Raw genomic sequence first — 288,358 nt, 5'->3', positions numbered from 1 at the left:
AATTCCATCCACGTTGCCGTTGAATATCTGTAATTTTTATTGTAAATCAAATTATAGATCTAATACATACATTGAATGCTTTTATCTGCTGGTTGTTGTGTTGTCCCATAGAGAATAACCTGGAAAGCAAACTGGCGCAAAATGGCACACATGACTACAAGAGTCAAAAATAATTTAAGCCAAGTAGAAAAATAGTATATATGACTAAGCCATCCAGTATTTGATGAATATTTCGGCGGTTTGTCTGTTGGTTGATCTGTTGTTTAAAAGAAAATTACTTTGAGGATGCAAATCAGCGCAGGCCAGCGGAACTGAAAAAACGCTTTTTTTAATTTCTAAACCTTTAATTTCCGGTGGGGCGATGAGACGCAATACGCCTTTGGGCAAAACAAATTTTTAACAATGTTGAAAAAAAGGTTTGCATTTACGTAGGTAAATTCATAGCAATGCACCAACTTGACTAGAGAAAACATTAGAAAGAGGTAAATAAAAGTCGAATTGATAAAAGCGAACAGACTATATAGCAAATAAAAAGAAAAAAGCAACCTTCTGTGTGGAGCCTTCTTTAATAGATTGAAAGTTTGTCCCATCGGTGCTGTACTGTATCTTGTACTTGGTCACACAATATTTAGGTAATCCACGACCCTAGAATGGAAACACATACTAAGGCCTATATATGAAGAAGCTTATTTTGCCTCATCTGATGATCAGTGCAATGCTCTTGCAAAACAGTAAATCACGTCAGCGTATTAGGAGAATGAACTGCCTTGAACCACTAGTGGTTATATGCAAAGATACCCTTCTATTCTACATTATACCACAATAATAAGACCTGCGACATAATAAAGCCATATACGCAGTATTATCCACGACAAAATAAGATCTCAAAATCGTTGGAATAAGTCCGTAGCCTGTAGAAATGAGATCTAAATGGCCTACACACCGAAAACTGCAGGAAAGTGGGTTTTGGACAATTGTGCACCGTCGTTATTGGCCGTTGTGGCATCGACGTTTGGGAGCCGCTGTATTTTGACTATGTGTCCTTATTCGGGACCAGGGGTGGGTAACAAGTGGGGTTAGAATTTCGGTTAGGTGAAATGGAGACAATTTTAATTAAGATGGAGACGTGACGCAGTAAGCACGCTTAAAAGAGATTCGCACACTGCTTGTTATACTGAGAATTTTCAATCGACTTTAGCGATTAAGTTATTAAAATCATTGACCGATTAGCTGTATGGATGAACAGAAGCCAAGTAAAAAGTTGAAGTTATAGATTTGTACGAGTGCGAAAAATGGGGATTAATCAGATTAATTTTGCATATAAGACAATTTGGATATAGTATGAGTTCAAAGTGCCGCTAGACACAATTTTAAAACTTGAAAAAATTATAAGTCCTTTCGTCTTTAGCTGCTTTGATACTTTGTTTGAAAGTATATGTTTGAATTTGTGCCGCCAAATTGTTTTAAAACAAGTGTGTCGCAAGTGGAAAAAGGTTGCCGGATTTGCAACAGGGCTTCGTAACCTTTTTTATTTTTGGACAACAAGGTTTATAATTTCGACAAAGCAATTATAAAAATATATTTCTCTTTTAACACAATTTTTTTATTTTTGTTTGCAATAATCTTCAGTTCTGGCAATAGCAAGCTTTAAAGTTAAATGCTACAATAACTTCAACAAAAAATGAGGTCTTAATAACATAAGTTAGTAACGCTGTGACGTCAGGAAATGACGTAAATTTGTGACGTAACAATATGATATAACTTTTGGTATAGTATGGTGCTACTAACTTTGCGTGACCTATTGTTGGGCATACCGCAGTTTTAAGATAGGTTACTAGTGTTGTTTGTCAGAAAAGTTCTTTAAAATGCAAATAGTGTTTGACGCTTTAGAACTTTTAATACTATATTATTTTCTTCAGAAAGAGTATTCTATAAATAAAATCGACAACATTCCAAGGCTCATAATACGATACCTGGGTTACAACTCCATAGATTTTTTTGTTTTTAAGAAAATCCACTTGAAGCCAATCTCCAACTTGGTTATCTAAAAATCGCAAAAGGTTTAAATGAAGTGAGGAAATGTTAGAACCTAAATGTGAAAGGATACGTACGGTTTGTTGTCCAGCAGTTAGAACCGTCAAGTCTTCCATGGCTTGGCGGGCCAGTAATGTGAAAGGTTGAAGCTGTCATCTGTGAGTCTTTAACACTTCTATCTTTAACTCCCGCGTAACAAGCTTAAGAAAACTTGGTGAATATATGTTTACTGTAACATAACAGCAGTATGGTCCAGCAAAGCTACTAATTCACGCCCGACACTATTTGTAGATGTTGAAATATATATATATTTCGCCGGCAAAGGCATCGTCAGTATATTTCGAATTAAGATACACTAAAAATACCTTAACGATTTTTAGGTCTTTTCGACCATATTTTTTATTTAAATTTGCTACCTTGGCGCATAATTGGGCGATTATTGAAATAAAAAACGGCCAAAAATCATAAATTTACCCCAATCTAAGTCAATATTTTCAATGGGTTGTATAATTTAGAACAAGCTAAATGAAACTAAAGGTTTATTTTATTCAGCCAGACGACCAGAGAACTCTTACCAGTGCAAACTTCGCCATTGCCGCTATAACCAGTATTGCAATTACAGGTAAAGGATCCTTGCGTGTTGTAACAAGCTGCATTCGCATGACACGAACCAGCCAGGCCACACTCGTTAATATCTGAACAAACATAGGTTAAACGTTTATAGCATCAGAAAAACAAATCTTACGAAGATAAAGACAGTTAGACAGTCTTGGTTTGTAAAGTCTTAACATTCTAAAATTAAAGCTAACTTGATTACAAAAAACCTAATAATAGTCGATTAAAGTTGTACCTGTGCAATTGAACGATGCTGGTGTCCATGTGTTTGCCGCACTGCATTCAGACGTTTTGGAGCCGGAAGTTGACTCGAATCCGTTGGCACACGATGATGTCACCACGGTGTTGCCATTGTAACCAGGAGAGGCGGGAAGAGTGGGGGTGACAGAACCTCCTTTGCTCACAGTCGGAGCAAAGTCGCAATAAAACGCTATCAAGATGCAAGACAATAGATTACACTGGCCAACAAAAAAATTTGGCATTGAGGGTAAGACGAATCGAATATATCAGGGGCGCTGAGCTCGAAAAGGCCATTAGTTTTTGCCAATTGGCTCTAGTTTTTAAGATATTATCGAATTTAGGTATTTTGGTATCTGTAAATGGGGGGGGGGGGGCTGGCACAATAATGAGCAAAACATGAAGACACAATGTGATTAGCTAGAAGAAGAAGTGCTACATAAATCTATTCTTTTCCACATATTCAACACAAACACTGCTCCATTCATTCCTATTTTCATCAGACTCTCCTAACATGTTGCAATTTGTAAGACTAATCTTCCTATACCACCAGTATGCCTAAGCCTACACAAGAAAGACGACAATTTGTGAAATTAACAGTTCTCCATGCACAAGCTATTCACATATATAGGCCATTCCTTTTTAATCCAGTGTTAAACAGCGACCGACTATCCCAGTAACAAATAAAGCAGGGATACTTGGTGTAGCCGCCTTGATGTCCTAAGAGAAAGTTGACCATTTTCAAATCTACGCATATCTTCCAGTTATGCTCACTATAAGAAATTCTTTAGGAGCATCTTTACACTTTGGTAGATTGATAGTGCTCCTTTAAAGCGATTAAGTGGCGAATTGGAACACAGGCAAACTTATTTCCGTTGTGAAGTACCACACATTTAAAACTTGTTTTAGGAGCTGTCAATGAATAACCTTTATTCTTCTGGTTTATATTCAAGTAGACCCATAGATAAACGAAGTACTTTGATGTTATTACAATACAGAAAAAATCTTCTTAGAATAAAAATGGCATTAACATTTCTTCTGTGATCCGGTAAAGCGTTATGTTTGTTGCGGAATCAAGAATGTTACGGAGACGAGAAGACAGGACTTCAGACACTTCTTTAGATAAACCTAAATCACGAACTAGGTCGTTTAGCCGATCTTGAGTAAAAGGCTGCAGTTTACTTTGCATTTATGAAGATTTTGAAGAGTCAGTGTCACTGCAGTTGCTAGTATTGCCATCTTCGTCTTCCACTACATCCAACATCGCAGCTTTATCCGAAATCAAATCTGGCAGGGACATAAAAACGGGAACAGGAATTTGAGGGCAGTATGCAACTGACCGTAAAGAAGAGTCAATGTTGGGGTAGTGGCATGACTTCTTCTTGTTTCGGTTCCAACCTGACTTGTCATTCATGCAAAAATATCAATCATCATGGTGATTCTTAGGCTCACGTATGCTACTGCTTTATGGAAGAGAGAGAGTAATCTAAGGCCAGTTTTACCTCCCAAGCAAGACATTTGTACCAGACATCTCAACATTAAGGCAAACTTAAATAGCTGCTTCACATGGCTTCAGCTTTTATTAACTCGTTGCTCACTAGCATACATTTTTCATGGCATATAGGTAGAAAGCCATATCTCAAAAACTAGAGCCAACTCAGAAAAAGTAATGGCATTTTCGGACTCAGAGCCCCTGTTAGACCCCTAAATCGATCTAATATATCATGCCTTTTGAAATTTTTTTTTTGTTGGCCTGTGATATCATAAGGTATTATCATACACTTATTAACTAGCAATGAAGTTGAGAAGAAGCTTTTAAGATGCAAATCAAGGGATTATCATACAACGGCTAACTAATATCCACGAACCTTAACAGTCTCCTAAATTGAGGTACGCTAATACATGGGTATGCGACCTTTTTACCAACGGATAAAATTTGTCTATATGGATTAGACCACTGACTAAACGCATTTTACATTGACCAGAATGGCCTTTATTTAAGTGCTGACAAAAGTCCATTACCGAGGTAGTTGTTAGTCTGTACTGATTGATTGGGGCTTAGGCAAAGGTATCTGAACGGACAATTTTAACAGCCACGTTAGTTGCAGATACTAACGCATTAAGAAAGAAAGCAACATATTAAAAATACTGTGTTTAGTGTTCTTATTTCCTGGCAGTTTAGTGTTCTTATTTTAAAAATAAAACGCTTGATAAATTGAGTGAAACATTTTATTTAAATTGGCTACAAAACTGCTCGACAGAGTAAAGGTGTCACAGGTCTAAAACTAACAAAACTCTAAACTTATTGAGCAGCTATTCAAAAACACGAGAGCTAAAGTCGCAAACTGTCCACAACTTACGAACGCAATTATTTCCATCTCCGCTATAACCAGCATTGCAAGTACAGATGAAAGAACCTTTCGTGTTGTTGCAAGTTGCATTCGCATGACACGAACCAGCCAGTCCACACTCGTCAATATCTGAACAAAGATGACGTTAAGCAATATATTAAAGTAAGTATGTTCGTCGTGCTACGTCGTGCCTATATTTTATGATTTGGCGCCTTCTCTGATAAATAGTAATGTCCATTGTGATAATTGGTAACATTTAATTAAAATGTTCGTATTTTAACTGAAATCTTAGAACCCCTGTTCAGCAACATAAGGGGTGATCGAGAATTTTGTTTAAGAGGGTTAAAGAAATTAAACAAGACGACACAAAATTACGTCATAAAATGATATGTTCCTTTCTGGTCGAGAAACATCAAAACATATTTGTTCGGACAAATTTTTGATTTAGCTTAAATTAAAAACCTTAACTTGGAATGTTTTTGAAAGAGCTTATGTTTTGCAACTTAATAAAACGTAAAACAACAAGAAAGGTAACTAAGTTTCGTGGGACATATCGGCAAATTTTAGACTGGAAATGGAACTCTAACATTTAATGAGTTTATTTTTTAAAAATGTGAATCGATTTTAACAGAGGATTGCTGAGCGGCGCAGAAAGCGCAAATCGAATTTAGAATTTACAAAAAGATCTGAAAGTAGAATTTTCAGTTGTTTTTGAGCGATTTCCAAACTTTTTTAGATTTGTTTGCTTTTGTTAAAACAATACTTTCATGAATGTCTGACTCCGATTTGAGAAACAATTCAACCTAACACCTTTCCAAAAAAAGCGAAGTTTTATATAAGTGAAAACAGTTGTGTTAGAGAACCAGATAGTGTGACATCCGCACTTAACAGGGTAAAAAATTATTACAGCGTTTTGAATAGTTGGTTTCAGTTTTTAATAGCAAAATGCTTGTAACAAATCGTAACTTTGAATTACGAAGCCCGTAGTTTAAAATAATGTTGCAAATTGCAGTTGTTTTTGCCTCTTGTTATCAAACGCAACTGTAGATTTTTTAATTAACCCAAAGCCCAGAACGCTAAACTTACCACTACAATTCTTTCCATCGCCGCTATACCCAGCATTGCAATTGCAGGTAAATGAACCTTTCGTGTTGTTGCAAGCTGCATTCGCATGACACGAACCAGCCAGACCACACTCGTCAATATCTAAACAAAAATTGTTTGAAACTTTATAGAAATTATAGGCCCTAATAATGTCACAACAAACTATTTTTATAATAGAAATCGCTGGCAATTATTTGGTTAATTCGTATGTAATAATCTGTCTGTAGGAATAGTAATATTTGGGTTCAACAGATTATTCGCGAGTAAAAGGCAATAAATTAAATCGCGACTAAAAATCATATATTTTTTCAAAAGGTTTTGTAATATTGGTTTTAAGGATAAAGAAAAGCGGTAAAAGTATTTTAGGCAAAACTATTTTACAGCAAAAAACGAATCAGTGTGATTAGCCCGTCATTCTTAAACTGAGTGACTCGCAAGTAGGGCTGCGGAGTTGGACTCGGGACTTGAGTAAAAAACGAGTTCCGATTCCGACTTGCGCATGCGCAGAATCAAACTTACCAGCGGTAAGTAAGATTCGCCATTGTTGCAGGTTTTAAAATTTTAAGCTAGTTATAATGCAAAACTTACCGACACAATTTTTGCCATCGCCGCTATAACCAGTATTGCAAGTACAAATAAATGATCCTTTCGTGTTGTAGCAAACTGCATTCGCATCACACGAACCAGCGTGGCTACACTCGTTAATATCTAAACAAACATAGGTTAAACTGACGTTGGATTAACCATTAATTGTATTTTCTTTTACTCGTAATTGTGTCACCAATTGACTTGCCTTAAATCGATAGAAAAAATAACTTTTTGGTAATATGAAATTACAGGAAAATACCGCACAGAAAACTTAACGTGCAGTCATTATGTCACGCCCATTTATTGATGTGATAAGTATTGACTTTACGTTCTCGAGCAAGACGTTTATTGGACAGTACGACAATCAGTATAATAAGGTAAACACACATGTACACCAAGTGCTCGCATAAGGCTATTGCTTGTCTCTAACCACGACATTGCAAATTGTCTTCAAATTGCGTCTAAATCTCTTGGTATCCACCCGACGAATACTGATGAAACAAAATAAATAAGGCAGCGCTGAGAATACGGAGGCTGTAAGTTCACCCAAAGTATCTCATCAGAGAAGCGAGAGGGTGGGTAACCGATTCGAACGGAGGTTTCCGCGGCCAAACGCATTAGTTCCACACAAAAGGGTTTGAATAATTTATTTTTTGAAATAAAGCTTGTGATATTTTTCTAGTTAAACCCGCCCCACAAGGTTTTTCAGGCGATTTCTTTAACAAACAATTCGGATTGTGTAACCTTACCTGTGTCACATATTCTTCCTTCGAAGCCAGGCGTGCAGCTGCAGCCGAATCCGTATTTGAAATCATAACATGTAGCGTTGTTCTGACAGACTGGGGTTGGAAGTTTACATTCGTTGAAAACTGAAAACAGGTTATTTGCAAATTTGAAGACTAGGCCTACAAAGTAGTTCTCAACCGGAATGCCACGGTACCCTGGGGTGCCGGTTGTAATGCTCAAGGTTGCCCACCCACAGATATTTGAGAGTCTTTACGAATGTGATTTTCGTCCAATTGTAAGCCTCTTGGTACAAGTGTGAGATTAAAGCTCAATAATTTGAGAGGCTTTTCCTACATGTGCAGAGTAGTTGATTGAATTGGAAGTTCTGTTTATAGTGACAACACCGCTAAACCAATTATCAAAATTGATGGTAGGGGTGCCGCAATCCATTTTATTTTTTACGGGGGAGAAGCCATATGAGGTTGGGAACAACTAGGCGAGCAATACGGAAACAAGCAAAAAACACGGCGGAATGTTTTCATCGCACGACTGCCTGGTTTAAAGTTAGAAACATATCTACTTAACTCACATCCGAATGTAAAGATGTTAACAGATGACCTCGAAGAACCAACACTCTTCACTCCGTTCCTCACTGATCCATTTAAGTTTGATCTCACGTCCTGTAATTTGAAGAAGGTCACTTCTCCTCCACGTTCTGAAGATTTAACAACACTTTACGCTGAGGGAAAACATACGATTATATTTGAGTGATCGTTAGAACCGAGCCTAATAACCGAGCCCAGCCAAAGCCCAGCCAAAGCCCAGCCAAAGCCCAGCCAAAGCCCAGCCAAAGCCCAGCCAAAGCCCAGCCAAAGCCCAGCCAAAGCCCAGCCAAAGCCCAGCCAAAGCCCAGCCAAAGCCCAGCCAAAGCCCAGCCAAAGCCCAGCCAAAGCCCAGCCAAAGCCCAGCCAAAGCCCAGCCAAAGCCCAGCCAAAGCCCAGCCAAAGCCCAGCCAAAGCCCAGCCAAAGCTCAGCCAAAGCCCAGCCAAAGCCCAGCCAAAGCCCAGCCAAAGCCCAGCCAAAGCCCAGCCAAAGCCCAGCCAAAGCCCAGCCAAAGCCCAGCCAAAGCCCAGCCAAAGCCCAGCCAAAGCCCAGCCAAAGCCCAGCCAAAGCCCAGCCAAAGCCCAGCCAAAGCCCAGCCAAAGCCCAGCCAAAGCCCAGCCAAAGCCCAGCCAAAGCCCAGCCAAAGCCCAGCCAAAGCCCAGCCAAAGCCCAGCCAAAGCCCAGCCAAAGCCCAGCCAAAGCCCAGCCAAAGCCCAGCCAAAGCCCAGCCAAAGCCCAGCCAAAGCCCAGCCAAAGCCCAGCCAAAGCCCAGCCAAAGCCCAGCCAAAGCCCAGCCAAAGCCCAGCCAAAGCCCAGCCAAAGCCCAGCCAAAGCCCAGCCAAAGCCCAGCCAAAGCCCAGCCAAAGCCCAGCCAAAGCCCAGCCAAAGCCCAGCCAAAGCCCAGCCAAAGCCCAGCCAAAGCCCAGCCAAAGCCCAGCCAAAGCCCAGCCAAAGCCCAGCCAAAGCCCAGCCAAAGCCCAGCCAAAGCCCAGCCAAAGCCCAGCCAAAGCCCAGCCAAAGCCCAGCCAAAGCCCAGCCAAAGCCCAGCCAAAGCCCAGCCAAAGCCCAGCCAAAGCCCAGCCAAAGCCCAGCCAAAGCCCAGCCAAAGCCCAGCCAAAGCCCAGCCAAAGCCCAGCCAAAGCCCAGCCAAAGCCCAGCCAAAGCCCAGCCAAAGCCCAGCCAAAGCCCAGCCAAAGCCCAGCCAAAGCCCAGCCAAAGCCCAGCCAAAGCCCAGCCAAAGCCCAGCCAAAGCCCAGCCAAAGCCCAGCCAAAGCCCAGCCAAAGCCCAGCCAAAGCCCAGCCAAAGCCCAGCCTTTAACTCATACCAGCTTAATTTAAGCATTCAATCAAACTTCACCTTTGGTCACTTTCCCGGCGTGCACAGCAGCGCTGCAAACCGACGAATTAATGTGGTAGGGGTCGCTTCCTAGCACCAAACCACCCCCGCATCCAGGGGGGCATAAAGCCTTGTTCAGAGCCTGCTTCGCATTCCCGTTCGTATCACAGGTTACTGCATAAAAAAACTTTACATCAAAACAAACTTTGGTTTATTTCTTGCCAGAGGAAACACCAAAAACCAAACAAAAGACTAGTTAATTGATTCATTCAACAATTAGCTTAACTAACCCATGTTTTAAGTATATTTAATAGTCCTTGACATACGAAACAAAAATAATTAGAACTGCTTTATACACCGAGTCTGAAGCTAGACATATCAGACGCATTGCTCAAAACACAAAGACGCTTACTGTCGAATGTGTAGCTGACTTTAGAGCGTGGGCAGTTGTGGGATGTCACCCCGTATCTTGAGCCGCCCACGGGTTTGAAAGAAACGTTCATGTTTCTGTAGACCACAACAAAGCCACCAAAGTCTGTAAATTAAACACATACATTTTTGTACAGCTACAAAAAGCAAACGTTGTTGTACAACCACTCAAAAAAGTTTTCGTCACACACATAAACGTTCTCCTACAAGCACACAAACAACGTTTTTTGTCACAATCAACAGTTTTTCAGGCTGGTTTTAGTTTCTTTACATCTGAAGTGAAAACATGCAGCTTATAACATTATCCAGCATACACTTGTTGTAGTTACAGTAGATAGGTTAACTCACAAGATGAAAACCTAGGGCAATACTTGATTGCAAAAGTTGAGGCGTGTAATGCAAATATTATTCCATTCAATTGATTTAAAAAAAAACAAAAAAAAAAACAGACCTACATACCGTCAACTAGGCCGAGCTGCATGGCGGCAAGGCAAATTGATCCGCCCGAATACTTGTCAAGTCCGCAAAGTTGATTTCGATCAGATTGTCTCCAGCATTCGCCAGGGCAGATCATAGGACTTATCGAGTAGGTCAAGTCAGTGAAATCAGTGTCGCAAGTGACTGAGAATAAATATAATGTCTGTTGAGTAAAAGTGTAATTATTGCAGTTTTTAACGGAAATAAAAAACTTAAACTTTGATAAAATTATATTTAAAAACAGTTTTAAAAGTGTGTAAAAGCGATTCCAAAACCTAAACTTGTACATCTGTCGCTTGGGGCGCTAAAGGTGGTATATTGACAACAGCTAGGTGACGCTAAAGAGTAAGTATACGTTCTCATGAAAAAACGTTTCACGTGTGTCGCGGTTTCACAATAAAAGTATCGAATTGTTTGCGATGTTTTCGTAACATCCACCAAAACTCAAGGAGTTTGGGGTTTCCTAAAAATATAGAAGGACCAAATGTAATCACCACGATGAAAAGAATGTATTTTATTTTAAGTTAAAAATATTTTTCAACAATTACCTTCAGGAGACTTTTTCAACTTTTTATTTAAAGAGAATTTTTTAAATTTTAATTTAGTTTAATTTTTAATTTTAGCACAGATTTGGAGAAATGACCAGGTTAAGTCCCTTGGGTGCTCCTACATGAATGACAAGCGCATATTCTTGTTTATTAAAAAAATACACATTTCTATTCTTGTTTAATAAAAAAATACACTTTTCTTAAAACGACTTTACAAAGATTGTGTAAAATTTACTAAACCTGACAAAAATCGCTCTTCTGGTATAAACGAAGTTATTAACCAACGTTTTGGCAGCAGATACCAGCTGAGCTTATCAGGGTAAATACTCAGCACGACAAAACGTTAGGTGACGTTGCCGAAACGTCGTCTTATAACTTTGTTTACACCACAAGAGCAATGTGTTGATACTTTGGCCTATTTAGCAAATTTTATTTTAAAATGCCTAACCGCTGTAAAACACCAAGTGTTGCTTTTAATTTTGCATCCTATCTTTATAAGAAAGGCGATTATTTTTTAACTCATTAAAAAAAGACAAAATTCTATCAAAATTTACATGTTGGTCAACATTTATCAAATTATTTCAAGTCAAAATCGATGAAAATGCCCATAAATCGTTTACAAAAATAAAAAAAACTATAGTATTTAAACTGTTTACAAAACATTTTCCTAAAATAAACAGCGTTTTGTTTGTTTGTTTTTAAAATCACGATTAAAAGACGCTACTAATGCAGTAATTCAAACACAACTATGTTGTTGTTTAATTCAATGTAATTCTAATAGGTCAAAATTTTGTCAAAAAATATACTTTTAGGTCAAAATTTATCAAATTTTAAATTTTTCACAAATGCGTATTTATTTTTTTAAAATAATCGCCCTACTTATTAGATATACGCTTTTATTTTAACATTACAAACCACCAACAGTCGTCAAATAATAATAATATTTTTTAATACAACTTGAACGTTTTTTAAATAAAAGGTAAATCAAACATGATTTAGTTTCAATATATTTTTTTGGGGGGTCTATTACATTTTTGTTTCGTCATCACATGTTTTTTTTTCTCGTCGTGCAGTGATGACACCCTTTTATTTTTCTCCGTTTGTACACGACAAATTTGGATGGCTTCAAGCCGAACAGTTGATAGCTGCTAATCCACTGGTAGATAATAGCATATGGCTTAAAGCAGGGGTCGGCAACCTTTTTTGCACTGCGGACCGGTTTAAAACTAAAATTTTGTCGCGGACCGGCCTTGAATAAACAACAAATGTTCAGGAAAGGAAATTTAATTACAACTTTCAATGCGAACTTTATGCTTGTTTTGCCGCAAAGAGATGCTCCCATCTAAGAATTATTGAACTTACTGAAACCCGCGAGCGGCATCCGGCCAGCCAAACAATTTAGTTTAACCCAGCCCGCGGCTCATTTCAATAAAACTTTTAGGCCTTTACGTTTTTTTCTTAAATTACACTGGCATAACATAATTACCAATTCCTATATTCTTACCAGCTTCTCAAAATAAGGATATTTAAGTATGTTTTTCAACAAAATTTTAATCTTACAACCCTGCTACGGACCGGTAACCAACTCCTCGCGGACCGGTACTGGTCCGCGGAACGGCGTTTGCCGACCACGGGCTTAAAGCTTCGTTTTACTTGCGCTTATTATTTGTACGATCAAGGTTATTTCACTCAGTCGTGGATTGAAGTGATGATAGTTTCGATGTTTGATACCCAGTAAAAATAACTTTTCATGTGATATATTTTATACATTGCTTTTAGATGTTCCTCTTGAAAATCTATTTTTAAGCAAAAAGTCATTCCTTCATTGGTTTCAAGATAGTAATTTCTAAAAATTTTGAAAAACATCGCAAATGTTTTGGGATGGAGCGTTGCCAGAGTTAATGGTATCAAATTCCCCAGTTTTTCTATTTTATTTATCATGTGGACATCAGCGCCCCCACGAGGGGGCAAGGGGGCGCACTTGCCCCCCCCTGGAATTTCAAAATGCGATTATTACTATTATTTTTAAGTGTAATATGTATTATTTATAAAGGTTACAAATACTATACATTATCCATTGCCCCCAGTGGCGTATCCAGGTGGGCGGGAGTTCTTACCCCCCTTTTGTAAGTGATATTATCGTTTTTGGTCGTTTTTGTCATGGTTTAACAAACTGTTCGAAGCGGCGTGCTTTTTAAGTAATTGGGTCACGTTTCTTAATCTAATGCGAAACCAAAATCGAGCGCAAAACGCCGTTTTTCGTCTTTTGTTTGGTCGACCGTAAACTCTGGATAGTTTTTCTTTTTCGTGGCCCATTTACGTTGCAAAAAATATCTGTGGCCCAATAGAGTTTTTATAAAAGAAAAAACTTTCAAATAGGTTTAGAACAAAACACAGCAGAACATATTTCAAAACAGATTATTTAATCAACGTGCATTAGTGAGATACTTGCGGCTGAACAATAAATTTACATTCCTTTTTAATTTCTCCCCAAGCCATTATTCCTGTAAAATTAAATTAAATGACACAAATGAAACTAAAAATAGCTTTTTAAATTGGTCTATGGCCCACCAGTGAGCCATGGCCCACTACTGGTTGAGAACCTGTGGTTTAGGTTGACTGATAAGCAAGTGTGTATTCGACAATTGTCAAACCTTCTTTCTTTTTGTCTCGCTAAAAACGTCGAGTTATACGCAGTATGTTCCTCGCTGTTCGGTCTATTCGCTAAAATCCGATGTTGGTGTAACATCGACATTTGTTTAACTGAAGCAGATTCTCAAACGGAGGTATACTTGTGACTATCGTGCGCGTTTCAAAGTACATTTTTAGGTAATGATAGTTAACGCAAAATTATGCTCTTTAAGCATATTCTAAGACAGGGATGTCCAACCTGCGGCCCGCGGGCCGCATTGCGGCCCGCCTGATATTTACGTGCGGCCCACCACTAATTCTCACTTTCAGTAACCTTTATTAAAAACAGTTGTTTCGAATATCATTAAAACGTGAAGATCGCGCAGTATTTGATGTAGGCATAATCTTGTGTTTCTTATAATCGAGTCTAATGTCGCATTTCAACATCCATCGAGCACTTTGTGCACCCATCATTGCTAAGTAAGATGTTTGTTTTTCTGAATGTGTGTTTTTCCGGACCGTTTTAAGGAAATATGTCAGCCCAAGCACGTGAAAACTTAAATTTTCGCATATTTGCGCATAAGTTCACTCTCGAAGAACGGGTGTTTATAAGTTAGGTTGTTTTATGACGTCATGATATGACGCAACTTATGACGTCACCCCTTTAATTTGAGAGATTTTGCGGCCCATCGAAATTTTTAAAGTGGCAATGCGGCCCATTCTGCTAAAAGGTTGGACATCCCTGCTCTAAGACCACGTGCTAAGTGTGCAATCGACACAACTCATTTCCTCTCAACCGCAGCTTGTAATTTAGCTGACTTGGCACACAGCTCGGCGCAGATGTTGCGCTCGTCGTGGCATAATAACACCCGGGAAAAACGATTTTCGTTTAGTAATGCAGGTGGTGAAAGACGTGCTTGGAATTTAGCGCTAGTTCCGTTCATGGAACTTGAAAACTGCGCTGCTGATAGTCGAATTATGTATGATTCTACCTCAATTAATCACACATATTGCACGGTCTTGGTTTATTTTTTCGCCTGAAGTTAACGATTGCACACTGTGATTTCGCAGCTGGCGCCTGACAGGATTGTCGACGACGCACCTAGTCGCTTTTGCTGGACGTATTTGGCGGTTTCTGATTAGTTTTTTTATTAAGTCTTGCAATCACAATTATATGACGTCATACTGTCACTGTTTTATGGCGTCATTATTCATTAACATCAGACGACAAATAGGGGAATTCCCTAAGTTGAAAATTAATTTTGATTTTTTTGGTTACTCCCCTGATTGCCCCCCCCCCCCCCCCCTGGAAAATTTTAGCATGTGGGCTATGCTTTTTTTTGGCTGGTCGAGACCCTCTTAACTCATATCTTCGGTGTACAACGCAGTTCATAAGAAACACATTGTGCATTCAGTGCTACGAATTTCCGACATGAATATTTATCAGTGTACCTCTCCTTTGTATGTGTTTGTCGCTAAATGGGAGAATAACCAATCTGCCGTATTAAACAGCAAAAAACAACAGGAAAATGTTTGTGTGGTTTAAACAGTTTATTGTGTTCCGTTAAGGTTTAACCAAATAATGTTTCCTTTAGCAATATAAGGATACACAAAAGCGATAAAATAAAACGCATGTAAAACACTTTGCATTTGATATCAAACTAACAATTGTTATAACACAAATGTTCAGGTTTTTTACTACTCATAAAGACATAACCAACGCTATTGTACATACCAGCGGAAGATGAAAGAGTGCCTGGAATTGCAATCATCAGTCCCAGGAAAAGAACTGAAACAGATATCGGCGTCATGTCGGAAAATTAACAGAAAATAGAATAATAACTCTATTCTCTATATAATAAAGTCACAGTTAAAATAATGCATCAGGTCGCGTTTGCAAAACTGTTCACATATGAGGCGATAACTTACCTTTACGAAAGTGTCAAAATCAACTTCATAAGAAAAAACGCTGCCTTTGCCAAATGAATATCAAATTATATTTGATCATTTAATTTCTTACCTCGAACGAATTTAACGCTTTTACCGATTTCCTTGATCTAAAAGCTAAAGTAATGCGTTACCGTATGTTTCATTGTGAACAAAAACTATCACCGAGAACTAATAGCAGGTTGCAGGCGAGTAAAAGCATTTAGTAAAGCAGCAAACCAGCAATCGTGCATCTTGTCATTTCCTTGCGCCGCGCCTCTAAGAACTAAAACGGAAGACTGCGCACTTGTGACGAGCATTTCCCGCCTAAAGCCACTTCATCTCTTCGTAATATAGACACGAAGTTTAGGTGGTTGAGTTGAGCTGGCGCGTGTATTTCGTGCCTTGTCGTGGCAACATCGACTCGGCAGTAAAAAGGCTGGCAGAAAGCAACGTGACGTCACACGATTTGTGCCCCTGTGGTGAACACAGTTTTAGGGAATTGTATTTAGCCTAAAGGCGCCATACACAGTATGACATGCTGGTCCTTGTGAGCTAATAAACTATACAAAGTTCAGTTAAAACTATTATTTAATATTAAGCAATGTTCGAATATGTTTTATGAGCCCAATGCGTGACATATCTCTTTTTGAATTAAAAATTTAGTCAATTTGAACCGAACAAATTCATGCAAAAAATGGTTCAGCTTTGGCTACGGTTCGGTAATAAAATGAACTAATCCGTGTTATAAATTTCGTTTCGGGTTCGGTTCTACTACCTAGTTTAAATCTGTCAAATAAATTTGGTGTTACTTTTGCTGTATACACGCATAATTGCCCTCAAAAGAGGTAATAAATTATAAACAAAAACCTCATTCGAATTGTACTTAAGTCCTCCTTTTGAGAGAAACAAATAAGGCCTTTATTATACCATCATTAATACCAAAGCACAAATCATTTTTCACACGACCGCTTGAACCATGGTGAAGATACGCGAAATCCAAACAATCTTGCACGTGTTTCGCATTTTGCAAACTGCTTGGATCAGAAAAGGTATTTTTGTTTTGTTAAATATTCTAACGCTGAATAAATCAGTTTAATGTACGAATTACTGTAAATTGGCATTTATTTTGTAATACAAATAATTTGAAAACCTTATCATTACATTTTTTGGCGATAAACAGTTGCATATCTTACAAAACTAAGTTTGTTGGGCGCTGGTCTAGAATCCTACCACAACGCACATTATTTGGGTTAGGGTGCGGGTTAGCGTTTTGGTCTGGGTGGTTCAAGTATCATTATTAAATAATGAATATAACAACACCTGACCCACCTCCCACCGCTAACTCTCACCCTAACCCAAATTTGGGCGCTCTTTTACTTATGTACGTGAAAAGTTATACAAAAAACAAAACACAATAATACCGCATACCCTAACGCATATTGTTAGGGTGTTTTATGTTTAGTTGAATTATTGTTTATTTTTAAACTACTGAATGGACTTGAAGTTGACTTGGTTGTGATAAAATCGCCTAACTAGGATTGACAACTGATAACTGTGACTATAGGGATGTCTGATAAAATTTGGTTGGAGGCGATACCCGATCCCTAGCCGTTGTGTCGATTCTTGTGTGATGCTAAGTGGTATCTTTGGTGATCCGATAACAAATTAATACAGGAATTTGAGTCGTGATTGTTTTATTTAACATACCAATTTCTGCCTTAAAAAGGAAAAAAAAAACTTAGGTTAACAACATGAGGCAACTAAGGATCATAAAATAGTGAAACATTTGGCCTAAACCTAAAAACATTCCTTTTGATTGGTTCTAATTTCATCTATTTTACTTAAGCATAGTAATAAGGTCTGAATACAAAGAATTCTGATACTTAGACAAATTTCTTATTTTTTGCTAAAAAATAATTTGAGCATAATTGCAATGTAAATATACAAGACTAAATAAACTGAAATGCTATTTCGATTTTTAACCTTATAATTTAATTTATTACCATATCCCAGGTATAGGGTTGGCAAGCCGGTCGGTCAATTGACCGCACTTTATTTAACTGGTCAAATACTCATATTGGATTCAAATGTTGTAAATTTTTGTTTTTGTGATTTGAGTTTCAATAATCTTGATTGTAACTTTTTTAAAGAATTCAAATATAAAATGGTAGGGTTTACCTGATGCAAACACATGTTCTGTGCTAATAACAAGTGTTTGTAATAGCAAGTAGATTTATTTTGTTTAGAATAAATCCAGGTAAATATGATGAATTGCATTTGTCATAAAAGGAAAGACTAGTAGGGGTATACCACAATCTTGCGCTACTTAGAAATTTAGAAGAACCAAATCCCTTATCTCCAGTGGACCCTGGTGATGATTTAGAAAATTCAGATAGTGACAAAGTTGGGATGAGGAGTAAAAATATTTTTTTACTAATGCATTTACTTGTTAAATTTCGTTAATGAACTTGTCGACTTAACTTGGTGGTTGTGCTTTGTAAGATGGGCATGATCTTATTGATTGTCATAAAATAATTGTTTTTGTTTTACAAACCATTGTACTTGAATCAAAACGTTCATATATTTATTTAAAGTTAAAATCAAGGTTTATTTTTAACTTCAATTACATTTTGATAATGTGTATAGTATTTGACCGGCCAAATTCCCAACCCTATCCAGATATATAAATAATGGTATCGGGTATTGCTTGGCAAAAACATAAATTCGGTTTCGGTCTGAAAAAGTGATTACGGTTGATCTCTACCCACTATTGTAGCGACAGGGAAATAGGTGCAATAATTTTTATCTGTACTTTGCACATAGGCCAATCACTTGTTAGCAACACAAAACAATTACATCTATTTTGCAGATCCTCTTAATCAGCTGTGAAGTTATAGTTACACTTGTGCCTTCATTTTTTGTATGTGAGGATTGAAGTGATAATACCTCAGTGACGCAGTGATCGCCTTGTGAGCTGAGAGGAAGTTGAAATTTATAAACATGGCAAGTTTTTGTTTGTGGTTTTATAGTAAAAAAAATTAAAACTAAACAACTTTTATTTAAATGGACACTCTATTACATAACTGTTAATTTTTTTAGTGTGCTTGGTTTAAAAAAAAAATATATATATATACCAAAACAAAAACAACATTACATCATTAAAAAATTTGCAACAATTGTACATGGAAATTTTCGCCTAATGCTGATAAACTATTTTGTCACACAATTATGATTTTTAACAAAATATATTTTGCTCGGACTATCCAAATTCTACTTTTATTTCCATTTTTGCTGGGTTATATTTTTCTGCCAAAATGTAAACTCTGCCCGATTGCATTCCAGTGCCTTCTTGCAAATTTTTTTTGACTTTAAATGCTTGCACAAAACTTGTTGGTGTTATTATTTGGCGTAAAATATGTTAGACCTTTTAAATTTACAAAATAATATCCTTATTTAGATAATATATGGCTTAGTTATGGTGTAAGATTTTGTTTTTTTCCTGCTTAACATCTTCACAGGAAAAAAGTAGAATGATCTTGAGTTGTATCAAAATCTTTACATTTTTTTATATAACTGTACAAGATAGGGATGTTTAAAGTAGAATATTGAATCCTTGGATTTGAATCCAGATGGGATTCAAATTCAATTCTGCTGTTTATTTCGGGTAATTTAAACCGATATAATTGTTTTTACCGCGGATTGTTGCGCCTAATTGCACAAACGCGGGTGGTAAGTTGGCCTGTCGCTGCGGCAACCAATTTACAGTGCTTTAAATGTAACCTGGTAGTGCAGTTTCAGCGTTTTTTCGGGCGACCAATTAACGTGTCTCTTTTGTCTATTAATTAAGTGTCAATCAAGCGGGCGAGTGATCAAGTGTAATGTCTGGTGTGGAGTTCGCAATTTCCCTAAATGCGTGAAGTTGCTAAAGTAACATGTAATTGTCAAGAATTCGTTAAGTCAATAGTAACTTTGTATTCTTTGCAGTACATTATTTGACTGCATAACAGATCACATTAGTAACAAAATATGCCCTAAGACCCAACAATGCTTGAAAAAAATTGCTTAAAACTTCTGTGAGTGTTGCCTTCTACTCACTATTGGCAAAAAAAATAAGTTTTGGCAACAACCTGGACAGTTGACATATTACAGTTTACACTGCTTCAAATGACAGTTGTTATGAGTGTTAAACATATGGAAGATTTTTTTTTATTATAATGTACACATGTTAGAAAATTGTTTGGGCAATTTATTGCTGTGATTGTGGGCCCTGTAGGGTAGATAAAGATTAATCCCTTTCCCAAACAAAACCGAGGTTGAATAATTTAATAAAAATATACTAGGATTCGCTATTCTGGATTTGTTATTCTAGATTCGAAACCTATTATTCTAGAATACCTTGGGATTCTACTTTGAACATCCCTATGTACAACTAAAAAATATATTATTAATGTTATGTATTGCTGTAGAAACTTTACCATTTTTTAACTTGTTTGTTTTTAGGATGAGACCTGTGAGGTGAACCCTAAAGCTTATCCGCTGGCTGACTCTTGTTTGAGTAAAACGATCGTGGAGTTGGTGCAGCAGGCAGCCAACTACAAACAACTGAGGAAAGGAGCAAATGAAGGTATGACTGTGTTTCTGACAAGAGTCTTGAGGCTTCAAGCGAGCAACTAGTAACTAACAAGTAACTAATTAATTACTCGAATGAGTTTTGCTGAAGTAATTTTACATTACTTATTTTTTCAAGTAATTTTGATTCAACCAAGCCAGTGGTTCGTAACATTTTTGTTTCGGCATCTTTTTTTATTCAGTTTTAAAAAATTTGCTTTTGTAGCATTTGTCAATCTTAATACATGAAATCTCTTGAAAAAGAGGGCAACTATTTATTATAATTTATGTAATCTAATAAACAATTAATAAGAGTAAATGTTGTTTTAGCAGTTACATACTATTTTACGCTGTGCAAAGCATTATTTTATTTCCTAATTTTGTTTATGGTAGAAGTTATTATTTAAAAATTTTACCGTTAAAGGTTTCTAAGATTGTCTATCTAAATGTGTTTCTTAAATTCTGGAATGTTTTTTTAGCCACAAAAACCCTGAACCGTGGTATTTCCGAGCTGATTGTTTTGTCTGCTGATGCTGAACCGTTGGAAATTTTACTGCATCTTCCATTACTGTGCGAGGACAAAAATGTGCCTTACGTTTTTGTAAGATCTAAACAAGGTAAATATAAAAACATTTAGCAAGCCGCTAAAATCAGGGCTGGGCATCCATAGTAAAACAACATTGGCTGTGGATTCAACTACGGACCAATTAAACAATTTAACCAATGGCCTCCGCTCGAGCTTCACAAACACATAAAACTAGCTCCAGCACTGTACTGAGGAAAAAAATGGGTCTTTTCTGTCACCTTTGCTAAAAAATTATTCTGCCTTTTGTTAAGCCCACCTGGGACAGGATATGTCAATTTAATAGTAAAATCGCCGGTATATATCTTGTCTTAAGTTCTGACAGCCTCTCTATGCTGAAGCATAATGGCTGGAGGTTGTACTTGTACTTTAGATAGCATTTTGTAAACGTTTACATGATTTAAACATTATTGAAAACGAACAAAGAATCATTAGAAACGTTCAAGATACTCAAAAGATGCTGTTTACTTCTGTAAGGATTTCGATATTCATTCTACGTTCCTCTATCCCAGCGGTTTCCAAACTTTTCTAAAAATTTTGCCTGCTGGACTCTTTGCATGCAATTATTTTGATATTTCCAGCTCCATGTTTTTTGTTGACACGATTGTTTTTAATGTAACATTTTTTCAACTAATGCGAACGATTCGCAGATAGCAGGTAGTACAGCATAACATGTTTGTTATCATAAAACAAAGACTAATAATGATGACAGATAATGTTTAAAACATAGACTAATGTTTAGAAACTTTTGCGTTTTAGACTAATTCTCATTGCGGACCCTCTGAAATTGCTGTACGGACAGGACACCCCAGTTAGGGAACCGCTGCTCTATCCTGTTTTTGTACGATTTTCTTGAGGTGCATGAATACATCAGCGCCATAATTTTGTTCACGTTTTTCCATAGCACTGGGTCGCGCTGCCGGAGTTTCGCGACCTGTGATAGCAGCCTCAATAACTGTCAAGGAAGGGTCGCAGCTCAAATCTCAGATCGATTCTTTGGTGAGAGAAATCGAGAAACTTCTGGTGTGAACGCCTTTGCTTCTTTACTGTCGATTGGCGTTAATAAACAGCCACTGCCGTTTCTTGATGTTTGCTCACTTCAGGTAGTTTGTCCTTCCAACGAAGTTGCGTTTAAAATCGCGGCCGTTGAGTTTTCTTGCGCCATTTCTGCGACTTGAAATGGAACGATGTCTAAAAAATTTGAAAGTTTGATTAAACAGTTGTTAAAACGCCTATTTGTGTATCTTGAGTTGAATAGTATGGTACTGTAGATCCCCCCTAGAAACGGGGTTACCACTCCATGAGCCACCATTTTTTTATTAGGAGGCGGATTATTCGCGGGCCGACTATTGAACTTTGTGTTGATGTTGATTTTCATTATATAGCGAGTTTCATTCATTTTTTTTAGTTTAAAATATCGTTTAGATAACTGTTCAGTAGCTAATAATGCAACTTTGCTTGTGAATATGTAACGGACCAAAATTATTAAACCGATGAGCCGATTTTGGATCTCGGGTCATAGTTTGGTGACCTGTGTTCTGGAACAGTTTGTTTTAACCCCTGGGGCGCGACTCTAGCTATTGTGTTGTCGTTTGGTCGCCGGACTACAGCAGGTCACAAGGTTAAATTAATCAAGATTATAATTTTGATCAATATTTCTCCAAAATTTAAGAAAACTGTAGGAACAAATAGTAAGAAATGTTACATAGTAATTAGATTCGATTTTATTTAATGTATTATTGTTTGTTCTAAAAAAAAAAGCCAAAAGCTTCGCTGTTGGACTGGAGTTTGCTAAGTACTCGGTGGCCACGAAAAACAGGTTGATAAACACTGCCCCCCCCCCCCCCCCCCCAAAAAAAAATACAGGTAGGAAATAACTAAACCAACCTGCTGCAAATAAAATCAGCACAAGAACAAGACAAGTGATCGCTAATGTTGGGATGGCGAGCCATAGAAGGTGACTTAAAGCTGACTTCTTGGAACAGTCCAGCAGGTCGTACACAGGACGACATCTGGCGGTAGAAGAATAGTGTTTAGCGTAGACACGCGGAGGCACTGTTGGTCGTTTAAAACAGATGGTAGTAATAGGCTTTACCAGGGAGTCGAACCGTTTGACTTTTCAGGTTCGGTTCGGGTTTAAAAATTTTTTCGGAATCTGGTTCAGTTTCGGTTCGGAGCAATTTAAAAGTTCCGGTTTAGCTCCGGTTCGACCATCGCTATTTCAAAACCGATTCAGATACAATATAATTTGCGCTAAATCTCAAAATGTGGTTCGATAAATGTAGAGAATAATCTTTGCATTGTAAGTCATTTAATCTAAGTTCCGTGACTTATAAAAAAAAACAGCAACTCAATACTGAAATATCTAAAAAATAAAAATAAAAAATTTAAACTCAAAATTCTTATTTTTTTCATAAAATTTCGAACATGGCGTAACTTGACTCGGTAAAATAGAAGTTGTGACGTCATGCTGGAGCGAACCGCTTTTGTTTACAGGTTCGGTTAAGGCTCAGGTACTTCCAAATTATTCGGTTCAGTTCCGGTTCGGCTCCTTAAATTCTTATAAAAACCGGTTCAGGTTCGGTTACGCTTCGGAAAAAATTGACCCAAAACCGGTTCATAAAGTTCCGGTTCGGTTCCGGTTCGACTCCCTGGGTTTTACCTTTTTATGTGTAGGGTGTATGTTAAATTTAGAACATAAGATGTTATGCATCAAAAATATAGAGGTTTAAGATGATACTGTACCTACTTAAGAAAGTTAAATAAGCAAAAAAGTATTTCCACCGGAGGGCCGCTATTGAGGTCTGAGTCGTCTGAGCAACTCGAATAGTTTCATTAAACACTGAGTCACCTTTGATAACTCGGCTATTAAAATTTATTTGGCTCCCCCTTCCTCTGGTGCCCTAAGCACGTGCTTATTTTGCTTAATGGTTAACCCACCCCTTAATACAGGGGCGGGCAACTTCTCCAGTCGGCGGGCCTGATATGGTATAATTAAGTAGCCTACTGAGCGGGCCGGATTACTGAATTGATACAATAACCGTACTGCCATAGCTTGCATGTTTTGTCGCATAATGGCGGCTAATGTTGTAAAAAGTATACTTGGTCATCCAATCCTTGTTAAATTTGCGGCACTCCTTGTCAACTTTACGTTTATTGGTAAAATTGAAGGAAAAATATTGATGTAAATTCTAAATTTAATTTGGGAACACACAAGAAGACCTAAAAAGCAACAATACCTAAAGCAGAAAAATCAATAATACCATAGTATTAAAGCCAAATATGCAGTAATACTCACGACAGAGTAAGAACTTAATCGTCCGAATAAGAAATAAATCTGTCGAAATAAGGCCTAACCTGAAACTGTAGGAAGTAGGTAGGCCTATGGGACCTGGGACGATCGGCCGTTTTGATGTCGAATTTTAGGCGCACTAGTTTGAATTGCGCCGCTGTTTTGGCACCTGACTTTTTGGCCCTTCGGGGTTATTGGTGGGTAATAGGTAAGGTTAGAAATTGTGTTTGGGTTGAAATTTTTAGGGGAGTTAGTGATGTATTTAGCTAGAGGTGGGGTTTAGGGTTAGGTGAAATGTTTTATAGATTTGATTACGGTCATTTAGGTCTTAATCCGACGGGTTTTGACTTATTCAAATTTAGACGGTATTACGACTATTAGGTCCTATTTGTGTCTTATTCCAACGTTGATGTTGTTCTTAGTTCGATCGTATGGGGCTACAGTTCTCTAGTTTTAACCCAAAATAATGAACTAAAGAATATCTAACAATCTCTATTATTTGACGTATTAGTGGGGGATTGCGGCAGACTGTTGCCGCGGGCCACATTATCATGTAAGACCGGAATCTGTCTGCGGGTCGCTCAAAATCCCGCCGCGGGCCGTATGTTGCCCGCCCCTGCCTTAATACCTGGTTCTGCAGCAAGCACAAGTGCCAGCCATATCAGCTTCTTGCTCCACGGTTCCACTTCGATAGTTTTCAGGGTTCTTTCGAGATTTTGTTCGATCCCGGTTCGCGTATGATGTTTCGAAAAACTGTTTACAAATATGGGGTTTTAAAATTTTAAAGGTTACCTCACAACAGCGTTGTACTGACTTGATTTATGTCGCTGTTTTTAAATGACTTGACTTAAGGTATTTGCGTAAAATCATTTGTTATGACTTAGTTTTTTTACCAAAATTACTTGCTTGACTTAAGTTTTTGACTTTACTTCTTTTCGTTAAAAAGACTTGACTTGACAAGTCTTTTGGCCAAAAACTTAACTTGAACGTAAGTCAACGAGTCAAATGACTTGATTGAATGAACATTTCAATATAAAATTTAAAAAAACATTTTAATATAAAAAAAGTCACTTAATTTGATATTTGCACCTAAAACAATTGTCTTGCTAAATATGGGGGACTTGACTTGGGCAGCTGATGACTATTGACTTAGACTGGGACTTGACTTGTTATTTTTTTTAGAAAACTTAGACTAAAGTTATTTTCTGAATTTCTTGGCTGGGACCAGTTGTTTTAGTTTATCATTTTTTTGACATCGGTGATTAGACTTGGAGTAGACTTGTTCTAATAATGACTCAACTGGGACTTGACTTGGGCAGCTAATTTAGATTGGGACTTTGACGGTATTTTTTAAAATACTTGTCTTGGACTCAAGTTATTTAACAAATAACTTAATTGGGACTTGGGTTAATTTACATACGACTTGACTTACACTTAGGTTAGTTTAGAAATGACTTGATTGGGACTTGGGTCTTTTCAAAATGACTTGTTTATTTATTACTTAAAATTAAAACGTTGAAAATAAATGGAAAATAAAACCTTATCGACTCGTCCCCTCCATTGTCTTCTTGTGTAGCCCCCAGCTCTGGGTTCGATTGGGATAATCATGGGGCCGAACGCCATCCCCATTTTCTGGGGCTTTCCCGGGGGCGGGCGGGGACGGCGCCTAGAGAAGAAAAAGTTTTTAAAAACTATGTACCCCAGGGGTTATTAACCGTTTTGCAACAGGGACTCAAATAAATTTATTTGGGTTTACGTGGACCAGGGTTGACTTGAAGGTTTTTGTTCATATGACGTCATCATAAAGAGATGACGTCATAGTTAAGCAGCCTTGAAACACCCGGTGTCTCCGTTCCAAAGATTTTAACCTTAACCTCTATAATTTTCATTGTTTGATTTGGGTATTAGCGTTTGCCGAATTTTCTCACGGTCTTAGCTATAGATTTAATATCGATGCTTATAATATTAAAATGCAACTGCTTCCCTACACATTGTGTGTTGCTGCAACGGAAGTTATTAACTGTATACTAAAAAACTCGATTTAAACGTATTTTTAATTAGGCAAAAGCATTTTCTCACTCTTTTTTGCTCGGCTCCTCCTGAAGTGCACTCACTCTTCTCCTATCCCTCTTTCTCCGCTCCTCTCTGCTCCCTTGTCGCTCGTGCCTAAAAAAACATGTATTAGAGCAGTGTTTTCCAGTGTTCTAAACAAGTCATTTTAAAGTGACTCAAGTCCAAGTCAAGTCATTTTTTAAATAATTTAAGTCCAAGTCAAGTATTTCAAGTCATCAGTTGCCCAAGTCAAGTCCTAGTCATTATTAGCGCAAGTCATCTCTAAGTCAAATCACCAATTTAATAATAAAACAATAAGCAAATCAAGTACCAGTCCAAGCCAAAGTCAAGATAATAACATCAAAAATCAATCTTAAACTTTTAAGATTTATATAACAGTTAATAAATGGCTCAAATTACCCAATTTATGAAGGTCTTTTATGTGGGCTTATTCAAGTAATTTGCTAAAAATAAGTCTCAGTCAAGTCATTTTACCGAAAAGACTTAGGTCAAGTCAAGATATTTGAAAACAGTGACTTAAGTGGAGACAAATTTAACACAGCAAATAATATTTTCACACCCCTTTCAATTCACCTCATAGCATCGAACAGGTGCATTGGTCTTTCTTGGTAAGCCTCCATGTAATCTTCAACCAGTCGGTTTGGCTGCAGACGTTGAAGTGGAAGGTGGAGGCTGGATCGAGTTACTCGTGACATACTTGAGCGAGTTCGTTTCGAGTCCCGCGAGTCGATTTCTCTGCGAGTTTTGGTGAAATAAGTCCCTTTTTACATTTTGTTGCCACGAGTCTTAGCGTTTATGAAATGAATAATGAAATGTGCGTGCTGGGACCATGGAACAACTTACGTTTTATATGCATAGAATACCAACATATCCCAACGGCTGTAAAAAATTCGTGGTTTGTTTACAGTCACTAACAATGCTGCCATGCTTTGAAAAAACCTATTATGTCATTAGGTGCAGGAATGGGAGGGATCGATACCTCTAGAACGGGTATTCTTAAACGTTTTATACCGCGCCCCCTAAATCATTTTTTTGGTCCGAGTGGGGTAGGGTAAGCATGAAACTTTTAAAAATGACGTCATAAAACAAATTTAAGGAACCTGTTGTTTTCAGTCCAAAACTGAAATGAAGTTTAAATATACATTTCGAAAGAAGGCCCCTGAGGGTTTTTTTTCAAGAAAACTATTTTCTTTAAAATTATTTATTTCATTTATTAAAGTATACACTAAGATTTTTTTTCATCAAAACTAGGCCACGTACCCTCAATAAGTCCGTGGAACCCATCCTATAAGATAAGCACCCAACCTGTTTGTACCCTCTGGGTATGCGTCTTGTCTCGATGGAGTCAAGTTGTCCAGCTCGTCGTACAACCGGTGGAGGGCACTACCGCGCAACGAAGACTCTCCATCGCTCATAGAAATAGCTGAACAAAAAAGAGTAGAACTTTTTGCTAAATACCGCAAGATAACGCTTTGCTATTATAATACGGGCAACTATGTAGTCCAGTGTTTCTTAACCTTTTTTTGCGTGGGCAAAACACAATTAATACAGTAGCATAATAAAAGTTCAAATCGAAATAAAATTGGTTATCTCTTTGGCTACCGCAATTTTTTATATTTTATAGAACTTTGCTCAGAATCAATCAAAAAATATTTTAGCATGCGAAACTACAGAAGTCGGTTATAAAAAACAAATTAAACGTTCGCCAATTTTCAGTCGCGACTTACAGGCTGAAAAACACTGATTTAGTTATATATACTGGGGTTCGTAAACTGGGTCCTGTGGACTCCTAGGGGTATGTGGACTAATTTTGGGGGTTCTTGAAAGCTTAGTTAAAGTTTTACTGAATTATTTAAAAAAGGAATGATTTGTGTTATTTAAAGAAGATTAATTACAAAATATTTGGCGCCTTGAATCTACAAATTGCTTCAGTTCAACCTGATGTACTTTAACCTCTAGGAAACAGACGAAAAGTAATAGATTGATTATTTTAAAGTGGATTGTCTGGCTTAATCTGGTAACAAGACACTAAACAGCCCACATCAAAATAAATATGGTATGTTTCAAGCTTTGCTCGTTTAAAATAAAATTTGCTGCTAAGTCACAAAGACGTTTTTTAGATGCCTAGTTTAATGGCAACTTTATTCCTATTTATGTGACGTTATCCGTTAACCCTAGATTAGATACATGGAAACCGAAATGCAACGAGCAATATTCTTAACAAGGCATCTCACAATCGTTTGGTGAATCGTTGTAGGTTGTTGTGCTGAAAGTGGATGAGCCGGAGGAAATAACCGAGCTCTCATCCAGATCCGAGTAGGTCAGTCCGCTGTTTGGCATGTTGCTATGACAACAGAGAGGCAGCGTTATTAGATTGTTTTTAATTTAACAACCTTTTGGGACAAAATGGCTGAAGGTTGTAGTAAGACCAACGGTTCGAATATCTCTTTATTCATTGGCAACATAGTGACTATTTTTCAAGAGCCAGCATTCCCTAATATTTTGTTATCCCAAGGCTAGGCTACATGATTTTTTGAGTTGACTTTATAAATAACTCTGAGGTTTTGGAATGAATTCATGGTACAGTTTTACAAGGTGTGTAAAATACACCGAATTAAAACACAAATCGGAATAAACTTAAAACCATTAAAAATAGGATTCTTTAACCATTCAAATTAGGCTTGGGAAAAAGAGAACAGTAAGTAGGCCTATTATTAAAACTGGTTGGATACCTTGAAATCAAACTTAATTGAGTTCGATATAAAAGATAAAAAGATATGAAAAGTTTCGATTAACAAACTATAAAACCATTACTAAATTTTTGGTAACCGGTGTGAGAAACTTGTAGGGCGTTTTAACTATATCAATGTAACGACGTGGTTGTATATTCTTATTCAGAATAGAATTTGAAAAATACGCCACACGTGACTTTTTTTGCTTTTGGAAATCTTACAGAAGCAAGTGAAAAAATATTTTTTTAGCACATTGAAGCACAACATTCTACCGCGGCATGTATCCACCTTCGATGATTACCATTTTATCTTAAAACCCTATTACTGTATATCCAATTAAAGCGATGAAGACCAGTTAACCCACCTGTCTATAGAGTCCAATTCCACGTCAGTATATTCCTCATAATCGAACTCTGGATCCCGGATGCGTACTGATGCTCTCATCTTACCACCTCCAGGACTCGGAGCGTTCATCTTACCGTTCTGGCAAAAACTGAAGAAGTTAGCTGATCCTTGATGGGAAAACAATTTTTTTTCGCCGTTTTTTTTGGTTTGAAAATACCCTCACAGTCAGGTGATACAAATAGGGCATTTCTTAAAGTAACTTTAAAGGGAAATATTCTTGAAGTTTAACTTAGTCATTCAGTTTCGACCAAATCAACCGATATTTTCGCTGAGGAAACTTTTCAGTTCGTTTCCACAAGTTTTTGTCCATGAACAAACTAAAGGGGCAGATTTTCTAGGTCGGGAATTTATATAAGTGTAACTCCGCAGAATAAAAATTGTTTAATATTTAACGAAATCAGCTACTATTGTCAATATAATGACAAGATTTAGTTTACCTTTCATTAAAACAATTGCCATTGGAAACGGTACTAAGACCCAAAAGTCTTTAAAATGCACGTATATACTTTGGACAGTGTTTGGTTTTTTATTTTGTCAAGGGGGGCGTGACGTTTTTTTCCACTTAAAATGACAACTTTATTTTATGTGGGCAAAAATGTGCACGCGGAAATATACGCACGTTCGTTTAGAATGGGCAAAATGTGCAACTTTTTTTGGAAGTACTTTTATCAAATGTGGACACATTGTGTAATCAGCTCGCCGTCTCCCTTTTGCAATAAAAGTACCTCACTGTCACGAGGTGGTGTGGCTGGCTTGAGGGAGCTTTTAAGCGGCACCATTTTCTGTTCAGCGTCATAAGGCCCGTTCTTGGAGATTGCTGCTGGACTTTCAGATTTCATCCTGAGCTTTGGAAACTGTAAACGAAAAGAGAATCCCGTAAAGTTTCAAAAGATTACCAAAAATGCGCGTTTTTAATAGATTTTCTGTTAACGCCTTGTGCCGACAAAATGGAAACAAAAGAAAAATGAACTATTAAAAATAAAGGGGTTCAATTAATAAGCTAAATAACAGGAATGATTGTCTTAGACTACATTTGTAACCAACAAAACTAAAACTGTTTGGAATCCTAATAGGTTCCAGCGATCTCTTTTAAAAAGTAATCTAGTTATGTTACTGTGCATGTTTTGCGGTGGTTATAACTTTACCAATGGAAAATAAGTGGAGAATGGCGTAAGTCGTAAGATAATGATTTTGCGTAAGTGCACCTAAATAAATAACTTGACTTGGCTTGAGTCAAATGACTGGATTGAAACTTGATTGAAAAAGTACCTTTATTTATAATTTTTTATAAAATTGTTTTTTTACCTAATTGACGCACGTAAAACAATAAGCTTACTTTATAGAGTTGTCTTGTTTTTTATTAGAGTTATTGGTTCAAAAAAGAACAATTTTACCAATTTTAATGGTTTAAGTTTGATTTTTATACCAATATCTTGACTCAGACTTGACTGGGACTTAAAGTCACCTGAAAATGATTTGTTTGCAACACGTGAAAATAATTTCCTTAACACACGCTTTAAAACACACAATCATATGATACAGCATTATCAGTATTTATAAATTCCCACCCTTGAACCAAACACAGCTCTCTTCTTCTCCCTTTCCCTCTCAGCTTTCGCTTGTAACCTCCTGATTTCAAACGACTTGTTCGTTTTAAATCCCTCCTTCTTCTCGAGTTTGTCTGATAAAATCTGCCGAAACAATGATCAGCAATTTTCGTTACATTAACGTAAAAATATATCCTTGAGCTGCCATTACATCGATGGAATTTAAGCAAACTTAGATGTCATCAGTCGTAGAACGATTTTAATATCTGCTTACAAGAGAAGTTTTATTTAAAATAATTTTTCAAGATTCCTTTTCCATTTTGTTCTATTTTCGTTTCAGCTATTGAAGTTCAGTATACACTAAAATATTTATCCACCAGCACTATATTTGTGGATGGTTTAAATTCAATTTTTATGTCTTGGAAATTCCAAAGAAATGTTTTTTTAATTAAAAAAAAATCAATTATGTTATTCCGGTTGTGGTACCTACTGTGAAAGTACTTTGGGTATTGACCCTGAACTTTCCTTTAATAGAAGTCTTACCTCAGTTTGGTCGTCTGCTATGAATCCGTCTTTATCATCAAGATCGTCGTAAACAGTTGAATCCTCGTTAATCGCTGAAACAGTTATTTGTTGAAATTTAATTATGATTTATGTGCAACACCTAAATGTTTAGAGACCCTGCTGTGAAATCCTAAATATTAGTCGTTCAAAAAATTTTTTTTACATTCTATTGGTATGCATTACGGCCGCTACCTAACAATCTAAAGGCCAAGATATTAGCAACGTGTGTTTTGTTATATTGGATTTTCTGATACAACATTTAACTTGTTATTAGTACAACGCATTTAATTTTTAGAATAAATCAGTAATATTTCAATTAGGCCATGGGCCCACTAAAACTTGTACCCCAAGGAGTTAAGGACCCCAGTTTACAAACCATACTGCATTACAGCCTTTTTGAAATAAAATACATAGTTTCAAACACAGAACAATAATGATAAACTTACTGATTGTGTCGTCTTCTGCAATGCTTACACTTGGTTCATCGATAAGTTGACTAGGTGGTAGAACTATAATCCCCTTCTGTGCTAAATCCCTCTTTAAATCAGCAACCGCGTCAGGCTCAAGAACACCAAGGGATTCCTCAGCTTCAACCTCAACTCCTGTGGATAAAATAAGCTTCGGGTTCATTTTGTATGGAATAAACCAAAGGTGTTTATTCGTTAATGTAACTAACCGCTTCTGAATTCAACCTAAAACTCTGACCAGGGCTGCGGAGTCGATTTACAATAAACCGCGTCCGACTTCGGCCCAAAACGATTAAGCCGAATGCGAATCCGACTAAATTTGCGATTTTGTCGAGTCTGCGCATGCGTACGTTGGACTCGTCACTCGGGTAATTTTATAAAGTGCACTGAAACTTAGTTTAAATACATTTAGGGAGATGGTTATTGCCTGGTGAAAAAAGAACAAGAGGCAACAGTGATGGTGAAAATGAATAAATAGATTTTAAACGTTTTCGTATTATCCCCGTTTAGAAGTCCTACAATAAATCAATCATTTTGAAAAACGCCTTTCTAATGTAAGAAATTATGACCTGCATTTAATAAGTAAGAAAACTACACAAAAACGATGCAATAACCTGAATGTCTATCAAAAATGTAAACATTTGGGAAACTAATAATAACTTAATAATGAACTGCAAAGCCGAAAAGCTTGAAGAGACGGACATGATTTTTATTAGGACGTTTCGATACGAACTTGTATCACCAGTTGATGAAATGTGTTTTGTTTGGATTTGCAGTTCATTAAATGATCAAGCTACATTACAGATCCTCGCATAGTGTACTTTAAGTTTGTTATCAAAGATATTTTACTAGCATACTTTGCGCGTATCCAGCAAGGTCGAGTGGTTTTATGATGATCGATTTCGGGACTTCCTCGTCTTCCCTCTCTGGCGCCTCTAGCGACTCGTGTTCGCTCTCCACGCTCTCCGGCACCTCCAGTGGTTGCTTTTCAACGGATTGTTCGGACTCGCTTACTTTCTGTGAGATGCTTGTATCTACATGATGCGGGAAATTGTTGAATGAAATATCATTTGCTACTTGCACGCCAAGGGAAATGCACATTGTAGATTGAACAGTCTTCTCTTTACGTGTCTGAAGTATGTAATCAACTAAAATAAACCGTCTTCCTGTAGAGTTACTATAGTTATGTTTTCGATCATGTCAAGTGGCTAACGTTATCTATTGTGAGTTTTTGCTAATACACTTGCGATAATTGCTCTAATCGTGCACAAAGAGTTGTACAAGGCTTGTCAATTATAAAAAAAATGATTTTTAAAGATTCCCAAATATCTTCCGGCACCCTTGAGCATTACGAATGGCACCCAGTTTGGGAAGCACTGTGCTACATGATGGAATTATAAAAATACATACTTATTTTGAATTATAAAAGTGCACACTTAAGTAAATTTGTGGTTACCAAAAAACAGTAAGATTTTCGTGACCTATAACAAGATTTTTTTTTTAAAGCAAAAATGTTTAAAAGAGTACCCCGGTTGGGATCCACTGTGCTTCATGATAGAGTTTTAAAACAAGACATAAAAAAGAAAATTGTCCAAAGTGAAATTAATGTAAACAAAACAGTAAGTCTTCCGTGACACCCAATACCTTTATTTCGCAAGCATTCCAAATGATAAACAAGAATTTATTATAAGCGAAAAAGTCGAAAAAGCATTTCGAGTAACAAAACCAACCCAACGCAAAACATTATTGGGTCTGTGTCGTTACTTTAATAGCATTTTTTAAGACAGCAAAGATAAATTTGATACTAAAACCAGTTTCTGTAGTGTAGAACTAAATCCACTGACCTTTAACCTTTACAGCCGTTTCTTGCTCAGCCTCAACTTCAACTCTCTCGCTTTGCCTTTTTTCTTTTCCGTCCTCGCTTCTCTCTTCCTCGATCGGCTCGCCTTCTTCCTTTTCCTCTTTCGCTGCTTTTTCGCTCACAGAAGCCGCTGATGAAGCAGAAGTAGGTCGGCTTCCCCCTTTGGTTTTAAGGGTTGCCGTTCGATTTTTGAGCGGAAAATTAATCTGCCGCGGAGGCAGGTTGCGACGCGCGGGGATTTGAAGTCGCTTTTTCCGCGCAAACTTGCTCGATTCCCCGGGTTCGGTCTCTTCTCGGGGTGAAGTAGGTACAGCGGAGGCTGTTGGGGTCTGAACAACGTAGCCTATATTTAGAAAACCTTTACCTACACGGGCGCTATTATAAATAATGTATCCTAGGCTTGCAGTTTAATGTTTTATATACAAAAATTTCGATACTTACACATCCAAAACACGATACACATCCAAAACGAGATAAGAAATGCAGGAAAATTCATTATGGCTATTTGCCCGGCTCGCTAGGGTACGCATATAATCATTAGTGATAAATGATTTTTTATCGATTTAATATACAAATAAAATACATAAAATATCTACAAAATATACAAAATTAAGTAGGTTAATATATATGCGTATATAGAAAGTTTCTTTAGGAAAATACTAGTGTTATCTAAACTTAACAATTTTGTCACTGAAGAAAAGTTCGAGTAATTTACTAATGGCTCGGATTGGACTAGTTTCATTCGAAAGTGAACATTACCAAACATATGTTCTTCTACTAATTGTTTAAAACAGGGCTGCGGAGTCGGTTAAAAATAACCCGAGTCCGGCTCCCGAGTCCGAGTCCGACTCCGGCCAAATGTAATTTTGTCGAGTCCTGAGTCCAGCTCTGACTCTACAGCCTGTATTTTACCCAATTATGCAACTAAATTAAACTGGATTTTCTGCAATCCACTAATTGATCCACCCGCATTACATGGTTTAAAAATGTTCCACCAATTGCTATTACACTTTTACAATTTAAATTTTGCCGCCTTAACAGTTTTAAAATTTGATACTGTGCATGCGCATGTCGGACTCGGGACTCGGGTAGTTTTACGCGGTCTTACTCGAGCCCCGAGTCCCGAGTCCGACTCCGACTCCGCAGCCTTGAAACCAAAAGAGGCCATTTAAAAAACTTAAAGTAAACGACATAAATTATTTCCATGGGGTCAAAGAGGACCAAAAAACTTAAAATCCCGTGGCGTCGAACAAATATTTTATAATAAAACAGCATAAAGAAAAATTTATGGAAATGGCCTAAAAAAAATATTTATATTTTATGCTTTTATTAAGCAATGACCGAAAAACGCTTTCCTCACTTTTAACATAGTGAGAAGGCACTGATCAAATCACCTGTTCTTCTTCTTTACTGAGCTCCGGACTCGGAGTGAAGAATGCTTTTGCCGCCGGACCCTTCTTCGGTTTAGGAGCAGGAGCAAGAGGGGCTTCTGTTTTCTTCCAGATCACCTTGAGGTCTTCCTCTCTCACCACTTTTATTCCTCCCTCGTCTTCCGCGTACGTCAGAGTTTTCTGCGAGACCTTCACCGCCTCGCTACCGCCCTCTGACGGCAGTTCGCCACCCTTGCCGATTTCGTCATTTTTCCTGCGCGAACAAAAACAGTGTTGTAATGATGCTTGAGTGCTCTTAAGTCACTGTTTTCCAATGACTTGACTCGTCTTAAGTTATTTGGAGAAACGATTTGATTTGACTTTTGGACAAACGAATTAATTTGAAGCAACTTGGGTTTAAATTAAGTAAAAACTACACCAAAGCAGCTAAAAAGATTACCTCCACCTATTGGAATAACCTGAACTGTTATTATGACTTAAGTCACTGTTTTCAAATGCTTTGACTTGACTTCAGGTTTTTGTGTAAAATGACTTGACTTGACTTGACTGAGACTTTACTTTAAAGATTTGTACAAAAACATTGCAATGCAACAAAATAGTATTAAACTTTGTTAAGACCACCAAAAAAACGTCAGTTAAAAAAACACAGATTGGTTACAGGAAACTGATGATGCCACTTGGCGAAATATATTTTCCTTTTAAACAAAACGTCTGATCCTGTTTCTACTCATGTTTTTAACTATGAGTTTTACTTGTTTAATTGAATAAATTACACTTGTAAGGCATCCTACCTATTTCTACTCTTACCAGCTTGTAAAGCAATGATATTTAAAGATTATTTTAAAATAAATTACACGTTTTATTTATGGCGGCGCTTATACGTAATGACAGAAATTCACAACACATAACGTTTGCCACTCAACATGATCTAAAACACATCTCTTTAAAGAAATCAACTTTCCTTTAAAAAGGATTAAACTTTAAATAATTTGAATTTCAAATCAACTTTTTACCCGGCCGTTTAAGACATTTTTTATTAAACATAAATGCCCGTCCCTGCAATATTGCGCATACAATAAATAATTCGTGTTAGCGAAATTATTTATTGTATGCGCTTTTTCACAGCAAATAATACTCACGGCCCAGCTGTAGCTTGACTGGTAGGGTTTGTGCTTTCAGATACGACGGGCACTACAGCGTGTTTGAACTCACCAACGAACAAAGAACGGCCGTAGGTCTTTTTAGGGTATAAAGTTCCAGGCAGCATTATGATCGTCCTACACCTCTAACAACTAATATGTTTCCTGTAAACAAAGCACCTTTCATGTGAGTTGATTTTGGGCGATGTACCGTAAACATTGAAACACACGACTGAGACATTACATCCTTTTAAATTATGGCGGGATTGTTATTTGGATTACTTGGGTTAGGCGAGCGTTCAGCTTTCAGGAAGTTATTTATTTATTAGGTTGCAATATGTGAAAAACCTGTTTGGGGTGCTACGACTATTGACCGTTTGGAATAAGTAGTGAAAATTACAAGTTCTATGTTTAATGTTACTCCAAAGAAAGCCGTTTTAAAACAAAACTTAAAGATTAAAAAAACGTCCAATCTAAAAACATTCTAAAATAATTTCCAAATCTCAAACAACATTACGTTGCGGAGAAAAAAATACAATATTATTGTTATTGTCCGAAGGGTTATTTCATCCAGTTCGCGACATTTTTTTCGTAATCATGTCACCAAGATAAAACACACTTATCCATAATTTATTAAATCGTTATTTTTTTTGGGATCCCAATTTAAACAGAGTTTTGATGTAACTTGAAAAAGAATCTCAAACCCAGAAAGGTCGATTAAATGAACGTTATCTTAATTAAGACGCTTTGATACGTATTTGGATCACCATCAGTCAAGCACTTGAACTGTTGACGATACAAGTACGTTATATCTAATTCTGTAGATACAGCTTCACTGTATATGGCCTGAAATTAAAGTTTAAAAAGGTATTTATCTCAAACTACTTTTTATCTCCAACAAATAAAAAATTACGTAAGTACAAAGTTTACACATTTCCCACTTTAACCAACAAGTTTTATCTCAGTAAAGACCTCTACAAACCACCAACTTCACATGTTTACCTCTTAACCAATACAAACCAACTCCGCCGTATTGTTGCCGCATTTTGTTTCGACGACGCCGCAGTCTCATATCACGTGACAGCTAGCGCGCCTTTCAGGTTTTCTCATCCAGTAATTTTCAATTGATCAGTGATTCAATACACAGGGCAGACAGGTTAAAGTAATCTCTTGTTCAGGCCTATGATTAACGTCACGCTATGCGCACGTGTATGGTTGATATCCATTTGATACCTCGAAAATTGAGACAATGCAATTTCGAAAAACTGGAGGCTAAACTTTGGTTTCATCATTTCTGTAAATATATACAGGGTGGGCCAAAAGTAGGCTTACAGTTATTTGGCATTGAAGAAGATGTAGCATTGAATGGCCACCACGCTCACCTCACCGCACACCAATGGATTTCTTTTTGGGGGTGTTGTGAAGAACAATATGTATGGGAAGAACCCCAAAACAATAAATTTTACTTTTAGAAACCCTACTTTTTAAAACTGCAAGCCTACTTTTGGCCCACTCTGTAGTGTATATACAACAGGGGTAGGCTAGACGCAGGGCTGCGGAGTCGGACTCGGGACTCGAGTAAGACCACGTAAAACTACCCGAGTCCCGAGTCCGACATGCGCATAAACAAATTTTGAAACTGATAAGGCTCCAATTGTAAAGGCGAAATAGCAAATGGTGGAATAATTTCCAACCATGTATTGCGAGTGAGTAAATGAATTATACAACACCTCTATAAGTGGATTGCTGAATATCCACATTATTTTGGTTACCTAAATTGTTGAATACAGGCTGTAGAGTCAGGGCCGGAGTCGGGTTTATTTTTTTGGCCGGAGACGGACTCGGGTTATTTTTAACCGACTCCGCAGCCTTGCCTAGAAGTCTGACAAACCACATGTGAACCGCAAACAGCCACACGGACAGAAATATGTACACCCTTTCGTCCTAATTTTTACCAATATACATTTGCTCTGCACAGGTAGATTTATTGTAAATATTGATCACTAACAATATTAACGGGCCGTATCAATAGTTATAGGGCTACATTTGGTCGGAGGCACGAGGTAACATTTGAAAAGATACTGGATGGAAATAGCAATGAGTGACATCTTGTTGTTGTTTTTACTTCGCATGTGAACAAAGTAACTTTTTAAAGCCCTTATTTCGTTTAATTTCAATTTTTTAATATTTTGTTAAAAACAAACCATTATACTTAACACTCAAATTTACTATCACAACACGGGGTGATTGCTGGAAAGTTTATTGCATAGTGCACACTTTTGGGCAACAACGGTCACTAGGGATGTCAGATACTTGACATTTAATCCGGTACCCGAAGTTTTCGCGATTTAACATGAATGACGTCATTCTTACGTTTAAAGTATAAAGGAACAAAATAAAATGTTCAAAGATATTTTTTTTCCCAGGGGTGTTGGATGACACATCTTACCTAAAAAATCATATGTTTATTTAGTATTTGATGGCCACCGATAGTACCCTAGTAATGTATCGGACGAGTACCGATATTATCACTTGGTATCGGGTATCGGCTCCGATCTGAAATTAACGGACATGTCTGAAGGTTACAAATATATCTTGATTTTAACTGTCTTTCGACGAAATAGGGTAACACAAATTGTTGTGGAATAATTGCTGAACAATAAAGTGCAAAAATCTGTTTTTCAAAAACGGCACACAAATTGGAAAATAACGTTTGCAACACTAAAAACACATTTGGACAAATTGTAAAAAGATATTGCTGAGTAGATGCATTACGCCATATTATAGACTGTAAACATTTGATTAATATAATAATCTCGCGGTAACACAGAGTACTATACGCGATACAGTTAAATGTTGAACACTTTGTGTGTGGTTACTGCATATTATACAGCCCACAATAACTGGCGGAAACCACAGAATATCCCAAAAGCAGTTTAAAGAGGCGTAATTAAAAAGTCAAATTAGCAGACTGTTATGGGTAACATAATTTTGTAGAACTCATTTTTAGTAAAGCGCATAGTACACACGAAAAACCTTGAAAATCTATACAACCTACGAAAAACATCAGTACATGTAATTCTTATATTAGAGGTATGTCAGTACTCATATGTTACCCCCAACTTGATGAATATAATCAAAAAAACAAAAAAATTAAAATTAGATCACTATAGACATGTTTGGAATATAATTAAAAAATAAAACATTATAAATGCAATTATTAACACAATAACAAAAGGTGGAAAAAAAATGTTTTTTTTGACGGCACTTAAAAAACACACAATTTAGCTGCACAATTCAAGTGAAAGGCTAGTCAAAGATTTTTTAAAAAAACGTAGGGTTTTCAAAGACTTTATAAATCGCAAATCAATTAAAAGACGTTTGAGCAAATCCTGTAGGAGTGTAGGTGCAATCACTACTATTCTATTTTATGAATTTTACTAACGCAATGGTAACCCCGAGTTAAGTTCTTATTCGTTTTGAAACATAGTAAAAAAATAATTTCATATGGAAGCCAAATTTTGAAAAAAAATACCTTCATACGGAGCCAAATTTTTGGAAAAAAATCATTTCATATGGGAGGCAAATTAAAAAAAAATTAACTTCATACGAAGCCATTTTTTTTGGACATTTTTTACTTAAACCCCGCATGTGGTAGTTAAAGCTGCGGGTCCATTACAATCTTGCAAGCTTTTCCCGACAAAAGTGCGCCGAATGCCTCCTCGTATTTCGACATTGCTACGTCATGGGACACCACCAGCTGGGGAAACACCTAAAAATAATATATCGCTATTTTTTTTATTTTTATAGGGTTGGGTAGTTTTTCAAATGGATAGCAATCAACCCGTGAAGCCTTGGGTTATAAATTTACACATGCGCACATAAATGATATATAGTTTATTTTTTGGTTTTACACTCCGCGCCACAATGAAAGAAGGCAAAAAAATAAATCGAAAGTAAATGTTGGCCAAATAACAAAAAATATATGGAAAAAATACCCTTTAAACGTTTTAATGTCATCAGTGGTGCTGCTAAACCAGGTGAGGGGCGTTTTGTTTGTAAAAACCAAAGTTGTTTGTGACATTGTTATTTTTTTTACTAATAAGAAATTACTTAGATGTTTTTGTTTTTTGAGGTTTTGCAATGCGCATTTTACTTAAAATTATATTTGCAATGCGCGTTTTAATTAAAATTATATTTGCAATGCGCGTTTTAATTAAAATAACGTTTTACTTTAATAGCAATAACAGTATTTGGCAAATCGGATAATATTACTTTTTCTTCAAAATACAGCAAGGTCTTTTTGCTGTTCAAGTGCTTAATTATGTTCATTTCAGTAATGTATTTGCTACGTCTCTAAACATCGCACAAAAAAGTCTCGAAGTCCATAAAGAAGTATTGATTCAAGCAAAACCACAAAGGTTGTAAAAGAGATCCAAAAACAACTTTATTCAACAAAAGCAGAATACTATAGTTACGCAAAAAGCATCGTCAGTTCTGCTAATATACTACAAACACAACGAAACACCAAAATTATATGTAAATAAAATAAAATAAAACTATTCAAAAGTTTAAAAAGCCAATAACAGAATCCATAAAGAAGTAGTAACACTTTAACCTTTCAAATATCCCTTTAAAAAAAGTATCGTGATCTTATTCGATGCCAAACATTTATAAAATCATGTGAAAATCAATGGAAAGATATATTCGAAAAGTTTAAAATGCTGCCTACTATTTTATGGGCTTTCATATTTTTACTACGTCTAAGTAAAACCTCATAGAATTATGCCCCAAAATGAATCTCAATCTGGGACATGAAAGATTAAAAACAACAGGTTTTGGTCCGAGGTTCAAAGGCCTTTTATTTAGAAAAAAAACAAAACAAAGAAAACCGACCTTTTTCTCAGCGATGAGCCTCTCGCATTCCTGCCAAGTGTGGAATATCCTTCTCCCGTGCACAGTGCAGATGGTGAGCGACTTAAAGACGATGTTCTGCAAAACGTTATCCACGTGCAGCGGCTGTTTGGGAAGCCCCAGAATCGATACCCGGCCGCCCTTTGCGAAAAAATAAACTCTTTTTTTGAGAACATTTTTGTTTACTGTTTGGATATGATAAGATTAAAAAGGCGACATTATTTAATATTAAATACCTGCTTTGCAAGACTATTGTGCTGTTAGAAAAATCATTGTTTCATTAGGTATACTACCACTTGGCATCGGGTATCGGCTCCGATCCGATATTATCGGACGAGTACCGATACTACCACTTGGCATCGGGTATCGGCTCCGATCCGATATTATCGGACGAGTACCGATACTACCACTTGGCATCGGGTATCGGCTCCGATCCGATATTATCGGACGAGTACCGATACTGCCACTTGGCATCGGGTATCGGCTCCGATCCGATATTATCGGACGAGTACCGATACTACCACTTGGCATCGGGTATCGGCTCCGATCCGATATTATCGGACGAGTACCGATACTACCACTTGGTATCGGGTATCGGCTCCGATCCGATATTATCGGACGAGTACCGATACTACCACTTGGCATCGGGTATCGGCTCCGATCCGATATTATCGGACGAGTACCGATACTACCACTTGGTATCGGGTATCGGCTCCGATCCGATATTATCGGACATCCTCATTTTCAGAGGTAACGTGGAAACGTGTTTTTTAATTAATATGAGTTTTCTTGAAAAAATCACCCCGTTAATATAGTTACACGAAGATTTCAATAAAGTCTCATGGACAATTGAACACCTACAGTACGTAGCCACGCAGACTCGTAATACATATGACCTGAACTTTATACAGAAACACATAGCCGTACATTGAATTTTTAAATATCTCAAAATATACACTGAGAGTCCAGTGTTTCTTAATCAGGTAAATGGTTCACCCCAGGGGAATAAAAATTTTGCAGGGGTGAACCAACCAAAGGGGTTGAATAAGGGTGAACCGTCATAAATGGATGGTAGCTTGCAAAACAACCTAAGTCATTTTGTGCTGTTATATATAGACGAGATAGTTTTATCATATCATGAGACAAGGGTGAATGAAATCTGGAAATAGATGCTAGGGGGGAACTAAACTAAAAAGTTTAAGAAGCACTGCTCTAGTCTATAACAGTCGCTACCTTTCTGAGATACGTGAAGCATCCGTTCAACATCACCGAAGCCCCACTCGCTTCACAAATCCTACCGATTCCGTCACCCCCAGTTCGTGACATCACTTCCGCTTTCACCCCCTCGTTGCCCCCGGCCCCAGAGTCGATCACGTGATCAGCCCCCATTTTCTTGGCGAGCTCGAGACGCGAGGGAAGAATGTCGGCGGCCATAACTTCAGTGGCTCCTGTGGGGATAAATATCAGGAAATTAGAAGATCAACCTATCAATGGAACATGTACACACATATCCACTGTGATCTAGCCCTTCTGAAGCTGTTTTTTGACCAACGATTACGTCTAACGTATAATAAGAAAGCCATTGCAGACTCACCGAATCTGTTGATCTATGATGCAAGCAGGGCAAGCTAGAAAAACAACTAGCCTGCAGTGAGGTTCGAAGTTCGAACCGGTGAGTCTGCCATGGCTTTCGGTATATTAACCAATCCATTGAGATATTTAAACCATAGACCATAATGGCTGGAAAGTGTAGTTAGGGATAGAAACAATATCAAGGCCCTTACAGGAGTGTAGGGACGCCGATACTCCACATTATATTCCGATACCAATACCCGATATTTTGGACAAAAAGTATCGCGATCCGATCTACTACTTGGTATCGGCTCCAAATCGATATTATCGTACATTCCCAGAGGTACCGGAAGCATTTTAATGGTTTCGAATAAATCTTAAGATAATGGCTGGAGGTTGCAGTTAGTCGTAGAACGAATATTAAAGCCCATACAGAAATAGGTACTATTTGGAACGTTTTAAATAACTCTTATTCATTTTTAACATCTGACGAGTGAGCTACGTAGTATGGTATTACCTGTTGGACCAAAACAAGTCAACAACTGCATTCTGATTGTTAAATTGACCTCCTTCTTATTTTATCCAGTTGAACCTTTCATACTATATGAATGTGTAAGTGCGTGTAAGTTGTTCAAAATGTGTGATTGATATAAAGAGAAGGCATAGTACGTTTCGATACGCACTTGTAGTTTCAATTGTACTTCATTTACTGATGGTTATAAAAGTACTTATTGAAACGTCTTTATCAAGATGATGCCAATTAACTCGACCTTTATATTTGAGATACATTATCAAGCTACATTACAGATCCGTGCATAGCGTACCTTTACGTATATAAAAAATGCTGTTTACCCAATGCCTTTGCACATGCGATGGCGAACAGTCCGACCGGTCCGCAACCAATCACAAGCACGTTCTCTCCTCTGACCTCTAACCTTTCAATTGCATTGTGGGCAACTCCCATTGGTTCGAGTAAAACTGCTTCGTTGTCGGAAATGTTGTGTTGCAATTTGTAGCAATATCTGGTTTAAAGATTGTAAGTAAAATCTCTAAAGAATTTTTTTTTTGAAAGATTGTATAGGTAAAATAATTGTATTACTTTTTTTTAATTAGAATTTTTCCAAAAAAATAATATGCCTGAATCCAAATGGCGAAAAACAAACGATTCTGGTTGCACATCAATGATGAGTTCTGTACTTAGTTTAATCTTGACAGAATCTTGTTTTGGCAAACAAAATTTACGCCTCATTTTGACTGAGTTGCTTTCACTAAAAGCATACAAATTTTAAATAAAATATATTTAAACAGCCAAAATTAAAAAATTATATTTTAAGGTTAATATTTTTATATAATAACGATGGGTAAAAGTGTTTATGAAAAAACATTTTGGCACATACTGGAATTTAACAAAGTACTTTTGCTAAAAGTACAATAAAAAAAGCGTATTAATTGAATAAATAAATACATATAAAAACTTCAAGAACGTTTACTTTACTAAAAAGCATAACAACTGTATTAAAGAGAAATTTTAAACCACTATGACTAAAAATTAAAATAAAACTAAAAAAATATTAAAAAACTAAAATCACAAAATGTTTTAGTTATTTAAAAACAAAAACCTTTGTATGTTCAGAGTACATTGTCATTTTCATTGTAGCTTACTTTTCTGAAACGATAGAGAATTCCGAACAACCTCCATGAACTGTGCCTTTGCCGTGTCCATACTGGCTGAGGTTGTTACATATATCGCCTCTTTCATGCTAAATTGGTGGATTGAAATGTAATTTAATCAGTAAAAATGTATTCTTTTAGTAACTGTTAAGTTTATATAAGTGTGGTATAATACCGACAAAACTTTTTTATTTGCTTTTTTTAATTTTACTGTTGTAGGTTGTAGCAGAACTGACAAAATCATGTCTAATTTTTAGACAAATTATGCAGGTCCTAATAGGAATATGCTCCATGCTGTTTCAATTAAGTGTTTTCCTAAATAAATATATAGTAGGCATTACATTTTTTGTTAAAACTTCCTTTTTAACCATGTAGGAGTGGTAAGGTTAGTTATTTGATTTTTGTTTATACCAACAGTTTACAGAGTACTACATTTAGCAGCCATTACATTTTCGGTTTGCTTTACCTCGCACTGATAGCATTTTCCACAGTAAAAATGATTCTCAACAGCAACTCTGTCCCCAACCTTCAAACGATTCACAGCTGGTCCCAATGCTGCAACCACACCAGTTGCTTCATGACCTGCCAATATAAATTGTACATAAATTTTTTGATTGAATTTTGAGTAAAGGGTAAAACTTCTGAATATTATATATTTTTGCCAAAAGAAAACAACACAGCATTACTTTTTTATATAACAAAATAAAACAGCATTTTAACTACAAAATACCTGTTGCATTGTGGCCTAGCAATATAAATTGTACATTTTTAACTAGAATTTTGAGTAAAAGGTAGTGTAAAGTGAACAATTTATATTTCAGCAAAACAACATAAAACAGCATGTATTTAACAGGAATTTCAAATAAAGTTCCTTATAAAGCTTACAAACAAAAAATTGGTAGCAGCATTTCAAAGCAATGATAAAATTGAACTGAAATGGACTAATACAAAACGCAAATTATAGATCTGCAAGAATAAACTTAAAAGTTAAGGTTTCTATTTTAAACTACTTGGCATTCACAACAAAAATAGCTTCATTTTTTGTTCAACAATTAAACATATATACCAGAAAACATACCAGGTGTGAAAGGAAGACTGGCTATCACCTTCGCAGTTTCGTTCCATTTGTACAAGTTGATGTCGGAACCACAAATAGAAACCTAAAAATAAACCGTTGTAGTTTTGTTTAAAACGTTTCCGACGTGTGCTTGATTTATAACTCCGGAACACAACCAGCACTTAGCATCGATATGTTCAAATTACCATTAAAACTGTTTTACTATTAAAACTAGGGGTGTTCGATAATATCTAGGGTGGTATCGATGTCGATTTGGTACCAATTAATATAGCAATTTCAGCCATGATTTGCGATCCAACGCAGCAATTTTTACTTTTAATGGTAAACTTATTGAAACATAGTAAGTTAACAACTGAACTGTATTTCTTAATTTTAAAGCAGTTTTAAATTTTGCTTTACTACATGAAAAAAATATTAACGTTTTAATTTAATTATTTTGCTTGTTAAAGCGTAATGTGGCACCAGATCAGATTGTGATGCTTTTTATCGGAAATACTGGGTATCGGTATCAGGATAATATGTCAATTATTGCATTCCTTAATTAAATTGTTTACTTGGTAATAATTGCAAATATAAAAAATAAAATATTTAAAAAAATAAACGTGATATACTTATGCTAAATATTTGCAAGTGCTGGAGAACTAAAACTACCACACATTTTTCGGGCGCCGGGCTAGAATCCTACTACAGTTATGAAATCAACGCACAAAATTTGAGTTAGGGTGCGAGTTAGCGTTTGGGTGTGGGTGGTTCAAGTATTATTATTTTCTTTATTCAATAATAATACTTGACCCACCCTAACCCAAAAACGCTAACCCGCAACCCAACGCAAATAATGTTTGTTGTTGTAGGATTCTAGACCAGCGCCTTTTTTCGACCTATAGAAGGTATACCAAGTTTCATTAAAAAATATGCACAAATATAGACATATCATTGCATATCTTTCAAATCATTGAGACATATCATTGCATATCTTCAAAATCATAAATATAGACATATCATTGCATATCTTTCAAATCACCCAAATCATTGCATATCTTCTTAGGAAAATTACCGGCGCTGGTCTAGAATCCTACCACAGATCTAAAATCAACGCACAAAATGGTTAGCGTTTGGGTGTGGGTGGGTCAAGTATTATTATATTCCAAATTTAATAATAATACTTGACCTACCTTAACCCAAACGCTAACCTGTACCCTAACCCAAATGGTGTTTCGTTGTGGTAGGATTCTAGACCAGCGCCAAATTACCTTCGTGATTTTAATGAGTACTTCGTCAGAGCAAGGCTTGGGGATCGGCAAAGTAACACTTTCATAACCTTCCTCTTCTGTTCGTTTCACCAGAGCTTTCATCTCTTTTGCCATTTTATAATTAGTTCACTTATTCTTGCAAATAAATTTTCCAGAGCAATAAAAACAAACAAATGTATTTGGGCAATCCCCCTAATACGAGATTAGATTTCAATCAATCATGCGAAACGATTAAAAAAAAAAACAACAAAAAAAAAAAACAAAGCGATTTGTTTAGAGTTTTGCTAAAGTATCCCTTGATTCAGCCATCCAAAAAAAGTTTTTTTTGTGTGCTGCGTAGTTTTTACAAAAACAATAAAAAACTGTTAAATGTGTCAGCTGGCTCCCAAAAAAAGTGTACTGACTAAATGTAACATAATTTCTGTTTCTGTCTACCTGACAAATGCAAATTTTTTGAATTGCGCAGTCCTTAAAAAGTAGCATAATTATCAGCTAATAATAAAATATTTTATTTTATGTAGAGGTCTTCTGTAGACAATAATATATATAAGAAAAAATGTGCATCAAATCATATTAAAACATACTTATGTTTACTAATCATAAGAAATAAGCCCTGCTCTTTTATCGTATTGAATAGTCAAAATATTCTTACTACTGTACACAAACTAGAACGTTAAGAAAGATTTTCCACTGTTTAAATATCAAACAGCAAGGCTAAACATTATAATATCACCACTCACCCAAACAGACCGACAAAAGTATGACAGTACTCGAGTAATCGAGCTTAAAACACAACGCAACGTCTGCGCGAATATCAGCGTTGTCGTGCAAAGGAATAAAGAAACGTGCTTTATTATGAATTATGTAAAATACGCCAAACAAAATATTGTAGTAATTGCTCCAAATCGTGTGTCGTTATAAAACAAGAAGCGTGATTTTGTTTGAATGTCAAAAAGACAAGCAACTATAAAATATCATCCCAACAAAAACAAGACATTGGTTATTTTAGAAAATTGTTGAGAAAACGGTTTGGTTGAAATACGAGGTAAAAAGGAATCGCAAAAGATCTATAGTTTGTTAATTAAAAATAGGAAATAATTGCAAATTTAAACCGATAAATCTGCCATCGGCTGGTTTGGTGTCGACGCTTGGACGCCCTAAATTCGACCGGCACCGTTAGGGCGACACTGTTTGGCACCGGATTTTGTTCCTATTTGGTGTTATTGGAGGGTAATAGGTGAGGTTAGAAAATGGGTTAGGGTTGAAATTACCAGAGGAGTTATTTTTCTACTTAGAGCTGGGGTTTGGGGTTAGTTAAGGTGTTGTTTAGGCCTGATTCTGACCATTTTAGGTCTTATTCCGATGTGTTTAGGCTTTATGCCGATTTAGACGTGATTGCCACTATTAGCTACTGTGTTTTATCTTTTATCTCAACGTCAATGTGTTCTTATCTCGGTCTTATGGCTGGAGTCCACAAAATAAACGCCCTATAGTAAATACAGATTATTTTGTGGTAGGTGTTGTCGATTTGAAGGTCTCACTGTGCTTTTCCGTTTCTACTTTGCTTGAATGAGACTTCTAACTAATACATTAACAACTAGATAGTGGTAGAAAAAATAATTTTCCCTAAGAGTGAATCCATACCAGGACGAAAAGCGGAATATAAAGTTAATCACCACACGAGGTCATAAACATTGCAACTCAGACTTTTTCAAATACATTTAAAACTGGTATGGGATAAATTTGAGTAAGTATACCTGTGTTTTTCAAACTGTATGCATCGGAAAACCAGAGTGCGTGGAGATTTTCTCAATTATTAGGGATGCTTTTTCAACTTGATATTCTTACTATACGTATTACTATAATACCATTTTGATATTTACGTAGTACGTTGCTGCGTAGTGATTGTGATTGTCAATTTTGTTTTGTATGACATTTGCCGTTTTTTTTTTCTTAGTAGTGTGCTATAGGCCTAAAAAGTTTGAGAAAAACTGATGTTTAGACACTACATTTTGTGGCCTGCCACGAAATATATCATTTAATTACTCAGACAAACGGCCCACCGGAAAACTTTACGAATTCCCGCTGGGATAATTCGGCTATAGTTACAACACGGCATCAAAACAGGCAGAAAAGGTCATTTCAGTAGACCGTCTCTAATGGTGCCTAACTTTCTAGCCATCAGTCAACAATGGCCCAGCCAAGTAGCAATGAACTTGTGGTTTTGTATCTTGGCATTAAATCAAGGCCAAATTACAAAGATGTAGCTCTTAGAGGGCCTTGATTTGAAGTGTTGGATTTACAGGAAAGCTTACATTCAGGCAGAATTACCACGATCTATGTTTGCTCGAGCCTAAATTAGCTCTGCAACATAGCAAGTCTTGATTCTATTCAGCTAACCACAGTTTAAAAATTAACCAGTCTTTGTCGCGACACAATGGCCTTTATCGCGATTACAAACGATCAAAACGTAAAACACGAGACACCAGCAGTCGACTCAGCCAGTTTAGGGTGATAAAACTTAAACAAGTGTTTGCACGTATCCAAGTCTTAGATAGCGTGAAAATTGATAAGTTCTTTGAGTATTGGCGGCCTTATGAAACTCCGATGAAGTTTCTCGGAATGTTTTGGGAGTGAATTATTTATCGCCATGTTATTGGAATTTGCTTGGCTGCTGAATTCCGTTTAGTCGGCACAGGTGGATTTGCTTAATACAATAATAAAGCTGACTTTGAGTTCTTAGTGTGAGACAGCGTATGATTTAAGGATATAATAATATAACAGTTAAATTTATTTTATGTAAATACTTGAGTCGCTAATGAAACCATTAATTTAAATGTTTTATAAAACATGAATGGAATCCACTTTTTTGTAAGTACTTTTTCTCGTGACATAGTCACTAATGAGACTAGTACTTTCAGGCTTTTAATTAAGCTATTACTTAAGTCTGCGTTTTTTATGTAGTTTGTATTAAAACAGTTTTATAGGCTTGCCACAAAATTTAGTGAAAACCTGAAGTATTACTTAGATTTGTGATTTGCTTAATTATGATTTTGTACCGTATGTTTTAATTCACTTTCTAATGTACCTGAAATCAGCCTCAAAATGTTGTAAAAATACTTTTAATGTGTACCATGGATGGTTTGTTTCTATTTAAAACGATTGCCTTCAGTAAGGCAACGAAGTGCATTATTTGACCATACATTATGCTTTATTACGTCACTTGTTGTTATTGTTTCGCTTGAACGACAGTAAACGCCACCACTGCATTTACTTTATAAATAACTTAACATTCCAAAGAGGTAGTACTTTCAATTTTCTAATTACCAGATAGAGTTGGGCTTTATGAAGGTTATTTCTTCAGTGAAAACATTGAAATACATCTCGCAGTTAGGCATTAGCAATGCGTTTCGTAACTCTTTTTAATGTAGTAAGTAAATAAGTTTTATAAAGGCAAATTTTCTTTAAAAGTTATCCAAAAAGGAACCAGTTTGATACGATGTTATGGCCACTGTAGTAGCCTGCTAATTTCGTCAGCTATTGTCGCCTATTTATACAGTGACAGTAGAGAACTTTATAGTGTCTAACACCCCCGTCGTTTCACATAAAGTTCATTAATTTTTAACATGGCTTACTGTCTGTTTTTAGTGATGACTATGACCTTGTTAATTTGATCGCGATGACGTCAAGGCTAAACAATAAAGACAACGCAATGAAAAAAAAGGGGTTACAAAACTTTTGAATAATTGTAAGGATTGACGTTCGCGAGTCGTATATACATTTTTGTTCGAACTTTATAAACTTCTTCTTCGTTAATTTGTAGTGAGCTTAAAAAAATCTTCGTTTAGTTTAGAATTTCATCAAAAGGTAGTTTGGAATTGCACCCGACAACATTTAAACTGAACTTTATATTAATTTCAAAAATGTGCCGCGGGCCGTGGTTTGGTGAATATGTCTAAAGTCCATTGATCAAAATAATATGTAAATAAATAGGATAATGGTATTGGTATATGTAATTGTGAATTTCTATTTTTTTAAATTCAGAAACAAAACTGCTTTAAACACCGAAGAGAGAAAAAAACAATAATTCTCGACGATTTTAACCTTTTTCGGCTGACCTACTGGCCTTTCGAAATTTAGATAAAAATTCTGGCCGGTCTAATCACTGCAATTATGCACGACTTCAAAATGTAAATCAATCAGTCTACATTTCCCCTTTTTCAGTATTTTTTTTTTTTTAAATTGCAGATTAGTTTCGTTCAACATATTTCGCTGTTCTTTTGCGATCAAGCACACAGCATCTTGCTTGGGACAATAAAAGCTTCGCCAATGACGTCACCGGGATCTAATGACGTCACAGTCGGTGACGATGACGTATTCGCGTCGGGCGAGGGTGGTTTCCCCTTGCTTCAACCTCTCCAGAAGATAATCGCTCATTTTGAGCAGAAAGTCGCGAAGAGGGCTGCCGCTAAGTCTAAGCTCAGAAAAAGAAGCAAGTCGCACCACAGCGCCTCCAGTGTTGAGAAGCCGGCAACTTCCGCCGGTAGGTTTAAGCGCAAGGTGGCGTACGAGTGCGGCACGTATAGCTTTGACTTGCGCTTGGCTCGCTGGTCGATTGTCGCAGACTTTCAAACCGATAAAGTTAAAGTAAAAAATGAAACATAAATAGAATATTCAGTAAATTTCTCCCAGTATTTTGGCAAACTGACAAAATTGTCGATCTCTCTTTAAAGGCACCGAAGTTGTACTTCTGCTTTATTTTTTAGCTTACAAACAGCAAGAAATTAAGCGGCGTCATTCTTCAAAGAGAGCTCGACAACGTAACGAGGTCAATCGACTCTCTGTTCTGCCAGAAGACGAAATTAAGATGACGCACAGGTTGGGTTCGCTTACTATATTGCTTGAACAAATGAACAACCGTTAGCGTTAGTGCTGTAATGACTCAAGTAAGAGATGTCCGATTATATCGGATCGGAGCCGATACCCGATACCAAGTGGCAGTATCGGTACTCGTCCGATACTTGTGTGTTATTGGTACCGATCTGCTACCTAATTGATATTTAAAATTTTAAAAGACAATTTTTTTCAGAGATTACGTCACAGAGTTGCGTCATAATCATAACATAAGGTCACAAAATTACGTCAAAATGCGACGTAACAAAGATACATCTAAAAGTTGCGTCATTAATTAACACTACATGGTTTGCACACCACACATTATAAAAGTTACATTTCAAAGATGTTATCTGTTCGCAAAAACGCCTTTATACAGTTTGGTCTGCCCAAACTTTCATTTTCCATGGTGCTATGAGGCGTACAGTGCCTCTGATATATAGTTGAAACATAATTGAGATAAAAGTTTTATTTATATATAATTTTGGTGTTTCGTTGTATTGTAGAATCTTAGCAGAACTGACGATGCTATTTGCGTAACTATATAGTATTCTTCTCTTGTTTAATAAAGTTGTTCTGGATCTTTTTTTACAACCTTTGTGGCTTTGCTTGGATCATATTTGAGATTATTTTGCATTACCTACTTAAATAGGCAAAAAATACAGTTTTCGGTTGTGCGTGTTGATGTTAAAATGCAATTTGACAGCTAAAAGTAAGATATTTACAATATTTAAGTTGGGCCATTCATGACGATCAATACCTTTTGGAAGTCAATGATATTATCTTAAATGCAAGACGAAATAATTGTAAAATTTTAATATTGTAAGACCGAGTCACCGACATACTTAGGTAACACTGTGCACGGTTCTTTAATGTAGCTTAATAATGAATTTCAGCGCCAAACGGGCCATCATCATCATATTAACTTGAATATGATACGAGTTCGTAGAAAAACGTCTTAATCAAGATGATGTCGAGTTACTTGATCTTTTTGGCTTTGACAATTAATATTAAGACGGTAAAATACGTTTGTATTTTTGTAAAATTCTGAACAATGTTGAGAAAATCATTAAAACAAAAACGTAGGGTTTAAATGGCGGACATAGGCTCCAATCACTCAACAAGCTTTTATTTTGTATTTTTTTGAAGGTCGCGGGCTTGGGGGAGTTCAGATCGCGGCTCATTGTCTCCGGACGCGATCTCATTGTCGTCGGAGCCTCCCCTGAGGGAAGTCAACCAATCAAACTTGGACACGTCATCGCTGCACAACATGGGATTCAATTCTGGTAGAAGCTCGTCATGTTTTACGGTTTCCTACAATATGGATATATACGCGTGTCATTATGTGTTTGGACTAGGTTACACATTTTTACCTGTCGATTTAAGCTAGGAGTAACTTTTGTGAATATTTAGACTGTTTAATAAAAAAACAGGGCAAAGCATGAATCATTTCATAAAGTTAACAGTTTATTTTAAGTAATATTTTATTATGAGTGAGTTTTAACTATGGAAGTAGTTTCGACGTAAGAATTGTTTTCATATTGTATTTTTTAAACAGCAAGGTTTTTCACACTTAAAATTGTTTTAGCTTATCCTGTTTTGTCGTGAGTTTATTTAAACTGTGTCAAAAATATGTTAGGCCTGGCGGTTAATTCACTTAACTGAAAATTGATTTTTAGAGAGGTGCCGCAAAGTTTAAGAAAGTTTTTTTTAAGTAAAAATAAAAAGTAATTTTTTTCGATTATTTGTGATATCTTGGTGAAAAAATGCGTTTAAATCCGTAAAATGAGTTACTGAAATTCACGAAAAAATCACTGTTTTCAACCGCACTTTGTCTGTAACGCATCCCGGTAAAAAATTCGCTTTAGTGCACCAAGAACATTTCTCCCGTCCGAACCTTGACCAAACACTCCAAACAAAAGGCGCCGGCAAACACAAACATCCTCCCCAAATTTCTAGCGCGTGCCCTCATTTCACGCCAAACCCTCCAAAAAAAAAAAATTTTTTTTGGTTTAAATATTTGTGATATTTGGTGAAGAAACTGGTTTAGGTCGTAGAATGAGTGATTTGAATTTACTTAAATTACCGCCCATATTGGCCGTAACGCATTTCAGCAAAAAATTCGCTTTGGAGCACCAAGAACATTTCTCCCGTCCGAACCTTGAAAAAAATTTTTTTGGTTTTAAATATTTTTGATATATTGGTGAAAAAACGGGTTTAGGTTGCAAAATAAGTGATCGAAATTCACGGCAAAAATCACTGGTTCCAACCGCGCATTGGCCGTAACGCATTAAAAAAAATCCATTTAAGCGCAGAGAAAAAAAATCGTTCCAAAACACTCCAAACAAAAGGCAGACAACAAAACACAAACAATCTCTCCCCAAGTTGCCCTCATTTCACGCCAAACCCTGAAAAAAACTCAACAAACCTCGTGCTGGTTTAAAGATCAGCTCAGAGCGAACGTGCGCGCTCGGCCGTGACCACGCGTTGCGCCTCGATGCGCTCGAGTGACCACGCCTGACCCAGGGCTTTCTCCTCTGAAACTGGAGCTGGACGAGTGAGTGTGATTTTGAGCTTGGAGTAAACGTTTCTTAGCTCGTTTTTTTGTCGCTTGTCAGCTGGGCTGCCCTTGGGAAGACAGCAGGGTTGAATTTCGCGCAAATTGCCCACCCGAATTGCGCTATTTTGTAGATGATTCGGCGCTGTTTTTTGAGACTTCTGTGAGTGTTTTTTTTTTACTTTTTTTGTTACCGGGTTGTTTGCAGGCCAGGTGCGCAGTTTAACTGTTGTCAAGCATTTGAGGTGTTTGTTTGAGTAAATAATTGTAACTAAATTTATAGAAAGGGTAGCTTGATATTAAATTGCAAAGCCCAAAAGGACGTAAATCAAAGCAATTGCGTCCCACATTTTTATAAGCGAGGCATTGATTTACTTCTCAGTCACTTTACCTGAATATGATACAAGTTCGTATCGAAACGTCTTAATCAAGATGATGTCGATCTACTCAACCTTTTTAGCTTTGCGATTTATCATTAAGCTGTATTACAGATCCGCGCGTAGTGTACTTAAATATAGAAAGGGTTGTGTTTTGTTCTAGACCCGAAATATAGGATAAGTTAGCAATAAATTAGTCTTAAGACCAGGCCCTGATTCGTTTATATCGCCCAGACATTACATCGCGTTGATTTGCTATTAGTAGACCCACGGCGTGGTACAAAGTAACATGTTTAATCAGGCTTTAGCATTACAACTGTACTAAAGAGAGTTCGTTGTTTCGCTAATCACGTTTCAACAAACAGTAATACAGGACGTATAACTTTAGAGCAGGGGTGTCCAACATGAGGCACGCTTGGCAACTTGGCACGCGACCTAATAAAAAATGGCACGCAAGCCCCCCAAAAATACACCAATTGCCCAAAAAGCTAAATTTGTTATACAGCCAATTGTCATTGTTTATTCACAATACAAAACATCCCAGCAATTACGACAACAAACAATTACTTCTGATATTATATCATTATACTGTTTTATTTTTTGTATAGAAAGCGTTTTTAGTATTAGAAAACAATAGTTGCTAAACTTTGGCACGGAAAGAAGTTATAAGATAAAAATTGGCACGCCGGTATGTTTGAGTTGGACACCCCTGCTTTAGAGAAAGGTTGAGCACTCCCAATTTCTTTGCTTCGTCAGGAGTTTGTGTCTTGGCTACGATTTTGCAGAGTCGCTGTGTTCGGAAATATATTAATTTAATCTTTAGGAAAACATTTTATTACGCCTATAGCATTTGGATACTAGCACAAACCCAAGCGTATTACAGAAACCTATTTCGTACGCGAAACGTATTTTCCATCCTTACGTTAATTTATTGGACATTTAAAATGTTGCAATTTCTTGCCAGGATTTTTTCGGGTTGGTAACAGATTTTCATCCAGGGATTCATGTCGTTGCTAAATGTGCCACTTGTTAAATATATATATATGTTTTAGTTCTGAATGTGATCTGATAAGTTCTTAAAAACAATGATCTACTGCTATGAGTGCTATAATATGAACAGAACTGCTATTGAACCTGTAACATTGTGAACACATTTTAACGTGGGCGTTAAGGTTTTTATCATTTCCCTGAAAGCCTTAAATCTGTACACGTGGACGAAATGATAAACTCGCGTACAGCCTGCCAGTTACGCTATATTCAGCTGTACAGCAGCAGCGCTATGGCCAAATCTCTTATACTGTGTGTGTAATACGCGCCCATAAGCGACTGTAAACATACCAGGGCGTGTGCCGAGACTAAAGCGATAAGATAAGACCAAGGGGCACAAAATATCGGCTCTCCGGGAAGTCAAGAATAGCGAAATATACGAAAAGCAAGGTTTTTTGAGGATAATGGTTCGAGGTTGTAGAAAGACGTAGTAAGAATATCAGAGCCCATACAGAAGTAGGTATCATTTTGAACGTTATGAATATCTCTTTATTAAAGTGCTTCCTACTTCTGTATGGGCTTTGATATTCTCACTAGATTTTAACTTAATTATTTAACAAAAGAGTTAACGACACAAAAATTATCACAACCCCTGGTTTAAAATCTTTATTCTCCTATGTGAAGCTTGCAACGACCTTTAGTGTAGTTGTAAAATATGCTAAAGGTTTTTACCAAAGCGAGTGTCCTTCCACTATGTTGACTATGAAATATTTCCACTATGAAGATTTATTCGAAACGTTCAAAATGCTACCTTCTTCTGCATGGGCTCTGATATTCTTACAAGGTCTTTATTGGTTCGCGCGAACGGCCATTGATTAAACGGGCGATTATCGCCTGCTAGCCTTAGGCACAAAAGGCGGTTTCAATTTATCTCGCGTCCCGTTTTATTTCGCTTCGAAACTTTTACGAGTCCGCAATTCTGAAGTTGTCAAAACACGATTTGCAGGAATGCACCAGAGAGATTTGCTTGTAGATTGATTTTGGTCACAAGCGGAGACCATTCTACGGGATTTAAATGTTGTGTATTTAAACTGAAAGGCTAGTTTTTGCGCCTAGTTTCACAGTTGAAGAGTTTAGTTTATGTGTATTGCTGGTAACAGTGAAACGTTTATACTTTGTTGTACAATAACTCTGTTCTGGCTCTTTAGAAATCATTCTTTTGGTCAACGATAACGGCACACGTATCATAGTACTATCAACGCTGGTAAAGTTAGAAAGCCAGTGAAACAGGCGTTTGCTTCAAGTTAAAAACAGTCTTTAGTTTAGATATAGAAGGAATGCTAAAGCCCATTAGTAGTAGGTAGCATATTGTGAACGAATAAATCATAAGATAATGTATGGGGGTTTACTTAGATGTACAATGTATATCAAAGCCCAAACAGAAGTAGGTAGAGCATTTTTTGAACGTTACAAATAATACTTTAACTACAACATCCGGCCATTATATTCCAAAGTATTTAGATTTAAATAGTTTAAATATGAGTGTTAACCAGGGTAACGCCGTTTCTATGGTACACACCACTGTGTAAACGGCATAGAGCAAGTGTGGCCTACTCCACTGGCCAACGACATTCGCCCAGTCAGCGACTGAAATAGATCAATCGTCTGTCAGTGCTGTCTCGGCCCTGACAGCTTGCTTTACCCGAATACGCGAACTGCGAACTTGTCACCAGAATGGAATTTAGAAACAGACAGCCCCCAACTCAGCACTTTATCTGCGCTCTGCAATGTTATGTGTTGTGTTTACTTTGAATTTGAGCTGCTCTCTTTTTGCCAAAGTCAGAGAAGGGCTGCATGAAATGTTGAAGATAAATACGCCTGTTTAGCATTACAGAAAAAAATTAAAATGTGCTGTAAGCTAAAATAAGCCTGAAACCCTTTCTTGTTACATATAACCAACGGATTAAACGGTCTTTGAGAATTAATTTACAACTTTTATTCACCAGCCGTTACATGTTTTTCGCAACTCGTTAAAAAATGAAATTGTGTCCCTTGAGCCGTATACGACTCGGTCATCGTTTGTTTAAAGGAAAAGGGCGCTAAAATGACGTTAATAATGACGTCACCACACAATCAGACAGGGCGTGAGTCGTAAATATTTGAGAAATGAAAGTTCATTTTCTTGGGCGCAATGTAGGTGTCTAGTCATGTAATAACCTTACAGTTTTAAACATGGCGGCTCGATACCAAAGAAATTTTATTCATTGCTTGCGATATAACTTAAAATCTGCCACTCTGAAAAGTATTTTTTTTATTTAATGCCATATTTACATTTAAAGCAGCTAACCAACCCTAAAGCAGCATTTTTACATTTAAAACCTGGAAATTTAATTTGATAACCATTTGACTTTATCGGATCGGGTCGCGATATATTTTGCCTAAAATATCGATATCGGAACAAAATGTCAAGTATATGACGTCACTAGTTACGCGGTTACACCATTTATCAACAGGATTTTACCGAGGCTAACATTTTTAACCAAGGCTAACATTTCACCCAATAATATAGAAACTTCGACCTTGGTTCTTTAATTAGAGCAGCGGTTCTCAACCAGTTGGCCATGGCTCACTGGTGGGCCATAAGAACATTTGAGGTGGGCCACCGACCAATTTAAAAAAGCTAGATTTAGTTTCATTTGTATCACTATGTTTAATTTTACTGGAATAATGGCTTGGGGAGGAATTAAAAAGGAATGTAAATTTATTGTTCAGCCGCAAGTATCTTATTAAGCAAACAATCTGTTTTAAAATATGTTCTGCTGTGTTTTGTTCTAAACCTATTTTATGTTTTTTTTCCTTCATAAAAATTTATTGGGCCACAGAATTTTTTTGCAACGTAAATGGGGCCACGAAAGAAAAAATGTTGAGAACCACTGAATTAAAGCAAGCGAAAGTTTCATGTGTGCTTTGTAGTGACGTCATTTGGTATCGGATCTGATCCGACTTTTTCCTAAATATCAAGTGTCAATATCGCAACAAAATTCCATCATAGCACACCCCTAATTATAGGGTTTCAGCCCTATATAGCAGTGTTTCTTAAAAAGGTTAATGGTTCACACCAGGGTGAATAAAATTTTTGCAGGGGTGAACCAACCAAAAGGGGTGAATAAGGGTGAACCGTCAGAAATCAAAGATAATTTGCGAGCAGGACGGATATTCCGGGTGCTGTTATATGTAGACGAGATAGTTTTATCATATCACGAGACAAGGGTGAATGAAATTTGGAGATCGATGCTAGGGGTGAACAAAACTAAAAAAGTTTAAGAAGCACCCCTAATTACGTGGTTACACCATTTATCAACAGAATTTTACCAAGAAATAGTATAGAAACTTCGACCTTGGTTCCTTAACTATAGCAAGCGAAGTTTCAGGTGTGCTTTCCAGTCTTTGCTTAATCCGCTCGTAAGCTGTTGCGGTGTAAACAGCAACACGCGTTTTGCTTGTTACCGACAACTTACTGTTTGACGATAAACGTCGACTTGCGGTTTGTGAAGGCCTGAGGAGAATTGTGTACTGTGATGATTTTTTGTGATTTTTTTTTAAAGCCCTACTGGTTCCATGTTTAGTCTGTTAAAATTTAGTTGTTTTAAATTAAGGTGATTTTTCAGGCAAGTTATTCAGTAACCTTATATGCCATTGCTAAATTAACAAGAATGTAACTGTTTTATATAAGATTCTCTTTAATAGATTTTTTAAAGATTTCTTTGAATAATTCGCAGTTTCTTGCATGCAAACTATGCCACATCGTATACATTTTTTTGTAGAAAATATTTTTTTTTCAAAAAAATACTGTTGATATATGATTGCGTATTAAATAAACCTTTTCTTTTTTTTCTTTTCTGTGCTAATTTAAGTCCCATTATTCTTTTTCAAGGTGTTTTTAAGGCTAAAGTGCTACTGCGTATCTAAACTTTTACAAATAATTGTCCTTTGTATCGGTAACTGTTTTTATTGTTTATTCTTCTTCATTAAGGAATATAATTATAGTTTGTCTTTATTTTGATCGTTATCTATTCCAAAATGTGGTAACAGTTCAACTATTAGTTGTTATTCTGTGCTTCAAATTTGGCGCGCCAAAACGCCCTTGTTCTCGAGTATTTACTTTGTCCGGCAACAATGGCTATTATTTGCTATCTATGGTGCGTAGGTCGCCCAGATGTGCTGTGTAGGTTAGTAACTTTGGGGAGAATAACAAAATGTATGCTGCTTTGAAACAACTTTTGTGTGGATACTGAAACAGCTAAAGTGAAGACATCAGTGATTTTCAGGTTTGTTTAAGCCTTAATGCTTAAAACTATGGTTGTTTCCAATATGTCATGTAATGACTTAAGTCAATGAGTTTAGTGGACTTAAGGACGCTGGTTTAGAATTCTACCGCATTTTAGTCCGGACGGTTGTATTGCTAACATAATTTGGGTTAGGGATCGAGTTAGCGTTTAGGCTTGGGTGGGTAAAGTAGTAATAATATATATTTATTTTTGCATACTTCTTTCTTTCTTGCAAATTCAATTTTGACAACTCATTTCATAGCTGCAAAAAAGTGCTAGGATTCTAGTCCAGCGCCTAATATGTCAGTATTGAATGGTTCAACTAAGTGGTTTCAACTAGGGCGCCGTTTCTAACGCTCAAGGGTGTCAATATATATTTAAAATTATTGTTAATTGAATATTTGCTATCGTAAAGCTTCTTGATACACTTTATTTAGACTTAGAGCATAATGGTTGGAAGTTGTGGCAAGACGTAATAAGAATATCAAAGCCCATACAGAAGTAGTTAGCATTTTGAACGTTTCGAATACCTCTTTATTCATTTTCAACATCTGTTAATTCAAATGCTACCTACTTCTGTATGGGCTTTGATATTCTTACTAGATCTTAACTTAATAATTTTAAAAAAGAGTGAACGACACAAAAAATATCACGAACCCTGGTTTAAAATCTTTATTCTCTTATGTGGAGCTTGCAAAGACCTTTAGCGTGGTTGTATTGAGCGTAAGAATGTGTCAATTGTCGCACGATTTTATCACGAATTGAACCAATTTAGGCAATTGCCCGTAACTTGCTTGACTTGGGCGCTATTACAAGCAACCTACAATTTCCCAGGCCATTCCGTCAGCCATACGGAAGTACGACTCTATTGTACCCGTACAGCAACTACGCGGGAAGAAAGTTACACTGTTTATCAAAAAATCCATATTTGACAAAAAAATATCTCTTCACGATGGCATAAGCTACTGTCGAAAAATTTTGAAAACAGCGAAATTTGACTGTTTTTTAAATGTAAAAAAATTTGCCTTTTAGAATCAATAGATTAAATGGGTATAGCATTTAAAGACAAAAAAAAATGAATTGGCCTCTCTAAAGGATGAAAAACGACCGTTATTTGGGCGTAAAATATCACACGTGCACCAATCAAGATAAGAAGTGTCATTTTATAGGATTTTAGCCCTTACTTTAAGAAATTCTATTTTTTTAACCTGTTGTCACCAGAATCCTTAGCCCAGCTTGAGTTAGGTTAGCTGACGAGAAGGTAATTTCTATTACAGAGGTTATCATCGCAAACCAGCTGTTATAGAGGGCAGGAAATCACGCTTGAATTATTTAAGCGTTGCTTGATATTAAATTATATGAGAACGTCGCTGCCGTCGCGTATTGCTTTATTCATCAAATTTCGTCTCTAAATAGGCCTGGTTCCTTATTAAAATTTAATCGTACACGACACTTCCCACCTGTTTTCATACACCTTATATTGCAACCCAAAAATAAAAGTACCAAATACGTTAATATGGTACGAAGAAACGAAATTTTCTATTAACTTGCTGTAAAGTTTTTTTTTTGTGTTCACATATTTTTATTTAATTTAGTCCAGGGGTTATAGAAATTGGATCGTTCCAATCTTAACAATTGTACGTACTGACTAACATTTTTTTCGAGAAAAATAAACATTCTTACAACATCAATGTGCACCTTTGTTTCGAATATTAGATGGACAGCATACCTCTGTTTTCTGAATTATCAATTTAACGCCTACAATAAAGTATGGATGCAAACCGTTATTTTTTAACTACCAAATGTTGATATAGATTTAGGACCTCTAAAACACGGCCGTGTACATTGCACACGTTTATGGGAAATAGAATATTTTGCATTCTCATTCGCAGCAAACGGGAAACAAGGTTTTGTAGGGGCCAAACAGCCGACCCTGACCCCCCTAAACAGTTTCTTTCAAAATTGAAGTTCGTAAGTTTTACCTGCCAACCGTAAAAAGAAAAAAAAAAGTCGCCAGATGGTTTTAAATCAAATACTTCAAAAGAATTATGAATTCTGCTTTTAAATTTGCCTTCTTTGAATATTTAAATATCTAAAGCTAAGGAGCACAATGGCCGGAACTTGTTGTAAGACGTAAAATGAATATCAAATCCACTACAGAGGTGGGCAGCATTTCCTCACGTTTCAAACAAATGTTTATTCATTTTCAACATTGTGCGAAAGCACTCACTTTGGTAAATATCTTAGCATTGGCCAAGTCAAAACCTCGCATAAACATAATAAATTTAAAATAGGTTCCTCTGGCATATATTTCTTCAACCAACGTTTCGGCTTACTATCCGGCAAGCCTTCGTCAGGGACTGACAAACAAAGCCAGCAGGACGCAAAGTGATATGTTTGATCAGTTTTTCCTAATCTTTTAGATTTTGACACCGATTCGCTCTGCTCCACCGTAACAATGACGTCAGACAACTACGATGACGTCACTTTCCACTCGCTGCAGCGAACTGGGAGTCTGCAACCACGTCATCGACGTCATCACACCCTCACAGGGGGGCAAGAACCCCCCAAGGTTGGTTTGATTCGTAGTATTTCTGGGTGTCCGATAATATAGGATCGGATCCGATACCCGATTCCAAGTATGGGACTTGTTCGATAAGTTAGTGTCCTTCCAATACTAAATGATTTAAGGATTTTAATCATGGCTTAAGACAGTGCTTCTTAAACTTTTTTAGTTTTGTTCACCCCTAGCACCTATCTCCAGATTTCATTCACCCTTCTCTCATGATATGATAAAACTATCTCGTCTATATATAACAGCACATAATGACTTAGGTTGTTTCGATTTTTGTTAAGATTAGCTAAGTTTTACCATTGCAAATCGACAATTTCTCGAGTTCAGAGATATAAAGCAACAAAAGCACAAGACACAGTTACCAAATTTTTGTACTTATACACTCAGTGCAAACCAACTTCACTAATAAAATAAGCAAAAAAAAAACATTTCTGACGGTTCACCCTTATTCACCCCTTTTGATTGGTCCAACCCTGCAAAAGTTTATTCACCCTGGGGTGAACCATTCACCTGATTAAAAAAACACTGACTTAAGATACAATGCAACGATTTCTATCTTAAAACGTATTTTTTTAAGTTATCAAACAACTTAAATAAGCTTTCAAATGCTTAGTGGTTAGTAGTGAAATACCAAAAAAGTCGAAATTAGGATTGACGATATTTAATACTCGTTCGACGGCCTAATTTTTTCCTGAAAAGTCTTGCATCTGAATCTCATCAAAAGCACCGGACATCCCTATTTGCAATATTAGCTTTTGACCTCATTTTTTGTGTATTCTGGTTTGTGTATGTTTGTTTGTTGTTTCGTGCAGTATAGTTTTAGAAATGTTTAGAATCTCTTTAATGAACACAAAATGATACGGAAATCAGGTTGTCTTAGACATTTCTAAATCTTTGTGCTTCGTTTAATATCGTTTGTTTTGAATAATGATTGACAGCATCCAACAGACGTAGATTCCTGAACAAATGTAATTGTAATTTTCGCCAATTCTTTTGTTGTTATTGTTGTTATTTAATCTTTTTTATTATAGCCAAAGTGCACAAAACGCAACTCAAACTCTACTAGGTTCAAAAAATTAACCAATTTGACCATGATTGTTTACATAAGCAGTTAGAAACTTGAAAGACTACACTAAAAAAACAAGATTACTTTATACCGGCGGTCACAAAATGTCTGCCCTTTTCTAACGTATCGAAATTCAAACTAAATTTTAAACGGCAATTTTGTAGAAAGTATTTAAGATTTTAAGTCAACGAAACTCGATCTAAGGTTTTACATCTAGTCCACTACTGCCTGTTTAACGGAATTTTGCCACCATTGCTTCATCTGCTATAGTTTGTATCTTGACCAGTTCATTTCGGGTTTTTTTTAAGTTATAATTGGTGTGTAATCCTAACTGTATAAGACCAATGGATGACTTCACGACCTAATGGAAATGCTTTTACTGCTACCAAATTACTTCCACACACTTTTTAAATGTTACGAAGGATTTCAATAAGAAGCCGAGCCTTACTTCAGCAGCTTGTTGATCTTATGATTGATTTGCTTTTAGCTTCAAGCCAAGAGGATTAATAAGTGTTGATGTGTTAACCATTAACTGCATTATGACGTCACACTCTCCAATGTCACGTTTTGTCACGATGTTTTTGTTTGAACTAAAATCAAACTTAGGTCGAAAGCGTGATTTTTATTGCAGACTTTCGGATTAGGCTTTACTGTTTTTCCGTTTATATCTGTTGGGAGCAGCAAAACAATTTATTCGCTTTCTTTTCAATGTTAATATTAATGAATAACGGGAATAAATATTTTTGATGTCAATTATTGCTGTCTAATACTTTGTGTATTATTCTGATAGTGATATTTGATACTTTAGGAAAAATGTGGCTTTCCGATACCAAATGACGTCATTATTCTATTCTAATAAGCGCAAAAAAAAATCAAACTTGTAAACTGATGTTTTTCGCATTTTTAAGCAAAATTGGTTTAGCGAAAAAAACTTAGACGCCTATACTGTTAATTAATAGTATATTTTCTAAAAACTACTTGTTAGTGAAAATAGTTATATAGCAAACCATGGCTGAAATGCTGAAATCAGATCGGCACCAATACTGCTCTTACTAATATCGACCAGTAACTGATAAACGTTGAATACACAGACTCGCTGAAGCAACGGCCAAATAATGCAGCCACCCATGCAAGGTTAACAATGGCGGTTTTTATTGGTTAGATTTAGGGATGTGTGATGATACGTGTGATGATACGCAAATAATTTTTTACTTATATCGGACCAGTAACGATACTACCACTTCTTATCGTCTCTGATCCGATATTATTAGACATCTCTACTTTTAAGTTGTAAGCTAAGGTAAAATATCTCACAAGAGTCCAAATGGCACCATTTCATGTTCTGAAAAAATTACTAATTATTAAACATATATTTTTTTAAATATTAAAAAAAGTCTTATTAAACCAGTTCTCTCTTAACCATGTTGAAAATAAATAAAGAACTATTCGGAACGTTCAAGAACTATTTCAGAACGCCTTAAATCTTCGTTTGTTCAGTTTTTCAACGAGCAAGATTTCGCCGCCGGTTCGTCTTTAGCGCCATCTAGCGCCGACTGTTACGAGGACCGACAGCCGCAAGAGGGCGTGATGTCTCCAACGGAGGCTGACAACAAGCGAGCTGCCTTCTTCAACTTTCTCCAGCATCGATATCCACAGCACGCTGACAAGATTGCTGGAAAAAGTAAAACGGTAAATAAAATATCTGATCTTGAATGTTAATGATATTGATCGAAAGGCAAAAATTTCGGACAGAATTCGCCTTCACTTCATACCCTACTATAAAGGGGAAACTCACAACAAGACCTACTAAGTAAGAATATCTAAAGCAGAATAATCTATAACAGTGCTTCTTAAACTTTTTAGTTTCGTTCACCCCTAGCATCTATCTCCAGATTGCATTCACCCTTGTCTCATGATATGATAAAACTATATCGTCTATCTCTCTATATATAACAGCACAAAATTACTTAGGTTGTTTTCGATTTTTTGTTTAAATCAACTGAAGCTAAGTTTTACCATTGCAAATCTACAAATTCTCGAGGTCAGAAATACAAAGCTACAAAAGCACAAAACACAGTCACCAAATATTTGTACTTGAACACTCAGTACAAACCAACTTCACTATTACAATAAGCAAAAAAAAACACCAAAACAAAACAGTTTAGTAGTCGATTTATTGCAGAGCTATCTATTTCTGACGGTTCACCCTTATTCACCCCTTTTGGTTGGTTCACCCCTGCAAACATTTTGTTCACCCTGGGGTGAACCATTCACCAGTTTGGGAAACACTGATCTATAATACCATATTATTAAGGCCAACGACATAGGGTTTAGAAATTGAATTAGGGTTTTAATTATTAGGGGAGTTGGTGATGTACTTTTGGGCGAGGCTTGGGGTTAGGTAAAGTGTTGTATAGGCCTGATTCTGCCATTTAGTTCCTATTTTGACAGATTCCTATTTATACGGTATTACGACTATTAGGTATTAGCCCTATTTTGTTCTTATTCCGAACTGTGTTTTATTCCGACGTTGACGTTGTTCTTATCTCGGTCTTATGGCTGGAGTCAAGGCTTGTGCTTTCTTTAGTTTGTTGATGTTTGTCAGAAAACGTTTTAACTCAGATAAATAAAGAAAACAACTGGAAGCTATAAAGGAAATCATTATTAGTTCCTAAATGCTTTCCTATTTGCATAAAATAAAGAAGACACATTGCTATTACATCAAGGTACCTGTTAAAAAGAGTTTTATGGAAATATTTTATTGCTCACAAAATAGAGGTAAAATGAAAATTTTAAAATATAATAGAAAAAGTTAGCCATGGGATTTCTACGGTTTTGTTTTCCAATTATATTAAATAAAATTGATTGATCAAACTAAGGGTCTTGCAAAAACCCACCAATTTTTTTTAAAGTCTTTAAATATATTTTTTTGTGGTAAACCTGCCAACCCTTCAGTATACGTCGGACTTTCCACTGAACCCAGTTTCTATATTTACCCCCACCCATAGAGATCAAGCGGCTTTGCTAGCTTATCTCCATCTAAGCAGGTGATTAGCCCATCCTTGGGGCAGAGCTGGGCTATTTTTATCTCGCCGTTAAACCCAAGCTTGCGCTAAATTTTACGCTTGACATTTTTCGGCTTTGGTCTTGCCAAAGACTTAAAAAGTTGTGTTTAGACTAGAGATAGTTCCCTAAAATGATCCTAAGTACTGTTATTAATACTTCATTACCGGACATGTTTGTCGGATGCAAAACGAGGCTAAATTTTCATAAAACTTCAAACTATTTCTTTATGCTGTCTTCGTTTTATAATTAAGTCGATTACGCTCAACGCAAACCACTAAATCGGCCCGCGATCTTCAATCTTCAAAGTTATCCGGCTCGTGATCGTTAGTTCTTCAGTTACCCGTTTATGAAAAAGTTTCTTCACCTCTGGCATAAGGCAACAAGGTCTGAGTGCTTTGTGTCCACTTAAACCATTCGGCGGCGTCTTTTGTGTTAAGTTCACAAGCGTGGGATCCAGAGAGGTACCGGACGTAATTTTCTGCTTCGCCAATCACGCCTAAACGCTCGAGCGACCCACGTGACCACATCAGGGGCCTTGTGACGTAACAATGGCACAACAAACTGAGATTGTGTCCCATCTTGTGGCGCCGGGGGGTTATTGCCCCCCTTGTGTTTGCTGCCAAGACTCCAGGTTTTCTGTTTTGAGTCCTGTAGTCTGCTTGTTTTGGTTTGAAACGTATGTCTCTGTGACGCAATAGTGCCATATAAAAACAAGCGTTTTAACTAATTGTTTGCCAAAATCAAGTGCAGATTTTCTCAAGGTTAAGTAAAAACTACGTTCAATTGGTAATTTTATTTTTTGTTTGTCTCTTGTGAACATACGAGACAACCGTCTAGATGGGCGACACAGCATGTTTTTTAAGATTTAAAAAATTTACATTAAAAATGATGTGACTTCCAATATTCTGTATTGCTCATATCCATGTGAAACAATCCCATTTTATTTAGTTAATTTAGTATTAAGTTCAGATGGCGGGAAGTATTTCTGCTCCAAGCTGTGCATAGGAAATGAAAATAATATTTGAACGAATGAAATATGGTTTTGTGTGCCTTGTTAATATTTCAAGTTTGCCGCTCACTGGCGATAAATCAGGCTGAAACCTTGAAACTATCACGAACAATCCATTTTCACGAGAGTGACTCAATATGCGACACAACGTATCTTTATTGATATCTCTGGGTCATACAGTGCGTACAATAGTTTGTCAAGCAGCGTCAGATTTCAAAAGGCGACTTGTTCACTCTTTACAATGGATGGGGAAAACCGGTCATTTTTTTAATATAAGTGTTTACAATTTTTTACAAGTTTCACATTCACAATGGTGGCTCGTCTGAGCTATGCAAACAAAAACTGGTCCATTAATTTATACCAGGGGTTCTTAAACTGGGGTCCATGGACCCCCTGGGGGTCCATGAACTAGTTTTAGGGGTCCATGAAGGCCTAGTTAAAAAAACTAGTGTATACTTAAAGAAATTATTTTTTTAAAGAAAACACTTTAATTAAAAATTGAACGGTTTCGGACTAAATGTATAGTTACACTCCATTTAACTTTTACATTTTTCGGACCGAAATATCAGAGTCATGAAGTCTATTTGTTTTGTGACGTCATTTTGGAGCATTTCTTGTCTACCGGGGTCCATGCAAAGCAAAACAAAATTTTAGGGGTCCGCGGTAAAAAAAGTTTAAGAACCCCTGTTTTATACGTTGGCAAACGTAGGTTTTAAAAGAGGTTTTTGGGATTTTGATAACTTTACAAATTGCACTGTAAATTGTTGTTATAATTTTTAAGTGGTATGCATCAAATTGTAAAATATGCTCTGTTTTGCTATTTCGTGATTTGACTAAAGCGACTAAATCAGTGTTCCTTAACCTATGGGCCACGACTTAAAATAGACGTTTAATTAGTTTTGCGCCGACTGTAGTAGTTATCATGCTTAGATTTATTGAGTTTGGTACTGAAAAAAATTTCTTTAAAATTTACCGAAATTGCGGATATAATAGGAATTATTCTACCGTCTTGTTTCTTCTTTGCCGCAAATTTTAGGCTGGCAAACGTTTAGCGAAGGGCATTGGATCACCAAAGCTTCACTTGTTCTACTTGCGCTTAGTATTTGGGTCTATTTTGGGTCTCCGCTAAAAAAGGTTGATGAACGCTAAACTAATTGGTCCAATGTTTAACAACTGCTGTAGCTAGACAAAGATACCTTTTCAAGATTCACTTTAAGTAAATTCCTTAAGAAAAAGAAAAAAATGAGTTTTTATCATAAGACGAATTTTTTGGCCGCGATCTTTCACCTAATAAGATCACTCTTTGGAATTTATTGCTTCATCTGCCCTCAAGGCCATTTAAGAACTAATCCCAGCAATGACTTGATGTTCTGCCACCCACCAACAACCCACATGTTGTTGACAAATTTGAAAATCCCAACTCCCTTGAGAACACCATGAATACCAGTGACGTAATCATCCTTGCGTATCTACTGTGCTGTCGAGAACTAACCTTTGATGACGTAATAGGAGGGATTGTTGTTTTGAATCATCACAAATGGCTCCTGGTTGGGAAAAACAATGCACATCATTTTGTTAGCTTGTTTTAAAAGTGTTCTATCGGCTGAAATCAGTTGTAATTTTGGTGCAACCCTGTTACAGTACTCTGCTATTATAAGAACGTTTGATAATTAGACTTTGAGATATACCATGATTAATACCACAAGGTATAAATACAAAATGATGATATTACCTGTGACTGGCGTAAAACTTTGCTATTTTCTCGTGTGATTCCATGCGTTACTCATGTTGTGTTGCCGCCCACTATCTACAGACGGTGTCTCTTTGCTTAGAACATGTGTAAGACACGTATCGTGTTCCTCACATCGCTAAAGGGGGCTACTATAGGCCAAAATGGTAAAATGACCATTCAGAATGGAGCCAAGCCTAGTTTCACAACTGGAGCCAAGCCTAGTTTCACCCCCAACAATTATATATTTTTTATTTGGCTACTTGAAAACAATTTAGCTCTATTGTTGAACCTTTTTCGAAGGTGTTCTTATTTTTGGCAAGTCTCCTTTTCCAATATACTTGCCACTTCAAAGTAACGAGCCTTTTTTTGGCCTGTTTTCATTTATGTTTTAAAAAGCCAAATTAATGCGGTATCGAATAAATGCAAGAAATTTAGCCATGATTTGCGATCCAACGAAGCGATTGTAAACTGGAAGGTAGCCTTTTCAAATACGTGGGTTAGCAACTGTATATAACTATCTAGAGATCGACCGATACCGATAACCGATTTTCTACAATTTTTCGACCGATACCCGATACCGACTTTTTTATATACCTGGGAAATGTTTAAAACTTGAATTAATTGAAAATAAAATCCTAATAATGTTTTAGTTTTTATAGCTTTATTAACTATTGAACTATTATTTTGCATAACTTGGTGTGCTAAAACCAAAATTTTTTGGATAAAAACATTGCTAAGTTGTTTGTTGTACAGGAAAAATTATATCATATTTTTGTACTTTGATGATTGTGAAAATTATCTTAAAAGTATTGCTTTGAAGTCCAAGCGATTTCCCTTTTGAGACGTTTTAATTTCCTGTCAGCAACTGTAGCAATTGAAAGAAGCACACCTTGGTTATACATAGAAAGTTGTTTGGGAAAGTACAACAACTAATAAGCACCAAGTCAAGCCAATCGTACAGTAAACACGTGGTTAACCAAATGGCGGTAACAGGACAAATATTTAGCCAAAGTATCGGCCTACATTTACCGATACCGATATATCGGTAGAAGCCAAATATCGGTCGATATATCGGTTTACGGTCATCTCTATAAGTATCTTCTTAACGCTAAAGCAGGTTTTGGCCGATAAAATATCAAATAAACTTTTGACGTTTTAGTTTTGACTATCTTGATTATTTGAACATAATAATAACTTCATTTGATATCAGATCGGAACACGATATTGTTTTGTCCAAAATATCGGGTATTGGAATCAAAATGAAATCTCAAGCATCGGACATTCCTAGTTAGCATTTGTAAGTGTGGTCTAAAAAGCCGAGATGTTTTAAAGCTATGGAAAGGCTAGTGGGAGGCAAAAGCCTTCGGACTGTTCTGTTCAAGGCACTGTTAACCGGTTATGGGTGGCTTGAACTCAAACCAGTTCACACTTGCTGAGGAACTTAACACCAAACCCATTCAGAGTTAATCGCGCTGGGTTTCTTTGAAAAAACGCAAAAAAAAAGTTTGTCGGCTTTCGAGACAAGTGTTCGAAGGGCTTAACACGAAGTTGAAAACGTTGTAATGGTATTCGTTAATTTGAAAATCGTTTTTTTTTTTACTTTAAGAACTTGTGGTAATTCATAAAACTGTTTCAAGTTTGTCTTTCCGGTAAAATATTTTTCCTTAGTGTTTTGGTTTGGCGCGGTGCCTGAGAATTGTTTTTAGAGGTCGGCCTAACTTGGAAAAGCAAAGGATATAAGTATTACCTGGCAGGTTATGATGTAGGCATGGTTAAAAAACACACCACTTTAATTTAGAGCTAGAGTGTTTTTTAGCAACACAGGCAATGTGATAGTTCACAAATCATTTGCTTGTTAAGCGAATATAACATACAAAAGAAATTTTCATTAATAAATACAAGTGCGTAAAAATTTGGAAAATACTCTTTATTTCCTTGTGCAAAAACAAGCGTATTCCAACATCGGACATATTTTCAAAACTGCTTTTGAAAATATAACTCTCTCCGAATTGATTAAGTCGAGCGCGAAAAAAAGTTGAAAAGGTTCTTGTTTGTCGAGATAAGTGAGTTCCTGCTGTTTGATCTCGTCTGTCGCTTGCGTCTGTGTGTGTGTGTGGAGGGGGAGGGGGGGGGGGCATTTCCAGGCGACGACTGACTAATCCAAACATTGCGGTTTTCCAGCTTTCCTGGCCGTTTATTCCGTCCAAGTTGGAGGTCGTTATAACTTCTAGCGCTCTTCGCGCTCTTTTGACTTTGCATTGGGAGCGAAAGTACTGAAAGGAGAAACTCCCTTTGAGCGAAAATAAACCTCAATTTGGCCGCTCACTCTAATTTTACATTTATTGTGATACTGTCTGGAGATGCGTTGTTGGCAAAATGTGTGGATCTAAATTGTTAAAAAAACATCCTAAATGGTGGTGTACTCTGTAAAATCCCCCAAAAAATTTGCATAACTTGTTTCTTTGCAAGACAATACGGCTTAAGTTTTTTGGTCAATTGGCTTGACTTGACTTGACTTTATTCTTTTGGACAAATGTCTTGTGTTGAAATGAAGTCAATTAAATTCAGTAATATATCTTAAATTTTGCACACTAAACACTTTTCTTGTAATACGGTAGTCTATGTTGCTTATTGCTTATCATCGGACGAGTTTCCAATTTTAACGGTTAACGCTTTATTTTTTTAACAAGGACTTGACCTAAAGTTAACTTGCTTCAGTTATTACTTAGACCGGGACTTGAAATTGACTTGCTGTAATATTGACTTGGACTGGGACTTGACTTTGTTGATATAGATACTTGTTTACAACGCTGTTCCTATTGTTGACACGTTAAGTTGTACAGGTTGTTCAACTAGCAACTGTACACCATGAGACAGCAACTGTTGTCTCAGTCCATTAAACTTGACGGTGTAATTTCCACGGCGGTCCTCGTCCGCGCCTATTATATTTGACCTCTGCGGTTTTCAAGGTCGCCGCTGCCCGAGCAATAAGGGCACGTGTTTGTTTACTGTCTGCTTCTCGCGTCCCCATTGTTTCGACGCGATGCACAATTGACTTTATTACCTTTTCGCGCCACTTTAATGGGGATGACTGTTTTCGAAAATTGAATTGTTGAGAGTCGCTCAAGACTCACCGGCCACAAACTTGAACATGGCAATAAACTATAGGCGCCAAAGTTGTTTAATGATTGGTGAATAGATTGAAAATGATGAATGTGGTAGACATGTTGTTTTAACTAACGCTTCGTTTGTTATATTGAGCTTTTTCTGTCAGAGAAAAACATTAGGCTGTTCGTACCTTGGTTAAAGCAGGATCCATTGCGTCCGCTAGTCTTATATTCAAGCCTAAAAAGCCAAGTTTTGTTTAATTTTTTTACAATTTTACTTATGTATGGCGCATTTTTTATCGTTATGAAAAACATTGTGTTAAGAAGTCGTTGTGGCAATGGAAAAGTTTTCAAAGATATACCCAATACAATTGGATATACTGGTGTTCGCCCTTTGCTTATTATGCAAAATATGTTGGCTTTAAAGCTACGAAACGAGTGCATGAGTAAATTTGTTAAGTCGCAAATATCAGATCATCAGATAAAAGAACTCATTTTAAGTGTTGCCTTGGATGAATTTAAGAAGTCACAAAGCCTTTTATAAACATCTCAGAACGGTAAACAATAAAGTATCACGTAGGAAAGAATATCAAAGCCCATACAGAAGTAAGTAGCATTTTGTCAACAGACTATGTTGAAAATGAATAAAGGATTTTTCGAAACGTTCAAAATGCTACCTACTTCTGTATGGGCTTTGATATTATTATACGTCTTACTACAACCTCAACCATTATGCTCCAAAATAAAGTACGATGTGAGAGTGTTTAGAAAAATCATATATGTCTCTTTGAAGGAATTGAACCAAATTCCATTGGAATATTTTTTTTCTAATCTCCTTCGGGAATTCCGCTTTTAAAAATCTATCCGATGTCCAACAGCGTGTGTGCACCGAACCGTGACGGGCCTAAAAAAAGACGAAAAAAGAAAAAAAAACGCGACAACAAAATTTCGCGGCTGGTGAGTCAGTTTCAAGAGGTCAAGATAACGAAGCATCCGCTACTACTGCTGCTGCTGCTTCTGCTGGTAATATTAGACAGTGAGAGACAGCTGGTATTACATTGCATTGTTTGCGTGTTTAGCGATCCGACTTGAAAACCAGACACTTGGGGTTTGAGACCTTTGCTGGAAAGATTAAGGCTCGAAATACGAGAGAGATCTTCGACTTGGATTTCCGCGTCTGTTTGAGAGTTGCAAACTGACTGAATATTATAAAAGATATCTCCTCGCCCTTACAGGTAAATTTCCGACAATGATTTCAAATTAAAGCATTTATTGTTAAGATTTTTCTGTCACAATCAAAGCCTGTCCTTTTATCAGACGAAAGATACACACACAAATGTGTTCGGCAACTGTGATCTAGCCCTTCTGAAGCTGCTTTTTGGCCAATGATTACGGCTTACGTATCATTAATACACCCCATCGCAGAGCCATCATACCTCACCAGAGGCTATAGTTGTTTTTCTAGCCTGCCTTGCTTGCATCATATTGATGGACAGATTCTATTAGTCTGCAATGGAATTCGTTATATTTTATAAGATGTTAACAGAAATACGTGAGAGAAAGTAGAAAACACAAGAAAATACGAATAATACGAGAAAGTTCAGAAATACGAATACATTTTCCTTTTACATCTCCTTTTTCACTTTTACATAAATTGACTGACTTTGATTCCGCCGAAAAAGTCTCAAGAATGTCTTCTTGAGAAGTGGATAGGTTCGGATTTTTTTTCGCAGCTTTTTGGTTCATCTGGTTTCGGATTAAAGTAGCTGTGACGAAACAAACAAGCCAATTGACGTTGGTTGCGGCATTTCATGGATGTCTGAAATTGTTGAGGGGGCTTGTGGGTCAAATTGCATGCATAGCGAAGCTAAACCGTAAAGCTTTCCGCCAATTAAAAACAGCAGCGCCTTTTATGCTAGGAATATTAGTAAATTTACATTTTGTAAACGATTTTCTTGTTTGTAATTTTGCCTAACATACTAATCTTTGAGTATAGTTTAATTAAAATGCTTAACTATATTCAAATTAAAATAACTATCAGTCAAAATTAATCTGTGTTCGTTATTTTTCAATCTTTACCGTATCATCTGAAACACAAATTGATTTTATATTTTATACCTGTTTTTATAAACAGTCTTCATTTTTACTATTATGCAAATAGTCGAACTCAATTTTATTGAAATCCCAATATATATCGGGAAGGTCGTACCGTACACGCAATTTAACCCTAAACTCCCAAATGCAGTGCATCATGAACAATTTTCCCGCAAATTTCAAGGACATACTGAAATTTTTGCTTCTCAAATGCCTTTATCATTCGACAAGATAGCATAACAGTAGCAACATGGCGCCACCCACTACCCATTCGACCATTTAACATTCCTAACTGTAGGAGAATCGTATTCTAAAGAGCAGCCAAAAGCAACGTCATTAAACACAGAAATACCAGAAGAACTTATTTTCAGTATATACTATGCCTTATGGCAACAGCATATTTAAAGTGTGGCAGTTCTTTTCGGAAATCTAACATATTTGGAACTACACTGAAAGCCATTGCAGATTTCAGTTGTTAACACACATATGTGTGTACAAATGTTTCATATTTGGAACTAGGTTGTACAATTTGATTGTTTTATTTCGACGTCCGGCCGTTTTCATGGCTTCTTTACGCGATTTTTACGTGCTTGTTGCTGCAATAGAGACCCCCTGTGAGACGGTTTACCGGCAAAATACGCGCTTTTTACGATCGCCATGCAAATTTTGAGTCACCTGGGCTTCGTCTTATAATTGTCCGACCTCCTTGTTTGCATTCCAGTTGACTAAGATCGGTAAACACTATTGGGAGGTAATGAGTACAGTAGTAAAAACAGTTGTTGGGCCCATGCAGTTGTATAGTGGCGTGAAGCGTACCGAAAATGAAATTCCTACATAGAGTAGATCGACCCAAAAGATCGAGTTGGTCAACCTTATCTTGATCAAGACGTTTCGATACGAGCTTGTATCATCTTCAGTAATTGTGATACAAGCTCGTATCGAAACTTTTATATTAAGATTATGTCGATCTACTCGACCTTTTTGGCTTTGCAATTCATTATTATCAAGCTACATTACAGATCCGTGCATAGTCTACTCAACTATCTAGAATCTAGATAGATATGTTGTTATTCGGAACATCCAAAATAACTAATCGACGAAATCTGAATGTTTTGCAATATTTGACATTTCCAGTAGACAGCGAAAGACCGTAAGGTTCACCGAGTCAGCTGTCTCCTGGTTTAGATTCAGTTCAAGAAATGCACTGAAAATCATAACGCTAAATCCGGATTTACATTTACATTCATAAAATTTACATTTAGGAACACACACAGTTGCAATAAAGTAAATATATTAAAAATGGAACGACAAGAAATTGTCTGATGTTTTTACCACGTAAAATCAAGCTGAAAAAACAGAGGTTCTATTTCGCTTATATTCATATTTATGTCGCTTGGATTGTAATACAACTGTTTGGGTTGATGCTTAAAGCTTTTAAAGCATAGCCTAGTGGTTAAAGTTGTGCAGAATAATCGTTTGTTTTTGGCAGCTATTTAAATTAAATTTGCAGGAAACAATTGCATTCTATCAAAAAATCTTGAAAAATAGCTTTTTCTCTAATAAAACGGGTGTGGGCTAATATACATGCTTTGCCCTCTGGTATAGGTCATCGAAATCTCCTAACTTGCCTATAATGGTTTTAAGTGAGCGCAAAACTGTTGGATTTGGTATGCTTAGTTGAAAATTATTGTACGAACTCTTGCGGAATCATTTGCAAGGCTATTTTTTCAAGGATGTTTTTTTGGACTGATGTTGAAAAAGAATAAAGAGTTATTCGAAACGTTCAAAATGATACCTACTTCTGTATGGACTTAGATATTCTTATTACGTCTTACTACAAACTCCAACCATTATGCTCCCAAATTTTTTTTGGACTGGCCTACTAGTTCATCTCACCCTGTCAGTAGCGAAAACCGCAAAGCCAGACTTTAACAGCATCTCGCAAGCCCAGTTATCAGTTCTACATATCGCACAAACTTTTTTTTTAACTGCGTGGGCCGAAAATAGCCTTGTACAAATCTTTACAGGGTCCATGGGGCGTTTACGCAAGCCCCCCAACCCCACTAGCAAAAGAAGAAGAGCGCGCGCGTGCTTTGTGAGTGGACAATGGTGGTTTGTTGGTGGACAATGCAATCAAACGCTTGTCCACTTGCTTCCGCTTTCGTGCTAAGCAAACAAATGCGAGGCGAGTCGATGGAGATGTTTACTTTGTGGTTTTGCGGCCAGCGCTTGAAAACTTGCTTCGTGAATATTGTGTGTTTCTTTACTAAAGTGCTTAAACGAAATATCCGAAACCATACGAAATCAGCACTATGCTTAAGATGCAAAATTGACTAGATTGAAACTTTTAACAATATATTTTCCTAATTATTTCCACAAAAGTTGCTCAAGTGTCAAGAAGTTTTACTTTAAAGAAAGGTGGGTGAAGTTATCAGCCTACTATTTAAAAAAATATACTATCTTTTTCTGTTTACTTTGCGATTTTGCGGCCAGCGCTTGATAACTATTCTCGTGAATTTTTTGCGTATCTTTACAAGAAGCCTACAACAAAACGAAACCTCTGTTAATTCGAGCTCTTTTTTCGCCACTTTTTGTGTTTCTTTACAACGGTGCTATACCCGATATTTAGGACAAAAGCATCGCGATTCGATACCATACCAAATGACGTCATTACTATTCTCAAGCATGCAAAATATATTCAATTGAAAAGTTCAATAAAAAAATTTCGCTTTTGTGTAACAAAAATTAAGTTATTACCCTACTATTTCCAAAAAAAACCTACAATCTTACTTTGCGGTTTAGCGGCTAGCGCTTTCATATAACTTTTTGTGTTTGTCTTTACAACGAAACATCGTAAAAATGTTGGCGAATGTGCTTTGAACTGATTTTGAAAGGGCCAACCTATCGTCTATAAAAGCATCGGCACCTTTCTTGTACCAATATTAGGCTTGCCCGATAATATCGGATCGACAATTTCAATATTGGAGTTTTAGCCATGATTCGGTATTCAGCGCAATGATTCAAACTTGAAAAGTATTTTTATCGTTTCAAGTTTTTAAATAGTAGATTTATAGTTGGAGGTAACTAGAATCCTAAATGCTAAAGCAAATTTTGGCCTAACAACCTTAAAAAATTACGCTTGAACATTTCAATTATATCTAGTTTGTTTGTTTGATCATAGTAATGACGTCATTTTTTATCGGAACGGGCCGCGATACTTTCTGTCCGGGTATCGGAATAAAGTGTCAAGCGCCGGACATCCCTACTCAATGAAAATCAAATTTTTTTTTTTGCCCGGCTGTTTTCGCCGCTAGCATACTTCGAGCCAATTACATTCCGAAGTCGGATCGTAAAGGTAATTGTCGGGCAATATAACCTCGCAAACTTGACCTGGCCAGTAATTTCAACGAGGCGAGTAATTGGATTTGCGCTTCTCACAACTCACAACGTTTGTATATGTACTTATTTCGCAACAAATCGGCTTACGCGGCTGATTCTATTTTTAGCCCTGTATCCAGTCTTGAAATGTATTTGGCCTTTGAAAACTGAAGGTTCTATTTTTTGAAAACAGCAGGTTCCTTCGAAAACTGTAGGTTCTATGTTTAGCAACATAGCAATTTCAGGCATTATTTCAACCTTTCTAGGCATTTTATACTGCTTTGTTAAATTGACGCTTTTAAACATGCATTTATAATAATTTTGCATGTTTACCAATGTACATGGACGCTTAAAAAAGATATGACTTCTCTTTTACATCCTAATTCACTGCAATGGCAAGAAATTGTGTTTGAAAAGATAATTCGGCTGTTTAAAGCTACCATGACTCATTTTAGTAGATATTTTGCTTGTTAACATTACTCATTTTTTGTTGTAAAGTTTGTAGTTCCTTGGCTGTTTTATTATAAGCCCTTCAATTTTTTTTGTTTTGCGCTAATTTTTGGCAAATTTAGATTGCCACTTGTCAGTGAAAAGTTCTCCGTGAAATTTTTAAACGATTGGTTTTCGATGCATTGGGATGTGCGGTTAAGCCTTTGGACTTTTTACAGTTTATTGAGAGTTAGCATTGTGGTCATTTTTAAAACAATATGGTAACTCGATTTTGAAGGTAAATAAAGAGTTATTAAAACATTTCAAAAAAATGGGATTTGATATTCTTACTACATCGGGATTTGATATTCTTACTACATCTTAAAAAACCGCCAACCAATTATGCTCCAAAACATGTTAGCTGCCTTTACTACTTCGCGTCATTTTCTGACTTTTTAGGATTTAAAAAAAATGGGTCAAAACATAGGCGGACCTAAATTAAATAGACCACTAACACCAACTCTGTTTTGACGCCCGCCTTAATTTTGCCGGAATTCCTGTAAGCTTAAATACCAGGCGATTAAAGGCCTGTGATTAGCGGTCTCGTCAGAGCGGCCTTTAAGTCGGCCAAGCTCGTTAGCAATTCGGTTAAGTCGCTTTCTTCACAACAAACAGTGGTAATGTTGTGAATTTTCGTGGCTCCATGACGTTCCTGAATAATCAATTCCCTGTTAAGTGCCGCCACCTGTAAGGCATTAGCCGCACATTTCTTTGAAATAGTTTTAACTGCAACCTGAATTTTTATAAAGTAGATTTGTTTGTGGCTGTTTCCGGACGTAAACTGATATTGGATTTGTGCAAAAAAATGATAAACAATTTATCGCATACTTGTAATTAATTACAACTCGAGACGCCGCAAAGTTTAGTTGTTTATCTGTATAATGGGGCTGGTTTATTGCAAAATTAAAGGCCCATTTGTAAACAGCAGAGGTTAGGTTAAAACATTATTGGGACCCAAATAGTGCGAGAAGACATTTTATATCAATCAATGTTTCTCTTTTTCTTAAAAATTAACACAAAAGGCATTTCTTAAAAATTAATAGAAATTTATATTACTACTTGTTTAGAATTTAACGTTTTTTATTGTGGTTGTTAAATTACCATGAAAAATAAAAAACGCTCTTTAAAAAATCCGATCCGCTGTGTCAAGAAATCTTGGTGTTTATTGTAAAAAGTTGATTTAAAATAACTGACTCGTTTAATATTCAAGCAAACTACATGCGTATGTACACGTCTTAAGTCCGGGTATACCTTTATTTAGCTTTTAAAATCACTTATATTTAATACTTCCACCCACACACACTTCACCATACTTGAATCCTTTTCAATATTTTTCGCTCATTTCTCTTTAATTTTCCGCGTAACTTCTGTCAAAACGTTGTCCGGACCTGCAGAGTCCATCTGGTCAAACTGACCACAAAGAAGCTGCCGTTTTTAAGGGCGGTCAGCAAACGTGGGCCGCAGCCCTACATCTCCATTGACAATCTCTTTCCTTGCATCTGAGCAAACAAAAACAGTGCTTTGGTTTGACCGGTATTTTTTTTTATTGAAACACGTGTTGGGGCACGCTTAGTAAATATTTTAAACTAGGTTAACTGTATTAATTTCATTACGACGCCTCGTAGATTGATAGTGTTTAAAGAACCTGTCAAAACTTTTACATAAACAATTATGTTTTATCCATGTGATAAAAGAGTTGAAATTGAATTGGTTGTAATTCCAGTTGAAATTGTTTGAGGAATTCGGTATTTTTAGTTATAATCTAACTTGAGAAAACAAAATCTAATTTTAATTCTAATCTAATTTGAAAAAGCTAAAATAAATAATATATCTCTATACTCAATGGTAACCTTCTAACGCTCCTATAATCTAATTTTAGAAAACAGTAATGATCTTATTCTAATTTAATTGGGAAAAACTTAAATAAACCTAGTTGTCCCAGTCTGACTGCAAGAGTACTTTTGATAGATCGCTCAGCAATAGAAAGTTCGCTACTCCAAGAAACAGAAAAACACTGATTAATCGCGTTTTCGTATAAACCCAACTTTCCAGTTGATCGATTACACGCTTGTTGCCAAAACCGCCGGCGCCCGGCACAATGGCACGTTTTGTGTTGTGACGTCATTGGTGCGATGACGTCACGCGTGGCTAATCTCTTCGTTCCCCACCTGGAGGTAATTAGTTCCGCTCGGTTGGGTTTGGTTCGAGTTCAGTGTTTACGTTAGCGATTTGAACGAATTTTGTGGAAGAACTGTTTTTTTTGCGTTGATTGATGAGGTAAGAGGAAACATGTGTTTTTTGTGCCGTTTCCTTCTTTTATTTTAATAGCTTTTTAAGCTAGTCAAATTATATTTGGGTGATTGTCGTTTTGTACGGATTTTTTGGAAATTTATTTATGCGTTGGTTGATGAGAGAAAGAATCACGTGTTTTTTGTAATCTTAGTGTTTGCAATGTTTTTTTTGGTACTATTTAATCGAATCTTGCTGCACAGATTTAGGCGAATAAGGTAAAAATGTTGTTTATGCAAGTCTATTGACGAGATAAGACAATGCTGTACTGTACAAACAAAAAATATACTAGTTTTATATTGCATGCATGATGCATCATTTTTGAGTTTTGATCACTCTTCTGTTAAAACTGGGATTTGTAGTTTGAAATGGTAGAACTGTTGCTTTTTGTTGCAAATAGATGCTATAAAAAAACAAATTTGCCAAACCTACAGCTCTAAACAGCAACATCGGCCTAAACCCAGTAGCAGGCGGCATTTTCAAAGGCCGTCGCTGTTTTCCAAACATCGGTCAAAAAAGTCAACAACGCCATTCACAAGAAACCCACTGTTTCCACAGTTGTCATTGGCTTCACACAACAGAGTGCCAACCCCGCTCACAAAGCTCGCTTTATTCGGGATCTTTTTGATCGCTCACCAGACCTCGCCTACAAGGGCCCATCTACGATTTTGTTTGGGGGGTATTAAAATTGTCGGGCATGACGTCACGAAGTTACGTCATAACCGGTCGCTATGAAATAGCTAACCTTGGCTAGCGTATAGTCACACATACAATGGTCAAAACACAATCCTGGAAAAGTGTTAAATTTCATTGCTTATCTAGATTTAGTTGTCAAAGATTCTGCGACGTTCTACCCTTTTTTCTTTATACAAGAGTAAAAACAGTTAAAAGTTGCGAAAAATTAAAGACATTTTAAATTGGTACTCCAACTAGAAGCTATCAAAAAAAAAATTACCCCAAAAAATAAAATGCAAACAAGGCTTGTGGTCGCATTAAACAAAAAAAACAGTAAAAAATATCGCAAAGCGCAAAAAAATGCAGTCATGTTAAAAATAACCCTCCTAACAAGGTAAAACAAGACCATTGCGTCGTGCCCCCCTTGGAAGCTTCCCTAGCTCACAGGCCACAATAACTGACGTCATCGGCCTAAAATAACACCCCTTCTCCCTGCTGTGGGGCCCGGCTTTCGTGGAAATATGGGTCATTGAACTTGTAAGAAAATATCACGGCTTCGTTGCTTTGTCGACCGCAATTTTTTGCAGGTCGGTGTGAAAAGTGAAAAGTAATGCGATTTCTATTGTGTATGTTTGGTTTGCGGTCAACCGATGCTATTTTTGGGTTTTGCGCGTAGTGTAATAGCCTCCCATCATGTTTATGACTAATTTTGGGGGGTACTTCGGCGATTTTTTCCCACCCTTATGTTTGTCAACTTCCTGGGTTTGCGTTTGACGGCTGAACGCTCAATTTAAATTGAAACAACTGTATTTTCCTGTTATGGAGCCTGGTTCTACTGGTATACTCTCAAGAACAGCTGAATGATTGAAGCCACTCATATTTATTTGCCACAGTTTGTTTTCGTTTCCTGAAAGGGATATAAAGGTTATGAAAAACGCAGCTTTTGTGTTAAGTTCACCACCTTTAATGTTGTAGACTGTTTTGGCGGCCGACACTGTTTAATGTCATCTATAGAACGTGCGTGAAAAATATTTAATTTTGCGTAATATTTGTTACACGTCCGGGTTCTTTCACACTGTTATTGAAACATTCTTCGATTATTTTAATAAAATATTAAACTGCAAATTGTTATAATCTTTCCCTTAAAACAAATTCCATCTTTATAACTCTCATTTTTTCTCCAGAAGCAACACTTCGCATTCACTCCCCTTCACCAACGCGCTCGCAGCCGTGCCAGCTATGCCGCCGAGTATTGCGTCACCAGCACACCAGTGACGTCATCGCCCACTGACGTCACCGCCCAGGGCGTGACGTACCACCACAGTTTGTCCAGAGGAGGTCGCCTTAGATCGAGTCTCCCCATCGTCAGAAGCCAGAGCCGAAGTCGAGAAAGACCCTTAGGTGAGGAGTTGTTTATGACGTCATTAAGCCTTCTTAAATTTGGTCCTTGTTTTGTGACGTCATAAAGCCTTCTTAACTTGGCCCGTGTTTTGTGACGTCAGGACACGGCTTTTTTAAGGCATTTTTTAGGCTTTGTTTTGTTTCAAAGTGTGATGTTTTTTAAAGTATTTGTTGGCCAATTTGTAATATTTAAACTCTTCTTGACATTTTGTGACGTCGTCTAGGACCGATGTTACGTCATCTTTATATCTTGGGCGCCATTTAAAGGAGTTTGTTAAAATTTTTGGTATTCGTTTGACTAACTTTTGTAAAATTTAAACTGCTGATGAATTTTGAATAAGTTTTATCAAAAACTTAAGCTTGATATTATTTTGCATTTTAGTTCATCCAACTAGTATTTTTTAAAACTTGCGGCTTTGAGCTCAATTATTATATAAATTGGACAGTTTCCGTTTGACGAGCCAAGTGGATTAGGCTTTTGATCAATTAGAATTTTACCAATTTTTATACACCATACCCAACTTAACTACTGTTCGTAGCTCAAAGTCAAGTCGGTGGTGTTTTGCATACCAAAAAAGGCCGCAGGGTTTTTTTAAGGTTTGATTTGGGTGACCGCTAAGTAGTTTTAAGAGACCGCAAGTGTTTCATTTAAATACCAAAAAGTTGCAAGTCCAAAGTTTGGGAAACCGCTGGAGAAATTTGGGGGACCTTTTCGGAAAACACCTTAAAAAAAATCTTTTAAAAAAAAGGCCGAACTATTTTTCTCTAAAAAAACTTTGAAAGGGTTATTAGCGAACGAGCTAACCTTTTAATGCAAGAAAAGGTCTCAGAGTGCGGCTCAAATGACCGTTAATGCCTTGACACTTTGCCAAAAGAAGTTGCTACGCCTTTGCTTTTTCCTAGAGTTTCAGCAAAGCTGTTAAAAAACGTTTTCGTCTAGTGTCTGGCAGGTGTTTGAGATTTAATCTTCAGCCGCTAAGAAGGCAACCTTGTAGCAATTTTTTTCATTGTTTGTCTTAAAGACGCCAGCCTTTCGCTTTTCTCCTGTGTTATCAGCTAAGTACACAACACTCTGATTATGGAAGGAATTCGCTCCAAATAGACAACAGTTATTTGAGAAGGGGTCGCCAAAACTTAACGCAGTTCACTCGAAAATTTCGAAAAACAAGGGCTGTCTTACTTGTTTATTTTGTGACCGCATGTCAGTGGTTTTTAACCTTTTATGACTCTTCTAGAAATAGTAAATACACCCCTCCTAGAAATTTTGTTAACTGATTTACTGGAATATCTCTAAAAATAAGACTGAAATAACGCAACTTAACTCCAAACAATGTAGAAGAATATATTTTAAGTTATTGTACTCTAGTCGCACACAAAGAGTTTATAAAGAGGTTTATCACTAGTGAAAAAAAAGATTCTTTAAGATTCCCAAATACTTCTCGGTTGAGCATTAGAAAATGGCACCCATAAGTACTAAACTTCCTTGAAATGAAATATTCATAATTTTATTTTCCTTGAAATAATCATATTTTCTATTCGTATTTCTATTTTTACAACTTTTTACTAAATAAGCTGGCTAACGCATTCTCGTTTTTATTGACCCTCACGAGGTCACCTTGTAACTGTTGCGGTTTCTATCTATCGATAAGTTGCATGGTGAAGCAAATTCTATATTTAAAAGCTCGTTTGAAAGTGAGCCATATGCTTTTAGAATATCCTTATAAACTAATTTTTGGTTGAAAAAGTGCACAGAAAAATGCCTATGCGTAACATATTTTGCAAGCAGCTATATTGACAAACTGATAAGTTGTAAACCAAGCCGAAAATTATTTTTGTAATAGGCATATGCTTGTTAAAGTAGCCATATGGCAAGGCACATACCCTGGTAAAAATTGAATTCTACGCAGTCTAGCCAACCCAATTATCCGGGAATTTGGGCGAAATTGCCCCAACATGACAGGGTTGTATTACGAAAGTTTGACAGCTCTTTTAAAAGTGTTTTTTCTCCTCAAAAACGCTCAATTTAGGTTCATTTGACGTACGTAGAATGCTAAAGTTTATTTGTATCCGCAGAATAAACACTTTTCGTCTTCAAAAATTCACTCCATCGCGTGATATAAAAACGTTATTGGGAGCCTAGATAAACAGTTTGAAATCTCCATCCCGCAATGTAGCTTTTAACAATGCACTTTATATGTTGCTTCACAAACAATTCTGTTTAAAACGTACTTTTTTAAATGTCAAAAAGCAACTTCAAAAGCGCTAGATCACATTTGTTAACACACATATGTGTGTTTATCCTTTGTTCAAAAGGTTAACGATTTGACGTTTCATTCTTAACCATTGTCGAAACGCTGTGTACGAGTCCGTTTATGATTTTGCGTGTGGTCAAAATTTCAAGCAATAAAAGTCTTTAAATGTTAATATAAAGCAAAGAACTAGAGAAAAGTAGTGCAAACAAATCTTAGTTTTATTTTTTCACCCGAATTTTCGGAAACGTTTTTTAAAAGCCTTTATTTTCACATGTACTTTATTAAAATTAACAAAAAAACAGTGCCTTTCGTTGCACTGCCCAAAATTGTCACGACATGGTTTAATTACGTATTAAGTCACAGCTTAGGCTTTGAATCAATTTCTAAACGGTGCGGGTAAAAGCGGCCAATAAGCGGGGGCTAAAATGAAAGATGGTATAGGCACCAAGCGCCAGTTTAGGTTCTTAACCCATATATTACCAGTTTGAAAAATGGCCCTGAAACAGAACCAGAAAAGGGTGCCGGTCGTCTTTGGAAGGGACCACGCTTTTTAGCCATAAAATCGATGACGTATTGTCTATCTCTATGTTTTACCAGCATATATATCCTTCAAATAGTTTTTAAACCTATTTATTATATTGAGCTTCGGCAAAAAAAAGTCCCCAAACAGGCCAAAAAATTGTAAAAAAGGTGCCGGCCGTCCTTTAAATTGGTCGCGTTTCGCCGAGGTCGCGTATCGAATAACACCCACGGCCTGTCGACCTCACAACAGGCACAAAAGGTGTCATAACCGCGCCGTAATATCAACGCTCCTGTGTAGTATAGGTTGTACACAAGTGGTTGGGAGTGTGCCTTCTGTGTGGTCGTGACACCTTGCTGCTTCGTCATGCAATTAACCAGGCAGCTTGCTTCTTGGGAATATTAGACTGGTGGGTTCATTGTCGACCGTGGGCTGTTGCAAAGGCGTAAATGCGTGAAGGAAGTTATGCTTTTTGGGTCTCTGTAATTCTGTATCAAGAACTGTAAGAGTTTTCCTAACAATACTTTGCTCAGCTTGCGTTTAATTTATCAAGTTTCAATTAAAATTTGTTTGGCAAACAGTTTAATATGTGGTCTTGGTTATTTCTGTTCTATACCTTCCTCATGACTTAGACATACAAAGCTCAATTTTATTTTGTAAAATAGTCATGTATTTGGTAATTGCATTTCGTGTGCAAAATGGCAATAATTGGGTGCTGATGTTATTTTGACAGATTTTGAACTACGAACTACTGTTTGTAAAGCAAGGCTTGGCCAGATTTGTTGGTTTAATTTTTAGTGGAATGCTCGTAAATAAGAAGCTTTTTTGTTTTCTTAGCGGCTGTTTGTGGCGTATAATGACATTTAACTCAACTCCATATTAGAGATTTATTTTGTAAAAGAAAGAATAATATAATTTGTCGCAACCAGTTTTAATTTGTATAATATTTAGATACTGAAGAAGGCCTTTCTCTGTCAAAACGGCAATCATTAATGGAAAATATCAAAATATGGTTGAAAACGATTTATATTTACAACCAACCGTTTGAATGTAAAATACCCATTTGTCCGTGAACAAATTGACGCGTGCTTAAGCTATTATCGTTCGCCGATTTAATCCGGGTCCGGCAAATGCGAAGCAATCCGCGATTAAAGAGAGCCTTGAGCGGTGCTGATCCGGATTAAAACCACTTCAAAGGATGAAAATGGCTTCTCACAATTTCGTTGGTGTTTTGCTGTGTGTTGTGTATTGTGGTTGGATAGTGATCAATCAATGTAGCTGTCAATGCGAACCAGTTGCTGTCAGATTGGTTGCGCATTGATGATTGATTAGCAGTCATTTATTGTCTGATGTCTATTCGCAATTGTATATGAGTTAAGACAACGTGGAATTGAGTATTCGTATTTTCTAGTTTATGCAGAGTCTATGAACAAATATTTGTTGTTTTTAATTTTAACTAATTTTTAATTTTAACTAATGGTCTTTTGCGAAAAAGCAATCCAGTCGACTTTTATCAACTTTACCCCTGAATATTTGAATGTTAAGATTACCACTTTTTTTGGAATTTAGAAAAATTAGAACAAGTAAAAGAAACATTTGGCGTGTTTATTGTGTTTCAAAGCGAAAACATTCTGCAGTTTTACTTTAAAGCGATAACTTTTAATTGACCTGGGTTTTGTGGTTTTCTAAATTCATTTCTGTTAAATATATTATCAATATTTTGTTCTTTATTTATTAAAATTAGCATCAAAGTTGAGTAATAATCTGTATCTAGACATTTTTGCAATTTTACATTCATTAAAGGCCAAAATGCCTTGTTGACTTGTGTTGTCTATTCATGATATCAACATCTTATTGTTCAACTTCCAACCACACGGAAGCTTTTGTGTATTTTTTTTGTCAACACGCTTTGCGTGTGTACGGAAAACAACCAACAACATTGCCACAAAGTCCTACTTGCATGTCCGCTGCCTGCCTTTGGTTTGAAAGATGCGTCGCGTTGTGACGTCGATAAGGCGGCATTGTGACGTACGCCCTCCCGCGGGGACGAGCCTACTATTCCATCAAGGCCGACTTAATGGAAAGTGTATTTATTGGCCTTGCGGGTTGGCGATCTTAGCAGCTGTCCCCATGCCCTAGATTTGTGCCAGCTAGGAATTGAAGTTTTTGACAGTTTGAGTTGATTAAATGAGAAACGTGTGTTTTGGAAGATTGTGGTTGGACTGCTTTCTTTGTCAAAAAGGTTTTAAAAAGTGTATTTTTCGCGAATTTGGCTACGGTTTGATTATTATGAGTATATAGTTCGTTTTTTAATGTTTCAGCACTGCTTCTTTTTTTATTGTAATTGCTAAAAGTTTAAAAGTAATTTTTGCCAAACTTTGATTGCTATGCTAAGATGTGTAGTTTCCCGACACTGTAAGTTCTTTTGTACGTTTTAGAAGTAGTTAGATTGCTGGACGAGATAGTTTGGAAAGTAATATATTTTTGCAAATCTGGCGACTGTTTAGTGTTTAATTCCCGTTTAGTTTTCCAATGCAGCAATCAGTGCGCTTATGCAATATTTAGTAAAACGTGGTGTAATGGCTAAAAATTAGACAGTATGTTTTTTTATTTGATGTCAATGTATATATAGACTAGGTTTTACCAACAGAACAAGTAACATTTTAATATTCGACCTCAAATTAACTGGAAATTGCAAAGCTGTCCAAAAGTAGACTGATTGTGAGGTCTTCGTAAAAATCGTAGTTTCCAACTAAAACATTAAACATGCCCTTGAATTGATTTTTGTTAAAAAAAGTCTTTGAAAAACCCTTAGGTATTTTCGAAAGTCTTTATTTAGTATTTAAGTTTTACGTGCAGCTTCAATTTATGTGTTTAGTCGGTCCGGGTAAAAAACATGTTTTAACTATTTTTTTATTGTGTTAATCATGACATTCATAATGTTTCGTTTCGACATATATTAACAAAAAACGTCCAGCACTCTACTGTTAGGTGAATGAATGAATGAATGAAACTGTTAGGTCTTTGAAAGGCTATAAATTTTCTTTAGCAAGTTTTGATACGTTCTTAAATTTTTTCATAACAGTGTGTAGCAACCCTGTTGGAGTGCGCATACCATGTCATTCAGTTCTGCGTAGCGTCAAACAGCGATCGCTTTGCAGCAAACACCTTCTGGCCAGCAGCAAATAAAGTGTCTTATCTCGATTTGTGAAGTGGCCTTATCCGTAAGCTCGCGAGCGCAGTATCTGTCTTATGCCCAGGCCTGTTTAATTGTGGAACGGCGGTTTCTGGAGCTGGGTATAGTCGGCAATAAAGGCTTCTGTGGAGTATCTGTGGTATCCATAATTAGATAACATGGCGCTTAAAACGTGTTTGAGTTGGAACTGCTTTAGCAAAGTGGAAACGACCACTTAAAGGGGATTTGCGTTCGCCGGGTTGCTTTTTCTCAAACCTTTTATGTCCGCATATCATACAGTGGCTTTTTTGTCGTTATTTCACATCTAACATGATTTCAAATGAAATCATTTTGCTTTGTTTTTTTAATAGAATATATTCTTTGTTTAATAGAAGCAAACATACTTCTCGCATAACATTGGAGATTTGGTGGCGATTTATTGTGGCAAAGAGCGAACATGAAAAAAGCCACAATAATATTGAAACCTGCGTTGATTTCCCTAAAACTACAAGTATAACAACAGATTTGGAACTACATATTTAAAGTCTACGGCGGTTCAAAATTAGGTAGTTTGGCACAGAAGATTTTTTCAAAGGTTGCAATATTTGTAAAAAATTAACTGCTCACCCTAAATGCGTGACGTATAAATTACATATAAACAGAAAATCATTGATTTAACAGTCCAAGAACTAGTAAGAATATCAAAGCTCATACAGAACTAGGTAGCATTTTGACCGTTTCGAATATCCCTTTATACATTAATCTACTTCTGTGTAGGCTTTGGCTTTGACTTACTACGTCTTAACTACAACCCAAATCATTATGCTCAAAATTCAAACATTTTTATTCGTAAAATTTTTTTATAAGAAAAAGTAAAAATTTCGCTAGGCGTGTAGTCCACGTTTCCTTATAAAGTTTTACATTTTCAAAGCCTCGTTGGAAGTTTGATGTTCGGTAGTTCGTCTTTATAAGTACAGGCTCGTTGGAGGCGGCTTACTGAGGTATCTTGTAGCGACAACGCCCACCAATTTGTTTCACGGTGGTCGTTAGCATTGCAGGCCTCAAACCTCTTCTACAACTGCTGTCTTTTAAACGAGCAACTTTCTAATGTAAAACCAACGGTGGCCAAGATAATGTAAATTATTTTTTACAGAATTATATGTAAGATGTTAAAAATGAATAAATAGTTATTTCAAACGTTAAAAATGCTACCAATTCTGTTGGGCTTTGCAGTAAGAATATCAGAGTCCAACCAGGAGTAGGTATCATTTTGTTTCGAATATATCTTTGCTCATTTTTAACATAGTCAGACTATAGACTAAGACAATGTTAAAAATGAATAAGAGATATTCGAAACGTTCAAAATGCTACCTAATTCTGTATGGCATTTTGCTCAAGAGTTTAAATTTAATTTTCTCTGCAATTTAATTTGTCGTTCGTTTTCGAAAAGGATGGTTTATTGTCGTGTGAAGTTGGACAAAGGCCAGCCAATATACAAATCCGTTTTTGATCGATTGAAATGAAAGATATTCTTACTAGAACGGCAGTTTATATATTCACGTCACTTGGGATTTACGTCAAACATGCCATTGCGTCGCCAAATATCGAGTTTTATTAAATTTTTTGTAAACCGCACTCCTAATAACATAATGGCGGTTGCAACTTTTCGTGGGATAGTTTGACATATTGCCTTTTCTATAGGCCTTTTATTAAAGAAGATGCAATAACACCCCCGATACTAACTTAATTACAATCGACCAGTTTGACATGCGTACCAGATATTTCCTTTAGCTATAGATTTTAGATATAGCGTATAAATAAGACCAGTGGTTCACAAACTGGGGAGTTTTAAGGAAATCGTCCAACATCCTTCAAGTTCATTGACTTTTTAATGTCACACAAACCTGGACACACCTTTTTATTGGGTTTTAGTGATAATAAAATTACTTGACAAGATGTGTACAGGAAGCAGTTTGAATGAGAACTGATTTAAATGTGACATAAAACAAGACAAATTTTACCTAAATTTTTATTGTACCATTTAATACCATTTAATGGGTCCTCGACTCCTCGATTATTTTTACGAAGCAAAAGGCAGCCGTCAGGTGAAAAAAAAGGCAGCCGTCAAAGAATTCTATATACACTGGTATATAGGATTGCAAGACTAAAAATCAGCAAAGTAATTGGAAGACGTGACCAATATTAAATCGAACTTATTATTGCTAATGTCCATGGTATGTTTCCTTACAACATGTTGAATAAAGAAAGGGGTTCGTCAAACAAGCTGTTATAATTACGCCAAATATTAAGGTCGCCGTTGAGAAAACACTGATATAAGGTGCAGAGGTTTGCAAGACTGGTCCTTGCCATTTAAACAGACTTAAATTAACTTTAAGTTCAAGTCATGTTTGTTTATTTGCTCGCGGTCTTGTTTACAAGCTGGCTTATCACAGCACCCGCATATCCAGGTCAACAGCGTCTTGTCCCATATGCGTTTAATTGCTCCAGCAAACGGCGCCAGCGACACTGTGCAGGCGCAGATTATCACCATTTACGTCATCTCACTTCGTCTAACCCCGAACCTGGCCGCTACGGATTTACAACTCTCTGTAAAGCTTGTGCTTTAAAGATAAAGGTCAAACTGTTTAAAAGGGTTCATCTCTTTTTGTTAGCATTGCCTTGAGTTTGTAGCAGTTATTACAGTGCCAATTATGCCATAACGATTCTGTTTATGTTACATTGTCTGGTAACTTTATTGAAAGGTGCAGGCTAAACTCATTGAGTCAAGACGGGTGTTAAACTCCTTAAGATGTTTGTGTTTTACTTTGGTGTAGTGTTGTGTTATATTAAGTTGATAAAGTGTGCTGAAAAGTATATTTTTTAATTTTTTTTAGAAAATCTTGCAAAATTTGAGCACATTTAAACTAGTAGCTGCTATTTTCGCAAATTCTATCTCAACTTGATCTTTTTAATCCGTGTCATTCACACGGGAGCCACTGCTTGTGTGTTATACAGAGACAACGCCCACAAACAGTTTGTTCGCCTTTATGACGTCACCTATAGGCCCTTGTCTTTGCGCGGCGTCCGCGCGTCGTAGCGGAAATGGTCGAGTTACCAGATAGTTGGAAAATGTCGTAGTGTAGTGCTTCCCAACTGGGCTTGGTGTGCTGTTTCTAATGCCCAAGGGTGCTAAAAAGTCGTTTAATCTTTAACGGTTTTGTCACTATGATTGTCTTTGATTGTTTTGTGTATTAAAATATTTTTTTAGCAACCCTTTATTTGTCCAAAAGTCTTTACATGGTCTTTTAATTTATGTCATTGGCAGTTTAGGGCTATGGATTAAGAGAGTGTCGTTGTAAAACTGAATTTTTAACCACTTGCCATAACCTTGGCATTTATACTGTTTTGTTTTTAAATGGCGTTCAAATCATGTCGGATGGTACAATTTTACGTCTTCGAAAACCTTTAAATGTTTTGTCAAGTCTTTTAAAGTCTTGATATTTCGTGTGGTTTAACATTACTTTATTCTCATTATTAAGTTATTGTAAACTTAATTTGTTGAAGTCAGTTTACTTTCAAAAGTTATTTTAATCAGGTTATCTAGTCGTTTACTTTTACGCTCGGCTGCTTAGCTGTAGTTACACGTACTAGTAATATCAAAGCCCATAGAGCAGTAGGAATCATTTAAAACGTTTCCAATAAATCTTAAGATAATGGCTGTAGGTTCTAGCTAGACGTAGAATAAATATCAAAGCTCATACAAAAGTGGGTAGCATTTTAAACGTTTTAATTTTATTGTGATGTTGGAAATATATAAAGTATTATTCTACAAGTCCAAGATATTATCTACCTCTATCTGGGCATAATATTCCTACATTAGGTCATTTTTTGCAAATATATTTCCACAACTGTAACCGATTCCGAAACGCGTATTGCCGCACAATCGAAAAACACGCTCGCATGACGTCACAATGGTGTGCGCGCGCGGTCCACGCTTCACCGCTCTCGCGTCTCATCGAATGATATCATGGCGGACTCGAGCCCACACAAAACACACACCAACTCCCCTTGCAACTTGCGTGCGATCAACTGCTTTGAAATTCCAAAGCCGCCGGCCCCGTGGGAGCCTTAGGGGGGTTTTATGGCCTGTTCCCACGGCCCACGCCCTTTTCAAGATGAATCGTTGGCCTTACTGGCGGTCACGGTCAAAGTTTTTATGTTTGTGCGCCGCGTTAAACGTTTTTGATGAGTTTTGTTGATGGACGATTGTGGGATATGGAATTATGAGTTTGTGGAATAAGCGTTGATGCGTCTTACTGCAACCTCCAACCATTATGCTTCAAAATCTTTGTTTATTTTTGACATTTTCAATGGTTTGTATCCAATTTAATGTTTTCAGCTCAGTATTAGCTCATAAACAACCACTCTGAAAAGTTTCAAAAAGCAGTTGTATTATAAGTAAACTAACGATCGTGCAAAATCGATTAGGAACCAGGAAAAGTAAATACAACAACACATCCTCTCAAAACAGTAAATGGACAAACTCACAGCAGCTGAATCAACTAAGCCAGCCTTGAAATAAAACAAACGATCGAAACAATATCGATTCCCTCGTTTTTTTGCAGCTGTCTATCGACTTAACCTCTGACCCCGCGTGTTTACTACGGAACCTCGCTTTGTCAAGTCCCATGTGTGCCAGAGGTCAAAAGTTCGACCTTGTCGCATCCGTTTTAATGGCGCAACCCACACCTTTGTGACGTAATAACAAGGCCGCTTCCCACCTTAACGCCCAATTAGCGTCGATGAAACATTACAAGCCACTCGTGCTATGACTGTGACTGTACCTTAGGTCAGGGTTTCTTAAACTGGGGCCCAGGGTTTCTTAAACTGGGGGCTCGATTAACGTTTATTATTTGCACACAAGTACGACTGGAAACAGCAGGCTTCTTAAGTCTACTTATACTATGAATAGGATTTAAAAAGTCTAATAACCCATGCCTCAGATGAACAGGTTGGACTATCTTTAAATGAGCTCTAAGGCAATTTCTAACTTTTTTGGCTTTGATTTGCTTCTTTGAAACCCTTTTTAAAATAGAATAAATGCCGAAAATCAATGTACGTAATTAGTCAACATTTAAATTAGTAATAATAGCAGAAAATTCAAACAAACTAATTCTGCACACCAGCTGGAAAACATTTATTATTATCATTTATGTTCAATGAAAAGGATATGCGTGGGAGTGAAAAAATGAATAGCGCTGAAATGACATAAAAATATATTAAAATAAATAACTTTCAAATTATTATTAAACGTTTAAAACCAAATTAAAAGCTGGGTACTAACTTTTGCTTTTGAGTTGGCAAAGGTAGTACTTTATATCAGTGTACAATTACACCATTGAAATGTCAAAGTAATTACCTAGTTGGGGTAAATGTCCTCAGGTTAAGAACCTTTGATCTGCAGTATGGGGCTGCCATGTTTATAAAATTCCTGTATTTTGCTGCCTTAGTAAGCGTCCGTCAAAAAGAAAACTTTTACTGTTAGTGTTCCACCTCAGTTGCACGTTTTTTTAATGTATCTTTCTAAGCTGTCCGAATGCATTGTGGGCTTTCGTAATTGTAAAAAAATGTCCAAGGATTTTATCTGTTGAGCATTGCTGCAAACAGTCGAACAGTGTTGGTTTTCGAACTCATTCGATATTTCAAGTGGGCCTCAGAGGTAGAGCCAAATATTTATTTTGTGGATTCTGTTAAACGTTAATGAAATATTTAGTGGATGAAATTTTAGTTATTTGAAATCTCAATTATTTTCCCTTTTTGAAATGTAAAAAAAAACTAGTTATGTCTATTTTGGATAAAATTTTGCAGTGACCTTATAATTCCTTGAAAAAGGTGATAAGTCCAGGACTTCATAGATCAGGAGATACAAATAAGGCATGTGATGAAAATACGAAAAGCCACTGTGAGTGTCATTTTATACCAAGGAATTTTGACATTGACGCCATAGTAAGCTGAGACCTGCCTACTTTGGCACGTTTATAAACGTATTACAAAACCACGATCGTTTTTTTCAGAAAAAAACCTCTCCTATATATTGCCTCTATCTCAAAACAATCTTACACCGTTTCTTACATGAATACACAGTGACTCAATAAAACGTATCCGCCTTCCGAAAAAAAAATACCCTTTGAAGCTAAACAACTGTGTGGCACTTAACAATGGAAGTGGGACATTCTGGAAACACCCGTCACCGTTATACATTGTTACCTCACAAACCACTGTTTCCACTTAATAGAGCTTCGCGAAATTGGATGCAAATAGCCGCTGCTGTTTCTCAATACAGAACTCAGAGCCGATTTAACATGCAAATTTGGATTAATCCACTTTATAGGTCGCTGCAATACCCCCCTGCTTTAAGATTTGCCCACAATTTAAAGAAAGTTTAGTTATTTTTACACAACAGTTAATTTTTAGCTGTTTTTTAATTTTCATAGTGTAAAGGTCACTTTTTTAGTATATTTACCCATGTGCTATTTAATTTCCCGAAAGGATAATTGTGTAAAAGCAGTCCTGCTACATATTACTTGTTAAAAAGGTATTTACAAACCCTGCTTGTGAATTTACAATTAACATATTAGTTTCGCCTAAATTGGCATGCTTCTCAAAAACATAACTTTGGTAAATAACCGTTTCATAGATAGGCCAATTTAAATATCATTGCGTTATTTGCATCTGCAAGCTGAAGTAGGTAGCATACGTTGAACGCTTCAGATAAACTCAATCCATTTTTAACATCGAATTGGACTGTGATATTCATTCTACGTCCAACGACAAACTCTATATAACAATATAACTCAAAGTTTAAAAACCCAAATAAAACCAATATTAGACCTTTTCGAAGCAATATATGTTTCGCCTATACTGGCATTGTCAGTTCCTTTATACCAGTGGTTCTCAACCTTTTTGTCACCGCGTACTACCTCGAGCTTCATGATCTTGTTGCGTACCAACAAATTGTCGACAAACTCAACTTTACTCAAAATGTATATAGGATTGTTAAAATGCTTAACATTTTGGTAAAACTGTAATTTTACTTAAAAACATACTGCGTACAGCGTACCACCCAAAATGACTTCGCGTACCACTAGTGGTACGCGTACCACAGGTTGAGAACCACTGCTTTATACAGACTCCAGATATTACGCCCAAGTGTGTATCACCCACTTTAATCTTCACTCCTCGTGTTGTGTAACTCAAACCCAGCCGAAATGAATTTTCCTCGAATGATTTTAGTCTCTCCTTGTGGTTTTATTTCACGTGTTTCGCTTCTCGACATTTCAATTCAATCGGCGACAAATAAAATTCGCCACCTCCATTCAGGCGTGACGCAGCCCGATATGTGGGTGCGCAATGGGGCGTGACGAGCCGCGGCAATTTCTGTTCTAAATAAAACTTTCGACTTCAAAGCGATTCGGCCGAAAGAAAAACCAAGTTTAAAACTGGTTCCCTTTTGATTTGATTTTTGTAAGGGGAGTTCTCTAAGATTGTTCTGTTTTTTTTGGAAAGTCGGATAAATAAATGCATCTTTTTGAAACTTTTAAATGCTGGAATACGAAAAAGATCTTTATAATAAAAAAATTGATGTTTCACGGGATAAGTTATAATTCCGTTTTATTTAAAAAAATGTCGTATTTTGCTGAAATATATTTTTTTAAATTATTTTCACATTAAATTTTGCAAGGGTATCAACCGCATAAAGCCAGAAAAAGTATATCTTGAAAATTCATCTGCGATCTTCCTCTAATTCTTTGTTTAACGCATCGAAAGACTATATTCGCAAATGAAAATACACCAAAACTATATTTGTTTTCAAGTTAATTATTTTTCGGTATTAAATATGGCGATTATTGTTGACTTGTCAAAAAAGACAAAATTAAAAAATACACCAGAAATTTATTTTTCCAATTCCGACCTCGTTTTCAAAAGGCTGAAAACCGCGGGTCTTATCATTTGACCGATTTATGTGGAATGTGCTAATAGATTGAAGTCTGGGTTGGGTCGCTACGACCGGTCGTCACTTCAAAGCATCTTCAAAGCCTAACCTCGCTACGCCTTGAGGCCCATTTAACAAGCTCTCGCCCCCAAATGCGTTCTGCTGTGAGACTGCATCGTGCTTTTTGCTGTGAAGGCTTAGGATTTGTCGTTCCCTGAAACGGATTTTTGTACAGTTTTGACGGTCTTTGTTTATCGGGCGTTAGACTTACGTTGAGCGTGTCTAATGTCCGCTGCGTGTTGATTTTTTTTCGATTGGATAAGTTCCGCTTTAGAATTTTTAAAGTTTTGAGCTTTATCGTTCGTAATATTTTTCACTTTGTTGAAATGCGTTGAATGTAGCAATGTTAAACAAACAACAGAAATCATATTGGGAGTTTTTAACGTCTATTTAGTTGGGTTCAAAACTCGTCTCAAACTTTGAGCTCAAATGTTCATAGCTATGTAAGCTCGTTTTAAGACAGTTAAAATAAAAAAAGATAAAAAATGAAATGCACTTTTTAATTATACTTAAGCTTAACCGTTAAAACTATCAGTACTTTGTACACCGTATTTTTAGAAGGCTCAACTGTAGCGAAAAAATCTACAATCGCAGTATATATGCCCTTTTAAAATGTTAGTTTAATATTGGCCTTAAAAATACGCGTACCCCTTTCTTAAAAATACGCGTACCCGCTAAAGAAGCCCACCATTTTACATCTACTAAAACAATCAACCTACATGTTTACAATTGCTGCTGCAATAAAATTAAAGCTGCATTGCCCAAACTCTACAGGACAGCATTATTGTTAAAAATAACAGGCTCGACTTTACAGCCAATTACTCTTGATTGTTCGCACTTCGAACAGCCAACAATCGCCTCTGTTCGCTCACAATACGAGCCGTTCTCGCTACGCCTGACTGCCTTTTAACGTCACGCATGAACGCGCAAGAGCCGTCACAAGGTTTTTGACGAAAAGAAGAAGATAGCTTGTAAGTTGTCGGCGTCGGCGTTTCGCCAACGGCTAGCGCCGTTTAGTTTACTTTGGCTGGCTGTGCTAGTTTGTACACTTGAGCAGTTATCGCAGATATATTTTTTTGAGGAAGTCAGTGGCACTCTTTAACGACAAATTTTACTAAAACCTTGACAAGATTCTCATGATCGTGCTTAATCTAGTCAAAATAGAAAAAGGTTTATTCTTATTTTGGCCAGATGAAGCACCTAATTTGCGAATTTGGAATTAGAGAAATACGACTACAAACAAAAAGTATTTTAAGGTATAGCTTCGTAAACCGCTAAGGAACTGAAACTTCAACTCGGTGCGTTGGATGTGAAAAATAGATCAAAACATTTATGAGGGAACTTTTTAAAAGTATGTTTCTGTTCCATAAAACGCATTAAAAAATATTGTATGTAAGTGATAGACTGAGGTATTTTCTGAGGTCTGTAAATTACAGAGGTGTTTCCAGTTTAAATCAGTTTGTTGTTGAATGTTTTATTAATTTCACGAAATTGTTTTCGTTGTTTTTTGGAAACGGAACTAAAAGTTTTTGGTTTCAGTTGTGTTTTCAACAGTTTTTTAAGATGTTTTTTTTTGGCAAATTATAATCGACGTCCTTTGTAAGAATTAAGTTTATAGAAACAAGTGGAAGACAAATTAAACATATCAACAAAGTTGATATGGGGGCCGATTTACATTAAAATCAAGTAAAAAACACAAATTTGGCAGCAATGTAGAAAAGGAATAACATTGGAAAAATACCAAATAAAAAAAACTGTTTCTGAAACTCTGAAAATCGGAAATATTTTGTGAAATATCTTTGGAGTATTTTAAAGCGTCTACGAGTTAGGAGTCAATTGCTAGCCCGGCGATACTCTGACGTCAGAAGGTTTCAGTTAAAGAAAGCGAGAAATAGACAAAACAACGCTCGAAGTTATCCTTAGAAAGCGGCGGTTTTGCTAAAGCAACAATCCCAGTGACTAGCAAGCCTACTACAGTGGTAACTTAACACGCAGCTAGTGCCTTTGGGCTGGCTTCCAAACCCCGTTTCTTCTGTTCTATCCGGCCGGCAAAACATAGAGCTATATCCGTGACAGAAACACCGTTCGGGATTAATTTTCGCGCTCAGAACTCAAGTTTTTTGGCTGGGGCGCAGTTATGGTTCAATTCCTGAGCTCCACAAAAGTCGCGCTGAGTAAAGTCTGGCATAGAAATACGCGGAAAAGTGTTTAACTTTTTTGGTGTTTTAAAGAGAGTGCGGCTGTTGGTTACTCAGGAACCTATTACACTACCATGGGTTGATATTTGTAGAGTTTTTCTCTACCACAACACATTTTAAAGATATCAATACATGTTAAAACAAAATAGGCGCAGATCAGTGCGCGAAGTATTTTTAAACTGTGATAGTTGTGCTAAAAACCTATAATTTCCTAATTACCCTTTGTCTGATATTTTACTATCGCTTGTTTCACCAAAATGTAATACTGCAACAGCGCCCAATACCAATTCTTTTTTTTTTGCCTAAGATCTGACGTCAAAGGTATGCTATATAAATTACAATTACAAATAACAGAAAGTAAGATATCTCGTTGTAAATGTTGTTAGTCAGATCGCCACAATACATCGCCGTCGCGGGGTTTAAGGCATGCGTTGCCCGCCAAAGATCTCAAGTTGAAATTTCCCTAGACTACTGGTGATGTCTGGGCAATGTAAAGTAATTGCCGTTGCGATACCAGTGCTTCTCAACCTTTTTTCGCGGCGACCCAAATATTAAACGTAAGCATGACATTAAGCTTTGGCGACCCAATTGTTTTTTTCTTGTAAGCGAACAAAAAATAGGCATTATTAAGAATTTAGAATTTTAAAAATTACTATAAGGCATTATTTGCATTGCTTCCTTAATTTTCCAAATTTCTTTCTCAGAACCAATCTCAATTAGTTTAAACATGTGAGCTACTGCGGTCGGCGACACAACCAAACCAAATAGCGACCCAATTTTAGGTCGCGACCCATAGGTTGAGAAGCACTGCAATACGCGATGTTTTTCGTGGCTAAACAAAATCTAAGAAGCCATAAAGATGTGGGCTTTTCGTTACTATTACATGACTTGTTGTTCCATTTTTAATTGACTTCTAAAGGTGAAAATATAAACCAGGGTTCCCAACCGTTTACCGAACTAGAATTCAATTTTAATGCTAACGCCATGACTGGGCTTGGACGGACTTGGACAACCAGATTTATGTTGACGTTTTAAAATGAGATAAAAACTCGATCTTTTAGTGTTTTTTTAAACTCAATTCGAATTAGAATTACTGAATTCTTGAAACCAACTAGAATTTGAACTAGAATTACACTTAAATATTCCGAATCTAGTTAGTTTAAATCGCAAATTATTCTCACAAGAATTTGAAGGAAAATGTTCCTCTCCTACTTTATTTACTCCCTCTCCTACTTTTATTAAAGCTTATGCTTTTAAGGATATAAAAAAATTCTTAAAATGTCGTTGGACAAATAAGTATTTTTGGTAAATCTAAATGAGAACTGAAATTAGAGCACACAAGCAATCAACAAACTAGATTAGAATTAGAATTAGAATTAGCCGCATTTTGCTCTTATTCATTGAATTCGAAAACTAGTTTATTTAGGAGTATAATGTTTGGAGGTTGTAGTAAGACGTAGTAGAAATAGCCCATGCAGAAGTAGGCAGTATACTTTGTTATTCGAAACGTTCAAAATGCTACCTATACTTTGTATAGGCGTAATTATTCGTTCTACGTCTAACTACGACCTCTAGCCATTATCTTAAGATTTATTTGAAACGTTAAAATGCTACTTACTTCGTTAAAAATGTATTCTTACTAGAATTATTTAGTTGTCGGAGTCTGGGCCTCAAGTTGGGGTCTAGGGTTGGTACTGGGGCTACAGCTTGGGGCTAGGGTTCAGGCTGGGGCTACAGCTTGGGGTTTATCGGGAAGTAAACAGGAAATAGTTGGAGGGTCACTTGATGTGGTCGGTGGTAATGTGATTCACCCAGCCTCGCCACTTCCATACTCCAACACTGACGCTTGTTGTTGTAAGAAGTGCTTGACTGGAACTTGTGGCTTAGACAACCGCTGGATACTGCTGTGTTGTAGGTTTCAGTTTATTTTAGACGTTCTTTCATTCACTACATTTAGTACAACATCGAGTTTTATCGGCACTGTATAGTGTTCTGGTTTTGATTGAAAAGAACCACATAGGTTAAGAATGTCTAAAACAAATTTTATTAAAAGATAGAATACTGCAGTTAAGCCATGAGCGGCATCATCAGTTCCGCTAAAAACTTATTCAAATAGATTCTGGTTTTGTTTGAAAATTTGTATTTTTATAAAGTAGAGTTGTTTTGTATTTTCTTTGTGTTCGCAGTTTTTTGCTGTTCTGAATCTTTTTTTACGTCTGTGGTTATTGGTTGAAAATGTGCTAGTTTGTAGATATCCTGGAAAAGTGGAGTTATGACTGATGGTGTTTGGTTGTTTTTGAAGTTGAAGGTTTGTTAAGTAGCGGACTTTTAGGAAAAGCTTCGGTAAAACAACTGAAACTGAAATATGGTGGGAGTGCAGTTTGTTGAGATCTATATATTTTTTCGCTTGAACAGAAAAGTTATTGTTAAAGTGAGGATTTTTTTTATTCAAGATAAGCGAAAAGAAAGACGTTCTATTTAAACAGCACTCGAAAATTATCTTCTGGTGTAAAGCAGTTTTTCCATTTGACAAAACTTTTCAGATACTTAAAACAACTCTAGTTATTATAAGGCGTTTTCTTCAACAAGATAGATTTGCTTTGTGAATTTGAAATGCTTTCAGTTGTTCTGTTTGATAGTGATTGTTATTAATATCTCCATAAAATGTATTCGCATATTACCTGTGGAAAGCCACAAAACACATAAGGGGACAGCAGAGATTTTAACTGGTAACTAACCGAAGTGCACTTGACGTCATAGCTACATGACGTCACAGTAACCAAGGTGAGAACACACTCAAAACACCATGGGCTTGATCCAAACCCAAATGCCAACCTGCTGCCAAAAGGCAGAGCGCCAAGCCAAGGCCATTTCGAGTTGAAGTCAATCGACGGCTGTGGCGGCATATCAAGTGGCTGGAGTCAGGTGCTCGTAGTTGCTAGTTCCTCACATCGCTAAAATGTCAACGCAATTAGTCAGAATGACGCCATTCCGCTATTCGGTTCTACTGAGGCGGCGCAGGTTAAAATAGCGCCAATCTAGAGCAGGTTGTTTGTAATGTTATAACGTAGCCGCTGGTTCTAAATCATAGTATGTTTTTTACTAGTTTTGGAAGAGATTTTTTGGCTTTTGCAATTGTGTTTTGTCAATATCCACGATACAGGGTTGGTACAGGGTCTTTGAATATCTTTGAATTGCTTTGTAAATCCCTATGTATTGCCCAAATATTTGGTCTTATTGTATAAAAATCTGTGACAACCCTGCTATAGGTTACAAAACGTTTTGTCTTTAGCTCTAGTTCAGTTTGTACATTCAGCTTACTTTTTTGACTTTACTGTGTTATCCAACGTTGTACAGTCATTCACACAAAAAAGGCGACTTGAATAGGTTGCCAAAACGTTGGTTAACAATTACAATTACCAGAGGAGCTGTTTTTAATTAATACTATGCCTGGTAGCAACAGTTTCTATTTTAGTAATTGTAGTTTTCGCTGACGAAATCTACACAACATCTTCCATACGTCTTGTGTATTGACAAGCAAGGTTGTCAGCAAGTTTGCGATTCTCCAGGGATTCTGCGGTGATTGGGGATTCAAAAGCCCGCAGATTGTCGAATTGCTTCCGATGCTCGATGCCACCGTGAGAATATCAGGCTTGTTTGGCAGATAGCGTTGAACTTCGCGGTCTGAGAGAGCGACTTATAAAGGGCAAGGCCGTCTCGGTCGCAGCCAGTCGCATCCAAGTGACTTTTCATGTTCGTTTAGCGACTGATTTGTGAGTTTTAGAGGGCTATAAGTGCGCCATAGACAGTTTTGCGAACTATTTCGCCGAAATTCACGCCCTATATGAAATGTCATACCGATTTTGCTGAGTGGAAAAGCTTTCCGCAGTTGGAGTGTAATGTTAGATCTGACTAGTGTGTTTTGTTGAGAAAACACTCAGGATTCTCCATGCTATAGTGTGATAAAAGCAAGGCCAGGCGTTGTACATTTTATTGCAAAAGTTTGGAGTATAAGTTATCAATTGTAAACTTGTTCTTCCACCAAATATTTTAAAATATTAAAATTAATGCAATGCCAGTACTGAAAATAGTATTAGGATTCGCTAGGTGCCAGAAATCAAAAACTGATTTTTTTAACTTAAATTATTTTCTTGAAAGAAATTCTTTTTCATTGCATTTTTATTAGTAGGCGGACCCCAGTTTAAGAACCTCTGCTCTAAAGGTTTAAACATAACAAATTATCCACTAAGGTTTTAATTAGGCCTTCATGGACCCCCTCCCTAAAACTAGTCAACGCACCCCTAGAGAACATAACCCCCTAGGGAACATGTTGAAGGTGGTAGTAAGATGTAACAAGAATATCAAATCCAATACAGAAGTAGTACCTAAAGTTGTACCTACTTCTATATGGGCTTTAATATTCTTATTACCCCTAAGGGGCCCACGGAACCCAGTTTAAGAAGCTCTCCGCATAGTTGTGGCACAAGGTTGAAACCCCGATTTTTTCCAACACCTGTGTCGGCCGCAGAATCGAGCTCATTTTCCGCCCTTGAAACGAAATCACTTAATCGAGTTGGCCATCGATTTTGTCGAGAGCTTACAAGTCGTAGATACTTTGCATCCAAGAATGCGCACCTGGGCACGAAGTGGCTAAAAATGCAACAAGCTTGCTGTTGTTTTCGTGAGGCTGTTTTTGTCATGTTGGTATATTTTTTGGAGATTTTGTTCTTATTTGAAGGGTCCTGCAAACTTTTAGGTTTTTCTAAGGGAACTAAATATATTTATCAACTAGTTTTTTTACTTTAAACGTAAACTTGTGTTTACCTTTTTGTTAAAAAAAAGCAATTCTAATTTACCTTAAAAAAAAAATTGTGATAATATAAGTTCAAGAAAAGATCATATTTTGTTGATTTCTTAAGTCTTTTTGGCAAATAACTTGACATAGACTGAATCCATTGTGTCGGATAACTTGGGTTAAACTAAAATTGAGCGTTTTGCTCAAATGTTTTTTTAAAAACTGGGTCATTTGTTCAATTCTTACACGTAAAACAATCTGTTGCTATGTGTTGCTTTTATGTGATTTTTAGTTGAATAGTTGCTAATCACGGACATTTTTTACCATTTTGAATAGTTTAACGATTTGTTTTTAACCAATGACTTGACTTAAAGTTGACTTGCTCTAACAACGAATTGAATGGGTCTTGACTTGTAATTTTTGCAAAATAGTGGACTTGGACTTGAGTTATTTTATGAATGACTGGACGGGGACTTAAGTGATTTCAAAACGACTGGTTGACTAGTCTAGTCTGTTCACGCTTTTTTGCGGTTCGCGCTTCACACGCGTTGGCATTTAAATGTCGAACATAGAACTCGAAGGTTGTAATTTGCTTCCACCGAGGTGTGACGTATTTATCGGGCGTAAATTTTGTCGTGGAGAAAGTTTCAGGAGATATCTTCCAATTTCAAGTGCTTGGAAAGTTGTTGCGGGCAGTATAGGCTTGGCTACTTTGTCTCCATAAACCAGTTGAAATAGTCTATTAATAGCAGCCAGGCCATTTAAACTCTGTTTTCGTGTATTTTACACATTTAAGGTAGGAGAAGTAGGCTCATGTATTTAAATGTTCCTTATCAATATGCAGTTGACGTGGACCGTATATATCAAAGCCCATACAGAAATAGATAGCATTTTGTGAACGTTTTGAATATAACGGAGTTTTGCTCTTCCAGCAGAATATATAATAGATCGACGTTTCGACGTGCTATACAGAACGTATCAGGATACTGACGTTTTGAATATCTCCTTAGATAATGGTTGGAGGTTGGAGTTAAACGTAGAATTAATATCAAAGTCGATTTAAAAGTAGGAAACATTTTGTTCTGGCTAAAATAATTATATATGCTGGCTTTTAAAAAAACGGTTCAAATATCTACAATGTTCGGGTAAAAAAGCAAGTGCAAAAATGACCATTTATTAAGCCTATAAAAAGCGATCTGACAAATCCAACTGGTGACTCGCTATTTTCACCCAAGATAAAGAATTCTGGTTTTGGTTTAAAGTGGCAGACCTCACGTCTGGCAACTGGCGGCGTTTCGGTTGCTGAAATGCCAGAAAAAGAAGAACTCGTTCAAGGTTGCGCGTGACTTACAGCTCTATAATGTCAGTTCTCGTTGCTCACTTTTGGGTTTTGTAAATGGTCCGTTCCATTATGCAAATAAATAATGGAATTTTGCAAAACTTGCATTTTTTTTAGAAGCCCAGTCATCTCGGCGACCTGACGTTTTTTTCGTTGCACAAATATTCTGTGGCTCAATAAAAGTTTATGAAAGAAAAAAAAATGAACAAAAAATAGCAGAACATATTTTAAAACAGAATGTTATTCAACAGTGCACTAGTGAGATACTTGTTGTGGTAACATAGGGGTATGTTTAAACTTAAACTTGTAAAAGCGGTTTATTTAGTTAAAGGGAGCTTACACCTTTATGCTATCTGTCATAAATGTTTTCATTTCGCCGATAATATTTATTTAATATAATAACAGTACTTGAAAAAACGAAAAACACTATTTAGAAGAAGTAATAAGAATATCAAAGCCCGTACAGAAGTGGGTATCATTTTGAACGTTCCGAATAAGTCTTTATTTAATTTTCAACATAGCTGCCTACTTCTGTATGGGTTTTGATATTCTTATTACGTCTTACCACAACCTACAACCATTATGCTCCAAAGTATTTAGATGATTTACCCAGTTACCAACCCCGCATACCCCTGCTTCGCACCTATCCCCACGTTTGGGGCCGTTAACCCCCTCACCCCCTCTTTACACCCCCAGTTGTGACAGGTGACAGTCAATGGTCCGTGTCTCCGCCCCAGTCGGCCTCAGGGTCGCGTTTCGTTTGTTACGACACAATCATCGCGACGCGGTGCGAAGTGAGCTGCTTTAAAGGGGGGCCACAAAAGTTGGCCGGCCCTCTTTTGTTTAAGCCCTGTGTTTGTGACTAGGGCTGATTTTAAGAACTGTGATCACATGTAGCAACTGTTGTGATGCAGTGCTTCTTTTGCACTATTATTTCAATTTACTAATATTTCAATTTAACGCATTTAATAAGTTTTGTTGGTGTGTATTTCTACAAAAAAAAATGTTTTATGTTTTTGAATATTGTCTGTTAATGTCTTACAATAACCAATTTCTTGCACATTTTTTCTGTTTTAAAAGCAATTGTTTAAAAGCGGCTATATCTCTAATTCGGTGATTCGAAACTTTTTCGTATTGTTTTTGCGTCCAGAAACAAAAATATTTCTTTTGCCTTTTTTTCAAAAAGTAGCACAGTAGCAAACTATGGCCTGCATGTCTTATTAATAAAACAACGTAATCTGGGTTCAATAAAATAACTTTTCTTGTAGACTTTTAAAGAATTTACCCACTTTTAGAAGCCAGTGCATTATTTTTTAGTGTTTAACTAAAACAGGTTTACAAAATTACTTTACATTTATGAAAAAAAAACTATTTGAAAATTATTTTCAAAATTTACTGTATGAAAAATTTTGCTATATGGATGTTCGGTGTAAAAATGTCACTTTACCAAAAATAAAACGTGAGCGTGGGCCTTTGGAAAAAATTGCCATCTTACTGGCCAAACTTGAGAAATGGGGTCAAACTTGACCTTGTTTTGCGTTCAAGGGCGTTTACTGGGCTTTGACCTTCAGCCAAGGCCGGATATGACCTTGGTTGACTTGGCTTGTTTTTTGTCGTAGTCGCTGGTATTTTGTGATCTTAGGCGTCGCCGGAAAAGTGCTTGTAATCATGTCCAGTTAGGCCCAATAGTATTACGTTTTAGAGAAAAGCGTAAAGTAGAACATGCTCCTAAATATTAAAGAAAATTATAAGGAAAAATGTTACTACCAAATACCATTGGAAAATTCACAAGCTAATAATAAGAACCAGCTACAAAGCTAACGCCAATTAGTTCTTTAGTAAGTTCGTTTTATTAAGCAGTCTAAAAAAGTTTAATTTATCTTTAAGGCAAGGGCCTTCGTTTAAATTATATGACAGGCGCAATATTCCTTATACAAAACTGTTTATCTCCAATCTTTCATTGTACCCAAAAATCCAAATGTTTCGCTATTTCGTAGTAACTATAGAACGCGGCATATTTATGACCCCCCCACCATTTGGTCAGCTTTGGTGTTGACCGTTTGAAGAGTTGCCTCGTATACTTTTGACGACTTTATGGTTTAACCACTGCCCTAGGGTCGACTTACTGCTTGTTTAAGTAACTTTTCTTGTTTAAGTAACGTTGAAGTAAAGCCGGGTTCAAGATCGTAAACGCGGATAATCTGAAAAGCCTAATTGCTTGTTTTTTATTTTCGCGTACTATGAGGCATAATGGCTGGGGCAGATGTAGGATGAGTATCAAAGCCCATTCAGAAGTACGAAGCATTTTGTAACGGTTTCAAATAATAAGGTTTCATTTTGTGACCAATTTGAAAGATGATTTATAATAAATATCGCCGTTAAAAATACAGATATCGCTTCTTGTTGTTTTTTCAAACATGGATTAGCTGTTTGAAATGTCAAGTAATTTAGATTGTTTCCACATGTTATTGTTAGTACTTTGTGAACGTTTCAAATAAATCTTTAGACGTAAAATGAATATCAAAGCCCATACAGAAGTAAGTAGCATTTCGTGAACTATAACTTTTTATTTTTAATAAATTTTCGTAAACTCTGTTATCTTCTAATAAGTTGAAAATGAATAAAAAATTACCAGAAACGTTCAAAATGCTCCCTACTTCTCTATGAACTTGGATATTCCCACTACGCCTAGCATCGTTAGAATCTACAGTTTTCGAAGAGCTCGAATTTTAATGCACTTCATACCTCGCTCACCCCGGCTGCATCTCGCACGCGAACAATCGGCGCCTTATGACGTCACAAACACGCGCATTGTGACGTCAACAGTTGCAAAGTGCGAAAAGCGAGAGCTCGTTAAGCAAATGTTTCCTCATTTGAAGCGAGGTCGCGTGCCAGTCGCTAAAGACACTTTCGCTTTTGCGCCGTTTTCAAGTTCCGGTGTGGGTCGCTAACTGGCTTAGGGGTAAACACGACCCCCTCCCCCCGCCTCGCTTGCTTTGGGGCTCTGTGGGGTGGGGGTGGGGGGTAGGGACGCGAGAAACGTGCCGCCCCCGTGTTTTGGGGCCACAGCATCACCCCGGTGGAGTCCCTAATTTGGAAAAATCTGCGGCGCGAAGTTGAGACATTTTCGAAGACTTGGGTCACAGATTGACAGCGTTTTGATGATTCAGCGGTTGTTTTGTTGAAAATTTAAGTGATTTGGCCTTTAAAAGCTTTTCTGAGGGGTAAAATAGTTGTTTTGCTGATCGCAATGGTAAGTCGACTGTGTCTTTGGTAAAAAATCCAATTTGTTATCATGCGAGGTATTCTTCACAAAATAAAAAACAAACAAAATTTGTTGCTTAATGGCTGAAGGTTGTAGGCAATCGAAGCCCAGAAGTAGGAAGCATTTTGTGAACGTTATACCTATATAACCTCTTCCAGCCATTATCTTGAGATTTGTTAGAATCGAACACAAAACTTTACTTACTTCAGTATGGGCTTGTTATTTTTTTATTTGGTTGGTGAACTGTATAGATACCATTTGTAAGTGGTAACAATAATTTCGCCAAAGCCTAACTTACTATAAGCACATCAACGTAGCGTAACTGGGTCTAATTAATATCACGGCTTGCCACCAGCGTACAATAAGCCCAGGCTGGCAACGTCCCGACAGTTTACCATTCCCAGCATTCCAAAGGGGGCCTTAGCGACCCATAACAGAACTGTAAGTTGGTGATTTGCGTTTGGGAATAGGCTTTCATTTCACAGCTGTTTTTAAATTGAAGAAATTCCATCCGCACGTCCATAAAGCAAGGTCTTGCTGAAGGTGTAAATTACCTTTCTACGAAGTTATACAGGAACCGGTAATTTATGCCGTAAGACTCCAAGGCAGAACCCAGGGTTAGGATGATTGTAGTGCCTCTCTATTTGTGTGTCTCTGGAGAAAAATTGTTGCCCATTTTTGAACCGTGGATAGTCGTTGAAGCGACAACACATTTTTGAGGATTGCACAACTGGCCGTGTTATGCTGTTTTTTGTAGTGTTTTTTTAACGAAATAAAGTTTTGTTCAGACTATGACCACTGTGTGGTATTTTTTATTTTTTTCTAAATTTCTACAAAAACTTGCAATTTACACATTTCAAAGAAGTTAGAATTCGAAAAGTATCATTTTTTTATTATATTTTAACCATATTTAGTTTTATTCAATTATTTAGAAATTGCACCCGCGCCAAAAATATGGTCTTAATTCACGGGCATTTCTACTTTTCTGACACAGCTTTTATTTTATCATTCATCCCCTTATATTTTACTTTAATTTAAAACAAACTGCTAAATGATAACTTTCCATAATACGAAAGCAATCTACGAACAAACTAACCTTTTGTGATAAAGCTTTGAAACGCAAACACTGACACAAGATGTTGAAGATAATTATGGTGATATTCAAAACGTATAACATGCGACCTATTTTGTATGGGCTTTGATATTCATTCTACGTCCAACTACAACTCCAACCATTATATTAATATTTATTCCAAACGTTCAAAATGCTGCTTGTTTCTGTGGGAGCTTTTATATTCTTACTTCGACTGACGCAATTTGTTAAAACGACAAAGCATCCACGATCACGGCAATTCCTTTATCCCACGTGTTTGACGTCAAACCTAGCAGTTTTAACCCAAATCATGGGTTTAGGGATTAGTGTTTACCCCTGGTCGTCTAACACCTGAGAATGCGACTTGAGTTACTATCAGGTCGCTGCGATTCAAGAAACGACAATGGTCGCTCTTGTTGTCAACCAAAACTGTTTTGAAGGGTTTGCGATTCGGAATGTCGCATTTAAATGCCCGGAAAAATATTTTTTCTCGCGTTTTTTTTGTTGAGGTTTGGTACGTTTGAAGTGTTCCTGTATAAGGTGGTTTCTGTTGTGTTTTTTTTTAACTGAAATTTTGTTTGACAAATATGTGCAGGTAACTACGTGTATCCGTTTCTTCAAGTATGAAATAAATGGCATGCTATTTCAATTTTCTATAACAAAAACTTTCAGTTTGCACGTATGTTTTCGGCACAATTTATTTCATTGCCTGTGCAAAGTTTGCACTTGTATTTTTTTTGGTGTTTTCGTTTTAACGTGTCTGTTTTAATGCGGATTGCTATACATATGGCTTAAAAATCAGTGTCTAAAATCCCTAGGACACATAGCGTCCACATATAACACATAGCGTTCACATGAGTGTTTCAGGCTCTTGGTGTATTGCTTTAGTGTAGAAGAAAATAGTTTTCTAAGGAAATTCTTTTCGCATTTTGTTCCGTATGCAACAATAGCTTAGTGAGCAGTAATATGAGCTTGTGACTGATTTTATCTTATTCACCACCCGCTTGTAAAAATTACCTCGTTTTGACTAATATATTTTTGGCTTAAAATGTCCGAACCATATATTTTCTTGGCCTAAGAAAATATATTTATTGTTTTTCGCTTAAAATGAGAAGAATTTTTTTTGGCTTACAATGAGCGAACTTTAAAATTGTTGTCGAGATTTCAAAGCTTGTGTCAAATAGCAGTTGCTATTCGAAGTTAAGCAAAGCTAGCCACCCTAGTTTACGGGCGCCAGCATCTCACTACAACTTGCCTTAAATACCTCAACCTTGTCTTACAAGCCTCCCGACAACATCCCAGCCTTTAGCTGTAAGTTTTTGAAACACATCGCAGCCAAGCCAAGCCGTGTGACTGCCTCCCTACACAACACGCGCTATTTGTTTCAAATGTTTTCAAACTCGCTAGTTCCCAACTGCCTTCGAAGGGCGTAAGTTGCCAGGTTGCCTGGTATTTACTTAACTCGTGAAATAAGTTTGCTAAAAATGTTTTTTCGGTCCATAATTTTCTTATACCTAAAAATTCATTTCGGGACTAGTCATGTTTCCATACTGCGCACCAGGAGAAATATTTCGGTATAGAATAACTTGCTAGCGTCGTTTGTAGATTTAAATTGTTAAGGTATCAACACAACCCTAAAAAAATTGCAAACGATTTTTTGTAAAACGGACGTTTTTTCCTGCAACCTGAAGCAATTCCATCTGCAGTTTGTTACACTGCTAAGCTGCCTCTCCTTAATTATTTGCCCAAAGTAGCAATGAAGATTAATTACAGCGCCGGGTTAAGGATATATTCGCCCTTGACCTCAAAAAGTGAAGCAACGGTTGTTGACCCGAGGTCTTGCGCGAGACTAGACACGTCGATTATGCTGTCATGAATCACTTTTGGCGCGCAATCCATCACAAGGCCACGTGCTAAGCCTCTCGTTTCGAGTGGAAAACTGTTACAAGAAGCGACAGCCCTTGAGATAAATATTTGTTCTGAGCGCAAACAGAAAGCCTGTCATTTAAGATATTCTTGCACAATTTGTTTTTGTCGAAATCTCCACTGCCTTTAAACGTGTGTGAAATTATGCCTTTGGTTTTAATTGGTATTTTTTCGCAGAAATCTCCACTGGCTCGATGTATACCTATTTTTTGTTAAATAGAAACTGTTTGAATTCGTTTTTTAGGTATTATTTCGTGTATATGTTATTCTTTCGAGTCTTGAATTTGTTGAAAGTTGCTTGAAATTGTTGAAAGTTGCTGAAAAGTTTGCTAGGCATAGTACATATAAAAATATTATTTTCAGTTGAAGGTATTGTTTGTCAATCCAAAATAATTCTCATTATTCATGCTTTCATAGTTTAACATGTGAATTAAGATATGGCGTCCATCTTACTCATTGCAGTCATAGTTGCAATTATTGATAAACGTTTAACACCGCGGCATTCCTACATGCTTTTCAGCCCAAGCACGTAATACTCCGTGTATACGTTTTTCAATAAAGTTTTAAAAAGTAATTTTATAAACTATTGTTTATTGAATTAAAGTACCATTGGGTATAATTTATAACCTATAAAAACATTTTGAGCGACAGATTTAATATCCCATGTACGCTTTATTTATTACCAGTCGAAAAATGGTTAAACGGTTATAAATGCCTTTACATTAAAACTTTTATAATTCTGGCAAAGTCGTGTTGCAATTCAGTTTAAAGCACGAATTACATGTGACCCCGTAAAAAGTCAAGTGCTGTCTTTGCCTCGGGGTTTGGGATCTTGTCATTCACCGATTTATCTAACAGACGTGTCCAATTAAACCCGAATTAAATATTTGTCTTGGGACGTTTGTGCACCTGCTTTGGGTTACGCGTTAATTTGAGTAATGACTTGAACTTTGTGTGACTTGTGGAGAGCTCTGTTGTTGGTATTTAAGGTTGTACCGCTGGTTGGCAAATGTTTTTTATTACACTGTTTTAAGCTGTTGGAGTGCCTTAAATTTATCTGGGTGCAACTTCACAAATTCTTGTAAATGTTGGAAAATAAATTGTTTAGTAAAGCCTAATTTTTCTCGGACTGAAAGAATTTTTAAGGCGGTAAAATTAAAAAAAGTAATGAGACATTACCCATTAACAATTGTTTAAAGCTATAGTTATCATTTTATATGCTTTGCTTACGTAGCGTGAAAGTTTCGTTCAAGACTTAGTCCTGCTTTGTCAGTTTTAAGTCGTAATTGTGACGAACGGTTAAACCTAAGATTTCTGTTTATCTTTAAAACAGTTTAGCATTTTATAAAAACTCTACTTTTTAGAAAGAGTTTATTAGTTTGTATTTATTTCCGCAGCTCGAACAAAGAGGAGTTTCAAAATGTTTTGTTAATCCTTGATATTTCTTGCTTTTATCTTTAAACCAATCTCGCGTTACAACGCGGTTGACATCCAACAAAACGCAAATAGATACGCGCAGTTATATAAAAAAAAAACAACATATTTTTCCGTCACTTCAAAGAAATCCGCTCGGGCAAATTACGTTATCACTTGCCATTACGGGTTCGAATTGACGAAAATTGTTTGATTTTATCGAAGAGTCGCCTGTGATACTTTCGTACTTGGTTGGCCTGTGGCATCTGGCGTTTTGTGCTCCACTGAAATCAGTGAAATTCGAGCTTTCGCGGTGTCATTGAGGGACGGGTGCTTATTGTTTCAAGCATACACTTGGACTAAGGTTACCTCAATATTTTTCTACTGCTGCTGGACGTATCGAAAAAACGTTTTTAACCAGATCATGTCGATCTACTCGTCCTTTTTGGTAGACTTTTGCGTTTGAAAACGCTACAAAACAAAACGTTGATTAAATATACTAAAACCTTCATTCTTATGTGTATAACTGTCACAAAAAAGGCGGATATAGTAGGAATAAATAGGTGAATGTTTTTACGTATACTATTAGCAACAGTTGTTCACTGTTTGATAAATGTGGAGATCTTTGTAAATGTCTGCATTTTTCCAATTCTTAATAGGTTAATCAGGTGACACTATATGAAGACAATATGTACTCGACAAGCTTTTGCACAGCCGTGTTTCATTAGGTCAAAGTAAAAGGACTTTTGTTTTTTTAATACTTTAACCTGATGAAGCACGGTTGTGCGAAAGCTTGTCGACAACTCAATACAATTTGTCTTATATAGTGCCACCAATATGGTTGTCAGTTAAATCTTTAAATGCTTGACAATCAGCTAAAAATAGGTTTTAGATGTCGTCACACCGACAGCTGCAGGTTGTATAACAAGAACGAAATGCGATAACTGATTAAATTCCTCACCGTAAATTGACCCTCGATTTTCCCTGGCCAAAGTGCTTGGGTAATTCACTTGCGGTTTAAATGCCTTGTTCACTTGTTGAATTGCGAACAGGTGCCTGTGGCTGCCTTGAATTCTTGTGCTAATTTTTGTAATTTAATCAAAGCGCTTTGCCGTGCTTTTTAGAAGGCTAGAACTGCCCCATGAAACTGGTTAAATGGCAAACTTGGATTTCTTATTAAGCAGACTAATATAATGCTAAAATCAGGCCCCGTCCGTTTTTTTTTTGATACCTACTTCTGCATGGGCTTTGTTGTTCTTACCAAGTCTTACTACAACCCCAGACACTATGCTCCAAAGATGTCAAAAATCATTTAATTTTTGTTTGAAAAGCATCGCAATTTTACGATTCAAGGCGTAGCCAAGCGAGCACCTCAGCTTCCGTTTACCCCTCACCCTTTTTACCCCTAACCCTTTTACCCCTCCCCAACCCTCTAAGCTGCCAAGCCCGATCATTTCCTGTGTGAACTTACACCTCGCGTGCGTGCAAGAACCCTTGTGCCAAACCGTTTTACCTTTAACTGAAACCTGATTCACCCTATGGAGTGCCGGGCCGGGTCTGGCCATTGTAGTGCCGTTTTGGGGGTGCATTGTTTTGGGGGTGGGATGCCCGTGATGACGTCAGTCTTTTGCGTAAGGGTTAAAATTCGTGCGGGGATAGATTGTGGCAATTGTGAGAAACGTCAGTGGTATTTTTAAAACTATTTGTTCTTTGCATTCGAAAAGCGTGTTTTAATGATTTGTAATTCTAACTAATAGTTTTTTTTAGGTGAAGCTTTTTTGCGGCGAAACGAGAAGTGTTGGGATTTTTGTATCCAAAGTTTTTTTGTCTGTATATTTGGTTACGTTGAGAAGTTGTTGGTTAGAAAATCCGCAGTTTTAAAAACGTGTCGGTGAAAAGATTGCTGGCGATCTGAAAATTTGCGTTTGATTTCTTTTATTCTTTCGTAAGTCTTTTCATTGTTATTTTTTACCATTTTTAAAAGTACGTTTATCTTTTGACTCGTCTTTTAAGTTTCACTGAATAACAAAATGCAATAGAAAACCGAACTAGATTATAAGTTTGGTAAGATTACCTCACAGTCAGATGAAAGGCTTGGAAAAAATTATTCTTCATCAACGTACAATTTTTTTTTTCATCAGAATAATATATGACATTATGTATGTTATACGCTATCGTTGTGTGTGAGACAAGTGAGTTGCAATTCAATACTCATTTATTCAATTTTCCTTTCACAGAATAACAGTGCAATAATAACCAACTAGACAAAACAATGTTAGCAATATTTATAAGTGTGACATGAACATCATTACCTCTCAGTCAGATGCAAATGCTTATTTTAAAAAATATTCTTTTATCATCTTACAAATTTTCCTTCCACAGAATAACAATAGTGCAATAAAAAACAAAACCCAGCGCGATTTCTGCTGTCATTATGTGTGTGACATGATTGTCCAGGCCTCATTTACTTGGAATACAGCGGTGAGAGTCGTCCAGCCTTGCTTCCAAACGAGCTGACCAGCCTTGACACGATACGAGCCCTCTTCGTCCAAGCTTACCAAGGTCTACTCACGATGCCGATGCTCGACCCACAACGACACTCCATTCTGCTCAAGCACAAGAAAACAGGAAGCTACGATCAAATCGAGAACGTCAGGTGGTGAAATAAAATTATAGCGGTTTTTGTGTTTGGAAATGAGTTTTTTGACTTGTTTAGCTCCTTCCTTAGGTGCCTTTAAATAGTACTATGTGTATGTATCCCAATTCTGCTGGATATGTTCTGAATTTTAGCGTTCAAACATAATCCATAGTAATGACAAAAGGTCTTTTAAGAAATCTGGAAGTTTTTTTACTATTAATGGGCATGCAATTCGAATCTAAATTGACATAACACACACTCCTCAACCAATAATACCTTGTACTATGAAAGAAGCTCTTCTGGTACTTTTTTTCCGACGTTCCTAAACCTTCCTCAGGGAATACAACAACAACACTACGTTTAACACTTTCCTGATGAAGGCATCCTGCATAGGTAGCTGAATTGTCGGATATCATCAACAAATACCGGAAGAGCTTATTTTTAATAGGCCTACACTGTGCCTGGTAGCACATATTGGTTAATATCACATTAGCATAACTATTATTTCTTATATACCTCACATATGTGGTCATCACGCGATTTACAGTACAAAAAAGCGGTTAATGTCAATCTAAAATTTATTTTTTGGTGAAAAGCGGTTTGCAGTTTAGGCAAAAAATAACAGCTATACACAACTTAGGGAAGATTTCGAACTGGAAATATATATATTGGCGGAAAGTTTAGGCAGAGAACTATTCAATGCATGACATATTTCACTAAAATTAGGATATAAAGTAGTAGCCAAAGAATTTCCTTGCATAAATGCATCACTTACTTATGTTAATAAAATCCTTATAACTATTTTATTTATTTAATTAAAAAATATAAGTATAGGTTATAGTAACCAAAGCTTTACTTATTTTAAAAGCCAATAAAACCCTAAATAAACGAAAACTTTTGCAGCCGCATCAAAGACCGATCTGTGATCCGAGCTCGTCCCAACGGACTTTCGGGGATTCCCCTCCCCGGCGCCAAGAAGCCGCCAGCCAATCAGAAGCCGGCGCCAGTCAACCGGAACAACAACAACAGCACGAGGCTGCAGCCACTCAACCATGACGACGAGGTTGCTGAGAAGAATCAGAAAAACCAGCAGAAGAGCGCCCTAAAGCCCCCGGCCAAACTGGGGCTCACCAGGCAGTACCAGACCACCCCTGGGGCCAAAAAGACCCCCCAGCCGGTGGGTGACAAGCCCCTGAGCCGCCTGCCGCAAAAACTGGGCGCGAAAGCCCCAAAAGGGAAAGCACCGTCGCCCCCACCGAGATCCGCCAAACCCACAGTGCTGGAATCGTCGGTCAAAGAAGGGCATTCCCCCAATGGGACTCTCTCAGGGAACGGGCTGGGTGGGGGCAGCGTGCCCCAAAAGGGGTTTTCCTACATCCGGAGTGGGTCCGAGTCCAACGACAGCCCTCCACCTGGGGCTAACCTCACCGAATCCGGGGCTTTCCCTTACGAGGAGGAACGCCCAACGGCCCCAGCTGTTGCCCCCAAACCAATCGGGGAAACCCCTATGCGCCCAAAGACCCCGGTGCACGACACCGAAGCCAAGTCGCCCCAGAGCGGGGTAAAGCCCCCGGCCCCAAGGACCCTGGCCCCCAAACCCCAGTTACCGCGCCCCTTAAAGGCGGAAACGGAAATCGAAGACGACAACGCTTCTCCCGTTTCTCCGTTTTCCAATATTAAGCGTTCCCGCTCCCCGGAACGTCGGGCCACCATAAACGGCGCCGGGGGGTCAAGGGTCGGCCGTTCCTTCCGGGGCCAACAGCCCAAGGCGGTCAGCATCCCCCAGGTGCCCGTTACGTCAACGCATGACGTCATCAAAAAGGAAGTGGCTACCGTGAAACCGCCGCTGGTGGCGCCCAAGCCCAAGCACGTGACGTCATTGCCGGCGCCGCGTGTGACGTCAGAAGACGCGGAAACTTCCCCGGTGGTGACGTCATCAGTTGATGACGTGTCCGAGGAGAAGGTGAAAGCGAAGAAGGGTTTGTTCGGGTTGAAGAGGTTGGTTTCGAGTCGATCGAGTGGAAGGTCAAATCAGTCGAGGTCAAGGTCGAAAAGTGAGGAACGTCCAAAGTCCGCGATTTCGCCCGAAAAACCGAAAGCGCTCAGCCCTCCAGTCGTCAGACCCACCCCGGCCCCTCAGGAACCGCCCCGAACCGAGGGTGCTTCACCTCTGCCCGGTCGCAAGCCGGCCCTGCCTAAAACTGACCTGCTGTCCTCGTTGCTTAGCAACAACGCGCGGCAAGCGGACGAGGCTAAAAGGCGGATCGGTGCTGAATCCGCGGACTCGGTGTCGATTCCGTCGGACGACGACGCTCCACGTGTTCCGCATCTCACCGGCGTCCTCAAGCACAGCAACTTGGTGAAGAGCACCTCGGCAAGTTCGATCCAGTCCGACTCTTGCTGCAGCAATCTCTCCAATACTCCATCGCTCAAAACCAAGAAGGTTTCCTTCCAAGATGACGTCACTGTTTGCGACTCCAACGGCATCAGCACCTACAGCAACGGACTGCGTCACTCTGACGTCACGTTTGACCAGTCGCTCTCGCTCGACGTCAACGAGCGCGATGACGTCAGTCCGATGCGCGCCTGGCGTCATGGCAACCGACCGTCGACGCCTTTCGACGAATCGCAGCACGCCTACTCGCCACGCCCACTTTCGCACCAATCAGCGGTCGAGGCGGCGATCCAGAGCATCAGCGCATGCTCCCCGGTCCTCTCGACGAACACCCCCAGGTCGGGGGGGCATTTCGCGGTCACGTGCGCCTCCCCGATGCCTGTTACGTCATCAAAGCCGGAGCGATACGAAATCCCGCATAAAGAGGAGTGGAGCCCTCTGCGGCGCCCCCTGGCGGCCGAGTGCGGCGGGATTTCTTGTGACGTCACAGTGACGCAACAAAGGCTCGCTCCCCTGCCCACCATGAGCCACAAGGAGGCGATCGCAAGCAATGATTCTGGGCCTTCGTACTTCCAGACCGGGGGAACTCCCCACGGTGACACGCCCCCCTACTACGAGTGCTGCGAACCTGCCACGCCCCCCGCTCAACCAATCACGCCCAACGAGCTGCGCAATGCACTGATGCAGGGAAATTCACAGGTTGGGAAAAATATTAATTTATCGATGAGGTTGTTCATGTATTGAATAGCTAGTGTTTACGTATCAAAAACTGTAATTTAGCCATTGATTTCCGCTTGGTTTGGTTATTTAAAAATACTAAATATACTTTGTTCTAAGCCTAATTTCTTCAGTAGTTTTTTTTCTATACTCGAAAAAAAACACCAGAATCAGTCATTATTAAAAACAATTATGTTTTCTGGAACACTGCTAATTTTTCATGGTCTTTTTATTGTGTTTTCCAAATCTGATTAAACTTGAAAAATATTAAAATCCCTTGATCAAGTAAATTGCATTATTTCCTTTGATTCATGTTAAACACATTAATAAAATAAATATATACATGCCTTGTAAATGAAATCTACATTTTTAGCAGTATGTACCTTAAAACTGAAAGTAGTTTCGCACAAGGTAGAATTACCAAAGTCCATACATAAGTGGTAACATTTTGAACGTTTCTAATAACTCTATTCATTTTTCAGTCTTTAATCATTGTTGAAAATGAATAAAGATATATTTGAAACTTCCAAAATGCTCCAAAATTTCACACACTTTGTTTGAACCTAGTTTGTCTTCTCTTCACCAATTTGTAAAATTAATTTTTAGTCTGAGGGGCGCCCACCCGCCGTGACGTCACTGCCCCTTGGGGGTCCGGTCGGTTCCGAGGGAAACCCCCCTCTGAAGGGCCAGAAACCGGGGTCTGACGACACGACCAAGAAGCGAGTGATCGCGATGGAGAGACAACTGGCGAGTCTTACCGGGATGGTCGAGTCGATTATAACCAGTGTAAGTAGATGTTTATATCTTTTGGTATCTAGGACAGAGTTGTCTATTCTATAAACAAGCAAAGTGTAACAATTGCTTGTTCGTATTTAAAACCGGTCTGTAAAACTACCCCAGTCCCGAGTCCGACGTGCCCATGCGCAGTATCAAATTTTAAAACCGATATGGTTGCCAAATAGAAATTGTATAGGTGCAATATTATATGGTGAAACCGGGGTGTCGTAATCACTAGAGCAGTATCTTCACTGCGATTTGTTGAGAGTAAGCCTCAAGATCTATCTATATGGTGGAATCTTTTCCAACTATGTATTGATGGTGGACGAGTTGTATGACACCCCTATATGTGAATTGCTGAATATCAATCTATTTTAGTTTCGTAAATGGATTAAATACAGACTGTAGAGTCGAAGCCGGACTCGGGACTCGGCGAAATCGCACATTTGTCCGGAATCGGACTCGGGACTCGGACTCTACTTTAATTTTTCGGCCTGAGTCGGACTCGGGTTATTTTTAACCGACTCCACAGCCCAGGTTTAAACTACGAAAAAAAAGCAAAATTGTATTAATATAGCTTGTTTATAATTTCAAACCGGTATTTTTTCTTTTTTTCTTATTTTTATGATGTATTTCGATTGTGACAATAACATCATCAGTGTGAGAATGAAATGAAAACAAATTAACAGTGATGTTAGAACAAGCTATTGTCGTTTGAAAAAGTGAGATATGACGCCTTTATCGAATATTATGTTTTTTATATTTAATCAACTAAATCCAATAATTATATCGAGATTAACATGACTCGATTTAAATTTCCAGACTGACAATCGCTCTCCCACCAAACAACGAGACGACGTTGATCACCAGCCACTAGATGTCGCCAGCAAGCAGCCCGTCGTCACTGCTGTCACGTCACAGCCGAGGCATGACCAACCTATGACGTCATCCGAGATGAAGGGCCAGCTTCTTCAGTTGCGAGAAACTGCGCATAATCTCAAGGAACAGATGAACGAGCTGAAACGGTTTCAGGTGAGTTTGGATTTTTCATGATATTTTTGGGTTTTGACGGGTTTGGATTTTATTTTGTTTTTTAAATATTGTTAAAAGAAAATAAATAAAAATGAAATTATTTTCGTGTTTTACTCTAAATTAAACTAAAAGAAAGTTTAATGTTTCCCGTAAGACGTTTCGGTACGTACTTATCATCTTCAGTTGATCATCAGTTAATGTTCAAAACGTCCTTATCAAGGTATTTGTCGATCCTTTCCCCAAATTCATCCGATTCCCCCAAATTCCAAATTATTTCACCCAAATTTGTTACAGTTTTTTTTTTTTTTTTTTTGCATTACTCTACAAATGTACCCGATTCCGCCAAATTTGGCATATCTTTCCGTAAATTTATTAAATTTTTGCCAATTTTTGCACTACTCCGCTATAAATTCACTGGATTCCGCAAAACTTCGAATAATTTCAACCAAATTTAATATGTTTTTTCCATTTTCGCATTATTTAGCTAAAAATTTAATCGACTCTACAAAATTACGCATAATTTCAACGAAATTAATTATATTTTCACAATTTTCGCTTAACGCCGCTAAAAAATTCACCCAAATACGCTTTAATTCCACCAAAATTCCGCTTAACTCCAGCGAATTCCGTCTTTCAGCGCAACAACATGGAGCACATCCAGGAACTGCTTAGCGAGAAGTCACGTGACCTAGCCCAGCTGATCGCCACCACCGCTGGGGCGCAGCAGAGACCCCTGCGCATGCGCAGACTCAAGCTGGACCAGGATCGCCATAGTTACGGAGCGAACGCGGCGCGAACTGAGAAGCAACTTGTCGATGTGGAAGCGGCGGTTGAGGAATTGCGGAACGAGGTGGTGGAGAGAAGGTGCGGAACAAATTGCGGAATTCGCGGATAGAACTGTTGTTTGTCGGTTTTGCGGGGCGTTTGATGCTTTCTTTGGTTTAGATTGGGGGGTATTTTTTTAATTTGTTAAAAAATGTCGAAATAATAAATCCTTTATGAATAAAGTTTGCAAAAAAATTGCAGCTTTTCTGGATAAAGTTTCATTTAAAAAGTTTTATTTAAAAAAATTAAGGCTAGGTTTTTTGGAAGCAAGTTTCAACTTAACGAAAAAATTGTGAGATTTGCAGATAAAGTGTCTTTTAAACTGACTATTTACGCCTAAGTGAGTCTATTTTTGTACTATACGTTTATCGTGTGTGTAAATCACGATATATTTTCGATATTTTTTGAAGTAAATTTCGAGCTAGCAAAAAGCTACAGAACTGGTCGATTGTCACCACCGTACGAAAAATAATTAATATTTGTATTTCCGCTAGATGTCGTGTGAACGCGCGTGAGGTCGAAGCTTTGGTTTTGCAGCTGAGTCAAGCTGGAAGGACCGTGGCCCAACTGAAGGGTGAGTCACTATTGTATGAATTTCTGCTAAATAAAAATATATTTTTTTTACAAAAGGAAAGTTGCAGAAACAGACTGTTTGAAGTTTTCCAATGTTTACTCCGATTTTATTATAAAAAAAACTTACAAGACATAAAGATCTTAGTAAAGTGATCCATAAAGCCGTATTAGTGGCTCAACTCAATATTTTAAGTTTTGCAAAGATGCAGAAACGGGCTGTTTGGTGTTTGCCTGTATTTACTCCGAAATGTTTTTTTAAAATAACGGAAAACCTAAAAGATTATATTAATCTTCTGAATAAAGCAGTAGTAGTGGCCCAACTGAATTCAATGATTAAGTGTTGCATAAAATAAAATAAGCTTTTTTGCTAGTTGGGCCACTAGGCACGTTTTCGGAAATTTGAAACCACTGACTTTTGCCAGGATGTTCGAAATATTAAAATATATTATAATTAAACTGTTTAACAAGTAGTTCGTAGAGCAACGTTAAAAGATAATTGCATTTGTAAAATGGACAATTTATTACACAAAAGTTCTTGTTCAGTTTAAAGTAAGAAGTAAGCAAGCATTATTTAAAAAAAAATTCTGATAAGTTAAAAAATTATTTCAAACAACATTTCAGTTTTGTTGTTGTCCCACAGTTTAGGGCGGTGGTTCTTAACTCGCAGTTAAATACGTACAACACAAAGCGATAAACTACGGGGGCCGTTTTACAATGATAAAATATGCTTTAACCCATAAAAAGCAAATGCAATTATAGACTTTTGAATGTTCACCTTTTTTATGTTTATATGAATGCAAATTCAAGTGTTCGTTGTTTATCAATTGATTACTGGTCTTAACTTTCATTCGAATTAAGACAAACTGATGATGCCATTTATAGGCGAAATGCATATTTGTATTAAAAGTTTTACACCTTGCTGACTGATTTTTGTTCGGAGCGGTGCGCTTCTCAAGCTTTTATTAATAAATTTTAGAACTGTTATCGTCGGCATTATGTGTTCTGTTGGAGGGCCAGATTCTGTTGTTAATACACATACACTGGTCTTAACTTTATATTTTTTTCTAAGTTGAATAATTTAAATCTGTTTCGTTATCTTCTTCTTATTGATAACGACATTCAAAGAGTTAGAACTATTGGTTTAGATATTTAGTTATTGTATTGCAGCGCAGTCCGCAAGCAATAGTGGAACTCCACAATGTGGCTCCATAAATCGTCGCATTCGTGTAACGAACGTTTCCTTCTGTATTGTGGGGGTGTATCGTGGGCGTTTTCCGATACAGCATTACGTGAATGATGGGAAATGTTGTCTGCTGTTCGTATAAACAAATGTTGGGAAGCAAGGCGTGGCGTGGTCCGAAAACACATGTAAGAGTGAAGCGTAGAATTGTTGGGCAAAAGTCTGTACAGACCTCAAGTAGTGTTGTATGTGGACGTTTGGTATACACTTTTATGTACTGTTAATATCTGGTAAGCAGCCTCGTTTTTTCGCATTGCGTCATCGGGTGATTATGTCGTTTTTTCTCGCCTCATGTTGTAGAACGTGGTTCATTTTTCCTTTATTTTTTTGTCTAGTTTATATATATGCTTTCGCCCATAGTTGCAATAATATTGCCCTGAAGAAGATTGCCCGAATAGGTGGTCGAAACGTTTGCACTTTGATCAAATTTTGCCGGAAGAACTATTTTAGAATTGAACAACTGGTGGGTTGTTCTCCGTACTAAGGCTGTTGTATAAGCAATGCGTTTTACTAAATGACGTTGGTTCGACGTGTCTTTAAGCTAGCTAATTGTAAGCCATTACTTGATGCATCTTATAGGCAAAAGTATGGTGCAACTTAAGCACCATCGTTTCATTTCTTGCATTTTACTTTTTTTCAGTCGAGTATTTCGTTTCCCTTGTATTTTTCTGCACTTTAGCAAAGCGACAAATACGCAAAGGTAAAATGCAGCCGACTTCCCTATATTTTAGCCCATCAGTCGATATCGGGTATCGCCTCGATCCGATATTATCGGACATCCCTAGATCAGACCCTTTAAAACAGTGGTTCCCAAACTGTGGTACGCGTACCACCGGTGGTACGCGAGAGTCTTTTAGGTGGTACGCGACTAACTTCAGCATACGTATCAATTTCGAAAACGTTCAACTTTTAAAACTTTCAGATTGGGTAATTTGCCGTGCTGCGTTTTAGTTACCTTTTACTTGAGGTTTCGAACGTTTATGACGTAACACTTATCTTGTTCAAGATAATAAAACGCTAATTATTAGCTGGTTTAATATATATGTAGTAATAAACTAATAGTGAGCGGTGTAGTATTGTAGTATGTATCGACCAGCTGGTGAAGAAAAAACAACTATCGCATTGTACCTTGGGTTTTGTTTAATTTATGGCTTCTTTGTCTTCCTGGTATGGCGTTTGGTAAAGTTTTATTCTGCTTACATGCTCATTTTCTTTTGTATAATATGCTAAAATATTTAAAGTTTAAGATATTCTAGTAAGGTGTAACTTAGGTGGTACATCAACACTGTACAAAAGCTCAAAATGGTACGCGAGAAAAAAAGTTTGGGAATCACTGCTTTAAAAGCATCGCAGATGTAATACAGCTTTCATATTCGAGACACAGCGACAACGGATCACCAGTGAACCAACCATTCAAGATTATGTAAAAGGCATTGTTACGTGTTTATCAACACGTTAAACACCCAAACTAATTAATTGCCATTAGCCAAATCTTAGAGTTCATATTAACATTAAGTCATATTACGAATTGATAAATAGGGTTTTAGATTACCTGTTTCAGCTTTCGTTTGCCAAATATTTTCTTCAGTTACATAATATCATATTAGATGATGTAAAGTTTTCCGTATTGTTGTCTGTAAAATTCCTGAGTTTTCCTGCTTCAGTTCGCCTCGTTTCAAACTTGACAGGCATGAACCTTCCAATTACGGCTGCGGTCAAGTTACCGCTAAAAACAACGTTGCTTAAATCTAGTGCGGCGAAATTTCGCGATGTGCGTTTAAATTATTTATTCCGGCTTTTTCCGATTGCAACGCACAAAGCCAATTTTTTTCCTGGCATGTCAAACCAGTGCAAAACGAATTTGAGCCCACAGCGGAAAAGTGCTGACGAGGTGTTTACGAAACGCTTGCCTGACTATACTCTGTAGCTCAGGTGCGGTCCCCTATTGTGTGACACCAATTATGAATATCAAAGCCCATACTGAGTAGGTAGCTTTTTGAACGTTTCAAATAACTTTTTATTCATTTTTAACATCTGTTTTATTAATATTTATTCATTAAAATTAATGTTAACAATTTTTAAATATTTTTTGCTAAAATTGTAATCGCTGGTTTGCTAAAGCCAATACAAGGACTGTATATAAAAATCAGCTTATTAGCTGCCTAACTTTCGGAGATATTGGCCTATAAAAAATCCTAGCGCGCCAAGTTCGCCCTGCTAATAGCTGAACGACTAAAAGCCTTTCTAAGTCCAGCAGGGCGCTAAGATAAAGGCACAAAAAATCAAAAAAAATGTTTGCATTAGATTACATTTCCAAGCACATAAGCGCCTTGTTTTACAAAACGAGCGAACATAACACATCCAAACAGCTAAACGTCGGTTTAAAACCTTTGAAACAACCACGCTTTGCCATCGAAAAGCCTCTCTACGCACGACTTCCTTTGTTACGGCATTGTCGCTTTGCGTCGTGCACCCCCAAGGCTAAGTGTTCAACCCCCCTGAATTTGGCTGACGTCACAAACGCGGTGGTGCGTGCGAAAAGTTTGGTAGACGGTTTTGCGCGCTGCAAATGTGAAGGTTTTGTAGTTAGGGCGTGTTTTGCTGTTGTGCTGCCAAAACAAAAGGTGAAATCCTTGTTTAGTTGTAGTTCCTAACTTGTTTTCTAGCTTTAAATGGAAAGGTTTAATTATGTGACTATATTAATACAGCGCTTTTGACAAAAAAATTGTTTATTTAGACTTGTTGCGTGAATGACACCTCTTATTTTCGGTAAAATACAAATACCGGTTAAGATTAATTACCGGTACATGGTCATCAACCAGTAAGATTTGTACACTTTATTAGTTCTAGGTTGAAAGACTTTAGTTTTGCATTTGGTATTCGTTTTGTTTCTGGGATTTAAGTGTCAAAAAAGTTAGTGTCAAAACGGCAATATTCATAGCTCTAGATGTTTCTAGATGTTGTTTACCGTAGACTTTATTAGTATAACAAATTACACGCCCAACTGTTTTAATTCGTTTTAAATTGGCTTTAATATACGCTTTGTACGAAAAACAATGCAGGTTTTCTAACCCACGTAGTTTGCAAGGTAATCTCGCAGCATGCTGTATCCTATAAACCTCGTAATGATGCCGAAACAAATCAAAGTAGCTTACAGAAGTAAAATTGATCAAACAACATAAATGCCCTGATCTTTCTTAATAAGGGGAAGTCAGTCTATGAAGCCCAGTTTCGATTTCAGTGACTTCACAATCCCACATAGTTCATGGAACTGTTGAGAAGCTAATTATAGTAACAAGAGCGACTGCTTTCCTTGTATAACAATACAGGCTTTTAAGTTACCAAAAGTATTTTCTACGCAGCATTGTACTTTAATGGCTAAAAGTACTTGGCTCTCACTACGCGGTCAGTTTTTTAAAGCTGCTTTGAAAGTGAACAGATGGCAGATTATTCAATTGCTTCTTTTTAGTAACAATTTTTTGTTTTTGAAATCGAAGTCTATTGACAAGTTTAGTCTAAATACATCTGAATTTAAGATGCAGGTAAATCAGGTCTGACAAAGAAATTTATTTTAATAAAGGTAATTATTACAAATAAACGGTTTAAAATAATTCGGAGAAAAGTCATATAAGCTTGTTTGAGAAATGAAGCTGTTTTAAGCATTTTTGAAACTAGTCTAACATTATTAAGGTCCTGGTGCTCCTTAGTAAGGTGAAGTCTGCTAATGAACTCCAGTTTCGCTTTCAGTGACCTAACATAGTTCACATAACTCCGCCCAAGCTAATTATAGTAACACAAGTTCTTAGCTACTGCTGCCCTGATGTAATAATACAGGCATTTGTAATCTCTGTATATAACGATGCCAGGGTTGGGCCACAAGGCCAATAAACACCTAAAATAGCCCTTTGGTGAACCTCAATATAGGTTCAAGGTCTAATTATGTTGCAAGGAGGTTTGTTTGCTTATCAGTTGATGGTGACATACAGCTAGAAAGAAGTAATTGGTGATATGCAGCTAGAAAGAAGTAATTACTCATTACGAAAGCTTATATTCTCAGTTATAAATGCAGACCAGATTGCTATCGGTTGTCAGTTTGCTGCCATTCAAGAGGGAAGTTGTGCACATGTCGGCGTTTTGATGGCTGAATTGTTACATAAGTGTTAGAATCCATAATTAGATTGCCTGTAAAAATGGAGTGCCATTATTTTGGTGCTAGGTTAGCTTTGTATTAACACAAATCTAGTTAGGAAACTAAAACAAACCGCATTTTGTGAATTGCGCCAAGTCATTTTTCGAGAAGCGTTTATTTGGTTTAATGTAAGGCTTTAACCAGTTACTTTTCAAAAACATATGTCTGTTGCATTTAAATTACAAATATCATATGTGCCAACGCATAGTCTTGTACGATTGTACGTCTTATCGCCACAATTACCCAAAATTAGGTCTCACGAATCTTAAAACTGTGCTACGTACCGTTATGAACCTGTGCTGCAATTGATTTTGCTCTAATTCTTACTGGTTTACCGAACTCGCATAGTTAGTCATACCTGTGTGTCGTCACAAGCCCTATTGTCAACAACTATTGCGTCACTGTGCATCGGGCCAAATAGAGAATGTGCAGAACAATTGGAAAGTTAATAAGCTTGCAAACGTGCAGTTATTCGCTGTATAAAGAAGTTTACTCGATATTTATAAACTTATAAGGATTAATTTTTTTAGAATTACGTAGGTTTTTGTTGAACGTTTTTTCCAAAAGTTAAACTTATTAGGCATTGAAAAAAATATTTTAGATGTAGGTGACTTTTTCAGTTTCCAGTAATTTAAAAACAACGTGGTTTATTGTTTTAGAAACTTTGTACGGAATCGTAAAGCAGTTTTATAAACAAAAATGCATTAAAAACTGCGTAAATGTACTTACGCCCGTTCGAATTGGCCTTGTTTTTATTACGCACAAATCTTGTTCTCAAAATTGAATTTTTACTGCGCCTCCTTTAGTTTTTTTATTGCGGTTTCATTTTGCTTTTCTCTTTTCACGATTTGATTGTCCAAACATTCGAACATTCCAAACCGGCGTTCGGCTTCCAAGACACGGTTTGGCTGAAATTGGGGGTTAAAATGAATCATACAACGCACTGGCTGTAACCTTGTTTTCCGCTCCTTAATTCCGCCTTTGCTGTTGACATTAGGGTGATTGACAGGCAACATTGTCAGTTCAAGGACTTTCCATTTCGAGTGCCACAATAGCGACCCTACACAGCATAGTATTTTAAAGGGCTACTAAGTACTCGGCTATATCTGAGCCAGGGGTGTCCAACACAACCATGCCGGCTTGCCAATTTTTATCTTATAACTTCTTCCCGTGCCAAAGTTTCGTAACCGAACCAATTCTTTTTAATCATAAAAGCGCTTTTTTACCAAAAATAAGAACGTTTATTTAAACTTGAAAAAAAAAACTGTCTAGTAGAAATGCGCATCACTACATCAAAGTGTCTCTCGGTGAGCTGACTTTTGTTTGTTCACACCAAGCTATATAATATTATGTGAATGCTAGCCTCCATACAGTATAATGTTACTATATCAAAAGTAATTGTTGGTTGTCGTGATTACCGCGATTGTTTTATATTGTGAACAAACAATGGCAATTGGCTGTATAACAAACTTAGTATTTTCTGACAATTGGCTGAATAACAAATTGAGCTTTTTTGACAATTGCCTGAATAACAATTTTTTGGGGGAGGGCTTGCGTGCCATTTTTTATTAGGTCGCGTGCCACATTTAGCACGCGTGTCGCTTGTTGGACACCCCTGATCTAAGCGGTCATTTTTTTCGGACAGATGTTAGATATTAGAATAGCAAATTCCTCTTTTTTCTTTTTTAGCGCAAAAAGGGCTAGCTTACAGGGAGACAATAGTACTGTGCACACATTATAGTACTTTTAAGCGCTAAAAAGTACTCGGTCCTTACTGAGCGGTCAGTTTTTAAAGCTACTTTGAATCGAGCAAGTGTTAGAATAACAAATTTCTTATTTTTTCAGTTGGACCTTTGCGTTTTTTAGCGCAATTGCCAATTTCCAGGTTGTGAAACATTAGTCTTTTCTACACTAAGGTGTATCTTTATAGAATCCAAACCATCGGCGGCAGGTTTTAGTTCTACACAGTATATTACTTTAAAGGGCTATATAGTACTCGACCTATGCTAAGCGATCAGTTTTTTTCGAACAGATGCTAGAATAGCAAATTCCACATTTTTTTAAGTAGACTTCTGTTTTATTTCGCGCAATGGTTGGTTTAGTGTTCAGAGAGAAAAAAATTGCCAATAAAACTTTCCACATAGTGTAGTACGATAAAGGGCGAAAAAGTAAACGGTCAGCTTTTTAAAGCTACTTTGAATTTTTTTAGGGATGACTCAAAAACTGTCAAATCGTGACGTCATCACATAATTAATCCTAATAAGACGTTTTGTTGTCTATAACGAACTCGTGGGAAAATATGGAACCGAAGTGCAGATTGATCGCGCGAGGCGCGAAAAAAGCACTGCGTATATTAGGTTTAGATTTGGTAAAACTTACAGTGGGGAATGCTAGTTATTTAATAACTTTTTGTACGTTTACAAGTCGGTTGGCAAGTTTAGAGGAAGACAAAAAGGGCCATTTTCAGTAACTACCTGCATTAAAAAACATAAGAGTATAAATGCAGCCGAAAAATGAAGCTATTTTAAAAAAGGATTTGTTTTACATCGGCCATTAAAGTAAGTCGGAGAAAAGTCATAAAAGCTTGTTTGAAAAAGGATCTGTTTTGAGCATTTTCAAGTAAAAGGGACTTTTGCATCTCGCGTTATATATTGACGAACAGAGTTGTTTATTCATAGTGAGGTGCGCTCGCTCATAATAGAACGACTGCGGTCTAAAGTTCGTTTGCCCAGTTCCATTAGCGTCGTCAGCAGTTAGGGGAAGTTAAGATTTAGCTAACTGTGCTTTTATTCAAGGTATGAAGACAACGAAATTTTTGTTTGGTCAGGCAAACTAGATGAGCCGTTAAGTCCAGGGTCATGCTTGGCAAACGTGCCGAATTAACGGAGTAATTTTGGTTCTATATCACATTACACACCATTAAAAACAAAAGTGTCTGTTGGCTTGTGGTTATTGTGACTTTTAAAATACCTCCTTAATTTTTGGAATTTGCGATGATCATTTAAGGTTATTGTACTTCAGAGGTGACAAAACGTTTTTCTGAAAGGGCCGAATAACTGGTGGCGATCGTGGACAGTTATTAAAAGTTCGTATTAACCTAATTTGACTTAAATGAAGTAAATATGAAACAATGTATAACAAAATATATAGTAAGCTTTATGAAATTGTAGTTTTGTTTAAAATTACGTCATAATTTAGCTTAGTTTCGCATTTTTGTTATTAAACTATAATAAACATTGTTTTACAAAACATGCAAGAATAAAACAACAGGTGTAGTTCGGCGATCCCTGTTCTAAAAAAGGGGTTTTAAATGTTGTGTTCGGCCATCTACATTTGTAACGACCTTAAAGTATTATTTTACCTTGAAAATTGTGTTAGTGATGTCGTGTTCACACCACACAGGCCATGTGGCACACGACGCTACCGGGTATAATTAAGTTTCGCTCCAAGAAACCACTGTATTGCTCATATTTCATGTACAATGCTAAATAAATCACCCCCAGCCCCTCCCCTAATGTTCAGATTGTTTTACAAAACATAGAACAGATAAAAAGCTTGGTAATATTTAAGGGTAAATATTGGAAAAGATGATGGGTTTCAAACTACAGTTCTTATCAGACAGCTCAATTACGAAGCGCCAGCTTTTCTTATTTAAACATGTTTTTCGCCTTTTTCATCCATTGCGGCTTTAAAAACCCACGTATCCCTAGATTTAATCACCACTTTTTCACTGCTTGTCATTAGATATATCCCTAAATACCAGTTCCTTTTGAAACTAAATGTTTAGCTTTTTTCTAAAATGTTGCGACGCCTAGTTCTTTTGAAGTAAAAGTTGGCCTAATAAAGTCTGATTGCTATTCCACGAATTGCAAAGGTGGTGCGTCAGTGATATGCAAGTGCTGGATGGGCGACATATACGGTCGTACTTTGGTCTTGCATCGCTGCTTTGTTCCCTTCTTGCTGGACTTTGTTTGACTTATTTTGCGTGGCCGATAGGAACTGTTAGAGCAGTGATCCTCAAACAGTGTGCTGCGGTAGCAGTGTGTGCCATGAAATATTCTCAAGTGTGACGTGGAACTTTTTGTTAACGACTATAACCTATTTGTATTGCAAATTGACATGCAGCCAAGCATGAGACTTGAATGTGCACTATTTCCATGAGATAACTGATAAGATAATGGTATTTACTTACTACTTTGCAGTTAGGGTGATTCTGAGGTTATGATTGCACGGTTTTGTTAAAAGTTCGCCGTCGAGCTTGACTTTTGTATTGTGTGGCTTGGGTGTATTCATAGTTGGGCCGTTAAGGTCAATTGTTGAGAGGCATAAAGGTCCTTTTACGCCGGTTGAAATTAAAGCAGTTGTTATCAAGCTGTGGTGCACGTAGCACATATAGGTATAGCACTAGCTTAGTACGCGATCAGCTTTTAGGTCTTATGCGGAGTTTATAAAAAAAATGCATGATTGCGACTTTGAACTATACTTTAAAATATATGCGGATATCGCTGGAAATAAGTTTTTGTCATTTTCGTATTCTATAAACAAGATAAAATTTAGGCAAAATGGCTAATTTTCAGTGTTACGCTACTGGAAAAAGGTTCAGAATTAGAACCACTCAATTAGAGTCACTTTTGACTTACAAGTTAAATAAGTTAAAGAACCGTAAACAAGTCGCTCACTGTGTAAACATTTGCAATCAATCTTTCTTTATTTCAAAACAAAAATGATTTACATAAACTGACATAAACTGGTACGTTGACAATGTTTCCATAAGACGTTGCGATTTGTACGTTTTCATTTTAGATAGCTGAAACAACACACTAGAAACTCTAATTTAAGCAGTTTTTTAATTTACACATGAGATCAATGCGCACGCCGCCCTTATGAAACATACATCGGTACATAATGTAAAAATCTACTCAAACTGCAATATTTTTCTAAGACACCGTTACGTACGGTTTGTCATTTCAGAACGCTACAATAACACACTAGAAATTCGAATTTCGAGCAGCTTTTGATTTCGACATTAGATCAAAGCGTACACCGCGTCCAATAAAACCTACATCCGTTTGTCTTCGAGTCGTAAAGTTAAGGCGACGCTACGCTAGGAGATCTTAATTAGCGTTGGCAAACAGAGAAGTTTCTTGGGACGTTGCTTGTTGACAGCAGCTTTACAATGCGGTCTTTGGTTTGAAGACTGAGCTCAACTTGTCATTTTGTCAGAAGTAATACTTGAATGGCTGAATACTCAACAAAGCTAGCAATTCAGGTCAGACACTATTAAAAGACCTTTAAAGATGTATATGTATTTCGCTAGCAAAGGCATTGTCAGTATATCGTAAATCGAATGAATAATATGGGAACGTGTGTTGCTTAACCTTTTTCGCGATGTCCCAAAATAAGAGTATAATTATAACAGCAAGGCTTAACCTGTCCCATTCTTTTCAGTGAAGTTTTGTGAGCGAACATAACATAAGACATCAGTCAAGTTCGAATTTTAATTAATATTAACCAGGGTTTTACTATTACCTCCTAAATTTTTCTCAGGTATTGCATAAATCAGGCTCAGACCAATCAAAACATAAATTAGTTTTGAGTAAACTTAATTTTCCTAAAACCATGTATTTCACAGCTACAGTAAAAAGGCACTGGGTAGTAACGCTTTCGGAAAAATAGTTGGAAATCGCTAATAAAAAGGGAAAAAGGCTCATGTGACAAAGCAGTTCTAATGCACTTGAAAGTAGCATGTTAAACGACGTAATACCGACTGTTCAGTGAGGTCACTCAGTGTAGTTTGGTGGCTATGGCTTTATCGATTTCGATCGCTGTGGACAATTTGTCTACAAGGTTAGAATCCGGGTGTAATGGAGTATCCTCGTTTGCGAGATTGCCTTTATATGGATTTTGTAATAATAGATGGTGGGCTGGATTATAGGTTAGGATTTTTATGAAGACTGTTTAAAGCACAAAAAATGACCTATAAGTATCTCGTTGTTTTAGGTGAGAAGCAAAATATCTGTTCAGATAAAAAAGCTGTATTCAAGATTCAATTTATTTTTTTGCACCTTTGTAAAGATTGAAAAATAAATAGCCTAAAGAGTAAGACAAGGACTGCGAAAGGACTTTGCGGTCATCGAGTCGACCTGTCCATCAATCTGTCGCTGAGCAAAATTAGTCGTAATATTTCGTTGCAAATAGCCTTAATATTTCGCCGCCTATAAAATAATACAGGATGTAGTTATTTTCAGCAAACTTAAGTACAACTTGAAGTACACCAGGCTTTGCTTAACGCACAAAACAAGTACAAATCGGTTGTAATATGTGGGAATAACAGCTCTTTGGGCAATAAGGGTTGCTCACACACCCACTTGTAATTTGATAGCCTTATAAACCGACATTACAATATTACGTTTCACGCTGGCAAGACAATAACAATCAGTTGCCGATTTGGAGTGAAATAGTTGCTGGAGATATTTTAGGTTTGGACTTTCTGGTGTAAACAAGGTTGTTTAAGTCGCAAGTTGGTGGTTTGTTTTGAAAATATTAAAACATTTAGCTTAGATACGAGAAAACAGCTAGGATTTTCTTACTAAAATAAGACCTAAGTTCTAAGTTCGTATGTAGTCGCAGTTGGTATAAGCCTTATACCTTGGCTTATACTATAAGGTGACACTGTTAACAGGTTATATCGTTTTGTATTGTCAATGACGTAGAAAGCAAGATTTTGTGAATAACCTTGAAGTAAGTTTTTCCTTTTGATTTAGCCAACGACTCATAATTCGGGATTTTTATTTTAGATTTTGTTTATAACCCTTAAATTTGACTGTACCCATATTTTTCCTATAGACACCTTAAATTCAAAATCTTCAGCTAACACACGAATCAAAGTTTTGGAGTCATTTTTTGCCCTAAAAAGACAGAAGTCGAGAGCAAAACTGCTTGTTTCGACACCAAGTCGTACGTTATTGCAGTAAAAATTCACTTCGTGGTTGGCGACCTTAAAAGGCTTACTGCGTAGAATGACTATTTCCAAAACCGCCTTCACAAAATCGTTAAGCTTAAGGTGTTATCTGCGGTTAAACAACTTAAGAAGAGTTAAACTTCAAACCGTTATAAATTGTGCCCTTTTAAGGTTAAGAACCACTGTTCTAAACCTTCACAAAAACTAAATAGCTTTAGGTGTAAGTTAAACTTTAAACCGACACGCTGAGTTCAGAATTGTGCCCTGGTAAGGTAGAACAAGCAACCACGTTAATAATTGGAATGTTGGTTTTGGCACACGTGCAAACCGCACAAGTGCCACACTACTTGCTTTGTGTTTTTAGTGGCCGGAATCGCGACAAGCATCTGCGGTCTGTTTCTACCACTTTGAAATTCAAGTCTCTTGTCGATTTCCTGCTTTTGTTGTGGCAGTAGAGAAAGAGTTGATTTTTATCTGTAACTGGGAATGCCCTGCTTTAACCTGGGTTGCCACTAAGTCTTTGAAATTTGAAAAGTATTTGAACTTCGGTATTTAGAGCTAGAAGCAGCGTTCTTAAGGATAAGGTTCATTGAATCAGTATATTAAACGAAATCAAATTAGTTTTTTCTGTATAGGTTATTTTTTAGCGGCATGTCGCCTGCTTTTGTTGAGATAAATTGAACCAAGCTGCTTCCAGACTGTCCAATTTACTAAATGGCTTAGATCAGCAAAATCGAGAAATATTAAACTCCGAAGAGGCAGGCGGACTTTGGAATAAGGTTCAGTCGATCAAGAATCCTACATCAACTTGTTAGTTTTTGTTCTCTAGGTTTTGTTTTTTCAGCGGCTTTTCTTACAGCCGCTTTAGTTGAGATAAATTATTACAAGCTGTTTTCAGAACAAAATTTTACCATAATGCATTCAGACCAACTTAGTGAATAGCTTAGCCCCGCAAAACACAAAAAATAACTCTAGAAATAACTATTAGCGACGGACTTTGTAAAAGGTTCAGTTAATCAAGGATACAAAAAATCAATAACCTCGCTCTGTTTAGTTTTCTACGCGTAATTACGGCGCGCTTAGGAACCGTAAAGCCAAATTAGCTTCCAACTTATCTGATTACCCGGAACCGACTACGTCATCACTTATGGCGTCACCCCGAGAAGGCAAGCACTCGCTGCTTCACCGCATTCGGGGAACCCCCCGTTCGTTGCGCCGCAAGCTGGGCCTTTCTTCGTCGGACAACAGCTCGGAATCGTCACAAAGCGTCCATGGTGACGTCATAAATCACGACCACTCGTCGGCGGTGACGTCACGCGGGAACTGCGAGGAGTTTAATTGCAGGTTTGTGAGCGAACAATGGATTGTTCTTGTTTTGTTAATTGTAGCCTAGCCTTGGTAAAATTATAATGTACAGTCCTTGCGGTAAATGTAAGGTTTGGGAGCATAAAGGTTGTAGCTTGTATTAAGAATATCAAAGCCCATTCAGAAGTAGATTGCATTTTTGAACGTTTTTTCAACATCTTGAAAATGAATAAAGAGTTATTCGAAACCTTCAAAATGCTACTTCTGCATGCGCTTTGATATTTTCACTGAGTCAAATTATAATTTGCGTTACTTAATTTCAGCGTAATTTACGTTTTAACGACGACATTGTTGTACTTCTGATTCCATTTTCTTTAATTTGTATAATTGTAGCTTATTTTAAAATTGAAAGGTTAGGTATTTCGTTAAAATTTTAAACGTTCAAAAGTCTTCTAAGCCCCTTTCCCTTGTTTTAAAGGTCATTATAATGCATCTTGTCTCTGCTAATTGTAGACTTCTGCTTTGTATTCGTCGTGGCAATAAATACAGGTTTGGGACTTAATTATGTTTTCACTTCTTAATTGAAACTCAATGAGCTTTTTAACGTCCACGTCGCGTAATTTCATGCAATTTTGCTAATTGTGGCTTTAAGAATACACTTAATTTCAAAGGTAATTGCATCTTTGTTGCAATTTTAACTGGGACTCGCCAAAATAATACCAATTAAAAAAGAAAAAAACCCACATTTCCATATTAAAATTGTTGTATGTTTAAATAAAAAATGAATACGTAGTAAGAATATCAAAGTCCATACAGAAGTAGTAGCACTTTAATAAAGAGATATTCAAAACGTTTAAAATGATACCTACTTCTGTTATGGCTTTGATATTCTTATTACGTCTTACTATAAACTCCAGTTATTATGTTCCAAACAAAAAACAATGCCAGCTAAAAATTAAAGACTTGAACACAAAAACATTCGCACCACCCTTATACTAAACGTAGAAAATTGTTACCACCAACTATTCTCGTTGTATCCACAGGTTACTGGGCGAACGCACAGTTTACACTCTCAAGCCCGAGGATTGTTTCCAATTCGCCCTTGACCTTTCCAGCAAGTGCCAGGAAAAGTCGCTCGACAAAATAACCGTAAAACTTGAGGGTAAATGGGTGGGTATTTCCCGTCAACCCCCTTCACCCACCCTGCTCAAACACAAGTCGAAAAGCGTGGCGCGCTTTACGCCACCCAGCGGCTCGCCACGCTTCATGAGAAAACCCGGAAGTCTCAACTCGAAACCCGGAAGTCAAAATTCCCACAAACCCGGAAGTCAGAATTCCCACAAACCCGTAAGCGTTTCTTCTTCGAGTCGAAATTCAAGCGAAAGCAGCTGCAACATCTCCCCGCCGGTCACCACCATTTTCGACACGCCCTACTACCGGCGCGTGACGTCACTCGACGACTCGAACCCGATGATGTCACTCGACGACTCGAGCCTCATGACGTCATCCACCTCGGAGCTGAACAATAACCACGGCGAGGATCAGAACTTCTTCCATTTCGATCAACCTCGCAGGAGGAGCAACACTTTTAACGGGAGTTTAGGAGGAGTTTGGAGCAAAAGTGAGAGTGAGAGCCTCCCGCTCCACGACATCGCTTATTGCGTCACACTGCCTACTCGGCCTCGCATTTTTTTACTGACCACTCGCGGCCGGGAGGCGCTAACCTGCCGCGCCTTGCTGTTCGCGCGCCGTGAAAAAGCGCGAGCGTTAAAACTTGCGCTGGCCGAGAGCTTCCAGCATTCGTACAATGAGTGGCGCGCGCGATTTCAACGACGCAGAAGTTCACAGTTTTCTGACTTGGGGTCGCGACGACCCTCCACGCCCAACAGCGTCTTCGAGAGCGGCGACGAGCCGATTATGACGTCAGAATTGGACGAGGCCATGCATCGCGAGTTTTCGCGTCGCGCCTCGTGCCTCGCTAATCCGGACCAGCTGAGTGTTGGGTCGATGGAAGGGGTGGAGGGACTTTCCCTGAATGGGTACGCGGAACCGTATGGAGTGGCCGGGTGACGTTTTAAAATCAATGAAAGAAAACCGATAACAAGTATTTTCCGACTGAATTCGGCCTAACTGCGTCTCCGTGGGTTAACAGATTTCCGAAAATGTTTAAATCTAGTGCGCGATAAAAATTGTGACTCTCGAAATTTTTGAATCAACTGAGTAAAACAGATAATTATGACGTATTCTGCGAATGGTTCGTTGTAGAAAGTTTTTATTTTAACCTCTTAAATTTGAGAGTTCCGCAAAGCGTTGAACGTCTTTTCTAAAAAGGAGTCGTCGAAAAACATTAAAACGGCAATAAGTTGTTTTTAAAGAGTGTTTAGTGCGTCTTCAATTGTATATTTGGGACCTGACAATTTTTTTTAAAAAGGTGGCATTCGCAAAGATTGTATAATAATGTTTGTGTTGTACATAGGTTTGTAACTTTACCATTGCCTTGTCTGATATTACTTGTGCAAGATTTTGATGTCTTCACTGGAACCGAAGAAATGTAACTGAATAACCTTTGATTTTGAAGCACAATGGTTGGAGGCTGTAGTAAGACGTAGTAAGAATATCAAAGACCATACAGAAGTAGAAACACATGTTGAAAATGAATTAAAAATAATTCAAAACGTTCAAAATGTTATCTACTTCTGTATACGCTTTGATATCCATTATACGTCTAACTACAACCTCCAACCATTATCTTACGATTTATTCGAAACGTTCAAAATGATACCTACATATGTACAGGCGTTGATAAACCTTTGTTTTGTTGTTGTGCATAAAAATGGCAAATGTATTACTGTTTTGCGTATATCTTCCTTCTGTATATTCCTGTTGAGTGTACATGAACCCGTTTACCTACTACAGTATGTCGCCTTTCCCGCTCGTATTAAATCGCGGGCGCAAATCATATTTCTGTTTCGTGTTCACGCCAATAAACAAAGACCATAATGTAGCCGCGAAAGACTACTTTAATCAAGATTCAAGCAAAGCAGATATGAATTTAAGTGGAACCTTATTAACTATAACTATCACCTTTGCAAGGAAAACTGCGACAGATTTGAAAATAAATTGTAAAAGGTTTGTATTTTGTCTGGCGCGAAACCTTCAATCAGTCTGGTTCTGTAGCTTATTGTAAATTTGTGATAAAATTTCTGTTTTTGTTCTGTTTAATTTGTAATTTTTTTTTATATTTTGTTGGGCACGAAAACTTCAAAAATTCTGTTTTCATTAGCTTATAGTAAATTTTTCATATTTTTTTTTGTTTCTGTTCCGTTTAATTTGAAATTTATATTTTGTTGGACAAGAAAACTTCAATCAGTCTGTTTTCTGTAGTTTATTGTAAATTTGTGATAAAATTAGTGTTTTTGTTCAGTTAAGTTTGTAATTTACTATACTATTACTATAAGGTTCGCTGAAATCCAAATGGCGGACAGCAGGGCTCGAAAAAGTGCTTTTCACCAATTTTCGTCATTTCGAGCCCTGTTGCTTCCATTGTAAGCGGTGAAAAAAATCAAAACCTAAAAATGCATTTTTTTTCTTGATATAGGGAGTTTCCCGCGCCTGTGCGAAGAGCTCCACCTAGTGTCAGCGGCGGAGAGCGAAGTTATCTACGCCGAGGAGAAGTTCGTCGAAGCGGAACCGAAACGTCTGGATGAGCAGCTGAAGCGATGCAAGCAACTGACTGCCACTCTGTTCACGCTAAAAAAGTGCGCTCAAGTTTCCTAATAAAATCTTGTTTTTAGGCCTTTTATATATTTTTGTCTTTATTTTGCTTAAACGATAACTGTTCACGTCTACTCTGAAATTCCAATGTATTTTTCAGGTAAAAATAGGTTAGAATTAAATAAAAAGTCTAATGTAAAAAATATCTAAAAATTATAAAAATATTGACGTTGGAAATGAATAAGGGTTTATTGGAAACGTTCATAAAATGATACCTACTTCTGTATGAGCTTATATTATGGGCTTCCTATTATACGTCTTACCACATTAGGCTCAAAAATCTAATCATTTTTGTAATGGCCGCTTGTTATTTTAAATGTATTCTCAAACTTAAGTTCCAATTAAATATTTTTGAGTGTTCCACCCCCAATAATTTATCAAATTTTGTATTGATATTTGAACCGTTTTAAAACTTATTCGAGTATTAAGAAGTTTCACGTGAATGTTTTCAACCATAAAATGGCAATCCAGGTCATTTTCAATTACCGTAAAACGATTTGAGAAAAAAATTGATTCAAAAAAATAAAATAAAAAATAGTGCACGGCACCCAAGGGTCCCTCGTACTCAATTTTAAGAACCCCACACTAGATCCAAATAGAAAAGTTTATTTAATTAAGCATGAACATTTCGCCAAACCAACTCCGTAAGCGGAAATGTCGTCAAAGAGGTCATTTTGAAGGGGCAATTACGAAATTGAGTTGTTTTTTGTAAACAAAACTTAGTTCTAATTCCTGTAAACTGTTTTTGTTCAAAATGTAAAAAAAATCGTCATTTAATTAAATAAGGTTATTCAAATTAATACCGTTTAAAGTACAACAAATCAAAGTTTGACGACAATTACGAATTTGAGGTGTTTATTGTGGATTCTTGTGTTTTAGATTAGATTCAAAACATAGTCCGGAATTAACAAGATTTATTATTATTGAAGGTTGTTTCTAATTACGGTAAAACAATTTTTGCCCAAATGTGCCGCTAGGCTGTAGTTTTTAACTTAACAAAAATAATTCAAATAAATGGATTTATTTAATTAATAACGATTGAAATACAACAATTATGGGAAAATTTTGCCAAAACGACATTTATGAATTTTAGATGTTTATTGTAGATTCCTGTGTTTTCAGATTGGCTTCTGTCCAAGAAGCTCGCTCCAAAACCCCGGTTCCTTTCGCCAACATGCGTCCCATGACCCCTAACCCCATGGGGCTCGTGAATGACCCCGCGGTCAACATGGGTAAAATCCTGGATGACGTCAGGCATGTGAGGGTCGATCACAGCAGAAGAATGGAAAGTATTCGGGTGAGGAAACCGTTTTTTTTTGCAGAAATAACGTTTTTCAACTCAAATCGAGCTATTTGTTTAACGTTAGTGTTTAGAAAATATATACGTTTTTTTTTAATTTCAAAAAGTGTGTTAATTGTAGTTTTTTAAACAAACTACGGTGAATTATTTGTTCAAATTCACCGAGGCTAGTTGTTTACCGATCAAGTCCGGTCTATTAATTTATTCTTAAGTAATTTTTAATCGTAGTTTTTTCACATCAGATGCCAGTCATGTTTCGCAATATAAAAATATGTACTTTAAAATGTTCGTGGGTAAAAGAACTGGCTTCATGGTTGGTTGAAGTTTTTTCCTTTTTTCTCCCGGTCAAATGTAGTATTCTACACTTATACATGTTTCTATTTTAAAAACCTTCGTTCATGATTATGTTTTTAGTTTCTAATCATCAAAGTTTTGAAATATGCAATTTTAACTTGGCACTAATTTAACAATTTTGCGAATGAAGGCATGGCCTCTTGAAATTATTAAATAAAATTACTTTATTTGCACTTTATACGCATTTTCAGCATCTTCACTTTTTAATTTCACCTTTTTTGTCGTTTAAAAGAAATCTAAGCGCTGTAAATTTGTTATTGTCTACTGTCCGACCCGGTGTCGCCCTCAAACGGTCAACATCCATTTTTCGCACAACCGCACGTTGGCGCTACGGCGCACATTTTTAACTTTAACCATTACTGACGTCACAATTGACCACAGGACGCGGAAGTGAGTTGGACGCGGCGCCGGAAATTCATCCGCGAGTATGACGCCAAAAAATTCGAAAAGGTGACTGGGCAGATTTGCTCGCGGGAGGTTTTTTTTCGCTGACTAATCTTTTTGTCGCAACCTTTTTTCTGCGATCGAATAGCCGACTAACTAACTTCTTTCTGTTATGTTTCTTGCATGTTTTTTTTCTGCGGCGACTAACAAAATGTTGAATGGAAATTTTAGGTGGAATCAACTAATTATTAACAAGTTTCTGGAGATTTTTATTTCAAACAAACCAAATCCTGCCATTGGATGCCTCGATTAAATTATTATAAAATGAAAAAACTCAGAAAGACTAAAATTAAATGAAAATTTGAAACCTATTATTAAACTCAGAAAGACTAAAACTAAATAAAAATTTGAAACCTATTAACCCAGTGAAATGCGAAATTCATCAGTGAAAATATATTTCGTTAAAAAACTAAAAAGAGTATTTTTCCGCGCAAAAAGCCCATACAAAGCAGCTAACTTGTAATCGTCCTTAAGTTACAACCACAATGTTCGAAAGCTCTTTGTGGAAGCGAATAACTTTCTAACACTGGAACAGGTTGATAAAAAATAAAGAAATACACATCTCAAGTACTTAACATATAGCGTAGATATTAAGGTGGTTTGACGGGTTAAAAAACTATATAATTTTATTAGCTGGTCCATAAAACTCCCCCAAATGGGACCGCGGACCTCATTTTAAGAAAAAAATCCTTGGGTTGAATAAAACACATACTTAAGTCTAACGCAGTTTACATTTATTTGACGACTTAGGATAAGACTAGCTCATTTTATTTCTGCATGCTTTAATTGGCAGAAATGTTTTGTTTTTTACTGTTGTCTGTACTTGTTTCGTCTGTGCTTTGATTGTTACTGATTTCTGTGTTACTTGTCTGTAACTGGTTCTAACAATCGAATAATGGAATGTACAGGTGCAGATCTAACTTTTGTTGTCTTGGCTGACATTTCGGTGCTACAAATTTATTTATTTATACCTGTACAATTGTACCTTTAAGTATACATGTCTTTCTCTACATCTTTTGACACTTTAAAGTTTATTTTGCAGCCCTATCATGAAACTTTTCCGCTAATGTTTAAGGCCATTCCCATAGATATCTGATATAAATGCTTGCAATATTTAGCATATTAGAAGCGTTTTATTTTAAAATATTGGCAACCACTTTTCATGAATAATGATATATATATATTGTTGTTGTCCGCATTCAACAATCAATTTTCCATCTTCCGTTTTTCAAAAAAACAATAAATTCGCCATTTTTTCTATATTAACAACGGTTCATCCAGTGGTTATTTTGCAAATAACCATTAACACACAATTAAATTATTTTGTCGTTGTTAAACAAATAAGTACCCATACAAAAAAGTGATCACTTTTAGCCGTTTATTTCCCAAACATTTTTGTACAAGAAACGTTCCGTATTTTGGTGCGTCAACCCATAACTAACGTTCCGTTTATTTTCAGTCGCTCGAAAAAAAAAGGATATAAAATTTTGCACAAAAAATTTCCGCAAAATTTTTCAAAATTTCGTAACGCCTTTTCCACAAAAGTAGAGCGCATTTGTCGTCTATATCAAAGTTAATGAAAATAAAATAATTTTTTTTTTTTTTTTTTTTTCCAGTCGCTGGAACTTGCCGAAAAGGCGCTGAACCGAACCGACTACATCGCTCACAACGACCAGCGGCGCCAGGCCCTTCTGGCCCATCTTTACAAGCATCGTGACGTCATTGAAAGGCCGCACGAGAGCAACCTGACCAGTGAGTGACGTAGTTTAACATGGCGTCAGAAAGATGTTTATTTATTAGTTTTGTCCGAACTATACAGTTTTGCGTTTTTTTGGTTTTGATCTCTGTTTAAAGATATATTTGTTTGATTCGGAAAAAGTGTGTTTTTTTTAAGTCAAATTCACTTTGTTAAGCCAACTTAAAAACTTAGGAACTTTATTTTGTGTTTTTAAACAAATTTTGTGTCTAGTAAAACCTAAATTTTATACAATGTAAGTTGTAAATAGCTTTTAGACTGCAATTTAGAAATTTTTGAATTACTGAATTTTACGTTAGACTTTCCCAATTTTACTGCGGTAAAACTGAACATAAGGAGTTTACACTCGAATAAGCACTTATCATATCCGCCCGTTTTTTCGATTTTTTGTTTGAAATATTTGTTTTTGAATTTTTTGGATTTTCATTCCTTTATTACTCAACCCCCCAGTTTACTATTCTCTTATTCACAATTTGCCTTTTTTCCCAGATTCCGATTCCAGTTCTCTCGAGTCCCTCCCCCCTCCGCCTCCACCAATCGAAGCCGCCTATCCCAAGGGCGTGGCACCCGTATCGACCAATCAGAGCGCCGCTCCATCCATGCTCCCGCCTCCGCCCACAAGCCTCGTGTTACGTCACAATGCACACCCCGACGGCTACGTGGTAATTTCCCCGGATGGGGGCTACACGAGTCTAGGGGGTTCCCCGGAAAAACAGCGGCCCCACACGGGGTCCCTGCCCCGCTACCATGACCCCCAAACACGAGGGGTTAATTATGGGGGTCATGGGGGCAGGGCGTACGTCAACTACTCGGGTATTCCCCCTGGGGCCGGAGTGGGGTCAGGAAGACAGACCCCTATTCATATGGTGGAGCGATCGAGGTCGGTTACCCCCCAACATTGGACCCAGAGGCCCCACACCCCGAGCCAATTTATGGGTGAGTTTCCCTTTAAACAATTTGAAACGTAGCAGAAATTTCTAAGTAGCTTAAAGAGAATAAAAACACATATCAAGTTTTGAGCATAATGGTTAAAATATAAAAGCCCATACTTACGTAGGCAGCATTTTGAACGAGATATTGAAAATAAAAAAGAGATATTCAAAATGCTCTCTACTTCTATATGGGCTTTGATATTCATGTGCTTTGATATTCTAACCATTATGCTTAAAACTTAATATGTGTTTTTATTCTCTTAAAGCTACTTAGAGTCAACAACAGTATTTTTAAAGTTTTGGGGATTTTATCAGGAAGATTTTTCGTATGGTTATGTCCGTTTAAAAAAAAAAGTTAAACCTTAAACAATAATATTTTATTTGGGTAGTATTTTTCGTTTTTTTTAATTTAAGATTCGTGGAGGGTCACACTTTTCTTTAGTCTTTAGCCGATCTGATACCAGATTAATTTGTCCATTACAGCCATGTTTTGCTATCCAACCAAAACGTTGTTTTCCTCCTTTAATGAAATATCGAGTATCGGGTGATTCTGCTCGTACTCTGGGTATATTTTAAAAAATCATGACCTTTCAGTTTAAACAAATTTGCTTATTTGACCACAGTAATGTCGTCATTTAGTATCGGACCGCGAAGTTTATTGAATATAATATCGAATATCGGGTGTTTCTACTCGTAGAAGCTAACTTCTTTTACTCTTGCAGCCGACAGCAGCGCCCATTCTTCGGACTCGGATGGTGACCGACAACGATACTTGGAACAACAACACGCGATGCAAGTGGAGAAAAGCCAGCGACTAAAGGAACAATACTCCAAGCTGCAGATGCTACAACGCAAGCAGAGAATGGTGGGGAAAAAACATGATTTAAAAAACAGGATTTTGAAGTCACAGTAGAAATAGACCTTATAAATCTGCTGATTTTGGTCCAAAAATGCGAAAGTGAAATGGAGTCTTAAATACATTCAGTTCAAAACCGTTTTATTTCTAATCAAACTGTTTTCTTTAAAAAAAGATAACTTCTAAATATACACCAATATTTCAAGTAGGGCTTAATGGACCCCCTAAACTAGTTCACGGACCCCCCAAAAAATAAAAATAAAAATAATGAACCGAAAAAACCTATTAGAGTTTTTATTAATAGAAATTAAAACTTTTTTTCTGTTTGTCGCAGTAGGATTACATATTTTTAAATAAGTTAAACTATCATTACTTTTTTTCACGTCTAAACCAATTGATTTTCTCAGGTCGAGAAAAAGCATTATCCGCAAGCACGACCAAGGGGAATTCCCTCTTACCAAGCTGCACCTGCGGCCAAGTCGTCCGATGTGTGACTTCACAATAAACATGTTGCTGCTGCCAGCGTTGTTTTGAGCGGGAATTGGCCGCGCGTTGATTGGACAAGAAAGAATCACGTGATAGCGTCGATTAAAAATTAAGTTTATTTCGATTCCGTGCGTACTTTAGAAATTTTGGTTTTATCGCAAAAAATCAAGTTTTTTTATTTTGTCTTTAGCTTTATTTTATCAACAACATTTTTTTTTCTCCTTTTTTGCTCTAAATTGTCAAAAACGTTCGTTTTTACCTTTTTTGTTCAATTTTATATCGGGCGTTTGCTTTTTGCCAAGTTTGCGAATTATTTTTTGTTAGAATGTGACGAGATCGTTGTTTGAAGGCTGGTTTGAGACTGTAGTTAGCTGCGAAGGTCGTTTGAAGGTCGAAAAAGAACGTCTTGATGGAGAACTGAAAATTGCTGGAGGTGAATTGCGAAAATGTACGCTTGAAAGAGAGTTGCTCTTAAAATGTCGATGGTCATTTGTACTTTTTTGTTCACAAGTTCTACATTTCTACAACACTCAGTTGTGATCGGAACAGCGGTTCTTAAGCTTTCATGAGTTCTCAGCATTTTTTGTTCCCGAAAAATCACCTTTTAAAAAACAGTGGCTGAACGTCACTCTGGTTTTCTTTAAAGTCATAATGAAAAGAACAAATTCGAGTTTAACTGACGAATGATTGAAATATAATATACTGGAGTAACCCTGGATTAAACCCTAAAAAAATAATTTTTGTTAGTTGATTTTTAAATAAAACAATTTAATCATTGTCGAGCCAAACTTGACTTTTCGATATTTTGTTTGCTGATTGTGATTTTGCCTGCAGAGCGTATTTCACAGAAATCGAGAGTTTATCGCAATTTTGTCTCGTGGAGTTGTGTACTTTAAGCGCGCGAAAAAAACACGCTTTAAGCCCTGATGCAGTAATTCTGTGCATTTTTTCGCTTCTTTGTTTCCACCGCAATGCACTGTATTCTTCACCCGCGCTGTTGTCGTTACACTTCGCTGTAAAAAGATTCTCTCTTTAAAACGAACTTGTTTTTCAATTTCGAAGGCCGGTTTGCCATTTTGTCCAATTCATTCGAGACAATAAACTATTCTATTCATTCGAAGTTGTGTTTGAATATGTTGCTCCCAAAACTGGATGTTACTCACATCCTTTCGTAGACTACAGTTCTGTATAAGGATGTCAAAAAACAAGTATATATAAAATGCCACTGACGTTTTTTTTATACTTGGTACCAGACATGGACAACTTCTCGATTTAAATGAAATTGATTGTGGATAATCAAATGTAATTCTAGTTCTGTTTCAAATAGTTTTTTTTAAGAGTTCGGTAATTCTAATCTAATTTAAAAAAACTCAAAATGATCTAATTCTAATCTAATTTGGAAAAATTGAAATGCTCTAATTTTAATTCTAATCTAATTTTCAAAAGCTAAAATAAATCTAGTTGTCCAAGTCTGCTTGGTACCCTCATCTAATACCAAGTGGCGTTGTTATTACTATGCTCAAATGGGCAAATTAATCAAAATTGAAAGTGCACTAGCAAAGGCTTTCAGGTAATTAGGCCTAAATTTGCTTTTTCTTTAGGAATAATCGTCTTGAATTGATTGTAGTAATTAAAAATTAAAAAAAAAAAATTAAAACGTAAAAATTAAAAAAAAAACGTAAAATAACACTTGGATATGCACTGATACCGCCCTAGACCAGTGCTTTTCAACCTTTAAAATTTCCATCCGCACTTTTTTATTTCGGAAATTTTTCATCCGCACGAAACAAGCACAGTAAGTTTGCAACCTTTAGTTTTACATTGTCCTAAACCACTATACGAGACTATATTACTGTACCTGTAACGCATAAGTGGGTGCACCAGATTTTTTGATTACTCTGTTACAAAGAATAAAAAATAAAAATATGCATTCATTTCATCCGCACTACAATTTTTTTTCATCCGCACAAGTGCGTACCATCCCACGGGTTGAAAAGCACTGCTCTGGACTAACCGCTTAGGGATGCGGAGTCGTTCAAAAACAACCCGATCGGACTCCGGCTCTACATGTGTATTTCATCCATCTATGCTCAAAACGAAAAAAGGTGGATGTTCAGCAAACCACTCATAGGTGTGTCATATAGCTTATGCACCGCAAAATACAGGGTTGAAAAACATCCCACCTTTAGAATTCACACTAGGCCTATGCAGCCTCAACAGTTTCAAAATTTGGTAAAGCGCATATCGGACTCGGGACTCGGATAGTCTCATCTAAGTCCGACAAAATAAACCGACTCAGTCGAGTCCCCATACTACTATTTAGTAAGTTTCAGTTGCCAAAGGCATTTTTACTGTAATATTGCAAGTATTATTTCCTAATATTAACGCATTTTCAAGTATGTCGTCATAATGCACGTGACCGGTGTTCACTAACGTGTGACCAGTATCAAAAGCGATTTCGCAATCCATTCTATTCTATGCCATTCTACTTAATTTAGCTTTATACTAGCGATTGAATAACCGCGTTACATTTTAGTGTGAACTATGATTTAACTGTCAACGTATTCAACAATCAATGTCAACTGAGTGAAGTGACTCTGTCTAGATTTCCAAGAAGTTAAAGGCAGGTATTTTTAGCGGCTTTTTCTTAGAAGTCAGGTGTATATAGGAAGCGTGTTTAAAAGACTTTGTCAGCCGTCGGTTCTAGCCTTAATGACCAGCGCCTTACACCTCTACTGCATTAAATTATTATCCAACCAATCATTATATTTTTAGCTAACAAGCTTATTGTTACTAGCCACCCCATCCGTCAGAAATCAGTGCAGTTCTAAGCAAAAAGGTCTACGACAATCAGTGCATTAATTTTTTTTTTTTTTTTTTTTTCGATATTCCTAAAATATAGACCTGTATTAGTGTGGTTGTAAAATATTTTTTTCCTAGGTGCTGAATAAATATGTTTATTTTGCCTTTGAAATTGTAGGATGAGATAGGGCGAGATTTTGTAGGTTGGCTAGCTCTTGGTCATTCAAAGGATCAAAAAGTCCGACTTTTAGACTTTGAGGTCTTGGACAATGCACTAATTTGCTTTAACAAATGTGCATAAGAAGATTAAGTTTAACAATACTTGACCCAACCAAACCCAAACGCTAACCAGCGCCCTAACCCAAATAACGGAACGGGTGTACTAGCAACTTATAAAAGAAAAAGGTTATTGTATTTAAGAAAAGCATTCATGTGAATAATTTGGGGAAGCCCCTAGCTAGAAAGCCTAGTTCGTTCAGAAGTAGCCTACGTCAGAGAAACATCAACAAGAAAGTAAAAGCGGAACTGTTGCACCATTTGCTCTTTTTATACAAGGTTGTTTAGTTTGTAACCGGCTATTTAGATGTTACCTGCACTGTATTTGTTGCCATTTATGTTTTAAAGAATTGCTATTGATTTAAATAAGTATGAACTGTGAAATATGCACAGCTTGCAGTTTAAAATGAAAAATAAAACCACATTGGGCGCTGGTCTAGAATCCTACCACATTTTATTATTATTATTTGGTTTAGAGTGCGAGTTAGCGTTTGGGTATTTATGGTTCTCGTTTTATTATATTATTTATTTTGCCATATTTGTTTCTTCTTTGCAGTGCAGTTTTAATTTAAATACCAACTCGTTTTGTTGCAGGAGAAAAGGTGGTAGGCCTAATATTGTTTTGTTTTTCATGAAAAAATTCGTTATTTTAAGGCATTTTTAAGATGAAACTGTAAGGATGAAATAAATATTATAATAATAATACTTGACCCACCTAAACTTAAACGCTAACCCACACCCTAACCCAAATAATGGGAGTTTTGTTTATCATTTAAACGCCGTGATAAGATTTTAGACCATCTTTGTTTTTTACTGCAGTTTTAACACTCTAACAAACTACAATGCTGTTGTAAAATAAGTAATCTATTTAGCAAGTTCTTTTATACCTAATTTAGACTCTTTATTAAGCAATTTAGATTAAATCTACTTCTATCCCAGTTTGCATTACTTGTGGCAGGTACACGCCCAAGATTTTTTAGTTAGCAGTGTACAAACTCGAAAATAGTGACTTGAACACCTAAATTCCAAAAAGTTTGAGTTATCCTAGATTTCCAAGCAATCAGATGTGCAACACCTTGATTGCACACCTGCACACCACAAAATTTGGCGATGAACACCCGAGGTTTTGTCGTAAAGGGCCACAAAATGCAGATTGGCTCACATTTAACATTGTATAGTATATTTTTATGAAGCTAATTAGAAGAACAACATATAACAAAATCTTGTGTTAGAGTTTTAGGAAAACCTTTTTGCTCAATAAAATTTGAATAATATTGCCACATCAAATCATAGTTCAAAAACTATATCTGCCAGTCAAGATATACTATGTACTAAAGAATATCAAAGTTAATTGAAACAAATTCATCGAAAATGTACATTATTTTTCATGTAATGTAATAGTATCTTCCTTTTAATCAAACAAATCCATGTTCATCAGTGCCTTTTTTGTTAAGCTAGGTCAGAATTAGACTTTTTTTTAGAATAAATGATTCAACCTAAATACGATTGTGGTAAAACAGTTGCACATTAATTGATAAGGATTAAACTAAAAAAAATTAAATAATTTGTTTTTATGCTATTTGATAAATATATTTCACTTCCATGAACATTATCACTCACTAAATCACTCACTTTTTTGTAATTTTTTTTTTAAATAGGTTTTTGTGGCACACATAGCCGTATAGTTAGCCTAAACGTTGGTTGAAGAAATATATGCCAGACGAACCTATTTTAAATATACTATGCCTGGTAGCAACAGCATATTTATTGTATTTTTTTTACAGTATGTTTTGCAATTATTTTAGATGTCGAAAAACTTGTGGATACCAAACTGATTTTGGTGAAGTTCAACGACAAACCTGAAGTTCTGGTTATGACAGACACAATGCCCATTGTGGAAACACAGAGTGACCATTGTGACGAAAGGGAGACAGCTGGTTGGTATTTTGTTACTGATTGACAAAGTTTTATCTCGCTAAAGTTTTGCCAATATTGAAACGCAAATTGTCCCTGTTTGAAATGTAATTAGGTCAGATCACCTTTGATAACCCTTTATGGCCTTTTGCTAAATTATATCCCCTGTCATGTTTCATTCTTACATCTATGAGATGTTTCAACAACATTCCAGAAAGGATTTAGTTAATAATATTAAAGTTTTGATTACTTCTGTCCCGATTTTGCTAAAAAATATATTACAGGATAGAAGAGGCAAATATTTTACTTTTTTGAAAAGGTTTAGCACAAACAACTTTGTATAGTCAACATTTTTCTGGCAAAAAAGCAAACTGTTTTTCTCTCATACACAGGATACCGACAAAAAAACATGCACCTTTCTAAGTTTTCATTAATATTTTGGAAAGTTGATGATAGAAATTTATGTGTTCTGTTTTCAATCTGAAATATAATAAGCTTATTTACACCAGGCTCGCAGAATCTTGCCAGCCTTCTGGTGACAAGCATTTTTGGCGTAAATTCTTCGGTTTTTGATCGCCCCTCTGAAGTTAAATAATGTGTTCGTCTAAGGCAGGGGTGTCCAACAAGCGCTAGCATTTTGTGGAGGCTAGCATTCACATAACTATAAAGTTTGGTGTAAAGAAACAAAAGGCAAAAGTCAGCTCACCGACGGACACTGAGATGCAGTAATGCGCACTGCTAACTACACAATTTTATTATTTGTAAAAAACGCTTTTATTATTAGAAAGAATTATATTAAGTTATAGGATAAAAATTGGCATGGCGGCATGTTTGAGTTGGGCACCTCAGGTCTAAGGAATGTACCATCTTTCCATGTTTGGGCGATAAACAAGAATATTAACAAGTATATGAAATTTGAAATATGTGTAAAAATAAGCACAACTTTTTTTTTGTAAAATGGATCTTTCAAAAAAAAAATTATAGAAAAAAATTTTAAAATCTTTTTTTTTAGACTAATTTCTTCGGTTTTCTGGCTGATTCTTCGGCCGACAAAGTCTCCAGCATTCTGCAATACTAATTTACACTAACAAACCTCTATAGGAGTAAATGCACTCAATATTTAGAATTCATTTTCCAAAATAAATTAAAAATGCAATGTCTGAAATACACGAAAGGTGTTTTTAATAACTCAATTTTTTAACTTAAGAAAGAATTTTAAAAGCTATATCACGGTTTACTTGGAAGCCATGTTTGGATTGCTTAGGGTGCCCTGAGAACTCCTAGTAAAACTTTGACCGCACAAACTAATGTAAAATCTTTCTGTAAATCTTTACATTTCGTTTGATGCTTGTGATCGGACAGTTAGTCAAACAGCTAACTATTTCAATGCAATACCAATGTGTACAGTTATAATAACAAAGACCATGGTTCGTTCAAACAAAACCGATTGGACCATCAAGGGGCATTCCCTAGAATGTAAACACATTTTATTTCGCTTTTATTAGCAAAGGAAGAATAAAATACAAAAAGTTATATATATTTTACTCCACATAATTTTATAAACTCATCTTTTTAGCGACATTTAAGAAGTTTTAAGGGCATCTTTGAAAAACAAAAAGTCGGCATTGCCTCATTTATGACCCTTGACCCCAAATTGCTTTTTATGATAATAATAATTTTCGGAGCATAATAGTTGGAGTAGTACTAAGAAGTAATAACAATATCAAAGCCCATAAATAAGTAGTTATCATGTTTGAAAATGAATAAAAAGTTATTCGAAACCTTCAAAGTGCTACCACTTCTGTATGGGCTTTCATCTTCTTATATATGTTTATAATGTTTTTAGATGATCATGAAGAAAGTGATGATAACAGTAGATCGGAGCCTCCAAGGCATTTTCAAAACAATTTTTCCCGCCACATTCAGATGCAGCAAAAACGCCTTCATTGCACCGAAATTCCTCGAGACATGTTGAACAGACAGAGCTTACGTCAACATTTTAGTCCGTGTGTTCCTTTAACGAAAGTGTTGTTTTTTTATAAATAGCACTAACAATTTTATGCCCCTTATAAAAGAGGCTATTTAACCGGATAACAAAGTATATAATTTAAATACATGCCTAATCGCCAAAAACTAACAAAATAAATTAATTGAATTAAACTTAATTATTTTTTTTTATTACTTTTTGCAAAGCAAAATACATCAATTGCATTTTTAATAAAATGTATGTTTAAATAATTTTACTACTCATGGAAATACAAACTTATTCTTTTTTTTAAGATCTGGAATTGTAAAGAACATCTTTATTCCACCAAAAGTTGACCGAATTCCTTTTGCAAAAATTACTTTCCAAACTCACGTAAGTGCTCAAAGAAAGTTTAAACTAATTTTACAATGTTTATCTTTTAAACTAAACATTCAAAACAAATATTTAGTCATTGCTGTTGTTGTTTTTGAATAAATAAAAACGGAATTTTAAGTTTTTCAAATCATTATCCACACTTCAATCTATTATAAGATCAAATTGTATACCTATATATAAAAATCTATAAATTAAATTAATTTAAACGATTTAAGAAAGGTCCAATAAAAAATGTAAACATTCAATTTTGAATATAGTACCAAATATATATTTTTACAATAGTCCAGCATTCGTTTTTGCCTTTTGATGGTTGATTTTTTTATTTTATATGCTCAACTGTAAACATTTTTTCATAACATTTTAGGAAATGGCCTCTCATGCTTTTCAATATGGTCACTTTATCAAACAGCAAGATCGGAGTATGATCGTTGACTGGGACAGAGTTGAAGGTAACCACTTCTATTTACTGCTTCTGTACACAAAATAAATTAGTGGTGAGACTTTAGTTTAGGCTGCCTTTTTGCATTTTTTGTATGCAAAAGCAAACACACACTAGAAAATGGTTGATCCTAAAATATCTATTGAGTCAGTCGACACTAAAAGTATGAATAGTTCTGCTTTAAAATGTGAAGTAAATGTATAATGTGTAGATTAATTGTGTTGTGTTGCATATCATTACAGCCGGCCAAATAAGAGAAAGAATGAAAAGCCAAAGAGGAATGAACAATTCACACCAACTGAGGTCAAGCACGTCAATGGAAAATGTTCATTCAATTCCTGCATCAAAACCACATCAACAAAGACAAAGAAACAAATCAGGTAAGATAATTTTTTCGTAACTCCCCTTTGGTTTAAGGTAAAAAAAAACTATAAAAATTTCACAATTTAATTTTTTGGATTTATTTCAGTGCTATTTATATTTTGGTATTAGTACCCACAAGGGTATTGGTAATGTTATTATTTATTTGCCTATATCTTGCATTATTTTTTTGTTTTAAATGAGTAAAGAAATAAAGCATGAAGTCGAATTTTGCCACCAATGTTTCGTCATGCTTTATCTTTCACCACATTTTAATTTCACAGTCAATTTTAAAAAGTGAATATTTGATAAAATACCGCTTAGGTTAAAACAGGGGTTCCCAACCTTTTTTACACCGTGGCCCCCTTTGACAATTTTGAAAAATCAATGGCCCCACCTATTTCACCTTTTGAAAAAATTAGGAAACGTCATTTTAATTAAACAAAAAAAAATTTTACGGCAACATTTATAGTTAGAATGATAAAATGATATAAATACAACACACAATATACACTAGTTATTACATATTGAGTTAATGCGATTGTCGAGGTTTTTTGCTCTGACAATGTCTTAAACTTAAATAATTGCTGGTTTAGTGGTATAAAGAGCCAGCAGCATGTCATATTGAATATCCAAGACACTGCGCTGCTTTGTCCTCAGAAATAACATTGTTGAAAACCCACATTCACAACGTTATGTTGATGGAAAAGGCAACAGCAATGACATGACAATTTCATTAAGCTTAGGGTACTAATTTTTTAGTTTTTTCAAAAATGTGGTCAAGCTGTGTTTCTCAAAGCTAAATCGGGTTGCCGTCTTTACTTGCAAGTTCAGTAAACTTTATTTATTTGTGTTGTTAGTGGAGTATAGACTTAGAGATACCTAATAAAGTAAAAAATATTATTTTTCATTTTTTTTTTCATGGCCCCCTTGAAAAAGCCTCATAGGTGTGGAAACCCTGTTTTAAATTGAAAAGAAATAAATTTCGAAATTCAACCATATGTTGTAGATATGTGTATATTTTGCAACTATGAAACCTAGGAATGTCTAAGTGAAATATTTTGCCTTATAATAAATTTTCTGCAAACCAAGACAAGGTGAAAAAATTAAACATTAACGAAGTCGCTAAGGTGAAGGTATTCGTTTAGTCGAGGCTGTGGGTTCGAATCTCACCACATGCCTGATTTTCTAACCTCGTCTTGCTTGCACAACAATCTTTACTAGGTCATTGATTTCGGTAATATCCTGTGATGAGATGAGTTTGGAGAATAATGGCTGAAAGCTGTAGTAAGACATAATAGGAATATCTAAGCCCATACAGAAGTAGGTAGTATTTTGTGCAATTCGAATAATACCATATTCATTTTTAACATAGTAAGAAACCACTGATTATAAGAGTCATTACCAGTGTTGTAATGACTTAAGTCATTGACTTGACTTAAGTGCACTTAAGTCACTGTTTTCAAATGACTTGACTTGACTTAAGTCCTTTGACCAAAATGACTTGACTTGACTTAAGTCTTTTGGACAAATGACTTGACTTGGACTTAAGTCATTTTGTCAAATAACTTGGGAGTAAATTAAGTGTTTTTCATTTAAATTTATCTCAAGTTTTGCTCGTTAAACACTCTTATTGCTGTATATTGCGTTTGTGTGTTTTTTAGTTAAATTGTTGCTTGTAATCGGACGAGTTTACCAATTTCAATGGTTTAACAATTTACTTTCATGTTAATGACATGACTTGAAATTGATTTGCTCTCATAATGACTTGACTGGCAACCGATGACTTGGACTGGGACTTGACTTGTTATTTTTGCAAAAGACTTTACTTGGACTTAAGTTATTTCAAAATGACCTGTTTACAACACTGGTCATTACACATTATTTACATAAAAATTCTTTAATTCAGCTGTTGAACGCAATCAACCCAGGCCAATAACACCAAGAAAGCAAAACCAAACAATGCAGCAATCATCACATACAGGTTTGAAAATTATACAAAATGTCTAAGTTCGATGCCAGCCTAATAATAACGATATTTTCGGTAAAAAAAATAGACAGGAAAAATCCCAACAAACTGATTTTCGTTTTTTTAATAGTTGTACTTAGCTAATCTTTGATACTGATGATGCGTTTAGAAGCGAAATATATTTATCATATCCAAACAAACCGATTTTTGGTTTGCTAACTTCTGCATCTTTATCCTTATTTGCTTTGTGTACCACTCGTCTAGAACAGTTGGTTCAAGTTTATATTAGCGCACTTCTTAACTTATATTGTGTTTTGTTTTTAGATAGTGATGATGCTTTTAGAAGCGAAATATATTTATCATATCACATCCAAACAAACCGATTTTCAGTTTGCTAACTTCTGTACTTAGTTTAATCCTTATCATTGATGTGCAACCAGAATCGTTTGTTTTCACCATTCGGATTCAGGCAGATTCTCTTAATCGAAAAAAAATTCTGATTAGACTCGAAAAAGTTATTTATTTGCATTATTTTTAACGCTGATCAACATTTAGCATTTAGTTCTTGGTGTGTTTTTAATTAGAGGGCGACATGAAGAGATCAACAACCACATTCAGGTTGGAGATAAAGTAAATAAAAAATCGACTATTGTTTTTCTTAGAAAAAGGGTAACCAACGTAACCAGTTTTCTGGGTACATTACACGTTTTTTCTTGTTTTTACATGACTACACATAACAACTGGATTCAAAAAACTTTTCATCTGAAAAACAATTTTATATGGCGAAAAGATGAAATAACTTATGACAGCCGCAATTTTATTACACAATTTGCATTAGTGTCCGACAGGTTAAAAACCAAACGATAACGACATTTCGTGGTTGTAAAAAGTATGCCAAAAAGAATTATTAATGCTGATTAACATTTTAGCTGTCATTTTTAGGACGTGAAATGAAACCATCTACTTCGAATGAAAAAAGGCGTCCATCGAAAGAACAGCAGCCACATTCGGGTATAATGATTTATAAAGTTAAGCTGGCCGAATGTTTAAACGTGCCGAAGTTAGTATTTTTTTGTTTGTTTGTAAGAAGCTTTTTTGAATTTGCCTCTTAGAATGGGTGAGAGAAATACGGCTTTGACTATAAGATTAAAAGTGGCGGTTTTATCAATGCAACGAAGTCATGCTCTTTCAGATGTTACAATATAAAAATTTAAAAAAGTCTTGAAGACTTTTACATTTTCAGTGTAAATACAATACTTACAATACCTCTAACTCTAAGGTTTCTCAAAAAAACAAAAAAAAATTGCACAAGAGGTGATAATTTACCTTAAACTTGTTTGTTTATTATCTGTAGAAATATATAAAGATGAATATAATTTAGGATATTCGTTCTCAGATTTTGAGAAACGCAGTACTTAGCTTCTTTTATCTAACTAATACCTTCTTTTATCTAACTAATAGCTTCTTTTATCTAACTAATAGCTTCTTCCATCTAACTAATAGCTTCTTTTATCTAACTAATAGCTTCTTTTATCTATCTAGTAGCTTCTTTTATCTAACTAATAGCTTCTTTTATCTAACTAATAGCTTATTTTATCTAACTAATAGCTTCTTTTATCTAACTAATAGCTTCTTTTATTTAACTAGTAGCTTCTTTTATCTAACTAATAGCTTCTTTTATCTAACTAACAGCTTCTTTTTATCTAGCTAGTAGCTTCTGATATGTGACAACAGGCCTGGTACTTCAGGAAGAAAAAAATTAAACCAACCACAAAATACAGGTAGTCCATTATAATTAGGTTATCGCAGATTGATTTAAGCTATTTTATGTGAGATGAAAGATAAAAATGATTTTATTTAAATTATCCAAAACAAATCGAAGAAATCAAAATGTTTTGCAATATTTAATGTTGCCAGGAGATAGTGAAAGACTGTAAGGTTCATTGAGTCAACTGTCGCCTGGTTTAGATTCAGTTCCAGTAAAAAATAGTATTAATTAAAACGCTAAATTCAAATTGCATACATTACATACAGGGAAAAATAGTAAGAGGTATTCGAAGCGTTCACAAAATGCTACCTACTTCAATATGGGCTTAAATATTCTTACTACGTCTTACTACAACCTCCAACCATTATCTTAAGATTTATTAATAACTTTCAAAAATGTTACGCACTTCTGTATGGGAGTTGATTTTCTTTCTACCCCTTATATATTTACTTTAAAAAAAATCGTAATATCTTAATTTTAGTTGGACCAAATTCGGCTTTTAAACATATTTACACTATAAACCTCCTATCAAATTAAACGACATTTTATAAACAGATTAATAAAACACAGTTCCATGATATTTTAATAATTATTTAGGCGGGAAATACCCTTCACCCTCCAAACCCACCCCAACCCCCCGAAGAAACACCGAACCCGACATTGACCCAATCACTGACCCAAACCCCATCGCTGAAGAACCATTAACGTGGTTCGATCTGCTGGAGAAGGATAAGGGACTCTTCACCGGAAGTCAAGATAGGTAAGTTTTAAACATAGAATGTGTATTACTAGAACATAGTAATTTATATAGTGCATTTGTTCTGTAACTTTTTACTGGTGACGCCTTTGGAAGAGTTTGCAAAAAATGAGTTTCACACAGTTTAATATCCATTTATTTATTTAATTGAGCTTCAAAAATGGTAAATTGTTGTTTATAAAATGCTCAAAAAGGAATTTTAAGATATTCGAAAGTAGTGGTCCATGAAGCTTTATAGATCGGTAAACATCTGTCATAACCGCATAAATACCATGGTAGTTCGTAATTGATTTGATTTTCATTCAATTTTAGATGCGTGTTACTGCAAACGGAGGCCAATATAACTCTGGACGTGCTGAGAAACTATTTCAAGACGAAAAACCTTCAACTAACCCCAAGGAAAGTTTACAAAATGTTCGACGGAACATTGGTGCTATTTGACAATGCAAAAGGTGAGTCGTATACCACATTATATAACTATAGAGAAATCAAATTGATGTAAAACATTTAAACGGTATTTAACACCCAGTGTTTCTTCTGGATACTTTTGGGTATGTTAAAAAGCTGGTGCCGTTTAATATAACTTTTTGGGGAAACATTGGTTTTGGTATAATAGAGATGGTATTTAACACCCTATAAATACACAATTGGCAGTAGTAGAAATTTGGCTTAACCCTCTGGTGTTTTAAACTTTCTTATGTTTGGAAAGTTCAGTTGGTAGAGCGACGGCCCCGGTAATCACCACAGGCTAATGATTTTTTAGCTTAGGCTAACTTACATAACGTCCCTTATAGACCGCCTGTTCTCGCTTTAAATTCCCTGGAAAACTCATAAATTGTCTTACCAGTTGAGTTTTGTTTTTTCTGATATTTAATTTGTTATTATTTCTTTAGCTGCCGAAGAATGCCTTAAACTCGGCAAAACGAAAATTGCCGACCTAGATGCGAAATTTGTCAAAAAGAAAATTCCTCAAGTGTTTGATGATCGACTTCTGCTTGAAGTAAGTTCCATTATATTTAAGTTTGTTATACACCGTTCTGAGTATGCAATGACATTAACGACGCTTTCTATGTTTGTTTTCATGAACAAGTCGATAAAAAAACCTGAGTATATCTGTGCTTTGAATTCTGAAAAACTAGCAACTTATAAATGTTAAGTGGACCGGCCTTTAGCCCAACCTGTCGCTTTTTGACAGGTGCAATTTTTTATTCTTGTAAGTTTTTCTATTTTGTTATTTAAGGGTAATAGTCAAAAACTAGAATAAAAAAAATGTTAAAGTTTTCTGAACGTTTCTGCGCTTAAACAATGAATTTCTATCTATAGTAATCATTTTTTTGGATGGTAACTTTTTGAAACTATACCACTGAAATGTCTGTTTCTTCTGCGGTAAAATATTACCAGGGATTCCAAACTTTTACTTTACTTGTCAAAATTATTCTTACCAGATTTTAAAAATTAGTTATGTTTCTTAATTCTCAGTCAATAACAATGTATCTAAAAGTGGTATGTTTTAAGTCAGGGCTGCGGAGTCGATTTAAAATAAACCGAATCCGGCTCCGCGGCGAGTCCCCAGTCCGGCTCCGACTCTACAACCTGTATTCCGCCAATTTACGTAACTAGAATAAGGTGGTTATTCAGAAATCCTCTCTTAGGGGTGTCATATAATTTATCCATCCACAATACATTTGCTATTCCACCTTTTAATTGACAGTTGGCGCCCATATCAGTTTCGAAATTTGGTACTGCGCATGCGCACTTAGAATCGGGACTCATGTAGTTTTACGTGGTCTTACCCGAGTTCCGAGTCAGACTCCAACTCTGCAGCCTTGATTTAAGTTTGGTTTGACATATCGTGGTCTTTCATCGCTCAAAATTGTCCAAAAATGCGAAGAGCGAACAAAATTGCCAAAACGTGGCCGAAACCAATCAACAGGATTATTTACTCTACATCCAGTTTAGTTTGACTAAATTTAACATAAGCAGCAATTTACTATCTCTCAAACCGTGACTGATCTCTTCTCGCAACATTCACAGGGTGAATTCAAATGCGTCGACGATGTGCAAGATCTGCTTGACACGTGCGATCTTGTTGACGTCACGTATAACGTCAATGACCTCGGGGATTCCAAGTATTTGGTCGAATTCGAGGAGGGAATGGGTGAGTGGCTTTTGCAAGAAAAACAAATCATTGGTCGAACGTAGTGCTTCTTATTTTTTTTTACATCGTCCCCTTTCAAAATTAAAAACAATTTAAGATTCAAAATAAATAAATGAGAAATTAAATATTTAGAACCAATTACTTTTAACACCGACTCTAACTAAAATTACGTTTAAAAATATAAATACTATATACCTGAGCCGTTATCGTTGGTCAAAAAACAGCTTCAGAAGGGCTAGATCACAGTTGTTAACACACATATGTGTGTTCATGTTTCATAGAATAATGATATGGTACTGTGGATCCCCTTCAATATGAAATTGCTTGTACTAACATAAGTTAGCAAGCATCGTCGTATGGTTGTTTCTCGACTTGCTCCCCTCTGAGCTTGTGTAGCTTATTTGGTAGAGCGCCGGTCCCGGTATGACCGTAGGTCGTGAGTTCGAAACTCACCACAGCCTGATTTTTGTTTTTCTAGCCTGTCTTGCTTGCATCATTGATCGACAAAAAAAATCTGAACATAAAATGTCATTTTCTTAAGTTGTTGCATTAAAAATATCTACCTCCTGTAACATTTAGATGAGCACCGTTGGGGACCTGTGGACCCTGGTTGGGAACCATTATTTTAACCTTTTTTGTTTATTGTTTAAGATGTTGACAAAGTGATAAATTGGCTGGAGGAATTTGATTTGGACTTAAATCCCAAGGTACACAAATGTGTTTTACAGAAGTTTTGTCTCACAAATTGTTGAATGTAATTTTATAGAGGCCTATTATAAATATTTATATTTTTCTGAAAAAAAAAATGGGGGTACTCCAAAATGGGGTACTCGCTGGATTAATACTATTAGGTTGATATTGGGCCACGGTGAGTTGAAGTTTTATTCAAAAGCGCCTTATTTTAAAAACCTACAAACCACTGGTGGTTAACGAACGGTGAAAATTAGAAATGTGCAATTGCAAAAAAATCCTGTGCTGTACTCCAACAAATGTGAAACTGAAAACAAGTCTGAATAAAGCAAAATGCGTCAAAACGTTTTTTTAATTAAAGCACTTTCTTTAAAAATAATTACTCCATTTTTCAAATTATTCACCAAGATTTAAATTAAACCCCTAAAACTAGTCCACGTACCCCAGTTTAATAACCCCCGTATTAGGTTTTTGTAACCATTATTTAACCCCAGGCATCCAGGGTTTGCCACAGCGACTGCGTCAGAGTTGATGACGTCAGTGATGACGTAATGAACGACACGATCAGGATCAATTTCAGCAGCAAGAAGATAAAGGGGGGTCTCGTGACGAAAGTTGTCCGAGTTGCGGAATCGTCGCTCGTCTTGGTCTTTTTTGCAAACTACGAAGGTAAAGTGGCAAATATTCGTCAGTTTTATTCGGATTTTCGATATTATTTCAGATAAGATAATAATATTGAATCTGTGCTGATACTGAATGCCAAATGGTAGTAAAGGTGCCAGTGTTGTAATGTAATGACTTGACTTACGAGCACTTTAAGTCACATGATTAAAGTCTTTTGGACAAATTACTTGAATTGACTTAAGTCTTTTGGACAAACAACGTGAATTGACTTAAGTCTTTTGGACAAACGACTTGAATTGACTTAAGTCTTTTTGACAAATTACTTGAATTGACTTAAGTCTTTTGGACAAACGACTTGAATTGACTTAAGTCTTTTTGACAAATTACTTGAATTGACTTAAGTCTTTTGGACAAATTACTTGAATTGACTCAAGTCTTTTGGACAAACGACTTGAATTGACTTAAGTCTTTTGGGCAAATGACTTGAATTGACTTTAGTCTTTTGGACAAATGATTTGAATTGACTTAAGTCTTTTTGACAAATTACTTGAATTGACTTAAGTCTTTTGGACAAACGACTTGAATTGACTTAAGTCTTTTGGACAAATTACTTGAATTGACTTAAGTCTTTTGGACAAATTACTTGAATTGACTTAAGTCTTTTGGACAAACGACTTGAATTGACTTAAGTCTTTTTGACAAATTACTTGAATTGACTTAAGTCTTTTGGACAAACGACTTGAATTGACTTAAGTCTTTTTGACAAATTACTTGAATTGACTTAAGTCTTTTGGACAAACGACTTGAATTGACTTAAGTCTTTTTGACAAATTACTTGAATTGACTTAAGTCTTTTGGACAAATTACTTGAATTGACTCAAGTCTTTTGGACAAACGACTTGAATTGACTTAAGTCTTTTGGGCAAATGACTTGAATTGACTTAAGTCGATTGGACAAATGACTTCAATTGACTTAAGTCTTTTGGACAAATAATTTGAATTGACTAAAGTCCTTTGAACAAATGGGGTTAAAAGAGTGTTTTCATTTTATTGATTTTGCACATTACACAATTTGCTTTCTGTATGTTGGGTTTTAGTTTGGTTGTGCTCATAATTGAACGAGTTTATCAATTTTAGTAGTTTGACGTTTAATTTTTATGACAAGCAGTTGGTTTGGAATTGACTTGCTCTAATAATGACATGACTGCAACTTGACTTGGTATTTATTCAAAAAGATTTAATTTGAACTTAACCAAAGAATTTTATCGAAAAACTCTCGTAATAATCCAAAAACAACAATAAATTGCTTTAAACTAGCCTAATACTTTTTACCAAACCAATAAAACCCAGAGTTGAAAAACCCGAGTTCAACCAGGTCAGACATTTTTTAGGGAATTTATATTTCGCCTATCGTCAGTTCCTATAACTAAAGTTAACTACATATACAATGCAAAGTAATAATAAAATTAAAACTAATAATAATTTTTTTATGAACAGACGCTGAACGCATTGTGGAGTTTTCTGAAGACAACGACATCCTAGTCTCGAAGCAGCCGGTGTCGGTGACGCTCTATTTTCACAACATGTTGGACGATCACGTGACCGAAGAGCGGGAAACCCCCCAACCTAAGCCAAGAAAGAGAAATGAACAAAAACAGAAGAAAGAGAGCACGCCAAAGAAAAGTGGGTTTATTGCATGAAAAACATAACATAAATATTACAGAAGTACATTTTGCACGCGTTACAATTGGGTTGATATTTTTTGAAATATTTTGTTTAGAAGTTGAAATTTTTTTGATGACGCACCTCAAGAAAAAATGTGACATCACTGAAGAATCGCCCATCCCAAAGACGATTTACAGGTAACTGCCCTGTTAAAAACGTTGAATAATTTACAAGAAATGCAACTTGATAAACGGCATAGAAACGTTGTTTATTTTTAATGAAGACTCAACAACTCTTTTAAGTAAGTCGTACTTTTCTTATAAATGTTTTTCAAGCTGTAGGATTGTCGACTTATTAAAGGCTGATTTATGTAACATTCTGCAGTTTGATGAAGCAGGTTCAGCAAATAATATCTACTTTTGCTTGAGCCTGCCTTTGCGATCTGAGAAAGATGACTTATCACAATAACAAAAGTTTTACGTGGTGATTTTAATGCTGAGATGAATCAACCAACCAAAACTTCTGTCACTACAAAACATTTACCAAATTATCTATTTCCAGTAATTATTTAATCTTTTCGTCTAAGCTCAGGTAAATTTCCTTCCTTTCTGTTCAGAGCCCTTCTTGAATGCAACTTGATAAGTAAGTTCGCAGAAGAAATGAAAGACAAGGTGACTGTGACGTCAAAATGGAAGGACAATCAGGAATTGTCCGGCATTGTTTCCTTCAAAGGGCCGAGTTCTTCAATGCAAGAAGCGAAATCGAAGCTCAATGATCTAGCCAGGGTACTGTTAAGGCGTTTCAGATGTATAATCAGATACCCGATATTTTAAAGTATCGCGATACGATGCCATATGACACCATTACCATATTAAGATAGATAAAACAAAGAGTTCAAAACGTGTAAAGTAAATGTTTAATTTTCTAAGATATTATGGTAACTTGCATTTTTGAGAAATTTATCTTTTCAAGTAAAGAAACTAAAAAAAAATCATTAAATGTGAGTGTGTTCTACCATTTTGAAATAAAAACCGCTGCTAAAATGACACAAAATACATGACCAGGGTTAACATAATGTGCTTATTTGTAAGATTTGTGCTTATTTTTGGCTGCAGTGCCTGAGAAACTACTAATGCGCTTATTTCTAAGGAACATGCTTCTTTTCAAGTTGTGTGCTTAGTTTGTCTTATTTTAGAATTTAGTAAGCCTCACTATGTTGTTTTTATTGCTTGGTTAGTTGGTTACTGATGTTTTTTTCGTTTATCAATAATTAAGTTCGTAAAGTTCGGCAAAAAATATTATACCGGGCCAGCTATCGTAAATCCAGTTATCCGGAAAAGTCAAACGGTTCGACTCCCTGGTTTAAACAAAGGAAAATACATTACATTTGCTTGTATTTCAGACGTTGACAACAAATCCTATTCCGGACCTCGGGCGTCGCGGCGAGTTCCTTCTTTCCTCTCTCTTGGCAGGTGGGCGTGGCTTGAGGGAGGGGCAGGTCGACGTGCGGCAAATCGTGCAAGCGAAGTTCAACGAAGATAAAATATACGGTAAGCGCTCGAAAATAAATGAAAAAAGCACAAAAATATACGCGAAGCCTAAACAAATGTGGTAAGCGGAGAGCAAATTTACCAAAAGCGGTAAAAATAACAAAATAACTTATTTTTTGCAAAATGCTACTTCGCCTAAATTAGGAAAATAATGCAATGATTTTAAAACAAAAAAGAGAAACCCTACATTTTGTTTAGCGGTAAGAAATTGTTAAATGCTTTTAATAAATTTTTACAACATCTTTTTTTGTGTTAAAATATTTATTTTATTTTTAGTTGTAACCTTCAAGTTTAATGCAAACTTATAAAGTTTTATTAGGCTTCATGATTGGTGGTGTGTTTTTTTTTCACTTTTTATTTCCCTACTTTTTATAATGTGGACATTTTGTGATGCACAGTGCAACTGACGTGCATCGCCTTAACCAATTTGAGGCTAAATTCGCCTAACGAGTGATTTAGATGTGACAGTATTGCTATGGCCAAAAAAATCTAAAAAAAAAAAAGCTGCAGTTGTTGTTATAGCGTTACAAATCATGGCTGAAATGTCTAAATTACTTGGTATCGAATCGGCGCCGATACCACCCTAGTATCTGATTATAACAATACTACCTCTTTGTACCGGATATCGGCTCCAAACGATATTATCAGACATTCTTATTTAAAATCCATTGTGTTAAGATTAACAGTGAGCTTGCTAAACCGCGTGTTTATGTAAGCACTTTATGACCTGTTAATTGTGTGATCATTCTATGACTTGCGGTCAAAGGTCACTGAGCACATGGTGCCTTGGCATTGTAGTTGTCCTTACGGCAGTTGGTGTTACTACCTTGTCGCGGTAGGAGCTCATTTTGTTAGTTACTTGTAAGTGTTTGGCAATGATGTTTAACTTACTGATTCTGTTTCTGTTTTATTAACATTGTTTTGTATTGAATTCTATTTGAATAAGGAATCCACTTGTTTAAGCCTTTACGTGTTTTAATAAATTCCTGTACGTGTACACTGATAAAGACTTCAGTATCGGATCGGATCCATTAGTTTTCACATTGGGTTCAAAATCCCATATCATGTCCTAAAAATCCCTTAAGTTTAAATTCCTAGATTAATTTAGTATTAGTACAAACATGTATCGAACGAGAACTGATATTATCGATACTATCGGACATTAAACCTATAGTAAGAATATCGCCCGTATATATGTGGGTGGCATTTTGTGAACGTTTCAATGAATCTCAGGATAATGGTTGGAGGTTGTAGTTAGACATAGAACGGATATCAAACCCATACAGAAGTAGGAAGCATTTTGTGAACGTTTTGCATAAATACTAAGATAATGGCTTAAGGTTTTTTTAGTTTTTTTAAAACGGGTTAAATAACTATTACGATAATGGTTGGAGTTTGTATAGTTCGACGTAGAATAGATATTAAAGCCTTACAGAAATAGGTTCATTTTAAGGGTTGTGAATATCTCCTTGATCAATTTCAACCTTGAAAAAATGCCATTAATATGACGTGTCGGAGGTTTTGGTTAGACGGAATATAAATATCAAAGCACCTACAGAATTACGTAGCGTTTAAACGTTTCGAATATATCTTAAGATAATGCCTGGAGGTTGTACTTAGACATACATGAGTAGCCTATATATCTCCCCATCATTTTCAACATAAATAAAACACCCTTCATTACTTGCAGTATCCCTCCAAGAAAAGTCAGGCGAGGTTTGTCTGGTGTACCTCGATTCAAAACAACACAACAAGGCGGTGGAGGCTTTGAATGAAATTATCAGTCTCAGGACGATCGAGGTTGGCGAGGGCTATGACGCAATCGTGACGTCACTCGAGTGGAAAAGGCTTCAGCAGAGCATACAGGCCACAGGAGCCGCAAGGATCGTTACAAATGTAAGTCGAAAAACTTTGTATCGTGGCATTTAAAGGGTAAAATTACAAGCCAGGTGGAAATATTTTTAACCTGTAATCAAATATCAGTTTGCTTAGATCAGGGGTGGGCAACGTGAGGCCCGTTTCCATTTTTTGTGCGGCCCTTCATCTTCTTCCAGCTATTTTTCCCTAAATAAGGCTATACGTGTGCACCATGTTGGGACTTCTGCTCTTTCAGTTTCCTGTTTGAAGTGCGATGTAATCCAAAGGCTACACCGCTACACTAATGCAGTTGAACTCGACAGCGCTGACAAAACTGCCGTAGCTGCAGCCTAGTAGCTCATTAGTTTTTCTAGTATAAACTGAAAATATGAATTAGTTTTTATTTGATGTGCGGCCCTCTTGTAAGCATTACATTTCCTAACTGGCCCTTGTGATAAAAAGGTTGCCCACCCCTACCTTAGATGCTAAGTTAAAATATACATACTCCATAATCATGGCGATATCTGTTGACACCTGATAAAGCTTGGTAATATGCGAGTGTCGGAACAACTTTAAGTTCTGAATCTCTCGCTTCAATTTGCTAGCAACATCGAGGCTTTTTAGTTTCTGTCCATTTAGACATTTTTCAGCGACTCTCTGCCCCAGGGGTGGGCAACCTTTTTGTAGTCGCGGGCCAAAACCAACCTCAGAAAGGTCTCTGCGGGCCGCACAAAATGTTAACTAAGAATTATGTTATTAAAATGTTAAAACTATCGTGAATCAGGCGGACCTCGGATATTTTTTGCGCCTAAAAATGTGTTTAATTACATTTAAGGAGGCAGTAATAAAGTATTGGCGCAAGGCGCGAATAAAATGCGTTTGTTTGGTTTAAAATCCGAGTCCACACATCGTCATCCATACAGCTAATGAAAAGTGCAATAAAACTACTTTGAGGAAACGCAATAACATTAGTTAATCTAGTTGAGTGTTTGTCAACCTTTTAAAGTCCGGGCACACCTGGCGAGCGAAGCGAGCGCGATTTTATTTTGATATAACGCCATTTCTTTACTTTGTAACTCATTTTTCACTCGGTTAGAGAGCCGCAAAATGTTCAGTTGAGAGCCGCATGCGGCTCTGAGAGCCGCGGTTGAGAATCACTGCACTAGACTGATTTCGGTAAGCCATCCCGAAGGATTCTTGGGTGTGTTTTAACTTTAATTTAATATTATTTATTTAGCTGCCGAAGAATGCCTTAAACTGGGCAAGACGAAAATCGCCGATTCGGACGCGAAATTTGTCAAGAAGAAAATTCCCAAAGTGTTTGATGATCGACTTTTGCTCGAAGTAAATTATTTTGTTAAAGTTTCTTGAACGCTTCCGCGTTTAAATTCTATATATCTAGTTAGAAATCTTGGGGTATTTGTTTTTTTTGAACTTATAACCACTGAACAGTCCGATGGATAATGTCAAGCATTCCAAACTAGGGGCTAATTAACTTGGTAATAAAACGAAATTGTCGAAATGCGCGTGAGACCAATCAACAGGATAATCCCCCTTTAACTTACATCCAGTTTAGTTTGACTACATTTAACATAAGCAGCGATTTACTCAAACCCTGACTGATCTCTTCTTGCAACATTCTCAGGGTGAATTTGATAGCGTCGATGTAGTGCAAGATCTCCTCGACACGTGCGATCTCGATGACGTCACGCATGACGTCACGGAACTCGGGGACTCCAAGTATTTGGTCGAGTTTGAAGAGGGATTGGGTGAGTGGCTTTTGCAAGAATAAACCAATCATCGGTCCAAATTAGTGCTTCTTGACATTTTTTTAGTCACCTTTATCTTTCGAAATTAAAATCAATTCAAAATTCAAAATAAATGTGAAAATTAAATATTTAAAACCACTTAAAAAATAAATTAAAACCTCTTACTTTTAATACTGACCCTAAATAAAATTACGGTCACATTTGTAAATTCTGTGCAATATTGATGTAAATTTGAATTGAAATAAACTAAAGAATGCCTGAACATAAAATGTCATATTCTTAACTTGTTGCTTTACATTAAAAAATATCGCCCCCTGACACATTTTATTGAGTCCCATTGGTTCCCGTGGACCCCTGGTTGGGGACCAATATTTAACCTTTTTGTTTATTGTTTAAGATGTTGACAAAGTGATAAATTCACTGGAGGAATTAGATTTGGAAGACTTAAATCCTAAGGTACACAAATGTGTTTTACAGAAGTTTTGTCTCACAAATGGCTGAATGTAATTTTATAGAGGCCTATTATGAATATTTATATTTTTCTGAATACTCCAAAATGGGGTACTCGCTGGATTAATACTATAAGGTTGATATTGGGTCACGGTGAGTTGAAGTTTTATTCAAAAAGCGCCTTATTTTAAAAACCTACAAACCACTGGTGGTTAACGAACGGTGAAAATTAGAAATGTGCAATTGCAAAAGTCTGAATAAAGCAAAATGCGTCAAAACGTTTTTTTTAATTAAAGCACTTTCTTTTAAAATAATTACTTCATTTTTCAAATTATTCACCAAGATTTAAATTAACCCACTAAAACTAGTCCACATATCCCAGTTTAATAACCCCCGTATTAGGTTTTTGTAACCATTATTTAACCCCAGGCATCCAGGGTTTGCCACAGCGACTGCGTCAGAGTTGATGACGTCAGTGATGACGTAATGAACGACACGATCAGGATCAATTTCAGCAGCAAGAAGATAAAGGGGGGTCTTGTGACGAAAGTTGTCCGAGTTGCGGAATCTTCGCTCGTCTTGGTCTTTTTTGCAAACTACGAAGGTGAAGTGGCAAATATTCGTCAGTTTTTTTGGATTTCCGATAATATTTCAGATAAGATAATAATATTGAATCTGTGCTGATACTTAATGCCAAATGGTAGTAAAGGTGCCAGTGTTGTAATGTAATGACTTGTCTTAAGAGCACTTTAAGTCACATGATTAAAGTCTTTTGGACAAATTACTTGAATTGACTTAAGTCTTTTGGACAAACGACTTGAATTGACTTAAGTCTTTTGGACAAACGACTTGAATTGACTTAAGTCTTTTGGACAAATTACTTGAATTGACTTTAGTCTTTTGGACAAATGAAAATGACTTGAATTGACTTAAGTCTTTTGGACAAATGACTTGAATTGACTAAGTCGTTTGGACAAATGACTTGAATTGACTTAAATCCTTTGAACAAATGGAGTTAAAATAAAGTGTTTTTATGAGGCAAATTATTTGTAAAATGGGTTTATTGATTTTGCACATTACACAATTTGCTTTTTATATGCTGGGTTTTTGTTTGGTTGTTCTCATAATTGAACGAGTTTATCAATTTTAGTAGTTTGACGTTTAATTTTTATGACAAGCAGTTGATTTGGAATTGACTTGCTCTAATAATGACATGACTGGAATTGACTTGGTATTTATTCAAAAAGATTTAATTTGGACTTAACCAAAGAATTTTATCGAAAAACTCTCGTAATAATCCAAAAACAACAATAAATCGCTTTAAACTAGCGTAATACTTTTTACCAAACCAATAAAACTCAGAGTTAAAAAACCCGAGTTCAACCAGGTCAGACATTTTTTAGGGAATTTATATTTCGCCTATTCTGGCATCGTCAGTTCCTATAACTAAAGTTAACTACATATACAATGCAAAGTAATAATAAAATTAAAACTAATAATAATTTTTTTATGAACAGACGCTGAACGCATTGTGGAGTTTTCTGAAGACAACGACATCCTAGTCTCGAAGCAGCCGGTGTCGGTGACGCTCTATTTTCACAGCATGTCGGACGATCACGTGACCGAAGAGCGGGAAACCACCCAACCTAAGCCAAGAAAGAGAAATGAACAAAAACAGAAGAAAGAGAGCACGCCAAAGAAAAGTGGGTAAAATAAAATATTACAGAAGTACATTTTGTTAATTTTTCTTTTTTACAACCGTTATAATCATTAGAGGATTTTATTATTCTTTGACGTGGAGAAAATAACAAGACAGAACCGAATGGGCTAAAGTTTGAAAGAATATTTTTTATAGTTTTATTATGAAAGATTTATTCGAAACGTTCAAATTATGTTACTTTGCTCTGCATGAGCTTCAGTATTTCCTTTACGTTTGTGCAAATCAAATCCAAAACTATCTTTCTAAATTTTACTGCAGCATTCAAGCATTATGCTCAAGACTTTTCATCAACTTTTTTGACTTGATATTCTTACACCTTGGAATATGTTCAAAATTAAAACAAAATATAGAATAAAAGCAAAACATCATTTCAGTTTGTCTAGCTCTTTATTCATTAAACTCTTATTGTGCATGTTAACTTGGCATGATGCTAAGCAAAAAAGTATTTTGTTGCCCAAAAAAGTAGAAAATTTTTCCAACAATTTTAGATACCGATATATCGGTTCACCTCTACCTGAAATTGAATAAATTGTTGTTATTTTGTTTATTCCAATACACATTATCACCTTTTTTTGGTGCTCCAAAAAGTATCCTATTTAATTTATTATTAGGGCGATTATTTTTTTTTTGACCTAAAAAATAGGAAATTTTGACCTGAAAAATTCAAATTTTGACAAACTTTGATCTAAAAATAATTTATTTTGACAAAATTTTGACCTGTTAGGTTATAAGCGTCGTTAATCACGCGTTTTTTATACTGTATATTGCTCTAATAAAGATATAATACGGTTAACATGACTTTGAACATAAATCAAAACTAATTTTTTTTGATAAAATGAAAGATAAATTTCAAAACAACTGAACGACCAATTTCAAAAAGCTGACTATAGTTTTTTTTACTTTTGTGAACGATTTACGTGGATTTTTATTCGATTTTAACTTGAAAAATTTTTGACAAATTTTGACCAAACATGTAAATTTTGACAAGTCAAAAAATAATCGCCCTATTTATTATTGTTCCGTGACCTAAAAAAGACAAAACACTCTCCAGAATATTCTTCTTATGCTTTAAATTGCTTAGTTTTTCACGTTTTCTCCTTTTTCAATGACGTCACTTTCGTTCCAGAAAAGTTCGTCATCGAATTTAAGGAAACTCCCGACGTCGATTGTGACGTCATACTCTTTGTCAGCAAATCGAAGGAGAGGTACGACCCTCTGTTGGAAAACTTGGAAAACGTGGCCGAAGTTGAGATTACTGAGAAAACTTTAAACAAGGAAAAGGGAATTGTCATCAATTACAAACCAAAGTTTAAGGTCGGTGAAATGATAAAAAAAACATTTTACTTTGTTTTGTTTTGCAACTGCTGCGAAAAAAATGATATACAACCTTTTTTTTTACGTTTTTATTCTTCCATTGGAAAAAAATTGGAAGGTGCTATTTACCCGGACATCAAATTAGTTCAAATGGAGATATAATCAAGGTATAAAAGCGTAAGAAAGCGATCCGGTCAAAATAGCCGATAGGCACCTCCTGAGGCTATTTACCCGGCTAACAGGTAATTTAAATTTTCGAAAAATCATAAAGGTTATGCAAAACTTTTGTCATACTACCAAAACACCAGCCCTAACCTAAAGCAACCAATATTTACGTCTGGGTGCAAGCGTGGAAGAGCGATCCGGTCAAATGGCCACTTCCAATTTTTTTTCGCGCGCGCCAAAAAAATTAAGTCTTCTTTTTAGAAAGCGGCAAAATACTATTCTAATGACCCAACCGACACCTTAAGTTAAATTTCATAAAAATCCTAGCTATACAGCCATTGTCATACATTACTAAAATGCGTGTTATCCAATCGTTACACATGTTAAAATGCCACTCTTTGTCCCTAACCAAAATACTTGAGTTGTCAACATCTCACATAAATACCATTCGATTGGTCACCGGGACACTGAACTTTGTGCTGAAAAATCTAGAAAAACATTGCTGAAAAAAATAAAAAAAATAATTTTGATATTAAAAAAATAATTTCACAAGAAAACAAAAATTTTTCAGTCCCTACCCAACGACCTAAAGCAGAATCAGAAAAAGTTCGAAACAAAATGCAAAGAGGCCAGCTCGGTTTTCCTGGGTCAGTTCATCTCCAAGTCGGCTACTTTCGACAAAGACAACCTTTCCAACCTGAGGAAGGCAAAACTGTGGAACGAGGATCACGATTTGGTGAAAATCGAAACCACAGAAAACCACTTCGTTGAGGTTTACGTAAGGTGAGGTTTAATGAAATATGTTTAATACAAAGGTATTTTGTCGTTAAATTAATGTGACGATTTCATTTTTGTGCTGTATAAGTAACTTTATGTGTAGGTCTTTTTTTAAATATAGCCAATAAATTTATAACACAGTATAATTGTTTATTCAAAAGCATCTAACTTTTTTTTATATATTATGTATATGAACTAAAAGTTTTGAAATAACTTATTGCTTAATTTAACCGCTAGGTGGAGCCTCACAGACCCGGGTCGCGTCACCGTGACCGGGGTAGACGATGACGTCACCGATGTGATGACGTACCTCAAGAGAAAATGTGACATCACAGAAGAATCGACCACCTTCCAAAAGACGACTTACAGGTAACTGCCCTGTTAAAAACGTTGAATAATTTACAAGAAATGCAACTTGATAAACGGCATAGAAACGTTGTTTATTTTTAATGAAGACTCACCAACTCTTTTAAGTAAGTCGTACTTTTCTTATAAATGTTTTCAAGCTGTAGGATTGTCCACTTATTAAAGGCTGATTTATGTAACATTCTGCAGTTTTATGGAGCAGGTTCAGCAAATAATATCTACTTTTGCTTGAGCCTGCCTATGCGATCTGAGAAAGATGACTTATCACAATAACAAAAGTTTTACGTGGTGTTTTTAATGCTGAGATGATTCAACCTACCAAAACTTCTGTCACTACAAAACATTTACCAAATTATCTATTTCCAGTAATTATTTAATCTTTTCGTCTAAGCTCAGGTAAATTTCCTTCCTTTCTGTTCAGAGCTCTTCTTGAATGCAACTTGATAAGTAAGTTCGCAGAAGAAATGAAAGACAAGGTGACTGTGACGTCAAAATGGATGGACAATCAGGAATTGTCCGGCATTGTTTCCTTCAAAGGGCCGAGTTCTTCAATGCAAGAAGCGAGATCAAAGCTCAATGATCTAGCCATGGTACTGTTAAGGCGTTTCAGATGTATAATCAGATTCCCGATATTTTAAAGTTTTGCGATACGATGCCATATGACACCATTACCATATTAAGATAGATAAAACAAAGAGTTCAAAACGTGTTAAGTAAATGTTTAATTTTCTAAGATATTATGGTAAAATTTGCTAGTAACTTGCATTTTTGAGAAATTTATCTTTTCAAGTAAAGAAACTAAAAAAAAATCATTAAATGTGAGTGTGTTCTACCATTTTGAGATAAAAACCGCTGCTAAAATGACACATAATACATGACCAGGGTTAACATAATGTGCTTATTTGTAAGATTTGTGCTTATTTTTGGCTGCGGTGCCTTAAAAACTACTAATGCGCTTATTTCTAAGGAACATGCTTCTTTTCAAGTTGTGTGCTTAGTTTGTCTTATTTTAGAATTTAGTAAGCCTCACTATGTTGTTTTTATTGCTTGGTTAGTTGGTTACTGATGTTGTCTTCGTTTAACGATAATTAAGTTCGTAAAGTTCGGCAAAAAATATTATACCGGGCCAGCTATCGTAAATCCAGTTATCCGGAAAAGTCAAACGGTTCGACTCCCTAGTTTAAACAAAGGAAAATACATTACATTTGCTTGTATTTCAGACGTTGACAACAAATCCTATTCCGGACCTCGGGCGTCGCGGCGAGTTCCTTCTTTCCTCTCTCTTGGCAGGTGGGCGTGGCTTGAGGGAGGGGCAGGTCGACGTGCGGCAAATCGTGCAAGCGAAGTTCAACGAAGATAAAATATACGGTAAGCGCTCGAAAATAAATGAAAAAAGCACAAAAATATACGCGAAGCCTAAACAAATGTGGTAAGCGGAGAGCAAATTTACCAAAAGCGGTAAAAATAACAAAATAACTTATTTTTTGCAAAATGCTACTTCGCCTAAATTAGGAAAATAATGCAATGATTTTAAAACAAAAAAGAGAAACCCTACATTTTGTTTAGCGGTAAGAAATTGTTAAATGCTTTTAATAAATTTTTACAACATCTTTTTTTGTGTTAAAATATTTATTTTATTTTTAGTTGTAACCTTCAAGTTTAATGCAAACTTATAAAGTTTTATTAGGCTTCATGATTGGTGGTGTGTTTTTTTTTCACTTTTTATTTCCCTACTTTTTATAATGTGGACATTTTGTGATGCACAGTGCAACTGACGTGCATCGCCTTAACCAATTTGAGGCTAAATTCGCCTAACGAGTGATTTAGATGTGACAGTATTGCTATGGCCAAAAAAATCTAAAAAAAAAAAAGCTGCAGTTGTTGTTATAGCGTTACAAATCATGGCTGAAATGTCTAAATTACTTGGTATCGAATCGGCGCCGATACCACCCTAGTATCTGATTATAACAATACTACCTCTTTGTACCGGATATCGGCTCCAAACGATATTATCAGACATTCTTATTTAAAATCCATTGTGTTAAGATTAACAGTGAGCTTGCTAAACCGCGTGTTTATGTAAGCACTTTATGACCTGTTAATTGTGTGATCATTCTATGACTTGCGGTCAAAGGTCACTGAGCACATGGTGCCTTGGCATTGTAGTTGTCCTTACGGCAGTTGGTGTTACTACCTTGTCGCGGTAGGAGCTCATTTTGTTAGTTACTTGTAAGTGTTTGGCAATGATGTTTAACTTACTGATTCTGTTTCTGTTTTATTAACATTGTTTTGTATTGAATTCTATTTGAATAAGGAATCCACTTGTTTAAGCCTTTACGTGTTTTAATAAATTCCTGTACGTGTACACTGATAAAGACTTCAGTATCGGATCGGATCCATTAGTTTTCACATTGGGTTCAAAATCCCATATCATGTCCTAAAAATCCCTTAAGTTTAAATTCCTAGATTAATTTAGTATTAGTACAAACATGTATCGAACGAGAACTGATATTATCGATACTATCGGACATTAAACCTATAGTAAGAATATCGCCCGTATATATGTGGGTGGCATTTTGTGAACGTTTCAATGAATCTCAGGATAATGGTTGGAGGTTGTAGTTAGACATAGAACGGATATCAAACCCATACAGAAGTAGGAAGCATTTTGTGAACGTTTTGCATAAATACTAAGATAATGGCTTAAGGTTTTTTTAGTTTTTTTAAAACGGGTTAAATAACTATTACGATAATGGTTGGAGTTTGTATAGTTCGACGTAGAATAGATATTAAAGCCTTACAGAAATAGGTTCATTTTAAGGGTTGTGAATATCTCCTTGATCAATTTCAACCTTGAAAAAATGCCATTAATATGACGTGTCGGAGGTTTTGGTTAGACGGAATATAAATATCAAAGCACCTACAGAATTACGTAGCGTTTAAACGTTTCGAATATATCTTAAGATAATGCCTGGAGGTTGTACTTAGACATACATGAGTAGCCTATATATCTCCCCATCATTTTCAACATAAATAAAACACCCTTCATTACTTGCAGTATCCCTCCAAGAAAAGTCAGGCGAGGTTTGTCTGGTGTACCTCGATTCAAAACAACACAACAAGGCGGTGGAGGCTTTGAATGAAATTATCAGTCTCAGGACGATCGAGGTTGGCGAGGGCTATGACGCAATCGTGACGTCACTCGAGTGGAAAAGGCTTCAGCAGAGCATACAGGCCACAGGAGCCGCAAGGATCGTTACAAATGTAAGTCGAAAAACTTTGTATCGTGGCATTTAAAGGGTAAAATTACAAGCCAGGTGGAAATATTTTTAACCTGTAATCAAATATCAGTTTGCTTAGATCAGGGGTGGGCAACGTGAGGCCCGTTTCCATTTTTTGTGCGGCCCTTCATCTTCTTCCAGCTATTTTTCCCTAAATAAGGCTATACGTGTGCACCATGTTGGGACTTCTGCTCTTTCAGTTTCCTGTTTGAAGTGCGATGTAATCCAAAGGCTACACCGCTACACTAATGCAGTTGAACTCGACAGCGCTGACAAAACTGCCGTAGCTGCAGCCTAGTAGCTCATTAGTTTTTCTAGTATAAACTGAAAATATGAATTAGTTTTTATTTGATGTGCGGCCCTCTTGTAAGCATTACATTTCCTAACTGGCCCTTGTGATAAAAAGGTTGCCCACCCCTACCTTAGATGCTAAGTTAAAATATACATACTCCATAATCATGGCGATATCTGTTGACACCTGATAAAGCTTGGTAATATGCGAGTGTCGGAACAACTTTAAGTTCTGAATCTCTCGCTTCAATTTGCTAGCAACATCGAGGCTTTTTAGTTTCTGTCCATTTAGACATTTTTCAGCGACTCTCTGCCCCAGGGGTGGGCAACCTTTTTGTAGTCGCGGGCCAAAACCAACCTCAGAAAGGTCTCTGCGGGCCGCACAAAATGTTAACTAAGAATTATGTTATTAAAATGTTAAAACTATCGTGAATCAGGCGGACCTCGGATATTTTTTGCGCCTAAAAATGTGTTTAATTACATTTAAGGAGGCAGTAATAAAGTATTGGCGCAAGGCGCGAATAAAATGCGTTTGTTTGGTTTAAAATCCGAGTCCACACATCGTCATCCATACAGCTAATGAAAAGTGCAATAAAACTACTTTGAGGAAACGCAATAACATTAGTTAATCTAGTTGAGTGTTTGTCAACCTTTTAAAGTCCGGGCACACCTGGCGAGCGAAGCGAGCGCGATTTTATTTTGATATAACGCCATTTCTTGCAAGTTTTCATTAGCCTACATTGCCGATAATAAACAATAAAAAAATGCTAAAAACTATATGTCTAATATTTGTGTCCGGGACGCACTTGGCGGCCTTCCACGGCACAACGGTAAAGAAGCGCTGATCTATATTTCAAAAGACAGCGTCAAAACGTAAACAAACCGAATGGAGAAGGATGATTCGCGCGAAGCGCGAAAATTTTTCGCACTTACGTAGTTAAAAAGTATTTGAAATGGAATCGTGCCTAGTTTGTCAAAGAGGCGGCGGGCCGGATGAATTTCATCGGCGGGCCGGATCCGGCCCGCGGGCCGTAGGTTGCCGACCCCTGCTCCACCCGGTGATTTGGTGTGGTGCGATTTTCACTTTTCCCAATGTCCCAATTAGATTTTTTTGTGTGTTTTTTCGCCAATGGACCGATTAAGTAAAGCTTAACAATACAAATTTCTTCCGTTTGAATTTTTTATGCATAAATCAGACATGTCTTCTGCAATAAACGTTTTGTCAATTTTAACCAAATAACGACATTTTGTTTTGTTTTGACGTAACTTAAAACATGAGATCAAGGACTTTATCTGCTAAGAAGCATGTTTTACAATGCAAATTTATTCTGTTTGAACGGAAAAACAAAGTTTTTTGAACATTTACAAGAGTAAGTATTTTTAAATTTATTTTAACTTCAGTCCAGTGTAAGTAGAAATTTTTTAGGTTTTTTTAGGTTTTTTTTAGTTTTTTTTAGCTTTTTAGGTTTCGGTGTATGACTTATTCGATTGTGCGAGCATTCTATTACTTGCGGTCAAAGGTCACCGAGCACATGGTGCCTTGACATTGTAGTTGTCCTTACGTCACTTAGTGTTACTATCTTGTCGCGGTTCTGTTTTTAACTGTTCTTTCGTTTTACTGAAACAGAAAAAGCTAACAAAAACATACTTCCAATTTTTTTCGAAACAGAAAAAGAAGTCTTTGATCGAGGTGACCGGTCTTTGTTACAACTTCGATTCAAACTTTCGCAAACTGAGCGATCACGTGCATGAAAACGTCATAGACATCACTAAGGTGGGGGGGAGGCGGGCCGAGATCGAGTTCGTGAAAAAACACCCCGAAATGTTCGAAAATTTTGAAGCAAAGACCAAGGATGTCACCTTAAGTTTCGAGACCGGGACATCCCCTGGAATTGTGGTAAAGGGAAAAGCGAAACATTTGGATAAAGGTAAGATAATTGTTGACTTTGGCGTTTTTAATTATTTTTTGATTTTTCTAGATTGTTCAAAGTCCGATAATATCGGATCGGACCCAATATACTCGATTCCAACTAGAAGTATCGGTAGCAATTCGATTCTGAATCAATTTGTGCACTTTAGTCATGGTTCACGATCTAACCGCTTTAAAAAAAATAAAAAAATAGAAGAACCAAAATCAAAGATAACTATTATGCATTTTCTAGCGCTATATGAAATATTGGCTTAACAACTTGACTTGTTATGAGTCTAAGTTTCAATTTTATTACTTTAGGTGATTTATACGTAGGAATGACGTCATTTGATTTCGGTTCAAAAAGTTGTAGTTTTCACCCAAAATATCGGATATCGTTATCGGAACAAAAAACCACCGGACATCCCTAATAAGATTAAAATAATTAAGAGATATTTTATTCTCGTTATTACTAAGCTTTGTAATACACAAGTCCAGTGGTTCTCAACCGGGGGTCCGCAAAACGTTTTCATGGGGTCCGCAAAAACTAAATATACCTTTAGTAAAATAATTAACGCTGGAAAACATGCCTAATCACAATTTTGGTAAGTGATAAAATCATATTATAAAATGTTTCAAATCGCATTGTGACGTAACAAATCGCATTGAGTGTGACGTAACACTTCCATTGAATGTAACACAAATAGATTGTTAAATGAATGGCAGGATTATTACAGTTTCCATGTACTGGATTTGGAAAATATGACATGCGTTTATCTATTCTAGCATTATCGAAAACACAAGCACGCATTTAAAGATTGCCTCGGAGATGCAGCATCAGAAATCACATTAAATAAACGCGTTATGAAGTAATTTGGTGTTGTCTGTTAATTTATTCAACATAAGGTACACTATAGGCAGATATACTGATTTATTAAAACGAACTATAAACGCAGATATTCCACCATAAAAATGTGGGGAGTCCACGACCATTTAAAAGCATCAAAATGGGCCACGGGTACAAAAAGGTTGACAACCACTGCACTAGTCAATCTTATTATATTTTTTTAATTTTACATTGGTCCGTATGAGATGACGATTTTCATTCTGCTTATTTATTGCAATTAAAAATGTAGGGTAAAAATACATCCAAATCAACGACTGCGGAAAGTATTTTTAGATATTTTCAAAAATTACTACTACTACGCACATTAAAAACCTTCAACTAAGATAGGATCTGCATTTCAACATAGCTTTTCCCGTATTACTATTTAATGTATATATAAGATCTTTTAACAGTGTCTGACCCAAATTGCTAGCTTTGATAGAGTATTTTGCTGTTACTAATCAGAATTTAAGGTCGATATTTAAATTGCAAGGGCCAAGGTGATTTCAAATATAACATATTCAGTGCAACATTCCTGAATATTTTACCAGATTATCTTTCCACCAACAATTAAAATATTTTCACAGCTGTGGAGTTCCTCAAAGCTTGCCTCGCAAAACTGAAGATTTTGGAGACGCCGTTGCACAACCCGGGAATCCCCGCCCACTTTCGCGCCCGTCAAGGTCACGAGGAGGTCGAAGCCATCGCGTCAAGGTCACGCTGTGTCGGAATCGTCGATCCGGACCTCGGCGGTGCGCGAGAGAGCGGCGCGGAAAGAAGGCTGGAGATGGTAAGATGAAAGTTTTGACAGATTGTACAAGAGTTTTGTGGTATCATGTATTGCACGTAGTGAGAATATCAAAGCCCATACAGAACTAGGTATCATTTTTAACGTTTCGAATAACTCTTTATTACTTTAAAAATAAAGATTTATTCGAAACGTTTCAAATGTTAACCACTTCTACACGGGCTTTCATATTCTTACTACGTCTAACTACAACCTCCAGTCATTATTTTAAGAATTTTTCAAAACGTCCACAAATGCTCGCTACTTCTTTATGGGCTTTGATATTTATTCTACGTCTTAGTACAACCTCCAACGTTATTCTCCAAAATGCTATCATATAGTTAAACATCTTGGTTGATAGCCGTGTTTGTCTTATTCTGACCTGATGAAGCACGGTTGTGCGAAAGCGCACCAACTTAAAAATGCAATTTGTCATCCAATTGCCACTTGTTTTCAATAGTTACACATGTTGTTTAGTGGTTACTGGGTTATTTTGACGTTTTTCACCAAATCACAAATCACGTCATTTTTTTGGCCAAATTTGTAAGTTGTTGCCAATTTGTGATTTATTTTAAATTTTGTGTACAGGCTGCTCCGCGTCGCCGTCCAGCGATAGTTATTCGAGACCCAAACACAGGAAGGGACATCACAAACGACCTGCAGTCGGGTAAAGCTGCAGAGGCTTATCCGTCCCCCAACCCAAGCAAATTGACTCCCACGGTAAGTGGAATGTCCCAACAATATAATCTTCAGCTAGACTAGTTTGGTTAACTAATTTTTGGTGTTTTTTTCACCAGTAGTGTGCAAACCTTTTCTTATTATTTTTATAATGTTGTAATTATATTGTATATCTAAAACAGTGTTTCTCAACATTTTTCGCGGCGACCCAAATAGTAAGCTGAAGTATAACAGCGACACTTTGGCGACCCAATTCTCTTCAATGAAATTTTTGTACCCATAGGTGAACGAACCACATACAACAATAGTATAAATAAGTTTGAATTTCAATAATTAATAGATATGTCTTCGTTTTGCTTACAAAGTTTTCTCAAATTTTGGAAAAAGCTTGCTGGGGACAAATCTTATCAAATCTAACCATGTAAAACTACTGCAGTCAGCGAGCCACATCTGGATTGCGACCCATGGGTTAAGAAACACTGCTTTAAAAGCATGCAAGGTTTTTTTTAGCTTCAAAATTAAACTTTACTTAGTTAAAATGTTAATCGGGGCTGTCTGATATTATTGGTTCAAAACCGATATTTGATGCCAGGTAAAAACTCTCACTGTTCAGCCAACACTAAGGTGAAATCTTGTGCCCATCCTTTACCACTTACATAAGCCATAAAACTTTTTTCATTAAAAATAAAACTACAAAAGTCAATTTTTGCCTTATTACCTCATTGATCTTCTACTTGTACATTTTATATTGAACCAGGGTCACAATACACGTCCTCACTCGGGGCACCAATATAAGTGGCGCTAATTGCATACGCAATAATTCTATACATAGATACAACGTTGCAGTATTTTTCTGAAGTTAAACGAATAGTTTCTCAAAGTAGAGGGTTTTTTTAGTGATCCAAAATATAGTATTTATATCTAGTTCTACGAGTTTTTTTCTCTAGTTATAGCAAATGTGCTTCCTAAGATATTTAAAGCATTGTTTTCATTTGTGCAAGTTTTTTCTTTATTTAAAGTATTTTTGCCAGTTATCGATAATCGAATTATATTTCACCAATAGTATATACTTTATGTCAGGGGTGGGCAATTATTTTTAACCGCGGTCCACATGAGAAACTTAAAATGTTGTTGCGGGCCGGGTCCAAAAAGAGGATCTCAAATGCACGTAATATGACGTCATACTACGACGTTAAAAAAATAAATTAGCTAACGAACTTGTTATTACGTTAGGAGTTGTGCGGAAATGTGCAATTTACGTCGAATTTAACACAAAGGAAAAAAATGTGACTAGGCCTACAGGCAGGGTTGCCATACCGTGCTTATTTCTATGATTTGTGCTTATTTTTGGGTGCAGTGTCTTAGATAACACAAATGTGCTTATTTCTAAGAAACGTGCTTATTTTAGAAGTTTGTGCTTAGTTTTTTAGTTTCTATATTCTTTTACATTGATGGTTATTTGTATTTACCAGAAATTATTTGTATTTACCAGATTCTTTGATCCAGATTATAGCAACCAATGTTTTAAAAGGTGTACAGGTGCGCTCTGACGCAAAAAAGTTAACAAAGCTTGCATTAAATAAGGGTGGTAAACTTTTTCTTGTGCTTCGCGCGATTTAGCTATGGTTTGCGCTTACAAAAATTAGAGTTTTTAGGTTTTTATTTAATTTTATGACATTATGCCTGAAAGCTTGGATTTCACCCCCGCAATCCTGGATCTGGCCCTGGTTTTTAGTGGCGCGCTTATTTTTTTGAGTAACATGCTTATTTTTTGGTCTGAGAAGATGGTAACCCTGCCTATAGGCTATTTCAGTGTTTCTTAACCTTTTTTACTTGGGGCGCACCTAGAGACATATGCAAACAGGGCGGCGCACCTTGCGAGCGAAGCGAGCACGAATTTTTTTAGGTGTACCGGTATTTCTCTTAAATTCTCTGCTTTTTTATTATATAGTTGCATATATTTAAAGGGACTCCAGCCTTAAGACTAAAAACCTTATTTTGTCCATTTAAGTCTTGTTCCGATTAATTTTGGACTTATTTCGTGTTTAGGTCTTATTTAGACTATTTTAGATCTTATTCTGTCGTGTTTATTACTGTGAGTATGGCGTTATTATGTCGGTGGTCTCAATAGGTCTACTCAATGGTTGAGAAACGCTGGGCTTCTTAAAACGAAAATTTTAATTTAGACATAGAGGGGAACGTCAAGCATTGAGCACAGATAAAATTGTACATTGCTTAATATATTGGCGTTTATCAAGTTGTGGGTCGAGTTGACTAAAAAATTAAGGTTAAATACGTAAATCATTTCCCACAAAAATCTTATAATGTTTTTTGGCTTTTGAGGCTTAAGTTACCGATGTGTTATACTTTGGTACAATGGCCATATTGCAAAGAAGGCATAAATCGGGAGAAATACACAACATGGCATTAACTAAATTAGGCTGACAAACGTGAATTTGTATTTTTAAGAGTTTAGAAAACGGCCTGTATTTCGTTCATATTTTAAAGTCGGAATACATTGGAAAGCAGCGCAATATATCTATATATATTAGGGTTAAGTTTGTTAAACTTTTGTTGGAGAGAGTGCCACAGTGAAATAGTGCTAACGATACAACCAAACATGTAGAAATTCCCCCGTGTTTTCGCTCGGCTTATGTATTTTAAGAAAACTAAGCCGCGGGCCGAATTAAATTGCCTGGCGGGCCGTATGTTGCCCAGGTCTGCTTTATGTTATTTTTTTTATTGTATTTTATTGTAAGTAGATTACCCCGTTTAAACGACGGATCTATTTGTTAAAGTTTTCTTTATATATCAATGATTTCCTTAATTGTTACGATGTATATTCCTCCAGTCATCCGAGATCAAAGTCCAGGTTCCCAACTCGGATGTGTGGCTCCACCTAGTGGTGGATGACATCACACAGGTGGATTGTGACGCAATAGTTAACGCGTCGAACAAGGAATTGGAATTAAAGAACGGTGGAATATCAGGGAGCATCATCAGTAAAGGTAAACTTGGAATCAAATAACTTATTAGTGGTATACTCCAGCCTTAAGACCGAGATAAGAACAACATCAACGTCGGAATAAAACACACTTCGGAATAAGACCAAAATAGAACTAATACCTAATAGTCTACTAATGAAAAGTGTAATAAAAGTACTTTGCGGAAACGTATAGTTAATGTTAATGTAGTTCAGTGGTTGTTTAAAACCTTTTTATGGCAGGACACACCTGGCGAGCGAAGCAAGCGGGATTTTTTTTTTTTTTTGGTGAACCGACATTTCTTAAATTTCTTGCAAGTTTTTATTACATAAAAAAATAAGAAAAATGTTAAAAAATATATGTCCAATATTTGTGAATACGGTTTCCGTTTGTCGACGCACTCCGCAGCCTTCCACGGCGCAACGGTAAAAAAGCGCAGATCTAGTTGAAAAGACAGCATCAAAAATAAACAAACCGCATATAGAAGGATCATTTGCGCGAAGCGCGAAAATTTTTTGCCCCACGTAGTTAAAATAGTAAAAAAGTATTTGAAATGGACTCGTGCCTAGGTTGCCAAGGGACGGCGGGCCGGATGAATTACCCGCGGGCCGTAGGTTGCTGATCCCTGCCCTAAATTCATCACTAACTTCCCTAATAATATCAACCCTAACCCATTTTTACCCCACCCCTAACCAAAACAGGGGTAAACAATCCTGTTCTATAACAGCGGCGCCCAAACGTCGACACCAAAACGGCTTATACCAGACAGGTGCCCCCAATCGTCCCATACCCTCTCCTACAGCTTGGGCGTAAATTTAGAGACTTATTCCGACAGGTTTAGGTCTTATTCAGACGAATTTAGATCGTATCCGGTAGTAGATATTACTGCGAGTTCGGCTTTATTATGTTGTTGGTCTTAAAGCTGTGGTATTATTATCAATTACTCTAATTTACATATTGTTACTTTGTAGGTCTGATTGAGTATTCCTTCTTTTTTCTCCTCAATTGATATTTCTTCCATATCTCTTCATTCTTTCTTGCTCTTTCTTTTTTCTTTTTATACGTTCACGCGTTCTCTTTCTTCCTTTCATGTTGTGTCTCTTCGTTTTTTCTCTTTAGTCTTATTTTTTCTTTTTTGCTCTTTATCACTCTATTCTTATTTACTACCCAATTTATTTTTTCTTTATTGCTTCATTCTTTCCTCGCTCTTTACTCTTTCCATGTTCGCCTTCTCGTATTTTTTCTTCCCTTTTTTTCTTTTTGTACGTCTTTGCTCTTTCTCTCTTTCTCTCCAATTCTTATTTTCTTTTTTAGCTATATTCTCATTTACTCTACATTTCTTTAAAATTTTAATTACTTGTTTAAATATATAGGGCAGATAAGTGAAATGGTATTTGCTTCTAAATTATAAGCTCCTGCAAATAGAAAACATCCACAAACAAACAATATAAACAGAAATAAATTTTACCGTACAACTATTACTGTAAGGTTCAGTGCTTTACTCATGCTTAACTATACTTACTGTTCACAAACTGTTAAAAGATTTTTTATCGATAAAGTTCAATAGGAAAATTCCCGATGTTAACTATTGTAATCGGCAACCTAACTAAATCAAACGACCACCCAGCTTTGGGTCGCGACACATAAGTTGAGAAACAGAGTGCTACATGTTACTGTAACTTACATAAAGTCTGTCTCAAAAAGAACACTTTCTGTTTTACTTGGACGAACTAATGCACATTTAAATGCATCAGGCGGACGAGGCATACAACGGGAAATGGACGCAGCCCGGATCAAAAATGGAGGCCAATTATCGCCCGGAGAGGCCGTGAGCACATCGGCTGGCAACCTGCCAATGAAGAGGATTATACATACAGCTGGACCCGAGTAATATTTACTATTACTAGTTTTGTAAACAAGTCCAATTCATTAGCATTAATATAAAAAACCACCGTGATTGCTAGTAATATTTGCTGTTACCATTATTACCTGTGCTGTAAACCAGTTGTTTATCGCGTTTTAGTCCTAGTCATCAAGGTTTTACAAAAAATAAACTAGGCTGTAAAGTCCTATATTAATGGATTTATATCTAAACATTTTTCAATTTGATCTAGTGTTGTAAACCAGTCATTTTAAAATCACCCAAGCCCAATTTATTGCTATTAAATTAAAATGTTGAACCACTGTGATTGTTAGTAATATTTCCGATTACTACTATTACCTGTGTTGTTAAGCCGTCGTTTTTGAATTACTTCATTCCAAGTTACGTCACTTACTATGAGCGTTAGGTGTCATTCACCTTGAAGAAGGCGATTTGAATAGATTGCCGAAATTATCAGGAAGAAATATACTTACCAGAGCAGCTCAAAATGTGACCATTTACCGTGTTGTTGCTTTTCTTACATTTTTTTCCATTCATTGTACAACCAGCGTTCTAATAATTATTCCAAATGTTTATGTTATGCAATTAACTTCTGTATTTAAGGGAACGAAGCGGTCTCTTAAATTTATCTTATAGTCACTCAAAATCTATTACAATTACCAGAGGACCGGTTTTTGATTATTATTATTTTGCCTTGTAGCAACAGTTAATAGAAAGTCTATACTTATTTAAATATTTAAAATGTAAATAAATAAATAAATAAACAACTAAATACATAAATAATTGATTTCTGCGTTTGTTTGTTTCTTGTTAAACTGTCTAAACGAGCGTTTCTTACCGCTAGATGGCTTCGCGATACCAACTGCAGTTTGACCTTGAAAACCTCGATAAAAAGTTGCCTGAATGAAGCGACGAACCACAATCTCAAATCTCTCGCCATTCCTGCCATAAGCTGTGGTATATTGGGGGGCAAACCTGACGTCTGTGTGCCGGTCATTGTCAACACAGTTGTGGATTTTGTTGCGTACAATCCTAACACTTCACTTAAACAGGTTTGTTTAGTCCTTTAGGTCGCTGAGCTGGTTTTACAGGAAATTTGCAACTTTGAATCAAATACTAGTTTTGTTAAATGTTTTTTATTGTGTATTGGTTGTAATTCGTAAATTGGACACGGAGAATAATCTTTCGACCCGCCAAAAGTCCCTTTAGTGAAACCAACAGTCCAGTTAATTTTAGTTTAATAAAAAATATTCTAACTTTGCTTTGAATACTGGTTTTACTAAATGTATTTTTTTATTCTGTTTTGATTTTACTTTTGAATTGCGCACGGGAAAAGTCTTCCGGCCCGCCAAATTCTCTTTAATGAAGCAAAAAATACAGTAACTTTTAGTTTATTAAAGAAAATTTGCAACTTTGCATCATATTTATCATAATGTTTTTTTGGATAACAGAATCTGCCTGAATCCGATAGGAAAAAACAAACGATTCTGGTTGCACATCAATAATGAAGATTAAACCAAATACAGAACTTAGTAAACTGAAAATCGGTTTGTTTGGATGTTGCATAATTAAAATAATAGTGATTGATGCTTTTAACAAAATATATTTATCATGTAACTTTTAAACAAACTGATTTTTGGTTTACTAAGTTCTGTACTTAGTTTAATATTTATCATTTTGTTTAGATTGTTTTTGTCGAAATGAGCAACGAAACGACGATGCTTGAATTTAAAACTGCGCTGAACGGGATTAGAGGAACGAAACCGCAACCTCTACCAAGATCTCCACCAAAGAAAGTTGTCATCCCTAAGGTGGGATTATTTGCACTTTATTCCCTCTTAGCTCTTAATTTTAGTGTTGTCCCACTTTTTTGACTTGAAATTCGTACATGTTTCTTTCGCAATATTATAGAGACTACATTTTAGCCAAGTTAAAAAAAACTAAATGTTGTTTTTTTAAATAGTTAATTCACTTTTACTTTAAATTATAGTTTTCGCTCTATTTTACAAGAATTCGGTAATTTTAATTCTAATCTAATTTTAAAAAGCGTAAATAAATCTTAACAAATTCGCTCCGATTTTTATGAGATTATTTCATTTCATCCATATTTCCTTGCAGGCATTTCAAGCTCCGAATCACAATTTCCAGCAGCCCCAAGTTCAAGCTGCTCCACAAAGCACTTCACAAATCGACGTCGGCGTCAGAATGGGGTGCATTACGTCAGCAAGGTGTGACGTAATCGTCAACTCGACATCTCAATTCAAATTGTCAGGTGAGCACAAAAAAACGAACTATGTACTCGCGTTTTTGATTTTGAGTTTTGACATGAGCGTCAATATTTAGTAAAGCAGTGGCGAAAGGCAATGACCTGATGATTTTGTATTTTATACTTTTGTGTCAGGCATATTTCAGTTTCGAAAGTGTAGTGCTGTTTCAACTACAGGACTTTGCCACGGAAATTTTACTCTAAAATAACTTGTTTTCATTTTGAGGTATTTTATTTATTTATCTTGTCAAAAGTTTACCAGACATTTAGGGCATAATGGCTGAAGGTTGTATTTATACCTAGAATGAATATAAAGACCTATACAGAAGTAGGAAGTGTTTTGTGAAAGTTTGGAATATATCTTAAGATAATGGCTGAAGGTTGTAGTTAGACAGAATAAATATGAAAGCCCATACCCTAGACAGGGGAAAATTTAGATAAATCAATGGCCCCCTATTTTTTTCAACCTCTTGACAAAGTCAAGAAACGTCATTTTAATTAAAAAGCTGGTTTATACAATTCCCGGTAATCATAGTGATAAAATGATATAGATACAAGACCATGAAAACTAATGGATCCGATCCGATACTGAAGTCTTTATCAGTGTACACGTACTGGAATTTATTAAAACGCGCGAAAGCCTAAACAAGTGGATTCCTTATTCAAAATGAATAATACAAAACAATGTTAATAAAACAGAAACAGAAACAGAATCAGTAAGTTAAACATCCTTGCCAAACACTTACAAGTAACTAACAACATGAGCTCCTACCGCGACAAGGTAGTAACACCAACTGCCGTAAGGACAACTACAATGTCAAGGCACCATGTGCTCAGTGACCTTTGACCGCAAGTCATAGAATGATCACACAATTAAATAGGTCATAAAGTACTTATATAAAAATGCGGTTTAGCAAGCTCACTGTTAATCTTAACAAACTCACTGTTATTTTTTTTTGTTAAAAAAGTGAATTGCAACGAATAGAAAGATTAACGAACACTCGGCAATGTATAGCAAACGCAAGAATAGAAACATAACAGTCCGTCCCAACACCCAACTCATTTACTGCGTTGATGTGACACGCACAATAGGGCCGTCAGTACAGCAATGTACCTTGTTTTTCCATGCAGAATAAGGCAAGTCGTCTTTAAACTTTGGTGGAGATCTCTTTGCACTTGTTGCCATTTTTCGTGTTTACAACTGGTTTCCTGTAACCATCCTCTGCTACCATGAAAACTAATGGATCCGATCCGATACTGAAGTCTTTATCAGTGTACACGTACAGGAATTTATTAAAACACGCGAAAGCCTAAACAAGTGGATTCCTTATTCAAATAGAATAATACAAAACAATGTTAATAAAACAGAAACAGAATCAGTTAAACATCCTTGCCAAACACTTACAAGTAACTAACAACATGAGCTCCTACCGCGACAAGGTAGTAACACCAACTGCAGTAAGGATAACTACAATGTCAAGGCACCATGTGCTCAGTGACCTTTGACCGCAAGTCATAGAATGATCACACAATTAAATAGGTCATAAAGTACTTACATAAAAATGCGGTTTAGCAAGCTCACTGTTAATCTTAACACAAGACACAATAATCATTAAATATTCAGTTTATGTGATGTTAAAAAAGTGTTATGACACATTGTGGCTTGTATACTTCTTTGTCACTTCTTTGTCATGTAGATATGTAAGGCCAAACTTAAAATACTTTTTATCTTATTATGATTTTTCAAATTTTCCATGCCCCCCTTAAACACGGCTCTTGGCCCACTAGGGGGCCATGTCCCCCAGGTTGCGAACCCCTGCACTAGGGAGCATTTTTTAAATCGGGAGCATTTTCTGAACGTTTTTGAAGGCTAAATAAAGTTAACCTTGCGTGTTATTTTCGCAGGGCAAGTGGGTAAGGTGCTAACAGCGAAAGGCGGCCCCAGCATTGCCCAGGAATGCGCTAACAGCCCCCAGTACCAGTCTCCAACCCTTCGCATAACCGGTGCCGGTAAATTGCCGTACAAGCACATCTTCCACATCAACGTTCCCAAGGATGTCAATCAGCTGGAGAAGTGCTTGGTTGAAACGCTTAAGGAAGCCGAAAAACGTGGAATGAGATCGCTGGCTATGCCACCTGTCGGCACCGGTAAGATATACACATGCGGGGAATACGTGGTTCTCAACCAGGGTGCCTCGGCACTCTAGGGCAGTGTTTCTTAATCAGGTGGATGGTTCACCCCAGGGTGAATAAAATTTTTGCTGGGGTGAACGAAGCAAAAGGGGTGAATGAGGTGAACCGTCAGAAATGGATCATAGCTTGCGAAACAACCTAAGTCATTTTGTGCTGTTATATATATAGACAAGATAGTTTTATCATATCATGAGACAAGGGTGAATGAAATCTGAAGATAGATGCTAGGGGTGAACAAAACTAAAAAGTTTAAGAAGCATTGCTCTAGGCCTAGGGTCTATTTCATTGCTCTATTTCAATTTTTGCTGTATTGATAATACATTTTTTTGCTTTTGATACATTTTTTATGTACGATAAGACTGCTAAAAATTAAGGAGGATATTTCAAACCTTGTTGCACAGTTAGTGTGCTGTTTCAATCTCGTTTATTGTAACTTTACACACCACTCAACAAAAATACGAGCAAGGGGGACTCAAACCATTTATAAATTATGTAGGGTGCCGCAAGCCAAAAAAGGTTGCGAAACACTGGTGTAAATAGTTAGATTACTAAATCAAACCCAGCCATGGAATACACATACACATATTAACTGTTGATACCACGCGTATAAATATTAATATAAAACAGCTCCTCTGGTAACTGTAATTGTCAACCAACATTTTCGAGAATCTATTTAAGTCGTCTTTTTCAGGGTGAATGTCATTCGTTATTATTAAATACATATTGTATACATACTGTACTAGAGGAATCCGGTGGCACTGTATAAAGACAAATTGTGTTTGATTCTCGACAAGCTTTAGCACATCCGTGCTTCATCAGGTCAAAGTATAAAAAAAAAATTATTCTTTTTTTTTATTTTTATTTTTTTTTTTTATACTTTGACCTGTTGAAGCACGGATGTGCGAAAGCTTGTCGAGAATAAAATACAATTTGTCTTTATACAGTGCCTCTGGATTCCTCTATTTAGAATTAGACAAATACGGCCATATACAAAAGATTACATACTGTAGTATGTCTTGTACTAGGGATGTCTACTCAAAATCAAACAAACAGAATAGTAAACGTTCTAGGATATTTTTTCTCAGATTAGTAGATCCACATTTACTGTAGTTTTAAATGCAAATGTAAATTCGCCCCTTTAATTACCATCAGTTGTTAAACTACTGCGTTTTTTAATGCATATGCCTTTTAGCAATTACTGCGTTGGGCGACTAATCATGGTTAAAATACCTATGTTAATTTAGTATTTAGTACCACCTTGGTATCGGACGATTGCCGATCATTACATTTGGTATCGGGTATCGGCTGCGATCCGATATTATCGGACATCCCTATTATGGAAAACTAATATTAACGGACTAAATCATTTGTTCATGCAGGCAACATCGGTCTACAACCCAAAGACGTTGGAAAATGCATCCAAAAGTCGATCAGCAAGTTTGAGCAGAGCAACCCGCAAACTCTGCGCACGATTCACGTCTACGTGTTTGAACCGACGATGTTGGCCACAATTCAACAGGAAATATTGAAGACCCCGAACCCACAAAATCCTGGGTTCGTTAAAAGCGCCGCAGCTGCGGTGACGAATGTCTACAAGAAGTTTACAACAGGTTAAATAAGCAATAGTTCTGTTCGATAATTTATGTTTACGGTAGCAACATTTTGGGCAAAAAGTACTATAGGCTGATACGATACCAATCACAACATTACTTATATCGAACAATGTACACAGTTAGTAAAGGTCGTCCGATAATATCGGATCGGAGCCGATACCCGATGCCAAGTGGTAGTATCGGTACTCGTCCGATAATATCGGATCGGAGCCGATACCCGATACCAAGTGGTAGTATCGGTACTCGTCCGATAATATCGGATCGGAGCCGATACCCGATGCCAAGTGGTAGTATCGGTACTTGTCCGATAATATCGGATCGGAGCCGATACACCCGATACCAAGTGGTAGTATCTGTACTCGTCCGATAATATCGGATCGGAGCCGATACCCGATGCCAAGTGGTAGTATCGGTACTTGTCCGATAATATCGGATCGGAGCCGATACCCGATGCCAAGTGGTAGTATCGGTACTCGTCCGATAATATCGGATCGGAGCCGATACCCGATGCCAAGTGGTAGTATCTGTACTCGTCCGATAATATCGGATCGGAGCCGATACCCGATGCCAAGTGGTAGTATCGGTACTCGTCCGATAATATCGGATCGGAGCCGATACCCGATACCAAGTGGTAGTATCGGTACTCGTCCGATAATATTGGATCGGAGCCGATACCCGATGCCAAGTGGAAGTATCTGTACTCGTCCGATAATATTGGATCGGGCCCGTTACACCCGATACCAAGTGGTAGTATCGGTACTCGTCCGATAATATCGGATCGGAGCCGATACCCGATACCAAGTGGTAGTATCGGTGCTCGTCCGATAATATGGGATCGGAGCCGATACCCGATGTCAAGTGGTAGTATCGGTACTCGTCCGATAATATCGGATCGGGCCCGTTACACCCGATGCCAAGTGGTAGTATCGGTGCTCGTCCGATAATATCGGATCGGAGCCGATACCCGATACCAAGTGGTAGTATCGGCACTTCGTCCGATACAGCATTAGCAACGGAAACAACAACACTATAATAACTGGTTTACTCTTAATTCATCGAATGCCACTACGACTCTTTGTCTATTTGCTTCACAGACAACAGGCACAATAAGAAATAGTATTTACTTGCAACAAAACAGTGGTATCGGTGCCGATCCGATATTAACTAAATATAGGTAATTTGGCCATGATTTGTATAGAATGCCACGATTTCTACCTTGAAATGTTAATTTATCAAAAAATTGTGGATTAACCATTGGAGGTAACCTTAGTAAACAAAGGTAACTAAACTTCTTACTAAATAAAACAAAATTCGTCCGAATAAGCTAAAAATTGCATTTGAACGTTTTAATTTCATATATTTAATTAGTTTGAGCATAATAATGACGTCATTGGTATCGGTCGGGTCGCGCGATACTTTCTGTGTAAAATATCGGTATCGGAATAAAATGTAAAGTATCGGACATTCCCACTCGTGTGTATTTTTGTATGCTCAGTGGTTCTGTTAAGAACAACTTGTTTACTGTCTTTTAAAGGAAATGACAAAAAGTCCACATCGCGAGCAAAACCTCCATCAATTCTGCCTAGAACTCTACAATCAACAGATTCCGTGACTATTCTCTTCTGTTCATTTCCAGACAACGTGGAAAAGGTAAAAAGTCGGACTGCTTAAATCCTAAACCCATTCCGTACCAGCAGTTATCAACCTTTGACCCCTTTCTTGTACCGCAAGTAAAGTGTACTGCACATAACACATCGGAAACTTTAAGTATTAGAAAGCAAAAAAATAACATTGTAGTTTTTTTACCGATATTTTCACGTATTTTAACCTAAAGTTTTTGGTCAACGCTCCCCCACAACTTGATAAATGCCAACATATCAAGGAATGTATATATTTTATCTGTGCTCAATGCGTCACCTCCCGATTTAAACCTCAATTAAAGTTTGCACTTTAAAACAAACAGCTCCAATTTTTTTGTTTAAATTCGACTTCAAATGCACATTTGCGGTACATCTAAAGTATACAGGATCGCAAGGATCGCAAGGATCGCAAGGATCGCTCGCTAGGATCGCTCGCAAGGATCGCTCGCTAGGATCGCTAGGATCGCTCGCAAGGATCGCTAGGATAGCTCGCAAGGATCGCTAGGATCGCTCGCAAGGATCGCTAGAATCACAAGGATCGCAAGGATTGCAAGGATCGCAAGGATCGCTAGGATCGCTCGCAAGGATCGCAAGGATCGCAAGGATCGCAAGGATCGCAAGGATCGCAAAGATTGCAAGGATCGCAAGGATCGCTAGGATCGCTCGCGAGGATCGCTAGGATCGCTCGCAAGGATCGCAAGGATCGCAGGGATCGCAAAGATTGCAAGGATCGCAAGGATCGCTAGGATCGCTCGCGAGGATCGCTAGGATCGCTCGCAAGGATCGCAAGGATCGCTAGGATCGCTCGCAAGGATCGCAAGGATCGCTAGAATCACAAGGATCGCAAGGATCGCAAGGATTGCAAGGATTGCAAGGATCGAAAGGATCGCTAGGATCGCTCGCAAGGATCGCTAGGATCGCTCGCGAGGATCGCTAGGATCGCTCGCGAGGATCGCTAGGATCGCTCGCAAGGATCGCTAGGATCGCAAGGATCTCTAGGATAAAAGGATCGCTCGCAAGGATCGCAAGGATCGCTCGCTAGGGTCGCTAGAATCGCTCGCAAGGATCGCTAGGATCGCTCGCAAGGATCGCTCGCAAGGATCGCTCGCTAGGATCGCTAGGATCGCTCGCAAGGTTCGCTAGAATCACAAGGATCGCAAGGATTGCAAGGATCGCAAGGATCGCAAGGATCGCTAGGATCGCTCGCAAGGATTGCAAGGATTGCTCGCAAGAATCGCAAGGATTGCAAGGATCGCAAGGATCGCAAGGATTGCAAGGATTGCAAGGATCGCTAGGATCGCAAGGATCGCTGGTAGGAAGAGGTGTCCACTTTTCTGCCAAGCATCGTTAAAATAGCAGTAACAAACGGGTCTTCTGGCTGGGAACCAACTGTCGAATGCGTATAAAACGGTTGTTCGGATGGCAAGCCTTTATCGGCAGCAATATTCCTATGACCGTAATTTCCGTTTTGCACCGTCTAAAAACAGACAAAATTATAAATATGTGTAGAAAAGTAAGATGGACACTTCCGGCGCAATTTTTTTAGGTGTTTAAAAGTGGAATGAGTACGTCCCATAACGCAGCAGTTTTCAATACAATCCTATAATTACGTTTTAAAAAACAGAACTTTACTGTAAAGAAAAAAATTGTTCGTTTTTGTATCAATAAATCTCTGGGGATAGTTGTTCTATATTGGCTACATGCTTATAATCGCTCTAACAGCAAGGGGCAATATAATGCTATTCAAAAGTAGGCATAAAATTACAAATTGTGCTTCGTGATGTTTTTTAAGTTTGAACTTTTAGCCGGCAAATTTTACAGAAAACCTTGGCAAGTTGGCAATAATCCAGATGTAAATTTATGAACTTTCCTTCATAGTTAAAACTTTTTTAAAACCTATGTTACGTCCAATCGCCGGAGAGCGAACTTCAAAACATTTTTTTAACTAACATCCCGACGGGTTTAGGACTTATTCTGATTTAGATGTTATTACGATAGGTATTATAGTTCCGAAATTTGTTTTATTCTGACGTTGGTGTTGTTCTAATTTCAGTTCTATGGCTGGTGTTCCTTTGGCCGTATTAGGATATTTTAGAAAGAGCGTAAAACCACAAAACTTGCAAATAATAGGACGTAAAAAGCCAAATTATAGGCGCCTTCGGTGCGTTTATGTTGTCTATTGTCGTTTGTCATGTATTTCGTAGGTGTGACCAATGATACTATAATACCATTTATAGTATCATTAGTGTGACGCCGAATATTTTTAGCTTTGTTGGTGTGCCGCAAGTGAAAAAAAGGTTGCGGAGCACTGCTTTAAATGATAACTAAATAAACGGCCCTGCTCAATTTACTATTTTTTCCAACCATATAATATAGGCTATGTAAAAAGATCCTAGCGATCCTAGCGATCCTTGCGAGCGATCCTAGCGATCCTTGCGATCCTTGCGAGCGATCCTTGCGAGCGATCCTAGCGATCCTTGCGATCCTTGCGAGCGATCCTTGCGATCTTTACGAGCGATCCTAGCGATCCTTGCGATCCTTGCGATTCTTGCGATCCTTGCGATCCTTGCGATCCTTGCGAGCGATCCTTGCGATCCTTGCAAGCGATCCTAGCGGTCCTAGCGAGCGATCCTTGCGATTCTTGCGATCCTTGCGAGCGATCCTTGCGTTCCTTGCGAGCGATCCTAGCGATCCTAGTGATCCTGCGAGCGATCCTTGCAAGCGATCCTTGCGAGCGATCCTTGCGATCCTTACAAGCGATCCTAGCGATCCTTGCGAGCGATCCTTGCGATCCTTGCGAGCGATCCTAGCGATCCTTGCGATCCTTGCGAGCGATCCTTGCAAGCGATCCTTGCGATCCTTGCGAGCGATCCTAGCGATCCTTGCGATCCTTGCGAGGGGTCCGAGAGAGCGATCCTTGCGATCCTTCTTAGCGAGCGATCCTTGCGAGCGATCCTAGCGATCTTAGCGAGCGATCCTTGCGATCCTTGCGAGCGATCCTAGCGGTCCTAGCGAGCGATCCTTGCGAGCGATCCTTGCGTTCCTTGCGAGCTTTCCTAGTGATCCTTGCGAGCGATCCTTGCAAGCGATCCTTGCGAGCGATCCGAGCGAGCGATCCTTGCGATCCTAGCGATCCTTGCGAGCGATCCTAGCGATCCTTGCGAGCGATCCTAGCGATCCTTGCGATCCTTGCGAGCGATCCGAGCGAGCGATCCTTGCGATCCTTGCAAGCGATCCTAGCGATCCTTACAAGCGATCCTAGCGATCCTTGCGATCCTTGCGAGCGATCCTAGCGATCCTTGCGATCCTTGCGAGCGATCCTAGCGATCCTTGCGATCCTTGCAATCCTGTATATTTTAGATGCACCCCACATTTGTGCACAACTCCTAGAGTAATAACAGGTTCTTTGGATTATTTGTTTTATAGTGTCACAATATGACGTCATACGTCTATTTGAGATCCTTTTTTTGACCCGGCCCGCCACAACATTTTAAGTTTCTTGTGCGGCCCGCGGTAAAAATAGCTGCCAACCCTTTTTCTAGAACAGTGGTTCTTAACCTTTTTTAGCTTACGGTAAAATTAAGCAAATTTTGCGGACCGGTGGACCTTCAAAAATTAAAATCAACCCAAAATGTAATTACGACAAAAGTATGCAACTTAAAAGCAAATAATGGAAGCTTGAAGTTAATGAGCAATGTGCTGCTGTCTTTTTGATGTCAGACGTGTTATACATGGTTCTATTCCAACCATATAATATAGGCTATGTAAAAAGATCCTAGCGATCCTTGCGAGCGATCCTAGCGATCCTTGCGATCCTTGCGAGCGATCCTTGCGATCCTTGCGAGCGATCCTAGCGATCCTTGCGATCCTTGCGAGCGATCCTTGCGATCTTTACGAGCGATCCTAGCGATCCTTGCGATCCTTGCGATTCTTGCGATCCTTGCGATCCTTGCGATCCTTGCGAGCGATCCTTGCGATCCTTGCAAGCGATCCTAGCGGTCCTAGCGAGCGATCCTTGCGATTCTTGCGATCCTTGCGAGCGATCCTTGCGTTCCTTGCGAGCGATCCTAGCGATCCTTGCGAGCGATCCTAGTGATCCTGTGAGCGATCCTTGCAAGCGATCCTTGCGAGCGATCCTTACAAGCGATCCTAGCGATCCTTGCGAGCGATCCTTGCGATCCTTGCGAGCGATCCTAGCGATCCTTGCGATCCTTGCGAGCGATCCTTGCAAGCGATCCTTGCGATCCTTGCGAGCGATCCTTGCGATCCTTGCGAGGGGTCCGAGAGAGCGATCCTTGCGATCCTTCTTAGCGAGCGATCCTTGCGAGCGATCCTAGCGATCTTAGCGAGCGATCCTTGCGATCCTTGCGAGCGATCCTAGCGGTCCTAGCGAGCGATCCTTGCGAGCGATCCTTGCGTTCCTTGCGAGCTTTCCTAGTGATCCTTGCGAGCGATCCTTGCAAGCGATCCTTGCGAGCGATCCGAGCGAGCGATCCTTGCGATCCTAGCGATCCTTGCGAGCGATCCTAGCGATCCTTGCGAGCGATCCTAGCGATCCTTGCGATCCTTGCGAGCGATCCGAGCGAGCGATCCTTGCGATCCTTGCAAGCGATCCTAGCGATCCTTACAAGCGATCCTAGCGATCCTTGCGAGCGATCCTAGCGATCCTTGCGATCCTTGCGAGCGATCCTAGCGATCCTTGCGATCCTTGCAATCCTGTATATTTTAGATGCACCCCACATTTGTGCACAACTCCTAGAGTAATAACAGGTTCTTTGGATTATTTGTTTTATAGTGTCACAATATGACGTCATACGTCTATTTGAGATCCTTTTTTTGACCCGGCCCGCCACAACATTTTAAGTTTCTTGTGCGGCCCGCGGTAAAAATAGCTGCCAACTTTTTTTCTAGAACAGTGGTTCTTAACCTTTTTTAGCTTACGGTAAAATTAAGCAAATTTTGCGGACCGGTGGACCTTCAAAAATTAAAATCAACCCAAAATGTAATTACGACAAAAGTATGCAACTTAGAAGCAAATAATGGAAGCTTGAAGTTAATGAGCAATGTGCTGCTGTCTTTTTGATGTCAGACGTGTTATACATGGTTCTATAAGTTTTTTCACGTACACTGGTTTTAAAGTTTAAGACTTGAACGAGTTTTAAACAGTTGGTCACAACACTTGCGCCGTTGTGACGAAAAAAAGTCTAAAGTTGACCATTAACTCTATGTTACGTCACAATGCTGCAAATTACGTAACGGCGAAGTTCTAAATTTGATGGACAAGCCTTTAACATCTTGCATTTTGTAGTTTAGATTGAATACTGTAATATATTTGGCGGACCGGCAGGAAAGTTGACGCGGACCGGCGGTTGAGAACCACTGTTCTAGAACATATTTAACCCTAAAAGAAGCACCAAGCAATCAAACATAGACTTTTAATGCTCAAAATTGAGGGAAACATTTACACTTTTGCAACAACTGTATCTTGTCAACCCCAGCCCAATCTTACGGTTGGGTTGCAAACATTAAAATTATTTTTCTTATCTTTCCAATGTTATTTTAGGCCGTACAAGCGTTACATGCAAAGGTGGCTGACCTCAGCACTTCGAAAACTTTTGAAAGCGAAACTATAGAAAAACTGTCAACAACCGATGAAACGATAATCATGGAACTCGCCAAAAAGCGAAATGTGGAAGTTGAAAAGAGCAAAGTCAAGTAGGAAAGATTATTGTTATAATGATTTTTTAAGATAATTACTTGTCTTGACTTGAGTCACTGTTTCCTTTAACGACCTGAATTAAGTCGTTTTAATAGAATATTTCAATGGACTTAAGTCATTAAGTTAAATGACTTCGGTTTACAATTTTTTTAAAAGCATTTTATTTTTAAATTGAGCTATTTATCTCAAATTTTACCGGTAAAACAATTAACAATTTGCTTGTTATATGTTGGATTTGATTACTTTTTGCTTGAGTTATTGACCACAATCGTTCGAGCTTAGTGCTCTGATAATGACTTGACTTGGACTTGGACAACTGACGACTTTGACTGGGAGTTTACTTAAGGACTGGGACTTGTCGATTCAAAATGACTTAGTTACAACACTGAAAAAAATTGCTTTTTTGATGAATTAAAATGAAAGAATTTGGTTTGCAAACTAAGACGTTAAAGTTTTGTGTTAAAATAAAACCATTCACCCAAATTTGGGGCATGGTTGGACTGTAGTGAGAGGTAGTAAGAGTATTAAAGCCCATACAGAAGTAGGTTGCATTTTGAACGTTTAGATTGTGTGTTTCTCCTTGTTTCCTTCTTTTCTGCCTCAGCGGTATATATATATATATAATATGTATGTAAATTGTATTATAATAAGTGTCTTCGAACTGTGTTGAAAATAAGAGTCATTCGAAACGTTCGAAATGATCTACTTTTGTATGGGCTTTGATATTCTTACTACGTGTTACTACACCCTCCAACTACTATCTTCCAGACATACTTGAATAGTTTGGGATATATTTACAAGAAGACTTTTCAAGAATCGTTGTGGTTGTTTAAAAATAAATATATAAAATACCCCAAAAAAAAACATTTTTAGTACCTGGACGCTTCGCGGCATCAAAGTGGAAGTGTTGGAAGCTTACAACGATGTCGTTGAACTGATAAACCTCTACAAAGAAGTGTTGATAAGCGCTGAATACGTGACTTGGAAGTACAAGGACTCTGCCACTGATCAAATGAACGACTTCGACCTGTTCGCGAACCACGAGCTGGAGACAGCTTATAAGGTGCCTAAAAAGCAAAGATTTTTAGATTATTTGACATAAATAAACCCCAATTTTGCTGAAATGTGTTCAATAAAGCAATTTAAAAACTTCCAGTCACGTCATTTTAAAATTCAAGTGTTTATAAAAGTCAAGTCATTTGAACACAGTAATTAAAGGGCACTTAAGTTAAGTCATTTGTCAGATTGACTTAAGTCAAAACAAGTAATTTCGCCCAATCCACTAAAGCCAATTAAAAAAAAAACAGTAATTTTAGTGCACTTAAGTCAAGTCATTTATCAAATTGACTTCTGTCAAATCAAGCAACCTTGTTTAAAAGACTTAAGTCAATCCGGAAACACTTCGTATACTTACGCATTATAGCATTTCAAAAAACGCAATATACCACGTGCTAATTTGTTTTTGAACATACATGTCTTAAAAGTAAAGTCTTACTTGTCAATTATCATTGGCAAAATATAACCTTCTGAACTGAGATATCTGCGGCACTAAGGCAGTACCATCTTCTCATGTAAGCAACTTGGCTGGTATACAAGAATATTACTTTCAGTGCCGGTTTTATTGTAGATTGTTAAGTCTTTACTTAATATTTACATTATTTTACACCTTTCATCAGTTATTCTTACATTTTTAGCTTAGGCACAGCAAAGAAATTTAAAATATTCACAGCACACTTTCAAGAAAACAACATTTTCATATATTTTCTCACAGTGGTACAGGGGTCGCAACTAAAAAAAGTTTCGCAAATGTGACCTTCGAAAGAAACGTATTGCCAATATCGTATTTGAGCTCGTACATCACAAAACGAGTCCAGATTATTACATTTAGGTCTTCAATAAAGAGTTGCGTAAAAGCTTGATCACAGTTGTTGTACACGCATGGTTAAGTATCTTTCCTTGTACCGCAACACAAATATTACCTTTTTACTGTAATTGTCGCCAGAAAAACGACAAAGGATCAAAACACATCGAGGCGGTTGTGAAGGGACAAAAGCGCAAGTATCTTGTCGACTTCAGCACCATGAAGCAAAAGTGTGCCAACAACGGAGCTGTTGCGAAAGTGGAGAGGGTCATCAATTCGTCGAGTGTGGATGGTAACTATGATGCTTTAACCCTTGGGGCATGATATACTAAAGTTAGTAAGTCTCGAAATATATTTTAACCACAATTTTTTGTTGTACAACGATTGAAATGTTACAAATCATTTGTGTCACCTGAAAAAAAAATGAGTCATAACCAAACGATAAATATTTTTGATTTCATTTAGCCAGTTACTGGAGCGGGTATTGTAGTTGTAACATAAATTTATCCCTTTGCTGTTCAGTGATTCCAACAGACTGGGAGGATATGGGTGGACAGCCCTGGAAGAAAGTAGTACTTGCTCCAAATTCACCCGAATATCAACATGTGATGTCTTTATTCAACCAAACACTTCAAATCAACGTTGTAACGGTAATATTTAACATAAAAATAGGATAACAAAAATTTTTTTGTTCGTAATTCAGTGAGGTTAATAACGAATAAATATTGACTGTTTTTGTTCTTCTGATAAGCAAAATAAGGCTTACCTTCCGACCATATTCTAGGCACTACCATACTTTGGGTGCTTTAAAATAGTTTTTCTTTGTTGACCTAGTTAGGGGGCATTTGCATTTAAACCGATCGTTTTTTGTTTTTTTTATTGGTTGCAAAAATTATCGAAATAAACAGTAAAACTTACAGTTTAAAAAACCCGAGTAAAACTAAGATCAGACATTTTTTAAAGAAGTATACATTTCACCTATACTGGCATCGTCAGTTCCTATAACTAAAGTAAATTACATATAAATGGCAAAGTAAAAATGGAATTAATAAAAAAGTCTAAAACATAGAAAATCAGTATAGATTAAGTAAAAAGTTTAAAAACAAAACATGCTATAAGAAGAAAACTACGACTTTCTGAAAGGTCTAATGTATACCAGCGTTGCGCGGAAAAGGCAACCGACGTGACATTCGATAATAACAAGTCATCAGGGAAAGGAAAATATATATTCATTTAAAAAAATGCCTGAATACGGTTTACTCGGGTGCGCTCTTTTTTCGTGTAAAAGTAAAATTTTACAAGCTGGTTGATTAAATCTCACAATGAGTGTTCTTTAAACTGTTCAAAATGTGTTGATTAAATTGCACCAAGTGCGTGAGGAGTTCTTGTTGAATGGTATGAATTGTACTAAGTGTGTTGTTTTATCATATGATATGTGTTGATTGAGTTGTTCAAATTGGCTGATTGAGTTGTTCAAATTGGTTGATTGAGTTGTTCAAATTGGTTGGTTGAATTGTTCAAAGGGTGCTGGTTAATCGTATAAAATGTGTTGATTAAGTTGTTCAAATTGGTTGGTTGAATTGTACAAAGTGTGTTGTTAATCGTATAAAATGTGTTGATTAAGTTGTTCAAATTGGTTGGTTGGATTGTACAAAGTGTGTTGTTAATCATATAGAGTGAATTGATTGAGTTGTTCAAATTGGTTTTTTGAATTGTACAAAGTGTGTTGGTTTATAATATAAAATGTATTGATTGAGTTGTTTGAATTGTTTTTTTGAATTGTACTAAGTGTGTTGGTTTATAATATGATATGTGTTGATAAAGCTGTTCAAATTGGTTGGTTGAATTGTACAAAGTGTGTTGTTAATCATATAGAGTGAATTGATTGAGTTGTTCAAATTGGTTTTTTGAATTGTACAAAGTGTGTTGGTTTATAATATAAAATGTATTGATTGAGTTGTTCAAATTGGTTGGTTGGATTGTACAAAGTGTGTTGGTTTATAATATAAAATGTATTGATTGAGTTGTTCAAATTGGTTGGTTGGATTGTACTAAGTGTGTTGGTTTATAATATAAAATGTATTGATTGAGTTGTTCAAATTGGTTGGTTGAATTGTACAAAGTGTGTTGTTAATCGTATAAAATGTGTTGATTGAGTTGTTCAAATTGGTTGGTTGAATTGTACAAAGTGTGTTGGTTTATAATATGATATGTGTTGATTGAGTTGTACAAATTGTTTAGTTGAATTGTACAAAGTGTGTTGGTTTAATTTAAATTGATAAACAAGAGTCTATAACCTTTACTTTGGTCACCGCAGGGTCGTTTTTTATTCCTACGATATTTATTTAACCTGTAGATCGAGCGTGTTCAAAATCCGACGCTTTACAAGCAGTTCCACGCCGAAAAGACCAGCGTTGCCAACCGTTTGGCTGCCGAAGGCTCAAGTAAGCCGGTGACAAGAAAAATATTCCACGGCACTGCAGGCTCAACTTGCGACAGCATTTGCAAAGGCTACTTCGACAGAGGCCGTGCTGGCATTAACGGTGGGTCGAGTTACATTGCAGATTTGATCTGAGTTGAATGAACTGTCATTTGTAGTTGTAATTGATGTAATTAATTACACGTTTTAATATAATTGTAATGTAATTGAAGCATTTTTATTTTGTGTAATTGTAATTGTAATTTGCTAAAATTTTGCTTAATACATTGATTTTGAAAAATTTGAAGTTTTAATGCCGAAAATTGTAATTGTTGTAATTAATTGCAGTTTTTAATGTATACGAAAGCCATTGCAGACTCTTCACCGAATCTGTCGATCAATGATGTAAGCACAGCATACTAGAAAAATAACTAGCCTGCAGTGAGGTTCGAACTCACGACCTCCGGTCAAGCCGGGACCGTCGCTCTACCAACTGAGCTATGCAGGCTCAGAAGGGAACGAGTCGAGAAACAACCATGCGTCAATGCTTGCTTAATTGGTTAGTTCAAGCAACTTTAATTGAAGGGGATTCATGTTTCATTGGATAATGATATGGTACTGTGAATCCCCTTCAATTGAAGTTGCTTGTACTAACAGATTGAGCATAAAGTATTTTATTGAAGTTGTGATGCTGTTTATCGAAAATGCAAAGGATTATTTTAAAACTTTTGTTCACGACTCTTTCTTTTGTGTTTTTTTAGATGTTCTTATATGAAAAGCGGTTATAACTCCTTCTATGCTGCTTAGTTATTTTGTTAAATCTTTTATTGGTCTATTGTAATCAAAACAAGAAAGTTACAAATACTAAAGTTCGAACAACTTATTTAATGGAAATCTTGTCTTTATTTGTTTTGTAGTTTTGTCAAGTTTCGTAGTAATCTTGCTCGGGACTAATTTCGAAATACATTCAACAATGTAAGCTGCTTCAGTCGATGACATATTGACTGCATATTAACCTACTAGCATAAAGCATTGGCAAGGTTCGAACACACGCCCCTGGGAAAACGCGACCACTTAACCACCGACTTTAGGCTATCACTGCGCATTTTTCTTGTTTCAAGGAGTCCTATATGGAAGGGGCGTTTACTTCGCAACAACTGCCCAATATTCGAACAGATACGCCAAAGGAAGTCCAAGACATATGTTCCTGGCCGAAGTAATAACTGGGGAATACACCCGCGGCACAAATGCCATGTATTTCGCCCCCATGCAGCATAATAGCTTTCCTTATGACAGTGTTGTCAATAACACGGCGAATCCAAATATCTTTGTTGTCTTCAAAGACGCCAGCGCCTACCCTTCCTACCTTGTGACATATAATTAAACGATGCAGCTTAAAATTATCTAAATATACTTGTTATTTATCTATCTTTTTATATTCATAATTCGTTAGGTATGTTATGTCTTACCTTGTAAATCTAATTTAAACAGTGCAGCTGAAATTCTTCACAAAATGCTGTGACTCTTTTTAAATCTGACTATATCCGTATTTTATTGGGTCAATTAGAATCCTATCTATCTTTACAGTCCAGCTGAATGCGTTACTATTTTTCTAATAATGCTGTTACTTTTCCGATATATTATTGTATTAATATTTCTTTAGATATATGAACATCGCGTATATCCCTATTTTCAGTGTAAGAGTACAGCTCAAACCGCCACTACCTTTTCCAAAAATGCCGTTGTTCGGCTATTTTTCCCTATTCATATTTCGCTAGATATGTTTTTATTTCAGTTTTACATCTTAGCACTTAATTCGGGGGTCGGCAACCTACGGCCGCCAAGGTAAATCATCCGGACAGCCAACTCTTTTGCAAACTGAGCCCGAAACCATTTGCCATATTTTATGGCAATTTAACAATGAAATGAAAAAAAATTCGGTACAACTTTGTTCTGCATTTAGTAAAACTCGAGTACGACTCCGCAGTCCTGAGTCCGACGTGCGCATGCGCAGTACAAAATTTTGAAACTGATATTGCCGCCAACTGTAAATTGTAAAGGCGAAATAGCATAGGTGGATATTTTCCAACCATGCATTGCGAGTCCTTAAAATATATTACAGCCCTACGTGTGGATTGCTGAATATCCACCTTATTCAGTAACTCGGAAATCTAACATTGAACCGGAGTCGGACTCGGGGCTCGGGAGTCGGAATCGGGTTAATTTTTTGGCCGTAGTCGGACTTTTACCGACTCCACGGCCCTGTTTGTGAGTGTCTTTTTAGTCCTACGGCGCCCTGCAACTATCAACAAACGACATTTCGACAATAGCGCCTCGCACGAATTTCATTTGTCAACATAACATCAAGAATTAACAGCCGTATTCAAATTACTAAATTAACCATTATACTTACAGCGTTTTTTATTACACCTTTTCATTGTGATTTTGGATGACGCTGTGTGGACTCCAAACAAAACAGATATTTTTCAACGATTTACCGCCTTTTTAAAATATTATTAGACCCATTTTCAAACGCAAAATAATTCTATATGTCCTCTCCTGATTAATAGTTGTAAAAAAACGCTTAAACCTCCGAGGCCTTTATGATATTTATGTGGTATGACCTTTATGTGGACAAATGAGGAAAGGTGGACGACCTCTGATTTAATTAAAATATTGTAGCTTAAAATTTTTTTCTTCAAAAAAGGCTCTGATTTTGTTTAATTTAGTTGTATCCATATTTTTGTGGTCTAACCTAATAAAAATATCTAACCGCCTTGTCTTAACAGCCCGGATTAAAACTCCTTCATGCTTAATACATGCTGCCATGCTGTTTTCTTAATGTTTAATTAGTTTTATTATCTTCCATAAAGTTCAAAGTTTTTAAAATCCAATTGTTGCTGCATTTTGTTATTATTTTTTCACTAAAGGAAAGTTTTTGGAGACTAGCCCATGAATCGATCTACTGTCGTGTTTTTCTGTCGGTGCTTTTTTACTTTTAGAAAAATGCTTTTTGGATCCTTTTGTCATACTTGAGGATCTAAAATTTGATTTTCATCTGATTAAACGTTGTACCAAAAAAAATAGTTAAAATGCCATAATTTGCTTTAACGTTTTTACCTTTAGTTGTTAAGATGATATTGTGACGCTTAATTTATCTACCCAAAAGAAAACTCTACTTTTGATAGCCAATAATCACTGAAAGGCCATTTGATGAATTGATAACTTCTGTATGTAGTACTATATGTCCACCATCAGGTAGGCCTATTCGCTAATTTAAGATATATAAACAAATCTAGGTACTGTTTGTGTGGCCAGGAGAATTCCGATAATAAAGTAATTTAATTTTCAAGAAAAAACTAGTTACAAGCGATTCTTCTGTGCACTCTAATCTATAGCATGTAAATAAACGCATAAATTTGTCATTCAAGAATATTTATACAGGCACCGAAATAGAAAGGCTTGTAAAACGTTTAGTAAAAAACAAAAAACAAAAAAATTGGTGAGAGATGGAAAACTGGTTTAATTAATGGTATAACAGGAAAATGTAATCATAACCAAATAATTTCAGTATGCTTGCTGTTCGTTGGTCACTTATATTTCTTTGACATTTCTTTGATTAAACCCTCAATTACACGCATTACAATAATTCAACAGTGCTTCGCGGGCCACGAAAAATTATGTCGCGGGCCTGGGTTTGAACCACCCTGGGCTAAGCCATGCCTACAATGCGTAATTAAAGTAGGCCTACACACCCTATTCAGCTCACATTGTTCTATTTCGCCCATATAACCCGTCCAATTTATAATCTTTTGTTTAATTTGCTTCTAATGTTCAGCAGTTTCTGTAAATCGCGTTTAACGCTCACTGATTTGTAATACTGTAAATAAAACAAAACTATTCAATGCACAAGTGTGTAACATCTTTTCAGCGAAAACACGATTTGAAAGCAGTCTCGTATACACTTAAGTCACTGTTTTTTAAATGACTTCACTTAAGTCGTTTGGACAAGACTTAACTGGACTTAATATTTGTTGAACTATGACCCTGTTTGAAATGAAGTGTTTTCATTTAGCATTTTTTTTAATGGGGTTCTTTATCTTAGTTTTTTTGTTTAGTTGATTTATTGCTCATCGTCAATTGAGTTTACCAAAAGGATTTTATTAGGAAGTGACTTGCTGTAATGAAATTCATTCGAATTAAGATATACTGACGATACCTTTGTTGGCAATATATATACATATATATTTTAAGATCTGTTTATTGTGTCTGACCTGAATTGCTAGCTTTGCTAGAATATTCTGCTGTTACTGATCAGGAATTAAGGTCAATATTTATCTAGCAAGGGTCAAGGTGATTTCTATTATTCACATATTCAGTGCAACATTGCTGTAATGATGACATGAATTGGGAAACTGATGACTGGGATTTGTCTTGTTGTTTATTTGAATTTACTTGACTGGGACTTAAGTCATTTGACTTGTTTACAACATTGTTCGAAAGCAATAAAATCATATTTACATTTTTAAAATCAAACCTTTAGCTTTAAATTATTCTACAAATCCACCTCATAGGGTGGACAATACTCCCCCTATGCTAATCCAGCTTTACGATTTACAGTGTGAGCCCAAATCAGTTTCGAACGGACTCGGGTAGTCTTACTCGAGTCCTCGCTCTAAATTCTCAGCCCTTTAAAAACACAGAAAGCAATTGTGCTAAATACAGTATTGTAATGACTTGACTTAAGTCACTCTTTTCAAATGACTTGACTTCACTTGAGCCTTTTGGACAAATGACTAGGTTAAAATATTTTTTTTTATTGTTTTTTTCTGGTGATTTTGCCTTGAGCTTGTGATTCTGACTATGGATGTCCGATACTTGATGTTCTAAGATCAATTCCGTTTCCTAGCTTGTAAGAAAAAAAAATGAGTTCTATGTGCCAGTGGCAATCGTGGGCGTCAAGCAAACAAATTGTGCTCGAATATGGCTGAAATGTCTGCATTAATTTGTTATAAGATCGGCACCGATCCGATATTATCGGACGAGTACCGATACTGCCGCTTGGTATCGGGTATCGACCCGCCCGATCCGATATTATCGGATATCCTTAATTATGACGATAGCTTTTCTACTTTACTTGTATGTTGCGTTGTTCTAAAATGAATGCCAAACAAAGATACAATAAAATTATTTGTTTAATGCAGAGTGCGAGTTTCAGCTGATGATGTGCTAACGCACACTAACACGGCCAATCAGTTGATAAACTGTTATCTTAGGTAAAACATACGGCCACTCGATCCGACATCTATGCTGTTTTAGTTACCTTAAATTACTATGTTTTTTTTAGAAATCTACTTTTTTGTAGGCCACCTGTACCCCAACGAACGCATCAATTAATCAAAACGTCGCCAACCTTTGGGCAAATCAAAGCATAATGTACCACCCTTAAACATTTAAATCCAAAATTAGCTATTAAGATCCTTTGCACAGGACTGTGTTATAGCAGCCGTTATATGTTGTACACAAGACAATTTTGTACGCTGAGCCGGCCAAATATTGACTGTAGTGCGTAAAACAAACAAAGACCTGTTTCAGCCCTGTTACGAATGTATATTTCAACAGGTGAGACATGACCACCGTGCTATCTGAACTCCACTAAATCGAAACTAAACAAACTGTCAAAGCATTTCAAATTGCATACTGTCAGGTCGCTTATAGATTTATTGTACATTCACATAATTTAGCATAGCTCGCTTTCAATAAAAGAGCTTACAGCGCAGTAAAAACGGGTCTCGCAAGTAAGGCATGCCTCAGTTGACTGTAGTTTTTAATCCAACAGCAGCGTGACACTATATAGCACAAGAGCGACTGCGATGGAGATTAGCTGAGTCGAATGTCGGCTAGATTTGCCAGAACGGCCACGAAAGGAAATGAGTATCTAGGTGAAATATTTAACACTTTACCAGGCGAACACGCTATAATTACAAGCACAAACAGACATGCGTCGTTTCTCTACATCATTTCCTTCCTCCCTGGAAAACGAAAAAGGTCTCGAGCAGTTCGTTGGGCCGCGCTTCTTCTTTAAAATATTTCCAAGATCCGATCACGAGTCGACCAGCAAACGCAGAATGTTTGACATTTGTGCAATATCGATCCAGCACGTATTGGAAATCGTGCGCGTTCAAAACCCGACACTTTACAGGATATTTCAGGCCCAAAAGTCGAAAGTGGCCAATCGCATGACGGCCACTGGTTCAGGTCAGCCAGTGACGATGAAACTTTTTCACGGCACTGCCTCTGACAAATGTGACAACATCTGCAAAGATAACTTCGACCGGAGTTATTCAGGCATCAACGGTAGGTGTACTGTGCACTGAACAGGGCATATCGTGCTTAACATAAAACCATTCCATACTAACTCTATTTTCCTAAAAGTCGAGGAAACTCAAAGCTTGGCAAAGACTTAAGGATATAGAGTTTTAAACGTGACAACCGGTGTGCAATCGAATTACCATTTTATTTATGTTATCATTTTCCTTTTGGGCTTCTTCAGCAAATATAAACAATTATTATTTTTTATATCTTGAACCTGTATAGCAGTGGTCGGCAAACTTTTTATGTCGCGGCCCAAAGTACTCTTTTAAGAGCTTTTGAAGGCCCACTGCGTAAATTACTACGAAAAGTGGCGGATTCAGGATATTTATTTCAAGGTGAAATATAACACGGCGCCTTGATGCCCAAACACTGCAATATCATAATGTTAAACATACTATAAAACAAAGAACATACGCGCGAAGCGCCAAAAAAATTTCCATTACCTTCAGTTTAAGTTGACAAACAATATAGTTCGATAGGCTTCCAGAACCACATTTGGTACGTGGGCCTTTTGAAAGCTAAAAATCCAATTTAAAAATTCTATGCCACCAACTTTAAAATAAAGTTGCAATGAATGTTCAACTATCACGCGGCCCACAACTACATGATAAAACTAAGCTATTCAAAAGTAACTCGCGGCCCACCAAAAATGGCTCTGCGTCCCACAGTTTGCCGACCACTGCTGCATATCATTATTTCTAGACTATGATCCGTCAGGTAGTTTTAATGGGTCTGGGAAACATTTCTCATTTTATTATTATTTTTACTAATAAATTATTAGACGGAGCAAACTCCTTTTATTGAGTTGCAATCGTAATTAAATCATTTGAAAGCTTGTACAGAGAAGGTAGTTTGAATGTGTAATTAGTGTATGCACGAGTAATTATTTCTTTGTGATTTTTTAAGTTTTAATTTTATTAACATTTACAAGGTCGTCCGTTATTTCAAGGAACAAAATGGGTCTGCCTGGTAAAAAAGTTTGATAACTACTGCTTTATAACTGTATATTGGAAGGTTTCAGAAAACATGGCTTTGCGATTCACACATTTTACATTTCTACAGGAACTGCTTACGGCAGGGGCGTTTACTTTGCCACTACTGCCTGGTATTCTGACCGGTTCGCAAGTAACTCACCTAAGCAAATGTTTCTGGCCGAAGTTATAACTGGGGAATACTGCCAAGGTGCTCACTCGATGCGTGTACCCCCCATGCAACACAATAACTCGCCCTACGACAGTGTTGTTGATAGACCGGGCGGCCCGACTAAGTATGTCGTCTTTAAAGACGCCAGTGTGTATCCCTCTTACCTTGTAACATATAATTAAAACAGTGGAGCGTAAAGTTATTTGTCAAAAATCTATGCGAGAATAATTTTTCAAAATTGTTTCATATCGATATAGGTATAAAATGACCTTGTCTTTCTATCTTGATTTAATTTCCTTCTTAGAATATCTCTATACTCCTAGAAATGTTGTTGCCTTTTAGTTTTTTTAAATTCCTATTTCGCTGATACGTTTTAATCCTGTAATGTCCTTATTTTAACTCTACTGCTTAAAAAGCCACTAACCTAAAAAATAGTATTGCTTGGCTCTTCGTGTATATATTCGTCATACCTTGTATATGTTCAACATATAGTGAGCCCTAAAATTATTTAAATAGTGCTGTTGCTATTTTTTTTTTCTGTATTCGTATTTCGTTAGTATGACATTCCCATATATCCGTCTTGCAATGTAACATATAATTAAAACACTGCAGGTTAAAATACTACTATTCTTCAAAAAAACATGCTACTTTTCTATTTGTTTTTCTTTGATGTTCCATCATTTTTTTAGTATTCCATAAAGTTCAGAGTTTTGAAACCTTTATTTGCCGCATAAAATGCAGTATTATTTGACTAACGAAAGAAACCGTCGAGATTTGAACCCAATCGATGCACTTTAGTGGTTTCATGTACGTGCTTTTCATTTTAAACAAATTCTTGCTTTTCATTTTTAGACAAATTCGTGCTTTTCATTTTTAGACAAATTCGTGCTTTTTATTTTTAGACAAATTCTTGCTTTTTATGGACGGATTGACATTCCCTATTTTTATTCTACACCTATATACGATGTTATAGGCAAACAATTACAGCCGTCGAAATAGGTAGCATAATTACACTATTTTTCTATTATACAAGTTGGAAAACTGATTGGGAACCTCCACTTAAAAAGTTCTGGTCACAGAATGAGCAGATTATTTAAAGAGTAAAACACAATAAATTCCTTCAAATTTTCCACCCTTTGACCATTTGTTGTGCTGTAAGAAGCCTATTAATTAATATGAAACTCTATTCTCTTGTGGATAACATATGACACTGCATTACACAAATTCCTACTGGCAATTGTTTGGGCTTTTTTTGCTATCACCAAATTGTGCACAAATAAAATCAAGCGATAATAATCAGACTGGCAGATTGGATTGCTCCAAACACGCAAAATTGCATATTTGACAACACTTAATTTTGAAAATAACTGCATTTATAAGTGAACACAAATATAACTTTCATTGCAAAACAGCCATTTTAGAAAGTTCCGTATAGGACGCACTGCGACTTTCAAACCTGTCTGACACATACAAAAAATTAGGCTTTTTTGCCAAGTCATAGTAATCTGGTTTATTTAATGGTGTAATCGGAAAAATGTAACCCTAACCAAACCATTGCAGTATGCTCACTGATTGTTGGTCACTTATATTTCTGTAAAAGCAACCCTGTACGCATTACAATAATTCAACAGTGCTTCGCGGGCCATAAACAATGATGTCGGGCCTGGGTTTTGGACCACCCTGCCTTAATTTATCAATTTTTGTTAAAAGTGTCATTATTTTCCTACTTCTTGCTACACCTTATATGCAAACTCAGGCAAGCAAAACAAAATAATGTTTATTTAAAATTTATTTGGTTAAACATGGTAAGAATCAATCAATTTAAAGAATAAATAAAGTTCTTTATTGACACCAGATTCCAGAGGCCACTTCAGTATTGTATTCTTTTGTGTAGTACCTGGTCAACAGCGTCTGTATGAACACAATTTATCGACCAATATATTACAAATGTTTTTTTACACTTTTATTAAACTATCTCTTTGCACTGATTTATTATATTTATATTTCCAAATGTGTATTACATAGTAAACGTTTTGTTTTATATGAATAAAATATTTATAAATTTTTACTTTGTCGTCAAAAGAGTTGTTGAGTTATTACTTATTGTGAATAAATTTCAGGAAATAAATTATAGACTCTAAAAGTTTAGTGGCTTAATTTAGAGTAAATAAAAAAATCCACACAAAACTAGGTAGCATATTGTACAAGTTTGAAATCAGGACTGCGGAGTCGGTTTGTTTTGCTGGAGTCGGACTCGGGACTCGAGTAAGACCATGTAAAACTACCCGAGTCCCGAGTCTGACATGCGTTAGTTTACTGCGCATGTCAGACTCGGGACTAAAGGTGGAATAGCATGTGGTGGAATATTTTCCAACCATGTGTAATTGTGTATGTATTATGAGTGAATGAATTATGCGAACCCCTATAAGCGGATAGCTGAATATTCATGTTATTTTGGTTACGTAAGTTGGCAGAATACAGGCTGTTTAGTCAGGGGTGGACTCAGGACTCGACGAAATGCCACATTCAACCGGAGTCGGACTCGGGTTATTTTTAACCGACTCCGCAGCCCTGTTTGATATTTTTTGTCATTTTCAATGTAAGTTTGCGAAAAGTATTTTTTACCTCATCTTTTTCTCCCTAATAGCTGATAACAAAAGTTTGAAGCTTAACTGCTGGAGGATGTAGTTGAATGAATATCAAAGCCCATGTATAGAAGTAGGTGACATCTTGTAAACAGCTTAAAAATATATATCCTTATTCAGTTTAATTTTGATTGGATAACTGGTTGTAAAAGAATAAATGTTATTATTGCATTTAATTTTAACAGATTACAAAGCTGCATAATCTGGTGCTTTCCTTTTTGAAATGAACAATATTACACACTAAGTTTGTGTTCACCGAACCCTATCCACTAAACTGGTACCAAAATGTGTAATTTTAATATTCCACCAAAACTAAAGAATAATAAATTATATTACAAGATCCCTTCTTTAATTTTCTTTAAGTGTTTTACTGCAATGCTAAATTAAACTAAACTGGGGCAATAAAAATAACTTTAAACAATATTGTATTATTTTGTTTATTGTACTATATAAGCGAACACAAAAAGTTGTACCAAAAGGCTTACTAGTAATAATAAAAAAATGTAAATTCCTCTCCGGCACTCCGTGGTTTGGAACCACTGGTCTACTCTATAGCAACGCGTTGTACGCTTCCGCAGTCATTAACAGGACGACGTTGGCGCGCCAACGAGTGTGTTACCATATTATATAGTACTTATGGTCAGCTGATATTGTATGCCCTTCAGAGTACAGGCTTTTTTAAGTGTGTTCACACGAAACTCGGCAATGAAAGTTTGACACCTAATTAAAACATAACTTTTAACCTGTCAGAAATGTCGAACCTTAATACATATAAGCCGGTTGCTCCAAAATTTTAGCTCACCAACATGCAAGTCAAGCCCAGTTGTTTACGTTTTACTATTATGCACTAGAGCGGAACGCTGTCGAAAGTAGAACAATGAGCTACGTCACAGTTTGTCCTCATGGTTATAATCTCTTTGCAGCAACTTATAAAACAGGGGTTGGCAACCTTTTTGTAGTCGCGGGCCAAAACCAAACTCAGAAAGGTCTCTGCGGGCCGCACAAAATGTTAACTAGGAATTATGTTATTAAAATGTTAAAACTACGTGAATCAGGCCCTCGGATCTTTTTTGCGCCTAAAAATGTGTTTAATTACATTTAAGGAGGCAGTAATAAAGTATTGGCACAAAGCGCGAATAAAACGCGTTTGTTTGGTTTAAAATCCGAGTCCACACATCGTCATCCATACAGCTAATGAAAAGTGTAATAAAACTACTTTGAGGAAACGCAATAACAATAGTTAATCTAGCTGAGTGTTTGTCAACCTTTTAAAGTCCGGGCACACCTGGCGAGCGAAGCGAGCTCGATTTTATTTTGGTATAACGCCATTTCTTGCAAGTTTTTATTAGCCTACATTGCCGACATGAAAAATACTAAAACATATATGTTCAATATTTGTGAATACGTTTTCCGTTTGTCCGCGACGCACTTGGCGGCCTTCCACGGCACAACGGTAAAGAAGCGCTAATGTACATTTCAAAAGACAGCGTCAAAACGTAAACAAACCGAATGGAGAAGGATGATTCGCGCGAAGCGCGAAAATTTTTCGTACATACGTAGTTAAAATAGTTAAAAAGTATTTGAAATGGAATCGTGCTTATAGTTTGTCAAAGAGGCGGCGGGCCGGATGAATTTCATCGGCGGGCCGTAGGTTGCCGACCCCTGTTATAAAAGAAAAAGGCCTCACATTGGATTTGAGAAAAGCATCCATGCGTATGATTAGGGGAAGCCCCTAGGTAGAAAGCCTAGTTCGTCAGAAGTACGTCAGAAAAAAAATCAACAAGAAAGTAAAAGCGGAACTGTTGCACCATTTGCTCTTTTTATACAAGGTTGTTTAGTTTCTAACCGGCAGTTTAGATGTTACCTGTACTGTACTTGTTGCCATTTATGTAAGAATTTCTAATGAGTTAAATAAGTATGAATTGTGAAATATATGCACAGCTTGCAGTTTAAAATGAAAAATAAAACAATATTGGGCGCTGGTCTAGATCCTACGACATGTTTTTTTAATTATATTTGGGTTTAAGTGCGAGTTAGCGTTTGTGTTCTTGTGGGTAACGTTTTTCGGCGCTCTTTCACTATTGTACGTGAAAAGTTATGCAAAAAAAAAATAATAATACCGCATACCACAACGCATATTGTTTGGGTTAGGGTGCGGGTTAGCGTTTGGGTGAGGGTGGGTCAAGTAATATTATGTTTATTATTAATAATAACTTGACCCACCCTCAACCAAACGCTAACCCGCACCCTAACCCAAACAATATGTGTTGTGGTATGCGGCATTTAAAGAAATTTTTTTTTTATTAATTTTTACGTACAATAGTGAAAGAGCGCCCGTTTTTCTATTATAGTTTTTCTCTCATATTTATTTTCTTTACTGCAGTGCAGTTTTAATTAAATGACAACTCTTTTTGTTACTGTAAAAAGGTGGTCGAATTCTTTATTGTTTTGTTTTTCATAACATATTTGTTATTTTAAAGCACTTTTAAGATAAAATTAAGAAAAAGGAGGACTGGTCTAGAATACTACCACAGGCACAATGCATATTATTTGGGTGCAGGTTAGTATTTGGGTTTAGGGTGGGTTAAGCATTATTAATAAATAATATATATAATACTTGACCAGCCCTGACTCAAATAATGGTAGCAATTTAAACCCCAGGTGTTGATGTTGTAGGGTTTTAGACCAGCACCAAAAAAGCAATTGCATAATTTGATTATTAGTAATTGCATAATTTGATTCTTAGTAACTACCTGTTGTTTCTTTATAAACAAGACAACGTTTTATTTATGCTGTTTTTTGCTAGTTTTTGAGATTAAAATTGTTTAAAATGGAAGAATAAACCAATGGACACAGGAGAGCACATCATTTTTGTGAGTGATATTCCAGAGAGATTCAGCCTTTTTAAGTTGAAAACTCGCATTGGCGAGGAGCTAAATGACAAAGATGCGTTACTTACAATCGGATGGGCCACTTCAAAAGATGGAACAAAACTTACATCGGTCGCTGAACTGCATTTAAGAGATCAACAATGTAAGTGATTGTTTTTTTGACGCTTGTCTAGAATCCTACCACCTATTTTTCTACCGTAACAAAACAAGCTGTCATTTAAATTGAAACTGTAAGGATGAAATATATATTATAATGATAATACTTGACCCACCTAAACCCAAACGTTAACCCACACTCCAACTCAAATAATGGGAGCTATGTTTATCATTTAAATGCCGTGTTAAGATTTTAGACCATCCTTGTTTTTTACTGCAGTTTTAACACTCTAACAAACTACAATGCTGTTGTAAAATATTTAATTTCTTTAGCAAGTTTTTTTATACCTAATTTAGACTCTTTATAAAGCAATTTAGATTAAATCTACTTCTATCCCAGTTTGCATTACTTGTGGCAGGTACATGCCCAAGATTTTTTTTACCTTCGTGAACGACGCGAAATTTAGGATTTCTGCTTTGTTGGATAAGCATGCGCGTTGCTAGATGACGTCACATACACTGAAGTCACTTGTACGTTGTCACCGTGCAATATTTTGTTGATTTTTTCTCCTTTTGTCAGAATTTTAAATTAGCAGAAAAAGAAACATCAGCGTTTTTTTTTCGCCCTCCCCCCCCCCTTTTTTTTTTTTGAAACTCGAAAATAGTTACCTGAACACCTAAATTCCACAAAAAGTAGATGTGCAACACCTTGATTGCACACCTGCACACCACAAAATTTGGCGTTGAACAACCCAGGTTTTAGTGTAAAGTGCCACAAAATGCAGATGGGCTCATATTTAGAATTGTATAGTATATTTTTATGAAGCTAATTAGAAGAACAACATATAACGAAATGTTGTGTTAGAGTTTTAGGAAAACCTTTTTGCCCAATAAAATTTGAATAATATTGCCACATCAACCGGAGTTTAAAAAACTATATATATCTGCCAGTCAAGATATACTATTTGTTTTTTAATGATTTAATTTGTCGTATACCTGTACATGTATTCTGATTATATTGCGGTCAGGGAGCGGCTGACTTTGATGACCTAACGGTCTTTCGCTGCTCCCTGGGAATCTACTTCCCTAACAATAAACATATCTATCTATGTACTAAAGAATATCAAAGTTAATTGTACAAATTCATCAAAAATGTACATAATTTATAATGTATTGTCATAGTATCTTTCTTTAAATCAAACAAATTCATGTTCATCAGTGCCTTATTTGTTAAGCTAGGAAAGAATTAGACTTTTTTTTCGAATAAATGATTTAACCTGAATACGATTGGGGTAAAACAGTTATAGGGTAAACAGTTATAAAGGGTAAACAGTTATAAAGATCAAACTAAAAAAAATTAAATCAATTTGTTTTTATGCTATTTGATAAATATATTTCACTTCCATGAACATCATCACTCTAAATCACTCACATTTTTGTAAATGTATTTTTTTTAAATAGGTTCATCTGGCACACATAGTCCCTGATGAAGGCTTGTCATATAGTTAGCCGAAACGTTGGTTGAAGAAATATATGCCAGACAAACCTATTTTAAATATACTATGCCTGGTAGCAACAGCATATTTATTGTATTTTTTTTACAGTATGTTTTGCAATTATTTTAGGTGTCGAAAAACTTGTGGATACCAAACTGATTTTGGTGGAGTTCAAAGACAAACCCGAAGTTCTGGTTATGACAGACACAATTCCCATTGTGGAAACACAGAGTGACCATTGTGACGAAGTGGAGACAGCTGGTTGGTATTTTGTTACTGATTGACAAAGCTTTATCTCGCTTAAGTTTTGCAAATATTGCAACGCAAATTGTCCCTGTTTGAAATATAATTAGGTCAGATCACCTTTGATAACCATTTATGGACTTTTGCTAAATCATATTCCCTGTCATGTTTCATTCTTACGCCTATGAGATGTTTTAACAACATTCCAGAAAAGATTTAGTTAATAATATTAAAGTTTTTGATTACTTGTGTCCCTATTTTGTTAAAAATGTTAATTAATTAAATATATTCCAGGAAATAAGAGGCAAATATTTTACTTTTTTGAAAAGGTTTAGCACAAACAACTTTGTATAGTCAACATTTTTCTGGCAAAGAAGCAAACTGTTTTTCTCTCATACACAGGATACCGGCAGAAAAACATGCACCTTTTTAAGTTTTCACTTATATTTTGGAAAGTTGATGATAGAAATTTATGTGTTCTGTTTTCAATCTGAAATATAATCAGCTTATTTACACCAGGCTCGCAGAATCTTGAAATCTTTACATTTCGTTTGATGCTTGTGATCGGACAGTTAGTCAAACAGCTAACTATTTCAATGCAATAGCAATGTGTACAGTTATATAACAAAGACCATGGTTCGTTCAAACAAAACCGATTGGATCATCAAGGGGCATTCCCTAGAATGTAAACACATTTTCTTTCGCTTTTATTAGCAAAGGAATAATAAAATACAAAAAGTTATTTATATTTTACTCCACATAATTTTATAAACTCATCTTTTTAGTGACATTTTTTGAAGTTTTAAGCGCATCTTTGAAAAACAAAAAGTCGGCAGCTAAGATGGTTTCTCATTTATGACCCTTGACCCCAAATTGCTTTTTATGATAATAATAATTTTCGGAGCATAATAGTTGGAGGTGTAGTAAGAAGTAATAACAATATCAAATAAGTAGTTATCATGTTTGAAAATGAATAAAAAGTTATTCGAAACGTTCAAAGTGCTACCACTTCTGTATGGGCTTTCATCTTCTTATATATGTTTATAACATTTTTAGATGATAATGAAGAAAGTGATGATAACAGTGAAACGGCGTCAATCAGATCGGAGCCTCCAAGGCATTTTCAAAACAATTATGCTCGCCACCAAGAATACAACATTCAGATGCAGCAAAAACGCCTTCATTGCACCCAAATACCTCGAGACATGTTGAACAGACAGAGCTTATTGGAACATTTTAGTCGGTGTGTTCCTTCAACGAAAGTGTTGTTTTTTTATAAATAGCACTAACAATTTTATGCTCCTTATAAAAGAGGCTATTTAACCGGATAACAAAGTATATAATTTAGATACATGCCTAATCGCCAAATGACTAACAAATAATTAAATTAATTGGATTAAACTTAATTATTTTTTTTTTATTACTTTTTGCAAAGCAAAATACATCAATTGCATTTTTAATAAAATTTATGTTTAAATAATTTTACTACTCATGGAAATACGAACTTATTCTCTTTTTTTTAAGATCTGGAATTGTAACGAACATCTTTATTCCACAAAGATTTGACCGAATTCCTTTTGCAAAAATTACTTTCCAAACTCACGTAAGTGCTCAAAGAAAGTTTAAACTAATTTTACAATGTTTATCTTTTAAACTAAACATTCAAAACAAATATTTAGTCATTGCTGTTGTTGTTTTTGAATAAATAAAAACGGAATTTTAAGTTTTTCAAATCATTATCCACACTTCAATCTATTATAAGATCAAATTGTATACCTATATATAAAAATCTATAAATTAAATTTATTTAAACGATTTAAGAAAGGTCCAATAAAACAATGTAAACATTTTATTTTGAATATAGTACCAAATATATATTTTTACAATAGTCCAGCATTCGTTTTTGCCTTTTGATGGTTGATTTTTTTATTTTATATGCTCAACTGTAAACATTTTTTCATAACATTTTAGGAAATGGCCTCTCATGCTGTTCAATATGGTCACTTTATCAAACAGCAAAATCGGAGTATGATCGTTGACTGGGACAGAGTCGAAGGTAACCACTTCTATTTACTGCTTCTGTACACAAAATAAATTAGTGGTGAGACTTTAGTTTAGGCTGCCTTTTTGCATTTTTTGTATGCAAAAGCAAACACACACTAGAAAATGGTTGATCCTAAAATATCTATTGAGTCAGTCGACACTAAAAGTATGAATAGTTCTGCTTTAAAATGTGAAGTAAATGTATGATGTGTAGATGAATTGTGTTGTGTTACATATCATTACAGCCGGCCAAATAAGAGAAAGAATGAAAAGCCAAAGAGGAATGAACAATTCACACCAACTGAGGTCAAGCACGTCAATGGAAAATGTTCATTCAATTCCTGCATCAAAACCACATCAACAAAGACAAAGAAACAAATCAGGTAAGATAATTTTTTCGTAACTCCCCTTTGGCTTTCAATAGGTAAAAAACTATAAACATTTCACAATTTAATTTTTTGGATTTATTTCAGTGCTATTTATATTATGGTATTAGTACCGACAAGGGTATTGGTAATGTTATTATTTATTTGCCTATATCTTGCATTATTTTTTTTTTTAAATGAGTAAAGAAATAAAGCATGAAGTCGATTTTTGCCACCAATGTTTCGTCATGCTTTATCTTTTCATCACATTTTAATTTCACAGTCAATTTTAAAAAGTGAATATTTGATAAAATACCGCTTTAAAACAGGGGTTCCCAACCTTTTTATACCGTGGCCCCCTTTGACAATTTTGAAACACACAATATACACTAGTTATTACATATTCAGTTAATGCGATTGTTGAGCTTTTTTGCTCTGACAATGTCTTAAACTTAAATAATTGCTGGTTTATTGGTGTAAAGAGCCAGCAGCATGTCATATTGAATATCCAAGACACTGTGCTGCTTTAGTCAGAAGTAACATTGTTGAAAACCCATGTCGATGGGAAAGGCAACAGCAATGACATGACAATTTCATTAAGCTTAGGGTACTAATTTTTTAGTTTTTTCAAAAATGTGGTCAAGCTGTGTTTCTCAAAGCTAAATCGGTTGCCGTCTTTACTTGCGGTTTCAAAGTTCAGTAAACTTTATTTATTTGTGTTGTTAGTGGAGTATAGACTTAGAGATACCTAATAAAGTAAAAAATATTATTTTTCATTTTTTTTTTCATGGCCCCCTTGAAAAAGCCTCATAGGTGTGGAAACCCTGGTTTAAATTGAAAAGAAATGAATTTCGAAATTCAACGATATGTTGTAGATATGTGTATATTTTGCAGTATGACCTAGGAATGGCTAAGTGAAATTATTTGCCTTACAATAAATTTTCTGCAAACCAAGACAAGGCGAAGAAATTAAACATTAACTGAGTCGCTAGGGTGAAGGTATTCGTTTAGTCGAGGCTGTGGGTTCGAATCTTACCACAGGCCAGATTTTCTAACTTTGTCTTGCTTGCACAACAATCTTTACTAGGTCATTGATTTCGGTAATAGCCTTTTATAAGATGAGTTTGGAGAATAATGGCTGGAAGTTCTACTAAGACATAAAAGGAATATTATAGCCCATACAGAAGTAGGTAGTATTTTGAACGTTTCGAACTACACCGTTTTCATTTTTAACATAGTAAGAAAGCACTGATTATAAGAGTCATTACACATTATTAACATAAACAAATTCTTTAATTCAGCTGTTGAACGTAATCAACCCAGGCCAACTACACCAAGAAAGCAAAGCCAAACAATGCAGCAATCATCACATACAGGTTTGAAAATTATACAAAATGTCTAAGTTCGATGTCAGCCAAATAATAACGATATTTTTTGCAGTAAATATACTATTAAGTCAAATATTTTGCATTATTTGTAACGCTGATCAACATTTAGCATTTAGTTGTTGGTGTTTTTTTAACTAGAGGGCGACATGAAACCATCTACTTCAACTGGAAAAAGGCGTCAGTCTAGAGATCAACAACCACATTCAGGTTAAAGATATTATAAATAAAAAATCCAAAATTAATTTTAACAGAAAAGGGTAACCAACGTTTCTGGCTATATTACACTCAGTGGCTTTTTTAAGAATACAAAACAACTGGATTTAAAAAATATTTTATCCAAAGTTTCATCTGGAAATGATTTTATGTGGCAAAAAGATCAACCTCAATTCTATTCCACTTGCATTAGTGTCTAACAGGTTAAGAGCCAAACGGTAACGACATTTTATGGTTGTAAAAAGTATACTAAAAAGGTGTTTTGCGTTATTTTTAATGCTAATCAACATGTCAGCTGTCATTTTTTTAGGACGTGAAATGAAACCATCTACTTCGAATGAAAAAAGGCGTCCATCGAAAGAACAGCAGCCACATTCGGGTATAATGATTTATAAAGTTAAGCTGGCCGAATGTTTAAACGTGCCGAAGTTAGTATTTTTTTGTTTGTTTGTAAGAAGCTTTTTTGAATTTGCCTCTTAGAATGGGTGAGAGAAATACGGCTTTGACTATCAAGAATAAAAGTGGCGGTTTTATCAATGCAACGAAGTCATGCTCTTTCGGATGTTACAATATAAAAATTTAAAAAAGTCTTGAAGAGTTTTGCATCTTCAGTGTATATACAATACTTACAATACCTCTAACTCTAAGGTTTCTCAAAAAAACAAAAAAAAAACTCAAAAAAGAGCTGATAATTTACCTAAAATTTGTTTGTTTAAATTATCTAGAAATATATAAAGAAAGATATAATTTAGGATATTCGTTATCAGATTATGGAAAACGCAGTACTTCATCCGGCAGACAAGAGGAGTCCAATTCAGGTTTGAAATAAATAAAACAAAATAATCCCAGAATTCTATCTGGCTAATAGCTTCTTTCATCTAACTAATAGCTTATTTTATCTAACTAATAGCTTCTTTTATCTAACTAGTAGCTTCTTTTATCTAACAAGTAGCTTCTTTTATCTAACTAGTAGCTTCTTATAGGTGACAACAGGCCTGGTACTCCAAGAAGAAAAAAATTAAACCAACCACAAAATACAGGTAGTCCATTATAATTAGGTTATCGCAGATTGATTTAAGCTATTTTATGTGAGATGAAAGATAAAAATGATTTTATTTAAAACATCCAAAACAAATCGAAGAAATCAAAATGTTTTGCAATATTTAATGTTGCCAGGAGATAGTGAAAGACTGTAGGGTTCATTGAGTCAACTGTCTCCTGGTTTAGATTCAGTTCCAGACAAAAATAGTATTAATTGAAACGCTAAATTCAAATTGCATACATTACATACAGGCAAAAATAGTAAGAGGTATTCGAAGCGTTCACAAAATGCTACCTACTTCAATAGGGGTTTAAATATTCTTACTACGTCTTACTACAACCTCCAACCATTATCTTAAGATTTATTAATAACTTTCAAAAATGTTACGCACTTCTGTATGGGAGTTGATTTTCTTTCTACCCCTTATATATTTACTTTAAAAAAAAATCGTAATATCCTAAGTTTGAGTTGGACCAAATTCGGCTTTTAAACATATTCACACTATAAACCTCCTATCAAATTAAACGACATTTTATAAACAGATTAACAAAACACAGTTCCATGATATTTTAATAATTATTTAGGCGGGAAATACCCTTCACCCTCCAAACCCACCCCAACCCCCCGAAGAAACACCGAACCCGACATTAACCCAATCACTGACCCAAACCCCATCGCTGAAGAACCATTAACGTGGTTCGATCTGCTGGAGAAGGATAAGGGACTCTTCACTGGAAGTCAAGATAGGTAGGTTTTAAATATAGATTGTGTAACTAGAATATAGTAATTTGTGTACTGCATTTGTTCTTTAATTTTTTTTTTGTGAAGCCTTTAAAAAAGTTTGTTGGACTTGCGACGCAACTGGCGATATGAGTTTCACTTAGTTTTATTTAATTATTGATATGTTGTTTAAAAAATTACAATTAATTATCGAATTTTTCTCGGAAAAATTAGTTCAAATGTCTAACAGTTTAATATCCATTTGGTAATTTGATTGAGTTTTAAAAATGGTAAATTGTTGTTTATAAAATGCTTAAAAAGGAAATTTAAGTTATTGGAAACTAACAAGCTCTATAGATCGATAAATATAAAGCATAAATAACAGTAAATTCTCCACCCATTTCTCAGATTACCGTAAACCAATTACTGATTATTTTTTTATGAAATATAACTTTGGAGCAGACCATATTAAAAATGAACAAAAAGAATTATTGAAAACGTTCAAAACGCTACTAACTTCGGTATGGACTTTGATATTCCTAATACACCTTACTAAAACCTTTAACCATTATTTTAAGACTTCATTCGAAACCTTAAATGCTACCTCTTTTTGTATGACTTTGATATTCTTACTACGTCTAAATATTAGTTGTTTTCTTACAAATTTCAACATAGGCTACAATTATCATTTTAGGTTAGTTTGTGATTTGGATTTTCATTCTCATTTAGATGCGTTTTACTGCAAACCGAAGCTAATATAGCTCTGAACGTTTTGAGAAACTATTTCAAGACGAAAAACCTTCAACTAACCCCAAGGAAAGTTTACAAAATGTTCGACGGAACGTTGGTGCTATTCGACAATGCAAAAGGTGAGTCGTGTGCAGCATTACATACCTAGAAAGAAAAAAAGTTATTAAAACATTTAAACGCTATTTTACACTCAGTGTCCCTTCTAGATACTTTTAGGAATGTTAAAAAATAGCTGGTGCTATTTAATAACTTTTTAGGCGAAACATTGGTTTTGGTATAATACTGGAGGTCGTTAGTTCGAACCTCACCGCAGGCTAATTGATTTTCTAGACTGGTTTTGCTTGCACTAGACCAGTGGTTCTCAACCTTTTTTAGAGCAAGAGCCGCATTTTAAACCTAAGGTTTGCAAGGAGCCGCATAAAAAACATCAGTAGGCATATAATTAAAAAACATTAAGAAGAAAACAACAAATATACATTACGCTAGCCTAGGCTAACTAATTAACAGTGTTTGCCATAGCTTGTCGATCAGGACTAAATATATTGTGACGTAACAAACCACAAAATTAAAGAGCCGGATGGAAGTACCCGGTAACATTAGTACTTCGTACTCGGGATCCTTGCTGATACAATTCATTAATTTTTCATTTCTCTTACTTTGTAACTCATTTTTCACTCGGTTAGAGAGCCGCAAAATGTTCAGTTGAGAGCCGCATGCGGCTCTGAGAGCCGCGGTTGAGAATCACTGCACTAGACTGATTTCGGTAAGCCATCCCGAAGGATTCTTGGGTGTGTTTTAACTTTAATTTAATATTATTTATTTAGCTGCCGAAGAATGCCTTAAACTGGGCAAGACGAAAATCGCCGATTCGGACGCGAAATTTGTCAAGAAGAAAATTCCCAAAGTGTTTGATGATCGACTTTTGCTCGAAGTAAATTATTTTGTTAAAGTTTCTTGAACGCTTCCGCGTTTAAATTCTATATATCTAGTTAGAAATCTTGGGGTATTTGTTTTTTTTTAACTTATAACCACTGAACAGTCCGATGGATAATGTCAAGCATTCCAAACTAGGGGCTAATTAACTTGGTAATAAAACGAAATTGTCGAAATGCGCGTGAGACCAATCAACAGGATAATCCCCCTTTAACTTACATCCAGTTTAGTTTGACTACATTTAACATAAGCAGCGATTTACTCAAACCCTGACTGATCTCTTCTTGCAACATTCTCAGGGTGAATTTGATAGCGTCGATGTAGTGCAAGATCTCCTCGACACGTGCGATCTCGATGACGTCACGCATGACGTCACGGAACTCGGGGACTCCAAGTATTTGGTCGAGTTTGAAGAGGGATTGGGTGAGTGGCTTTTGCAAGAATAAACCAATCATCGGTCCAAATTAGTGCTTCTTGACATTTTTTTAGTCACCTTTATCTTTCGAAATTAAAATCAATTAAAAATTCAAAATAAATGTGAAAATTAAATATTTAAAACCACTTAAAAAATAAATTAAAACCTCTTACTTTTAATACTCACTCTAAGTAAAATTACGGTCACATTTGTAAATTCTGTGCAATATTGATGTAAATTTAAATTGAAATAAACTAAGAATGCCTGAACATAAAATGTCATATTCTTAACTTGTTGCTTTACATTAAAAAATATCGACCACCTGACACATTTTATTGAGTCCCATTGGTTCCCGTGGACCCTGGTTGGGAACCACTATTTAACCTTTTTGTTTATTGTTTAAGATGTTGACAAAGTGATAAATTCACTGGAGGAATTAGATTTGGAAGACTTAAATCCTAAGGTACACAAATGTGTTTTACAGAAGTTTTGTCTCACAAATGGCTGAATGTAATTTTATAGAGGCCTATTATGAATATTTATATTTTTCTGATTACTCCAAAATGGGGTACTCGCTGGATTAATACTATAAGGTTGATATTGGGTCACGGTGAGTTGAAATTTTATTCAAAAGCGCCTTATTTTAAAAACCTACAAACCACTGGTGGTTAACGAACGGTGAAAATTAGAAATGTGCAATTGCAAAAACATCCTGTGCTGTACTCCAACAAATGTGAAACTGAAAACAAGTCTGAATAAAGCAAAATGCGTCAAAACGTTTTTTTTTAATTAAAGCACTTTCTTTTAAAATAATTACTCCATTTTTCAAATTATTCACCAAGATTTAAATTAAACCCCTAAAACTAGTCCACGTACCCCAGTTTAATAACCCCCGTATTAGGTTTTTGTAACCATTATTTAATCCCAGGCATCCAGGGTTTGCCACAGCGACTGCGTCAGAGTTGATGACGTCAGTGATGACGTAATGAACGACACGATCAGGATCAATTTCAACAGCAAGAAGATAAAGGGGGGCCTCGTGACGAAAGTTGTCCGAGTTGAGGAATCGTCGCTCGTCTTGGTCTTTTTTGCAAACTACGAAGGTGAAGTGGCAAATATTCGTCAGTTTTTTTCGGATTTCCGATAATATTTCAGATAGATAATAATATTGAATCTGTGCTGATACTTAATGCCAAATGGTAGTATTGATAGGTACCAGTGTTGTAATGTAATGATTTGACTTAACTAGAATTGACTTTAGTCTTTGGGGCAAATGACTTGAATTGACTTAATTCTTTTGGACAAATGATTTGAATTGACTTAAATCCTTTGAACAAACTTGACTTGGTATTAATTCAAAAAGATTTATTTTGGACTTAACCAAAGAATTTTATCGAAAAACACTGTCAATATTTCAAAAACAACAATAAATCGCTTTAAATAGCGTAATACTTTTTGCCAAACCAATAAAACTCAAAGTTGAAAAACCCGAGTTAATCCAGGTCAGACATTTTTTAGTGAATTTATAGTAATAATAAAATTAAATGTAATAATAAAACTTTTTACCAACAGACGCTGAACGCATAGTGAAATTTTCTGAGGACAACGACATCCTAGTCTCGAAGCAGCCGGTGTCGGTGACGCTCTATTTTCACAACATGTCGGATGATCACGTGACCGAAGAGCGGGAAACCCCCCAATCTAAGCCGAGAAAGAGAAATGAACAAAAACCGAAGAAAGAGAGCACGCCAAAGAAAAGTGGGTAAAATAAAATATTACAGAAGTACATTTTTCACGCGTTACAATTAGGTTGATATTTTTTGAAATATTTTGTTTAGAAGATGAAATTTTTTTAAAACCTTCTGTTGAGTGTCCATTTTTACAACAGTTATGATCATAAGAGGATTTTATTATTCTTCAACGCGGAGAAAATAACAAAGACAGAACCGAATGGGCTAACGTTTGAAAGAATATTTTTTATAGTTTCATTATGAAAGATTCTTTCGAAACGTTCAAATTATGTTACTTTGCTCTGCATGAGCTTCAGTATTTCCTTTACGTTTGTGCAAATCAAATCCAAAACTATCTTTCTAAATTTTACTGCAGCATTCAAGCATTTGGCTCAAGACTTTTCATCACCTTTTTTGACTTGATATTCTTACACCTTGGAATATGGTCAAAATTTTGATAAATAAAAAATAAAAGCAAAACATCATTTCAGTCTGTCTAGCTCAGGGGTGGACAAACTGAGGCTCGCCGGCGTGTTTTTTGCGGCTCTTTTAGTCGAATCGTAAAATTCAAAAAAAATTGTAAAGGCATTTTATTTTCTTTACTTAGGCCAGAATTTCGTTTGTGGCGTTACACTAGACATAGATTTCGAAAAGTCATAGTTAACAGCAAGTCAACGCAATTTCATTTGGTAATTTTGAGGCTCTCTGGTACTTTTCTTTTCTTCAAATGGCTCTTCGATTGAACACATTTGCCCACCCCTGCTCTAGCTCTGTGTTCATTAAACTTTTATTGTGCATGTTAACTTGGCATGATGCTAAGCAAAAAAGTATTTTGTTGCCCAAAAAAGTAGAAAATGTGTCCAACAAATTTCAGATACCGATATATTGGTTTACCTCTGACTCAATGGTTCTCAACCGCCGGTCCGCCAACTATGTTACAATTTTAAATATGAATTGCAAAATGCAAAAAGTTGAAGGCTTATCCATCAAATTTATAACTTCGCCAGTTCCGTAATTTGCATCATTTTTTCCTAACATTGAGGTAATCGTCTACTTTGGACTTTATCGTACATCACAATGCTGCAAGTGTTGTGCCCAACTGTTTAAAAGTATAGGCTACAACTCGTTTAAGTTTTCTAAGACCAGTTGTATGTGAAAACTTCAATAAAACCACGTACAACACGTATGATATCAAAAAATACAGCAGTAATTGCTCATTAAAATTTTCATTGTTTACGTTTAAGTTGCATACTTTTGTCATATTTGCATTTTGGTTTGATTTGGATTTTGAAGGTCCACCGGTCCGCAAAATTTGGTTTGAAATTTTAGCGGTCCGTAAGCTAGAAAAGGTTGAGATTGAGAACCACTGCTTTAACTGAAAATGAATAAATTGTTGTTATTTTGTTTATTTCAATACACATTATCACCTTTTGTTTGCTCCGAAAATTAGCCTATTAAATTAATTTAGTGTTTCGTGACCTAAAAAAAGGTTTGAAAAACACTGCCTTAACATTCTTCTTTTACTTCAAATTGCCTAGTTTTTCGCGTTTTCACCTTTTTCCATTACGTCACTCCCTTTCCAGAGAAGTTCGTCATCGAATTTAAGGAAACTCCCGACGTCGATTGTGACGTCATACTCTTTGTCAGCAAATCGAAGGGGAGGTACGACCCTCTGTTGGAAAACTTGGAAAACGTAGCCGAAGTTGAGATTACTGAGAAAACTTTAAACAAGGAAAAGGGAATTGTCATCAATTACAAACCAAAGTTTAAGGTCGGTGAAATGATAAAAAAAACATTTTACTTTGTTTTGTTTTGCAACTGCTGCGAAAAAAATGATATACAACCTTTTTTTTACGTTTTTATTCTTCCATTGGAAAAAAATTGGAAGGTGCTATTTACCCGGACCCCAAATTAGTTCAAATGGAGATATAATCAAGGTATAAAAGCGTAAGAAAGCGATCCGGTTAAATAGCCTATAGGCACCTCCTGAGGCTATTTACCCGGCTAACAGGTAATTTAAATTTTCGAAAAATCATAAAGGTTATGCAAAAATTTTCTCACACTACCTAAACCCCAACCCTAACTCGAATCAACCAATATTTACGTCTGGGTGCAAGCGCAGAAGAGCGATCCGGTCAAATGGCCACTTCCTATTTTTTTTCGCGCGCGCAAAAAATTAAGTCTTCCTTTTAGAAAGCGGCAAAATACTATTCCAATGACCCAACCGACACCTGAAGTTAAATTTCATAAAAATCCTAGCTTTACAGCCATACATTACTAAAATGCGTGTTATCCAATCGTTACACATGTTAAAATGCTACTCTTTGTCCCTAACCAAAATACTTAAGTTGTCAACATCCCACATAAATACCATTCGATTGGTCACCGGGACACTTAACTTTGCGCTAAAAAATCTAGAAAAAAATTGCTGAAAAAAATAAAAAAAATAATTTGCTTAAAAAAAAAATAATTTTAATAAAAAAATAATTTAACAAGAAAAAAAATTTTTTCAGTCCCTACCCAACGACCTAAAGCAGAATCAGAAAAAGTTCGAAACAAAATGCAAAGAGGCCAGCTCGGTTTTCCTGGGTCAGTTCATCTCCAAGTCGGCTACTTTCGACAAAGACAACCTTTCCAACCTGAGGAAGGCAAAACTGTGGAACGAGGATCACGATTTGCTGAAAATCGAAACCACGGAAAACCACTTCGTTGAGGTTTACGTAAGGTGAGGTTTAATGAAATATGTTTAATACAAAGGTATTTTGTCGTTAAATTAATGTGAAGATTTCATGTTAAAATAGTTGTTACTTTATCCACCACCAGTTAGGTATGAGCTTTTGTGCTGTATAAGTAACTTTATGTGTAGGTCTTTTTTTAAATATAGCCAATAAATTTATAACACAGTATAATTGTTTATTCAAAAGCATGTAACTTTTTTTTATATATTATGTATATGAACTAAAAGTTTTGAAATAACTTGTTGCTTTAATTTAACCGCTAGGTGGAGCCTCACAGACCCGGGTCGCGTCACCGTGACCGGGGTAGACGATGACGTCACCGATGTGATGACGTACCTCAAGAGAAAATGTGACATCACAGAAGAATCGACCACCTTCCAAAAGACGACTTACAGGTAACTGCCCTGTTAAAAACGTTGAATAATTTACAAGAAATGCAACTTGATAAACGGCATAGAAACGTTGTTTATTTTTAATGAAGACTCACCAACTCTTTTAAGTAAGTCGTACTTTTCTTATAAATGTTTTCAAGCTGTAGGATTGTCCACTTATTAAAGGCTGATTTATGTAACATTCTGCAGTTTTATGGAGCAGGTTCAGCAAATAATATCTACTTTTGCTTGAGCCTGCCTATGCGATCTGAGAAAGATGACTTATCACAATAACAAAAGTTTTACGTGGTGTTTTTAATGCTGAGATGATTCAACCTACCAAAACTTCTGTCACTACAAAACATTTACCAAATTATCTATTTCCAGTAATTATTTAATCTTTTCGTCTAAGCTCAGGTAAATTTCCTTCCTTTCTGTTCAGAGCCCTTCTTGAATGCAACTTGATAAGTAAGTTCGCAGAAGAAATGAAAGACAAGGTCACTGTGACGTCAAAATGGATGGACAATCAGGAATTGTCCGGCATTGTTTCCTTCAAAGGGCCGAGTTCTTCAATGCAAGAAGCGAGATCGAAGCTCAATGATCTAGCCATGGTACTGTTAAGGCGTTTCAGATGTATAATCAGATTCCCGATATTTTAAAGTTTTGCGATACGATGCCATATGACACCATTACCATATTAAGATAGATAAAACAAAGAGTTCAAAACGTGTTAAGTAAATGTTTAATTTTCTACGATATTATGGTAAAATTTGCTAGTAACTTGCATTTTTGAGAAATTTATCTTTTCAAGTAAAGAAACTAAAAAAAAATCATTAAATGTGAGTGTGTTCTACCATTTTGAGATAAAAACCGCTGCTAAAATGACACAAAATACATGACCAGGGTTAACATAATGTGCTTATTTGTAAGATTTGTGCTTATTTTTGGTTGCGGTGCCTTAGAAACTACTAATGCGCTTATTTCTAAGGAACATGCTTCTTTTTAAGTTAAGTTGTGTGCTTAGTTTGTCTTATTTTAGAATTTAGTAAGCCTCACTATGTTGTTTTTATTGCTTGGTTAGTTGGTTACTGATGTTGTCTTCGTTTATCAATAATTAAGTTCGTAAAGTTCGGCAAAAAATATTATACCGGGCCAGCTATCGTAAATCCAGTTATCCGGAAAAGTCAAACGGTTCGACTCCCTAGTTTAAACAAAGGAAAATACATTACATTTGCTTGTATTTCAGACGTTGACAACAAATCCTATTCCGGACCTCGGGGGTCGCGGCGAGTTCCTTCTTTCCTCTCTCTTGGCAGGTGGGCGTGGCTTGGGGGAGGGGCAGGTCGACGTGCGGCAAATCGTACAAGCGAAGTTCAACGAAGATAAAATATACGGTAAGCGCTCAAAAAATAAATAAAAAAAAACACAAAAAATATACGCGAAGCCCAAACAAATATGTTAAGCGAAGAGCAGTTACCTCAAGTCGTTAACCTACTTTTTCTTTATTAAGTGTTTCTTTTAAGAAAGGTGTCAATGCGTTGGGTCACAATGATGGCTAAAATTTCTAAATTAATTTGAATTAGAAATCGGATGGGTACCGATACCACATTAGTATCGGACAAGGATCGATACTAATGTGGTATCGCGTGTCGGCTCCGATCCGAAATTTTCGTAAATCCTAATTAAAATCTTTCGAATTAGACTTCAATATCAATTACCCTATTATCGGACGAGTATTGGTATTTGGTATCGGCTCCGGTCCGGTATTTTTGGGAATCCCTTATTAGCATATTCATTAAACGAATTAAGAAAATAAAAGCCCGTAAAAAAGTAACTGGCATTTTGTGAACGTTTTGAATAACTCATAACTCAATTTCAACAAAAAAAGCCTTTAATGACTTGCAGCGTGCCATTTTGCCCTAATTCGTTGAATTAGAAAACTTCAATTGTCTAGTTTTTCAAATCTGCAACCGGACATCGGCTCGGACTCCAGCCATAAGACCGAAATAAGAACACAACATCAACGTCGGAATAAAACACAGTTTTGAATAAGACCAAAATACGACTAATACCTAATGGTCATAAAACCGTCTAAATCAGAATTCCTAATCGCTATTTTCGTAATGTCCCAATTAAAATCCTTTAAACTCTACTCAGCCTCAACAACACTAAAAAAATGCCCTTAATTTGACTCGCAGTGTCGGAGGTTGTAGTTAGACGTAGAATGAATATCAAAGCCCATACAGAAGTAAGTTCATTTTCAAACGTTTCAAATATAGCTATTACGATAAAGGTTGGAGTTTGTAGTCAGACTTAGTAGGAATATTAACTCCCGTATAGGACGCATTTTAAACGTTTGGGATATCTCCTTATTCATTTTTAACCTTGAATGAAACGCCATTAATATGACGTGCAGTTCGTCGAACAAGTACCAATAATATTACTTGTCAGTGGGCATCGGTTTTGATCTGATACTATCTGGCATGCTTTAAAACATATCCATTGAACGTATAGTAAAAACATCAAAGCTCATATATATGTAGGTGGCATTTTGTGAACATTTCGAAAAAAACAAATAATATAATAGTTGGCGGTTGTAGTTAGATGTAGAATGAATATTAAAGCCCATACAGAAATAGGTTAAAACGGGTTAAATAAACTATTACGATAATGGTTGGAGTTTGTAGTTCGACGTAGAATAGATATTAAAGCCATACAGAAGTAGGTTCATTTTAAGGGTTGTGAATATCTCCTTGATCAATTTCAACCTTGAAAAAAATGCCCTTAATATGACGTGTCGGAGGTTTTAGTTAGACGGAATATAAATATCAAAGCACCTACAGAATTACGTAGCGTTTAAACGTTTCGAATATATCTTAAGATAATGTCTGGAGGTTGTACTTAGACATACATGAGTAGCCTATATATCTCCCCATCATTTTCAACATAAATAAAACACCCTTCGTTACTTGCAGTATCCCTCCAAGAAAAGTCAGGCGAGGTTTGTCTGGTGTACCTCGATTCAAAACAACGCAACAAGGCGGTGGAGGCTTTGAATGAAATTATCAGTCTCAAGCCGATCGAGGTTGGCGAGGGCTATGACGCAATCGTGACGTCACTCGAGTGGAAAAGGCTTCAGCAGAGCATACAGGCCACAGGAGCCGCAAGGATCGTTACAAATGTAAGTCGAAAAACTTTGTATCGTTGCATTTAAAGGGTAAAATTACAAGCCAGCTGGAAATATTTTTAACCTGTAATCAAATATCAGTTTGCTTAGAGCAGGGGTGGGCAACGTGCGGCCCGTTTCCATTTTTTGTGCGGCCCTTCATCTTCTTCCAGCTATTTTTCCCTAAATAAGGCTATACGTGTGCACCATGTTGGGACTTCTGCTCTTTCAGTTTCCTGTTTGAAGTGCGATGTAATCCAAAGGCTACACCGCTACACTAATGCAGTTGAACTCGACAGCGCTGACAAAACTGCCGTAGCTGGAACCTAGTAGCTCATTAGTTTTTCTAGTATAAACTGAAAATATGAATTAGTGTTTATTTGATGTGCGGCCCTCCTGTAATCATTACATTTCCTAACTGGCCTTTGTCCTAAAAAGGTTGCCCACCCCTACCTTAGATGCTAAGTTATAATATACATACTCCATAATCATGGAGATATCAGTTGACACCTGGTAAAGCTTGGTATTATTCGGGTGTCGGAACAACTTTAAGTTCTGATTCTCTCGTCAAGCTACACTAGAGATCCGTGCATAGTGTACCAACTGTTTTTTTGTTTTGCTGAAACAGAAAAAGAAGTCTTCGATCGAGGTGACCGGCCTTTGTTACAACTTCGATTCAAACTTTCGCAAACTGAGCGATCACGTGGATGAAAACGTCATAAACGCCACTGAGGTGGGGGGGAGGCGGGCCGAGATCGAGTTCGTGAAAAAACACCCCGAAATGTTCGAAGATTTTGAAGCAAAGACCAAATATGTCGCCTTGAGTTTCGAGACCGGGACATCCCCGGAGATTGTGGTAAAGGGAAAAGCGAAACATTTGGAAAAAGGTAAGAAAATTTGTTGAAAGATTTTTGGAATAGAGTAGTTTCTGGTTTGTACAAAATACGTTTTTTTGTCAAACCCAAAATTGAATATGTTAATCCAGTTTAATCGGAAACAACAGAAGTCTTTATCTGTTATAATTTACATAAACTTGTACCACAGTTACATGTGCAACTTAATTCGAATGAATATAAAACAACAATGTTATATGAAGCAAGTAAATATGATAACGATAATAATAAACATATTAGCATAGTAAGCAAATGTAACGTAAAGACAAACAAGCTGTAACACAAAGACTGGAGCTCCCTACTGCTCGAAGCACGGACAAACTAAGATTAAAGTCACGTGAGCCCAACACATAAATTAAAGCGCATGAGAGAAAGGAAAACATAGAATACTTAAACAATTTAGATAACTTAACAGAATAAATTGGTTAAAGCGTCACAAGTGAAACCATCTGAGTATAAGCTTCGCTGTATGGCCGGTTGTTTTATTTTAATGCGGGCCATTACGTCACTAAAATAAGAAGGTGCCATGGAATATGTTTTGTAGTTCAGGAACCGCTGTATTTGACAAACACGTCAATTGCGCGGTAATTTTGCCTTTAAATTAACTTGGCGGAATCAAATCCTACATTTGATCGGTGTTTCGCAAAGTGACACCTTGCTGACTGATGTTTATTCAAAGTAGGGCGCTTCGCAAACTACCAGTCAATCTTATTATATTTTTTTAATCTTACATGGGTCTTTATCAGGTGAAGATTTTATTTTGCATGTTTATTGCAAGATACAACAATTAAATTGAGGGGTCTGCCAACCAGGGCTGCGGAGTCGGTCAAAAATAACCCGAGTTCGACTCCCGACTCCCGAGTCCGACTCCGGTCAAATGTGCGATTTCGTCGAGTCCCGAGTCCGGCCCGGACTCTACAGCCATTATTCCGCTAACTAAAATAACGTGGATATTCAGCAATCCACTTATAGGGGTGTCGTATAATTCATTTACTCACAATACATGGTTGGAAAATATTCCGCCATATGCTATTTCACCTTAACAATTTCCAGTTGGCGGCCGTTTCAGTTTTAAAATTTGGTACTGCGCATGCGCACGCCGGACTCGGGACTCGGGTAGTTTTACGTGGTCTTACTCGAGTCCCGAGTCCGACTCCCGATTCTGCAGCCCTGTCGCCAACAATTAAAATCTTTTCACAGCTGTGGAGTTCCTCAACGCTTGCCTCGCAAAACTGAAGATTTCGGTGACGTCGTTGCACAAGCCGGGAATCCCCGCCCACTTTCGCGCCCGTCAAGGTCACGAGGAGGTCGAAGCCATCGCGTCAAGGTCACGCTGCGTCGGAATCGTAGATCCGGACCTCGAGGGTGCACGACAGAGCTTCGTGGAAAGAAGTCTCGAGATGGTAAGAGTTTTTGATAAATTATACAAGAGCAAATGTGGTAACAAATACGTGATAATAGCAAAAGCCCATACAGAAGTAGGTAGCATTTTATAAACTCTTTGAAAAAAATCTTAGGATATTGGTTGGAAGATGTGCTTAAACGGAGAATGAATAGCAAAGCCCATACGAAAGTAGGTAGCAATTTGAAACCTTTATAATATTTTTAAAACTATGTAATATTCCAAACGTTCACAAAAAAAATATTCTTACTACGTCTTACTACAACCTCCAGTCATTATAAGAATTTTTCGAAACGTCCACAAATGCTACCTATACTTCTGTACGTCTTAGTACAACCTCCAACGTTATTATTCAAAATGCTATCATATAGTTAAACATCTTGGCCGCTTTTGTCTTATTCTGACCTGATGAAGCACCATTGTGCAAAAGCTCGTCACTTCTCAATAAAGTGCCACTTGTTGTTAATAGTTACACGTTTTATTTACTAAGTTATTTTAGGGTTTATTACGACCAACTAATTGTAGGTGATGTTCCACAATTCTTAACATAAAAACAACGATGCCATATAAAAAATGTGTTTTCTAAAATATTTAAAGCATTGTTTTCGTATATGCATTTTTTGTTTCTTTGTTCAAAGTAATTTTGCCAGATATCGAATTATATTTCACCAATGATATATATATACTTTATGTTATCCCCAGAAAAGTTTTTAAAGTGTTTTCTTAAGTTATATACGTGTTCAACCCAACTATTGTAAGTAGGTTTCTCCATTTAAACGACGTTTTATCCAATTGACCAATATATATCAATGATTTCCTTAATTGTGACGATGTATATTCCTCCAGTCATCCGAGATCAAAGTCCAGGTTCCCAACTCGGGTGTGTGGCTCCACCTAGTGGCGGATGACATCACACAGGTGGATTGTGACGCAATAGTGAACGCGTCGAACAAGGAATTGGAATTGAGGAACGGAGGAATATCAGGGAGCATCATCAGTAAAGGTAAACTTGGAATCGATGCTACATCAGTGTTTCTTAACATTTTTCGCGACCACCAAAATACTAAACTTATGCTTTGGCGACCCAGTTCTCTTTACTGATTTTTTTTTATAAACGAACAAAACATATGAAATTAGCATTAACAAGTGCGAATTAGCCTTAGTATTGAATGGTATTGTTTTTTAAGATAAATGAAAAGTTCAGACAACTCTATTTTCTAATCCGTTTAAATAAGCTGACATTCTTTGTGTAAAAGTTTAAACCCACTTGAGAAACGCATATTCCAACATTTCAGTATAATTGCACATTAATCTGTATACTTTGTTTGTGTAATCCTTGTAATGTATAAATGTATGAATGATGTTTGACATGTCGTTCGTTTTGCTTGCGGAAATTTTTAAGTTTGGAGAAATCCTTCTCAGAACCAAACTCACCTAGTACACCGAAAAGCCATGGCAGACTCGCCGAATCTGTCGATCTATGATGCAAGCAGAGCAAGCCAGAAAAACAACTGGCCTGCAGTGAGGTTCGAACTCACGACCTCCGGTCAAGCCGGGACCGTCGCTCTACCAACTGAGCTATGCAGGCTCAGAGAGGAGCGAGTCGAGAAACAACCATGCGCCAATACTTGCACATTTTGTTAGTACAAGCAACTTCACACTGGGGGATCATCAGTCCGTATCAATCAATGAAAGACACACACAAACATATGTGTTTAATAACATCTGTGATCTAGCCCCTCGGAAGTTGCTTTATGACCAACGATTACGGCTTCCGTATCAATAGTACACCGAAAAGCCATCGCAGACCGAGGGGCTAGATCACAGATGTTATTAAACACATATGTTTGTGTGTGTCTTTCATTCATCTAATCTAACTATGTAAACTATTGCAATCGGCTACCAAACCAAATCTAATGGTTAAACAATTTTGCGACCCATGGGTTAAGAAACACTGGGCGGAGTAAAAAAAAACAACTTTAAAGTTACATTTTACTGTACGAATAATTATTACTTTAAGATTCAGTTCGGTTCTCGTACTCCCTTACTTGCTGTACACAGACTGTCAAAAGATTTTTTATTAATAAAATTCAATAAGAAAAGTATTCTTCCGACTAATTTTACTTATCAGCCTATAAAATAACTAATGTTGTTTGAACTATTATATTCGGCGAACCAATCGAATCAAAAATGTGGGTCGCGGCCCTTTGGTTGAGAAACAGAGTGCTGCATGTTACTGCCACTTTCACAAAGTTCGTCTCAAAAAGTACATTTTTTCTTTTACTTATACGAACTAATGCGCATTTAAAATGTATCAGGCGGACGAGGCATACAACGGGAAATGGACGCAGCCCGGATCAAAAATGGAGGCCAATTATTGCCCGGAGAGGCCGTGAGCACATCGGCTGGCAACCTGCCAATGGAGAGGATTATACATACAGCTGGACCCGAGTAATATTTACTATTACTAGTTTTGTAAACAAGCCCAATTCATTAGCATTAATATAAAATGTTGAACTACTGTGATTGCTAATAATATATGCTGCTACCACTTTTACCTGTTTTCTAAACCAGTCATTTGCCGCTTTTTCGTCTTAGTTATCACAGTTTTATAAAAAAAAAAATATATAGTAGGCTTTAAAGTCCTATAGTATTTTTTTCTTTCAAGTCCTAAATTAATGAATTGGCTTCTAAAGACTTGTCAATTTAATCCAGTGTTGTAAAGTAGTCATTTTCAAATCACCTAAGTTCAATTCATTAGCATTAATATAAAATGTTGAACTACCATGATTGTTAGTAATATTTCCGATTACTACTATTACCTGTGTTGTAAGCAGTCGTTTTTGAATCACTTCATTCCAATTTAAGTCACTTTTAAGTTCAAGCATTTATATAAACACGTTAAGCCACTTACTACAAGCGTTTGTTATTCGCCCTATAGAAGGCAATTTGAATAGATTGCCGAAATTATCAGGAAGAAATATACTTACCAGAGCAGCTCAAAATGTGACCATTTACCGTGTTCTTGTCATTTACCCTGAAGAGTAAAGAAGGATTTGAATAGGTTTATGAAACGTTGGTTAACAAACAAAAATTACCAGAGGAGCTGTTCTTGATTTTTCTGCGTTTTTCTCTTTTTTTATTTTTATTATTATTTTTCTGCCTTCAGTTAATAGAAAGTATATATTTTTATTTCCTTTTAAATGTTTAAAAAATTGCTTTTTTTGTTAAACTGTCTAAACGAGCGTTTCTTACCGCTAGATGGCATCGCGATACCAACTGCAGTTTGACCTTGAAAACCTCGATAATAAGTTGCCTGAATGAAGCATCGAACCACAATCTCAAATCCCTCGCCATTCCTGCCATAAGCTGTGGTATATTTGGGGGCAAACCTCACGTCTGTGTGCCGATCATTGTCAAAACAGTTGTGGATTTTGTTGCGTACAACCCTAACACTTTACTTAAACAGGTTTGTTTAGTCCTGTAAGTCGCTGAGCTGGTTTTACAGGAAAGTTGCAACTTTGAATCAAATACTAGTTTTGTTAATTGTTTTTTTATTCTGCATTGGTTGTAATTCGTAAATTGGACACGGAGAAAAATCTTCCAGGCCCTCCAAAAGTCCCTTTAGTGAAGCCAACAGTACAGTTAATTTTAGTTTAATAAAAAAATTCTAAACTTTGCTTTAAATACTGGTTTTACTAAATGTATTTTTTTATTCTGTTTTGATTTTACTTTTGAATTGCGCACGGAAAAAGTCTTCCGGCCCGCCAATTTCTCTTTAATGAAGCTAAAATTATAGTAACTTTTAGTTTATTAAAGAAAATTTGCAACTTTGCATCCTATTCTCCTATTTTTTTTTTTTGGATAACAGAATCTGCCTAAATCCGAATGGAAAAACAAACGATTCTGGTTGCACATCAATAATAAAGATTAAACTAAGTAGAGAACTTAGTGTATCAAACATCAGTTTGTTTGGATGTTGCATAATTAAAATAATAGTCTTCTAGAGTTGTGGCATAGAAATGCCCAGGTCCCACATCAGGGATGTGTTTGTCTCCAAACATAATTACCAATGTTTGACCTGATTCATTTAAATAACTAATAATTTATATTTGAATAAAATAATAGTGATTGATGCTTTCAGCAAAATATATTTAACATGTAACTTTCAAACAAACTGATTTTCGGTTAAGTCCTGTGCTTAATTTAATCGTTGATACTGATGATGCATTTAGGAGCGAAAAACATTTGTCATATAACATCCACACAAACTGATTTTCGGTTTACTAAGTTCTGTACTTAGTTTAATATTTATCATTTTGTTTAGGTTGTTTTTGTCGAAATGAGCAACAAAACGACGATGCATGAATTTGAAACTGCGCTGAACGGGATTAGAGGAACGAAACCGCAACCTCTCCCAAGATCTCCACCAAAGAAAGTTGTCATCCCAAAGGTGGGATTGTTTGCACTTTATTCCCTCTTAGCTGTTAATTTTAGTGTTGTCCCACTTTTTTGACTTGAAATTCCTACATGTTTCTTTCGCAATATTATGGAGACTGCCTTATAGCTAAGTTAAAAAACCTTGTAAAAATGCAGACCTAATGAAAAGGATTAGAAAAAAATGCTGCTAATTCCAATTCTAATAATTTCTGAATTGCTTGTGTGTTAGTTTCGGTTTATTCTCTATTAGCTCTCAATTGAGGGGTGTTCAACTTTTTTAATCTAAAAAAAAAAATTTGTAAATGTTTTTTTCGCATTATTATGGAGACCAGTTTAAAAACACTGTTAAAAGCATACCTGGAAAACTAGGTAATTCTTGCTGCTTAATTTAATATATTTGAGCAAAACGCGACATATCCTAATCTAATTTGTGAATTGCTTGTCTGCTCTAATTCGAGTTCTGATCCAAATTGAGTTTTATAAAAAATGCTAATTTGTCCAACTGTGTATATTCCGTCTCACAGTTTAAAGACAAAAATTGAATTACCACTTTTTGTCAGGATCGACTTGTAGGTAAATTTTGCATCTGAAAAAAGATAGGCTATGCTAAAAAGGAACAATATAAATACAGAATAATTTGTCATTCACATTCTTATGAGGATAAATTGCGATGTAAACTAAATGTTTTTTTTAAATAGTTAATTCACTTTTACTTTAAATTACAGTTTTCGCTCTATTTAACTAGAATTCGGTATGTTCAATTCTAATCTAATTTTGAAAAGCGTAAATAAATTTATTGTTTAAGTTTAGTTAAAGGGCGACCGAAATTTAAAATTAGAAAGAAAAGTTGAAATAAAAGTTTATCCTAATTTTATGTTTTATTTAAGTTTAAATTTGGATCTAATACGAATTTTTATTATCTTTAACTAAAGTTTAAATGTAAAGTTCAGATTTTAAAATTTATACGTAACTAAACCAAACTGAGATATCGAACCAATTTTTTTTTTAACTTTCAGGTTGAAACAAGACAAAAACGTGTTGGACCCAAGATCATTTTGCACGTGGGAGATATTTCCACTTTTCAGGTAAGTGTTTACACTTAATGGTGAAAATAACGGCCCAAATAGACATAAAAAGCGACATGCTTTATTGTTCAAACGTTTCGGCAAATGCTCATGCCATCATCAGTGATATCATGAGCATGAGCATTTGCGGAAACGTTTGAACAATAAAGCATGTCGCTTTTTATGTCTATTTGGGCCGTTATTTTCACCAATAAACTTATGAACAGATCCGTATATAGTGTTCCAATGTTTACACTTATACTGTGCCGCCAACAATGAGATATGACCGATCGAATAAAAAACAAATTAATGGGAAAATGAAACAACGTATACATGCACATTGCACATGCAATTTACTAATAATGCAATACTTGAGTTTGCATATTGGATATTATTGAATCAAGTCAAGGCTTGATTGAGGACAACGTACTGAAATAGTTAATGCGACAAAACACATCATTGTTACGTATTTGTGACATTTTTTGCTTAATAATAACGCAATCAAAACAATCGCTGTAATCACGACAACTAACAATTGCTTCTAATACTATAACATTATATTGGAGTGGAGGCTTTCACATAACTATAAAGTTTGGTGTGAAGAAACAAGAAGCAAAAGTCAGCTCACCGACGGACATTTAATGCAGTAATGCGCACTGCTGACCACACGTTTTTATTATTTGTAAATAAACGCTTTTATTATTAGAAAGACTTAACTTTGGCACGGGAAGAAGTTATAAGATAAAAATTGGCACGCCGGCATGTTTGAGTTGGACACCCCTGGTTTAACGTTTTTTTGTATGTTTTTTTTATGTCAATGACTAAACTTGCTTTAGTTACGACTTGACTTGAACTTGTTATTTTTTGAGAAAAGCTCGACTGGGACTTAAGTGATTTCCAAATGTTTTTTTAAAAACACTTTCTAACATTGCCCGATTGGTCTTTATTTTTATATCAACAAAGCAACCAGCGTTTATGAAGGCTGGGTTATTAGAATAACTAAATGTTAGCGCCAGTCAAGAAGCCCTGTTCGAAAACGAAAAAAGCAATAAAAAGAACGTTTTATTTTTTCACGACTGATGGGTAATACCTGCAGTAACACCTACTAACTAAATAAGTGCTATTACAGTATCAAGGCACCACGTACTCAGTAAACTTACATTTTGGCATAGAATGCTTACAACACTTACTGAATTGCGAAAGGTTAACGCTTTTCATTTTGTTTTCAGAGCGATGTTATTGTTACAACCACAAATGCGGCCAACTTAGCAACTGGCCAGGGATCCGCGATTTCAAAGGCTCTTTATAAAACGCTGGGCGTTCCATTTCAGGTAAAAGATCTGTTTAAAACGATTGACGATGTTCGAAAACTGTTCTTATAGCATTTACAATATTAATTGAAACGGAGTCTCATCGTTCTAAGCTTCAATGATCTAATGTTCAAACTTTTTTTCAATTGCTCTATTAAGATAATAACTTATTTTGTTGGAAACTTTTTAAAAATTTGCCCTGCGAATCAAAGTTTTAACCTTTACTTTTGAAACGCAGTCGGTATCATTTTTAGTTTGGATTACGGATATCCTTAAACCAATTAAAGATGCACACACATATATGAGTTTGCAAGTGTGATCTAGCCCTTCTGAAGCTGCTTTTTGACCAACGAGTTACGTATCATTAGTACAACGAAAGCCATTGCAGATTCGGAGTCTGCAGTGGCTTTCAGTGTACCTCACATCATAATAGAACTTCAGAACTTCAAATAAAGTAATTCAAAAAAGTACATTTATTAATACTGCACATCATTTGAATGAAACTTATGTGCACACATATGTGTGTTTACAACTGAAATCTAGCCCTTCTGAAGCTACTATTTGACCAACGATTACGGCTTACATATCATTAGTATACCGAAAGCCATTGCAGACTCTTCACCGGATCTGTCGATCAAAGATGCAAACAGGGCATGCTAAAAAAACAACTAGCCTGCAGTAAGGTTCGAACTTACGACCTCCGGTCAAGCCGGGACCGTCGCTCTACCAACTGAGCTATGCAGGCTCAGAGAGGAGCGAGTCGAGAAACAACCATGCGTCAATGCTTGATCAATCTGTTAGTACAAGCAACTTCATATTGAAGGGGGTTCACAGTACCATATCATTTATTCAATAATGTACACACATATGTGTGTTACCAACTGAGATGTAGCCCTTCTGAAGCTGCTTTTTGACCAACGACTACGGCTTACGTATCATTAGTACACCGAAAGCCATCGCAGACTCACCAAATCTGTTGATCTATGATGCAAACAGGACAGGTCTAGCGTGCCTTGCTAGCATCATTAATCGACAGATTCGGTGAGTCTGCGATGGCTTTTGGTGAACTATTCTAAAACCAGGTACAACTGTACTTTTTTTAAATTTAAATCTTTAAGATGTTAAGCCAGGGGTTCTTAAAAAAAATGTAGGGGTCCGCAGTAAAAAAACGTCACAATCAAATAGACTTTCAGAAATATGCTGGCGATTTAAGTAAAATAGAGTCTAAATACATTCAGTGGTAAATCGTTTTATTTTTCATTAAAGTCTTTTTTTGAAAAACTGATAACTTAAACATACAATAATATTTTAATTTGGCCTTCATGGACCCCCTAAAATTACTTCACGGACCCCAAAGGGTCCATGGACCCCAGTTTAAGAACCCATGTATTAAGCAAGTAACGAAGGAATTTCACTTGAACTTCATATACACTTCTTTATGTTTCTACGTTCGTATACAATACCTCAAGGTTTGAACGAGAATGGAATATCTTAATTATTCTCTAATCAACATGTCAATAAACTTCTTCACATTTGGCCAAATAACTAAGATGCTCGACAACCCAGGGTCGGATAAAAACATTGCGTTTTCTTCTTGCGGACCCTCTGTAACTGGCCCGCGGACCCCAGTTTGTGAACCGCTGATTAAGAGCTCGTGGCCAAAACTCATGAAAGGTTGAGAACCACTAAACTGACCCATACTACATCTAATCCCGGCTGTTCTTTAGGGCGCATGCTCTGCATAGGCGTAGCCAGGGAGGGGCCTGAGGAGCCATGGCCCCCCCCAAATTTATAAATATTTTACTCTTAATCATTTGTTTTGTAGCATTTATGAGCAGTACCACAAAAGTCGATCACAGGCATACCACACCTTCAATTGTCATGCATTGTTACGTCACAAACGATGTAGTTAATATAACGTTTACTATACAATAATGTAATTTTACTACTTCATTTAGTTTTTGCTCTTTGAGTGGTTTTTGTGTATCACGTTAACATTCAGTCACTTAATAAGCTACATTACAGATCCGTGCATAGTGTACCCATTCAGTCACTTGCTGCTCAAAACGATTTGCTCGCATTCTTATTTGTGTTCGTTACGGCAATTAATACAATGATAAAAGCTAAACATAAAATTCCAATTTTTTGCCCCCCCCCAAAAAATTTTCGGCTGGCTACGCCACTGGTGCTCTGCCGCTAGCGACCGTCATCTTTCTTTCTGTACAAAATGTGTTATTTTTGTTTTTCAGACTTAACATTTCAGAACGACTTTAACACATGAAGAACAATAATAAACCGCTTTTAATCCCGATTATTCTTTAGAGCGCATGCGCAGCCGCTGCCACTAGCAACCCGAGCCTACATTCTGGTGACGTCATCAGCACTCCGGCCCTCAGCCTTCCCGCGCGCGCCATCTATCACGTCATAATGGCGCATTACGGGAAAGGAGGGGAGGAAATGATCCGTGGAGGGGTGCAAAAGTGCCTGGCCATGGCCGACGCAGCCGGTTACCAGACGATCGCGTTCCCCTGTATCGGTTCCGGGGGTTTCCGGTTTCCTGCGGCCAAAGTGGCCGAGTGGGTCGATGACGTAGTAGGGACTTTCCCGGCGGTTTCGCTGCGAAAAGTGAATTTTGTGATTTTTCCGTCGGATCAAGCCTCACTTGCGGTGAGTGTTGCGTTGTCCGATACCGATACCGATAACCGATACTTGCGATACCGATATTTTAAGTAGAAATGGAAATGTCCGATGTTATTTCATTCCGATAACCGATATTTTGATTAAAAGTGAGGTTGTCCGATACTTTAACATTTTATTAATCGCGAACCGATCCCATGCCAAATGACGTCATTATTATCTGATGCTCAGAAATTGGAATTAAAACATTTGCTTCAGTTCATCAGATGAAAATTTTCTTTAGCGTTGAAAAGTTTAGTTATCTCCTTGTGTTAGTCTTTGTTTTTTTGTTAACATTGAATTTCTTATTTCTTTCTTAATTTTTTTGTTACTAGCATATTTTCAGACCTTACAGTGCTTAGCTGTATTTCTAATTCATGACTTTGTTGCATTTTTACTGGTTTTACCCAGTTCGTGCACAAATAATTTTAGATTATTTTCTCCAAAATTTTAATTTAAAATGTGCTCAGTCACCTTTGATAGCAAGTAACAGAATGCTTACACAGTTAAGTAGTCACACAAAACACTATCAATACATAAGGTTGACATTTTGCACGGATTTTTACAACAATAAAATCGCTTATTATTTTGTAGGCATTTCAAGCTCATTTCAAGAATCACGATTTCCAGCAGCCTCAAGTTCAAACTGCTCCACAAAGCACTTCACAAATCGACGTCGGCGTCAGAAAGGGGTGCATTACGTCAGCAAAGTGTGACGTAATCGTCAACTCGACATCTCAATTCAACTTGTCAGGTGAGCACAAAAAAACGAACTATGTACTCGCGTTTTTGAGTGGCGAAAACAGTGGCGAAAGGCAATGACCTGATGATTTTGTATTTTATACTTTTGTGTCAGGCATATTTCAGTTTGGAAAGTGTAGTGCTGTTTCAATACAGGACTTTGCCACGAAAATTTTACTCTAAAATAACTTATTTTCATTTTGAGGTATTTTATTTATTTATCTTGTCAAAAGTTTACCAGACATTTAGGGCATAATGGCTGAAGGTTGTATTTAGACCTAGAATGAATATCAAAGCTCATACAGAAGTAGGAAGTGTTTTGTGAAAGTTTGGAATATATCTTAAGATAATGGCTGAAGGTTGTAGTTAGACAGAATAAATATGAAAGCCCATACCCTAGACAGGGGCCCCCTTTGAAAATTTAGATAAATCAATGTCCCCCTATTTTTTTCAACCTTTTGAAAAAAATAAGAAACGTCATTTTAATTAAAAAGCTAGTTTATACAATAACCGGTAATCATAGTGATAAAATGATATAGATACAAGACACAATAATCAAAAAATGTTTTTACATATTCAGTTTATGTGATGTTAAAAAAACGTAAGACACAATGTGGCTTGTACACTTCTTTGTCACTTCTTTGTCATGTAGATATGTAAGGCCAAACTTAAAATACTTTTTATCTTATTATTATTTTTCAAATTTTCCATGCCCCCCTTAAAAACGGCTCTTGGTCCACTATGGGGCCATATCCTCCAGGTTGCGAACCCCTGCACTAGGGAGCATTTTCTGAACGTTTTTGAAAATACTTTATTGATTTTTAGCATCACAAAATGCTACCTATTTAATAAACAGAAATACCCAGCATGTGCTTCATTAGTTATAAAGGTAAATATAGTTAACCTGACGTGTTGTTTTCGCAGGGCAAGTGGGTAAGGTGCTAACAGCGAAAGGCGGCCCCAGCATTGCCCAGGAATGCGCTAACAGCCCCCAGTACCAGTCCCCCACCCTTCGCATAACCGGTGCCGGTAAATTGCCGTACAAGCACATCTTCCACATCAACGTTCCCAAGGATGTCAATCAGCTGGAGAAGTGCTTGGTTGAAACGCTTAAGGAAGCCGAAAAACGTGGAATGAGATCGCTGGCTATGCCACCTGTCGGCACCGGTAAGATATGCACATGCGGGAAATACGTGGTTCTCAGCCGGGCTGGCTCGGCACTCTAGGGCAGTGTTTCTTAATCAGGTGGATGGTTCACCCCAGGGTGAATACAATTTTTGCTGGGGTGAACCAACCAAAAGGGGTGATTAAGGGTGACCGGTCAGAAGTGGAATAGAACTTGCAAAACAACCTAAGTCATTTTGTGCTTCTATATATAGAAAAGATAGTTTTATCATATCATGAGACAAGGGTGAATAAAATCTGGAGATAGATGCCAGGGAAGAACAAAACTAAAAAAGTTAAGAAGCATTGCTCTAGGGTGCCATTTTTTACGCTTAAGGGTGGTAAGATATATTTTAAATTCATTAGGATTTCAATTTTTGTAATACATTTTTTTGCTTTTGATACATTTTTTATGTACGATAAGACTGCCAAAAATTAAGAAGGATTTTTCAAACCTTGTTGCACAGTTAATGTGCTGTTTCAATCTTGTTTAGTGTAACGTTACAGTTAACCACTCAGCAAAAAGACAAGCAAGGGGCCGCGAACTATTTATAATTTTTGTTGGGTGCCGCAAGCCAAAAATGGTTGCGAAACACTGGTTTAAATAGTTAGATTACTAAACCAAGCCCAGCCATGGAATATACACATTAACTGTTGATACCACGCGTATAAATATTAATATAAAACAGCTCCTCTGGTAACTGTAATTGTCAACCAACGTTTTCGAGAATCTATTTAAGTCGCCTTCTTCAGGGTGAATGTCATTCGTTATTATTAAATACATATTGTATACATACTGTACTAGAGGAATCCGGTGGCACTGTATAAAGACAAATTGTGTTTGATTCTCGACAAGCTTTTGCACATCCGTGCTTTATCAGGTCAAAGTATAAAAAAAAAATAATTTTCGAAAGCTTGTCGAGAATCATCGAATTCAATTTGTCTTTATACAGTGCCACCTGATTCCTCTTTTTAGAATTAGAAAAATACGGCCATATACAATGATTACATACTGTACTGTATGTCTTATACTAGGGATGTCTACTCAAAATCAAACAAACGGAATAGTAAACGTTAAAGGATATTTTTTCTCAGATTAGTAGATCCACATTTACTGTAGTTTTAAATGCAAATGTAAATTCGCCCCTTTAATTACCATCAGTTGTTAAAATACTGCGTTTTTTAATGCATATGCCTTTTAAGTTAGCAATTACTGCGTTGGGCGACAAATAATGGTTAAAATACCTATGTTAATTTAGTATTTAGTACCACCTTGGTATCGGACGAGTGCCGATCATTGCATTTGGTATCGGGTATCGGCTCCGATCCGATATTATCGGACATCCCATTCCTACTTCATGGAGAACCAATATTAACGGGATAAAACCATTTGTTCATGCAGGCAACATCGGTCTACAACCCAAAGACGTTGGAAAATGCATCCAAAAATCGATCAGCAAGTTTGAGCAAAGCAACCCGCAAACTCTGCGCAAGATTCGCGTTTACGTTTTTGAACCGACGATGTTGGCCACAATTCAACAGGAAATATTGAAGACCCCGAGCCCACAAAATCCCGGGTTCTTTAAAAGCGCCAAAGCTGCCGTCACGAATGTCTACAAGAAGTTTACAACAGGTTAAATAGGCAATAGTTCTGTTCGATAATTTTACGTTTACGGTAACAACATTTTGGGCAAAAAGTACTATAGGCTGATACGATACCAATCACACCATTACTTATATCGAACAATGTACACAGTTAGTAAAGGTTGTCCGATATTATCGGATCGGAGCCGATACACCCGATGCCAAGTGGTAGTATCGGTACTCGTCCGATACAGCATTAGCAACGGAAACAACAACACTATAATAACTGGTTTACTCTTAATTCATCGAATGCCACTACGACTCTTTGTCTATTTGCTTCACAGACAACAGGCATAATAAGAAATAGTATTTACTTGCAACAAAACAGTGGTATCGGTGCCGATCCGATATTAACTAAATATAGGTAATTTGGCCATGATTTGTATCGAATGCCACGATTTCTACCTTGAAATGTTAATTTATCAAAAAATTGTAGATTAACAACTCAAGGTAACCTTAGTAAACAAAGGTAACTAAACCCCTTAACAATAAAACAAAATTAGGCCGAATAAGCTAAAAATCGCATTTGAACGTTTTAATTTCATATATTTAATTAGTTTGAGCATCATAATGACGTCATTGGTATCGGATGGCGATACTTTCTGTGTAAAATATCGGTATCGGAATAAAATGTAAAGTATCGGACATTCCCACTCGTGTGTATTTTTGTATACTCAGTGGTTCTGTTAAGAACAACTTGTTTACTGTCTTTTAAAGGAAATGACAAAAAGTCCACATCGCAAGTAAAACCTCCATCAATTCTGCCTAGAACTCTACAATCAACAGATTCCGTGACTATTCTCTTCTGTTCATTTCCAGACAATGTGGACAAGGTAAAAAGTCGGACTGCTTAAATCTTAAACCCTAATCCTGTGGTTTTCAACCGGGGTGCCATTTATAATTTTCAAGGGTGCCGGGAGATATTTGAAAATCTTTAAGAATCTGTTTTTTGTTTAACTCTTAGAACTTTTTCTGTAAAGATTAGAGTGGAATAAATCCAATTATACCTTCCTAAATTGATTTGTGTTCTCCCAGTTCCGTTTATCGTGACATTCTAGTCATCTAGTGAATTGCCTACGGCAAAATCTTGTAGGGTTGTCGTAAACTATTTGTTATTTTTAAGGGGTGTCGTTAGGCATAAAAGGTTGAAAAACACAGCCCTATTCTATAACAATGGTTCTCAATCTTTTCACCACTTCCATGACCTTCCAACATGTGTGGCCCCACTTTCTCACGTTTTGCCACAAACACGTCTTTGAACATCCCAAGAGAGGTCTCATTTTAGTCATAATAAAAAAAATTAATCCAGGCTAGCCACATAACAGCACCAATAATACATTCTCGTTACCCCAAAGGCTACCGTGGCTACCATAGGGGACGCGGCAAACATTTAAATTGACAACTTTGTCATTCTAAAAAAAGTCACAGATTTTCCTCACTTTTTTTGTTGACTGAGGTATCGCTTAAAGAGTTTTGCCATCCCTGTTATAAGACAGACCTAGGCAAAATATACAAAATACACAACTTTATAAATGCTAATATAACAAGAACCGTGCATATATTTTATCTGTGTTCAGTGTGTCACGTCCCACCTTAAGCCGAAGTTAATGTTTGCAATTTAAAACAAATAGCCGCAGTTTTACTTTAAATTGGACTTCCACTGCACATTTGTGCACAACTCCTAGAGTAACAACAGGTTCTTTGGATTATTGGTTTTATAGTGTCACAATATGACGTCATATTACGTCTATTCGAGATCCTTTTTTGACCCGGCCCGCCACAACATTTTAAGTTTCTCGTGCGGCCCGCGGTAAAAATAGCTGCCAACCCCTTGTTCTAGAACAGTGGTTCTCAACCTTTTTAGCTTACGGTAAAATTAAGCAAATTTTGCGGACCGCTGAACCTTTAAAAATTAAAATCAACCCAAAATGTAATTACGACAAAAGTATGCAACTTAGAAGCAAATAATGGAAGCGTGAAGTTAATGAGCAATGTGCTGCTGTCTTTTTGATGTCAGACGTGTTATACGTGGTTCTATATGTTTTTCACGTACACTGGTTTTAAAGTTTGAGACTTGAACGAGTTTTAAACAGTTGGTCACAACACTTGCACCGTTGTGACGAACAATAAAGTCTAGAGTTGACCATTAACTCTATGTTACGTCACAATGCTGCAAATTACGGAACGGCGAAGGTATAAATTTGATGGACAAGCCTTTATATCTTGCATTTTGCAGTTTAGATTGAATACTGTAATGTATTTGGCGGACCGGCAGGAAAGTTGACGCGGATCGGCGGTTGAGAACCACTGTTCTAGAACATATTTAACCCTAAAAGAAGCACCAAGCAATCAAACATAGACTTTTAAGGCTCCAAATTGAGGGAAACATTTACACTTTCACATTAAACCAACTGTTTTTTGCACAAACCCCTGCCCAGTCTTACGATTGGTTTGCAAACATTAAAATTCTTTTTTCTTATCTTTCCAATGTATTTTAGGCCGTAAAAGCGTTGCATGCAAAGGTGGCTGACCTCAGCACTTCAAAAACTTTTGAAAGCGAAACTATAGAAGAACTGTCAACAACTGAAGAAAGGGAAATCATGGATCTCGCTAAAAAACGAAATGTGGAAGTTGAAAAGAGCGAAGTCAAGTAGGAAAGATTATTGTTGTAATGATTTTTTAAGATAATTACTCGACTTGACTTGAGTCACTGTTTCCTTTAACGACCTGAATTAAGTCGTTTTGGTAGAATATTTGAATGGACTTAAGTCATTGAGTCAAATGACTTCGGTTTACAATTTTTTTAAAAGCATTTTATTTTCAAATTGAGCTATTTATCTCAAATTTTACCGGTAAAACTATTACCAATTTGCTTGTTATATGTTGGATTTGATTACTTTTTGCTTGAGTTATTGACCACAATCGGTCTAGCTTAGTGCTCTGATAATGACTTGACTTGGACTTGGACAACTGACGACTTTGACTGGGAGTTTACTTAAGGACTGGGACTTAAGTCGATTCAAATTGACTTAGTTACAACACTGAAAAAAATTGCTTTTTTAATGAATTAAAATGAAAGAATTTGGTTTGCAAACTAAGACGTTAAAATAAAACCATTCACCCAAATTTGGGGCATGGTTGGAGCTTGTAGTGAGAGGTAGTAAGAGTATTGAAGCCCATACAGAAGTAGGTTGCATTTTGAACGTTTAGATTGTATATTTCTCCTTGTTTCCTTCTTTTCTGCCTCAGCGGTATATATATATATATATAATATGTATGTATATTATATTATAACAAGTGTCTTTGAACTGTGTTGAAAATAAGTTATTCGAAACGTTCGAAATTATCTACTTTTGTATGGGCTTTGATATTCTTACTATCTCTCACTACAAGCTCCAACTATTATCTTCCAGACATACTTGACTATAGTTTGGTCTTTCTTTACAAGAAAACTATTCAAGAATCGTTGTGGTTGTTTAAAAATAAATATATAAAATACCCCCCAAAAAACATTTTTAGTACCTTGACGCTTCGCGGCATCAAAGTGGAAGTTTTGGAAGCTTACAACGAGGTCGTTGATCTGATAAACCGCTACAAAGAAGCGTTGATAAGCGCTGAATACGTGACTTGGAAGTACAAGGACTCTGCCACTGATCAAATGAACGACTTCGAGCTGTTCGCGAACCACGAGCTGGAGACAGCTTATAAGGTGCCTAAAAAGCAAAGATTTTTAGATTATTTGACATAAATAAACCCCAATTTTGCTGAAATGTGTTCAATAAAGCAATTTAAAAACTTCCAGTCACGTCATTTTTAAATTCAAGTGTTTTTAAAAGTCAAGTCATTTGAACACAGTATTTAAAGGGCACTTAAGTTAAGTCATTTGTCAGATTGACTTAAGTCAAGACAAGTAATTTCGCCCAATTCACTAAAGCCAATTTTTGAAAACAGTGACTTTAGTGCACTAAAGTCAAGTCATTTGTCAAATTGACTTAAGTCAAGACAAGCAACCTTGTTTAAAAGACCCAAGTCAATTCGGAAACACTTCGTATACTTACGCATTATAGCACTTCAAAAAATGCAATATACCACGTGCTAATTTTTTTTTTAACATACATGTCTTACAAGTAAAGTCTTACTTGTCAATTATCATAGGCAAAACATAACCTTCTGAACTGAGATATCTGCGGCACTAAGGCAGTGCCATCTTCTCATGTGAGCAACTTGGCTGGCATAGAAGAATATTACTGTCAGTGCCGGTTTTATTGTAGATTGTTGAGTCTTTAACATGATATTTACATTATTTTACACCTTTCATCGGTTATTCTTATATTTTTAGCTTAGGTACAGCAAAGAAATTTAAAATATTCACAGCACACTTTAAAGAAAACAACGTTTTCATATATTTTCTCACAGTGGTACAGGAGCCAAAACTAAAAAAAGTTTCGCAAAAGTGACCTTCGAAAGAAACGTATTGCCAATATCGTATTTGAGGTCGTACATCACAAAACGAGTCCGGATTATTACATCTAGGTCTTCAATAAAGAGTTGCGTAAAAGCTTGATCACAGTTGTTGTACACGCATGGTTAAGCATCTTTCATTGTACCGCAACACAAATATTACCTTTTTACTGTAATTGTCGCCAGAAAAACGACAAAGGATCAAAACACATCGAGGCGGTTGTGAAGGGACAAAAGCGCAAGTATCGTGTCGACTTCAGCACCATGAAGCAAACATGTGCCAACAACGGAGTTGTTGCGAAAGTGGAGAGGGTCATCAATTCGTCGAGTGTGGATGGTAACTATGATGCTTTACCAGTGACGTATTTAAGTTTTTTTTTCTTAGGAAAGTTTTCGTTTCAATGTAAAGGTTGGCAGTAATTGGTAAAACGACGAAAATTGTTAATTCGTTTAATCAAGATTTAAATTTTACTAATAAATTGCATCACCTTTACATTTCCGGGACTTTTTGACATGGGTGGTATCACACATATTTCTAATCAATCTGTCAAAACTAGGGGTGTACGATAATATGGGATCGGAGCCGATACCCGATGTCATTTGGTAGTTTCGGTACTCGTCCGATGCTAGGCTGGTCTCGGTGCCGATCGGATAAAAATACTTGAGATAAATTTTGAATGAAAAACACTTCATTTAAGCCTAAGTTATTTGACAAAATGACTTAAGTCAAGTCAAGTAATTTTGTTCAAAATATTTAAGTCAAGTCAAGTCATTTAAAAACAGTGACTTAAGTGCACTTAATTCAAGTCATTGACTTAAGTCATTACAACACTTATTTTCAGTGATTCCAACAGACTGGGAGGATATGGGTGGGCAGTCGTGGAAGAAAGTAGTACTTGCTCCAAATTCATCCGAATATCAACATGTTCTGTCTTTGTTCAACCAAACACTTCCTATCAATGTTGTAACGGTAAACTTTTCCAAATCACTTATATTTAATGTATTTTAAAATTTACGATAACCAGGGCACTGTTCACAAATTGTGTTTTTTTAATTGAGACTTTCGCACAACCGTGCATCATTAGGCCAGAGAAAGATTAAAGCGTTGTTTTTAATGTATATATTAATAACACATAGCGCATTAGTTCTTAACTTTGGGTGTCATTACCTCCTATAAGCATTTAAATGATATCAGTTACTCATTTCCAAAATTAAAAAAAAAAGTGATGTCCTAAATAATTAAATCAACATAAGAATGAAATAGAGGAACATAATTTTTACAATACACCCTGATACTACTCTTCCCTTTTCAGTGTTGAAAGCTCTTATTTATCATTTGCAAAACTACACTTTAATTTTAATATACAAATTACTATTCGGGGATTGTGACCCACAAGTTAATACTAATACTACAGCCTTAAAAAAGACAGTATGATTTGGCGTAAAATAAAATAATTTTTTACATAAATTTTTCTAATCTTGTAGGTTGAACGCGTTCAGAACCCGACACTTTACAGAATATTTCAGGCCCAAAAGTCGAAAGTGGCTAATCGTATGACGGCCACTGGTTCAGGTCAGCCAGTGACGATGGAACTTTTTCACGGCACCGCCTCTGACAAATGTGACAACATCTGCAAGGACAACTTCGATCGAAGTTATTCAGGCATCAACGGTAGGTGTACTGTGCAGTGTGCAGGGCATATCGTATTTAACATAAAACCATTACAGGTTAACTTGTTTCCCCTGAAAGTCCAAGAAAGGCAAAGCTTGGGGAAGACCTAAAGACAAGATTATTTAAATATACAGTCGTCAGCACATTTACTGACTCAAACAGCAAAAATACAGCATTTTTTGGTTTCTTTATAATATCCTCGATTTATTTTTCACATCATGTCTCAAAGCCCAATTATAAGAGTGACTACCTTGTTTATTTCAAACAGGGTTTTAAAATTGAATAAAGATTTACGATTGGATTCAGGTCGGGCGAGGATCCTATTTCATCTGAGCTTCATAAAAAAAAATCTTGACATGCTTGGACGTACATGTTGTGTGGCGTAAAACCTTTCTGGAATCCCCCTCCCTAAAGGAAAGTTTTTTAGGCTTGTCACTGTTCGTCGGATTATCTTGGTGTACTGAATCATCATTTCTGTCAAAAATCATCATTTCTGTCAAAGTGTGTCTTTATTAGATAGACACTGAAAGCCATTGCAGACTCGCCGAATTTGTCGATCAATGATACAAGCAGAGCAGGCTAGAAAAACAACTAGTCTGCAGTGAGATTCGAACTCACGACCTCCGGTCTAGCCGGGACCGTCGCTTTACCAACTGAGCTATGCAGGCTCGGAGAGGAGCGAGTCGAGAAACAACCATGCGCCAATGCTGCTCAATCTGTCAGAGTTAGTTCAAGCAACTTCATATTGAAGGGGATCCACAGTACCATATCATTTTCCAATGAAACATATGTACACACATAGACATATTAACAACTGAGATCTAGCCCTTCTGAATTAGATAGAGTAAGGTTTGAACACCGAAACAGCAGCAAGTACAATGCATTTTCTTCTCGGGGCTTTTAACTGTAATAGTTTTTGTTTCAAATTTGCGCTCGGCTGTAGACCCTTGTCAGTGGCGGCACACTTTTTCTGCACGAGAAATTGGGCGGATTGAGAGCGTTTGCTTCTGCACTAATGCTTATGCTCTTTAAGTAACTTAACCTTCCAATAAAAGTCTTGTAATTATTATGAAACAAAGTTTGAGTTAACAATTTTCGCACTAAGCGTGTTGATGGGCTTGATGTTAATCGCGTAAAGTAAGACCTTTCTTAACTCCTACTTGCTTCATTTAAAAACAACGTTTAAGCATTAAGCAGTAACTGTACATATAGATTATTTAGCAACATGAATCCCTGCTAAGCGAAGAAAGACTTACTTCATAAAGAAATCCTCTGGGCCCTATTAGTAGATCATTATTTACCCTTAGGCATTCGTGGGCCCTTAATTAAAGGCCCCACTTAAACAAATATATAAAATTAGTCAAAAAATAATATTATTTTCGCAAACTGTCGCGAAGTTGATTTACAGTTTTAGGCATGAATGATAACCCATGTGCAATCGAATTTCTTATTATTGTCCTTTAAACCTTTTCACCGAACAAGATTACTGTATATGTCATTCTCCACTCTGTATTTCAGTGGTTTTTAGACTGGGGTTTTATGGGGTCTGCGAAACATTTCTCAGTTAATTGGCTGATAAATTATATTAGCTGGAGCAAGTTGTATTGAGTTGTCATAATAAATTAATTAACATTTACAAGGTCCTTGGTTATTTGAAGGAACAAAAATGGGTCTGTCAGGTTAAAAAGTTGCGAACCACTGCTCTTACCTATTTTTTGAAAGGTTCCAGCAAAAATAGCTATGCGATTCACACATTTTACATTTCTACAGGAACTGCTTACGGCAGTGGCGTTTACTTTGCCACTACTGCCAGCTATTCTGACCGGTACGCAAGTAACTCACCTAAGCAAATGTTTCTGGCCGAAGTTATAACTGGAGAATACTGCCAAGGTGCTCAGTCGATGCGTGTACCCCCCATGCAACACAATAACTCTCCCTACGACAGTGTTGTTGATAGACCGGGCGGCCCGACTATGTATGTCGTCTTTAAAGACGCCAGTGTGTATCCTTCTTACCTTGTAACATATAATTAAAACAGTGGAGCGTAAAGTTATTTGTCAAAAATCTATGCGAGAATAATTTTTCAAAATTGTTTCATATCGATATAGGTATAAAATGACCTTGTCTTTCTATCTTGATTTAATTTCCTTCTTAGAATATCTCTATACTCCTAAAAATGTTGTTGCCTTTTAGTTTTTTTAAATTCCTATTTCGCTGATACGTTTTAATCTTGTAATATCCTTATTTTAACTCTACTGCTTAAAAAGCCACTAACCTAAAAATAGTATTGCTTGGCTCTTCGTGTATATATTCGTCATACCTTGTAAATGTTAAACATACAGTGAGCCCTAAAATTATTTAAATAGTGCTGTTGCTATTTTTTTTTCTGTATTCCTATTTCGTTAGTATGACATTCCCATATATCCGTCTTGCAATGTAACATATAATTAAAACACTGCAGGTTAAAATACTACTATTCTTCAAAAAACATGCTACTTTTCTATTTGTTTTTCTTGGTTGTTCCATCATTTTTTTAGTATTCCATAAAGTTCAGAGTTTTGAAACCTTTATTTGCCGCATAAAATGCAGCATTATTTGACTAACGAAAGAAGCCGCCGAGATTTGAACCCAATCGATGCACTTTAGTGGTTTCATGTACGTGCTTTTCATTTTAAACAAATTCTTGCTTTTCATTTTTAGACAAATTCTTGCTTTTCATTTTTAGACAAATTCTTGCTTTTTATGGACAGATTGACATTCCCTATTTTTATTCTACACCTATATACGATGTTATGGGCAAACAATTACAGCCGTCGAAATAGGTAGCATAAGTTACATTAATTGAGTTCAATAGCCCAAGTACTGCAGAGTTGAACGTCAAACGACGAGTTTACAGACTTCTGGGTGGCAACAACCATGTACATTTAGAGATACTGCCACTCGGTATCGAATATCGGCTTTGTTTCGATATTATCTGACATTCTAATCGTGGGGTTATAGCATTTCGGCTTTATGCAAACTAAGCCATGCATACAATGCGTAATTAAAGTAGGCCTACACACTACACAGCCTATTCAGCTCACATTATTATTCTATTTGCCGTTTAAACCGTCCTATTTATATTCTGTTGTTTTATTTGCTTCTAACGTCCAGTAGTTTCTGTAAATCGCGTTTAACGCCCACTGATTTGTAATACTGTAAATAAAACTAAACTACTCAATGTACAAGTGTGTAACATCTTTTCAGCGAAAACACGATTTGAAAGCAGTCTCGTATACACTTGAGTCACTAGTTTTAAATGACTTCACTTAAGTCGTTTGGACAAGACTTAATTGGACTTAATATTTGTAGAACTATGACCCTGTTTGAAATGAAGTGTTTTCATTTAGCATTTTTTTAATGGGGTTCTTTATCTTAGTTTTTTTTGTTTAGTTGATTTATTGCTCATCGTCAATTGAGTTTACCATAAGGATTTTATTAGGAAGTGACTTGCTGTAATGAGATTCATTCGAATTAAGATATACTGACGATGCCTTAGTTGGCAATATATATATGTATTTTAAGATCTGTTTATTGTGTCTGACCTGAATTGCTAGCTTTGCTAGATTATTCTGTTGTTACTGATCAAGAATTCAGGTCGACATTTATCTAGCAAGGGTCAAGGTGATTTCTATTCACATATTCAGTGCAACATTGCTGTAATGATGACATAAATTGGGCAACTTATGACTGGTTTTGTCTTGTTGTTTATTTGAATTTACTTGACTGGGACTTAAGTCATTTGACTTGTTTACAACACTGTTCGAAATAAATTTACATTTCTAAAAATCACACCTAGCTTTAAATCATTCTACAAATCAACCTCATAGGCTGCACAATACACCCCTATGCCAGGGATGTCCAACATTTTATTACAGTGGGCCGCATTGACACTTGAAATAATTTAATGGGCCGCAGAACCTATTAAGTTTCAAAATTAGGTATTGCTCTTAGAGTTATAACGGGCCTTTAGAATTATATATATATATTTTTACCCATCCTATGCTTTTAGTGCGCCCCTAAAAGCTGACTGGTACATTTTAATTAGGCTAATATTGAAGGTTGAAAATACTACATGGGAGTGTAAATGTCTAGCGGGCCGCAGGTTGGACATTCCTGCCCTATGCTATTCCACTTTTACGATTTACAGTGTGAGCCCAAATAAGTTCCGAACTTTTTACGTCCACGTCGGACTTTGGACTCGGGTAGTCTTACTCGAGACTGGCTCTAAATTCTCAGCCGTTTAAAAACACAGAAAGCAACTTGACTTAAGTCACTCTTTTCAAATGACTTGACTTTAGTCTTTCGAACAAATGACTTAATTGATTCATGAGCTTGTGATTCTGACTATATGGATGTCCGATATTTGATATTCTAAAATCAGAACCGTTTCTTAATGCGTAAGAAAAAAAAAATGAGTTCTTTGCGGCAGTGGCAATCGTGGGCGTCGAGCAAACAAATTTTGTTCGCAAATGGCTGAAATGTCTTCATTAATTTGATATAAGATCGGCAGCGATATCACCCTAGTATCGGACGAGTACCGATACTACCACTTGGTATCGGGTATCGACCCGCCCGATCCGATATTATCGGACATCCCTAATTATGACGATAGCTTTTCTACTTTACTTGTATGTTGCGTTGTTTTAAAATAAATGCCAAACAAAGATGCAATAAAATTATTTGTTTAATGCAGAGTGCGAGTTTCAGCTGATGATGTGCTAACGCACACTAACACGGCCAATCAGTTGATAAACTGTAATCTTAGGTAAAACATACGGCCACTCGATCCGACATCTATGCTGTTTTAGTTACCTTAAATTACTATGTTTTTTTTAGAAATCTACTTTTTTCTAGGCCACCTGTACCCCAACGAGCGCATCAATTAATCAAAACGTCGCCAACCTTTGGGCAAATCAAAGCATAATGTACCACCCTTAAACATTTAAATCCAAAATGAGCTATTAAGATCCTTTGCACAGGACTGTGTTATAGCAGCCGTTATATGTTGTACACAAGACAATTTTGTACGCTGAGCCGGCCAAATATTGACTGTAGTGCGTAAAACAAACAAAGACCTGTTTCAGCCCTGTTACGAAATTCACAAATCTGTATCAGGGAGCATTGAACAACCAATATAGACAGATAAATTGTCAAGCCAGGTTCTTAGATTGTATATATTTTAGGTGTAGTTTGCGACTAATTGTTAGAATGCCAAATATGTGATTAGTAGTCTTTCCCAGGGTTATATAGAAGTTGTTTAAACAGGCTTAAGTTGCTTCACTATTAGCTGCCTGAAGCTTTATTAATGTGTTACAAATTTCAGCAGGTTAAGCCGGGGTAATATCAGGTTATAATTGCATTTTTAAGATACTATTTATAAATAATGTAGGCCTAATCATTTTTTTGGCCCCAAAATGGTAATGTTGCCAAATACCATCTCTTCTGCCCAACCAAAACATACACAAAAATTAAGTTAGCTTACTATGCCGTAGTATGGACAAAACCCATTTTGAATAAAAAAAATCAAACTTGAGCACAAAATTTATTTTTGCAAATTATTACAGTTATGACTTCGATTTGTGTCAAGGAAAAAACGCGTTTTAAATAAAACAACTCTGTGCCTAGCAGCCTAGCCCTAGAGCATGTTTTAACTCTTTTTCGTTTTTGCTCAAGAATATAAAAAATCTGCCAAACCGAGAAACACAGCTGTGCAAAATAAGTTCAATATCTGCCAATGGAAAAATACACGTAACAAATATAAAAACAAGTCTGTGCCTATAGAGCATGTTTTTTCTTCAACTTATATAAGTTTTTTTTAAGAAGCTAAAACGGCTGCCAAACCGTGAGACACATAGCTCTGCAAATTAAATGCGATTTGTGTCATGTAAAAAAACACCAATTAAATGTAAAATCATATTTGTTCATATTATAGAGCATTTTTTAACTTATCTATTTTCTGTTTTTGAGGATCTAAAACGGCTACCAAACCGTTAGACACATAGCTGTGCAAAATGAATGCGATTAATGTCAAAACATGGACAAAAACACGAATATATATAAAACCATTGTGCCTATCATATGCTGTTTCTTTAACTGTAATTCGTTTTTGCTTAAGAATCTTATAAGTCTGCCAAACGGTGAAATATACAGCTGTATACAAAATGAAGGTGATATGTGCTGGTATGGGTAAGACCGGCACCAAGTCGATGGCATTCGCTCTGCGCGAGTTGGGCTACAATGTGTACGACTATGTGGAAAACTACCAGTTCCTTGGAAACGATTGGGAGAGAATATTCTCGAAGGGAGGGACGACTGAGGACTTCAGGCGAATGTATTCTGGCGTGGATGCTGTCACTGACGTTCCTTCCTGCTTTTTCTGGGAGGAAATACACAGAGCCTTTCCCGATGCCATGGTATATGCCTGATGTATGATTTGGTGTGCATATGATTTGTGTTTTTTTTGCTCTAGTGTCACTTGACTTGACTTGGCTTAAATGCACTTAACTGTTTTCATCTGACTTGACTTGACTCAAGTGTTCCTGTTTTTTCTGGGAGGAAATACACGGAGCCTTTCCCGATGCAAAGGTATATGCTTGATGTATGTTGATATACATACAAAGATTTTTCACGATATATACATAATACTTATTTTTCAATTTTGCGCTTATTTAACTTATTTCTCAAAATGATTTTCAACTATCTTGCTGCTAAGTATAAATAAGCCCAGTATAGCATTTTCTAAATAACTTGACTTGACTTAAGTCATTTGGACAAAATGACTTGACTTGACTTAGGTCTTTTGAACAAATAACTTGGGTTGAAATAAAGCATTTCTTTAAGTATTTTTTTAATAAAATTGAACTATTTGTCCAAATTTTTGCACAAAAAAACAAATTACTTGCTTTATGTTTCGTTTTCCTTATTTTTTAGTTCAGTTATTGTTCATAATCATACGAGTTTAAAAATTCGAATAGTTTAACGTTTCATCTTTATGACAAGGCCATGACTTGAAATTGACTTGCTCTAATTATGACTTGACTGGGACTTGACTTGCGCAACTGATGACTTGGACTGGGACTTGACTTGTTATTTGTTCGAAAAGACTTGACTTGGACTCAAGTTATTTTCCGAATAACTTGACTGGGACTTAAGTCATTTTAAAAAGAAACACGGTCGAGATTCATGCGAAGAATTGTGGCATTTGGGTTGTTAAAATAGACAAAATATTCAATTTTTGGGGGTCATAACCACGCACCCCCTGGGTCCTGCCCTTGGCCATCCATGTCCTATTTTGTTGCAGATCATATTAACTATGAGAGAAAACGAGGATGTTTGGTTTGAGAGCTTAAAGAACCAAGTGAACAGTGGGAGTACACTCGGATACAAGCTGACGGTCATGCTATCACCTACACTGCGGCGTATGACGGTCTTTGGACAGAGACTATGTGAGTTTAAAAAATTGGGAGCCTTTTTAAACGTTCCGAATTAATTATGTGGTAATGGCCAAGGTTTGACGTAAACGTAAAATGAATTTTAAATCCTATAGGTTGCATTTTCTGAAAATTTCGAATATGTTTCAAGATAATGGCTGCAGGTTTTAGTTAGAGGTCGCAGGAATATCAAAGCTTATACTGAAGTAAATCGCATAGTTTTAACGTTTCGAATAAGTATTAAATTCTGTACAGAAGTAGAAAGCGTTTTGTAAACGTTTGTAATAATTCTTTATCTATTAAACGTACCGGAATTTAGACAAATAGTTGTATAGCATATTCGCTTTATTTTTTCACGCGTTTCGGTAAACTATTATAGCCTACCTTACCCCAACTTAGATTCCCTTGAGGTCTGTTCACACTTTACTGAATCATCATCGGAAACACTTTAAGGGCTTTTATAACCTGATTAGAGGAATCAGGTGGCACTGTATAAAGACAAATTGTATTTGATTCTCGACAAGCTTTCGCTCAACCGTGCTTCACCAGGTCAAAGTTAACAGTGCCACCTGATTCCTCTATTTAGAATTAGACAAATACGGCCATATACAAAGATTATAACCTGATTGTTTCAGGCATTGCTTTTCAAACAGGGATATTTATTCCTTGTTTACATTTAGTGAAGTTAGACAATCTAATAAACTTAGATTTCCAATTAAGTCAAAGTTCTCTAAGCAAAAAACAAAATTTTATCGCTTTTCCAAACACGCTTCAATATTGTTCGTCGATATATATAACGTGATTGTTTCAGGCGTTGCCGTGTTCGGATGGGATGCTCCACCAATGAGCTTGTTCAGAGACCCTCCCGTGAATGAACTGGTTCTAAAGATGGCCTACCGTAGACACAACGCTAATGTACTTCAGGTTAGCTATATCAGCTGCGTGTGACCCAAAGTTAATGTCGTCATTCCTTTAAAAGGGTAAAAATCACAGATAGACTGGGCTGCTGAGTTGGTTTGAAGCAGTCCGAGTTCAACTTCGACCGAAAATGATATTGAGTCGGACTTGTAGAGGTCCCACCGTCTGTATTTGTTATTTACTGTGTTTGTTGTGCCTGTGCTAAATGCCTGGTTAAGTCGTTCTGGTATATTTCCTTTCCCTACATCCTGCTCGTTAACTGGCCAGTTTTAATCCTTAACGGTTTCGCTTTGAATGCAACGTTAGTCGTGTCCTTTCTACTGCCAAACAGTCAACAATGCACGCCTTACTGGCAATACGTGTTTTTACTGCGCTGTAAGCTCTTTTATTGAAAGCGAAATATGCTGAATTATGTGAATGTACAATAAATCTGTGAGCGACCTGACAGTATGCTCTTTAAATTACAATGGCAGTTTGTTTTAGTTTCGATTTACTGGAGTCAGATAGCACGGTGGTCATGTCTCCCTGTTGAAATATACAGACTCTTTTTTTTATCCGAATTCGCAGCCCTGACTTTTTAACGTAATGAAACATGAAGTAGGCTATCTGTTACTGCATTGGTTAAATTGTTATGGTGACACGCAGAACGCACCTAAAGACAAGCTTCTTGTGTACTCGGTGAAGGATGGCTGGGGTCCTTTGTGCGAATTTCTGGGCAAAGAAGTTCCCTCCAGTGATTTCCCGCGCAAAAACGTCCGAGCAAATATACTTGAGGAGCTCTTCAAGACCAACCCTCTGTTTATTCGCATGCGTAGAGAAGCAATGCTGTCCAGTTCGCTTATAGTCCTTCTGGCGGCCTACGGAAGCTACAAGCTAGCTACTGGATCAACTCCATGTTCCTGGGCCAAGTTTTGGATTTCTACCGCCCAGAGCCTGGCGGGAAAACTAAAAATTTGATTCTTGTTCGCGTAATTAGTCGCTAGTAAATTATGTAATTGTGCGTGCCAAAAATAAATTCGCATTGTAAAGCTTTGGTAACGATGATAGGATGATGTTGAAATCAACATCGGTTGGTTTTGTATACCTGTTAATTTATCAAACAAACAAGTTTGCAATGAAATAAACTATCGACAAAGATCTGGTTGAAATGAAATTGCAACTGATATAGGATCTTATGCCATTTAATAAAGATGTAGAATTACATATGAGTTTTACTGTCAGATCTGTGTCTTTTTTTCTAATTTTATCACATGTCCCTGAAATTAATGAAAGAAGTTTAGGCCATCTAAATATCTTGTTGCCTCTTGTAGAAATAAATTTTAAATGAGAAGTTTTCTTCTAAGCTTTTCGCACAAAACTTAATGAATAATAAAAGTTTCAAAACTTTGATGTTAAAAATGAATAAAGAGTTATTCGAAACGTCCAAGATGCTACCTATACTTGTGTATGGGCTTTGATATTCTTATTACGTCTTACTACAACCTCAAACCATTATGCTCCCAAATTTTATTATTCTAATATTATAAATTCACATCAAACTACGACACATTTTGTTTAGCAAAGCCTTTCGCAAAAATTAACAAAACTTGTGATCATAGAATGCTTATATAATTTGAGGGGGTGGGTCTGATTTGAGGGGGTGGGTCCCATTTTATATTGACACGCTATTTATAGACGAGAATCAGTTAAGAAAATTTCTGCGAATAAAGAAAGATTTACGTCATTAATTCTTATAATACTTAACAAAATACCACGTGACAAAAAGGGCGTAACTCCAGCCTTTTTCACACTTATTTCTGACGCGAAACATACAATTTTTACGTCAAAATGCGATTGCGAAACAGCTTCTGACTTCAGTTAAATGTCAACAGTTTGAAATCACACGACCGGGGAAACCGATTAATGTTCAGACCGCGGTGTTTTGAAAACATATGCTAAAACGGATGTAAATGCCTTTTGACGCATAAAAATTGGTGTCAGCAATTTGAATTTTTGCAAATTCGCTGCAAGGATATCGCAAACATTAGAATGTGGTTGCAAGAAATCTACGTAACGGAATTTTACCGAAAACTTTCCGTTTATCGTTTGCACATTGGCTGCAAGAAGTAACGCAAACATTGAAAGGATTGCAAAGAATTTAGGCCATAGATTTTTTACTGAAAATTTTCCGTTATGACACATCGATTAAATCAAAAATTCTCTGTGTAAACACAATATGACGAAGTGGCTGCTATAAATTCGTTGCGCATTTGGGACTTACCAGAGATGTTTAATCATGCAGAAAATGTTTAAGAATCCGATTTGTTAACAAACTTATTTTATTTTTAATTTAACCCCCCTGTTTACAAAATAAATAAAAGCAATAAATGCAATGAATCAACGAATCTACGCGTCTTCAGTTAAGGAGCTCGTCAGAAACCTTGAAAGTGTTTATACGGTGAGATACAAGTAACCTACACACTTAACATTTTTAAACGAACTTCTCTGGACATTTAATTGTAAAGGCCCGTTTACACTACAGCTGCACTGAGCTGAGCAAAGCGTAATTTACATTTAAATTCTATTGTGGCGAGCGTTTCACGCTTTGCTAAACTCAAGCCCCGTGCCGCAGCTGCAGCTAGCTTAAAGTTACGCTTTGCTAAACTAGCGCTCCGTACCCAGCGCAGCTCACTGCAGCTGTAGTGAAAATAATTTCACGCCCAGTGCAGCTCCGCTCAGTGCAGCTGTAGTGTAAATGGGCCTTTAAAGTTACGCTTTGCTAAACTCAAGCCCCATGCAGCAGCTGCAGCTAGCTTAAAGCTACGCTTTGAAGCGATTTTCACGCTTTGCTAAACAAACTCAAGCCCGCAGTGCAGCTATTGAAACACTGTACGTTTTGGGGCGATTTTTACTCCCAGCGCAGCTGACTGCAGCTGTAGTGAAAATAATTTCACGCCCAGTGCAGCTCAGCTCCGCTCAGTGCAGCTGTGGTGTAGACGGGCCTTTAATGCAAACCTCATACCCTGTCCGCATTCTGTGACAGGTGTACGCCCGGGATTCAAGTAGTAAATTGCACATCTTTCATGAAGTCTTTATTGCACACCCAATATCTTTACAAAAACTGTTCAGTGCCAATTAGTGCAGTTTAATAAACAAAGTAAAAATGATAAAAAATGCATTCCTTAAACTCGTACCCTAACTCTAAATACTGTAAGTAATGTAAAAAAATACTGATATTTTTGTTATATTATTTAGAATCAATCGGGTACCTCGGGTGCTTACAGCAAAGAAGGACTCATATCAAGAATAGATGATGTTATTTTCAAGCAAAGAGAAGACTGGATGGGCCAACAACAAGTTAGTGGAATATGTATTTTTTAATTTTAGTAATATTCAATTTACCTGAAAACGCAAAAACCTGTTTTTTTCTATTAACTTAATACACCACTTTTTTACTTTAAAAAAAAAATATTAATAAGGAACTGTAAAACTATATTTATCAAACATGCTTTTAAGTTGGTAACCATAGCGCATTAAATATTTTTAATCAAAGAAAAGAAAAACATTACTGGTAAATTTGTTTCAATTTAAAAATTAAAAACACACAGAACTTTTTTAATTAATTTCTAACTGTAAAAATAAACTGACCTTGAGTTTCTTAACTTAGTTATTATTTTGCATCATAAGCACATCATTTTCTAACCTAAAATTTCTTGGTTTTTATACACCTATGAATTTTTTTAATATTTAGTATGGATACAATTATATACTTCATTGACTTGTTGACTTGAATTAAGTGCATTAAGTCGTTGTTTTCAAATGACTTGACTTGACTTAAATATTTTAGACAAATGGCTTGTCATTGATCAAATGACTTTATTGTTTATATTTAGTGTTTTCTTTTGACATTTAATTATAAAACTTAGCTATTTATCTCAAGTTTTTCATGTAAACGATTAGATTGCTATATGTTGTTTTTTGTTATTTTTAAGACAAGTTTCATAACTTCAATGGTGTAACGTTAAATTATTATATTAATGGTTTGACTTGGAGATGACTTGCTCTTATAATGACTTGACTTGTTGTTTTGTAATAGACTTGACTTAGAATTAAGTTATTTCACAAATGACTTGTTTACATCACTGTTATATATTATATAAGTACATAGTTTTTTTTTACGTAGTTGCTAGTTCCATGTTGTTGGTTTCTTAAGTTTTCAACTATTTGTATAGCAAACACTGACACCTCTAGAAGAGCTGGAACTGGTTGATGAACTCAGCTTGTATTTGCAAGAACAGAAACATGAGTATGTTCGCTACAGGATCTTTGAAGCTATGTTCTCAATGGCGAGAGAAAATGCATTGGAATACAGGTTTGTGTAACTGATTAGGCCTGCACTTCTTACAATAGTGTGCTGTGAAGCTCTTTTGAAAGGCTGAAGAATTTTTAGTTAGCTAGCTAAGGTTTGGTTGAAGCAACAAGAAGCTATAACTTGTTTGAAAATAATAAATTCCCTCCGGGCCTGCTTAGCTCAGTTTGTAGAGTGATGGCTATGATATGATAGAGTTTGTGAGTTCGAACCTTACCTAGTTTTTTTCTGTGCCTGTATGAAAAATCCTCAATTTATTGTTTAAAAAGTACACTGAGTTTAATTTGTGGTATTTGAAATAAATCAATTTGCAATTCTTGTTCATTAAGCATCACAGCATTAATAAAGCTTAACAAATTTTGCATTGGGGTTATATTTTATTTGTCCTTTGTTTCGATTGTTTGCAATCAGACCTTTTATTGGTGCTGAAAATATTTCCAATTTAAAGTTGGTATAATGGGCCACTTGATTAAAAAACTTAACAAACGTTAGGCATAACATAAAAAGGAGGGATTCTGGATTAAGGTATAATCAACGACAGATTCCAGGAGGTTTTTTTGAGTTCATACTGTTTAATAAAATCTATATATAACCAATTCTTGTTCTTACAGGAGAGAGATCTTATGCAAGCTCGTATCACTTGCCATCGTTTTCAAGACAGCTGCGACCCTTGAATGTGCTGCGCTATGGATGAAGGTGTGTTAAAATATTTTTACCACCCTGAATTTGAAATGTTATATATCTTATCATGGCCAATAGCTGATGCCAAGTGGTAACATTCTTACTAGTCTAATATTAGGCTGACATAAATTTTGAACTGATACCAAATTGTTTTTCAATCTAATGCAGCGTTTTCTACTATATAAAAGTTGATTTCTTGAAAAACTAATTTCGAAAGCAACTCAGCTTTCTGCCCATATAGATTTATTTTGCTGAATAACCTAAAAACATTGAACTTGCCCAATTTAATTTTATACATTTTTTTCTTGTATTTCCCCAATAATCTCATTTTTGCTTCGTATGCAATGGTTGTATCTTTTATGCCCAAAATATTTGGGTATCAGTATCGGGAACTATCGCACATGACCAGTTGACCACTCTTTACCACACCAATCACAACCATCTCTTAATGTATTTTACAGAGTTCAGAACGGAAACATGTTATACATCTTGTCTTGTCTTTGATTCTGGATTATTGTGTTTTGCAAAAGGACGGGTCGAAAGATTTAAAGTCTTGCCTTGAATGCAGCCCTAGATTCTGCTGTGTCTTTATGATTGCCCTGACTTCACATTACACAATGACTTTGTAAGTTTGCTCTTTTGTGTCATTAGTTTTGCTTGGTGATTGAGTTGTATTTGATAAAGCTCAGCGTTTCATTTTTCATATTGCATGTATAAGTAAAATTAGTTACCATAGGTCCATAGGCATTATACTTAACTACAATCTTTAAAAAATACTTTTAAAAATATAAAACATTTAGTCAGATCGGAAAACCATGGCTGAAATGCATAAATAGATTGAATTCAGAATAATCCCGATACCACTCAGCCTGGGCCGAATACCAATACCCCCACAATATTCTCAGATTTTACCACTAAATTATGCGGAACTGTTAAAGCTTATCAAGGGCCAAAAGCCAAAAACTGTCTAAATTCATGTCTGTTTAAGTTTGTGTACAATGTACAATATGCTACATTGCTTTTATTAACCTTTGATTAAAATTTAATAGACAACTAAAGCTAAATATTTTTCTTTCTTATATTTGAAAAATCAGTAAAATGTGAATAAAGTGTTGATTATATGTTGAAAATAACTTTTTAAAGTGTTTATAGATTGGCAAATTCGTTTTTTTTATCTTATAACTTCGAGATATTTAAAATAAATGACTATTCTGTCCAATGTCTAAAAATAGATTACTTTTTATTTTTACTTGTGTTTTTATCAAAGGTCGCTTGATAAAAGTGTGGAAGAAAGTGAAATTGTGACATCCAGTTGGCCTTGCCACGCTCTGCTTGACATTGTACAGTACTGGATACTTAAAGAACCAAGTGTATGTTTCTGCACAGCAACGCAGGTAAAAAATAAATGGCAACACAGGTAAACTTGAAAATAAATGGCCTTCTTTAAGTTTTTTGTAATTTCTTAAATTTTAAAAGTGATCCTTTATATATGGCCATATGATGGACATAACACAAACGTTTTTTTAACTTTATTAGATTTTGCTTAAAAGCAATTTAAACCCAAAGAGTTTTAAATAATTTATATATGGCTATTTCGATTACAAAGTTTTAAATAAACTTTAGTAAAATTTTAGCAATTCTATATATTTTTTTATGAAAGGGTAAAATTCTTATTTATTTACAAAAATAAATATTCTTAAACCAAATAGTATTTTGATAATGAATCCAAAAGCCAAAAAGGTCAAGTAAATTGGCATCATCTTGATCACATAATTAACTTGATGATAATACAAGCTCGTATTGAAACGACTTTATCAAGATGAGGTCAATTTACTCAGCCTATTTGGCTTTGAGTTTCATTATCAAGCTACATTACAGATCCGTTTATAGTGTACCTAACTTAATTAAACACACCCAAAACTTTTTCCACAAGATGGACAAATTGTGGAGGACTGTCATCAAAGCAACGCAGTCGCTACCTGAAAACTTGTCGTTGACGCCCATCGATGGCCTGGCAGTCTGGTGTGTCAAATCCCCGTTCGCACCAATGTCGGTTATGAGTGCTGATAATTCCCAAGTGTCACATAATGGTGAATCGCTAAGCTATACTCAACTCCACTCTATGTTACATTATGGATTCCTGAAAGCCATTCTGGCATCAAAACCAGCATTAAAAGTGAGTATTTTTCTCTACAGACTGTATTCCACCCATTTCGTAACTAAAATAGGGTGAATATTCAGCAATCTACTCATAGGGGTGTATTTTAACTTATCCATCAATTAAACTGACTTCTTTGAGTCCAGTGTCCGGCTTTGCAGCCCTCATTTAAACAGTGTTCGTTAAGATAATTACCAGTGTTGTACCAATTTAAGTCGCAAGTCTTTAATGGACAAATGACTTGGGTTGGAATGAAGTGTTTCAATCGGCATTTTATTTATAAACTTTGGTTATTTATCTTAAGTTTTGCACATAAAAATATTTGCTTGCTATATGTTGCAGTTTTTTACTTATTGCTCATAATTGAAAAGTTCTTTTACAAACAACTTGCCTGGAACTTTTTATATTTTAAATGACTTTACTTACAGCAATTACCCAGTTTATTTCACTACAGGCAATAGCGAAGGGCTCTGTTCTTGGAAACCCAGACCTTCAGTTATGGAGCAAGCAGCACGCTCATGTACTAATCGGTGACCTCATGACCTTGTGCAATCACTCGGACACGACCCCTCTGGTCGGTTCGGCCGATGAGCTTGCAGTCGACCGGTTCTCACAAATCAGCCAGATTGCGATTTCTATGAGAGTACTAAACTGCACCAAAGGTATGAAGTCGACCCTCGAGTAAGACCCTTAAAACTACCGGAGTATGACATGTGCATGCGCAGTACGAAGTTTCGAAACTAATTTTGCCGCAATCTGCAAATTGTAAAGGTGGAATAAAATATATGGTTGAATAATTTTAAATCATTTGTTGTGAGTGGATGAATTATATGACACCCCTATGATTGGATTGCTGTGTAGTGTGTATCCACCTTAAATTGGTAAAAAAATATTACTTAAATTGGTAAAATACATGCTGTAGAGTCTGACTTGACAAAATTGCACATTTGGCCAGAATCGCACTCTGGTTATTTTTAACCGAGTCGGCAGCCCTAATTGAAACATTCATAAACAAGTGTGTACACTGCACAGCTGCGATTAAGACCTTCATAATAAGCCTTGTTTGATCAATGCTAATTGAAACGGTACACGTATCATAGTACAATGGGAGCTTCCTCATATGCTAACCAAAATTAGCGGTTTACTTGCAGATTTTGTTTTAGCCTGGCCCTGCTTGCAAAAAAAAAATGATCGCTTGTTTTGTTGCTAAAAAAATGTAATCGTTTAGAAGGAAATTATTCAATGATTTATACCCAAATATGTCGAGTTGAATAACAACGCAGCTTTTTACTAAAAATGCCAAGATGTTACCAATACTGTGACAGCAGTTTTTTTTAAACATTTCAAGTAAACATGATAGCAATAGCAAACTAACATATCTTAACTTCTTTAAACTAATTCACTTGGGCAACAATGTCTTAAAAAGACCAAACAAATCCTCTTTATCATACATTATTCTTTTTTTAGATCAGTTTCAAAGTTTGTCAGATCCACTACCCAGAACAAGGTTTGAGAATGTTAGAATGTTTAATTACATACACAGTATGAAATAAACCCCTTAATATATTTTTATTTTTTAGATTACTAGAAATCGTAGCATATGGTCCACACAGCCGAAGGTACTCTCTTGATGAAATGCCAATGGAAACAGGATATTGAGACTGTTCTGGGCTAATTTTGAGACTAACAACTGCTGTAAGACAAGAGAAAGTGGGCTACAAGGCGTCAATGGAGAAAAGCTTTAAAAAAATTATTTATGATGAAGTTTGTTTAAATGCCAAAAATTCTACCTTTTTTTACAAGTGCTTTATAGGTTTAGAATTGTTTTCTTGCTTATTATAAAATTGGTATTTTTATAGACAAGAAGTTAAGAGAATTAGTTGTTTTCAATGTAAACACCCACTGTGTTTCAAAAGCATTATAATGATTTTTACCTAAAATTGCAATTTTAACTTTTCAAGGTAAATTCTAAATGCATGTCACTATTTCAATAAAAAAAGCACCGGATTCCTTCAGGAAAAATGTTTATTGTAAAAAAAAAGTCTGACCATCAGCAAATTGCAAAAATACAACATAATATCATAAAGGTAATTAAATGTCAATTTTTACAGTACATATTGCAGTATTGTCGGTTAATGCATATTGATTGTACTGATAAATGTATGTATAAGTTTGGTCCACATTTTGATATCAAACTCTTACTTCAATTAGCCTATATTTTGAAGAAACATATAAAAATGAAGACTTTTAGCGATTAACTGCATTGCAAAACACATTGCACATTACACAAGATATTGTGGATGGTTTTGCAAAACACTGGTTTACATGATCGAATAAAAATTGAAATACTTGATAATTGAGGTGATGAGTAGACAACAGATTTATCATAAGAAATACAATGATGACATCTTTTTAACTTTTTACAAATGGAGTGGAACATCAATAAAAAATCACAGGATAAAGCATATAAACAATGTAAAAACATGAACAAGGTTAGCTAAGCTTGCAATGAGGTGTCACTGTATGAATGGTAAGTATTCTCATCCCCTGTTTGAGTAAAGGCAAATGGTCGCCGAAATTCTTGAACTGTGTTGTACGACTTCTTTTCCTTGTTTGAAATTTTCGGCCCGATGGGCAAAAGAAACAGCACGGCTGTGGCCATGAGTATGTGCCACATGCTGTGTACAATGTAATAGTTATCCTCCGTTTCAACAAAAGCGTACAAAGCAAGACCGGTCCCTGCACATACCAAGCCAGGAACGTAGGCAAAAGCAATCTTCTTTTTACTGGGGTAACACTGCTTTTGTTCATGGCATTTGTAGCCCCATGAGCAGGCAACTATGGCCACTCCAATTAAAGCAGGGACTACCACAGTCCACAGGTTAAATCGGTCGTATGATACACCAACAGCCAAGCCAAGACAACCCATTACATGACAGAATGACTCGATTCGCGGCGGAGGTTTGGCTACTGCGACAAGCGTAAACCAGATTGCGGTGATTGAAGATAGAAAATCAGAAAATTGAAGAGTTTCGTAGCGCATAATGCAGTAGACGGCAGCACCTGGCTGATCGCAAGCGTGGTAAAAAGTGCTCATAAAAGCTACAAAAAAGTAAACAAGGGCCTCAGTGTAGTATTTGCGATAAATTGCCAGCCCGGAGCAAGCAAGAAAAATAATGTTGCTTAGTGTTAAAAACAATGTTCTCAAAAGTTGCTCGGAATAACTTAGGGCTTCTTCACCATCTGTACATGCAATACCTCTCCACCCTACTTTGCATCTGCACGAAACATAAAGAACATCATCGGTTCGGTACAAGCCACACGAACCTTGACCTTTGCTTGCCTGGCAGTTTTCAATACAGGAACCAACTGTAACAGCAAGGTGTACTTCTTCCATATCAGAGCAGTTAGCTGGACAACTCCGTTCAATAGAGACATACCATAGTCCGGCTATGGGATAAGGAAAATACCAAGTTTTGCTTCCGTCTGTTGAGTTGACTGTTGTTAAATTTCCACCTATACAATCTTTTTCCAAATTGTTTTGCACACATGCGGTTACGGTGCTATTCCATGTTTTATCTGTGCCAGGTTTTAGATTGACTTTTAGTACTCCACCCGAATCTTTCACATTTGACAACTTCCAATAAAAACGATTCGTAGAATTGACTGTCATATTAAATTTGCTTTTTTCTGAATTAAAAGCAACATTAAACAGACTTTTCTGTACTCTAGTTAGGTAGGTGGTGTCATTCGATGGCAGCACAGTTGTTTCTGGTTGTTTTTCAGCAGATGAGATTAAGGAAATTTTGACGCTGGCATGATATTGACAGTTTTTCGTCAATCCAGACACATCGATGGTCTCTTTTGCCTTTGGTAGAAATGCTGTTGCAAAGTAGTGGCCGATTGCGCTTTGGTTTGCTTTACTTTGGATAACAACTTCATAGGTTTTTTCGTCGCTTTGCGATATCACATGAGTGCTGTTGTACACCAAATTTTCTTGGCCGTTTGGAAAAGCGTTCAAAGGTACCTCTGTGTCTAACGGGTTCGGAATCGGAATTGCGTCCTTGCGAACGAACAAGTAAACATTGGTATCTTCGCAATGAACGGAAACGCCGCCACCCGTTTGATTTATAAAGCCGCTAAAAGTTAGCAGGAATTCACTTTGGGCTTCTTCGTTCACCCAGTGGAATATTTCCTGGTTACCTAGGTTGTCAAACCGCGTCAGCTTTTTCGGTTCGAACTTAATCAGAGTTTCATTGTTGGAGGTATTTGCTGAAGCTAAGCACGATACATTTAATAAAAGCAGCACAAATGTTAGTAAACGAGGCATTTCTGAAAAATTAGAATTTTTGTTTAATTTCAATCTAAAGTTTTTTCGCTTTGTCTATTTACAATACATTACATTATTTATTTAAGGGCCGGTTTAATGATCGTTAATCCCAGCTAAATTTTGTTTTTTCATGAAGGAATGTTGAATTTAGTGTTTAAATACTAATAGTGCCCTTTTTTTGAACAAACAAAATCTTTTATAACAATTCTTATAAAAGAGGTCCCATTGCAAGCAAAACATCAAATAACAAAACAACATGCAGCAATTTGATCGTTTTCCATGCACCTGAGATAAATAGCTCAATTTTATAATAAAATATTGAATAAGAATTTTAACCCAAGTCCAAGTTAAGTGATTTATCTGAAATACTTCAGTTTAGTCAATTGAAAACAATCACAAACACAGCTAATTTCCTTCAGATTTTAGTTTTAGTTAGGTTTTAAAACCAAGCTGTGTCTAAATATTTGAGTATAAAACATTATTTAAATCCAATTAACCCGTTGTAATTGTTGGACAGAATTACAAAACTTTGTCTTCACATACCATCGCCATTCAAATAACACTGGACTAAAAACAGCGCTGGTTTAGAATCCTACCACAGCGTTAAACATTATTAAAGCAACACACAAGATTTCGGTCAGGGTGTCGGTTAGTGTTTGGGACAGTTTTATTACTTAGAACCTAACCTAACCCAAAAAATGTTTAATTTTCTTTGATAAAAGTCTGATTTCTGACTAAGTTAGGTTGCTTTAAGTAATGTGTATGATTTTCTGATCGGAATCTTGTTTACTTCCGAGGATATTACACGACGAAATTTCGAGCTACATACTTCCCTTTGGTGATTCTAGACCAGCGCAAGTTACAAAATAAACGTATATATACTGTATGAAACAAAAAGCAGCGAAAAGTACCAAGTTATTATCTGGCGTGTGATGCAATTAACGTTTAGGAAATTTTATTATTAGTACGTGAAGTTTATTACGTTATCATGAAAAGAAATGCCCTTGTTTGGATTTTTACATTTGTTTGATTAATTTCTATGACGTCGGCCTGAACTCTCATCCATTTTTAGCGAATCGAAATATTTCTGCGACAACAAATTATTGTAGATACAAATTCTCTAATTAAATGGCCAATAAAACACACAGGCTTGGACAAATCTTTATATACATATATTATCTTAAATATCAGTTTCAAAAAGACACTGAATTTTACAAAATTAATATAATATGTCGAATTATTTATGACGTCTTACTGGGTACTGGATTGGGGGTTTACCGATGTTGGTTTTTAAAGCTTTGAAGAACAAACACAAACATTAAAAGAATATTCTTGTTGCTTGTGTGGGTTTGACCACAATGAAGAACCTTTATTGCGACAACGGTTAAACAGTACTTACAGGTAACTTAGGACACAATTTACCTCAGTACCCTCAGTACTTAAGCGATCTGGACTCCTCAATTGAACAGTAAGACTGCTCGTTTTTGGTATAAAATGAAATCCCGGCGCTCTTTCACTATTGTACGTAAATATTAAAAAAAAAAAAAATTTCTTTAAATGCCGCTTACCACAACGCATATTGTTTTGGTTAGGGTGCGGGTTAGCGTTTGGTTGAGGGTGGGTCAAGTTATTATTAATAATGAACAAAATATTACTTGACCCACCCTTACCCAAACGCTAACCCGCACCCTAACCCAAACAATGTGCGTTGTGGTATGCGGAATTATTACTTTTTTTTTGCATAACTTTTCACGTACAGTAGTGAAAGAGCGCCGAAATCCCTTATATACTTTATACCAGATGGCGTTTGTTAAATTTCATAACAATGCGGTTCTGCCACTCAAAGAAAACAGGAAATTCTAAGAAATTTACGAAACACGAGTATAGCAATATGTTGACAGTTTGATGAATTCACACAGGCTGGTGTGACGACGTCACAATCCAACAGACTTTCAATTAAATGACCGGAGTTTCAACCAGGTAACAATATGGAGCGCAAACCGCTACACTTGTGACAATCATTTGGCTTAAATTGCAACCCATCTTATATGCAAGTTTAGAAGTTTAAAATAAAAGGAAGGTTAAAAAATTAATTTGGATTTAAGATTTGTAAGGGCAATCTAAATTTATTGCCGACTACAGATTGTACGGTTAGCTTGTTAAGTTTATTCCATCACATGAGGTCACAGAATAGCTGAATGCGAAAGCCGTTTTCCTACATTCTGTTAGTCTCTTTAGGCTGCCGAAAAAAACAGCCTTTCCAATATAAAGATGGCTGCATTTCTGTACGAATATTTGATTTAAACTCGTAAAACGTTAATACTTATTCCAACTCACGCGTTTATTGACGGAACAAACAAAACAGTTTCGCCAACACTAAAAAATCGCTCGAAACAGGAATTACACTGACGATTTATTTTGTTAAAACAAGACAAGTGGTGCATGCCTTAAAAAAGAAGGCGAAAAACGGGAACAGACGAAAGTACAGAAGTTGTGCAGTTAACAGAAAATACTGGGCATATAAAAATATACGGTGTCGCTTTGGGGTAGTCACCAGACGAATCCTAGCCTCTTCTTGGCTCTTCCGGCCTCTCCATGGTCGCTCTTTGACTTGATGCTCTGTGTTGACGAGCGTTGGTTGTTGGGCAGTTGCACCCCGTAACTGGACAAGAGGAGCACATGGGGACAGGGATTAGTGGGGTGTGACTAACACTAAGACATGATAGCGTTACTAACCAGACTTAGACAAGTAGCTTTTTAGCTAGGAAAATTTTCCTGTGCTAATTTTCATACGCTTTAGCATAGCCTACGATTTTTAGACTATAAGTATTAACGCAAATCTTCTGTTTTCGACCGAGAGACTAAAAATGCAGTTGGACAAAGCAATGTTTCCAGTAAAGTCTGAATTAGATTATTTCTAGAATTAGAGCACACAAGCAATTTCCAAATAAAATTAAAATTAGAATTAGCCGCATTTTATTCTAATTAATTCATTTGGAAATTTAGAACTCTAATTGAAGCTGTTAAAATGTAGGCTAATCGCGACAATATTGACAGTATATAGCCTAGTTCTTTCTTGCTTACCCGTCAGCTGTCAGGTAGGAGGGTCTGATGCCCCCTTTTCCGTCGAAATTGGGTCCCCGGCCCCCACCGGCCCCAGCCTTAGCTGCCTTGATCAAGGGGTAGGGGTTCTGCTTACGCCCCTTGGCAGTCGTGATCACCTGCAAAGTTAAATAACACTTATAAATAATGGTCTTATGTTGCTGTTTCGATAATTGCGTTTTTTGTTTAGTCTAATCCTGTGATGCAGTGTTTCGCAAAGTTTTTTGGCTTGCGGACCCTACAGAAATTATAAATAGCTGGCGACACCCTTACTCGTATTTTTTAAGTGGTTAAGTGTAACGTTACAATAAATGAGATTGAAACAGCACATTAACTGAGCAACAAGGTTGAAAAAACGTTTTATTTTTTGGCACTTTTATCGTACAAAATATATTATCAAAACTTGGATACCGCCCGCACACCACAAAGCATGAGATAAATACCATAAAATGATAAGTTTTCCAAAGAATAGTGTGCAGTTTAAGTCTCACATGCTTGCTTACAAGACTGTAATGTATGGTTAATGCTAGAAGTCAACCACGGTACAGATTATACAATAAATTACAGTTAAAAAAACGCAAATTAATTAGTGCGTTGTAGCCGTGACTGGAGTGCAACGTTTTAGCGTGCATTTATAATGACCACTTTTAAACCCTTTTCCGGATAAGTTACGGATAAATTTTAGTGCAAACAAATCGTTGAAAGTATAACATAAACGATTTTAAAACTAATAATATAAAGACGAACTTCTGTAACATAGCACACATTATAAACACCTTGGATAATTGTGTTGGAATATAAAATTAGCTGTCATTTGTCACGATAATGTTTGCATCTAAACCAGGTTACACCATAGCATAGCAATAATAGATGACATTTTATCAAGTTTTTAACGCGGCACACTTTGTACAAATTTACAATTAATAACCTTAATATTATCAGTTTTCTAAAGAATAGTGTGCATTTAAGTCTCATATGCCATTTGTACCTAAAGTGTAATACTACAGTTTTAAACCGGAGTTATTTTAAATATAAGATAACGTTTAAGATTGCGAAAACGGACACATTCAAAATCTCAACTGCTGTAATCGTACCTTCAACCAGCGAAGTCTAAACATAATATTAGCCCGAACTATCCACTTTAAAGTTTAAATCTTACCTTGTTGGCGTACTGCTGGAATTGGTCCTCCTCAATCGCCAGCATATTAACCAGCTCCTCGTCGTACTTTAGGTCTTCTTCCTTTTGTTGTCTTTCCTTCTCAGCACGATTGTTGATCTGGCCCATGTGCCAAGCTGGGGAAACACCAGGGATGCGAAGGTTATTTTTTTTACTACTGGACACTGGGACGGGGTGATATGAAATACAGTTCTTTAAAAATGAAAGTGCCAGCTTAAAGGAAATTTAACCCAACGCCCAATAATCTACGGCCCACAGGATTTATGTTTCGAAGCATATTGTCTTGATGAAGGTAATATATAGTTATTCTTAGTTTATAACGAAAAATACTTGTGGAATGCAAATCTCAACGACATTGATGATAGTTAAACCTAACGTCACTTTAGTTTATAAAGAATAAACTTTAAATCTATAAAATCCCTGTTAAAAAAATGTAGGTAACTTACGAGCGAGTCTAATAAACAGCAATTCAGGTCATTGTGTTCAGGAAATTAAAACGTTTCTAAAGAGCTTTATCTACCCGATTAATTCACCATTTTTTTTAATCACGTGCTTGTTTTTTTAATATCAAGTTTTTGAACCATTTATGTTGGCAATAAGTATAAACCAGCCCACCATAAGCTATGTTTCTCAAAACTTTGGTAGTTCGAAATTTTTAAATTAGGAGTTTCGCAAGAAAATCATCAAAAGCTTGTATTAAAAAATTACAAGTAACAAACTGGAACGACATCATAGAATAGCACTTATCGTTTGCTCTTAGCGGATGACAACCCCCTGCTTATAAACCTACATTGTAGTTTTGAGTTGTTGTCCTTCTCCATTGCCCGTCTCTCGGCTTGTTTTTGGGCAAACATCTGATCAGCTTCCATCTTCATCTCAAGCATCTCTAGCGCCTTTTGGTGGTCGTCCTTTTCCTTGCGTTCCTTGAGCGAAAGCTGTGAGCAAACAGAGAGTTAATAAAAACAGAATTAGTACAGATTTTATGATATTACAAATAATACAAATTTTACCTGTCAGTAGGATAAATATGATGGTTAAATGAGGCACTTAGTCATATTAGTATTGTTTATTAGCATATCCTAACTTAGAAATATGTGGCATCGCTATCGGTGTATTTAATTTACGACTTACCGGATATCCCTAAAGTTCATACGCTCATTTGGCAGTTTTTCTTCACGTCACCGAAAGCCATTATTAGGTCACATAAAAAACTGGTGTATTTCACCATCACAAACAAATTAACCGAGCTGCAAAGGTTTTCTCTTTTAAACAACGACCCCGACAGTTTATTGTTTTAAGTCACTCCATTGTGCATCAACAGATTCGATTATTTTACGATGGCTTTCGGTGTACTAATGATACGTAAGCTGTAATCGTTGGTCAAAACGCAGCTTTAGAAGGGCAGAGCACAGTTTTTATGTAACACATATGTGTGTGTGCATCTTTCATATAATGATATGGTACTATTTATTTTGTTGTCAATGAAAGATGCACACACATAAGTGTGTTAACAACTGCGATTGATCGAGAGATTTGGTGAGTCTGCGATGGCTTTCGGTGTAGCATTGATACATAAGCCGTAAGAGTTGGTCAAAAACGACTTCAGAAGGGGCTACATCTCAGTTGAACGCACATATGTATGCATATTTTTCATTCATTCCTATGTTTTGTTTGCTAAGACACCGACCTGTTCGTTCCTGTGGGCCGCGATTGAGGCGAGATCCTCTCTCAACTTCTTCTGCTTTCTCTCAACCTCCTCCTGAACCTTGCGCTCCTTCTCCGCCTGAGCTTTTGCGATCCTTGAGTCCTCATCATCAACCTTCTGCTTGAGCTGGCCGGCGAGGATGTTGATCATCTTTTCCTTGTGGGTCTGGACCTCTCTGTGTGTGATCAAATAAGCAATCAACCAACCAACCAACCAACCAACCAACCAACCAACCAACCAACTGTCAAACCAACCAATCAACTGGTCAACCTTCAAACCAACCACCCATTAATGCAAGCAACCAACCACTAATTTAAACAACCAACCAACCAACAAACTAAATATTTAAACAAACAGTCATTTAACATTTACACGAACCTAACAACCAATCAAAGAATTAACAAAAAAAAGTAAACAACCAACAAACCTAGTAATAAAACAACTAACCAACTATATACGCGATCAAACAAATAACCATAAACCATGTACTAAACAACCAACCAATAGATCAACCAAACAAAAAATGGACCACGAAAGTCAACAACAACAACAAACCAACTCACCAATAACTTAGCAACCAACAATCAAACAACTTACCATTTTACCATTCGACAAAACAAAAATCAAGTTTGGTACAACCATTAAGACAAACAACCCACAACTCAACCAAACAAGCAATTATTTTCAAAACAACCAACCAATTAGCTTTGCAACTCACTTAAAGAGTTGTTGTTCCTTTTCTTTCCTAAGTTTGACCATTCTCTTCTTAGCAGAGGCGAACAACCGGATTTCTTCGTCTTCTTCTTCCTCTTGTTGCTCCTCCAACGCTCGGATCGCGGCTCTGCAAGAAAACATAACACATTTAGTTGTATGCATTATTACATACAATACAAATACACAGTCACTTGTTAAGTGATAAAATATGGTGGCCAGTTCCCAAGCATTAAAAATGTCTATTTAGAAACGTATTCTACTAAAGTATGGGCTTAGCAATATTATAATTGATACCAAACGCAACCAAGGTAAATATTTGTGACAGTAGTAACTTTTAAGTGGCAGTGGCAACTTTTACGTGACAGTGACAACCTTTAAGTGACAGTGTCAACTTTTAAGTGACGGTGGCAACCTTAATGTGGCATTGTCAACCAACAAACTCCTCCTTACTTATTGTTCTTGTGATCGATGTGCGACCTCATGATCACCATCTTCTCCTTTCTTCTCACTTCCTCCAGCTTGGCTTGCTCCCACTCGTGGAGCTTGGCAAGCTTCTGGAGCTCTTCTCCCTCCTTTTTGTCATCCTGCTCCTCTTTTGATCTCACGTCCATGTGCTCACGGATCCTGGAGGAAAGAAGTCACGTTAGAAAGGCGACAGCTGGAAACAAGTTACAATTTATGAATTTAATCCGATTCAAGCAAAATAAGACCAGTTTGAAAATCAAGTCTTTTGCAAAGTGCGTTTAGTAATTTTTTCAAAACATTTTAATTCTAGTTAAGTCATTCTTCAAACAACTTAAGTTCAATTCAAGTCATTTTAAAATAACTTAAGTTTGAGCTAAGACAGTTTAAAAACAAAATACGTTCAAGTCTGCGTTTTAAAACAAATTAAATTTGAGTAAATATATTTTTAAAAGAACTAAATTTGAGTAAAGTTATTTTTAAAAGAACTTAAGTTGTTTTCAAAATAATATCAGAAAACGCCAAGTTAAGTTAAAAGCGAGTTGAGTTAAAGAGGATAAGTACATTTTGTTAATATTTTATAAAAAAACAGTTCAGTACAACTTGCACAACTTACTGCATTTGCTGATATTCAGAAACTTTTTTTCTTTCGTCGTATCTTTTTTTGGCTTTTTCTTGATCATGGCGAGTGCCTCTTTCAAATTCCTCCCTGTGTGTTTAGCACAAAAAAGCATAAAAACTTGAATAAAATAAGGCTTTATATCATTGATTGGTCGGCCATATTTATAAACTACATCAATTAAAACCATAAAAAAAAACACCCAGAATACACATGGTGTATATTTACTAGTTGTTGAAAATATGGGTTATAGATCCCCTTCAATTGAGGTTGTATGTACGAACAGAATGCACATACACTTACTCCTCTCTGAGCCTGTGCAGCTCATTTGGTAAGGCGATGGTTCGGGGATGGCTAAGGTTGTGAGTTCGAACCCCATCGCAGGCTAGTTGTTTTTCTAGCCTGGCCTTGCACTACAATCCTGATCAGACTGAACGATTTAGGTAATATCCTTTTTAAAGGCATCTTGTGTGTACCGGGTACTGTGCTCGTTGGCCAGCATCACTCCTTGATCACAGAATACACATTATGAAAATGTACATTTCAGTTGTTGAATAAACTAAACATTAAACAAAATACATGTCTTTACTTAATAAAAATATTATACCGAATATGTGTGTTGTATACCTGTAGTGTTTTACAAGCTCTGCATCCTTTCCTAAGCTGGATGCCTCTTTTTGTTTCTTTAGTTCAACCTGTGCGTCTCTTTCTTTTAGCACTTCAGTGAGCAATAGAGCACCCTGCAATTTAGAAATAAATCATTAAAAAAAGATTTTCTTTAAATGCCAAACCAATCTGGGAGTAATAGAGATAATTAAAAACTGAAACTAGGGTATTAAGGCATTAAAATATCACCTATTTTAAGCAACAATGATGTAGTAGGACATTTTTTCTTCTTTGCATGTACGCTATTAATTTCTTTTTCATCCAGAAACCATATGTGTATATATCTTGCTTTATTCTGACTATACACATGTAATGATTACATGTAATGAAGCATGGCTTGTTAAGCTTTCCAAGTAACACTTATTTGATGGTTACAAACTTAAGACCCTTAAAGGTTATGATACAGAGATCATATTTTAATCATTACAATATATATAAACAAAATTAAGAAATGAATAGGCAATTAAGCAGTAAAGAGGTAACAACATAAACAGAATGGTCTTCAGAGGGTTAAATTCATCAAAGTGTTAGTCGTTCAACTCACATGGAAACCCTTAATCCTATCTGTTTGAAAGTATTGTATTGTCTTTGCTTTGTCGATCGCTTCTTTTCTTTTCGCGGCTTGGTATTTTGCCTCCTCGATATCAAGCTGGACCCTGCTTTCTTCTTCTTTTTCTTCGCGCAACTTTCTTGCCTTGAGCTTTGTTTGTCGTTGCCCCTACAGATTTGTATAAGGAATGTCATTGCAACGCCTATTTGTAATTAATTAAATGTTTCCTACAAATCAAAAAAATTATTGCAAATGTTGTGCTTTAATCATGGAAAGGACTAGAAAAGTTTTTTGTTGTGAAATGGATAAAACATTTGTTACAAATCTAAATATATTTACCTGCCGATTTAAAATAAAACAAACAATTGAATATAATACACAACAACTTTAAATGGCAATTATTTATTTCCATTTCTTACAAGAATTTTTTATTTTTTTTTAAGTAAACAGTTTTTTAAGTAAATTTATGTAATGCCAAACCTATGCGCATCCACAATTTATTTTAGGTAGGTTTACATGAGAAAAAGTATTGTGCAATTCATTTTTGAAAAACACAGTATTGTTTTGGATTTGTATGCCTAATTACTTAAATAGCCAGAAATCTAAATTTAATATAAACAAAATAAATGTGTGGTACGTTTATCATAGGAAAGAATAGAAATGTTTTTGGTCTTACAAAGAACAATTTCATATCTGCTATCAATCTATGTCTTTTCTACCAATTAATTTTAAATAAACTAAAACAATAAAACATACAAAAATTTAACTTAGCTTAACAACTTCAAATGGCATTCATTTCAATGTAAGTTATATTCATACGTAAATCATTATAATATGAGTTTAAGATATTATATAAATGTATTTTAAGATAATTTTTAACTTTTGTTTTGTGTTATTATTAAAAATATTTTTTAGCAAACTTAAGACACGCAAAACGATCAATACTTGTATTATTTGCAGTAGAATTTATTGCTAGAAACTTACTGCGATTGTGTTGGACCAGTTCTTTACAATTTCCTTAGATTGAGCGTGCAAAGCTTCACGTTCGGCACGAGCTTCCATTATCTTTTCCATCTCCCTTTCTTTTGCGTAAAGGCTGTTTTGGATTCGTTCCCATTCATTGCGGGGAAGCACTTTAATCTAAAAACAAATAAAATAATCTTTGAAATTATTGTTTAAATGTAATATATAAAAAAACTAGTCGAGTACCTACATGTATTAAATATTAGGGCATTAAAACTGTATATTTGACTATTAATTAGCAGTTCATCTAAAATATACAGGATTATGAGATAAAATAAACTGCTTAGATCTGTACTTTTGTTTTTTTAATCCTAGCAATTGATTCGTATATGTTATCCTGTGTATTTTTCTCTTTCATTTGTTACCGTAATTTTAATTTATTCTGAGGTAAATTGTAAAATGCGGTGTTGTAATCAATAAGTTCACTTTAGTCACTGCTTTAAAATGACTTGAATTTGGAAAAATAAGTTGACTTGACTGAAGTCGTTTAGACAACGACCTGGGTTAAAATAAAGTGCTTTTATTAAGTTTTTTTATTAAATTATTTTTTATAAATTATATATATATATATATATATCTTAATTTTTGTGCATAAACAATTTTCTTGCTGTTTAACATAAAAGATGCATTTTCAATGTTTTTTAGTTTAGACTTTGCTCATAATGTACTTAGTTTCCCAATTTTAGAAGTTTAATGTTTAATTTTATGATGAGGGCTTGACTTGGCCTTAAATCATTTAAAACGATTTTTTACAACACTGGTGAAATGTTTATTTAGGTATGTTCATAATTGATTTAAGATCTAATTACTTGTCTGAGGTCAGTTCCATCTGGAAGAATCATTCCGTTTGGAATTTGTTGAGGTTGTTCCAGTTCTTCTTCATGTTGTGAACCTTTTTTGGAACATGAAAAATTTTACTTTCAAGTAAGTTTCGCTTCATACCAAATGATGTACTTAATACAGCCAAACGAGCCAAATAGTTTAGGCCGAAAATGAGCTCTGGGAAGCCTATTTATCTTCTGTTTTAAATGTAATGTGTTATTGGAAATTTGTACTTGATAGTAGAAACTCTAGGTTGGATTGCAAAACATGACTGTAATGATCGGCACTGATAAAGCCATACAGTAGTATCGGCCCCGCCTGGAAAGTATGGCAGATCTCGACGAGATCTCGCGGGTGCACGGCCCGGAAAAATTTGGGCGACCAGGTGCAACTAAGATGAAAAATGCACTGCTGTTATAACATATAGGAAAACCGGGTGCATATTCAGTTTCTAGGGATGCAGGTCCAGTCTGTTGAAAAAACATTGCGGGTGTACTTTCCATAGTGGGTATCAGCTGCTTACCGATAAAATACTACCGTTTAACAACTGGTTTCAGCCCTGATCCGATATTACCGGGTATCCCTAATCTGTTATTTGAAGAATAAGTAGGTTTTTAGTTTAAAAGACGCACACACATATATAAATATAAATTTTGAAGTAAAAAGTTCAGCGCTGGCTCAGAATCCTACCACAACGAAACATTATTTGGGTTAGGGTGCGGGTTAACATTGGGGTTAGGGTGGGTCAAGTATTATTATTAAATAAAGAATATAGTATTACTCGACCCACCCAAACGCTAACTCGCACCCTAATTCAAATTTTGTGCGTTGATTTTATAACTGTGGTAGGATTCTAGACCAGCGCCAGAAGTTCTAGTTAAACTACTGATTAGTAATTAATACTGTGTTTTGGGTGTTTGAAGTAAGGGCGCTGGTCTAGAATCCTACCACATTGTTGAAATAATTATTAAGCAATGCACAATATGTGGGTTAGGGTGTCGGTTACGGTTTGGGTGAGGGTGGGTCAAGTAATATTATTAAATAATGAATATAATAATACTTGACCCAACAACACCCAAACGCTAACTCGCACCCTAACCCAAATATTGTGCGTTGATTTAATCATTGTGGTAGGATTCTAGACCAGCGCCGAAGTAAGTTATAGACTTATTTTATTTTAAATATAAACTAACTAGGTACCACATAGTATGAAAGTTTTGATTACAATTCGATATTAGATTTATTGTAATTTAAGTAATAGTTGTACAATTACCCCTTTTAGAAGGTGCAGACTTTGAATTTCCAGTTCTTCTTCCATACTGAATAAAGTTTGCATGCTGAACAGTCGCCATTATTTATCCAGCTAACCTGAACACCTTATCTTTGCCCTACAACAAAGTTATATCAAGTGAGTTACAAAAAATATGTGTGTTTGGGCGATTTTTATACAAAAATCTTGATAACCTACCAACAAAAAGTTAACATTTGAGAAACTTGACGTATTTAGCTTACTCGTTGTTATAGTTACAATCAGCCAACCATGAAATATTTGACCTTATTTTTTTTGGGTTGTTAAATTACCGTTTATATTTTTTGGGTTGTTAAATTTACCGTTTATATTAGCTGGGTTGTTAAATTACCGTTTATATTTATATCTTTGCAAACCAAATACGGTGGGATATTTTATTTTACCGCAGAAATTTTTTTAAATTAAAATTTTTTAAATTATATTTTGTTTTAATTTTTATTTATTTGGTAAAAACTTTTCGCAAATAGGGGAAAGCACCAATTTATCATGTGGTTAGATTTTTGTAAACTTAAGATTTTATATTTTTTACAAAGACAGTTTAAGGCATAGC

At 36.3% G+C, this 288,358-nt stretch overlaps 15 protein-coding genes, 2 non-coding genes and 1 pseudogene across 20 annotated transcripts; 10 read left to right on the top strand and 8 right to left on the bottom strand.

Moving 5' to 3' along the window:
• Positions 1–3,815: 3,815 nt before the first annotated feature.
• Positions 3,816–8,365, bottom strand: LOC146131850 (uncharacterized; annotated as a pseudogene). The gene is made up of 6 exons (XR_014501664.1): positions 8,245–8,365; positions 7,679–7,798; positions 6,930–7,049; positions 6,324–6,443; positions 5,247–5,366; positions 3,816–4,288 (listed from the first exon to the last, which is right to left on the bottom strand). The product of XR_014501664.1 is annotated as an uncharacterized LOC146131850 (transcript).
• A 1,239-nt stretch (positions 8,366–9,604) lies between these two features.
• LOC146131849 (cysteine-rich secretory protein LCCL domain-containing 2-like) lies at positions 9,605–15,490 on the bottom strand. The gene is made up of 4 exons (XM_083397107.1): positions 15,415–15,490; positions 10,483–10,644; positions 10,007–10,129; positions 9,605–9,768 (listed from the first exon to the last, which is right to left on the bottom strand). The coding sequence occupies exons 1-4, from the start codon at positions 15,488–15,490 to the stop codon at positions 9,605–9,607; spliced, it is 525 nt and encodes a 174-aa protein (XP_083253233.1).
• A 2,985-nt stretch (positions 15,491–18,475) lies between these two features.
• LOC146131848 (NHP2-like protein 1) lies at positions 18,476–21,900 on the top strand. 2 transcript variants are annotated; one of them, XM_083396716.1, is made up of 4 exons: positions 18,476–18,611; positions 20,109–20,232; positions 20,696–20,833; positions 21,704–21,898. In XM_083396716.1, exons 1-4 carry the CDS (start codon positions 18,609–18,611, stop codon positions 21,826–21,828), a joined length of 390 nt encoding a protein of 129 aa, XP_083252842.1. In that variant the 5' UTR covers positions 18,476–18,608; the 3' UTR covers positions 21,829–21,898. The 2 variants fall into 2 exon arrangements, with proteins under 2 accessions (XP_083252842.1, XP_083252843.1); XM_083396717.1 differs by lacking the exon at positions 18,476–18,611 and adding an exon at positions 19,487–19,495 and having other exon boundaries at positions 20,124–20,232; positions 21,704–21,900.
• LOC146131847 (uncharacterized) lies at positions 21,899–36,398 on the bottom strand. The gene is made up of 17 exons (XM_083397105.1): positions 36,271–36,398; positions 35,135–35,384; positions 33,724–34,069; positions 32,737–32,913; positions 31,859–32,011; positions 31,392–31,465; positions 30,870–30,992; positions 30,027–30,155; positions 29,261–29,379; positions 28,399–28,508; positions 27,470–27,587; positions 26,738–26,899; positions 26,171–26,257; positions 25,631–25,757; positions 24,720–24,844; positions 22,687–22,811; positions 21,899–21,990 (listed from the first exon to the last, which is right to left on the bottom strand). The coding sequence occupies exons 1-17, from the start codon at positions 36,396–36,398 to the stop codon at positions 21,899–21,901; spliced, it is 2,445 nt and encodes an 814-aa protein (XP_083253231.1).
• Positions 36,399–39,384: 2,986 nt separating this feature from the next.
• Positions 39,385–46,871, bottom strand: LOC146131846 (uncharacterized). The gene is made up of 8 exons (XM_083397320.1): positions 46,756–46,871; positions 45,506–45,587; positions 44,894–45,009; positions 44,419–44,516; positions 43,609–43,778; positions 42,418–42,632; positions 41,167–41,325; positions 39,385–40,042 (listed from the first exon to the last, which is right to left on the bottom strand). Exons 1-8 carry the CDS (start codon positions 46,867–46,869, stop codon positions 39,929–39,931), a joined length of 1,068 nt encoding a protein of 355 aa, XP_083253446.1. The 5' UTR covers positions 46,870–46,871; the 3' UTR covers positions 39,385–39,928.
• A 15,464-nt stretch (positions 46,872–62,335) lies between these two features.
• Positions 62,336–146,096, top strand: LOC146131844 (uncharacterized). 2 transcript variants are annotated; one of them, XM_083396526.1, is made up of 16 exons: positions 62,336–62,469; positions 65,036–65,227; positions 82,562–82,778; positions 115,265–115,463; positions 116,349–118,539; positions 119,164–119,343; positions 120,157–120,366; positions 121,004–121,230; positions 121,686–121,765; positions 139,058–139,217; positions 140,356–140,530; positions 141,269–141,337; positions 142,948–143,083; positions 143,577–144,023; positions 144,742–144,884; positions 145,283–146,096. In XM_083396526.1, the coding sequence occupies exons 1-16, from the start codon at positions 62,356–62,358 to the stop codon at positions 145,367–145,369; spliced, it is 4,827 nt and encodes a 1,608-aa protein (XP_083252652.1). In that variant the 5' UTR covers positions 62,336–62,355; the 3' UTR covers positions 145,370–146,096. The 2 variants fall into 2 exon arrangements, with proteins under 2 accessions (XP_083252652.1, XP_083252653.1); XM_083396527.1 differs by lacking the exon at positions 141,269–141,337.
• LOC146131845 (uncharacterized) lies at positions 133,885–138,527 on the top strand. The gene is made up of 2 exons (XM_083396836.1): positions 133,885–135,498; positions 136,503–138,527. The coding sequence occupies exons 1-2, from the start codon at positions 135,302–135,304 to the stop codon at positions 137,527–137,529; spliced, it is 1,224 nt and encodes a 407-aa protein (XP_083252962.1). The 5' UTR covers positions 133,885–135,301; the 3' UTR covers positions 137,530–138,527.
• Positions 146,097–153,416: 7,320 nt separating the features above from the next.
• LOC146131843 (uncharacterized) lies at positions 153,417–158,015 on the top strand. Its single transcript, XM_083397102.1, has 3 exons — positions 153,417–153,534; positions 156,426–156,494; positions 157,849–158,015. The coding sequence occupies exons 1-3, from the start codon at positions 153,417–153,419 to the stop codon at positions 158,013–158,015; spliced, it is 354 nt and encodes a 117-aa protein (XP_083253228.1).
• A 405-nt stretch (positions 158,016–158,420) lies between these two features.
• LOC146131842 (uncharacterized) lies at positions 158,421–199,473 on the top strand. The gene is made up of 32 exons (XM_083397099.1): positions 158,421–158,460; positions 158,902–159,008; positions 160,043–160,166; positions 160,818–160,873; positions 161,351–161,525; positions 162,978–163,163; positions 163,261–163,342; positions 163,762–163,930; positions 164,548–164,695; positions 166,386–166,595; positions 167,790–167,896; positions 168,198–168,321; positions 168,719–168,777; positions 169,201–169,375; positions 170,289–170,474; positions 171,618–171,805; positions 172,542–172,753; positions 172,985–173,116; positions 173,535–173,703; positions 174,334–174,481; positions 176,172–176,377; positions 178,355–178,613; positions 180,068–180,270; positions 183,797–183,953; positions 185,684–185,816; positions 186,656–186,863; positions 187,497–187,622; positions 187,930–188,083; positions 189,983–190,225; positions 191,650–191,880; positions 193,418–193,533; positions 199,087–199,473. Exons 1-32 carry the CDS (start codon positions 158,421–158,423, stop codon positions 199,240–199,242), a joined length of 4,989 nt encoding a protein of 1,662 aa, XP_083253225.1. The 3' UTR covers positions 199,243–199,473.
• Positions 199,474–199,733: 260 nt separating this feature from the next.
• Positions 199,734–204,906, top strand: LOC146131840 (protein mono-ADP-ribosyltransferase PARP14-like). The gene is made up of 6 exons (XM_083397098.1): positions 199,734–199,747; positions 200,116–200,305; positions 201,245–201,395; positions 201,626–201,753; positions 203,460–203,646; positions 204,644–204,906. Exons 1-6 carry the CDS (start codon positions 199,734–199,736, stop codon positions 204,904–204,906), a joined length of 933 nt encoding a protein of 310 aa, XP_083253224.1.
• On the bottom strand, positions 203,956–204,030 carry Trnaa-ggc (transfer RNA alanine (anticodon GGC)). The gene has a single exon. It is a non-coding gene; the product is annotated as a tRNA-Ala (tRNA).
• A 4,615-nt stretch (positions 204,907–209,521) lies between the features above and the next one.
• On the top strand, positions 209,522–213,044 carry LOC146131839 (protein mono-ADP-ribosyltransferase TIPARP-like). Its single transcript, XM_083397096.1, has 2 exons — positions 209,522–209,879; positions 210,960–213,044. Exons 1-2 carry the CDS (start codon positions 209,522–209,524, stop codon positions 211,220–211,222), a joined length of 621 nt encoding a protein of 206 aa, XP_083253222.1. The 3' UTR covers positions 211,223–213,044.
• Positions 213,045–216,496: 3,452 nt separating this feature from the next.
• Positions 216,497–258,131, top strand: LOC146131837 (protein mono-ADP-ribosyltransferase PARP14-like). Its single transcript, XM_083397095.1, has 43 exons — positions 216,497–216,718; positions 218,298–218,429; positions 219,468–219,654; positions 219,936–220,014; positions 220,383–220,467; positions 220,700–220,837; positions 222,121–222,195; positions 222,346–222,414; positions 222,731–222,799; positions 223,188–223,238; positions 223,404–223,460; positions 224,047–224,209; positions 224,912–225,051; positions 225,757–225,863; positions 226,165–226,288; positions 226,685–226,743; positions 227,209–227,383; positions 227,853–228,038; positions 229,594–229,781; positions 230,524–230,735; positions 231,012–231,143; positions 231,562–231,730; positions 232,366–232,513; positions 234,095–234,300; positions 234,914–235,172; positions 236,379–236,581; positions 237,427–237,583; positions 238,899–239,031; positions 239,842–240,049; positions 240,908–241,033; positions 242,037–242,105; positions 243,314–243,415; positions 245,717–246,061; positions 246,665–246,824; positions 247,736–247,978; positions 249,378–249,608; positions 250,337–250,452; positions 252,118–252,269; positions 253,139–253,328; positions 254,267–254,496; positions 254,923–255,010; positions 255,566–255,752; positions 257,523–258,131. Exons 1-43 carry the CDS (start codon positions 216,532–216,534, stop codon positions 257,783–257,785), a joined length of 6,600 nt encoding a protein of 2,199 aa, XP_083253221.1. The 5' UTR covers positions 216,497–216,531; the 3' UTR covers positions 257,786–258,131.
• Positions 244,065–244,139, bottom strand: Trnaa-ggc (transfer RNA alanine (anticodon GGC)). Its single transcript has one exon. It is a non-coding gene; the product is annotated as a tRNA-Ala (tRNA).
• Positions 258,132–261,955: 3,824 nt separating the features above from the next.
• On the top strand, positions 261,956–265,099 carry LOC146131836 (uncharacterized). Its single transcript, XM_083397094.1, has 4 exons — positions 261,956–262,207; positions 263,095–263,239; positions 264,036–264,148; positions 264,788–265,099. The coding sequence occupies exons 1-4, from the start codon at positions 261,956–261,958 to the stop codon at positions 265,097–265,099; spliced, it is 822 nt and encodes a 273-aa protein (XP_083253220.1).
• Positions 265,100–266,438: 1,339 nt separating this feature from the next.
• On the top strand, positions 266,439–273,119 carry LOC146131835 (integrator complex subunit 15-like). The gene is made up of 10 exons (XM_083397319.1): positions 266,439–266,579; positions 267,377–267,478; positions 268,354–268,493; positions 269,102–269,186; positions 269,633–269,796; positions 270,439–270,565; positions 271,105–271,347; positions 271,784–271,991; positions 272,797–272,836; positions 272,910–273,119. Exons 1-10 carry the CDS (start codon positions 266,514–266,516, stop codon positions 272,986–272,988), a joined length of 1,254 nt encoding a protein of 417 aa, XP_083253445.1. The 5' UTR covers positions 266,439–266,513; the 3' UTR covers positions 272,989–273,119.
• Positions 273,120–273,376: 257 nt separating this feature from the next.
• LOC146131834 (transmembrane protein 8B-like) lies at positions 273,377–275,911 on the bottom strand. Its single transcript, XM_083396790.1, has one exon. It carries the CDS (start codon positions 275,657–275,659, stop codon positions 273,827–273,829), a length of 1,833 nt encoding a protein of 610 aa, XP_083252916.1. The 5' UTR covers positions 275,660–275,911; the 3' UTR covers positions 273,377–273,826.
• Positions 275,912–277,981: 2,070 nt separating this feature from the next.
• Positions 277,982–287,946, bottom strand: LOC146131833 (cilia- and flagella- associated protein 210-like). The gene is made up of 13 exons (XM_083397116.1): positions 287,773–287,946; positions 286,487–286,569; positions 285,639–285,794; positions 284,649–284,822; positions 284,066–284,178; positions 283,436–283,528; positions 282,808–282,981; positions 282,362–282,484; positions 281,626–281,818; positions 280,729–280,873; positions 279,921–280,054; positions 278,744–278,880; positions 277,982–278,321 (listed from the first exon to the last, which is right to left on the bottom strand). The coding sequence occupies exons 1-13, from the start codon at positions 287,849–287,851 to the stop codon at positions 278,210–278,212; spliced, it is 1,716 nt and encodes a 571-aa protein (XP_083253242.1). The 5' UTR covers positions 287,852–287,946; the 3' UTR covers positions 277,982–278,209.
• Between the last annotated feature and the right edge of the window lie 412 nt (positions 287,947–288,358).

This window comes from Ascidiella aspersa, chromosome 9 (genome assembly GCF_963924565.1).
Source record: "Ascidiella aspersa chromosome 9, kaAscAspe10.2, whole genome shotgun sequence".
Lineage (NCBI taxonomy): Eukaryota > Metazoa > Chordata > Ascidiacea > Phlebobranchia > Ascidiidae > Ascidiella > Ascidiella aspersa.
The sequence above is the reverse complement of the archived record's forward strand: the minus strand, read 5'-3'. Positions and strand labels throughout refer to the sequence as shown.

Coding starts and splice junctions, on each gene's coding strand:
- LOC146131849 (XM_083397107.1), bottom strand. CDS start 15,490: ATGACGCCGATATCTGTTTCAGTTCTTTTCCTGGGACTGATGATTGCA. Junction 10,130..10,482: donor GCAGCTCGGCCTAGTTGACG/GTATGTAGGTCT, acceptor TTTAATTTACAG/ACTTTGGTGGCTTTGTTGTG. Junction 9,769..10,006: donor AGTCAGCTACACATTCGACA/GTAAGCGTCTTT, acceptor TTTTTTATGCAG/TAACCTGTGATACGAACGGG.
- LOC146131848 (XM_083396716.1), top strand. Junction 20,233..20,695: donor GAGGAAAGGAGCAAATGAAG/GTATGACTGTGT, acceptor ATGTTTTTTTAG/CCACAAAAACCCTGAACCGT. Junction 20,834..21,703: donor TTTTGTAAGATCTAAACAAG/GTAAATATAAAA, acceptor GTTTTTCCATAG/CACTGGGTCGCGCTGCCGGA.
- LOC146131847 (XM_083397105.1), bottom strand. CDS start 36,398: ATGCTGCCTGGAACTTTATACCCTAAAAAGACCTACGGCCGTTCTTTG. Junction 24,845..25,630: donor GGAGGGGACGAGTCGATAAG/GTTTTATTTTCC, acceptor ATTTGTAAACAG/TTTTTCGAAACATCATACGC. Junction 22,812..24,719: donor TGTGCTTGCTGCAGAACCAG/GTATTAAGGCAG, acceptor TTCTACCGCCAG/ATGTCGTCCTGTGTACGACC.
- LOC146131846 (XM_083397320.1), bottom strand. CDS start 46,869: ATGGCAAAAGAGATGAAAGCTCTGGTGAAACGAACAGAAGAGGAAGGT. Junction 45,010..45,505: donor CAGTCTTCCTTTCACACCTG/GTATGTTTTCTG, acceptor TTATATTGGCAG/GTCATGAAGCAACTGGTGTG. Junction 40,043..41,166: donor GGCTCATCGCTGAGAAAAAG/GTCGGTTTTCTT, acceptor TATTATTTTTAG/GTGTTTCCCCAGCTGGTGGT.
- LOC146131844 (XM_083396526.1), top strand. CDS start 62,356: ATGACGTCAGACAACTACGATGACGTCACTTTCCACTCGCTGCAGCGA. Junction 118,540..119,163: donor TGATGCAGGGAAATTCACAG/GTTGGGAAAAAT, acceptor ATTAATTTTTAG/TCTGAGGGGCGCCCACCCGC. Junction 144,885..145,282: donor TACAACGCAAGCAGAGAATG/GTGGGGAAAAAA, acceptor TGATTTTCTCAG/GTCGAGAAAAAGCATTATCC.
- LOC146131845 (XM_083396836.1), top strand. CDS start 135,302: ATGGCGTCACCCCGAGAAGGCAAGCACTCGCTGCTTCACCGCATTCGG. Junction 135,499..136,502: donor TGCGAGGAGTTTAATTGCAG/GTTTGTGAGCGA, acceptor TTGTATCCACAG/GTTACTGGGCGAACGCACAG.
- LOC146131843 (XM_083397102.1), top strand. CDS start 153,417: ATGAAAAGCCAAAGAGGAATGAACAATTCACACCAACTGAGGTCAAGC. Junction 153,535..156,425: donor AAGACAAAGAAACAAATCAG/GTAAGATAATTT, acceptor TGTCATTTTTAG/GACGTGAAATGAAACCATCT. Junction 156,495..157,848: donor AGAACAGCAGCCACATTCGG/GTATAATGATTT, acceptor ATAATTATTTAG/GCGGGAAATACCCTTCACCC.
- LOC146131842 (XM_083397099.1), top strand. CDS start 158,421: ATGTTCGACGGAACATTGGTGCTATTTGACAATGCAAAAG. Junction 176,378..178,354: donor CCGCAAGGATCGTTACAAAT/GTAAGTCGAAAA, acceptor TTTTCGAAACAG/AAAAAGAAGTCTTTGATCGA. Junction 183,954..185,683: donor AGGGAGCATCATCAGTAAAG/GTAAACTTGGAA, acceptor TAAATGCATCAG/GCGGACGAGGCATACAACGG.
- LOC146131840 (XM_083397098.1), top strand. Junction 200,306..201,244: donor AGCTGGAGACAGCTTATAAG/GTGCCTAAAAAG, acceptor AATTGTCGCCAG/AAAAACGACAAAGGATCAAA. Junction 203,647..204,643: donor AGGCCGTGCTGGCATTAACG/GTGGGTCGAGTT, acceptor TCTTGTTTCAAG/GAGTCCTATATGGAAGGGGC.
- LOC146131839 (XM_083397096.1), top strand. CDS start 209,522: ATGCGTCGTTTCTCTACATCATTTCCTTCCTCCCTGGAAAACGAAAAA. Junction 209,880..210,959: donor GAGTTATTCAGGCATCAACG/GTAGGTGTACTG, acceptor ACATTTCTACAG/GAACTGCTTACGGCAGGGGC.
- LOC146131837 (XM_083397095.1), top strand. CDS start 216,532: ATGGACACAGGAGAGCACATCATTTTTGTGAGTGATATTCCAGAGAGA. Junction 227,384..227,852: donor CTTTTTTGCAAACTACGAAG/GTGAAGTGGCAA, acceptor TTTTACCAACAG/ACGCTGAACGCATAGTGAAA. Junction 254,497..254,922: donor TTTCAATGTAAAGGTTGGCA/GTAATTGGTAAA, acceptor ACTTATTTTCAG/TGATTCCAACAGACTGGGAG.
- LOC146131836 (XM_083397094.1), top strand. CDS start 261,956: ATGAAGGTGATATGTGCTGGTATGGGTAAGACCGGCACCAAGTCGATG. Junction 263,240..264,035: donor GGTCTTTGGACAGAGACTAT/GTGAGTTTAAAA, acceptor TGATTGTTTCAG/GCGTTGCCGTGTTCGGATGG. Junction 264,149..264,787: donor ACAACGCTAATGTACTTCAG/GTTAGCTATATC, acceptor GGTGACACGCAG/AACGCACCTAAAGACAAGCT.
- LOC146131835 (XM_083397319.1), top strand. CDS start 266,514: ATGAATCAACGAATCTACGCGTCTTCAGTTAAGGAGCTCGTCAGAAAC. Junction 269,187..269,632: donor GTGCTGCGCTATGGATGAAG/GTGTGTTAAAAT, acceptor TGTATTTTACAG/AGTTCAGAACGGAAACATGT. Junction 271,992..272,796: donor AGTACTAAACTGCACCAAAG/GTATGAAGTCGA, acceptor TTCTTTTTTTAG/ATCAGTTTCAAAGTTTGTCA.
- LOC146131834 (XM_083396790.1), bottom strand. CDS start 275,659: ATGCCTCGTTTACTAACATTTGTGCTGCTTTTATTAAATGTATCGTGC.
- LOC146131833 (XM_083397116.1), bottom strand. CDS start 287,851: ATGGCGACTGTTCAGCATGCAAACTTTATTCAGTATGGAAGAAGAACT. Junction 281,819..282,361: donor AAGGAACAACAACTCTTTAA/GTGAGTTGCAAA, acceptor GATCACACACAG/AGAGGTCCAGACCCACAAGG. Junction 280,055..280,728: donor CAACAACTCAAAACTACAAT/GTAGGTTTATAA, acceptor GTGTTTCCCCAG/CTTGGCACATGGGCCAGATC.